General features: G+C 37.4%; 2 protein-coding genes and 1 long non-coding RNA gene across 6 annotated transcripts; 1 reads left to right on the top strand and 2 right to left on the bottom strand.

Annotated features, from left to right (window-relative positions):
- Positions 1 to 62,284: 62,284 nt before the first annotated feature.
- Positions 62,285 to 70,717, bottom strand: SNRPB2 (small nuclear ribonucleoprotein polypeptide B2). Its single transcript, XM_026668483.2, has 7 exons — positions 70,568 to 70,717; positions 69,813 to 69,892; positions 68,896 to 69,068; positions 67,178 to 67,318; positions 65,205 to 65,258; positions 64,149 to 64,237; positions 62,285 to 62,749 (listed from the first exon to the last, which is right to left on the bottom strand). Exons 2-7 carry the CDS (start codon positions 69,874 to 69,876, stop codon positions 62,590 to 62,592), a joined length of 681 nt encoding a protein of 226 aa, XP_026524268.1. The 5' UTR covers positions 69,877 to 69,892; positions 70,568 to 70,717; the 3' UTR covers positions 62,285 to 62,589.
- A 4,979-nt stretch (positions 70,718 to 75,696) lies between these two features.
- LOC148133045 (uncharacterized) lies at positions 75,697 to 82,887 on the bottom strand. Its single transcript, XR_015746248.1, has 2 exons — positions 82,617 to 82,887; positions 75,697 to 77,683 (listed from the first exon to the last, which is right to left on the bottom strand). It is a non-coding gene; the product is annotated as an uncharacterized LOC148133045 (long non-coding RNA).
- Positions 82,888 to 110,545: 27,658 nt separating this feature from the next.
- KIF16B (kinesin family member 16B) lies at positions 110,546 to 261,027 on the top strand. 4 transcript variants are annotated; one of them, XM_026668490.2, is made up of 27 exons: positions 110,546 to 110,724; positions 119,387 to 119,456; positions 120,762 to 120,875; positions 121,780 to 121,896; positions 122,974 to 123,071; positions 123,550 to 123,659; positions 124,586 to 124,728; positions 125,665 to 125,833; positions 125,926 to 126,057; positions 126,548 to 126,723; positions 128,614 to 128,679; positions 132,757 to 132,816; positions 157,942 to 158,061; positions 163,195 to 163,246; positions 166,812 to 166,949; positions 182,617 to 182,699; positions 182,950 to 183,038; positions 186,533 to 186,565; positions 186,800 to 186,853; positions 189,235 to 190,575; positions 192,080 to 192,235; positions 193,503 to 193,608; positions 196,552 to 196,602; positions 206,350 to 206,472; positions 208,199 to 208,288; positions 247,699 to 247,782; positions 260,771 to 261,027. In XM_026668490.2, the coding sequence occupies exons 1-27, from the start codon at positions 110,678 to 110,680 to the stop codon at positions 260,927 to 260,929; spliced, it is 3,981 nt and encodes a 1,326-aa protein (XP_026524275.1). In that variant the 5' UTR covers positions 110,546 to 110,677; the 3' UTR covers positions 260,930 to 261,027. The 4 variants fall into 4 exon arrangements, with proteins under 4 accessions (XP_026524275.1, XP_026524276.1, XP_026524270.2 ...); XM_026668491.2 differs by lacking the exon at positions 186,533 to 186,565; XM_026668485.2 differs by lacking the exons at positions 206,350 to 206,472; positions 208,199 to 208,288; positions 247,699 to 247,782; positions 260,771 to 261,027 and adding an exon at positions 197,620 to 200,789.
- Positions 261,028 to 288,358: the final 27,331 nt, after the last annotated feature.

The raw sequence follows: 288,358 nt of genomic DNA, 5'->3' as shown, positions 1-288,358 counted from the left end.
TTCTCCTAGTTTGTGTCATTCTCATATTTTGTAGTAGACAGGTGAAGCGTTAGGGAGTCTTTGCCCAAAGATTCCTATAGGTAAGATAGGTACCAGCCAGAATTTGAACCCTAGTTTCCCACATCAGAGGTGATGCTTTAATCATTATGTCATCCAGTCAAATGGATAACCTTGGAAACCTTGAAATTACCTCAAGACAGCTCACACAAGTATCTATCAAATATGGGAGATACCAAGGTAATGCACTGTCCCCCATTTAGTATTTCCCTTGAAAAAAAATATTGGCTCTCATGATAAGTTAGCCATTTGTGTTTGCCTATTATTTCTCATCTATACAATGTTTTCTATTCCCTCTAAAACTCTTCTGATAGCATAACTAGCCACAACGTCTACCCTGATTTTAAGGGGTTATCAATGTCTATATCCAATACTCAGATAACATCAGGTCCTGTGTTCAGAGGAATGGTCTCATAGGGAGGAATTCTAGAACAGTGACTAAAGGAGCAAGAAGATTCAAAGATCTACTAAAATTGCATTTGCTATGAAAGTATGTAACAGATGCTACAATCAAAATAAATATAAATTATGAGAGGTATATGAAGAATCATTCTGGATTGTGAGTAATCCAGGGCTGGATTTCTCTGGAAATTTATTTAATTCATCTTTTTTTCCCTTCTGATTTCTATAAAGTAGCTTGTGTTTTCTTTTGGCTCTTCTTTTTAAATTCAGTATTGTGTTGTATAAAATAACCTCTAATAAAGGCTTTCCTTGCACCCCAAACTATTCTTAAATCAATGCCTTTACCAAAATTACTTTCACAAAATTTTTCTTTCTTTTTACAATCCTCGTTTTACAATATTACTTCTTTCTTTACCAGCAATAGTCTCCATATAAACAAATTAGATTTTCTTTTATAAAGCAACTCACAGAATTGTAATTTTAAAAAGACTTTAGTATTATCTCTACTTTAGACATCATAGTAGCCTGGTTCTTTGAAATCCAAATCATGTCTATTCTAGAAAAGGATTTTTGTCTGTCAGAATAGTAAGTATACTCTCTTTCAATTGTCATTTTTCTGTCTCTACACATCAGCCAACTCTAAATATGTCCATCAAGCAAAAAAAAACAAAAAAAAACTTGATAATTTGTGTGCTTTTAATATTTCCCTCAGACATTCTGTCCAGTTATGGGAAAATTCCAACCTCTCTTTAAACACCTATTTTCCTAAAAGAAACCTATTAATCTCTCATAAATTGTTTCTAAAACAATGCTTTGCCCTCATTTGGGGCCTAAATTCCCATTTTCAAAGCCTTAATCTCATGCCAATTAACTTTTACCTAACTAAATCTACCATGCTCATCAGTCAAAACCTTTTTGGTTTTAATTGTAAAAAATAATATTGAAACTCTACATAGATTAATTTTGGATACCAAAATAAATAATTGCCTGAGAATTATGTGTTATATTTCCTTGAAGACTTTTGTTCATAGCAAATAACGAAAAAACAAAAAAGGCTTTTTCGGCCGACCTTTCAAATAAATATGGCTAATTTTTGCTTTGTTTGCTATTTCTATGTATAATTATAGTTAAACACACGTGATATCAGCACTTTTCTTAAAAGCATTTTTACTAAGTTCAGAAAACACTGAATCAAACAGCCAGCTACTTAGCCTTGACATTTTTTTTTCCATCACAAAAGCAAACAGGTACAAACATTGCTGATAAACATTGTGAGTTCCATTGCTTAGCAGCCAAACATGATAAGTTTGCAAATTAAGCATATTTCACCACTTTTTTTAGGAAGATAATGTGTTTTAATTTAAAACACATTTTTTTTTTAACTTTAGCCTGATAGGGGACATGATAGCAGTATTTCCTGTATTTGAGAAGCTGCCACAAAGAAGAGGGGGTGGTGGTTATTTTCCAAAGCACCAGAAGGCAAGATAAGAAACAATGGATGGAAACTAACCAAGGAGAGAAGCAACCTGGAATTTGAGGAGAAACTTCCTAACAATTAACCAGTGGAACGACTTGCCTCTAGAAGGTGTGGGTGCTCCATCTTTTGAGGTTTTTAAGAAGAGCCTGGACAGCCACTTGTCTGAAATGTATAGGGTCTCCCGCTTGAGCAGGGGGTTGGACTAGAAGGCCTCCAAGGTCCCTTCCAGCTCTATTCCGATTGACATACCAAATGGAATCCTTGATATTTCAGCGCACTGTCACTGCCATTTCCTTCCCCCAATGAAGTCCCCATGCACAATCCACTGCTCTTTTTTGGCAGGGGGGAAGAGATGCAAAACTTCAAATGGTGAACAAAGGGCTCATCCACACACTATGCTGAAGAAAACATGTCTTTTAAAAAAAAAAAAACATGAAAATTATTTGAACAACATAGAAAAGGACAAGGGCCAAAAAAGATAATTCTGGAATGAAATGTGACAATGAAAGAGTTTAGCTAGCGGAACAAACTCTGGGGTGCCCCTCTTGGTGCCCTAAACCACATGTGTGTTTTGCTTCATGGTTTATTTGAGTCTGACTTGCTCTGCAGCCAAAGAAGGTGCTGTTAAACCTGGGACATCTTCAGAGAGGATGAAATGAGGGAGAAGAATGAGGGAGAAGCATGGACAGGAGTGCATTTCACTTGTTATAAGTGGCACCAGTGAGATATTAATTCAGGGCTCATCGCAGGACTTCAGCAAAGAGTCATTGTTAGGTAAGGACAAAGATGTATTTGTAATTCCTTACCATGCTTTTTTTTTTTTTTTAAATGGTACCTGGAATAAAAAGAAATCACATTTGATTGCTACTGCCTGGCACTCTGCTCTTTTTGTTTGATACACCTGTGTTCATCCCTCATTATCATGCAAGAACATTTCAGTGAGACTGGCATAGGGATTTTTCAGTGCCACTCAACGATGCAGCGAGGAGAGAAATAGCTTATTGCAAATGGGAAGATTTTTTTTAATTCTAAAAAGAGAGAGAGAGAGGCTTTCAGCTTCTGAGCAGTAATAATGCAAAATTCCTGATTTTTTCCTTATTCATAAATAATCTACTTAATCCTTGATTTTACAGACATCCCAAAGGTGCTTTTTCAAGAGGCAACTGGACTTTCTGGTTTTTCTTCGAAGATGTTTCGCTTCTCATCCAAAAAGCCTCTTCAGCTCTTCAGTTAAACGTCTTCAAAGAAAAAACAGAAAGTCCAGGTGCTTCTTGAAAAAGCACCTTTGAGACAGCCATGACCTGAATGACTGAGAATCTCCATAGACTTTACAGATATGTGTTTTTTTCATCTTACAATATCAGAGGGATGGAATATTTAGATATATACATACCCAGACACAATTCTCTTTTCGAAGGGTTTTGTTTTTATTAGAACTTCATGATTTGTGCTTTTTTGGAGATGGGTTGGGAAGATGTCAACAAACTAAAATTGAATTGTTTGTATTGGGTTGTATTGGGTTATTACGTAGCCAGATCCTGATAAAAGATAAGAACTGAGGTACTTCCCTGCTTTTCAGGCCATGAATATGACAGGCAGTTCTGTTAAGTGCCTAACCAATTTCTGGAATAGGACTGCTTCTTAATGGCCTTTCTCTGGTCATTAATCCATGGGACCCCTCTGAGCTACTGAAGAGCTCTGGAAGATGAAGCAAAAGAAAAAAAAATCTAGAGAAACACTAATGAAAGATGAATAACAAATGTAGATGTAATGGAAAGAAGGAATAACCCTAAGGAACAGGAGGGAGAATCACAAACCAAGTCAATGGGCAGATAAAGGAAATTTGAACCTAAGGAACAAATGTAATTTATGAAAGAGTCTCAGATATGACCCTCCCTAGTTCTCATGAAGAAAAAAGGAGAAGAAAAGAATGCCATTCAGTTTTTCAAGATTGTTTTATTGTAACCTTATAACAAAAGTAGTATAACTTGTATGTTTTTTGGTTTCCAAGCTTGATCTACCTTGAAGAGCTGTCAGTGGCTGAACATGGAATAAAAACTCAAGTTCAAGCCCACATGAGAATGATAAAAGCAATAGAGAAAGCTTATTTATCTGCTCTAATTACATCCAGGGATAGCTACCCAGCCATATTGTTTAAAGAGACTCAATTTCTACTAGGGAAAATGGAGTAAAAAAAATTATTTCTGGGCCATGGCAGCTGAAAGATAAAATCACTCATATTCATTCAAAAGTTGGGGGATTGCCTGGACAAATCCATTTGAGATTCATCTTGTGGATTTATCTGAGATTAATTGGAATCTCAGTAGGAAGATAATAGGATGCTCTGTGGTATTAGGTCTTCCCACCATTGATTAGATCCCCATTCTGCTGATTGGTAAAAGCAGTTAGGCTATAACAGGAAAAATTCAACCTGGAGTGACGGGATTGTCCTTAAGAAGGGATGGTGCAAATAATTCTCCAGCTCCAATGTTTCATATACTGGTAATTTCTTTTTATGACATGTGAGACTATCTAAAGTATCACAAAGCACTTTTTTTCTCTTCAAGAAATTGTGACTAGAATTAAATTTTAAAAGGTCAGGAAGGCTCCTGGGCCTGATGGTTTTACAGATGCTGTCTCAAGAAGAATATTGGACTTTTATTTCCTATTTTATTGAAGGCAAATGCCAAAGTCTTTGCAAACAAACCTGACCCCAAGTCTGATTGAAACTAAGTTTAAAGTCCTTTCTAAATTTGGCAGGGATCCTTCTGTGTATCCAGTTATAAACTCATATTTAGAAACAATTTCTGACAATATAATGGGATTTTGGAATATAAGCCTATTTTGTATATAAATATGTTCCCAGCCATTCTCCCAGACCTTCATTAGGGTGGTTTTTTATTAAATTTGCATATATTTTGAATTGTTGGCAAGGTTCACTATGATATTCTCTATTTTCTCTCCAATTTTATATTGCATTTTTATTCTACCAAGATTACATTCAGAGTTGATAGGAGTTGGGCAATATGAAATAAAATTAAATAAATATTAAGCTTTTAGAAATAAGCCATAGGTTTTCATTCTTATGATATTGATATCTGTATCTGTCTGTTTAATGTTTCTTTCTTTCTTTCTTTCTTCTTTTCTTTCTCTTTATGATTACCTGGACAAGATAAATTATTTTTAAAAAGCTTTAGCCAGTTTCTTTTCTATATCAAGTAAAGCATCCTTTTCAAAATCACTATCTTTACCTGTCATTAGTTGTTCCACTTTGGGTATTTTCTCTCTTGTGTCAATAATTTTTTTTTCCAATCTTCCATTCCTTCATTAGCATCTTTTAGACATAGACTATGCATGGAAGCAGACATCTTCTATGCATAAATTCCTTCAATTAAATGACAGTGTAGTTACTAAATTCTGGCTCCATCCTTCAAAGAACTCCTTTAATATTTCCAGTATTATAAAGTTTTGTATCATTTGATAAGTCCCAGTATTAACTGACATCATGCAAGAATAGGTTTAGGTTTTTTAAATTCTCCTTAGAATATTTAATTACCTCTATTTTTTAAAAATCATAAAGTTGTTTATCTTTGTAATGTCTTAAAATAGCCAGGATAGTCAAAGTAAGTCTGATTCCTACAAGACACTATTTATTCTTTATAGTTAATTCCAAAATCTTATAGTAAAAGTCACTATTACAAATTTATCTGAACCCTTAATCCATTCATAGCTTACTTAGGTTAAAATCTTAAGGATTGGGTTTTTTGTTTTGGTTTGTTTTGGTTTGGGTTTGGTTTTCTGGTTATTGTTGTTGTTTTGCTGTGTATTTCAAATTTTTTACGTCCTTCAGTTTATAATTAATTTTTCTTTTGTTCAGTTGAAGATAAATTCACCTTTCAAACTTACTCTAAAGATCTCTAATAACTAAGCTAGTCAACCGGCAATTTTCAAAAGTGACTCGAAAGCGAGGCTTTTGAATTTAAAAGGTTCTACTATGGTTGCGAGCAAGATGACTGATTCTGTCATCTCCTGGCACTCAAATCCATGGAAATCTACTGTCCAGCAGTCTAATTGTGAGGAGCACCAATCCAGAGTACACATGGGCAATCTCCTGTTTTTTTCTCATCTTGAGAAGTTCCAAGGAACAGGACCACTCACTTGTTCGCAACCTGAGTGCTGCTATTTGATGGGGTGAACTCCCATCATTTACTTTAGCTCCTGCCCACCTAGCAGTTTGAAGATAAATAGGTACCACTTCAGTGGGCTCATTAACAGGAGCCCCCAATTGGGCAACCTCCAGACAATGTTGATGTCACCAGGAAGTGCTTCATGCTTTCACCGCTGAAGTGCTTTGTGCATAAGAATATAGTATAGTACCTCCCCTGGAAATCAAGCTCCTCATAGTTTGACCCCGTTATCTAAGAACGATCTGCTCCCATATCAACCAACCCACTTTTAAAATTTCCTAAGGACTCAACGTTCTGTATCATGGTCAAGAGTGATGTAATAGATCCAAGTTATAAACATTTTCATGGTGTTTTTTTTAATTATATTAGAATTTTTCAATACAATAAAAAATAATTAGATAGAAAAGAAAGAAAACATAGAATTATTACTTCTGCCCTACTTTCTATTGAGTAATTGCCATTTTACTCTTTCCCCAACCTCTCGGGGGCCCCCCCCCCCCCCCCCCCCCCCCCCCCCCGCCCCCCCCCCCCACCCCCCCCCCCCCCCCCCCCCCCCCCCCCCCCCCCCCCCCCCCCCCCCCCCCCCCCCCCCCCCCCCCCCCCCCCCCCCCCCCCCCCCCCCCCCCCCCCCCCCCCCCCCCCCCCCCCCCCCCCCCCCCCCCCCCCCCCCCCCCCCCCCCCCCCCCCCCCCCCCCCCCCCCCCCCCCCCCCCCCCCCCCCCCCCCCCCCCCCCCCCCCCCCCCCCCCCCCCCCCTCCCCCCCCCCCCCCCCCCCCCCCCCCCCCCCCCCCCCCCCCCCCCCCCCCCCCCCCCCCCCCCCCCCCCCCCCCCCCCCCCCCCCCCCCCCCCCCCCCCCCCCCCCCCCTCCCCCCCCCCCCCCCCCCCCCCCCCCCCCCCCCCCCCCCCCCCCCCCCCCCGCCCCCCCCCCCCCCCCCCCCCCCCCCCCCCCCCCCCCCCCCCCCCCCCCCCCCCCCCCCCCCCCCCCCCCCCCCCCCCCCCCCCCCCCCCCCCCCCCCCCCCCCCCCCCCCCTTAACCCTTTCTAACCCTCAGTTCCATCAATCATCAGTTCAGTCTTTTCTTGTTTCAAAAAAAGCTCCGTATAAGTCTTACCATCTTTTTTTTTAAAAAAAATCTTTTATTGGTTTTTTTCTCTGACCAAGCTGGTCAGCTTTGCTATTTGCACAAGCTCCATCAATTTTATAATCCAATTTTCTCTTGGGGGTACTTCATTATTCTTCCAGCCTTTTCACAGTGATGTTACAAAGCTCTTCCTATTGAAACTTAGCTGTCTTTTTCACTGTCTCCCCCTGACAACCATTATATTCAACCATGCTTTTAATATCTAGCTGCTCTGTTATTTTAATATTACTATAATGCCCTATTTAATCTACCTATCCATGCAAGGTGAAACTCATTCATTGTTCCCTCCCCTTAGATCTTTAGTTTACACCACAGTCCAAAATACAAAGGCAAATCATCACAATCAGGACAGCCGATGCACATTTTTTAGCTGTTATTACATGACTTGGATTTTTCAGCCCTCTATTTTGCTTTTTAAACAATTGTCAGTGCAAAGATACTGTACAGTTATGAAATTAAGCAATTTTGTAGTCTCCAAAGAAATCAGACTTGCTATCATAATTTTGTGTTCTTCTGCAGCAGCTGCATAGAAAATCTGTATCCGTATGACACGTTACAAACAGTTTTGGGGACATGAGCCTTGGTTTTACAGTCTATATGAGGACTTTATGATCATAAAATAAAATTGTATTCATGGTTTGACCTTCTATAATGGGGATGGTCCCATCAGACATCTAGAACCAAATATAGTATGTGTGAAATACTATCCAGAGCTCTTACTTTATGTAGCAATAGTAAGAAGAAACACATACTTGTAGTGGTAAGGAAGTTTTAGATTTAATTCTTTAGTGATTGTTGCTATATATACATGCATATATACACACACAAAAAAACACAAATCTTCTGTACCTTTGTAAACAGTGTGGCATATACAAAAAGGGAACAGCAACAATTTTCCCATATTGGTAGTGGATATACTGTATATTTCAGTGGAATTTGCACTATACAATGGGCGAATACTGTTTTCATTTAAAACTCATATATTGTGAATTTATTCCTGATGGCAGCCATATCTTACAAAAGTACATAATACATCGACTGGCAGTTGATGTCCTTTCATAATAGCACTGACCTTTTCAACATTTATTTAAAATGGCAAATGCTTTGTACTGTGAGCCTAATTGATGTCCTCTGTCTATTTCATATTAAAATTAAGGATGCTCAACGTATTCATTAGCTTGTACTTCAAAGCAAGCTGACCTAATCCTTACTTCCCCTACTGTGAATAGACAACCAAATATATATATATATATATATATATATATATATATATATATATATATATATATATATATATATATATATATATATATATATATATATATATATATATATATATATATATATATATATATTTGGTTTGGCTTGTCCTATTCCAGTTTTGTCACTACAAATTCTGGTATAGCCTAGTCAATGAATAAGCTGAAAAGTATCTGTTATGTTTCACTTCATATTTATTTATTTATTTATTTTTGTCAATTGCTTACAAGATAATAGGTATAAGTAAAAACATAGTTATGAATACATGGGTACATATAAGAAAAATAAAAAAATAAAAGAAACAATAGGACAGGGATGGTAGGCACGTTGGTGCACTTATGCACGCCCCCTACAGACCTCTTAGGAAAGGGGTGAGGTCAATAGTAGACAGTCTAAGGTTAAAGTTTTTGGGGAAGAAACCACAGATGGTCAGGTAAAGTATTCCAGACATTGACCACTCTGTTGCTGAAGTCGTATTTCCTGCAATCAAGTTTGGTGTGATTAACCATGAGTTTCTATTCTATCTATTGTTTGCTCTTGTGTTGCTATGGTTGAAGCTGAAGTATTCATTGACAGGTAGGACATTGCAATGTATGATTTTATATACTATACTTAGATCAGACTGAAGGCGGCTGTAGTTCTAGGTTTTCTAGGTCTAGAATTTTGAGTCTGGTGGCATAAGGTATTCTGCAACGAGTAGACGAGTGGAGAACTCTTCTTGTGAAATATTTCTGGACTTTCTCAATTGTGTTAATATCAGATACGTGATGTGGGTTCCAGACTGATGAGCTGCATTCATGTATTGGTCTAGCAAATGTTTTGTATGCTCTAGTTATTAGTGTAATATTACCAGAGAAAAAGCTACATAAGATTAGGTTAACTCTTAACGCCTTTTTGGCTATGTAGTTACAGTGGGCTCTAGCACTTAGATAATTAAAGATGAGTACTCCAAGATCCTTGATAGAGTTTGGACAAGGTCTTGACTATTCAGCCTGTATTTTTTTTTTTTTTTTTTTTTGCCAATATGTAGGACAGAGCATTTATTTGTTGAGATTTGAAGTTGCCATTTGATTGACCATTCTGATACATAGTCGAGGTCTTTTTGAAGGGTAGCAGTAGTGTCTGTGGTGTTGAATAGCTTTACATCATCAGCGAAGAGGATGCAGTTGCTCTTAATATGATCACAGAGGTCATTTATGTAGAGTATGAAGAGAGTTGATCCTAGAACACTGCCTTGGGGGACACCACTGTTGAGAGGTACAGAATTTGATAGGACGCTCTCAATTTTGACCATTTGTTGTCTGTTTGACAGGAATGCTTCTATCCAGTTATGCAGGTGTCCAGAGATACCATAGGATTTTAGTTTTAGGAGTAGTTTGTCGTGTACCACTGAATCAAAGGCTTTACAGAAGTCTATGTAGATTGCGTCTATTGCTTTGCGCTGATCAAGTTGTGTAGTCATATGTTTTTGCAGTATAAGAGTTGCAGATTACATGATAGTTTTTTTCCTGAAACCAAATTGTTTATTAGAGAGTAGGTTGTTTGTTTCTAAGTGGAGGATGATGGGTCGGTTAATAATTGATTCCATGACTTTACAGGTGACACAGCATAAAGAGATTGGTCTGTAATTTTCAACTAGGCTGGGTTCTCCCTTTTCGAATTTTAAACTATATTTCCCATAATGTCTTATCATTGATCATATTCATTGGAAGTTAAGGGAGTTCTGGTCCAAAATAACTGGAAGGCCACGAGTTCCTTGTTTGTATCCCATACTGATATATGGATTGTGATTAAATTTCACATTTTATACTTCTCTGAATATTATGGATGGAAGCCAGAACAATTCCTACTGCCCTGCCCAATGCCAGTACATATATAACAGGTGAAAATGGTATATGGCCCCTCTTCTGATTAGTAAGATTTGGGTCAGGTTATGCAAGCAAAATGGATGTAAGTAGGAAATCAAGCTAAATCCATGCTTATTTACAAAGAATTCTAAACAATCTGTTATAGATTCTATTTATAACAAAACCATCATCACTGGAACACAATCAATTCACTTTAGACTTGATGCTTAATTTATTAATGTCACACACATATATTTGCTTCAGGCAACCCATTAACAGGTCCTAGAAAGAGTCTTAAAATGCAGAGAGAAAAGGAATAAACATGTTGACCTAGGCAATGTGTGGAAATACTTCCTGAGCTAGGAAGGATATTTTACCCTATTTTCAGAGTTACATATTGCAAGGTATTGCTTGTTAATATGAAGGCTCATATATTTCAAGTGTGTTTCTTTTTTCTGTTTTGAATTTGATGCCATTTTTTTCTCAATAAAACCAGTAGAATACAACATCACGTAGGGACCACTACTTCCTATCTAGCCTGCTCTCTCTATCTGAGAAAAGGTTAAAGATAATTACATAATTCCCATCTTTACTTTGAAAAGATAATACATTATACTTCATTTTCTGGGTCACACATATGCTGGGAGAGCAACTGACTCTTTTCACATGTGAAAATTATCTGAACAAAGCAAGCCTCTCTTTTCTAATTCAAATGTAGTGAAAACTATATTAATCGTTAAAATGACATGTTTCTTAATTTTATAATCTAGTTTCCACTCTCAAGAGTGGTGTTGATGGTTGGTGTAGAAAGTAGTTTTTTCTCCATATTTTTGCCCAATTACAACCATCTTGCTTGGGGTACATTGGCTGAGAAAGAATGATTGTTCGAGTCTTAGTGATTTTTTTCATCATTAAAAATCAGGCTCTAGGTTCTGCCTCAGTTTACCCTTTTCAATAAGCAATCCTTTAAAAGCAATTTATTAGAGTACTTTAATAAAGTGGAGTCTCCCTGTGAAAAGAAGGGACCTGAAAAATGGTTTACATTTACTTTTTATAGTTAGTACCACAAAGAACTTCAAAGCAAAAGTTGATTGGTTTAGAAATAGTCATTGGTTCAGTGACATCACAAGAATTCAAGCATCCAATAACATGTGAACATCGCCATAGAAAAGAGCATCTACATTATGAATAAAAGTAAAAGAAACACTTGCAAAGGTAAAACATCAAAATGGGTATTTTATTTATTTATTTTAATTTTATTCTGATTTGTCAATTGCTTACAAGATAATAGGTATAAGTATAGACATAGTTATGAGTACATGAAATGGATACATATAAGAAAAATAAAAAGAAACAATAGGACAGGGACGGTAGGCACGTTGGTGCACTTATGCACGCCCCCTACAGACCTCTTAGGAAAGGGGTGAGGTCAATAGTAGTCTAATAATAATAATAATAATAATAATAATAATAATAATAATAATAATAATAATAATAATAATAATAGTAGTAGTAGTAGTAGTAGTAGTAGACGACAGGTATGGGTAAGAGACATTCTCAGTACTTCCCAAGATTGGGCTTAACTATTTTCTTTGTTTGTGGAGGCTTGAGAACAGCTAAAAATGAAAGTGTTATCTATAATGAATCAAATGCTCTCTTGCCAGTCCTGGTTTCTGAACCACTATACAAGCATTTGTATTGGCTGTCATGTAGAGCCAGAATTTAACTTTCATCATGTTATACCTGTAACAGCACAAAATCTCTGCATTACATTCATTCAACATACAGGCGCAGTGTCTTATAAAAGAGAAGTTCATGATCAAAATCACAGGCCAAGAATTCTGCATGATTTTGAGCATGCACCCATGTACATGAGAGTAGTCTTTCCATTTAAAGCAGGGGTGTCAAACTCAATTTCATTGAGAGCCACACCAGGATTGGGTTTGACCTTGGAGGGCCAGTGGGGGTGTGGCCATGACGGGCATGACATGGGACCGCACCTCCACAGACATGGTTTTATAAACTTATAAAAATTGGGAGGCGTACATTTCTGTGATTTTGTCTTTTTAATACTTACTTGATCACCTTATGAGAGAGAGACCAGGTCAAGAAACTGACTCCATAGGAACACTAGAACTACAAAATTGTTGACATAGAATAGAATTCTTTATTGGCCAAGTGTGATTGGACGCACAAGGAATTTGTCTTGGTGCAAATGCTCTCAGTGTACATAAAAGAAAAGATACATTTGTCAAGAGTCAAGAATCATAAGGTGCAACACTTAATAATAGTCACAGGGTACAATAAGCAATCAAATCATACAAGGAAACAGTCAATAAAAATCGTTAGGATACAAGCAACAAGGTTACAGTCATACAGTCATAAGTGGGAGGGGATGGGTGAAAGGAAGGATGGGAGGATTAATAGTAATAGTAATGCAGACTTAGTAAATAGTTGGACAGTGTTGAGGGAATTATTTGTTTAGCAGAGTGATGGCGTTCAGGGGAAAACTGTTCTTGTGCCTAGTTGTTCTGGTGTGCAGAGCTCTATAGTGTCGTTTTGAGGGTAGGAGTTGAAACAGTTTATGTCTGGAATGTGAGGAGTCTGTAAATATTTTCACAGCCCTCTTTTTGACTCGTGTGGTATACAGGTCCTCGATTGAAGGCAGGCTGGTAGTAATTGTTTTTTCTGCAGTCCTAATTACTCTCTGAAGTCTGTGTCTGTCTTGTGGGGTTGCAGAACCAAACCAGACAGTTATAGGGGTGCAGATGACAGACTCAATAATTCCTCTGTGGAACTCTATCAGCAACTCCTTAGGCTACAGTAGCAGAATCCTGCAAGCCTGAAAGATAAAATATTTTACTTTTCCTCCCTTTTATAACCTTCTGAGTCAAGGAAGGCCTCCTGCAGCACTCTGGAGGCCTTGTTTTGGGTCTGGAAGGCCTCCTGGAGGACTCCGGAAGCCAAAAGCAGTTGTGGGGGGGGGGGGTGCCCTGCCCCACCAGTGGTGGGATTCAATTTTTTTTACTACCAGTTCTGTGGGCATGGCTTGGTGGGCGTGACAGGGGAAGGATACTGTAAAATCTCCAGTCAGAGGTGGCACTTGTCGGTTCTCCGAACTACTCAAAATTTCCACTACCGGTTCTCCAGAACTGGTCAGAACCTGCTGAATACCACCTCTGGCTCGCACCCCATTTTTGCTAGCAGAGGCACCATGGGCTGGTCCTTTGCTATTTCCAAACCGGCCCCACGGGCCATATCTAAGCACCCTATGGGCCAGATCCGGCCTGTGGGCCTTGAGTTTGACACCCCTGATTTAAAGTATTTAAAATGGAGCCATGGACAAATCACACAAGGAAATGCTTAGGTTAAGTCATTAAGAGCTGTTGCCAAGAGACCAAAAATGATAAGGAAGATGAACAGTTTAATCTGTGTCTTAGATTATGCTTCACCTAGACTTAATGCAGGAATCCATCTTCAGTGTCAGAGATGAGTGCACAGAATAAAAGAAGAGCAAATTTGTCCCTAAGCAGCTCTCCAAGGATAAGTTCTGGTGAACATTAAGATCACACCAGACTAAATGCAAGATAAGCCAGTTTTTATTATCCTTTTAAGAGTCATTTCTCTAACAACAGCAAAGAACATAACTTTAAGCTCCCACATTTCTTTCTTCCATTCCTCTGCCACTTACACTTAACAGTATTTCTATGTTATAGTACCTGCTAAAACAATAAAAAATATGAGAAATATCCATATTATCTTGGTGGGTTTTTCGCCCACCCTCCCAATAATTGAAGTGCATTTTCTTTGTAATAAGGAGTCCCATGAAGAAATGCTGATGCCAGGTTTGTATGCTTCACACACCTCCTACTTCCTTTTTTCACTTGGTGCAATCTCTTTGGGCACCAAAAATAGTTCTATAGAAAATGATGAAGACTGCACATCCTTGGACACAGGCGGAGTTTAAGGAGTTATTGTCAAACCAACACTTAAGGAGATCAGAGAGAAAGGGTTATTAGATAACAGCTGTTCAGGTCAAACTTAGCTCAGAGGAGAAGAGCCCAGATAGGGAGAAAACAATATTTTATGCTTTATACATTCTAGTACATTTTCCTGTGATTTTAGGTGCAGCAGCAGGATAGATGGAAAGAAAACAAAAAAGCCACCTTTTCTTCTAACACTAGCATTAATATAAAAAATACACAACACTCTAGTACGGTGACAAACTCACGTCAGCATGGCATCATCACGTGACATTGGGAGTTTCCCCCCCTTCACTAAACTGGGCGAGGGCAGGGCCAGCACATGATGCACCTGGCCCGCGGGCCACAAATTTGACACCCCTGGTCTAGTAGCTTGTCTTCTTGCTTACAAATTCATATTTTCTTAGTTCTTGCTTCCCCTTTTCCCTAACTGGCTAGTATCTTAGCTATATTGGTTTTGCTTAGTTTCTTAAATGCTGCTTGGAGCACAAGGCCATAAGATTAGAATTAGCAATATTTAAACACATAGCAAAGGTCATTGAAACCATCCCCACGACCAGGATCAACTCACTCATCCCCTTTTGAACTTCAGCTGTTTCAGACCCATCAGAGGATTGCAGTTCCACTGCATGAAGAATTGGCTCCCATCTGGGAGAAATGAAGATGCCACCAAATGAAGAGAGAAACCAGCTGCTTGATTGGCGGTCAGAAGCGACTTCAGCAATCAGTTCTGGGACAGCTGACAAAACAGTCTGGTGAGTGGATAGGTTTTTATATGGTTTTTGGGCTTTGTGATTTAGATGCCCAGGTCCCTTGTGAAAAGTACTTTAATCTGTGCTCCAGTGTGTCCTTTTGATATACTAATTGATGTTGCCTGAATCCTATTGGGACTGAGAGGTTATGCTCTGTCTTTGAAGCTGGGTGGGGGATGTTTTTTGTCTCTCTGCTTTCCAATCTAATCAGTTCCAGTTTTCTGTGGAGGCTGTAGCTGAAGGCATTTTGTTTATGAATAGAATAGTTTGCGAAACTAAATATCCATTAACAGGGGCTGGTTGCTTAAGTGGTTTTACTTCAGGGAAGCCTTTTCTCTTCCAGGGATGGGGCATTTCTTTGCTAATAGGGCGGGTTCTTATGTTCAAAAGGGTAGGGTGGGGATTCTCCCTACAACACCTACATTTAGAATGCTACCTTTAAAACTGTGACCTACATTTCACCTGAAAACTGTCTTTGATGAAAATGAGATCTGAAGGATAGGGTTACAGCAACAACCTTGGCATTCCTAATATATGCCATTTGAGCCAAATTTATACAAGCACAAAACAGCCAATCTACCTTTATCCCAACAGACAGACAGTATAGTCTTATCAATATTCCCAGAAGAAAGTTTCAGCCGAGTTAAATGGGGCTCGCATCAAATAATTGCAGCAATTGCTCTAAACCTATTGGTTTTTATTTGGGAATAAGCTACTGCACTTTATATCTGAGTGAATTTGTTCAGAATCACTGTTTATTATTTGTTTTCCCCTGGGAGCAATTAAATTTATGTCAACCTTTGTAATAAAACAGACTGTAACAGAGCATGTTTACGTCTTCTCCCTCTTTCTTCCTCCCCCACTAAATCTAATATAATGTTTAATTTCTTAATATTATATTCCATGCTCCTTCAATATTTCTTCCAAATTAGGTAAGTTCTCATGATAGAATCCTGGCACATACCAACAGGAGAGGCTTATACGTTTATCTTTAAATAGAAATGATTGATTCTTGGCACAACTGAAAACACAAAATGCCTGGGGACAATTCTATTTATCTCGGTTCAGCTATGCAGCATAATGAGTGGTCATGAAAAAAAATCAGTATCCCAAAAAGGTTCATGACGTCAATCTAATTCAGTGAAATATTCATTTCCATTTGGAAGGAAATGCATCTGAACAAATCACCAGATCCAAGAAATACATGGCTGCTACTAGATTTAAGGAACAAAAAAAAAATCCACCAATATGACCTCTACTGGGTTATAAATGGAACTATTCTAAATCTCTATTCATTTATTCCAAACGTTAGACTCAGAATCACAAAAAAGAGGCCTGCAGTTTAAAGAGCAGCCCTGTGCAAGTTTATTAAGAAGGGTCCTTCCAAATTTAGCACAACTTACTCTAAAATACCGGCTTGTAACGTTTAAGGGTGTATTTCCTGCATTCTTGCAAATATTTTTCTAAACGAGCAATTTGTTAATACATTTATAGATTTGCTATGAATTTAAGTTTCCCATGGTGCTGGTTATAAACAATGAAATAACTTATCCTGTTCTGCTCATTCTTTACTCCAATTTTAGGGATTTAGCTCCAAATGAATGTTTCTCTGACATCTAAGGAAAGTCAAAGCATGTTAACATCTTTGAAATATCAGGTTTTCTTGTTGTTGTTATTTTGTTGGCGATCCTATTTTTATCAACAGCCGCACGAAAAAGCGTTGTTGAGTTTTGTCCAAACTAGTCCCTTAGATTTTGAAGCCATGGTGTTCTTTTTTCTGCCTGGACCTCATTTGCCTTCAATCTTTCCCTGGAGGATTAAGTGAAGTATTTTTCTGGATGTCACATCACAGTCCAAAATATTCTAACTTTCGCTTTTTTATGGTGTTGATGATTTCCCTTGACTTTCCCAAGTGGCTTATCAGGTTTTACAAAAGGGATTTCCCCTGGGGGGAAAGGTGTACTTTGAGATTTGAAAGATTGTTGTCAGTCTTGTAGGGTAGTCCAAACAAGAAGCACATCCAGAAGGACCAATGTACTTTACTGTAAAGCTACATCAACAGAATCTTGCAAGTCTCTCCCTTTGCCTTTATAGTCAGTAAACTAATGAGGGTTCCTCCTGAAAAGTTTGTCACACCTCATTTCTTCTGCAGACTCACAACACAAAATGGCAAAGGAAGTACTTGTACAGTAATTTCATGGTGAGTTGGGGCTTGGAACACCTTGTCCTGCTTTGATCCAGACATCCATGCTGCTTATGTGGTGGGTAAATGTGGATACTAGCAGCTGCGTAGGCCTCATCTGTGATCACAACTGCTTTGCAAGTCACCCTGAGAAGGGTTTACCACTTGTAAGCAGTGGAAGAGATAGCTGATGCTCACAAAGATTAAAGTGGCTTTTTTTTTTTTTTTAGCACCTACCCTTGAAACTGCTTTGACAAGGTTTAATGTTTTCCCATAGACACCTGGCACAGGAGTAGCCAAAGGAACTATATCAAGGACTGCGGGTGCCTGGAAGAATAGAAGTGGGAGGTTTTTATTTTTTGCTGGCCTGGGGAATCAGAATTTATATACTTCATTTATCAGAAGTAAGAGACTGGGTAGCAACCATGGAGAATTATGAAACAGCCCTTTGAGAGACAAAGATAATCTACAGGTTTTGCACTCAGAACTGGTTACAAGATAGATGATAGATAGATAGATAGATAGATAGATAGATAGATAGATAGATAGATAGATAGATAGATAGATAGATAGATAGATACCGTGTTTCGAACGAGCGAGGTTAGCGCCCGCCAGCCTGGGCGAGATTGGAACGAGGGGCAGGAGGAGGCACGCACACACCGCGGCTCACTTTCCCAGCTTTGCCCAGCCCTTACGGCTCTGGCGCGGCCCTGGCGGGCAGCGAGCGCCTCCCGCCGGACCCTCCGCTCATCCTGCCAGGGCCGCGCCAGAGCCATAAGGGCTGGGCAAAGCTGGGAAAGTGAGCCACGGGTGTGTGCGTGCCTCCTCCTGCCCCTCGTTCCCAAATCTCGCCCGGGCTGGCGGGCGCTAACCTCACTGCGTTCTCCCGCGCCGGGCTACGGGTGGTGGCTGTTACGCTGCGAGCGGCTCAGACCGCTGCTGCTGCTCCGCAGCCGCCCACCTGGCCTTTCTTTGAGGTGGAAGAGCTCGCTGGGCTGAAGGGAGCGGCGCATCAAAGGCGCGCAGCGTAGGGAGGTCGGGGGAGGAACGGAAGAGGCCCCGGAGATTAGCCTCCCCACGTGGGCTGGGCTGCCCTCTCGGGCAGGGGAGGCTTTGTAAAATAATTCGCTTACCTTCAGCAAAGGAAGACGGGAGCGCCTGAAGCCAAGTGTCTCCTCAGGGCTCTGGTTGCAGGGAGGAGCCCTGACTGGCGTGGCTGCGCCAAATGCCGCGGCAGCAAGGGAGAAGGGCAGCAAGGGAGAAGGGAGAAGCAACGGTGGAAGGTCTCCCGATATGAAGTGCCCCACCAACGCAGGCAGCACCATATCCGGGCATGCAACAAAAGTACTTACTAACGGCAAGCCCCCGCTCTCCCCCTCCCCATTTCGCATGTTTAATATGGGGCTTAATTTGGGGGAGGGGCTTAATTTGATTTTATGCCAATAAAACATGGTGGGGCTTCCTATTGGTGGAGGCCGTATTGTTGGAGAAACATGGTAGATAGATAGATAGATAGATAGATAGATAGATAGATAGATAGATAGATAGATAGATAGATAGATAGATAGATATAGATATATATGCAATGCCTGCTTTTCAAAATTAGGAGAGGTCTAATTTTGTGTCATCATGTGGTGAATGTAATTATGCTTAGGTGGAAGAAGAAAAAGCAATGATAGCTTTTTAATACACAAAGATATAATTTGGGGGTATTTCTGGACTCTGCTGAGGTAGACTGTAAAAGCTTCAATAAATGAAACTGGGGAATGATGAATGAAGACGATAGTGATGAATGAAGTCATTTTTATATGAAAACTTGATCGTACATAGCATGAAGGTTATGAAACTTCCTAAAAGTTTTCAGCAGACAGCTCCTGCCTACTTCCATCTTATTTAGCTACAGGTAGAACCTGTTTCCAAATATACAGGTTGGAATAGTTTCCAAGTTTACAGCTGCAAGGGTTTACCAAATTCATTAGTCATTTGCAGCAGGTAATCAAATGGTCCTAAAGTCCTTTCAAAGCAGATTCTGGGATTTCTTAAATGCCAATTTATATGTTAGTGTCTTATTTTACATTTAATTAATAGTCATTTTAATTTACTGACTCTTAATTCCTATTTTCAGTGAAACTTGAATTCGTGTAAGTACAAGATTTTATTCTTTGAATTAAACATATGCAAATTACTTCCTATTAATTATTCAGGAATATGGTATTAAGCAGTCTTTTTTTTTTCTTTTTCCTGGAGACAATGCATTAATTTCATTTTGCTAAAGCTGTGTACTTCCTGACCTTTTGATGGTCTGGCAAATTCTTTAGAAAATTATTTTATTCTCTAAATATTGTGAAATATATTTAAAAGGCAGACTGCTCTTTTGACTAATGTGGTATCTCTATCTGCAAGAAGCTCAATCTAACTACTTAGTTTTTTAATGTATGACACATTGCTGGGAGATTTAATAAGATGCAAGTTGAATCAAAGTGCCCTTAGAAAGGCTGTACATTTTCATGTGACCGAGAAATATAATATGGTTATCAGGAAACATTTATTTCAAATTGCATATTGTGAAGTGTGTGACACTTATCTAGAAGACCAGCACATTAAATTAATTAAATAAACACAAGTATGTTGTACTGTATCAATTTGTCATAATTTACAAATGGAAAAACACTGCCACTAAAAAGCACCCTGTTAAGAGGTCCCAAGAATTAAGCAGTCAATATGGATTAAAGGTTTCGACAAAATTAAAAAGCTCAGGAAACCTGGAGACATATAAGACAAAGGAAGGTCTCAAGATCAGAAGATTCCTGGATGGTTTTTGTTTTTTTTTTCAATTTTGCCATTTAATTCCTATTCCCAATGGATGTATAAAAGAAACAACAAAGAATATTTTTCTTGCCTTGTAATATTAAAATCAAGTTAGGGAATAGCTTTTAGCAGAAAAAAAAATGGGCTCAGCAAATGGGAAGATATACTTTGGTCCTCAGTTCTAGGGTTGCCTTTCTGAGTCATGATTTTGCCTTGGGCTTAACTGTGTGGACTTAACATTTTACCAAATACATATTCTGTAAGTGTAAAGTCAACCCTTCCCAGTATAAACATTGAAAAGGCATTCAAGGACTTGATCAAGTGAATATGCAAAGATTGGAAGCCAAAAGATATCCAGATAAAATAAGCTACAACAAACAAGCAAAAAAAACAACCCAGCAAGACTTAACTGAACAAGACAAAAATATGAATAAAATACCCAGATTCATGGCTGAAGAAAGACATATAATGCTTTCTCAGAATTAAAGCCTTCAATTCATTCTATTCAGTTTGTTCATTCCAGTTTTGTTCAGCTATATCAACATTCTGTTATACCTGGTTGGTCAGCTCAGTAGAAACGTATGGATGCTATGAGTAGGATTGCTTTTTTATATTAATTTCATCAAAACTTTGATTTGTTTTGACCCCCTAGTCACAAATCACTCCAAACAAAACTCACTGTGAGCCTATCTCCTTCCTAGTTTTGCTTCTGGTTTCCTGTTTCAAAAGTTGTTGGGAGGTTAGCCAAAATAAAAATAAAAAGCTCAGGAAATTCAACTTTTTCATGCCCTTTGGGCAGGATGGAGAAGGTGAATGCCAATGGCACAGCTAGTTTCAGGGAATTCTTAACAAGAATTCAACTACATTTAGTTGTCACCAAGCCATTAACAGCAAATGACAAATCCTGATAGCGCCAAGTTAAAACAACACTCAGTGCATTTTATGCCTCGTTTTTCTCCTTGTATTCAGATTATCTTAAAAGAAGGAAATCTGAACATAAAGTAACTCTGTTAGTTTTAAACAGCATATCATTGAATTAAAAAGCATTACTTAATAACTGAGTATTGCAAAATGGGGGGGAGGTAGGGGGCGTGCATAAGCGCACCAATCGTGCCTACCGTCCCTTTCCTATTGGTTTTTTTATTTTTCTTATAAGTATCTATCTCATGTATTCAAAACTATATTTATTCTTATACCTGTATCTTGTAAGCGATTGATAAATCAAAAAAAATGTTAAAAAAAATGTAAATGTAAAATTTAAAGCTGAATGGCAAATCCCTATTCCGAAAGATTTCCTGGCAAAGCGTAATTGATAGGCTGTCTATAGTCAAGCTGCATCTCTTGATACTATTCAGCTAGGAGGTTCTTTCTCATGAGGACTTCTTCATTCATCCCAGCCCTAGGAAAAAGAAAATGGAAAGTGCTTTAGATCTGTCAGCCAAAAGCCATAATTTAACAAAATTCATGGCAATTCTGAAAGACAGAGGGATAGTTTAAAAACATCAATTTTGCATACAGGAAAAGATTCCACCAGACTTTCCTGATTCAATCAATGAAGCCAAATCTCTAGAAGGGGAAGAGGGAGATACAATGAAAAAGAGGAGAAGCAATACTTCATATACGGAGAATTTCAAATGAAATCAATACTTCTGTGAAATTTAAGGTTGAAGAATAAGCACAGTGGGAAGGGGCAATAGGCTGAGGGTCATGTGTTATCTATTCCTATTTTTTCATCTTCATGGTGAGATGGGATGTTTACCTTTCTACAAATGTCAGGATTCCCTCAGCATTCTAACACTCATCTTCCTGGTGAGTGTGGATAATACCATTTCAGCTAACAAAGGGTTGATACTTAAGAATATGAGTGTGATCCTAATATTCAGAGAGCAATTGAGCAATTGAAAGGGCTGCACTCAGCATGAGAGTGAAGCTGATGATTTGCCAGAAAAAAATTAATACTCATTTCAATTGATTTCAGAAATAACCTTTATCTGTGGTAACAGTGCACATTCATTGCTCAGATAAGATCTGTATAATGTGCCTGCCTACTGATACTCTGCCACAGAAGGGGTTAACAATGAATTCATGGCAAAATCTTTAATATTTTAAAAAGATTATCAGAAGTCCAGTCACATCGTCATGAACTGCAATGCAACATGGAGAACTATTGAATTATTTATACTGCAAACTATCTCTATCAACAGATTAAATCAAGGATTGGGTTGTCATGTCTTTCTATAGACAAGCCTGTGGAGTTGCACCTTTCAGAATTTTAATCTTAAATGCTGCAATTATTGATACTGTTCTATAATTAAATGGTATAAATGGCCATGCTATTCCTCTATATCAATGAAAATACCCATTTAGCCCACTGGCCACATTATTATTTTTTTTAAAAATCACTTTTGCTTTCTTCACAGAGAATAATGTCTCCACAGTAATAATGATAGGAATTCTGAAATTGGTACATAAAACCAAGCAATATTCTGAATTCTCAGTTAACAAGTTATCCAACCGCTTAAACAGAGATTCTGTGCAAAAAATGCTCCCATAGATTACATGAAATATAACCCTTCAATTTCACTATTATTTGAATGTATTTTGTCATGTTTAAATATGTCCTTAGAACAACTTTCTAGTCTCCCACATAATGAGACCTTAGGAAATTGCTATTATTTAGAAGGATTCGAAAGATGCTGTAATTCTTTAAAGCCTCCAAATTGCTGCTCTTATCTTCAGTCCAGAATTAAACAACATAACTGGAGATAGAAGAAGGCTGAAGAGATATAGTAAATTGTCTCATTGGTGTAAATGGGCACTGTGATTTCAGAGAAATCTAACATTTAAGAAGGAATAATTTCTCACAAGCCAGTTTAGGCCCCTTTGAAGACATATTTAAACACCTCAGAGCCTGTCTAAAACTATGTTTATTCATAAGTACATTCCACAGAAGAGAAAGTATTTTTAGCAGCTTTGTTTAGGATTGATTAATGGATGATGTGCCATTAAGTCAGTGCTAACTCTTAGTGGCCACTGAAATAGATTTTCTCCATGATAATTTGTCCCTAACCTACTTCAAGTCATCCCAATGTGCATCTATCACCACTGTAATAGTCTATTTACCTTGAAGCTGGTATCCTCTTATTTCTTTCCTTCACCTTTCCCAGCATTAGGGCCTTCTCCAGATAACTGGATCTGTGCATAATTTGTCCAAGTAGGATAATCTGAGACTGGTTACTTTGTCACTAATGAGAAATCTGACTTGGGTTTTTTTTTATTATCCATTTGATGACCCATTTGTTTGTTTTCTAAGCTATCTGTGGTATTTTCAGGAGTTTTCTCCAATGCCAAAGTTCAAAAGCATTAGTTGGTTTGGTCTTCCTTATATATAATTTTTGTCCAATGTTTTTTCACTTTGTTCCTTAACTTTTATTATAGAGCTTTCAGATCCTTTGCATTTTCAGCCATTAGTTTAGTGCAGGTTATTAATATTTCTTCCTCCATGGATATTTGAAAACCATGCTAATATTCTTCCAATCCAGTTATTCTTAAAATATATATTGAACATAAAAGTTGAATAATTAAGGGGAGAATATACAGCTTTCTTTCACTTGTTGGTCAGCATAGTCTGTTTTGCCATTTTCTATCTGTACTATGGCTTCCTGAGCTGTATATAAGTTTCATACAAGGACAATGAGCTGTTTTGAGATTCCAGTTTTCTAAGCACATTCCACAATTTGATATGGTTGACACAAACAAAGCAAAACCCAGACCTGAACACAAACCATTTTAAATTTTGACTGCTTGTTACTTTGATTTGTGCCATGTAGAACAATTCTGCATCCCAACCCAGTTCTTATTTAGTTTTCACGAATGAAAAAAAAATAGATAAAAATTTAAGGTTGAGCCTTCTTTCTGAGTTCAGAGAACTTTTGGAAGGCTTCCTTTGTCTTTCTATGTGCAATTCCATCTTCCATGTCTTTACAGAAGTTGTTTTAATAGTACTTTTGGTCTTTTCTAGCTGCTCTTTAAAACTCTGTGTTAAGTTCCTTCCTGAGGTATTTTTGTTTTTCTTGAGTTTGGCTTCTCTTCTTTTTTTAGCAATTTCCAATTTGTTCTGACATCTAGCTTGGTTTCTTCTGTTTTTTTTTCCTTTAGCAAACTTTCTTCACATACATCTTTAATGACTTTTTAAACCTCATTCCACAGTTCCTCTGGTTCTCTATCAATACATTTCAGGACTACAAAGCAATATCTGATGTTCTCTTTGAAAATGTCAAGTAAATGCTCAATATCATATTGTGAAAAGTGCTAGCCTTTCTTCTTCACCTTAACTTGGAACTTGGACAAGAATCTTTTGTGATCTCTTCCACAGTAACCCCTGTCATGTGTTGGGTAGTATAACTGAGCTCCTCTGCCTACCTTTAGCAATAATATAGTCAATCTGATTTTGGTGTCATCTGTCTCTTGATATTTATGTAAACAGGCATCATTTTGGTTGCTTGAAAACACTGCTAGTTATGAAGAAATAATTTGAATGGCAGAAATAACTGCCCAGATTTGTTGGGAATTAGGCAACTTATACATTTGAAGAAGGAGAAGGATGAAGATAAATTGATAAATTGTCATCCTGCTTTTCATTTCAGTTTCTTAACCATATACACCAACTACATTGCTTAGGATTACAACATAGATAATATGACAAAAAACACTATTTCCACCATTTCCAGTACCTATAAATAAGGAAGCTAATAAGAATCAGGTAAGAAATCAAGATCTAAGAATATACTGCCAAGCATTTTGCCCTCCCCCTACCAATACTTTTCCAGCTTTGATTCTAAGTAAAAAAAGTTCCCCATCGCTCCCATTTCCACTTTTTAGACTTTTCCACAAGTGGAAATATTATCATGGAGAGAAAGCTAGCATTCAAAAATAATAATCAAGATTTGAAAGAATGATGAATGAGGCAACAAAGCATGTTTAGAATATGACTGCCTCAGGAACACCCTGAAGTGGTCATCTACTTCACAGATATTGCAAAGAGTGATTGAAACAGTGCATTTAAATTATTATTATTTATTAATTAATTTGGAGAGGTAGATTCTTCAATGTCTCAATGACACTCAATATTTTGGAATTGAGACACAGCTTTTCAGTTGATTTAGAAGGAAATATGGAAAGAAAAATGTTATTAACCTACCATTGAATAGAAAGGCTATAAAACCAACCTGGCCATTAAGGTTCCTATTTAATTAATTGTATCAAGAAAGGGGGTCTAGGGCTAGCAGTACAATTCCAGCTACAACAAAGTTCTGGACAAGGAAAATCACCAGTATTTTTTTTGTTAAAACCTGAGTAAGCAAGTTTTGTACAATTAATTCTTGTGTAAAAAGCTTTTTCTAGGCAAAGGCCAACTCAGATTCATTAATTGTTAAGCAGATTGTTGTTTCAGCAAACATTATGACCACTGTTGCCATTGGAGACAGTGCAGATTTTCTGGTCCTTACATTAGTAAAAATTCATTTGATGCACACCTCTGCCTAAGAACACAAAATAAATACCAACAATGTAGTCATCTATGATGCCATAACTGTCAGAAAACAAATTAACAAAGATGTATCCCTTAAACATTATTTTTTACTCTTGTACAGCTTGATTACAACCTCACAGCAGGTCTTGTTTTAGTTTGGAAAGGTATGGTGTTGAAAAATCTAATAGCAAAGAAAATAATGAAAACCTCACGATTCAGGACACCAAATATTGAAAGTGGAGAAAAGGCCATGCTATGACATCATTTGTTCTCCAATATTCACCAAGAATCAATTATCTGCAGTGCATCTCAAGTCAGAGATGCTGACACTAATATTAGATTCACGTACATTTGATGGATTCAGAATATATTATCAGACTCAACGCTGGATGGACTGTAATCTAGAATTCATTATATCATGGATGAGGAACATGATAAGGACAAAAATGGTTGCCTACCAGAATATATCAGTGGGCTGGTTCCCGCAAATTTATTGAAAGTTATCTGGTGAGCTCATAGCAAGAATCTATGTGCAGCTAGCCAGTGCATTTGTAAAACACACACACAAAAGGGGGTGAGTATCTTGATTGCTGAGCTGACAGTGTTTCCAATGCTAGTAATCTACCTGATATTGATCAATAATATCAAGATTCAATCATACAAATATTTTTATTCATTACTACTTCCTTTTTATTATTACATTTTGATACTACTTGCAAGAAGATGTTTCAGTGCTCAGAATACATAAGAATTTTTCACAAAGGAGAGATGTTTTCTCTCTTGTGTTCACAGAGAGTTATCCCAGATCTCCCTCTTTTTTGTACAGAAGAAGATTGAGAGTCCCATCATTCCTCATTTCATACACACACACACACACACACACACACACACATCCATACATGAACAGTATGGCATCTGGATAACAAAAATAATGTTAATAACATTTGTTACATTAGTCATACTTATTGTCAGTGTTCCAGCAAACCTCCATTCCAATCAGTAACTCTGAGACAAGCATTATCTCAAAAGTAGCTTTATTAGAAGAGCACCTGGCACATCTGTGAAATCACGCCCCCTCCCAACTCCTCAGGCTATGTGGCAGCGTGGAATATGGCTTCCAAAGCTGACACTTATGTAGTCTTAGTGTTAATACACATTAATACACAGATGGTGGAGCAGTGGTTAGAGTGCAGTACTGTAGGCCAGTGATCCCCAACCTTTTTGACGCCGCGGCCCGGTACCGGCATCAGCTGGGCGCCGCGGCCCGGTACCGGCATCAACTGGGCGCCGCCATCTTTTTTGACGAAAAAGATGGCGGGCACGTCAAAAAAGCGCTTCGGTGAGCTTTTTCGGGTAGAAATGGCTTTCTACCCGGAAAAGCTCACCAGAAGCGCTGGCGCCGCCATCTTTTTTTGATGAAAAAGTGCTTCCGGTGAGCTTTCTACCCGGAAAAGCTCACCGGAAGCACTTTTTTACCAAAAAAAGATGGCGGCGCCCAGCAACCAGTGGCCCGGTAAGACTTGTTCCGCGGACCGGTACCGGTCCGCAGACCGGCGGTTGGGGACCCCTGCTGTAGGCTACTTCTGCTGAACACCAGCTGCCAGCAGTTTGGCAGATCGAATCTCACCAGGCTCAAGGTTGACTCAGCTTTCCATCCTTCCGAGGTGGGTAAAATGAGGACCCAAATTGTTGAGGGTAATATGATGACTCCGTAAACTGCTTAGAAAGGGCTGTAAAGCACTGTGAAGCAGTATATAAGTCTAAGTGCCATTGCTATTGATAGTTTTCAAATATTTTTTCAGTCAAACAGGCAATTTTTAGCAGCTCTGTTTTTTTAATATCCTTTGCCATTAAGGTTTTGTGTTTTAATGTTTAAAATGAAAAAAATAATAATTTTATATTTTATTTTTTCTCTTTTCTTTTAAAATAAAGTTTGCTTTTATATATCTCTTCTGAGATGGCTGTATCTTCAAAAAGGATTGTCCTTTGTTTATTCTTTTTGTTTATTTTAGCTTTACAAATGTTGCAACAGAGAAATAAGACAGGAGGAGAAGATAGAGTGTAAAAATAAAATACAAAAGAAATGTATATATTAAGTACCATAGCAGATGCCTGATTCTTGTCCTAGGGGACCCTTTAAATGAAAATGAAATTTTAATGGGAAATTAAAAAGAATTTGGTGCACTTTCAGGTTTTAAAAAGAACAAACAGAAGGCAAAGATGTTGTCAAAAACATTGAAGCTACAAGATCAAAGAGAGTTGATGAATAAAACAGGTTTAAATGGTGAGAAGAAGATAAAATATTTGGGTATTAACATCACAAATGTGAATGGTATGTTGTTTCAAAATAATTACATTAAAATCTGGAATGAAATTTAAACAGACTTGTTAAAATGGGGGAAAGACAAAATTGTGATTGTTGGAGATAATTTCTGTGATTAAAATAAATGTCTTGCCTAAAATGTTATTTTTTATTTCAGGCAATATCAGTTTTGACACTTGATGTATCATTTTAACAATGGCAGAAAGATATGTGTGATGCGCAGGGGGAATACTTAAATAGGAAGCATTAAAACATGCAAAAGAAAGAGGAAGATTGAGTTTACCTGATTTGAAATTATATTTTGCAGCCTGCTGTTTGATCTGGATGAAAGAATGGATGTTGCTAAGAAAGAGGAAGCTTTTGGAGTTAGAAAAGCATGGTTTAAAATTTGGGTGGCATGGGTGTCTTAGGTATGATAACACTAATGTAGATTTTAAAATCGTTTTGTTAGATGTGCCATACTGAGAATATGGAACAGAAATAAACTTAGGCTGGGCCTGAAAATACAGGTAGGCCTTGACTTACGACCAGGGGTGGGATTCCACCAGTATAACAACTGGTTCGGTGTTAAAATCCCATATATTTTAAAAGGATTTAATTATCAATGGATCCTAGTTCACGTATCTATATGCTATTAGGGTGTATCTGCAGTAGATAATAGCTGCTGGGAACTTGAGTTGCTTCTGTTTAAAATTACTTGGCTAATGTTCACACCAAGCTAGTTGACACAACATAATAAAATATCCATGGATAATTTGACCATGAGTGTCAATGGCCTTTTGAGTCTGTTTATAATACATTGTTCTTGGCTGAATGAATATTTCTCTTTATTGGGTGAATCAACATTTGCTTGCTGGAGTGTCTAAGAATAAGAGGAGCAAACTTTCTCCTTAATGGCTTTTCATCCATAACCTGGCAAATGAGCTGCTACTGGATTCAATTTTTCCCTTCCAGGTTTTATTCATCTGTGCCTGTTTGTAAGAGAAAAGCACCCTCACCTTTGCTCCTGTCTGTTTGTACTGTAAAGGCTTAAGCAGAAATTCTCACGGCTTTTGTTTGCTAATTGTTTTAATTTGCTGCATGGGCAGAAGAGTTAGCAAACTGCTGATAAGCTTTCCATTAGCCATGAAAGGAACTGTGTGGTGAGGTGTTCAGCTTCCAATGGATTAATAGCCTCTGCCCAATGGCTTTGTGAAAGACAGAATAACTCTTCCCATAAATCATGGGTTCATTGCGAAGTACAAGCTCAGGAAGGAAAGTCAGTTTCCCACTTGAAATTTGATTGATTCTGAAAATATCAGGCAGTGGAGAATATTTATTATTTAGTCAAATAATGTTATGCCCAAAATACCTTATTGGCCACCATTGGGGTATTCAATTACAATGGGAGCGTTTAAAGAAGCCTCATAACTTTCTACACTTACAAGGCTTATTGATACACTGCCATCACAACCAAAATAGAGAAAATCCCTTGCCACAAGGCAAATAATACCATGGAAAGGAAATTCCAAGGAAAACAGAAATTAACGCATCACTTACCCAAGGGATCACCTATCCTTGCCATTCAGTAGAACATTGATCTGTTTATGAATGTAAGCTGCACCCTGGCCTTTTGTTCCTAATTTGGATTTTTAATTCCAGGGAATTTAGTCAAAGACCTGAGCACATAGCGTTTTAAATTTTGGCTACTTGTTACTTTGATTTGTGTCATGTAGAAACATCCCAACCCAGTTCTTATTCTGTGTTTTTTTTTTAAGACAAATTTTATTAATTTTAAAGACAAACAAAACATCATTACACATTTAAAAACATAAAACCTCTTTCCATTATAAATTTTTACAAGACAGATAAAACATTATTTTATACAACATAATTCTAATTTGTCCCGTTTCCATATGGACTCATAAATATCTTTTAGCAAATTTCTCATTATTTCTCTTTATTCTTATTCAATTACATTTCTTTTCTATGTTTATCCATTTTATAGTCATCATATTCATATTTCCCTCTGTCTTGTTTACAATTATTCTCATCTATTATTCCTCCAAGGTTTTATTAATTCTCAGACAAACATAAACACACAAAACACAAAAACATAAAACTTCTTTATAGAAAGTAACTTGGCCCCAGATTACCACTCTTTATACGGACTTCCATTAGATTCATGCTCATCTTATATACCATTACCTATCTTGTTTACCATTCTATATCTTCTATATAACTTCTCCCCACTTTTACTCTTCTTAATTCTATTTTAATTATTTCATCTTAATTTAAACCATTTAAATCATTATATTTATATCTTTTGTCCGTTCTTTTCCAATTATCCATTTATCTCATTCCCTATAATAAAAAAAGATTTCTCCTGAAATCACTAATCGAAGTATGATGCCCTTCTATCGTTCCCCTAAATTGGTATTTATAATAACGCCTAATTCCCAATCTGATTTTGCTTAGTACATTCTACCTACTAAATTTAAAAAGAAAAAAAGCAAGAAAATAGTAAATCTATGAGATAATTAAGTACATAATTAAATATTAAATCTTGTAACATTCCAATTATCTATTTCAGAAACAAACACTACAATAATAAATTTATAATAACATCAACACAATAATCAATTTAAACTCTATAATTAAACTAAATTGTTTTAAACATTCCCTTTAATATTTTATTAAATCTTAAAATCTATCATTATTAAGCATTTTAATATTTTAATCTTTTATTCAATCTTATAACATTCTAATTTTCTATTTCTAATACAGATAACACAATACTATCTTAAGTACTTTGCAAAATCTTTTTTTTTTTTAATTATACATTACCCTTTGTCCCTAAAAAAAAAAAAAATTACCCATCTTGTTTCATACCTTTGTGGCTTTTTCCCCCCTTTTCTCTTCCTTTCTTATCCCACCTGGCCTTTTTACCCTCCCCCACTCCTAACCTCCGCCTTTTTAATTTCCTCTCTCTGTTGTATTCCTCTTTTCTTTTGCTTTCTAACATTGTGTTGATTTTGCATCTTATTTTTCTCTCTCTTGGGTGTTTTTTTAAATCTTAAGTCCTTCATTTTCCTTCCTCTCTTTCTCCTTTCTTTCTTAATCAAGCTTTTGGATTCATTAAAGATGGCTTCTTCTTCTTCTTCTTCTTCTTCTTCTTCTTCTTCTTCTTCTTCTTCTTCTTCTTCTTCTTCTTCTGCTTCTTCTTCTGCTTCTGCTTCTGCTTCTGCTTCCTCCATCTGTTGTTGTGTTTGCTGATAAATAGCAAGCGCCATTTCTAAAAAATGAAAAGCTGCTTCCAAAGCATCCTTGCCTTCTTTCTTTGTTTGTCCATATTCCTTTCTTAGTTCATCAACAAATAAAGCCATTATGGATCTTCTTCTCCCCCCCCCCTTCTTCTTCTTAAAACAACCAAGATGTTTCAAAACTTAAAGCAGTTCTCCAAAGTCCCAGAGTCATCAAGCAGTCCAAGCAGAGCACAAAGTTCTCCCCTTTACACTTTCTCTTCCTGGGGTAATATCAATTTTAAAAAAAGCCCAGTCTGTATTTTAAAGCCTTGTTGCAATTAATCTAGTCTCAAAGTCTTAAAGGCATCTCCTCCAGTAGCATCTTAATATAGATTTTTTTTTTGTCCTCTCCCTTCCCACTTGTAACAAAAGGCTTCAAATTTTTACCTTCTATAAAAGACAGGTTTCTCAATATCCATTTGTTAATTCCGTAGAGAAGGAGAGTGAACTTTCCCTTTCAGCACCTCAATTTCGCCACTTTAAAGATCTCCTCTGGAAACAAAATATCATTCAAGAAATCGTATTTTTCAGGGTATTAGATGTATTTTAAGGTCCCGGTACAGCCAAAGAACTTTCACTTTAAAACTTTCTCCTTCTTCCTCCTGCGCAGTCTTGTCCAGCTACCGGCTTCTTTAAGGCGGCCATTACAGACCGCCGCTCCACTGCCTTGAGAAAAGGGGGTTTTGCTGGGTGGGGAGGGGGTCTGCAATACCCCCAAACCCCTGTCTGGATCCCCCCTATCTTCGGCTGCCTCTAGGGGGCAGCCTTAGCCTCCAGACCCATTGGGATCGGAGGCACCAAGACATCCTATATGAGGTATCTGAGGCTGTGTTCAGTCCTGGTCATTTTCATTTGGACTGCAGCAGAAATTGGGCATCTGGCTTTTGCAGAGAACCTGCTACATTATGCCTATTGGGTGTTACAGTCTCCTATGCTCCAAATATTCAGGATTAGCATTTAGATGCATAGCCCCATAGAGGGAGAGAGCGTAGAAAAACAAGAAACCCGCCTGCTGCTCTGGCTCTCCTATTAAGAGTCCACCATAATGTTGGAATTGGTAACACTGATCAGCTTTGACAAACAAAACATGCTGACTTATCCCTCAGTTGGATCCATTAAACAGACCTCATTTCAATGGCTTCTTGTGTGCCCTCACCCACCTACAGGCATCTGGTTCTTTGGCTTCAAAATCCAAAGCCACCAACAGCATATTGGGCAAGTGTGATGACCCGGGGCATGACACAAAAATAACAAAGTCACGAAAGTAGAATAAATTCCCTTTAATGCCTCCAACTTGTCCCCAATGTCCAATTATCCTTGGCTGCATAACAAACTCTTCAAAAAAAAAGTCTATGAAGGGCAGAAATGCAGTCTGAACCCAAAGTAAAGATAATTAGAAATAAAAAAGGCAACACAAACCACACTGAAGTAATTAACATGGCAGGCCAGGATGATAAATTGCAGACTTTCAAAGGATAACGCAGCACCCACAGTTGGGAGGACGCCAAAACCCAGATAAACCTCGACTAAGATAATGCACGCTTTGCTTCCAGCAAGGAGCCATGTACAAATGCCCCACTTATATCCTGTTCTCCCAACTGCAACTAATGAAAGGGATCAGGGCCTTCTCTCTCATAAGCCACATTGCTCCCTTCTCTGTTCCTCCCTGTATGCCCTAGGATGAAAAGAGGATGGCCCTGGGTCTTTTTCTGAATGCCAAGCCGGACTGTGCCCTTCCCCTGTTTCTTCCACAACCACCAGAACCACACTTCCCACTCCCTGTCAGCTGCTCAATCTCCCCCTCAGAATCAGACTCCAACAAGGGCAAGATAGCAAGGCTGCAGTAAAGCTCAAAGCAGTGCCTGCTCCATTGTCCAAACAGTATCTCCTAAACACTGGCTTAAACACTGGGCCCTATCTAACAAAATGAAATTCAATGTAGAAAAAAAAATAAGGTTTACACTTAGGCAAGAAAAACCAAATGTACAGGTATAGATTAAGTAAAACTTGGCTCAGCAGCAGTAATTGTAGAGGGATGTGGAGTCTTAGTGGACAATCACTTAAATATGAGCCAGCAATGTGCTGTTAACTGCCCAAAAGGCCAATGCAATCAAAAGGCCAATGCAAGGCTGCATCAACAGAGGGACAGAATCAAGATCACAAGAAGTGATTCTACCACTTTATAATGTATTGGTAAGACCACACTTGGAATGCTGCATCCAATTTGATCAGCACGATGTTAAAAAAGATATTGAGACTCTGGAAAGAGTGCAGTGAAGAGCAACAAAGATGATTGGCGGGATGAAGGCTAAAACATATGAAGAACAGTTGAAGGAATTGGGTATGTCCAGTCTAGGGAAAAGAAGAACTGGAGGAGTGATATGACAGCAGTGTTCCAATATTTGAGGGGCTGCCATAAAGAAGAAGGGGTCAACCTATTTTCCAAAGCACCAGAAGGCAAGACAAGAAGCAATGGATGAAAACCGAACAAAGAGAGAACAAACCTAGAACTAAGGAGTAATTTCCTGACAGTAAGAACAATTGACCAGTAGAATAACTTGTCTTCAGAAGTTGTGGGTGCTCCAACACTGGAGGCTTTTAAGAAGGGGTTGGACAACTATTTGTCTAAAATGGGCTAGGCCAGGTCTCCTACTTGGAGGATGGGAGTTGGACTAGAAGACCTCCAAGATCTCATTCAACTCTGCTATTCTGTTCTGTTAATCTAAACTAGGGATGTCAAACTCAGGATGTTTAGATCTGGCCTGCGGGGCTGCCTTGGAAACAATGAAGAAACGACCTGTGGTACCTCTGTCAGTGAAAATGGAGCTCAGGAAGGAAGCATGAGGCCCTCCCAGGCTCTGTTTTTCCCCAAGATGTCCTCCTGCTGCCCTCTGCCAGCAAAACCAGAGTCTGAGGGGGCTGCACATGGCTTCCCTGAGCTCCATTTTTACTGGCAGAGGGCTGCAGGAGGCCACCATGGCTGAAAATGGAGCCTTGAAGAGTGACATCAAGCTGACCATGCCCATCCCATCCCATCCCAGCCACCACCACCACCCCAACCCCCCAAGGTCAAACACAACCCTGATGCAGCCCTCAATTAAATCAAGTTTGACACCCTTGATCTAAACTATCATAAGGAAAAAAATCAAAGACCCTGTCTTGATTGGCTGTAGGAGGGAGAGAGATTGTTTCTTGTAAACCAGGTTTAGCACTGTTCCAAAATAGCACTCTTTCAGATTAGCTCAATTACAGAAAAAAAATGCTAAACCTATGTGCAAAAGAAGTCTGACTATCAATATGTAGTTGGTACTTTGAAAGCATTCCCAGAAAACATTTGTGCAAAACTAAGGCTGATGGTTGTCAAACAGCTAATCTAATACATACAGCCATTGAATTCAGGACAATGACTATTGGATCCCCCCCCCCCCAAATCTGGTGATATTTTGCAGAAGGACAAACCAAGCCAAGGGAATCCACCAATCCTTCTCCTCAAATTGTTGTTTGTCTCCAGGTGGCCTCATTACTTGTACAAGAAAGCATTCTAACATGGCTGGAGAAAAAGATCTCAGTCAGATACAAAACTGGCTGCAAAAAAGCTAGAAACTCTATCAGTATTCCAAATGCCACTGTCATCTCAGTACTATGGTTGGCAGCCTTGTAATTTAAAACCGTTCTGTTATATAACTGAACTCTGGAGTCTCATAATTTTCAACTTGGCAAGCATGTTATGTGTTTGCCCCCACCTCCTTTTTTTTTTTTTTTTTTTGCATTTTGTTTTAAGACGGGGGCTATGAGCTGTGAGAATGGTTTTCTAAATATCAGCACTGTGACTGCAAGTGCTCTAATATGCCCACAGATACTTATTGAATTAAAGGAGCAGCAATGTTATGGTCTAAAATAATTAATAAACAACACCAAGATTGCATCAAAATCCATGAGGAAATCAGACACCGACAAATACTCCTTCGTGCTGTGGTCTACAGCAGTGGAAACAGAGAACAAATTAAGAGTCTGAAAAAGTTGTCTGAGAAAAAAAAATCACACCAAGTCTTCTGTGGCAATCATTGCACAGACTGGAATCATAGCCATTAGTACCCATTTCATGGTGAGAGTCTGCAGGAGAAGTTGGGCAAGAGAAGGCAAGACATCCTATACATCATGGCATCATTGCATGTGATATAATGACAGGGCACAATGCAATTGACCCACGATTCATCATGTGTGTTGTTGATACAATGACAGCATGGCCTCTTACAGATTTCTGAGATAACACCATGGCTCCTTACAAATGAATTATGCTTTCACGCACTCCCTAGCCACTAATCTTTGTCATCCGACTATCAATGAGATTGTAAAAGTGTGCTTTGCATGCATAGAGGTCAATGTCCAATGTCCATTCCATTCAAAGAGAGTTCTCATTCATAAGGAGGAGCCCCATTACTATCTAACAATATGCAAAGAGTTTCTCTTCACACCATAGATAAATAGGTGGTTACCACAATAATGGCTAGTTTAGATGCTAGTGTGGGGGGACTTGATTAAGCTAATGGTAAGTGCTGGAAGTCTTTTCAGGAATAGTAGGAAAATGCCGCACTGCAAAGCCTTTGTTTTTTGAGCTGAGAATGTGAACCACCAACCACATCCATACAATGTATCAAGTAATCTGATGTCAGTGCTGGAACCATGCACAGCAACACAGTAACAAACTGAGATTAAAGGGAATGGAAAGCGAGGTAGCTCTCTGGGTCCAAGGGCTGTCCAAGAAGCCACAATAGTTCAAGAATTGGACTAGGAAATTGGAGGATTTTTATTAACGTGCTCACATCCATGGAAATACATTGGGTAATTTTGCACCTGTTATTCTTATCCAGCCCAACCTAATCACTAGTAGTTGTGGGTATTAAATAAAGGGAGATCCCCTTGAAAATTGCCTTGAGCTTCTAGGGAAAAGACAACTTGATGGATCGAAAAAACATCTTGATTTTACTGAAAGCAGCTTGATACCTCATTTTCCTTATGGCAAACCTTTTGGCAGGTCTTTGTCCTATTTTCTGTTGGATGCTCTGTGGTACAGAGCAGGGTGGGTAAAGTTAAGAGTCTATTGGAGTTGGACAGCTAATAAGTTCAAATAAACAAATAAAAAACTATGGTTCAATTCATAGATACAATAAGTGCAATATAATTATGTAATAATGTCAACCCTGCCGCTAGGAAAGAGAGTTCATGATTTTACTGAGGGGAAAACTGTGGGAGATGACTCCGTTTGGACATCTGGTTCCCAGTTTGAGATGTAGCAGATAGCAGATCACTTGTCTCCTGGAGCCATGAAAACCAACCTCATTGCTTAGTCGAGGGAGCTACCCAGCGTGCATCAAATATCCAAGAACTTTTCAGAAAAGGAAATGTGAATGGTGCCTTAGTACAAAATAATATTTGTGGAGAGCAGAATAGATTGGCTTTTGGTTGGCATGTTGGATTATCTCCTGCACTGCAGAAACCAATCGACGATAGCGTTAGTTAAAGAAGAACTGTGTGCTGCCTGTCACCTAGCAGTTGTCCAGACTTTTGCAACCCAGATTAAGCTTCCCTACCTAGGAAGAAACACTATTTCAGGACCAAACTACACATTCTAAGTAGCTGGAATCCAAAAAATTAAAAATAAATAAAGATTTGCAACCAAAATCTGAAGAAGAGTAAGTGGGAAACAGTATTCCTAAACTTTCCCTTCCCATCCCTTCCTAAACAACTTGAGGAAAATAAAGTATTATCCCTCTTACTGTCCCTCCAAAAAAAACCATGCATATATATATATATATACACATACACAAAGACTTGGGATAGGAAAGTTGCAACCTTAGAAGACTATTAACACATGTTATATCAATACGAAAATTCAGATGAATTAATTCACTCACATCAAAGGAACTCAAGAGAGAGATTTTGAGCAGACACCCGTAGGTGCCAACCTTCGCTCTGCTGCTTTTCTACTTCAGGCTGCTTTTCAGTTCAAAAACAAAGAGTCCATAAGGAAAAGGAACACATAACTACTTAAAGGGTTCTCCTTCACCCCCTTACTGTATGAAGACGTTCGGGAAAAGTGGCTTCTTTCTCTCCTGCCACATAAACAAAGCCCATTTTAAGTGCCAAGCGTATTTGAGTAACAATGCACACTATCTGTCAGCACAGATCAATAACATCCACCCACCCGCGTTCAGTTAGAAGTCAGCTACATCAATTGTGAATCTTGTTTAATGAACCATGGCAACACAGAAGGCTGAAGTTCTCCTCTTCCTTCCCACTCAGAGCAAGACACAGACAACACTAACTAGCTATTGGGGAATTGATTTCAGAAAGCACTCACAATTTGGGATAATGGGTAAGCAGGACAGGTTGTTGAATTTGCCCTAAAGTACAACTGCCTTTTTGGATCTTGCACCAGAGGTGGTATTCAGCCAGTTCTGACAGGTTCTGGAGAACCGGTAACGGAAATTTTGAGTAGTTCAGAGAACCGGTAAATACCACCTCTAGTTGCCTCCCCCCAATCTAGTCCCAGCTGACTGGAGTCCCAGCTGATCAGCTGGATCTTCTTTTGTTGCCCTGCACAACGGAGCTGAAAAGCAGGTTAGTGGGGTGGGGTGGGAATGGAGATTTTACAGTATCCTTCCGCTGCCATGCCCACCAAGCCACGCCCACAGAACTGGTAGTAAAAAAATTTGAATACCACCACTGTCTTGCACCCAGCGAAGTAGCCCTGAGTTATACTCTGAGTTATAAGGTTCACAAATGCACTAAACCATGACCAAAAGCTAAGTTATACAAGACAGTATCATTTTAAATTGCACGGTGACTCTTCATAGACACCTGACTCTTCTGCTCCAAACTGCTATCCTTTGCATATGGAATTGCAGTAATATCCCCACTTTGATCAGAAGCCTTCTCTACTTTATTTATTTATTTATTTCAATTGCTTACAAGATAATAAGTATAATTGCTTACAAGATAATAAGTATAAATAAAAACATAGTTATGAATACATGGATACATATAAGAAAAATAAAAAAAATAAAAGAAACAATAGGACAGTGACGGTAGGCGCTTATGCACGCCCCCTACAGACCTCTTAGGAATAGTAGACAGTCTAAGGTTAAAGTTTTTGGGGTTTGGGGAAGAAACCACAGAGTCAGGTAGAGTATTCCAGACATTGACCACTCTGTTGCTGAAGTTGTATTTCCTGCAATCAAGTTTGGTGCGATTAACCTTGAGTTTGTATCTATTGTTTGCTCTTGTGTTGTTATGGTTGAAGCTGAAGTATTCATTGACAAGTAGGACATTGCAATGTATGATTTTATATACTATACTTAGATCAGACCGAAGGCGGCATAGTTCTAGGTTTTCTAGGTCTAGAATTTCTAGTCTGGTGGCATAAGGTACTCTGCAACGAGTAGACAAGTGGAGAACTCTTCTTGTGAAATATTTCTGGTCTTTCTCAACTGTGTTAATATCAGATACGTAATGTGGGTTCCAGATTGATGAGCTGTATTCAAGTATTGGTCTAGCAAATGTTTTGTATGCTCTAGTTATTAGTGTGATATTACCAGAGAAAAAGCTACGTAAGATAACAACTCTTAACGCCTTTTTGGCTATGTAGTTACAATGGGCTTTAGCACTTAGATCATTTGAGATGAGCACTCCAAGATCCTTGACAGTGTTTGGATCATCAACAAGGTCTTGACTATTCAGCCTGTATTTTATTTTCTGATTTATTTTGCCAATATGTAGGACAGAGCATTTATTTGTTGAGATTTGAAGTTGCCATTTGTTTAACCATTCTGATACATAGTCAAGGTCTTTTTGAAGGGTAGTAGTATTGTCTGTGGTGTTGAATAGCTTTACATCATCAGCAAAGAGAAAGCAGTTGCTCTTGATATGATCACAGAGGTCATTTATGTAGATTATGAAAAGAGTTGGTCCTAGAACACTGCCTTGGGGGACACCACTGTTGACAGTACAGAATTTGATAGGACACTCCCAATTTTGACCATTTGTTGTCTGTTTGACAGGAATGCTTCTATCCAGTTATGCAGGTGTCCAGAGATACCATAAGATTTTAGTTTTAGGAGTAGTTTGTCATGTACCACTGAATCAACGGCTTTACAGAAGTCTATGTAGATTGCTTTGCGCTGATCGAGTTGTGTAGTCCATATGTTTTTGCAGTGTAAGAGTTGCAGATTACAGGATAGTTTTTTTCCTGAAACCAAATTGTTTATTGGAGAGTAGGTTGTTTGTTTCTAAGTGGAGGATGATGGATTGGTTAATAATTGATTCCATGACTTTACAGGTGACGCAGCATAAAGAGATTGATCTGTAATTTTCAACTAGGCTGGGGTCTCCCTTTTTGAAGATGGGGCTGACCATGGCTTGTGACCATAGTTTTGGCAAGTAGCTAGTCCTCAAATATTTTTCAAAGATTATGCTCAGAGGTTCTGCTATGGCAGTGGATAGCTTTTTTAAGAAGTAGGCACATATTCCGTCTGGTCCAATAGATAGAGATGGTTTTAGATTGCGTAGTGCTTTTTCAACATTGTCTTCTGTAAAATCGATATGTATTAGATCATTGTAGCTTGTCCTAGAGATTCTCATCTCTGAAACCCCAGATTAGACCGGAAGAAAAGTCTTCCTACTTTGGCTGATACTGGAAGAATTGTCGGATTCTATGCAGCAATCTTTATGAGTAGTGGTGTATTAACCATAAAGCAGACTAAGCAAGTGCTTAGGGTACCAGGTCCAAAGGGGGCACCACAAAGTTGAGAATATGGCTTTGTGTGTACAGTGTGTACAAAGGTGGGGGGCACCAAGATTTGTCTACCACTGTTTATGAGGCATCTTCCTTCCTTTATTCTCTCTCCCCCCTCCTCCCAGCTGATGTGACCATTTGTTCATTTGTAAGCAATTGACAGAAAGAAAGAAAGAAAGAAAGAAAGAAAGAAAGAAAGAAAGAAAGAAAGAAAGAAAGAAAGAAAGAAAGAAAGAAAGAAAGAAAGAAAGAAAGAAAGAAAGAAAGAAAGAAAGTAGAGAAGGCTTCTGATCAAAGTGGGGATATTACTGCAATTCCATATGCAAAGGATGGCAGTGCTGCTTATAGGGATAAAATGTCCCTTGTGGGGAGATGGAGCAAATCTATAGTTATCCTGTTATATAAATGGGGCCGGATTAGAAATCTCAACAATGATGATCAGCTTAAATGCAAGAGGAAGTAGAAAACATATTTTAAGAGAAATGGAGCTGGGAAATATTTCTGGAATGTTTTCCTGATTGTGAAGAACGAGAGCAAGGGAAGGTTCAATATAAAGGCCAACCTGCAAGAGAACTTCCATTTTAAGCTTCTTTGTCCATCAACAATGCAGTCACTCACGAACTATAAAACTGAGTCACCGGGTCTGAGCTCTTGCAAGTCTTTGTTTATCCTGGAGAGGAATCTCTCTTGAGCCAACATTTTCTCTCTCTCGGTCAAATAAGAAGATTTCTGCAAAGCATATATTGTACTTTTCCATAAAACCTTCAGTATATTTGCTGGCCCACCCCCCTAGGAACTATTCATGGCAATTCTCTCAGTACTGAGTACTCAGTAAATGCAATTTCCTTACTGAATGCTCTTTCCCCAGTGATTGCTACTTTATCCCTCATTGCTATTTCCCACTGATTGTTCCTTCCCTTACTGAGTCCTTTGTGACTGTTTTCCATATTTTCATGGCTGTTCCCTCAACAATGTAGTTTTAAATGATATTTTCTCAATGATAGTTTCTCCTTTGTTGACATTTTTCATTTATATGTCTTCTTTGTGTAAAATCCATCTCCTTTCTCTGAATGATGTTTGGTCACCATTACTGAGGCCCATATTCACTGTGGGCTGAGTAGGCAGCAAGAATGGGGAGATAGTGAGTTTGTAGATGCACATAGAAGTTACTGAGGGGGGGAAACAGACAATAGAAAAGATTTTCAGTTGTGGGTGACTTCCTAAGGACCCTTTTACATTCAGACTGATAATGTAAAACACAGCCAAAAACTGACACAGCTTTCAGTATGTTGATATCCATGATAATTGTGCACTTGGAAATAATGAATATAATTTATGTAAATCTTATATTATAGAAACTATACTAGATAGAAGATGTTCCTGTCCAGTTCCTAAGTGTTGATGTTAAATAAATTCAAGGCTGTGGCAGGACCCTTAATCTAAATATCGATTAATATAAGTTTGACAACCTTAAAGTACGGGCTTCAGCTTTCTGTCTAGCATGCAGACTGGGAATTATGGGAGATGAAGTCCACACCTCTTAAAGTTTCCAAGGTTAAGAAACATTGATATAAACAATGGGATCATTGGTTTATAGACCTAACCCAGTTCAACTGGCTTTCAGTGTTTTCACAAATGCACTTTCCCCTTTCCCAAAGTTCTACCATTCCCTTAAGCTTTCTGTCTCTCCTATATTCTGTAGGGCCTTCTACTAAAGCACTGGTAAGCTGTCTTCATCAGACTTTTCCTTCTCTGCCATGCCTTGAATGTTGGGTGCTGCACTTCCCTGTGCAAAACCTTGCCCTAAAATAATCTGATCTATAAGGTGAAGTGTGGACCAAATATGGCCATTCAGCCAGATTTAATGTCCTTGATTTGATAACCTCAAATACATATTGTTTTCCTGAATTCTATGAAGAGTAAAAGACAAGACTACTTTACCTCATCCTCAATCCTTAGCGTGTTTAGAGCTTGTTGCTTAAACAAGCTTTTAATTGTGTGTATGTGACTGTGGCTTGGTTAATGTTTAAACTATTAGTTTGTTGTAATGAAGTCATTGTTGTTTACCCTGAGTTAAGACCATGTGTCAAGAAAATAAATAACATCATTTCACAAGTTTTTCCATAAATTGTAGATCATCTTTTGATTGCCAAACAAGCTCTATAAGAAACTGTATTTAGAATAGATTAGAATAACAGAGTTAGAAAGGACCTTGGAGGTCTTCTAGTCCAACCTCCTGCCCAGGCAGGAAACTCTACACTACTTCAGACAAATGGTTATCCAACATATTTTTAAAAACTTCCAGTGTTGGAGCATTCACAACTTCTGGAGGCAAGTTGTTCCACTGATTAATTGTTCTAACTGTCAGGAAATTTATCCTGAGTTCTGGGTTGCTTCTCTCCTTGATTAGTTTCCACCCATGGCTTCTTGTGCTTTGGAGAATAGCTTAACTCCCTCTTTGTGGCAGCCCCTGAGATATTGGAACACTGCTATCCTGTCACCCCTAGTCCTTCTCATTAGATTAGACATACCCAGTTCCTGCAACCGTTCTTCATATGTTTTAGCCTCCAGTCCCCTAATCATCTTTGTTGCTCTTCTCTGCACTCTTTCTAGAGTCTCAACATCTTTTTTACATCATGGCGACCAAAACTGAATGCAGTATTCCAAGTGTGGCCTTAGCAAGGATTAATACTTCACGTGATCTTGATTCTATCCCTCTATTTATGCAGCCTAGAACTGTGATGACTTTTTTGGCAGCTGTCACAAAGTGCTGGCTCATATTTAAATAGTTGTCCATCAGGTCCGAGATCCCTCTCACACTTACTATTGACCAAAGTACCACATATACTGTACCTGTGCATTCGCTTTTTCTTGCCTAAATGTAGAACCTTACTTTTTTCACCATTGAATTTCATTTTGTTACATAGGGCCCAATGTTCAAGTCTGTCAAGATTTAAAATATGCTCAAATCAAAATGCTGAAATGTAGTTATGTAAACCACACATTTTTTTAAAAAAGAAGAGTTTCTTAAGCCTATCATTAAATGTAATTCTCAATATATTGAGCAATATAAATGGTGACAACACAGGTAAAATCCTGGAAGGCAAATAAATAACTGAGGAAAAAGCTACAGAGAACTTTTGTTTATTTGTTCTGATCCTACTTATTTGGTTTATGAAAGGAAACAGAGTAAGCTGAAACCTTTGGGTTAATGTTAAAGAGGAAAAACCTCCAGGTTTAAAGTGATTGCGGGATAGTTAATAACTTAGAGATGCTCTAAATTTAGAGACACTTTTAAAGGAGCTTGTAATTTGGGATTGTATGTTAGAAGAAGGCTTGGCAAGTTTTGAAAAATCTGTGACTTGGTGATGAGTTCTCATCCTGTATTTTATAAATCATGAATTCAGACTGGCAGCACATCATTAGAAGAGCTAGAGAAGGAGGTTGTTAAAACAATCTAGGCAATGGAGGTTATTAACTTAATATGGCTGTATCTATGGTATTATTTTTTCAAAGCAAGTGTTACATAGAGATTATAGAGTTGTCAGTGAAGAAGTTTATAGAGTAGAAACTTCTTTCAAGCTCTGAAAGTCAAATTCAATACAACTTATTCTAGTCTGACACTTAAGTCTATATCTTTTACAAGAAATAACCATGTGCTGTTGTCAAGACTGCCACCATTAGATATTATGAAGTTATGAGCGAAAGTTGTTCAAATGAGGGTTTAGACAACTTCATGGAAGATAAAGTATATCAGTAGATTCTAGTTGTAGTAGCCATAAGCTCTCTCTAAGATTGGAAGTGGGAACAACACAAGTTGGAAATAATACATGCTGGGAAACAAAATTTCCTGTCATATTTTTAATGGCCTGGGTGAATCTGAATGCTATGCTCTTTGATTAGATAAAAAGAAAGATTTAAGAAAGTTGCTTTTGTTCAATAAAAACCTTTAAAAAAATCCTATACCACTGATTGAAGCTACAAATTTAGCAAATTTTACAAAGCTACAAAGCTAAGTTTGTACTTAGCACAAATTAAAGTGAAATATATTGACTACCACTTGCATGATTTGAGGGATTTTATTGCTTTTTAATCACACTATAAAATTTCAACTTTGGCAAGGCATTAGGCATCAAGATATCTAGAGATTTGTATAAACCTTCACCTATTACATTGAACTATATAGTTCCTTTACTGAACCTAGAAGGACATCTAGAGGTAAAAACAGATGCTCTCAATTTAAGCCTAAAAAGTTTTGTTTTTCCAAACTTAACACCGTGCCTGTTAATTATACCCTTTGATTACTTTCACCAATTTGGTTTACTAGTATAACCTTTACCTTTACTCGTATAATGTTTTATTGATTTTCATAATTTTATTATGAAATAGAGAATAAGCAAATGCTAGACTGGACAGTAGATCACCGAAAGATTACAATATCAACTTAGCAACTTTACATTTCTTATTTTTGCCCATATCCCCACTCCTTCTCAGGCCCATGTTGTGTTTTATTCTGTGTTGTCTTAGTTCAATATTGATTTATAACAATCCTGTACTTTTAGCAGAATATCTAAATCAAGTTCCTATGGCTTGAACAAACCATTATTAAAACAAAATAAGGCTTAGCATGAAGTATTAGGCCAGTAAGTGACAAGTCTTTGGAGAGAGGTGGGAGAAGTATTGGTTGGATATATAATCAGACACCATGTAATACTTCCTAGAGAAAATTTTGTTCTTTCAATTTTTTGTTAAAAATTAATATATTCACCTTTCTTAAGCATCTTTGAATGGTTTACAAGAACTTTATACATTGAAGATGGCTCTGTGAAGATGGAGTTAATGACCAAGGCAAAAATCAAGGAACCAGAGTGTAAACCAAGATAGAATGGGACAGCATCCATAGGTACTCCATACATGTTTTATGTGGTTTGAGCACCAGGAGACTGTGGGATTAGACATTTTGCTTTCAATTGCTGTGGAGACTATTAAGTGATACTAAGTTTGAAAACTTTATTTTTTAATCATTTTTGGAAATTGCTTATTAACTACTTCTAAGATATTAAGAGTCCTTCAGACCAACGTGTTTTAAAAAGCCAGGTGAATTATTAGAACAAATTTTATTTGACAAGATATAGTACTGAAAGTAGACAGGCTAAAAAAAATTCTTAAGAAAGGATGTTTTATTGGATTTACAAAAGAAGCTGCTTTTCAAATTTAAAATAGAATACAAATAACAAACCAAAACAGTGACCTGGATAGTTCCTACTGAATCCAACAGTATCCAACAGTTCCTATTGAATTTACAAAAGAAGCTTTTTAAAGCCTTGAAGAACTCTGTACAATCAGGCAAAAAAGAAGTGAAGAGAAATCGAATCCTAAAACAATATTCAATGAACTAAAGATTAAGCTGTAAGAAGTAAAATAAATGAACGAAAGTTGGTTTATTTGATCAAGATTAAAACAAGGTATCTTCTTAACTTGGCAACTGCTTATGAACTTTGTGCTAACACCAGGATTAAAAATAACTTTTCTGGATTTGTTTATAGATAAGAGATAGAATAAGGGATGAAGAGATAAATGTTTGTAACCTTAGAGAGGGTAAAGACTCACTAAATTTGTTTATACCTGTGATGAATGTTGGTAGTCACTTCTTTATATACTGTTTTCTCTTTATTGTACTCTTACTTTTTTCTCTCTTTTTTTTACATTTTTACTCCTTGTTTCTATCCTCCTTCCTTTCTCTAAGTTTAGTTAAAGTTTACCATTATAATCAAATTTCTTATTAAAAATCATGCAAATTGGCTGGCTAGCAAAACTTAAACTCTAGAGCTGTGCAGAGTTATTTGTAGTTTATCATGCTCTTCCTTAAACAATGGGCTTCTTGGAATATACATAATAAAACGTATCCTCTGGTTTTTACTAAAATGCTTTGCATGTCAGCTGCCAAGATAGCATTCTGCAGAGAGCTATTGCAAAACTGACTTTGGAATTTAAATTCCTATACCTTTTTATGAATATTACTTCCTATAACATCTGAATGAGTTTGTTAGGGTTTGGGAATTAACCCCTAGCAGAGTATTGCAGCAGTAGTCAAGCCAGGCAACCAAAGGAGAGCGGAAGGGCCCCAGAGTATACACACACTGAACACAAACACTGTTTGTAGTTTAAATAGTTTTTAATCCAGTTAGAGTTTAAGCATTGTCATTCAGTCCATTAAGTCATTCACAGTATTTCCATCCAGTAAGACTCACTAGTATAGTCCAAGTTAAGAGTCTTGCAATATCTTTATCAGCCGATAAAGATATCTTCTCCTCCTCCCGGTTACACTCTCCAGAGAAACAAACGCTGGATATTCAGCAAACAGTAGCAAACAATAACAGTTCAGTCACAGGCACTCACAGTCAGTAATCACAGTTAGTCGCAGCAGCACACAGTTACAGCCAGCACACAGTTACAGCCAGCAAGCAGTTAGTAACTCACAGTAAGCTTTCCAGCTTCTAATGCTTCCTTATATTGTAACTTCTAACCGCACCCTTAATCGGCTAATTGCCTGCTGCATTGTGCTTAAAGTGATAAGCACTTAAACCATGATATCTAAGTTTTATATATTTATTCACCCAAACCATATTTGGTATCAATGTTATACCTAACAGAGTTGTTCTCATCTTCAGCGTATGTTTCATAAAATCTGTTAGGCTGACAGTACTGCAGTGCATTATATAACATGCCTTTAATTGTAAAAAAAAAAAAAAGCTAGAGTACAATATAACCACTGGAGGTCAGTACAAACCTACCAAACAAATACATTATATTTTTTTTCAAACATGAATCATCCCATCAAAGGTTCACCAATAGTATCTTGAAGCGAATAAAAAAAATGAAAAATGTAAAGCTAGTTGGTCAATTGAAATAGCAACTGACAAAAAATGAAAGTAACATTTTTAATCTAAAGAACTCAGTTTAGAAACTTATGAGAAGACTACATAAAGAAAGAAATGTAACAAGGCAACGCATATTGACCTCACCCTTTCCTAAGAGGTCTGTAGGGGCGTGCATAAGCGCACCAACGTGCCTACCGTCCCTGTCCTATTGTTTCTCTTATTCTTTTATTTTCTTATATGTACCCATTTCATGTATTCACAACTATGTATACACTTATACTTATTATCTTGTAAACAATTGGCAAATCAAATAAATAAATAAATAAATATTTGAGCATTTGAGAATCTTTCACTTCAGCAGATAAATGACACAGGAGTTTCCTAGTTTGTGTTCACTGTGGCACAGATGACCACATTATTTGCACTACTGGGGATGTTGCTAGTGCCTCCATTGATCTTAGAATGTGTGAGGTCTCCAGTATCTATAAACAGAATAGAGTAGAGTAGAGTAGATTTGAATTGAATTGAATTGAATAACAGAGTTGGAATGGACCTTGAGGTCTTCTAGTCCAACCCACTGCCTAGGCAGGAAACCCTACACTACTTCAGACAAATGGTTATCCAACATATTTTAAGAAACTTCCAGTGTTGGAGCATTCACAACTTCTGGAGGCAAGTTGTTCCACTGATTAATGTTCTAACTATCAGGAAATTTCTCCTTAGTTCTAGGTTGCTTCTCTCCTTGATTAGTTTCCATTCGTTGCTTCTTGTCCTTCCCTCAGGTGCTTTGGAGAATAGCTTGACTCCCTCTTCTTTGTGGCAGCCTCTGAGATATCGGAACACTGCTATCATGTCACCCCTAGTCCTTCTTTTTGTAAGACTAGACATATCCAGTTCCTGCAACCATTCTTCATATGATAGATGATTCATATGATGGATGGTTGTTTTCTAAAAACAAGGAAAAGATAAGACAGGGGATTCAATTTGAATTCAGAAACTTATATTTCAATTGATATAGGTTCAATAGCTGAGAACTATGGATGATTTTAACAAAATGACACAGAGGTAGTCCTTAATTTATGACCACAATTGAGCAACATTTTTGTTGCTGTGAGACATTTGTTAAGTGAAATATGCCCCATTTTACCATTTTTCTTGTCACAGTTATTGATGTTAGCAACCCGTTGTTCAGTGAATCTGGCTTCGTCATTGTTTTTACTTGTCAGAAGGTCATAAAAGGGGATCACAGGACACTGCAACGGTCATAAATATGAGTCAGTTGCCAAGCAAGCATCTGAATTTTGACCGTGTGACCTTGGGGATGCTACAATAATCATAAGTGTGAAAAATGGTCGTAAATCACTTTTTTCAGTGCTATTGTAAATTCGAATGGTCACTAAATGAACTGTTGCAAATCAAGGACTACCTGTATATGCATTTACCAATCTCACTTTTTCTTCTTCTTTCTTTCCTCTCCTAATCTAAGTCTCTCTGTATACTTGTTAATTAATTGCTCCAAAGGTGTTAAGGACCACCTGACACAATCCATGTTTATTGTTGCTTTTTAGAATCCAGACTCCAGATTCTGGGATTCCATAAAATGCAACCCACGGACTATTCTTGCCTTTTTAGATATTTAAGCCACAAGATAAAGACTCAAAGATGTCCAGCACTGATGGGCCACTGATCTATCCAATGATCTATCCAGCAGCTGTAATAAATACCTTCTTTCTCCATTGTACCCATTCTAAACACACTGAACCCTCAATATATCCAGACCTATTCACAGCTACCAAAAACTATTCACAGCTACCAATACACCCAAGTTTTTAGAGATAGACAGAAGCAAGTTATCCCCTACTGACCCCTTCTGGAATGCAAAGACAAGAAAGAGACTTGGAAAGATCTTACATTTTATATCAATATTACCGAAGGGATTTTTGTGTTGCCCAGACACTATAAAATAGCTGAAAGAAAAAGAAAGACAGTTCCAATAGTTCCTACTCTTTTCTGGTTTCTAAGGAAACGCTCCATCGTTTCTTCATGATACCCACAAACCCGACCTTATTGTAGTATGTTACTCTGAAACCTTGATCTGCAGCAGTGTTCGATAAAAGAGTGAGAACAACTTCCATTCATAAAGTATAACCAGAATGTAGTTATTTTTCATGCTACTTTATGCGAACTTTCAAAAATGATAAGTTAATTTAATCGTAAGTGTCTGGTTCAAGGGCTCACTGGAGGCCATGCAGCTTGCCAAACCCAGGATGTGTTTGCAACTTTAATAAAGTCATTTGCTGCAATATTCTGAACAAGTGGAATATGGCAATGCTGTTTGAGCCTGTTATCTTTTTGTGAGGACTTCTAATAATTTATTTATTTTATTTATTTATTTGATTTGCCAATTGTTTACAAGATAATAAGTATAAGTGTATACATAGTTGTGAATACATGAAATGGGTACATATAAGAAAAATAAAAGAAGAATAAGAGAAACAATAGGACAGGGACGGTAGGCACGTTGGTGCGCTTTATGCACACCCCTACAGACCTCTTAGGAAAGGGGTGAGGTCAATAGTAGACAGTCTAAGGTTAAAGTTTTTGGGGTTTGGGGTTTGGGGAAGAAACTACAGAGTCGGGTAGAGTATTCCAGACATTGACCACTCTATTGCTGAAGTCATATTTCCTGCAATCAAGTTTGGTGCGGTTAACTTTGAGTTTGTATCTATTGTGTGCTCTTGTGTTGTTATGGTTGAAGCTGAAGTATTCATTGACAGGTAGGACATTGCAATGTATGATTTTATATACCATGCTTAAATCAGACCGAAGACGGCGTAATTCAAGGTTTTCTAGTTCTAGAATTTCAAGTCTGGTGGCATAAGGTATTCTACAACGAGTAGAGGAGTGGAGAACTCTTCTTGTGAAATATTTCTAGACTTTCTCAATTGTGCTAATATCAGATACGTAATGTGGGTTCCAGACTGATGAACTGTATTCGAGTATTGGTCTAGCAAATGTTTTGTATGCTCTGGTTAGTAGTGTGATATTACCATAGAAAAAGCTACGTAGGATTAGGTTAACAACTCTTAATGTATTACTGTTTTGATCTGTACAATCTCAAAGGAAAAAATCTTATGGCATAAGGTATGATTTCTTCAGATGCTACATCTTGCTTAAATGTTCCTTTTGTGATGAATTGCTCTTAAACAATAGTGTCTTTATTGACATTCATCACCCTTTCATTCATCACCCTTTGACATTATGCATTATCTACAGCATTAGATAACCAAGTGTCTGGTTATCCAGTGTAATCCAGGTATGCTATTACACCAGGGGTGTCAAACTGGTGGCCTATGAGCCAGATGCGTCATGCACAGGCCATGCCCACCCCAGCTCCTCAAAGGGGAAAAACATCACAAAACATTGCATGATGAAAACATGACATTGCAAGTTTGACACCTGTGTATTAAACGAACCTCACTAAAACTAGACTGGGGGCAGGAGAGAGGTAAGTGGCAATATTTTTAGTACCCTGAAAAGTCCTTGATAAACTGACCCCAGGCCAAGATTCTTGAATAGATGGACCTCAGCTTTTGTTTCTCCAAAAGTCTTCCCAATTCCATTCCTGCAGTAGAGAAGTTGTAAAACAGGGGTCCCCAACCACCGGTCCGCAGACCGGTACTGGTCCGTGGAACAAGTCCTACCGGGCCTTCTGGTTTGCTGGTGCCGCCATCTTGTTTGATGAAAAGTGCTTCCGGTGAGCTTTTCCAGGTAGAAAGCTCACCGGAAGCACTTTTTCATCAAAACAAGATGGCGGCCAGCAATGCTGCATACCGGGCCGCGGCATAAAAAAGGTTGGGGATCACTGTTGTAAAAGATAAAGTGTGCCTTTCCAATTCCATCGAGTGTTATAAGCAGGAAAGTTTAGCTCTCAGGTGATCTTTGATTTGTGAAGTCAACTTAGAGCAAAACAGATGGTAAGACAAGAACCAATCTTTTTTTTAAAAAAATCCTGGAATTCAATGATCCCCCATGTTCTATAAAACTGGAGACAACAACCTAGGAGAAAAAAAGGGAAAAAAACAAGAAGGGCCTATTATGAACATCCAGGTAGAAAGTGTCAACTGTTCTGTCTGAAGTGAATATGCAACAAAACTGAAGAGTTTATTTGACAAGCTAAGCAGTTTAGCTAAGTAGATTGTATTGATTTTGTTAAGAATTCTCTGTGTTTGATGGTTGCTTTCCCTTTATGCCTTCTTTATTTCTATGGATTTCTATAGATTTGGTTTTATTGGATTGCAGGATTTTACTTTGTAATACATTTACAGACATTTCTAAAATTCTGTTTTCTCTTTGTCATTATGGGGCACTGAGTGTAGATTAACGAGGGGAAAAATGAATTTCAACAACTGTAGAATCAGGCTGCAGCATAACAAAATTGACAAAAGTGAAGAGTGTCTGAATACTTTCTCAATGCACTGTATAACACTGTTAACAGAGGGATACAGTCAAGATCAAGGGAAGTACTAATACCACTCTATAAAGTCTTAGTAAGACCATACCTAGAGTACTGCATCCAGTTTTGGTCACCACATTATAAAAAAGATGTTGAGGCTCTAGAAAAAGTACAGAGAAGAGCAACCAGGATGATTAGGGGACTGGAGGCTAAAACATACAACGAACTGTTGCAGGAACTGGGCATGACTAGTCTAGTAAAGAGAAGGACCAGGGGAGACATGATAGCGGTCTTCCAATATCTGAGGGGCTTCCACAGAGAGGAAGGGGTCAAGCTATTTTCTAAAGCACCCGAAGGCCAGACAAGGAAGAAAGGATGGAAACTGAACAAGGAGAGATTTAACCTGGAAATAAGGAGAAACTTTCTGACAGTGAGAACAATCAACCAATGGAACAGCTTGCCCTCGGAAGTTGTGGGAGTGCCATCAGTTGAGATTTTCAAGAAGAGATTGGACTGCCATTTGGGCAGGGGGTTGGACTAGATGACCTACAAGGTCCCTTCCAACTCTGATTATCTGTATCTGTATATATGTATGCATCTAAATAACAATATTTGGTAATGACTTCTCAATTATATTAGAAGCAGGTAAAGCCAGTTGCTTGTTTAAAGGGTTTAAGACAAATTAACTTGTTTGTATTTGCTAAGACTCTGTAGTAGAAGGGCATAGTATCTTTTTGCTAAATATTCCTGAATGATAGACTATTATTCATAAAAGAAATGTGAGAAAGATTCTGGAAGCACCTTCACCTGGTGCATGGAGTGACTAAACAAATGAAGGATTAGATTAGGATGTGATGTGAGAACACAAGGTGGTCATGCAGATATAAGTGACTGGAGTTCATGAAAGCTTATTCCTTTTAATAAAATTAATTCCATTTTTATAGGCACCCATCTCCAATACATGTTTCTGGGCAGCTTACAGCAATTAAAAGCAATATAAGCCTAACCCAGAGCCTAATCCAATAGTAAAACATAAAAAGTGTATGAAACCATGAAAAAAAAAACATATAATCTGCAGCTGATGTATTAAAAAGTCAACCTCAATACAACCATCATATAAAATGCTGAACTCTTTTTTTAACATTATGAAAAAAAGTCCTGACTTCTTGGTTTAAGGTTATTTCTTTTTCTTCCAAATAAGAGATAATTTTTAAAACTTTACTTCCATTATATCAAGAGCTCATGATGGAGTTTATGTAACTCCTCCCCAAAATTATTAACATGACAGAAGCAGAAATTATTACATCCCTGGGGAATGTTGATATTCATTGCTGTCATTAATTTAAATTTAATTAGCAATGCATTTAATTTGTAAATGCATTCTTTGTAATGTACACCCTTGCCCTGTCTATAATATTCAAAAGCCAGGTGTGGTTTTCAACTTGAAAAAATGTTGTGTATCTATGCTTCAGGTCAGCTGCAGATGGTTATGCTGCATGAATCCAGAGTTTTACTACTTTGAAATGGTGATTTGGAAGTTGGATCAACCTTAAGCACAATTTTAAAATGAGCCACACTACATTGTTAATTAAATTTACTATTTTCTTTCTATGGCAGAGGAAGTTAAGTTCTTTCTGATTTCTGTTAAACTACCCCTTTTGCAGCCAACCTGATGATCTTTCCCTGAATGTACTGAATGCTATTTTTAAAAATCCCTCAGCTATCAACAACAACAACTAACTATTACTCTTGATGTGAAGAAGGAAAAGGCATTTGGCTATGACAATTTTATTCCTTCTTTCCCAGATTTACCTGCAACATGGCTGGGGAGAAATAAAACAGAAACAAGATACACAGGTTAAAGCTCTCCTTTGCTCCACCTTAGCCAATGCCTCAATCCTACAGCTGCCTTAAGTTAAAAATTAAATGCTGGTTGACCTGACATTGGACTTACAATAAGACCATACTGAGCCCCAAATCTCTGCCTGAATCCTGAAATAGAGAAAAGATCATAAATCCAAGGCTGTACTATCTTGGACATGCTTAAAGGATTGGAAAAAGATTAGAATCTAAGCCTGACTTGCACAGAGATGCAAAAAGGATAGAATCAACTGGAGAAAGGACTATTTCTTTTCTTATTCAGACTTCATTTCCTTGAAAAGAGGTTCGTGTCTCTTGCAAGCCTTGCAGTATAGGCTTGCTAGAGAAAGATGGATAGCTTGTTTTATTGACAATGGAAAGAAACAGCACATATTTCACTGCTTGATCTTTCCCCAAACTTGCTCTAATTCTGACAAGATATCATCTGTTCAACTCAATAGGAAGCACATACATTTCAAAAGAGGTTTATATGTAGGATGAGGGGGAGATGATTTTGCCTCACTTGAATGGAAACATCTTCTATGTGAGAAGACATGCCTGCTGAGTATTTTTTTTCTTCTAAACTCAGTCTGAGAGTCTGACTGAAGAGACTTTAAGTCTGAATGGCTAGAGAGGAAGAGTGTTCACACAATGAGAAAAAGCATGTAGAACTATCAATATCTGCATACAATTTCTGTAAGAACTAAAAGGATTATTTTTAAAGAATCATATAGTCATGTTTTTAGAAGATGGGGAAAATTCTTCTTGGGTAGGAAAGGAAAGGAAAGGAAAGGAAAGGAAAGGGGGAAAGGAAAGGGGAAAGGAAAGGAAAGGAAACGAAAGGAAAGGAAAGGAAAGGAAAGTTGGTAGAATAGCATGAAGACTTGTCAGGAAAATATTCGCTTATACCATAGCAACAGCAAACAATCTCACCCATAAACAATGTGTAAATCTTATTCCCAGGGCCATAGCCCAGTCAATAAAGCACTCTGCAGAAATGTATTCAATAATTTAAATGAAATTATTTTGTCACCCTTGATTAGCTTAGCAGAAATATTCAGCTGAACACGGAAAGTTATCGATATTTATCATGAAAAATGATGAAGTTTAGATGCTAAACCAGCACTACCCAGTGCAAAAATTTACATAGCAATCCAGCAATATTTTCATGCAAACACCTATATTTACACAGCTGGTTCATTTCTTGTCTTTTGGAAATGGTCTTCTTTGTTTTTCTGAAATGACATGTTGTTTTGGAACATCTCTTGTAGAAATAATTAACTGTGCACATTTGATCCTCCTAATAGTCAAATTATGCCAACCCCCCAAAAAAAAAAAACCCAGAAGTTATATGAAACACCAACAGTATTAAAAGCAATCCATTTCCAAGAATGAATTAGCTTTCGGCATTGCTGAAACCAGAGTAGCTACTATCTTTTTAATTATCATTTGGCTTCTACAAAGTACCAAAAAAATGGAACTATTTTGATTAATACTGCGTTTCTCCAACAATACGGCCTCCACCAATAGGAAGGCCCAGCATGATTTCTAGGCATGAGGTGAAATTAAGCCCCGCCCCCAAAATTTAGGCCTATTTAAACCATGCGTTTCCCCGCCATTTTTCACATCGTTCGTTAGAATTACACGAGGTAAAGAGAAATGGGGGGGAAGGCCGGGGTGGGTGGGGAGAAAACTTGCCTTTAGGAGTGCCCTGCAGGCAGCCTAGGCTAGAATACCCCGATTTACTACCGATAGAACAACAGCCTATAGAAGCTCCCCGAAGGCAGAGTCACCAGCCGCTTCCATTGGCTGATCGAAGTGGCTGGTGACTGCCCTTGGGGAGCTTCCATCGCCCGAAAGACACTGCCTCATGGTGAGGGGAGTGTGCGTGGGCGCTCCTGTCAGGAGCGCCCCGCAGGCAGCCACCCCTCGCCCTGAAGCGGCTGGTGACTCTGCCTTCAGGGAGCTTTCATCGGTCGATAGAAACAGCCTTGTGGCGAGGGGAGTGTGCATGGGGCACTCTTGGTGGGGGAGGAAATTAAGTCACCCCTGAAAAGATGGCCTAGCCGTTTTTTCAGGGGTCAAAAAAAATAAGGCCCAGCCTTATTTTGTGAGAAACATGGTAGCCTTTGGAACGGAAGGGATTTTTAAATGGATATGGAATAAGACTGGGACCCACAGAATGAAAGTGTCAAGGTTCCACAATTTCTCACAGAAGCCCTCTGGGCAGAACTCAGTCACCCACTTCGGATAATTTCTGCCACCCCCTCTTTTTCAGGGGCTGCCTATCATTCACCCCCCAATTCCTAGTGTTTGAAATCACACCTAGTATCGCTTTTCTGCAGGGGTGGGATTCTACTGGTTCGGACTGGTTCAGGCGAACCCCTTGCTCTGAAGATCAACTGGCAGCAAACTGGTTCGCTGCAACCAGCATGTGGGGCCGCCCCGCACACCCCTGCTCTTTCCTGTGCTTTATTTTCTTTTTTTTAAGAGCACATTCATGTGGCAGAGCGGTTTGCTGAGCCTCCACTGTTTTAGTCACAGGGACTGCAGAAGAAGGTAAGTATAAAACATTTTTGAAATGCGAAGCGCGCGATCACCAAACCGGTTGTTATACCGGTGGAATCCCACCCCTGCTTTTCTAGCAATGAAGTCAATGTACCAAAAACTGAAATAATTTCAGTAATGCTACCCCCAGACCACCTGCTTTGGGGGTATTGTGACCAGAGGATTCAGCCCTTCCTTTTCCTAGGGAAAAATCAAACAATGTCATAAAAAATAGAAAAAAAATAAAGAAAATACAGTGCTCCAGACAGACCTCAATCTGGCATGTAGTCTGAAAGTAAGACCTTTCTTTCCAGAATACTACAGAATCAAAGAAGATTCTAAAGGTAGAGGGTTAGTAGCAAATATAGACCGAGATATGCAAGAAGAAAGCATGTTGTGTTGGGTTTGTTTTTTTTGACCAAATGCCCCAATCTTCTAGAACTTTCATAATTCTGATGAAACCAGTGACAGCCACTAGATGTAGATTGCATCTACTGTACTATACACCATATCCAGCTGCCACCAAAATTACTATTTCAATAGCATCCTAGACCATTAAATGATGGTTCAATTCATTCATTATGTGATGGATTAAAACCATTTGTTTAAAAAAGGGAAACCCAGAGGGATGCATAGAATTTTTCATTGCAAATTAAAAATTTAAGTTGAAATATTTCTTATAGAACATAATGCAGGGCATGGCTAGGTGGCAGACAATGTAAATAGAGTTACCAAATCTGAACTGCAATAACTCTGAAAACCCCTGATCTTCTTTGCCCCTTCCTTGTGGAAACTTGGTAGTGGTTTTACCTCAGTGTGTTCAATAACACAAAGGGAGATTCTTAGATGCAGCAGATCGAAAGCAATAAAGACATTTCACTTTTCTCTTCCTTCACCTCACCCTCCCTCCCCTTTCCCCCAACTCCTGAGATTCAAGAGACTTTCTGGAACTAAGAGATATCTATTGGTAAGCACAGAGTTGAATAGAAGTAGCTGATGGGCAGTAGAGCCTTCATTGATTAAAGAGGTTTTTCTTTCTCAGGAAAATATGGATGGATCAACACTTATCTGTCCTGCTCAAGACAGGAAAATGTGCTCACAAGCACAACTCAGTCTAGCAGAGAGACAGACCACAGTGTATTTCCATTATGCTTTTGCTTGAAGGATTTCCATACGTAACTCTAACTGCATGAATTGAAAGAAAATAGACAAGAAAAGATGGCATAAAGGTATTCATAATGAATAGATTGCTGGATGGATGGCTAGCTAGATTGCTAAACTGAGAGATTGAGAGATGGATAGATTAATAGAAGATAGATAAATAGAAAGATACTGGTTGATAGATAGATAGAGGTAGGTAGGTAGGTAAGTAGGTAGATAGGTAGATAGATAGATAGATATAGGTAGGTAGGTAGGTAGGTAGATAGATAGAGAGATGATAGATAGATAGATAGATAGATAGATAGATAGATAGATAGATAGATAGATAGGTAGGTAGGTAGGTAGGTAGGTAGGTAGATAGATAGATAGATAGATAGATAGATAGATAGATAGATAGATAGATGAGAGATAGATGAGAGAGAGAAAGAGAGAGAGAAAGAGAGAGAGAGAGATGAGAGAGAGAGAGAGATACCGGTAGGTAGGTAGGTAGGTAGGTAGGCGGGTAGGTAGGTAGATAGATAGATGATAGATAGATAGATAGATGATAGATAGATGAGAGAAAGAGAGAGATGATAGATAGATAGATAGATAGATAGATAGATAGATAGATAGATAGATAGATAGATAACTGGTAGGTAGGTAGGTATGTAGGTAGAGATCAGATAGATAGAGATCCTCCTTCTTTCATCAGTTTTAAGTAAACATTTAATTTTTAAATATTTTCAGTATTAGCAAATGTCTAATCTGGTGCACTATGGTGAACTTTTATTCTTGCCAAGGAATATAGTATTAATGCTGTGTGGGAAGCCATAAGCAAAGAAGACTAATTCAAAAGTAAGAAAAATTGGGGGCAGGATTGGAGCATCAAAGTACATCTGCAAACATAACCATTTTTCAGCCGCTGCCCTATTTTCAGCAACCAAGGAACAAAGAGCTAGAGATCACAGGCAAGGCACTCCTTTGTATTAGAGCTCCTCATCCGCACCCAGCTTTTTGCTAGCCAGATTGCACAGAAAGAATTGCTCTTTAGAATTGTGAAAGCACATCCAAGGCACAGTAGCAAGATCAGCAAAGGAACCGCAGGTGACATTTTCTCTTCTCTCTTTTGCAAGCAGCCCAATCTCCCTTGCAGAAATAAAAGGGAGGTCATGGAACTTCTTTTTCATCTGAACATTAATGTATCTGTGCCAGGGCAGGGAGAGCGGGGCAAATACAATGTTTGGAAATCAACATTTCATCCTCTTTGAAGAACTGCATGGTTCCAGGAGCCCTGCAAAGATTTCTTTTTGCTAGACAAGACTCTTAACCGAACTTTCCAATATTCCACCAAGCACAATTCTGCACAAGGAGATATTATTAATCAATCCACACTGCAGGTTTGTTTCAGCAGCCGAGACATCATCAATCCTTTGCTAAATCTAGACAAAAGAAGGATGACATAATGACAAAGCTGTGCCAGTTAAAGCAAACCCTTTAACTCAAGGGGACAACCTGTTCTTCCACACAAAGGAAGAATTTCTCAGAACAGACCATATCCAAGTAGGATGCAAAGCAAACCAGTTACTTACATCAACTTACATTTCTCACATTATATTCCTTACATTAAATTACATTACTTACATTTCTTACATTATTCAGACACACTTTCTTTCAGCCTCCTCTTGAGTAAAATGGTACCTCCAATTATTATTTTAAGAATCAGCATCAGCAGCTGATAATATACAGCAGTGGACCCCAACCTTTTTTGAACCAGGGACCGGTTTCATGATTATTTATTCTTCCACGGACCGGTACCTGAGTAACGTGAGACTCCACTGCCATCAGGACGGCTCTTCGTTCGAAGCCGTCCCCCCCCTTCGACGAAACTAAGGCGCAAGCACCCAAACGCTGCTTTCCAACTGAAAACCCAGAAGCACTTTCCAACCGAAAACCCGGAAGCAACCGAAAACTTGGAAGCGCTGTCGAAACAAGATGGCGGCGCCCAAGCTATGCGGCCCAGTAAAAAATGATCCACAGCCCGGTACCGGTCCAGGGACCGGTGGTTGGGGACCCCTGATATACAGCATCTTCATAACCAAGATTAACTAGATGGTATGTGCACTCAGTCCTAGAGATCAACCCTGCCTGCTCTTTAGAAGGCCAGATGAAAGATGAAAGATGAAGATGAAACTCAAATACTTTGGCCACCTAATGAGAAGGAAGGACTCACTGGAGAAGAGCCTAATGCTGGGAACAATTGAGGGCAAAAGAAGAAGAGGATAGCAAAAAATGAGGTGGCTGGATAGAATCACTGAAGCAGTAGGTGTGAGCTTAAATGAACTCCGGAGGATGGTAGAAGACAGGAAGGCCTGAAGGAACGTTGTCCATGGTGTCGCGAAGGGTTGGACATGACTTCGCAACTAACAACATGCATGCTTACTCTTTATTAAGTCACCCCGAGTCATTGATGTGAGCAGCTTTAGCCATTGAAATGATAGAAAATAAATCATTTGGAAGGATTGTTTCCAACTTACGTGAGTACAGCACCTCTCTGTTGCATATAAGCCTAATATTATTATTTTTTAATCCAGGCTTCTATGTGATCTTAACACAAAAACAAAAATCCTGGCAGGAGCTTCTCACACAGGAGCCTGAAAGAGCCAGGATCCCTTAAAAATAGCAGAGAAGTGCTATGCTTGCATTGGCTTGGACTTGGAGACCATCTTATTTCCTAAGCATGCCTGGTTGTATTAACTATTTGGTACAATGTTAGAATGGATTGGCTGGAATTGAAAGATCTAATCAACAGAGTGAGGCTATTCCTTACTAATTCTATGTTCAGAAAAAGCTTCCTTGACACCTAACGGAGCAGAAAAAGTAGAGAAAGTAAACAGCATGGCAGCTTTTGCTGTTATTTTATGCATCATCTCTTCCTTATGATTAACAGTTTGTGACTGAAAACTTAATATGCTCTCAAAAGTACAGTAAGTAGGGCCACTAGTCTCATATGATTGGCCAGACATGGATTAGAAGACCCTACAGAATATATCAGAGGAGGCTGAATGGAGGAAGGAATATTTGAACACTCCATTCCACTAGTAGGGAGAATAGCTTTTATTTCAGGAAAAGCATCTCGAGCCTCCTATAGACTGATTGCCTGTAAATTTTACCTCTTTTCTAGGGAGGAAGATATGGGGGGAAAGTACTCAACAATTATTGCAAAGGATTATTAGAAAGGAAAAATGTGCAGGGTCACTTCTGAGCAAAACATAAAAGGTTCTTATCAGGGACAATATAGGTTGCAATTGAGACTGGCAACTCTGTTGCTAAGCAACACAGTTAAATGAAACATCACCTATCAGTGCCAGAATTATGTCAGATCCACTATGATTGTTAAGCAAATCACCCAGTCATTAAGCGCATCATCATGGGACTGTGACTTGTGACTTCCTGCTGGCTTCTCCATTAATTTTACTTTTTGGAAGCTGGTTGTGAATCTCACAAGTAGTGATCATGTGACTGCAGGATGCTGCAGCTGTAAATATATGCTGGGTGCGAAGTGCCCAAATGGCAATAGTATGAATATGAGAACAGTTGTTAAGTTCAAGGACCAGTCATAAATTACGTTACAACACCATCGTTTAAGTTCAAACAGTTGCTAAACAGAGAAGTTTTTAACCAAGACTATATTTAACCAAGACTATAAATTGTTGCATTAAGTTTTCTTTGGTTAAGCTTCTACAAAATTGTTTCCTTGGTTACAACTTACATATTTGTTTAAAATCTTATTTGGTAAAAGTTATAAACATATTCATTGGGGATTAATCCATTTAAGAATTAACATGAATTTGTCTGGAACTCATTTTAACAAAATCTGAAAGTATAACTTATGCAACAGGCATTTACATGTGCTAATTCTATACTGTATTTTGTTGTCTTAACTATATGTTGTTCTCCATTATCCCTTGTTGTCTATTCTTAGTATATCTCATAAATCAGTGCTTAAGAGTCATAAAAATACTTGACTTTGATCTATGGCATGAATTGTTACTAAATATACCGTATCATCTTCATAGGGATACAGCCATCCCATTTTAACCTCAACAATATATGGGATTGGCCAAATTCAAGCATAATTCTAGGGATATTAGGAGCTATTTCTAGACATAGGACATAGGCAGGAGAGCAGCTCTACTCTCCCACAAAATTGGTATTACCTTTAGGGCTTAGTCAGTTGCCTAGGTGCACCTACGTTCCTTCTAAATTAAAAAGCTGGTGTCAGGATGAACATGCTACTAATATGTAAATAAAATATTGGCATAAGGCATTAGAACATAACTAAGGCTAAATTTACAATTACATTGCAGCAAGGCCCTGTATAGTGTAACAGTTATTAAACCAAGACTGCAGTCCCCCCCAGGTTGAGTGATTTAGGGCTAATAACTCATAACAGTATCTTGCAGGATTGCCATTTCAGAAATAAAAGAGATGTCCCAGCATGCAATATTATTGGCATATTACTTTCAATTGTGAAAAGATTCTGGATAAGCCTTCACACAATATTCTTAGTATAGGAACATTGTGTACAATAGTGTACTGTACCTTACCAAGTGCATGTTTTAGATGAAACCTGGAAATTTGCAAATTACATGGAAGACAGTGTCTTTCATATCCATCTCTACATTTATGAATATATTTACATAACTACATCACCAGATTTAAGATATTATCTATTACTAGACAATGTTAAGCATCACTGGTTACATTTATTTTCATATTTGGCATTAAGTCATCCCATCAATTACAGTAGGCTCTAAAGAAAAACTTTTTAGAACAACTTTAGATACAAGGCACTTTTTTTTTCAATTCTACAAACGTACGCCCATCCATATGTATAGATGTCAATGTGACGAACAAGTACAATCCCACTGTGCCTTATTAACTCCTAATGAAAATTTGGAGGCAGGAGTGGGTAGAAAACTTTTTCTCATCAAAGGCAGCATTTGCTTAGGAGCGATATTTCCATAGGCCATATTCTAGCAATAAATAGAGATGAAGTCGGCAGGAAACAGAGATCAATACAAAAGGAAATGAGGCCACCCACTTTCTTCATTCCTTTACTTCCCCAGCAGTTATTGCTAGGGTGAACATGGCTCTCCTCCCCCCGCCCCCCGCTGCCCCCAATTCCCTTGCAGGAAAGTATTATTAGGGCAAAACTCATTCCTTATAAACTTCTATGTTGGAACTTGGACCTTTGGAGATGCTAATCATAACTGATGAAATGTAAACAACTTCAGATTAGAATTTTCAATTTCTGGACTGGTAATTAGCTAAATTTAATAATTTTGACATGAAACAGCAATCACAGATGAACTCTTAAGAAACAAGTTTTATTTCTTATTAAGCAACTTTTAAGGATCTGAATATCACAGTATCTTAAACCAATTTATGTACATCAACAAAAACTAACAGTGGTCAGCAGAAACGTTAGCATTCCTTGAACATGTTTAGAAATGCAAACATGCCGACTAGATGAAATTCCAAGAGTTTTATATAACATAGTTTCCTTAAAATTAAGGAACCATCCTTTAACTTACTCACCCCTGCCCTAAAAAAAACCCATGGCACATGAAAAAAAGCACATTAACAAGTTTTTTCAAAAATCTGAGTTCATTGCCATCACTTTTTGGCATACGTAATTTTCATTGCATGTGACGGGGTAATTTTAAATCCTTGGAGGGCATCCCGAGCAGCTCCAGCCTGTCCTTCATTTTCAAATTCCACAAATGAAATGTCATGTCTGCCAGGAACTAGGCGCACTTCTTTAAAACCAGGGAACCTAAACAAAAAATATTTATATTATATAAGTTTATATCATTGCCAGTCATGGAGCTAGACTTACTTTGTTAACAAATGATAGCTTAAAACTGAAGTTCATTCTTAAACAATAATTGAATACTACTGATCTGGGCAAGCCAGAAAAGGAAAAGCAGTAATACATTTTCCACCCAATGAAAATGATGTAATTGACATACAGAAAGTTCAAATTCAGAAAAGTTTGTAATGATAAAGTTCATAATTAATTAGTGAACAGTAATACTATATACAGTTTTGAAAAAAATTTATTCAGCAAATCTGCAATCTGTCCTACATACAATACTCATCAAACACTTCTATATTCTATAATTTGTCATTAAATAATCATTTTAAAAAGTCATCTTCAATTACATGAAATGGAATTGGCAACAATCAGAGGGAGGAGGCAGTTGAAAAAAATAAAGAAAATGGGTAGAATTAATATGGCTATGAGAGAATTGCAACTGAATTGTAATTTGATGGAATATCTGAACTGAATTGCTTGCCAAGTCAACTCAGTTATTATGTATTATTAAGCTTGTGTACTGCCTGACTCCCAACTGCTGTGGCATATTCAGATTCCAAACCAATTCAAAAATTGGATTCAGCAGACCGTTTAAAACAGTCTAAATGTGTCAATGTTTTGAGTCAAAGTCCTTTTCAAACAAAATCGACACTTTGAACCAAAAGGACAAATGAATTAAAACACATCTGTAAAAGTAAGACAGTAACCTCTATTAGTACATTGTTGAACATTAGTGCCAAAAATATGGATTCGTTCAGTTTGAGCAAAAGCTGAGAGGCCTATCTTTAAATCAGGACTCACAATGCAGTGAATTTCCAGTCTTCAAATAATTATGAGTGACAGTTTGAAAGGAAGTAGTGTTGCCTTCCCTATGCTGGTGTTCTTAGGAGCATGACACTTCATTTTTAACCATGCTGGCAAATAATTTCAGAAGCTAACATCCAAAACAAAACTGGGGTAGGCTGAAGTCAAGATGCCTACAAGGTACATATCCTTTGTCTGAATTTAAGCATGCACTGAATTTAAGCATTTACTTTTCAGTCATACAGCCGTAAAAATCATGTGCAATCAGTGTAATACTCATAAACCTTTCAGCTTAAACCAGGAAGCCCAGCTTCTTGTATTGTCCATACATCATTCCTGAACATCTCTAGGAAACTACTACCGGTACAAATAAGAAAAGGACAATAAAAACTACATGATCTCAGTCCTGTGTATTCATAGCTTTAGCCTATGTAAAATTGTTGACAACCAATCCCATGTAATTTACTAAATCGATGTCAGTGAGCTATATTTTGAAGTAATTACATATCAGTATTGCATCCAACATCTTTGAAGGAGAAACATATGCACTTACTGATTAAATAGCATTGATAACATCATTTCATTTGTCTCTTCTGGTAGGTTGTTGAGGAAAAGTATATGGTTTGGTGGATTATCAGGCACCTGTAGTAATAGAAGTGGTAAACAAAGTGATACAATAAAGGACAGAACTGGGAAAAATATAAGCCGTTTCTATATTTCATAAGTTTCAATGTTAAGTAAGTAAGCCTAAAATAATCTGGAAAATTACCTTTTTATTAAAGAGTCTGTAAAGTTTCACTGACTTAACTGAATTTCTTTTACTGAATTTAGTGAAAAGCCTGGATCTGGGAGCCAGTGGAGACATTTGGAATTCTGAGAATGTATTTGTAGTTAGCCACAGAAAATACCTTCAGCTGTGACCCTAGTCCTGTGATGGCGAACCTATGGCACACGTTCCACAGGTGGCATGCAGCGCCTTCTCTGTGAGCACGCGAGCCATCACCCTAGTTCAGTTCCACTGCGCATGCCTGGGCACCTCCCACCTCTGCTGCACACGCATGGGGAGGTGGGGCATGTGCGCCCTCCCCCACATGTGTATGCATGGTGGGAGGGATGGTGCGCATGCACAGGGGTGGCTCACGCTTTGGGTATTCCATCTGGAAAAGGTTCGCCATCACTGCCCTAGCCTGTTACCAAAATGATATTTATCAGAAGATGAACTGATAGACGATTGTTCTCTTTCACCTACTATCATCTTTTCTGAGGAAACAAATATCATTCCAATACCACATAAGATAGAAATCAGTATTTTTTACTTTTTATGAATGCCTGCAGGGCTATATAAAGACTAGATTCAATCTTGGGAGATAACAAATATTTTTGAATCTTGCAGCAGGTTAGGTTTCATTATTTTTAAAAAATTATTAAAACAATAAATCTGAATATAAAGATTCTGCTTTTGCCTGTCCTTACTGCAAAATTAAAGTCTGAAGCAAACAATTGGTTACAATTTTATTCACAAGAAATACATCTGCTTATTTACATGTTATTCAAAAAAGTCAAATATAGTGATGGGATTGTTTAGTTGTACTAAGGCAGTAAGGTTTACCTGTTGATTCTGTGAAGCATTTCCTTGAGCATTTGCTGAATTTTGATTTGCTCCCTATTACAAAATAAAAATAGTGTTTAAAAACTTTATTCTTTTTAATCACACAATTGTATTACAAGAATAAACTTTAGACACAGATACAGAACAGCTGACTCAATTTAAAAAAAAAAGATTTTTAAGAAGGCCAGAATAGTTAGGAGATAGTGTGATTTAAGGGGAAAACACTGAAATGTAATTTTAAGAATTGACAAAAATCCTACAGTCTTAAAACATTTAGAGACTACATCTAGGGATCTTTTCTGCCATAGCAATTTTACAAAGCATGAAGTACTGTATTTTTCAGACTATAAGACGCTCCAAAGTATAAGACGCACCTAGCTTTTGGGTGGGTGGGGGGAATCTGCCTCTGCTTCCAAGCAATTTGCCTCCTTCAGCAACAGTCTGGTCAGCTTCAGCACAGTACAGGTGGCGGGGATTGGAATGGGCCGAAAATGAGGTGCACAGAGGCCAAAAATGGGGCATGTGGAGGCGGCAATAGGCAATGGCAATCCCTGCAGCCAGAAACAGCTCATTGTTGGGAGGCTGATCCAACCGACAATCAGCTGCTTGTGCTAAATCAGGCTGTGCTGAAGCTGACCAGACTGTTTGCTATTTGCTGCAAGGAGGCAAATTGCTGGGAGGCAGAGGATGAAGGGTGGGGGCTGGCAGGTGGGCGAGGTTCAGCAACATTCATTGTGTAAGACGCAGACATTTCCACCTACTTTTGAGTGTGTCTTATACACTGAAAAATATGGTAAGTTTATGGGAACAGGAATTTACTAGGGAATTTTACTGCTTTCATGCAGTGTTTATAAGTTTTCACAGATTTTTACTGAGCTATAAGAAGACAGAAGAGTAATTGTCTGTTTGGAAGGTTGTTTTGTATTTTTCCTACTGTTTTCTGTCTTTTCTATAAAATTAAAAAAGGCAACTGATCAGTATTTTTAATAGTATTAGGGATGTATTTTAAAGGAGATTAGATGAGTTACCTGTGGGGGATGTTTTGATAAGTAGTCTTTGTGTTACATCCATTTGTTTAACAACCATTCAAAGTTACAGCAGCATTATAAAAATGGATTTATGATTAGTCCTTGAAGGCTGGTCCTTGGCTATGGTAGTGTCCCCACAGTCATGTGATCAGCATTCAGGCATTTGGAGATCTTCTCTTTTGCTGTGTCCAACTGCTATTTGGTGTCTTCTTCAACTGCCTTCTTTCAGCTTTTTGCCTGAAGCCCTACTAAACAGGTGCTATGTTGGTCATGCTGGGCAGGCCCCCCTGCCTCCCCCTCTGGCACATAAAGCCCTCAACCAAGTATCTGCCAGCAATCACCACCAGGCATTTGGCCACACACAGGGACGGCCTTGAAAATTTCACCTCATTGCTGCTGAGAGGATTGTCTCAGTTGATAGTGGCACACAGTGCAGAGGAGTCATAGCCCTGGCCCAGCAGTGGCACCCACCTGCCTACAATTCCTAGCATTCACTCGTGGCATCTGCTCTCCATCCTAGCTCTTATCTGCTGGCCAGCTTGCTTGGCACTCCTGCCTCTTTCCACATTGCAGTCATGTGAGATCCTCACTTAATGATCCATATGGGCACAACTGGGATGCCAAGATTGCCCTTCCTAAACAATGCAATTATGTGACCTTCTACTTTACTACCACATTGCTTTGTGACAGAAATTTTGATCCCAATTGCTGTCAAAACCTGAGGGTTGCATGTATATAGATTTAGGCAGTAAACAAGGAATAAAACTCAACAGTTTAAATAGCCTGTTCTATTCATCTGGAAGCACTCCGAGAGAAACACATGCCTTTCATTCAAATCACATAAAACTAGCAAAATGTCAAGAATGTTCTAATGAACATATAGAGCTTCATAACTTATTTGTATTACTTATGTCTAATGAGAGATATGCTAAAAATGTTTCTTACCTGGTTTGGCTTCTTGTTGGCAGCATTTGCAGCCTGTTCCAAGGATTTGGTCTTCTTTTTCTCTTTTCTTTTCTCTTTATCAGCAAATGTACCACGCATTTTAGAAATTACTTCAGAGTCTGTTTTTGCATACTGAATACGCTATTTTCACAAAACAACATTTCATGAAAACTGAATATTTTGCGGTAAGCTCAAGAGCAATCTAAGAGAAATCAATATGAATTCAAGTGCACAAGATATCCTGCTCTTTAACTCTCTGAAAAGTTTAAAGTATATCCTATACTGAGATCTAGAGATGAATAGAATCCCTTGCACCTGGCCTGCGTGCACTGAAGTATTTTGGGCAATTTACTATCAAAAATTGCAACATTATTCCAACAGTGAATGAGTAAAATGGATCGTTATTACAGCCAAATGTCAGAGATAAAAGATACAACTGAAAATAACTTAAAAAAAGCAGACTAATACAAGCAATTGAGATAGTTGATACAAAAAGTATGCTTATAATTGTGGATGACCTTTCAATAATTGATGCCTGCTTTTCACGGCTGCTTCACGGTATTTTACTATGGACTGAGTTATAAATGATTTAGTCTAAAATGATTTAGTCTAAAAGAAGGATGAACATATATTTATTGTCAGACTGTCCAGGGTAAAAGAGGTAGAATACAGACATATGAATATTCCTAAAGCTGGTACAACAAAATAACACATGTTGGACTGTTTTCAACAACTTCCACATGGCAAATATATTGCTCAAATGGGATTTTAGAATGTTTTTCTTGTGGTAATGCCAATAACAAAATACAGTGCCATGCCTAGAAGAAAGCTTTTTTTAAAAAAAATTGAGGAATGTCAGTAAGAGGAAATAAATTGGCTGTTTCCCAAAAGCCTCCTTTCACCTAAATTCTATTTCTCTCCGAAGTCATAATGTTATTACATTATCTAGTCTCAAACCAATAAAAATGTTAACAAAAAATAAAGTTTTCAATCATGGATAAATACTCATCAAAGGAAATTCACTTAATTCTTTCATATGTTCAGCTGATGTTTCGGTTTGTTCCCTGCAGATTTCTACTGTTCAAATTCAGCTTTTAACATACAGTGAAATCTTAATTTTGTGGACCTCAATACAGCAGACTAAATTTCCAATGATTTGTATTATTTATGTAATTTCACCAAATAAATGACATAAATGGTTCTACTTATACAATTATATTGAAACTGATATTCATGAATGGATACCCCTCCCCATAATCAGACCATAAATACAGTTCCACTTGTTTCTAATCAGTCCAAAATGAAAGTTCTCTATGTGGATTCTAAGCTAGTAGAATTATAAATTATTGTAAAATTCTGATTATACAAAAATGCATCACAGATAAAATATTTTATATTCAAAATGTTATTTAAGAAAATGAATTGAAACGCAGCTACTTCTATATGTTCGGCTTAGAAGTTGGTTTCATTACTCCAAATAAGTGGATATGTAGGAGTTAAGAAATATTCTCTGAGCATTGGTATTAACCACTGAAATGAAAATTAAAATATCTTTCCATCTACAGTAGATCTAGCAGGATGTAAATAAAGGGCTTTCTTATCATATTGTGTGTTAATTCATAAAGTTAGTTTAAGAATGTAATGAAAAATCAGAACTTTGTAAGATACTGTCCACATACCTATACTGTTTGTTATGTGGTAAATATTTAACAACTTACCATTGGTTTGCCATAAAATGGGAAACCTTGTAACTGCCTCAGAGCATTGGTGGCTGATCCAAGCTCTTTAAATATAATAAAGGCTTGTCCTCTCATCTTCATTGTTTTTAAAGCCACAATATCCACCACATGACCAAATTGAGAAAATAGTGCATATAAAGATCTTTTGAGTTCTGTCAGGAGGAAAAAAGGATAGGACATTGCATTATTTGTAGTTACTTAAAAGAACATTCAGAACTTTATAATTGGTAGATTATCATATTAACTGTTATTATAGTGAGTATATGATTTGAATGCAGAGATTCCTATTTCTAAATGAAATCTTTACATAGAATTTAAAATAAACCAAGATAATTCCTATCAATAATCCTTACAATACTGGGCCAGAAACAGTGATTTTCTGACTCAGTAAAAGCAATTCACAATGTGCCTTTGTTTTTAAGAAAGAGGTAACAATGGTTTAAAGTAGGTCATAGATTAATGAAATCTCTTAACCTTTATTTATACATATGTTCTGGAAACATAAAAGTATCAAATACTATTATCTTGATTAATCAGCATTTTCTTCAGTCAGCAGAAGCACGTTTCTGGATACCAAGTGCTGTGGTACAGGCAACATATATCCTATATCATTCATCTCTCTCTCATAAACATCTAGGTGGGCACAGGGCAATTAGACCTCTGCAGTATATGACAGGCCTTTTCCCCCATACATTCTCAGAGAAAAGGATCACAGCCTAATCTAAGTCCAGTTATGCTCCAAGTTAAAGTAACTGTAGATTTGTGACCTGGAGAAATTAATTTTCTTTTCAAACTACAATTTGCTAAAGACCAATTCATGGCTGAGAAAGAAAGGAATAAGAATTGGCATATGTCCTAATTCATTAGGATTCAATTAGGAATCATTTATTTCATACCTTCTTTTTTAATTTTATCATTCACATTATTGATATAAAGTGTATGGTTTGGTCGAATATCCATCTTCCAATAGGCTGACCTGAAAAATAAGATATAGCACATTCACATATCCTAGTTTCTCCAAAAAATTAAAAACACCATACATTAATCCACAATAACTCTTCAGAATCTTCTAATTCAAAAAGGCAAACATGATTATTATACTGGTAGTTATACACTTTTGGGGATGGGAAGGGGAGACCAACCTAAGGATATGTGTGTGTGTATCCTTACACACACACACTTGTTGAATTTTCAGAGAATAACAAAAGCAAATCTTGGTCACAACCTGATTGTATTCTCTTCTAAAATATAATGAACAGATATTTCTAAAACAATTTCTAAAAAATCTACTCCGCAAAAACACTGAATAAAAGCATTACCAGTTTTATGTTCGAGCAACAACATGAAAAATTTCTTTGACTGCTTCATTTCAATTGCCACAGCCATTTAAAGAAGGTAATCCCATTAAGAGACTTTCGGCAAAGCACGTTAGTAACAGGAGCACCACGTAAAGTGCTTTACTCAACTGTATTGTATTGTAATACCAGCAATTTCTTAATTTCTTCCAAATTTTCCTCTCGGCATTACACTGGGGTGTGACTGCCCCACTGTGATCCCCGCCTGGGAGGAGGAAGGACACGGGAGTCCCTCCTCTTCCTCACCCGCGCGCGATTCACGCTCTATTCCAAATTTCTATTGCGACCCCGCTCACCTTAAGAAGCCCGGGACGATGGAGATGACAGGAGAGCCTTTTCTCCCTTAAAAAACAAAACAAAAAAACGGAATAACTGCCGAGCCAAACAACTTGTCTACCCCAGCTCTTCTTCACGTGCCACTACTTCCGCCTGCTCCTTCCGTTTCCGATTAAACCTGCTTAGAAAAGACCATTCGTTCAGCCACTTCCGGTGTTCCACAATTTATAACCATGAAGAACTCTATCGATCTGAGGCTAATATATTAGTATATTTAACTTCCGGTTAAAAGTACCCAAAAGAGGGGGGCGGCGGCATTCTGGGCCCTCTAGGCCATATCATCTCTATGATAACCTGTCGTACTTTGGAAAACTTGTTCAAATTGTAGCCGGATGTGGTATTAATTGAGTGAAAGAGCATAGAGCTATAAAATAGAAGAGATTGCAGTCTCTTCTCGTGGCAATCAAATTGACCCCATAATACTAGTTGCCTCACTCCCAGACCTCGATCTTAGGTTGCAGGAATGCGCATGTTTCATTGGGTTCGAAAGATACAGGGCGCTCGTGTTCTAAGAAGCTTGGATTGTCTTTTCATTCGATAACAGGAACTTAATAGAAATATTCTTAGTGTGCAAGAGGCATGTGCCCAACTTTGTATCAATTGAAAACATATTGTGCCACCTGATGCACTTATTTTATGACACAAGTGTGAATATATAAGCTCAGGTTAAGATTCCCAAGACTTTCCATTGTTTTGTGTTTCAACTTTTTTGTTATGAATACCTCTCTGAAATTCAAACTGAATTCACTCCGTCAATGCTTTTGACATTCAAAAAACACACTTCCAATAAATACGGGCTTTGGGTTACTTTGAATTAACCTTCGCTATAATTCTAATGTCAAAATACTTCTGTTGGAATAAACTGAGATCCAGTTTACTCACAAAATATCAGCAATTGAGTTCCAATGGCATATATCATGTACTGGCTGTAGTATATTTGGCTGCCTAAGGCAGATTAATAAATGCTGTTATCCCCTGTATTAATACATATACCGTATTATATGCATACTGTACCCAATAATATTTTGGCAATATTTTTGCAATACAAAACTCCCCAAATGGATCTCTTTCAAATAAAAGGAGCAATAATATTAATACAAGTAGTCCTAGACTGACAACAGTTCTTTTACTGACCATTTGAAGTTACAATGGCACTGAAAAAAGTGACTTGATTATTTCTCACACTTACTGACTTGTAGCATCCCCATGATCATGTGATCAAAATTCAGATGCTTGGTAACTGACACATATTTGACAGTTGCAGTAACCCTGGGTTATATAATCATCTTTTGCGGTCTTCTGAAAGTTAACAGGGAAGCCAGATTCACTTAACAACTGTGGCAAGACAGGTCGTAAAATGGGGCAAAATTAATTTAACAACTGTCTCAGCAACAGAAATTTTGGGCTCAATTGTCATAAATTGAAACTACTTGTACAAAAAAACCTTTGAATAAAAAATAACGAACTATCCTTTCAGGTGCACCTGTTTCATTGCATAAGAATTTAAGAGGACAAGTTCTTAAAATTCACTTTTTAGTCTAAAAAATTGTCTATAAAAAGTAACCATTTCCCAGAAATTGTCAGCATGCAACATATCAAAAAGTATAAATAAATAAATAATAAACAAACAAACAAATAAAGGCATCTTATTTCTAGCTCAAAAGGTACCCTCCTCCTTTTGATTTAGAAGGAGTGGGGAAACCCTTTTTCTTTTCTTTTTTAAAACAAGTTTTATTAGTTTTCAAAACACACAAATCATTATCCATTACATGTTTAAACCTTTTTCCATTATAAATTTAACAAGTCAGATAAACTATAATTCTGTTTTAAACCATTTCCATATAAACATACAAAAACCTCTTGTCCAATTTCTCTTTACTTCTCTTTACTCTTATTCAATTTCATTATTATTATTTCATCTATTTCTTTCTGACTTAGTTACCATTATTCTCATTCTATATTTCTGCAAGGTTTTATTAATTCTCCCCCCAAAAAAAAAAACCATATACACACAACACATAAAACATAAAAAAATCTTTTGGAAAGTAACTTGGACCCAGGTATCTCTCTCTTCATGGACTTCAATTATATTCATGCTCATCTTACATATCATTACTTATTTTATTTACCATTCTAAGCTTTCTATATTAACTTCTCCACATATTTCACTCTTCTTAATTCTATCTTAATTAATCATCTTAATTTGAGTCATTATATTTGTATCTTTTGTCCATTCTTTATTGTCCCTTTGTCTCGCTCCTTATAAAAAAAAAAAAAGAAGTTTCTCCTGAAATCACTAATCAGAGTATGATGCCTTTCTATCTCCCCCTAAATTAATCAAATTAACCTTTAAAATAACGCCCAATACCCAATCCGATTTTGCTTGGTACATTCTATCTAAATAGTACATCCAAAGTAATTAAATATATAGTTAAACAATAAATCTAAATATTAAAAACAAATACTATAGTAGAAATTTTATAATAACATCAATACCATAATCTTATTAAACTCTTTAATTAAAACTCAATATTCTAAACCTCCCATCATATTATTAAATTTTAAAACCAATCATTATTAAACATTTCAACATTTTAATCTCTTATCAACTCTTAAACCGTTTAAGTTTTCTATTTCTAATACCATACTACAATATCATCTTATGTACCTTGCAAAATCTTTTTGAAAAATTATATTTTATCCTTTATCCCTAAAAAAATTCCTTTTTTTCCCATTTAATTTCAAAACTTTGTAGCTTTTCTCCACCTTTTCCCTTTCTTTCTTCTCCCAGCAAACCTTTCTACCCCACCTTCTTCCAGCCTCTGCCCCACTGGCTTCCCTTCTCTGTCGTGTTCCTTTTCCCTTTTGTTTACTATCATTATATTGATTTTGCACCTTATTTTTCCCTTTCTTAAGTGTTTTTTAAATCTTAAGTCCTTTATTTCTCTTCCTTTCACTCTTCCTTCTTTCTTGGTCGAGTTCTGAAATTTATTAAAAATGGCTTCCTCTCCTTCTTCTTCTTCTGCTGTCTTCATCTGTTGTAATGTTTGTTGATAATTAATAAGTGCCATTTCTAAAAAAAGGAAGGCTTCTTTCAGACCAGATTTACCATTTTTTTTTGCTTGTTCATAATCTTTTCTCAGTTCCTCAATAGAAAGAGCCATTATAAATCTTTTCTTTTCCCCTTCTTTCTTCTTACAACAACCAGAATATTCCAAAGAAAAAATAAAACAGTCCCAAAGTTATCAATCAGTCCAAACCAAGGCAGAGTTCTCACTTTCTCCTCCTGGGGTAGTATCAATCAAAGAAAAAGAAAGTCCAAATCTATTTCTTAAAATCTTATTGCAATATATTTTAGTCTTCAAATCCTTAAGGCATCTCCTCCAACAAAGTCTTAACATACAAATATTTTTTTTTAGTCCTCTCTCTTCCCACTCATTGCTTAAAACCAGTTTTCACCTAAAAGAAATAGGTTTCTTAATATCCACTTATTTATTCCGTAGGAAAAGAGGGTAAGCTTTCCTTTCAGCACCATCAAACTGCCGCTTTTTTCCTCTTCTAGAAGGTATCATTCAGAAAATCATACTTTTCAGGAATTTTGTTAAATATGTCTTAGAGTCCTAGGAACCAAGAAAACTTTCTCCTTTGAAAAACTTCTCCACTTCCTCCCCGCGCATTCTTACCCGGCTGCCAGCTCTTTGTCGGCCATTCGGCCGCCGCCCGCCCTGGGAAGGGGTTCTGCCGGGGAGGGGTCTGCAACACCCCCACCCCTCCGATCCCCCACCTCAGCTGCCCCCAGGGCAGCCTACCCGCACCGCCGGATCGGAGCCCCAGTAGCGGGCAGGGATCGCGGCCGCACCGCCGCCGCAGCCGACAAATACCACCACCCTTTTCAATGAGCTTTCAATTCCAGCAGATTGGTGCAGGGGCCTCCTCCATATTTTTGTTCTTTTGCTAATTTGTTATTTTACATGTGCATCTTTACGTTGTTGTTCCCTCCCAGAATTGTAAGATTGGCACTTTTAAAAATATTAAAATGGTAACAACAGATTGTAGGTTAAGGTTTAATTAATCAAAAATTGTATTTAGGTTTACTGGGTTCCCCAAAGAATGTATTTGAAAGGATGGTTATGTTTTTCTATGCTGGAGGTATAAAAATGAGGGTATACTGATAGATGTGATAAGGACAAGTAGTATTTTTAAGGATTGTATATTAAAGTTTAGCAGTAGTTTTATGGGAAAATCTGTAAATTTTAAAGGAGTTATGTAATGATATACAAGAGTTTTAAAATTTGATTATCAGGAATTGTGATTATATTGAGCATGGGGCGGCAAAAAGAATTATATTAAGAAAGTGGAAAATGATATTATTCTATACGTCAAGGAATGTTGTCAGAAAAGTGTGATTTATCTGTTTGGGGAAAGTCAAAAAGTGCACTATAGTGTTACTGTGGCAGAGATTCTGTGATATCTTATAATAATAGTAATTTTAAATTGTAATTTGTATTGTTCATGTTAGAATAGTGACTTAATTGGTAAACTAATGATCATTGAGAAGTATAAAATATAAGATAGACTTCCTCCTGCCCTCTTTTTTTCTTTATATTTTTAGTTTGTACTTTTATTTTTTTAAAAAAATCTCTTTAATATTAAAGGGAAGTTTTCAAGTTTTAAAAGCAGTAGCAGGTTGTTTTAATAAATATATTGAATCAGTGACGTGAATTGAGCCTGGCTACTGATAGTGCACTAGTGCTAATGCTTCACTTCTTTTATTAACTGGCATTCTGCAGTAACTGTTAATAGCTGAAATGTTCTCCAAGGACAGTTATCAAAAAGTTAAATAACTATCATTTGAACAAGAGATTAATTTAATTGTGAGTAACTAGCCAGGCTAATGAAAATAATATTTTGCCAATTTGTAGTAAAGACACTGTGGAAGTCTGTTTTGAATTAAGTAGGATTTCAGGTGATTTCATGGATATTATGGACTTTTCTTAGCATTGAGGCAGGATTGATATGCTATTAACTTCTGGAATTTTTAGAAAGTGTGGGGTGGGGGCTTGAAAGACCACCAAAGATACGATATTGATCCAAGGAAAACAGTTTTATTGTAGCATTTCTGCAGAAATGGGTTCCTACCCTGGCAGATGGGAGGAACCCAGAGCAAAATTTGCATTCTATTTTATACCCTAACCTACCGCCCCATCCTATGATGGCATGGTTTACAATCTACCTATTGAATTTCAGTATACAATTCATCACCTAATATGGCACATCAGGAAGTTAGATGCTTCCCAACACGTACACACTTTCTCAGAGCACAACGTGTGATTGTTCAATGTTTCAACTCTCCCTTGTACAGTAGAAAAGTATCAACTTGCAGTTTGAGGTTTGAGTCACAGTTACACAATACACAATGGATTTTATTCATGTTCTCCTCTTACAATTCCCCCCTTTTCTTCTTACACTCTTGACTCAAACTCAAGCAACAGATCCCCAGCCTCTTTCAGAGCCATCTCCTTCTGAAACATCATCAGAGGTTCTTCCTCCTGCTTCCCAAATCTTGAACCTACAGTTTTCCCCAATCTTCCACACATTGCTATTACACCAGGGAGACACTGAACACAACAACACAACATCGCACAGCATATAATAATTAATATAATTCCCATGATTGTAGATCTCAACCAAGCAGTGCTGGGAAGCCAAGACCATAATGCCCCCCACAGATCTGCCAATGAGGAATCACCTCCTTGTAATAATGGATTAGAACGAATGCGTTCCTCCATCATTTGCACTGTTTTTGTAATATTGGGTTGGAAATCATGGATATATATACACAGCAATGCGAATGAATCAAAGCACACACACACCCTTTTGCAGCTAATACAATGTCTAATGCATATCTATTTTGCAAAGCCACTTTTCTAACTTCAGAAAGTTCCGTGTTGAGCATTTTGATTGTCTTGATAGTATCATTAAACATGGCTACTGTAAAGTTATTCAGGATATGTAAATCTCTATAATTCATGGCTACTCCCAATGGTGCCAGCACTCCCCGTGCTATCTGTGTTTTCAACCTTCTCCCCAGCGTTAGTTCTGAACTGATTTCTCTTTTGTTCCGAATCCGTCCCTGGGGTAAGGTATTCAATTTATATATTACTGGTATCACGTATCCCATGGTACAAATCCCACTCCAATATGGTGGCATTTCTCTATACGCATGTTTCCCACACACCACCTAAAATTTTCCATGGCGTATGTTTGATTCGAAGTCCGAGTCCAATTGATTATATCTTCAAAATACATACATATCTGGTATTGGTTCTGATTAAAATAACTCAATGTCTGATAAGTGTTAGCATAACTGTGGTTACTACAGGATGAAGGCATATCAAAAGTTTTGTTGCTTTTTTCCCAATCACCCAAATCCACTCCTTTGGATACATTTCTCCTGAAACACGCATATGCTTTTTCTCTCAAATGGACAAATACCTTCCTGGTTATGTTTCTTTCCATAGGAGCCTTCTCAATTTCATTTCCCGTTGGTTTCAAATCCTGTTGACTTAGTGGGATTGCATGCAATGTTAAACCCTCCCCTGTCTTCCCTGGCATGTGCATGCACATCCAGCAGTTAGTTATGTTCAATGCTTGTGATACCTTCTTCAAATCCTTCATATATGTATTGTCATCCCATAAATCTGTTCCCAAGTCTCCAGCTGGTCCAATATATTGAGTCTGTCCTCCTGATGCAATCATCAGTACTATCGTCAAGGTGGTTAGCTCAGTCCAGGGTCCAATCTTCTTCATCTTTTTAAGGTGAGCTTCAGCGGCTGACCGTCCACTGGAACTGCCCTCCATGTAGAATTTGGATCTGGTGCCTTCTTGACTCTGCTGTAATGCGTCCAGCCTCCTTCTCGAGTGCGAACTGCAGATTCAGTTGTCAACAGCACCTGGTACGGGCCTTCCCAGCTAGGTTGCAGCTTCTCACTTCTCCAAGTCTTTACTAGGATCCAATCTCCAACTTCATAGGGGTGTTGGCTTCCCGCAAGTGGTGGTCGTTGGGCCAACAATCCCTGTTTATGAAGAGAAAACAAAGACCTGGACAGTGTCTGCAAATATTTTCTCAGAAACAAATCTTTAAATTCAGGTATAGGATTTCCCAATCTGACCAGATAGGGTCGCCCCGTTAACATTTCAAAAGGAGAGACCCCTGTGTCTTTCCTTGGGCATGTTCTAATTCTAAGGAGTGCCAGGGGCAGATTCTTTGTCCAAGGCAATCCATTTTCCAATTGGAGCTTGGTCAAGTGTTTCTTCAACTCGCCATTAGCTCTCTCCACCCGACCACTGGACTCCGGATGCCAAGGGGTGTGCAAATCCCATTTCACCCCAATCGCAGCCATCACTGACTGCAAAGTGTGTAAAGTGTGTTCCTCTATCCGAATCAATTGCTTCCATCATGCCATATCTGGGGATAATTTGTTCTAACAAGATCTTGGTTACCGTGGGGACTGTTGCCCTTCTGGTGGGATATGCCTCTACCCATCCTGTTAATTGATCTTTAACCACCAATAAGTACTTCCATCCCCACTTTTCTGGGAGCTCTGTGAAATCGATCTGAGTCCTTTGAAACGGCCAACTAACCAAAGGCCTTCCCCCCATTTCGTTCTTCCTTGCTGCCTTTTTGTTTACCTTAAGGCAGATCAAGCACTTCCAGCAAATGCTCTGAGCTAATGTCCACATTTTGGGGCTCCAGAAATGTGGTTTTACAACCATCACCAATGCCTCTGTTCCCCAGTGTCCCCCTTCGTGTACTTTTTCTAGAATTCCCCTCATTACATCCCTGGGGACGACTTTCACCCCTTCTGATGTTTTCCACCCATCCTCTGTTAGTATGCACCCTTCTCCTTCCAACTCGTCTTTCTCTTTCCCCTCTGGCTTCCAATTCTCATCCTCTTCTACTTCCAACAAGGGAATTGATACCATTACCAGTTCCACCTCCCCTGCCGCTTCTTTTGCCCATTTGTCTGCCCACCTGTTTCCAACTACCTCTGGGGTATTCCCTTTCTGATGAGCATTCACATGTACTATTGACACTTGATTTGGCAGTTGCAGGGCCTCCAGAACCTGTTCCACAAGCTGTAATTGTTCAACTTGTTTCCCATCAGTCCTGATAAAACCCCTCTCCTGCCAGATCTTACCAAAGGTATGGACCACACCCCAGGCGTATTTGGAATCAGTCCAAATTGTCACATCAATTCCTTCAGCCAATTCCAAGGCTCTCTTCAAAGCAAACAACTCGCACTTTTGTGCAGACCATGAAGAAGGAAGGGAGCCTTTTTCTATGACCTCCCCTTCTCCTGTCACAACTGCAAATCCTGACTTCCTTTTTCCTTCTTCAACCCTACTTGATCCATCCACAAACCATCTCTCCCCATCTTTCAAAGGAGTCTCTTCCAGATCCTCCCTCACCTTTGTCATCAAATCTACTTGCAACAAACAATCATGGTCTTCAGCCTCCCATTCCTGCCTTCTTCCTTCTAAAAATTCAGCTGGGTTCAGATTCCTATCTGTCCCAATCACTACATCAGGACTGGTTCTCAAAATGGTCTCATATTTGAGAATCCGTCCTTCTGTCATCCAAGTTGTTGCCAACTGACTTAGCACAGAAGTAACCTGATGAGGAGAATGCACCACCAGGGCCCCTCCAAAGGTTAATTTCTTGCTCTCTACTACCAACATAGCTGTAGCCGCCACAGCCTGCACACAGATTGGCCACCCCCTTACTACCGGCTCCAGAGTTTTGCTCAGAAAGGCGATGGGCTGGTACTGCCCCCCTCTCTTCTGTGCCAACACTCCTAGTGCCGTTCCCTGGGCTGCTGACACATACAGATGAAATGAGAGCTTCCAATTGGGCAAGGCCAAAACCGGTGCAGATGACAGTGCCTTCTTTAAATCCTCCCACTTCTCATCATCTCCCTCTAACCATTCTATACTCTCTCCTTTCCCTACCAACTTCCTGTGCAGGAATTGGGCTAACACAGTGTATTGGTCCACCCAGACTCTGCAATACCCCAGCAATCCAAGGGCTTTCCTGACTTCTGTCTTATTTCTGGGAGGAGCCAAGCTCATGATCCCTTTCACCCTCTCAGGATCCAGGGACCTCACCCCCTGCTGAATATAATGCCCCAAATATTTCACCTTCCTTTCCACAAATTGGATCTTTTCCCTTGAAACTGTCAGTCCTTGCTCCTTCAGCCAATTTAACAAAGCCACAGATGCTGCTTTGACCTCTTTCTCTTTCTCCCCAGTCAGCAACAAATCATCCACATACTGAATCAACGTGATCCCTTTCCCTTTCTCAAAAGACACTAACTTCTTTTCCAAAGCCTGTCCAAACAACAAAGGGCTCTCAGTATATCCCTGGGGAAGTACTGTCCACCTTAGTTGCTGTTTCCTTCCACTCTCAGGATCATTCCATTCAAATGCAAACAGGTCTCTACTTCTTTCCTCAAGGGGCATGCCCAGAAAGCATCCTTCAGATCTATCACAGTAAACCATTTGTCTTTAGGAGGGATTCATCCCAAGATAGTATAGGGGTCGGGAACCACCGGGAATCTGGGAACCACTATGCTATTGATCCTCCTCAAGTCCAAAACCAATCTATGTTTCCCATCCTTCTTCAACACAGCAAGTATTGGAGAATTAAAAGGTGACATAGTAGGCTCCAACATGCCCTGTTTCAACAATTTATCAATCACAGGCTTCAACCTCTCTCTCCCCCTTCTACTCATTGGATATTGTGATGTCCAAAGCTTTGTCACCCCAGGCTGCACTTGAATCTTGATTGGCTGAATGTTCATTCGCCCTACCTTCTCTTCTCCTGCCCAAACCTCATCCGAAATTGCCCTCTCATCTTCCACAGTCATCTTCCACATCCTTACTCCCTTCCCGTATCCCACAGCTGGATACCAAACGCAGGCAGCAGATCTCTTCCTAGCAAATTCACTCCAGAATCAGGAATATACAACACTTCAGCCTCAGTCACCACTTCATTCATTTCCAGTCTGATTTGTTCAAACACCCTCACATCCTGTGATTTTCCACTCACCCCCACTACTTTTATCACTTTCCTTGATCTATGTGCACCCTCTATCGGGTCACACACAGAAGTCCGGCTTGCGCCGGTGTCTATCAGGAACGGCCATTCCTGATGGTTAGGACCCACTGAAATGTTTACCAATGGCTCCCCGCAGGTCCTCTTAAAGGAGCCGGAACATCCCTAATCATCATACACTGCATAACTCCTCTCCCTTTGGTTGGTAGGACACTCGCGCGCAAAGTGTCCTTCCTTCCCACACCTAAAGCAGCTTCTATCCATTCCAGGTTGTCTCATTCCCATCCCTCTGAAACCTCTTCCTCTTCCTCTGAAACCTCCTTGCATTCCACCTCGCCTTCTCTCACCCTGGCCTCCCATTGCTCCCCTTACACAATCCACGCTTTTCTTCACCTCATTCTTTGCTGCAGCCTGCATTGTAGCCAACATCATTTGAGATTTCTGTCTGGTTTTCACAGTATCCCTGTTAACAAATACTTGTTGAGCGGTTTTCAGGAGATCTGTCATTCCAACTGCGCCCCAATTATCTAATTTTTGAATTTTCTTCTGAATATCTGGCCAGGCCCCAGTCACAAACTGCATTTTCAGCATGGATTCAAACGCAGGTGTGCTTGGGTCTACTCCAGAGTATTTTACCAGACTTTCCCTCAACTTTGTACAATAGTCACCAGGGGATTCATCTTTGCCTTGTGTTACTTCAAAGGCTTTGGTTAAATTCCTCCCCTGTGGCACAGCAATTTTGATGCCATTTAATATCATTGTTTTAAGGTCCCGCATATTCCGTCTATGCTCCTCATTTTGTATGTCCCAATCAGGAGTGGCCAATGGGAATTTCACATCTCCAGCAACCGCATTATCATTCCCCAGTTGTGATCTGCGCCAGACTTCTATTGCCCCTTGTCTAATCAAATCCCTTTCTTCTGGGGTGAATAGATGTCCCAAAACATACATCAATTCCGGATACGTGTAATCATTTGGTCCCAAAAACAACTCTAACTGTTCTGACACATTATTGGCATTTTCGTGAAGTCTTGGAAGGGTCTTTTTTAAGTCCCGTAGTTCACTTGCCTTAATTGGAAACACCGCATACATTGAAACCGCGTTTCCCTGGGCATTTACTCTGTTCGGGACTTCACGGAGGGGAAAGGCAGATGCCTGAGGTTGTTCCGGAAAAGGCAAGTTTTTTTACATTTTGTTCAAGTTGACGCAGTTCTCTCAGCAGCGGTCTATACAGGGGCGGCTGCTGAGAGGGAGGGGGTGATGGCGGCAGAGGAATCGCCGCTACTTGGTCTACCGGCACGTTAGGCACTACCGGAGCCTGCAGAATTGGAGGGGGCAACGGATGTGTCTTATACAAATATTCATCCGATCCCTCTTCGTTCTGCTTTGCGCAATATTGTCCCGCCGGTGGGTCAGGACCCTCAAAATTTACATGAAACCACACCTCAATATGTGGTAATTGTGAATTCATCTTATGTCCAATTATGTATTCTTTTAATTGATTTATCCAATAAATACTGGTCTCCCCGTCCGCAGCCCAGTGGTATGGGAATTTAGGTTCAATTAGAGGGTATTTTAGCCACCGGTTTCTACTAAGGTAGATCATATGTTTCTTCTCCAGCTCCTTCGTAAAGTGTTTCAGATTCGGGGAGAACCACTGCTGGAGCAGTTGTCCCAAAGGCGAATCTGTGGGTATTGGTTTCCTGCCATCTGATTCAGTTTCTAACTCCGGATAATCCCTTCCTGGATCCCCCAATCCCTTACTCTGTCCCTTTCCCATCACTTCCTTACTCGACTCACCAGTCCGATCCTCCAGCAAGCGCTGGATTCTCTCCTGAGAGTTTAAGGATTCCCTCCTCTAATCTTTTTCAAATGAAAGAAACAAGTTTTACCTGATCACTCCAGACCTCCGAGGTAGTGGATGTGTGGGCGTCCCCAACTCAGGCTTTCCTCTATTCTCTTTTCGATAGTCCCAGACTATCAGCCAGCAAAACGCTGTTTCCGAGGATCGTCTGGATTTCCAGTCGCCTCTGGAGCCGACCAGAATTTGGGGAGGAGGCACCTCTCAACGGGAGGTCATGGCCACTACTCACCTAGTCCCCGGCTTCCGGAAGACCACCGTTGAAGCTCCTGGCTGGCTCGCCAAAATTGTGGGGTGGGGGCTTGAAAGACCACCAAAGATTCGATATTGATCCAAGGAAAACAGTTTTATTGTAGCATTTCTGCAGAAATGGGTTCCTACCCTGGCAGATGGGAGGAACCCAGAGCAAAATTTGCATTCTATTTTATACCCTAACCTACCGCCCCATCCTATGATGGCTTGGTTTACAATCTACCTATTGAATTTCAGTATACAATTCATCACCTAATATGGCACATCAGGAAGTTAGATGCTTCCCAACACGTACACACTTTCTCAGAGCACAACGTGTGATTGTTCAACGTTTCAACTCTCCCTTGTACAGTAGAAAAGTATCAACTTGCAGTTTGAGGTTTGAGTCACAGTTACACAATACACAATGGATTTTATTCATGTTCTCCTCTTACAAAAGTTTCCCAGTCTAGCCTACAACTTTGATAATCCCTGGTGTTCTCCAACTCTAGTTCTAAATAATTCTGACACTTTCAAGCTCATTCAATTTCATTGAGTGCTGCCACCTGTTTGAAATAACAGGCCAGAATTTGTTATGTAAATATATACAGTACACTTTTACTTAGAGGTAATTAGCAAGATGGCTAACCTTATGTATGATACTGAATGATTTAAGATATTAAGGGCTAAAAAGTAATAATTATTATCACTAATTAAGTGAGATAATATGTACAGTACATCATACTTTAAACTGAGTAATCAGCCAAATGGCAAAAGCAATTGAATTGAAATAAGTCGAAAGAGTTGCACATTGGGGTAATCAAAATACCCCTAATATTGCATACATACTGATGAAGTCTGAGCCATCTTTAACGAGGAAATATATACTCAAATCAAAATGAATAGCATAATGAAGATATCAGCTGTGTGTGTACCATTGAGAAAGAGGCAAATTCCATGCTAGGATTTATTAAGAAAGTGATTGAAAATAAAATAGCATTTTAATATTATCACACAAATCTACGATACACACACACACACACACACACACACACACACACACACATATATGGTATTCAGCTTTGTTCGGGTATTTTCCCACGTCATTATAGTTGTGCTTTTAAAGTTGTAGCAACGTTTCGGCAGAATCTCATCTGCCATCATCAGGCTTCTGTATTGTGTTCGTCTGTGAGTCGAACACAATGCCTGATGTGTTGCTACAACTTTAAAAACACAACTATAAAGACGTGAGAAAATACCCGAACAAAGCTGAATACCATACATGTAAGTACCCACGAAAACTTAAGAATATATATATATATATATCAGAGTGAGAAGCACAGAGCCAAAGACACAAGCCTGAAGATGATGAATGAGACTTCATCGAAACGTTGCCTAGATACTTCCAATCTTACATGGGAGAAAACCCAAATAACCAAAGATCCACATACATACATACATACATACATACATACACTTCTGGATGCCACATTTGAAAAATCTTTTTAAAAAACTTTAAAAAATACACAAGAGGACAACAAAGAGAAAAGGTTAAAACCTTGGGAGTCCAGTTTGGGAATAAAAGAGACTTGAGTCAAAGACATTGATAGTGGGGAAGAGGAATGTCAAAAGTCATAATGTTGACTGTGATCTTGTTGTTTTTGTATGTTAGAATGCATATAAAAATGACCTGGTCACAGTTGCCATCTTGATATTTTTGACATATACCCTTTGGTATGTGTCTTAGATGGGAAATGTTGAAATGTATAAAACTATATGTGACATAGAGGAACTGGACAAAAATACACTTTTTCTTCCTCTCAAAGCATTAAGGTCAAGGGCCAGTCAATAAAACTGATTAGAGGGAAATTTAGAACACACAAAAGAAAAAAAATGCCTTCACATAGCACACAAATTTTGGAATCAGTACAAGTTCTGGTCATCGCTTTTAACTTGGCTGTCCACATGTATGAAGGGCTCTGGCAATATGCTTCCAAATTCCACTTGCAGGGGACAGTGAGGAAAAGGGGGTATGTCTCCACCTCTTGTTTGCATGAGATTGGCTTCTGAGAAACAAAAGGATTATTCACATATTATTTTTATTTACCTCCAGCCCTCCTACAGTTAAAAGAATCTTCACCATCACTGATTTAAAAATAAACAAATTTGCTTTGGAAAATATGTTCAATAATATGTTAAAAATATCCTTTGTGTCTGGACACTGCAGATTGGTTTATGGATTGATTTTTTGTTGTTGTTAAGAGGCTTGCCATTTCAAAAATGGCTGTTAGTTCCCTCCTGGGTGCCAACAGCTACTCTGATTCATTGCCACAAAGGACAGATTAAGCAACCAGACATTAATTTGAATGCTTCTAAGCATTCTTTTCTACAATTATAAAACAAACATTAACTGCTGCATAAGATAGGTGAGTTTCATTTGACACAGAACATGCAAGCCAGTGCAACTGATCTCAATAAAAATACAGATAGGGGACAAAAATATAACAGTGGTGGTATTCTACCGGTTCGGCCCAGTTCTACTGAGCTGGTAGCAGTGATGAGCAGCGGAGACCAAGACAGTTCTCTCCACCGCTCTGCTGTTGGGCCCACCCGCCTGCCTGGGTTCCCATACTTACCTTTATCCCCTGAATTTGAAGCGCAGCTGCTTTGCACAGCACAGAAGAGTGCTGCGCTGCAGCTGCTGAAGCGACCGGGATCATGGCTTGCAGGAGTTAGAACGCGCCTGCGCAAATGCATCTGCACCTGCGCAAAGTGCGCGTTTGGCACATGTGCATATGCAAAGTGTGTCCACGCGCGCAAAGCCTGTCCACCAAGCCACACCCACCGAACCAGTGGGAAACATATTTGAATCCCACCACTGATTACATACATATGTTATTCTAGAACATATTGCATAAGACAGATGTATATCCAATATTATTCAACTTATTTAACAGGATTAGTACTTAATCAGTATCCTTATAATTTATGGGTTTATAATTTTTGAAAGATGAAACTTTATTGTTCAAGAAGTCCTCCAGACAGTGTGTTGGGTACACATATTTAAATAAATGATTGTGGGTGAGTACAATGAGATAGCTTTTGTTACAGTTCCACATTCAGGATTAATCTGTGACTTAGCAGCTTTGAAGACTCAGCAAAGTCTGTACTTTACAAATGCCTAATCTAGACAAAGAATACTGACACAGTAAAATGTAAAAGTAAATAATTGAACATGAGGATTCTAAAAAAAACATTTCTGAAATGTTCAAGGGCATAAACATTTTTATATGTATAGATCATGAATATTTAGAATCCATTAGTAAAATGCCTTGATTTATATGAAGAACAATGTTCTGTAAGGAATGCATACAGAGGTAAAACACACACAAAAAAATTCAGCTCCATATTGACAATAGTATTACTGAAAAGAAAATTATATGCCACTTACTGTTTAGATTGGTAATTGTGCTTATAAACAATGAAATGTATTTCTGCAATTCATTCATCTCTATATTGTAAACTGCAAGGAGACTACAGGGGTCAGTGGCAGACAAGGAAAAAAGAACGTAAATGGGTAAAAAGAAAAAAGATTATACAACTATATCTCACTTCTCCTTTACTCAATTTCTCTTCTTTCTTAATCTCTTTTTCCTGCAAGTAAAATAAGTCAAAGAAGACATTAAGAGATGAATATTGTTCTGTATGTCAGGTTAGTAGGGGCTGTTTGCGTGTGTGTGTGTGGGGGGGGGGAGAATGACTTGTGACGGAAAGTACATCAAAAATAGGGTGGTTTGCAACAATTCTGCAGTGTCATTCCCAGATATTTGAGCTATATTGTAAATTGAACTGTAGTTTACTTCAGTCCTGAAGTGTTATTGCTATTTTTAATTCCAAATCACAGGTTGGACAGTGAAAGTAATACACAAAACTGCATCTACTGGTGTAGTTCTCAGTAACTGGCAGATGCTTTTTATCTACGCCCTGGTTTATTGTGAAGTGTCATATGCAAGATGGCTTGCATGTCATAATTATCTTGAGACAGAGAATGGACATGCATTTCCATCCGTCATTTTCAGGGATAAATAATTTCTTCCAGATGGCTGGCTTCATTTTACCATCACATCACATTTCTGTCCCTCCACTTGTACCATATTATGACATTTCATGCCATTTTTGACATAGTCACTTGGCAGTGCTTAAAACTTCTAATTACTTTCATTAAATGAACTATGCTGAAAAAGTGTGCCTTCTTGACATTTATAGTTAATTGCATCTTGTGCAAACTGTCAAATCGTGCCTCCATCTTTGTATTTTGTCAACCATGCAAAAGCAAAGCACCACTTAGAGAAGAGATGGAAAAATGGAAGAACTGTTACTTACTAAAACTTACAGTCCTGAAAGATTGGATCCTTGTGACAATCGGGCAGGTAATATGATAATCTGATAATATTAAGAGTTTTTTCCATATTGTTTCTCATTAGCTTAGCATTTTTCTTCATTAGCCATGCTAGTGAAATTATTAAGAATTGCAATTCAGCAATGTCTGGAAGATCATAGGTTGTTTGTCTTCATATGAGGCAATGTTTTTTTTAATTTTTGAGGAATTCAGAATCCTAAGCTGAGAGTTAGATTTTTTCCCCTTTGCTTTCTCTTTTTTCTTTGCTATCTCTCACTTTTCTGTCTTAAAGCAGGAAATCAAAGGGCTGTTTGTACTGACTTTGGAGAGAAAGAATGAGCATTAGCAATTTGTTCATATTTCAATTCAGAAAGGCTTTTCATTGATGTTTGGAAACCCAAGGGGGCTGTTGCTCCAGCATTGACGTAATTCAGGCTGCTGATTTATAACAGGCTCCTTCTCTTTTTGGTTTTCAGACAAGCTCTGATGTTGACAGGTTTTTCCATATGCTTCATTTCCCCTATGTTAGACGAACACTTTGCCAGCAGGCCTGTTCTCCTCTGTTGCTGTGATTGTGGAACGCTAACAGCTGGTTAGGAGTCCAGACAGTTGGCATAGAATTACAATCTTGTAGTTGTCACCTCCAAATACAAGGCTCTCCAAGTTGCTAAGTATGTGTAGTTCTGTTGGGAACTCCTGCTTTTCCTGTTCATTCTCTAGCAGGGGTGTCAAACCATGTGCAGGCCTCATCCACCTCAGCTCCACAAATGGGGAAAACATCACAAAATGTTACGTGATGCCAATGTGACATGGCAAGTTTGGCACCCGTGCTCTAAGGTTGTCAGATTCAATACCTGTGCAGGATTAACCCTAAAGCAATACTCTAGCTCTCAACTTTTATTGGACTGCACTATCTATACACTTAGCTAGTTACTAGAGATAATTATTAATACAAGTTATAGGAATGGGCAATATAACCATATTTAAATAAATGATGAGGCTTGTTATCATAGTTAAAAAGTTGGAAAGTCTTACCCTTACGGAATTTTAGGGCCACTTTGCTGTGAAACAACGATACTTCACAAGGAGATTAAGATTGCTGCAGGTTTTTTGAAGACTATTGATAAAGTTGCTTCTGTTTCATGTGGAAACCATGTATTGACTGTCTAACAGCATGGAAGTTAATACATCTGAAATGAAGAGTAATTATTACACTGAACTGAACCTCAAGCAGTTCTTCTTAGCTGTACTCTGATATATTAGGAGGTAGGCTTCAATCTTTCCTTATTACTGATGCGAGTAATATTATTAATACAGGTCGTCACATTTTCCCAAAAACGTATTACTGGAAGAGTCACTGGAGATTGTAATTATCTGGTTTGAATTACAAATTTGATGAAGGATAATGCTTGGATATATTTCAAACTGAGTATCATTTCTCAAACCACCCTAATATGTTGTCTATTCCTAAAGGTAAAACATGATTCTGCATGTAAGCATTCAGCCTTCTACTGCAATGTTTACTTTTCACTATTTTTTTTAAAGTGGCATGTATGCTTGAATGACAATTAAAAAAAAAAAAACTCCCAATGGAAAAAGGTGGAGGCCCTTCAAACGTTTATGAAATGTTTTAGCCCAGCAAACTGAAAAGGAAAAAAAATAGTGGTTGTATAATGCATGATACCACATGAGCCACAAATTAGTCAACCATATTTTAGTTAGCAGCAATTCATTTATGGTGCAGTATGTCACACAAATCCAGAAAACTGGAATCTTGATTCATTTAATCATCGGTATTATTAGAGGCATTGAGAAGGATTAGTATGACAGTCAAGGCAAAGAGGCAATCCTACAGAAGTTTTAGAACCAAAAAAGTTATTCAAACCAGATGTTTAATTTCAGGGCCAAACAAAAATTGTATCATATATAGGAAGAGGTCCAGGCAAAGGTTGATTCGTCCAAAAAACATTTCATGCTTCCTAGCCTCAAATGTGGGTATGCAAGGAAGGCTGAAATTAATTCTATCCCCAGCAAACATCTAAGACTCTGGTAATGAAATTCCCAACAGCCACCACTTCCTGAGTGTAACTACATTCGTTCATCATGATTTGGACTCCTAGGTTCATAATACATGTAACTGCAGGGAATCCAGAAGAGTGCCCCTTCTAATGCATCAGAGGAAGAGGCTGAAGCAGATTTCAAGTAAGCTAAGACCCAAAACCAAAGCAGGTACAGCTGCCACCTCCATCACTCTGGAGAGAAAGCACCAGTGGGATTTTCAGTTAGAAAGATCTACCCACAGGTTGACAAATTTCATTGTTAATCAATAAATAGATTGGGTTGAGGAGGTTTTAGAGTGGGTTAGTTTACTCATCAGTTAATACAACTTGTAAGGGTAGATAAGGTGGAAGGGATTTTCAAGGGCACAGAACCCCTCATAGCTAACACAGCTCTACAGTATGTTAGTTAGGCTGGTGCAATAATTTTCCCAAGCAGGATTTCACCAAGAAAAGACTTCCGCAACTAGTGAATTTCTAGATCAATATACTACGAAAACTCTCCTATCTGTTTGATTGTTTGTAACCCTCAGACAAAATTGGAAGGCAAAGGGCAACAATTACTGAATCAAATGATGGGCTAACTTACAGAATGCCACGACCCATGTCTCCTGAGGGATTGAAATTTGGAGCGGTTGCTGTTTCATCATAACTGTGCTGTTGCTATTCCACATTTTTTGCCTTCTGCACAGAGGTGGATTTGTAAACTGTACAGATGCAGATAGATAACTCAACAAGATGTCCATAACAAATTACATTTATTGGTTCATCAGGTATCCTCATAACTCACGTTTGTGATGAAGTTCTTCTTTAATGACCAATCCTTTGTATAACTGCCTTGTAGTAAAAGATGGTTATCTCCTAACCCATCTCGTAGCGATAGAAAGAAGCTGCCATGAGTTAGAGAGTTCAGACAAAGAATGAGGAAAACTCCCCCAACCCATTGAGGGTCAAACTAGTGACCAATCAGGATTACAGATGTGGTCACATGACATGGACTACATTTCCCAGGATACTTTTAACTACATTTACCATGATGCATTCCCTTAAGGGGACAGCTCATAATTCCTAAGTAACTATCCAATTCCCATAGACTGGCTGGGACAGCACACCGCATCACTGTCACAATCAGGTGATCCTCATGTTCAACATTCCCTGAAAACTTTCCACAAATCGATGGGGAAGTGATTGATCATCACTGCTCCTTGCCACCTTTCCATTAGTAAAGTCTTTGCTTGTGGGAAATTGCAGGGAGAAAGTCAATGGTGAATCTGACTAGGAAGATCACAAACTGTCTTCCCCTACCCAAGTACCCTTTGCCAATCCCACTTGCTTGCACTGCACTGCCCACTCGCACACTTCCTTGCTCCTTCTCCCAACCCAGCAACAGCCACTTATTTGCCTGATGGCTTTGGATTTACAGCTTCCTGCCTTGGAGGCTTTCAGGGAGAAAGTCAATGGGATACTGGGCTCTCCTACCCACTCATTCTTCACAAGTTCCTCTATGGTCACTTGTGCCCTCCATTGCTACCTCCTCCATCAGGCAGCTGGGAAGGGAAGAAGGAAAGAAAGAGGGGGAAGGAGGGAAAGAGAGAGAAGAGAGGGAGGGAGGAAACGAGGAGGAAGGAAGGAAGGAAGGAAGGAAGGAAGGAAGGAAGGAAGGAAGGAAGGAAGGAAGGAAGGAAGGAAGGAAGGAAGGAAGGAAGGAAGATGAGCATGACCAGCAAATAGGTACATAGGTTTTGTTACAATAGTGATGTGTGCACTATTGGAAGAGTTGAACGACCAGGGTAAGCATAGATTGTGATGGGAAAAATCCATGTGGTTGCTAGGAGTTGAAAATGACTTGATGGCACATAATCAATTTTATATTATCCTTTTTGTACGAAATGGTCAGAAAGTGGAGAAAATGTTTCATATGCATGGATATTTATAGAGGAGCAAGGGGGCATAATGTCACATATATTATCTTGGAAGCAACACAAATTGTACAATTCATATCATTTGTGCAATGATATCATATTTTTCCAATCATTAAGACCAGAAGGTTAGGTGACCTATGTTGTTAATGTGAAAGAAAGATCTGGGATATATTGTTTGCCTCGAGCATTGTGGTTCATTGCTTGTAACCACTGTTTTAATTGTAGGATGATACCCAGAGTCACTGTTGTGAGATGGATGGCTTGATAATAAAAATCTATATACTATCAAAACCCTAATTCCTATAACCTTTGCTGGGAAGGGAAGAAGAAAAGAGAGGGAGGAAGAGAAGAAAGGAAGGAAAGGAGAGAGGAACAGGGAGCAAGGTATGAATGACCAACAAATAGAGAGATTTTGTTATAATAGTGATTTGTGCATTGTAGAGCAACAATTTTTGAATCAAAGTACTTCAAATGGGCTAACTTGCAGAATATGTCCAAAATCTGGTACCTATGACCCCAAAAGAATTGAAATTTGGCAAATTTTATAAAGTATTTTATAACTTATAACAATGGTCATAAAGCAGTTAATTTCTTGGCTGTGCAATACAGTTCAACACAGGCTATTTTCAAGGCAGACTCATCTCTGAATATATCCCAACTTTTCCAGTGAAGACAATACATTGGAAGTTATGTCACTGTTCAAGGCACTGAGAAATCTGGTAAGGAATTATCTCAGAAAGAATGACCCTTTGGGTCACAGGTTGTCTAGTGTAAATGTAAAGGTGTAATTATAATGATTACCTTTGTGGCATGGGAAGCAGATATAAGGGGTCCTGCATGGGTTGGTATCTATCAGAAACATTCCTTTGGCTGATATTAGAAACAGAAACTTGGATTAAATGTAGATATAGTTTACCCTCTATATATTTTTCCATGTCAAATAATGATGATTCATTTAATTGTTTTTCATTCAGCAGGTAGCCAAGTGAAACTTTACAAATCAGGCCAGAGGTAGAGAACTGTGCCCTCAGGTGTTCTACAACTTCTAGCATCCCTCACCCAGGTGCACGGGTAGCCCAGGCTACCTGATGACTGTGGTACTTGCAAAATCCTGAGGGTCATAGGTTCCTACTTCTGATACAAACTTCCTCCAAAATACAATGGAAAAAAAAAATCTGAATTCAGAAAACTTTTGCTGGTTTTGATTTGGAAGAAAACCTTCTTTATAAGTTTGGCTGTTTTATTTTTATCTCATTCTTTGGTTAATTGGCTTCTGAAAATGGCTCACAAACAATCAGGAACAGCAACAGACTTAACTGCAAATTTTGTCACTGACTTCATCAAGAGCGGGGGTCAAATCCCGGGGGAAATCTGAGAGAATTAGCTCCTGACATAACCTTAGACCATATGGCTTTTCAAGAAGGTCTGTTTGACTCTCCCAGCTGCTTGATATTTATTAGCTCTTCCATAAACCTTACAACTTCTGCTCAAGATGCTTTTCCATGGCTTGCTGCCAATTGCCAGTCTCTATATATCCATACAAGCATCTGCCGTGTGTGCCTGAATTTTTATGAAGGGAAATACTCATTTAAGCTCCATTAATAATAGATGTTTACCCATTCTTATCAGGTATTCCCTTGGGTTGAATCTTTACGCCATTTAAAGCAGCTTTGGATTCCATTTCCCAGAAAACCGTTGGAGGAAACAAGTGATACTTAGAATCTTAGTTTGATTATTCAGTTACACTGCAATACTATTTAGGATTGGTGATCGGATGGAGCCTATCCCCACTCCTGAAGGGTTACCCAAAGAGGTAGACTACCAATAGCAATAGCACTTAAACTTATATACCGCTTTACAGTCCTCTCTAAGCGGTTTACAGAGTCAGCATATTGCCTCCAACAATTGGGGTCCTCATTTTACCTACCTCAGAAGGATGGAAGGCTGAGTCAACCTTGAGCCTGGTGAGATTTGAACTCCCAAATTACAGTCAGCAGGAAGTAGCCTGCAGTACTGTACTCTAACCACTGTGCCACCACGACTACCCTCCTTTTACATTAACAATATTGTAGTTTTGGCCAATCTAGACTTCTTCTGTCCTTTAGCCATTATCCAGTCCCCATTCTTCTGTATGCGGATGATGCAGATATTCTTTAGATTTTAAAAACTGGGTTATATAGAATACGAAGTATTGTGATAGTAATACCTCAAAATAAACTACCATAAGCAAAAGTTATTTTCCCCCCAGAAAAAAAATGAATAATCAATTGAATTGGACAGTTAATGGCAGACCTATTGAGCAGGTGATTAAGTAGGTATCCAAACCTCCACTTGTTGGGGTCATCAAATAAAGGAGTTAGCTATGAAAGCTCAAAAAGTATTTCTAAATGATCAACCAATTTGCTGTTTGGCAGGGAAACAACTTTGTCTCTGCATCAATTAAAGTATGCCAAAGTTTTTGGCATGCTGCTATGTGGACCTCAGGTGTGAATCCACTAAAATCTCTACATCCTTGAAATGCGAACGAAATGTCTAAAAATCAATAGCAGGTACCCCACACTTAACTTCTAGTACCATCCAGCATCAAAGATAGTATGATCCTAGAATTGGTTGGCCCCCAAAGCCACTCAGTCTTGTCAGGATTCAGTTGAAACCTGTTGCTACCTATCCAGACCCTTACAGCCTGCAGGCACTGGGTTAAGATGTCCAGCATTGCTTAATTTTCCAGGGGCAGAAATATGTTAATTGGGTATCCCCACAAAGGGGATCCGAGGTCACCAGTTCATTTTGGGTTGGGTGGAGAGGGCACAGCTGAAACATATAAAAGGGTTAGGGTTAGGGAGAAATGATGTAAAAATCAGAAACAGCAAGAAGACCTTGGGACTTTATACTGTATTGGTGGTCTTTAGAACAGCTGTCCTTCAGAACAGCTAAAGAAAGTTCTCTGCGACAATCAGTTTGCAAAGCATACATTGTACACCAGCTTTTCATGTGCTACCAAATCTATATATATAAAAGCGAAATACCATTCAAGCATCATCACAAAATCTCCAGAACCGTAAAGCCTACAAACTTGAAATTTGGCATATATGTTCCTCTTGGCTTCTAGGTGCTTACTAAGAAAGGGTTTTTTGAAATGACCATCAGAGCATTACTATTTTTCTATATTAATATTAACAGGCTCTGATCTGATGCTAAGGAGTTCTCCCTCCCCACCTGAAAAGAAATCTGTTCCAAGTGCAAAACACAAGCAGAGGAGTGGAGTTTCAGTTTTAGTTTCACAGCACCAAGCAGCTTTAGTACAGAACAGTTGAGCTAAGCCACGCCCAGGCTCCTTGCTGTCTCCTTGCTCACACAGCAAATACTGTTTCACTTTCCAAACAGCCCTCAACTCTCTCACACACTGACAGAACGCTAACCAGATGAATACCAATGGATGCTGGTAGGCAGAATTTGTCCCCTTATTTTCCTCCCTGTTGAGCTTCTTGTTCAGTTTTGGTGATTAATGCTATGTCATCAGTAAATAATAGCAACAATGAAATTATACCATTACTTTATTTTTTAAACAAACATGGATCAGCCATGCCAGCTAAAAAGCCTATCCTAGTTAATTCTTTAACTATACATTGGTTCCATTCATATCTTGATTGCTTTAAGCCATAAAGACTCTTTTTCAATCTCCAGCAATCAGTTATATTATCTTCTTTTATACCTAAAGGTTTCTTTAAATAAATAGTGTGTTGCAATGGTGCATGCAGATATGCCGTCTCTACATCCAAATGATTTATAATGTATTTCTCCTTAGCTGCCCACACTAATGCTGCCCTTAATGTAGTAGCCTTCAGACTAGGTGTAAACACCTCATCGTAGTCATTTGCTGTCTGATTGAATCCTTGTGCTACTAACCTGGCTTTATGGGTAACAGTCCCATCCACACCTGTCTTTAGCTTATATATCCATTTACATCCTATGGCATGTTTACCTGGTGGTAACTTAACATTTTCATATACTTCCAGTTTTTTTTAATGATTCCAATTCCTTATCCACTGCTTTCTGCCAAGCAGCCTGATCCTTAGCAGGATACAGTTTCAGTTCATTATAATTACTTGGAACTGTATTCACTTGGCATACAACACTAGCCTGATATCTATCAGGTGGTCGTGTTACTTGGGTTGAATGTCTTGGTAATACAAGGCTAACTGGTGGACTTTCCTGTGCCACCTGCTCCTGTTCTTCTACTTCCTCCTGTGCCTGAACTCCTACTTCCTCCTGTGCTTCCTCTTTAATGGCTATTTGTGGTTTATTTATTTTATCTTTAGCAACTATTTGGGTGTCAATAATAATATCATTTCTGGATTCCTGTTCCAGTTTATCCCACCCAACGTGCTCAAGAAATTTTGCACTAGCACTACAATAAACATGAGCTGTGCCTTGATCCCAGAATCTAAACGATTTATGGTTGGCCTCGTAACCCACAAAAAATAACTTCTTAGCTCTATGTTGCCCTTTCAGTCTTACTTGTGAGGGAGTATGCACCCATGCTCCAAATGTGTGTAGGTAACTTAAATTTGGCTTTCTGCCATGCCAACGAGTGAATGGCAATTCACCAGTTGTTGTGTTTACTACATTGTTTAAAACATGGTTACTACACATTATGGCTTCACCCCACAGTGTTTCAGGTAAACCTGAGTCAGATAACATAGTGCGAGCCATGGATTGTAATGTTTGCCCTCTTCATTCTATAAATGAATTATGTTGTGGTCTGTAAGGTGCAGAATGTTTATGCTCAACACCAGCCAATTTCAACATAGTTTGGAATCTTTTGTTAACAAACTCAGTCCCATTATCAGTAACTAAAGTAATTACTTTACTTTTCATTTTTCTTTCAACAAACCTTAGTCAGTTAAAGAAATGTTGGAATGTTTCTGTTTTATTTTTCATAAGATAGCAGAACCTGTATCGTGAGTAATGGTCCATAATACTCAAAATATAGCAGGCACCTCCTAAACTTGGTTTTTTAGGACCAATTATGTCAGCAAAAACAACCTCTAAAGGTTCTTTGGTCTTAAACCCATTTAGTTTGTTTGCAGGAGTAACCTTGCTCTTCTCTTGGCTACAAGCATTACAGTTTAAATATTTGCTACAGGGTTTTACTCCCTCTGACAATTCAACTGTTTGTTTGAGCATTTTGAAATTAATGTGCCCCAGACATCTATGCAGTAAATGTATACATTCATCATGTGGCCTAACATTGTTATAAACTGAGTTAGCCATCTTCAACTGGTCATCATGTATCACATATAAATCATTCTCTAAATTAGCAGTAACACTTTTACCCTCTTTCTCTATTATACAGTTATCTCCCCTAAAGGTTACTACATAACCAAGATTAACTAAAGCCCTTACTGATAGCAAATTAATTTTAGTTTAGGTACATATAACATAGTTAAATGTTCGTTTATACAAGAACAATATGCAGTACCTTCACCAGAGGCTTTCAACTTCCATCCATTTGCCAATGATACATGTTGTTTACTCGTGGACATCTTTACAAACCTTTTTCTATCCTTAGTAATGCATTGCGATGCTCCATTATCAATAACCCACAAATCATGGTTTACAGTTGAATTGCTAGACATAGCTAAACTAACATTCTTCTTGGCCTTCTGGTGATTACCGGTATTCTGTTGTTTTCCCTTCTTACAGAATTTAGCTATATGTCCCCTAGCCCCACAAGAAAAACATTTCCTAACAGTATAGGCAGTTGAAGACAAATTCTCTTCTTGTGGTTGTTCCTTCCTCAGTTGGTCCCTCTCCAGCCATCTTCTTGCTTCTTCTAACAACCTTCCGGTTATGTCAGTCAATATCAGTTCATCTCTGGTCAGGACTTCCAGTGAAGATAAATAATCATCATAACTTTCATCCAATGAGGAAAGAATGATGTAAACTTGATGCAGCTTTGAAAATATCAGTTCCTTTTCATGTAGCTCCTAAAAAGTTCTTTTCATGAAGTTCAAATGAGCTAACATATCTCCACCTTTCAGAAGATGTGCTCTAAACAGTTTACATGTAAGATGTATGTGTGCACCTACACTGTCACGAACATAAATCCTCTTCAAATTCTCCCAACACTTAGCAGCAGACTCTTTTCCACGAATATGGACTAGCTGCTGGTGACTCAGTGTTAGTCCAATTATACAAAGAGCTTGTTTGTTGTTCTGTTTAAAGTCAGCAAGCTTCTTGGCATCGTCCTCATTAGTTGGATCCCAAGCATTTACATCCGGTGGGTCTTGAACTACATTCCATAAACCTTCTCTATGCAGAAGTAGACTGCACTTCATAGACCAGGAAACATAGTTTGTTCCATCCAACCGGGTTATCAGTGATAGACTTGTTGAAGTGTCTTGTGCCATCTTTACCAGGATAGTAACAACAATTAAACAGTAAACAGCTGTTTGTATACAGTACTATGTATTCACACTAACTCTCAGTTATCTGAGCCTGGTATGGCCTGGGCCCATAATCAGTATTGAGGTAATTCCCCGTTAGGAGAATGAGCACATACAGGGAGACGTAGTGAGAGAACTATTGAATAATACACACACAGCACACAGATACACTGTACAGTAAATGTAGGTTTTTACTTCCAGAAACGTTAAAGCAAAGTTCAAACACAGTCCAAAGTCATTCACAGGTAAGGCAGTCAGTGAGGGATAATCCAACAACAAAGTCCAGTATCAAAAACAGTTCAGTAACAGACCTACATCAAATCCATGAACAACAGTCCATTTCGGAGGAAAATGGAGGAACGGCAATACTCTCCAAAAGAAGGAAAAAGCCTTTGCTACGGGCCCACTACGCGCCCACCGTGCCAACATTAGTCAGAAGGCACGAATTTTACCAGAGAGGCCAGCGGAAGGGCGAAAGCCTTGCCAACTACGTCGCAGACCTTCGAAACCTTGGAGGCCTCTGCGAGTTCTCCAACTTAGAAGAAGCCCTCCGGGACCGCCTAGTTCTGGGTTTAGAGGATTGCACAATCCAGAGCAAAATCATGGCTAAGGGGACATCAGCCTTACCGATGCCCTTAAAGAAGCCTCGGCAGCGGAAGCAACTAAGAAGTCGGCAGCACGAATGCGCCGTACCAGCGCACCGCTACGCCAACTCGCCGATGATACCTCGCCTCGCCCAGAGAGACACCCGGTATCGACTCACCACGAAGACCTAGAATCCCCATCAGAAAGTGACGAGGAAGAGGTCAACCGACTCCGAACTGAACGAGACCAGTTCACACAACGCTCAAATCGACCTTGCACAGGATGTGGAGCGAGTCACCCACGATCCAGCTGCAAATTCCTCAACGCACTCTGCCGCGTTTGCGGAAAAAGAGGTCACATCGCAAAGGTTTGCAGAAGCAAACAAGCCTCCCACTCCAAACCCCGACAGGCCGAATGCCAGTCTTTAGGATTCCTCGGTACACACCGAGACAAACTGAACCACCAATGGGGAAACCACTCCTACAGAAACAACCCATCCACCACTAACCCCAGGCGCGAAGAAACCAGACGGGAAGAAACCCACCAAACAATCACCATAGGCCACGCTACATCTTTAGACGCCGGAAAAATCCGGGTGAAGGTCGCGATCGAAAACAAACCTTGTGTGATGGAGGTAGACTCAGGATCATCCCTCTCGATGGTATCTTGGAAGACGCTCCAGCAGCTTATTCCAACAATTCGCCGCCAAGACCTCAACCCTCAAAGGGTTATACTCAAAGATTACCAGGGTAATCGAATTCCCGTCGTCGGGTCTCGCCAATTCCAGGTCTCTTTCAAGGACCGCACCGTCGCACTGCCACTGACTGTTGGTGACCGTGACCGGCCTAGCCTTTTAGGCCTACAATGGTTCGAGCCGCTCGGGATCACCGTAGCCGGAGTTTACCGGACTGAGAGCAACGATTGGGAGGAGGCCCTCGTGCAAGAATTCCGAGACGTCTTCGCGAGCGGACTAGGCAAGTACAAGGGGACCCCGATATCATTTAATTTGAACCCTGAGGTAGCACCCATCCGCCTTAAGCCGCGTCGGGTTCCGTTCACCCTGAAACCTAAAATCGACGAACAACTCGATAAACTAATAGCACAGGGCGTGCTGGAACCCACCGACCACGCCCGGTGGGAAACTCCAATAGTTACGCCTATCAAGCCTGATGGGTCACTGAGAATTTGCGGAGACTATCGGGCCACCCTTAACCACGCACTTCAGCAAAGTGCATATCCAGTGCCAGTAGTGCAGCACCTGCTCCATTCCTTGGGGGGCGGAAATTTTTTTCGCTAAATTAGATCTAGCGCAGGCATATCAGCAATTGCCTGTAGACCCTGCCACCGCCGAAGTGCAAACTATCGTCACCCATAGGGGTGCGTTTAAATGTAACCGACTCCAGTTCGGGTGAGCGTCGCTCCCGGGATCTTTCAGAGCTTAATGGAGAGACTGTTGCAAGGAATAAGAGGGGTCGTACCGTATTTCGACGATGTACTCATCGCCGCCCTAACAGAGACATTCTAGAAAAACGACTCCGAATGGTCTTACAAAGGTTCCAAGACGCCGGCCTCAAAGTCAAAAGAAATAAATGCCACTTATGCACGGAAAGGGTAGAGTTTCTGGGATACCTCCTGGACAGCCAAGGGATCCATCCCACTGAGGACAAATTGAAGGCAATTAAGAGGGCCCCCACTCCAAGGAACAAGGCAGATCTTCAGGCGTTCCTTGGACTTATCAATTTCTATAACGTATTTCTACCAAATAAAGCAACGGTAGCTGAACCACTGCATAGACTTTTAGACAAAAAGCAACGGGTTTGGGGGCAACGGGAACAAAACGCCTTCCAGCAAGTTAAAAACCGCTAACTCTGATTCTGTACTTATGCAGTACAACGAAACTCTGCCATTGACTATTACTTGCGACGCCTCGCCGTTTGGCGTTGGAGCAATCCTGGCCCACGATACAAACGGAGCAGAAGCTCCCGTCGCATTTTTCTCACTAACTCTAGCTAAAGCTGAAAGGAATTATAGTCAGCTGGATAAAGAAGCTTTAGCTATTGTGGCTGCAGTTAAAAGATTCCATGAATATGTGTATGGGCGCAGCATTTACAATAATTACTGATCATAAACCACTATTGGGGATTATTGCGGGAAATAAACCAACCCCGTATATATTGTCCCCCAGAATGACTCGTTGGTCTGAATTCTTGGCGGCGTACAACTACACCTTGCAACACCGCCCAGGAAAAGCAATTCTCCACGCTGATGCATTGAGCAGAGCACCACTCCCAGAATCGGTTGAAGATCCAGCACCGACCATTACAACGCTACAAATTGAAGCCCTGCACGCGCGCCATTGACTGCGAGGGACATTGCCCTCGAAACAAAACGAGATCCGGTCCTGCAACACATCCTACGCTGGGTTGAGCGTGGTGGCCAACAGAACAACTATCACCAGAATGGGCGCCTTTAAAGCCCGCCAAACTGAACTATTTTCCCAAAAGGGCTGCATCTTGTGGGGAGATAGAGTTATAATTCCGAACAAACTGCAATGAACTGTGTTAGCGGTATTATACGACGGACATCCGGGCATAGTGCGGATAAAAGCACTCGCACGAAGCTATGCCTGGTGGCCGGGAATCGACAAGAAAATCGAGACCTGGGTCGCTACTTGTCAACGTTGCCAAGACGTCAGTAATGCCCCACCTAAAGCAAGCCCAACCGAATGGGAAACCCCAAGGGGACCGTGGTCCCGTATTCACATTGACTTTGCGGGGCCTACAAGGGGACACACCTTCCTTATTACAGTCGACGCCTACTCGAATTGGCTCGAGATCCATCGGATGAATACAACTACAACGGACTCAGTTATCAGCAGATTAAATAGACTATTTGCCACACATGGGTTCCCGGACGTTTTGGTCTCGGACAACGGCCCACAGTTCACTGCATTACACTTTGAACAGTATCTTGCTGATCGGGGCATCCGCCATGCGCTGACCTCGCCTGCGCACCCTGCGGCAAACGGACGTGTAGAACGCATGGTACAGTTTGTAAAAAAAAACCTCCACAAAATGGAATTCGGCGACATCGATGAAAAAATCAGTCGAATTTTATTGTTGCAGCATATTACGCCCCACAGCGTCACCAACAAAACGCCCGCCGAACTTCTCATGGGGCGGAAACTACGATCGCACCTTGACTGGCTCCACCCCGCATATGCACCCGAAAAACCTTTCGGCTCCAGCAGCAAATGCCGGGAATTTAAGGTAGGCGATTTAATCTTTGCAAAAAACTTTTCCGGCGACCCTTTGTGGATACCCGCAACCATCACCCACCTCACAGGGCCCAGATCTTACCGCCTACTAACAGAAGATGGGAGGGTGTGGAAACGCCACATAGACCAGCTCCGTTCGAGATTGCCACCCAGCGGCCATGGATCCCCGGGTTCCCAAACTGAGGGGGGAGGAAATATCGAGGAAATTGACTTCGATATGACGGATTGCAGACCAACGGATACCTTTCGGCCCAGGGAAGGACCGGCAAATGAAACGGGGAGGGAGTTGATTTCTCCAGGGGACTTGAACTTGGGGGAATCCGAACTGCAAAACCCCGAAGAACCATTAGTTAGTAGAAACAACCTCAACGAAAGCAGCACGGAAGCACCGTGCAGCGAAACGGAACAAAATAGAGACTATCCAAACGCTCCACCGGAACCGGACTTTGGGCAAAACCCGGTGGAGCCACGGAAATCATCTAGACAGACCAAACGGCCTGTCTACCTTGAGGATTTTGTTACAGCTCCCCTCAAACGGAGCCCAAGGGGGAGGGGTGTTATGAATCAATAAAGTAACTAGCATAAAATGCAAAGTAGGGTTTGAAGGCCTGCACACCTGATTGGTCCTCAAACAACGAACAGGGATTGGTCAGGATGAGGCCACTCCTTATTGGTTATTATTTGAACTTATCACAAAGGTTATTGGTTAATAGGGTAGCAGCCAACCCTATAAAAGGGTTACTGCTGCCCATAGAGTTTGCTCTGTTCTATTCCTATTCCTGTTATTATTAAAGAGTTGAAGTCACTGGTCAGATGTCTGGTCTCCTTATTCTTCAAACTTAACACACTGAGTCTTCTTCTGAGACTAAGACAACCCAGGTTTCTGGCTCCATCTTATGGCTGTTTGAGAAACCACACCCAATTACAGTTTTTTGCATTTTCTTAAAGATACAGTATTAAAATGTCTATCCTGGTTTATATATTTCCAACCCAAGTAGCTGTTAGGTGACTTACATTCCTAACACTCCCCAAAAACTAAGCCTGACCACATAGTTTTGTAGTGAAGCACAGGTATCGAGCTAGTTTAGTGATAATAGAATCTTTTTATTAGAACTGTAATCTGAAATGGGGAAATTCTTAAAAACAGATAGCAAAAGCTGAGGATTAAATTTCATGTGAAAACTGTAAAGACAACACGCTTATTTCAAAGTCTGAGATATGAATACAAGGATTGATGCACACCCATATAATTTGGAATGTTTCTAGAGTAATAAATATAGAAAAAAGGCTTCAAAGTATGTAGGTGCTGTCTGCTGGGTTATAAATCACAGCAGTTTCTTTCATATTCTCTCCATTTCTTATTTTCTTTATCTTAGTAGTTAATAATTTCTGGCTTAATGCAGGGTGGTCATATTCCAAGAATGATGGACTCATTTAAAACTCTGAAACTTATCTGTTTCCATCTGTAAAATTTTAAGGGAACAGAAGCGTTTTTGCCCTTACATTTTCCTTGTCTTTACCAGCCATTTATAGTCACTTATGTATTGACAAAAAAGGAGGAAATAAATCAGCCCAAAAGAGGCAACAGATTTTTATAAAATCCACATATGCCTGTTTATATATATTTACATGTATTTAAAATTAAATGCTATAATTTGAATATATGATTCATATCAGCACAATAGGGAAGCCAATACCTAAGGTGGCTTGCATGCATGTTTAGTCTGGACCACGTTGAACCGTCTGGAAAGCAATGAGGGAGTCCAGGTTGGGTGCTTGATTTTACAGATCTTGGGATGTTGTAGTCTTGCTTGGTATATTTAAATGGAGGAACAGTAGCAACTCCCCTACTTTAAAAATTGTTTTAAAAGTAGATCCTTTCAGTCTTTCACTCTGGCCTGCATGATTAATTCATCTAATTAATTTATCCAGAGTCATAATTAAAATAATATGCTCATTTTTAAAAGTCTGCCCAAAGTACAAAAGAAAAAAACTCAATCCCACACACTATCACTTTATAAGTGTTAGTGGTATATTAAGAATGGTTAACTTATGGGATGGATCTGCTTTAAAAATGTCTAAAAGAATTATTAGCATATTTAGAATTATAGGTAGAGCCTATACTTGTATGTAAAAAAACCCAGGTTCCTATTTTGGAATTTAACTAAAGTAGGATTTCTTCTAATTACAATTGCCATCAGCAATTCTTATCTTGGATTTTGCAAACCTCAAAAATGGTTTGTTGTATTTTGACTAAGGATTTCCATTATCTGATTAACTACACCGGTCTTTTTTGCCATGCAAGCATTGGCAAGCTGTGAGCATTTTCATCCATGAGGCTGTATACAATTAATATATTTATTGCAGAGGGATGCTGCAGTTAACAAACTGTTAAATTTCCTAATCTTGAAGTTGTTAGTTTTCTTTAATTTGTGGGTGCAATCATATCCTTAAAATAGTTCATGTACCAAATAAGCCACAAGAGGGAGAAGAGGACATTCTAGATAGATGGGTGGGTGGGTGGGTGGGTGGGTAGGTAGATAGATAGATAGATAGATAGATAGATAGATAGATAGATAGATAGATAGATAGATATAGACAGACAGACAGACATAACAAGATTCTTGACAAGCCCATTGAAACATTATTTCCCCTCCTTCTACTACATGCACATACATTATGATCTTGTGATATTCAACATGTTTGACATAAACTAATATGAAAGAGAATGCAAAAGGATAAATTGTCATGCAAATGGATATTATGGCTAATATTTATTGTCACAGAAGAGACCTCCTATTTAAAAATATCCCTAAAGGCTCTTCTGCTTCCTGGAAGGCCATCATGCTCAACGGGGAGGGAGAGTAGTACATCCTGTTTCATCTGTCTCCAAGTAATTTTTCCCTCACCTCACCTTTCATTCCCTACACAAAGAATACCATACACACCAAAGGGATGTCTATTCCCAACTCTGTTAAAAATATCAGAATTGTTCTTAAATATGTATGATTAAAGAATTAGTTTTTTTAAAGGCAAGTATAGCTAAGAGACACCCTGAACCATGGCTGTATATTTCTGAGGTGATGACTTTGTTGTGTGTACAGTATATCCTTTTTAACTTACTTAAGTTAATGCTGAAATTAATATACATGCTTATGGAGCAACAATAGACATGAGAGACAGGCAAACTATTGGTTTCTACGTGTAGCAGAAATGGTAGTGTATGAATTGAGTTAACCTGACTGTGTTATGCATAAAAGAGATAATCACATTTTGACCTGGGTTCAGAAGACAAATCTAAATGAGATGTTGAGAAAACAACGGCCAAGATAATCATGAGTATATCATCTCAACTGGGCCATACATACAGTTCACACATTGCGCTAAGCCATAATGCTGTTTCTTCTTTTTTCTTCTTTCATAGAACGTTGAGCAAGTGCGATATAGTGGAGAGATGTTATCTAAATTATATAAGCACCAATTCTCACAATAAGTTACATAGGATGGGATGATATTTGATATGCAATTTTTGTTGGTCTTTATAAGCCTGTCCTTTGGAAAAAGCAGCTTATCTTTCCCCCCACTGGGATTATAACCAGCAACAGCAAATAACATACAATTCATGTTAAACTGATGCAATTCTGAACTGTTAAAATGGACAGCAAGGAAGTTAGCAGAGAAGAAACTAGAATTGTCCCTTTCCCAAATTTCCAGAAATGGAAGTCAAAAGGAAAAAGCACTCATTTAGTAAGCAGGTTTCTGTTTAGCCTTGATTTCTATTTTGGCTTAGATGAGAATTTAACATAAGGAAGAAATTCCAGCCTGAGATCTACTGTCTACTAATCCAGGACCATCCAAGCCAGAGGAAGACTAACTTGTAAGACCAGACAAACTCTCCTTGGTCTAACACTATATGTGCAAAATTGCACAATAACATTTTAAGACAGACAGACAGTTAACACCAGTGTTAGAATTCTTCTGCATGTTACTGAGACACAGCTCTTTTCAAGTTCTATTCAACTTCTTCCATATTGGTATGCCTATGGAAGATGGACTTTGATGGTAGAGAACACTCTGGGAATACCATGGATGGTCAAGAAAAATAAAAGAGATCATCAGACAAATAAACCAATCATTGTCTCTGAAAGCACAAATGATTGAAATCCAGCAAGACAGATGGATTCTATTATAGCTATGATGGATGAATCACTGGAAGCTGTGAGGGACTGGGTTGGGGACATGTCATCCATGTGAGGGTCTATCCATATGGCTTCCAAAATATTGATTTGATAGCAAAGAATCAATCAGCCAGTCATTAACCTCACAAAAGGAGGATCTTCTGTCATCTCTAATATTTATCTAATATACAAGTTATTGCCTTGTTAGGGATTTAGGAGATTTCTAGGCAGCCATAGTAAAAACAGACCTTTCACTATCCCTATCCCTTTAATTCTGTTATTATTTGAATTTCTTTTAAGGTTCTCACCATTTCCTGTCTATCTACAGGTAGTCCTCACCTAACCACCCTAATTGAGAGCAGCAACTCCATTGCTAAGCGAAGTGTGTGAGGTAATCCCCGTTAGGAGAATGAGCACATACAGGGAGACGTAGTGAGAGTAGTGAAGAATAATACACACACAGCACACAGATACACTGTACAGAAAATGTAAGTTTTTACTTCCAATAAGCGTTTAAGCACAGTCCAAGATAAGCAGTCCAAGTCATTCACAGGTAAAGCAGTCAGTGTTCAGTTCAGGGATAATCCAAATATCAAACTCCAGTATCAAAAACAGTTCAGTTTAACAGACTTACATCAATGAGCCAGTAACAGTCATTTTAGGAGGAACCCCAACTCTTTTCAACAGAAGAAAACAGACCTGAGACAACCCAGGTTCTGGCTCCATCTTGTAACCGGTTCCGGAACCAGCTGGGCGCCAATTATAGTTTTAGCATTCTCTTAAAGCTACAGTCCGGTAAAATGTCTATCCTAGTTTATATTTTTCCAACCCAAATAAGCTGTTCTGGTGACTTACATTCGGGTAACAAAGTGGTCATTACTGCAGAAAAGCATCACATAACTGCAGAGCAGTGGTGGGATTCAATTTTTTTACTACCGGTTCTAGGGGCGTGGCTTGATGGGTGTGGCAGGGGAAAGACACTGGAAAAATCTCTAGTCAGCGGTGGTATTTGCCAGTTCTCTGAACTACTCAAAATTTCCACTACCAGTTCTCCAGAACTGGTCAGAACCTACTGAAAACCACCTCTGCTGCAGAGACTTAAAACAAGAGTTATGGCAGTCCTGGTTGCAGACATTAAACAAATCACCTGGGATCATTGTTAGAAATCACGTGGCCATTTATGGAACCACACCCAATTGACTTTGTTTGTTGGAAGCTGGCTACAAGAGTTGCAATCATGTGACTGCCAAGCATCTGAATTGAAATGGCATTACTCTGATGGTCATACATGTGAGGACTACACTTTTTCAGTGTTGCTGTTGCTTTTCAAAGAAATATTTATTAAGTGAGGACTACCTGTATCGAGCAATGTATTTTTCTACTTCTTTTCTATTTCTGTGACAAAACACATGTAACATCCTGCTGTTATATGATTGCGGTATTTGGGCCACCCAGATCTGGAGATAATCCATCTTTAACCTTGGTTGCGGTAGTAGTTCCCCCTTCAAAGTTGGTACACAACCTGAGGGTCTTCCTAGATTTGTAGCTCTTCCTTGAGAAGGTGTCGGCTGTGCCCAGGAAGGCCTTTGCACAACTCCATTTAGGGTGTCTATTGCACCCTTTCCTAGATCAGAGGGCCTTTCACATTATCACAATGCCCTAATTTCATTTCACGGCTTGAGTATTGCAATGCTGCCCACATGGGTCTGTCCTTGAAGACCACCAAGAATTGGTCCAGAATGCTATAGTTTGAGCAGTCATGTGCATCCTTCAGTTCACCCATATATAAGACCTCTGTTTCACAAGCTGTAATAGTTGCCCTCTTTTAGATTTTATGGATGTTATAGATGCTATGTTGTAATTTCATTGATTTTATGAGACATCCAGAATTGTTGAGAGTTGTACATCTGACAGTAAAGAATGTCTTTTAGGACATTTCTACATCAGTTGTCCCATACAATAGAACTTATGAGAACATCTGAGAATGGAACTCACAGGGATATAACAACCTGAATAACCTTGCTCTTTTAATCCACCTAGTTCTTTATCTCAATGGGCTTTACTTATTTATTTGAATTTATTGGCTGCCCAACTCCAGTGGACTCTGGAGGCAGAGAAAGCATAAAAACAGCTAAAACATTGAATCACATAGACAGCCAGATTAAAATAATCTAATGGTCAGCACAACAACAAAAAAGAACCCAGTGAACAAAAGCTGTGTTTCCAAAACTTTCCAGAGCCCCAGAAGAAGAGGGCACAGTATTTATCTGTGTGGGATGCTGTTCCAGAGGGTGGGGGCTATGACGATGAAGGCATGTTTCCTAGGTCCTGCAAGATGATAGTGTTTTATAAAGGCAGCCTGGAGTGCACCCACTCTGCTGAAATGTACTGGGTGGGCAGAAACTATTGGAGAAAAGCAGTGTCTCTGATATCTGGGTCCTCTGTCATACAGGGCTTTATAGGTAATAACTTGCACCTTGAATTGCATTCAACAGGCAGTGCACTTGTGTAGCAACATAGGCACAGTGAGAGGTGTGCATTACTGCTTTTGTTGCATTTTGAACCAGGTATCATTTCTAGGTGGTTTTCAAGGGCAACCCCGTGTAAAGCACATTGCAGTAGTCCACTCACAAGATGACTGTCTTAAGAGCCTCAATCTCTCTCTCTCTCTTTCTTTTCCTATACTTGTCTGGATATATTGCTTTCCAGCCTCTTCTCTCTAGTTTTGCCAGATTGTGACTTTTTGATTGTTTCTAATACCCATTTTCTGTTGAGGAGCTATAGCTTTTAAAAACTTACAGTACACCCTTTCCATTTTAATTCATGCTATAAGACATAAATCCAACCAATATTTTCTCAATGCTGACCTATGATAATGATATCTTATTATCATAGTATTTTTTTCAGTTGACAAAAGTATGTAAACATTTATTCATTTTACATCATAGATGATTAAATAAAAATACCTTGCCTTCCTGGCATGGAATTATTTACACTGAGCCCGAATCTGTTCTTTTGAAGCAAGGAATAATTTGAAAGAAAATAATGATGTAGTAGGCAACTACTGTATTCCTTCCTCCCTTTTCAATCACTCACAAGGAAGCATGCAGAGTCTGAATCCAAACCAGGAAATGCCACTTGGAGAATTCTGGGATTTGAAATTCAAACATTTTAAAGTTTCTGAGGTTGAAAAAACTGATATAAAGTGAGATATAAAAACTTCTCTTGCTTTCTTCCTAAAATTCCTATCACTGGAGGATGGGGAACGTTCAGTACAGCACAACTGGAAAATTTGGGATTGTGGAATGGAGGAAGTGAACATTTACTTACACAGTAGGCTTCCCAATTAAAATAACTTGGCTCCATAAAACTAATAAATTCAGGATTAAAATTAGCTACACTGGTGGAAAAATACATTATAACTTGCACAATGAAAATTGCACTGCTTTTTATAGGCCATAATAGGTCATCTTCCTAAAAAAGGCTTAATTATCCTACTAGCTTTGTGCATCTAGTACTCAGTAGGTTAACCCTTATAAGATACATGGAGTTGTTATGTTTGAAACTGAAACACAGATAAGCGCACCAATGTGCCTACCGTCCCTGTCCTATTGCTTCTTTTTTATTCGTATCCATTTCATGTATTCACAACCATGTTTATACTTATACCTGTTATCTAATACTTGCTTGACAAATTAAAAAAACATAATTTCTTGGCATGCCATTTGGTCCAATAAGAGGCTCCCAGTGGGTTTATAATTCTTCAACTCTTGAGTTCAACAAAGCAGCGCAATACTCCTACCACCTCTAATAAGTGTCCAGATTATCTTTAAATCTTTTTAAAATCACATTCTTATATCAACAGTGCACAACGCACACGATGCTTTTGGGTTTACAAAGATATTCTTATTCCACACACACATACAAAGGCACCTACTTCACACATCTCTAAACCCACTCCATTAAGTCCATCAGGACCCCCGAGTTATTATTACGCAGAGTAGATCGGGTGGCGCTTTTGAAAGAAGCCGATTTCCACGTGCACTTTTTTTTTTTTAACAACAACAAAAGTTTCAACTATTATACTACTTTGGGGATGACCTTAGTGATGTTTTACGAATGGTTCGCAGAGCCAGGGTTACAAAGATCAGGTCGTTGACTGGGTAGATAACGCACGTCTTTCACAAACATAAGGTCCCAGGAAGAATCGGGAAAGTTTTTTGTTTTTTTCCCCCGGAGTATACCGGAGACCAGTATAAATTGGGCAGCGCCAGTTAGGTGGTTCGGCCACTTCGCACGTTGTAAGGCGGCTTCTGAGAGAATAGCGCAGCTCAGCCGCAACGGCATCTTGTTCTTCCCAGCCCGACCGAATCTCCGATTGGAACAGCGCTTTTTGCCTTTCTCGCCGATGTGGTGCCTGCTGTAGTAGCGGGCTTGCTTGAGAGGAATAGTGGGAATAGTGCCTTTTAAAGGCGCCCTCGCTGAGCTTGTCCGTTCAAAGGGGAAGTGTGGTAAAAAGTAAAAGCCATTTTATTTACATGGGGGCCTGCGGCTGACCCCTGTACGGATGAAATTGACCGTGTGGATATGTATGTGTGGCGGATTAGAATCATCAGAATTAGCTCGGAGAGAAGAATTCCATTTGGACGAGGGCCGGGCGATCCGTCCGCTCACCGTTTGTCCCTCGGCGGTATCCTTACGCCAGCCCTGCGCGGGGAAGTCGGCCGCGGAGCGGAGCCGCCGCGTCAGCAGCGCCGTGCCTTGGGCGCCAGGAGGGCAGTCCTGTTCCCGCTCCCAATCCCGGGCCGTCGAGCGGGAGGTGGAGGCAGATAGAGCCAGAGACCTTCCCACACCACACGCACACACACACTCGGCCCTCGCAGGGATGTGACCCGTTGAGCCGCGGGGGAATTGCTCGTCTCTGGGGAAAGTGGGTCTCCCCATCGGGGGAACAGGCGAAGGGGGGGGCCTCGCTCGCGACCAGGGCATGCGCCATGGCCTCGGTGAAGGTGGCTGTCCGAGTCAGGCCCATAAACCACAGGTGAGAGAGCGAGCCCCTTCTCTCCTCTTCCTCCTCCAGGCTCCGCGACAGGAGAGCCTTGGCGGGTGTTTCTTATTTTCTTGCGGCCCGGCAGGGACTGAGCACCTCCGAGGGTGATGGGTTTGCCTGCTTCGCTTGGCCGCTTTGAACTGGCGCACTTCCAGCGTGACACTGGATAGCCAAATAAACAACAAGGCTACTCGAGGCCTGACGGTGAGCAGGTGGAAATGAAGCCCCCGTTCTCCTTTTGTAGCGTTTAATGGGTGTTTACTTCTTGGTAGGATAAAGGTATCGTTTCCTGCCCTTCCCCTTCTACATAAGTAAAGAGTAAAGGCACAAGAAAGTTTGGCTTTTCAAAAAAAGTCTGATTTCACATGGGCACAGATGAGGGGGCAGGACTTCAAAGCATACATTTATACAGGTAGGCTTCGACTTACAATGGTTTGTTCAGGGACCATTCAAAGTTACGACAGGGCATTGAAAAAAGGGACTTGTGACCATTTTTTTTCACACTTAACAGCCGTGGTCCCCATGGTCATGAGATCAAAATTCAGGAGCTTGGCAACTGACTCATATTTAGCAATAGCATTTAAACTTATATACCGCTTCACAAGCCTCTCTAAGCGGTTTACAGAGTCAGCATATTGCCCCCAATAATTTGGGTCCTCATTTTACTGACCTCAGAAGGATGGAAAGCTGGGTCAGTTTATGACTATTGCAATGTCCCGGGGTCATGTGATTCCCCTTTTGTGATCTTCTGACAAGCAAAGGCAATGGGGAAGACAGATTTCATTGTCTTTAACAACCATGTGACTAATATAACAATTTCCGTGATGCGCTTAACAAGTGTGGCAAGAAAGGTCTTAAAATGGGGCAAGATTCACTTAACAAATGTCTCACTTAGAAACATAAAATCTGGGCTCAGTTGTAGTCATAAGAATGAGGACTGTCTGTATAAGACACTACCAGGCATATTTCTTAACCATTAAAATATTTTCTGTTCAGAAGATAACTGCTTTTTTTAATGTGTATAAGGACAACTTCAGCAAAGCATGATACTTGTAAGATTCCACCAAAAATGTAATTGTGATATTTGTTTAGCTTTCATTTTCCCATAACAGAAAACCAGTAAACAACTGATTGCTTCTTGTTGGCTACCTTTAATTCATTTCAGTTTGATAATGGATTATGTGGAGAACCAACTGTCAGAATTTTTTTTTTAAATCCTCATACTTGCATAAAAGTTTCAATGTATTCCAGAATAAATTGTATTTATAGGCAAATTCCTCAAATAAGAGAATCTTTTTGTGGTGAAATTACCGATAACTCTAGTAGAGTAATAGAGCTGTTTTGATTGCACTTTTTTCTCTCCAAAGTTTACAATAGTTCTTGACTATGAGATTTTCCTGTAGTGAATAAAAATTCAGAAAAGCAAATGAGAACAGTGAGAAAAAAAATTATGTGTCTTCTTGATTTTGTTTTAGACAGTTGAGATTTTGAGGTTTCCTCATCCTTTTTTATGTTGTGATCTATTCAATAAATGAAGATTAAGCAAACCATGCTTTTCTATATATATGTAAAAGCAACAGAAGTATCTGATTTATTGAGCCTTTCAAATTCATCTTACTGTTTCATCAAAGAATACCGTAAATAATTAGATATAAGACATTAATGAACTATTGATGACATCTTAAGTCATAGAAAAATAAGGACAATAGGCTAATTAGAAACAATATCAAGTGATGCTACAAATTGTGAAATAATTGCTTTAAAAATTGCCAGATTTAGATGCTTATTTCAACCTCTATTAATGTAATTCTTAAATAATTATCACTTGCCTGTAAATGAATTTATTAAAGTCACCATTATTTTATGTACTTGGTTTATTCCTTGCATTTTTATATTTTCAATCCCTAGTTTTAATACAGTTGGTCCCCGATTTACAACATTTCATTTAGTGACCGCTCAAAGTTACAATGGCACTGAAAAAAGGAACTTATGACTGTTTTTCACAGTTACAACCATTGCAGCATCCCCATGGTCATGTGATCAAAATTCAGAGGCTTGGCAATTGCCACATACTTATCACAGTTGCAGTGTCCCAGGATCATGCGATCAGTATTTGCAACCTTTCCTGACAAGCAAAATCACTTAACAGTTATGTTACTAACTTAACAAATGCAATGATTCACTTAACAACTGTGGCAAAAAAGTCATAAAATGAGGCAAACTCACTTAACAAATGTTTCACTTAGCAACATAAATTTTGGGCTCAGTTGTGGTTGTAACTCAAGGATTACATGTATGCTAAAGGTCTGGTAACCTTTTTTGCTGATCATCTACAGAATATGCCCAATGAGGGAGCAGAACCTACTTAGTACTTGAATCAGAGACTCAAAAGAAAATATAAGGGTTAAACTGCAATTGGCACTTAAATAAAATCCCAGAGGGTAATAATAGCAGGTTAATTCTACACTAGTGCCAAGAAAATGTATTCTTAAAGCCAATAGGATCAAATCAAAGGAAACTATTATGGAATGCTGCAGTATTGTGTGCCCCCAATTCCCCCCTGACTTTCTTGGTTTTTTTGTATCACCAACATATTTTGTGCATCAGTCTTTTATATTAGTAGGTTGCAAATATTCCCGTAGCTTTTTCTTTCTAGAAAAAGCCTACTTTGTAAATATGCATTTTATGCATGTAGTTTTTGATGTACCTTGTATTAATTTATTTTTTCTCTGTTACTACTTTTGATAAATGGGGTTTGGGATGTGTATTGTTGGTTTTGGTCTGTTGGTTTTCTACCCATTTAATTTTTCAATTGCAATCCAGTATCTTATTATCCTTTTCTAATCAATAGCAAAAGGTCAAGGCTAGTCTTTATGGCCTTGTTAGTAATGCAGTGTCAGTAATGGAGGCAAAGGAAGTTATTTATCTATTATAAAATTAACTGGAATTGTAACCCTGAAGCTTTGTTGCTTCTTGTAACTTTTTTTGAAATACTACTTTATTATAACGTGTCAAGGAGGAATATCCTTGAGGAATTTGCCCATTGATTATAGTATTGATTATAAGCTGGGCAGTTGTATTCTGATGGTTACAGAATTCGGTACAACAAATTATATTGTGGCAGAAAGACATTTATAACTCAGCTTGATAGTCAACTACAATGAAGTACCGTAAACTGTTTTTCCTATTCCTTGAAGAAAGGTTTGAAAGTAAGACTCAAGAAAACACCTAGGAATATAGTCTCAGAATTTCTGAAGGATTATTTAGGAGTATAAAATAGGTCAAAATAAAAATTAGATCCCTGACACATAAAAATTGGCTATTAAAAATTTTCACCAAAATAACTGTATGAAAAATGAAGAAAGCAATATAATTTCCAAGATTTGGTTCCTTAAATTTATAAACAGCAATCTTAAAAAGAAAATTTCAATTCTGTCATATTGTATAGCTACCTGCAATGCAAGCCATTCAAAACCTCTGAAAAATCAAGTCTCTCTTAAATATGTGAGGTAAAGCATTGCAAGAGGTTAGAAACACCTCAGATGACCAAATCCAATTCTCTGAATGTTTTTTCTCTTCCGATCTTGAAAAACTTTCTAAAAAGGTTAATGTGAACACAGGGAACTAAAGGAAAGAGAAGATAGAAATTTTTGTGAGGAATGAAATTAAGATTCAAATCCATGATTGTTTTTGCTTTCCCCAGATTATTTATCTACCTACATTATTATGGAAAGAAATGTATGTTGCAACAAGTGAAAAGTCAATTTCTTTGAGCAAATTCTACATAGCGATGCCATATGTAACTTCTTAGATAAACTTATATTGAGGATTTTCTGATAAAACTGACAGGTGTTATTTCTATAGCTTTGATTTTTTTTTTTTAAAAAAGAAAAGGACTTTGTTGTCTTGATTTCTTTGAAACAGTTCTAGATATTAACTATTTTTCTTATTTTATACCATTCCTTTTAATAGAGTTTTGATCAGTTTACGAGAATGCAAAATAGACTTAAAATCATCACAAGAAGAGAATGCTTAAAGATAATACACAAAAAAATTAGAGGTGGTTTTTGTATTGTACAGAAAAGCAAAATATTAGTTCTTGATGGCTCTTAAAATGTCTGGGTAATCAGGGATGTCTGTAATTAGTGATATGCAAGTATTTTAATACAAAGCAGAAGAAGTTGGATGTGGGCATGCTCATTTTATTTGTCAGCCTCTCCTTAAAGAAACTGTCTTATCCTTGACTTACATAGCAGCTGCAGGGTCTCAGAAAAATACATGTTTGAGTTAAGGAGGTGTTGACAGGTGCAAAAAAAAATTGTATCCTGATTCTGCTTCCAAATCACTGTTACTCAAAATAACAGACCTGCACGCTTATTCTAATGAGGGCAGGAAAAAGTGCATTTTCTTAAAGGAAGCATTGGCAACGTTTGTCTGTTTTGGATTGAAATAGTTGTACATCCCTATCTTCATTTGTTTTTATACAGAAGACAGCATAGAAACTAGCTGAATGTCCCTTAGGAGAGAGTTCCAAAATTGCCTCTCCAATTATGGAAGTCTATAATTAATAAAAAAAAACAACCATTAATAGTCCAGTGTTATTAACATCATCTGAGGAGACACTGCTCAGGATCTGGTGAGCTAAACCTTCTGGTAGAACAACAAGTAATATCTCTCAAGAAGATCAATGCATAGATTGAACTTCATGGAGGGAGTGCTTTCGTGTTTAATGTTCTGTGATTTTGTTTAGACGTCCCCCTTAAGAATTGATCACCATTTGAAGCTTCTGAAACATCTTCAAGGCTAGTCCTATATACTGAATATAATAATAAGCTAATAGGATAATTACCAGGGCACATATCCTGGAGGCTAGGATTTAGCCTTCAGGATACAGCACAGAGTTGAAGGTGGTTCCTTAGCCAAGACTAAACATAGGGCTTCTTTAGTATTGAGGCCAACCCTGCCTTTAGTAACAGATAAGCATCGAGAATATTTAAGATATGCAATTGTTCTATTGGAAGGAAAGTGCTCTCATCTATTAGAGGAAGCTTTCCTAATGCTCAGAGCTTGAAAACAAAATTACTCAATTATTCCATCTAATATGGATTCAACTTGTGTTTTTTGGACCCCATCCATTCCATTAATGTTTCCAAGCAACTTTTAACCACATACATAGTCTTTCCTTATTCAAGTAGAAAGGATTTGAGTGTCACTAAGACATCAGTGAAACCAACAGCTGGATAAACACCTCCAGCGATTTGAATATCAAGTCAAATAAAAAAAAATCTGCGAGTCCCCTAATTTAAATACAAAGTTTCCAAATAGAAGTTTCCCATTACAACTTTTTGATTCTAGCCCTGCAGGTAAAGCCAGGTAATATTGTCTTTCCAGTTCCATACCACTAGTTGCTCCAGCCATATGCCACAATCAGTCATGTTAAAGAGCTCTGAAAGTCAATGCTATAGCACACTTCATGTCTTTCTCTCTCCCTGTATGGTGATTGATATGGACAACTAAGCAGTTTCTGGGCTGTTTCCACCCTAAAGCAAGAGTGAAATGGATATAGATAATTGGTTTCTTCCACTTATGTTTGTATCTGGATGACCAGCACTTTTAAAAAATATTCGTTAGTGTTTGTATGCCACTCCATTCCAAAGAGACTCTGAGCAGTTTATATACCTCACTTATACAAGTGATGTTAAAATTCAAAATAAACACGACAAATTATAATTACAAAACTTTGGTACCCTAAGTGTCAACCATGAAACTATGACAGGATCACACTACTTATCACTGCTCCTATATTTTGAAAAGTTAGATTATAACAGATTTCATAAAATCTGTTACAACAGGGTGGGAGCTATTCTGATCTCAGGAAATTCGCTGTTCCAAAGAAAGAGGGCTGTAACCAAGAAAACACTACTTCTCTCGACTAACACTAATTGGATACTTCCCCTCAGGGAAGAGCAGAGTTTGTAAAAGAGTATCTTCTGTTCCCAGCCCTTGGAGATATTCCAGGGAATAACAGATGAATGGTATCAAGAGCTGCTGAGTGGTGAGCTCAGTATAGATAATCTCACAAAAGTAGACTGAATCATCTCCATAGGACTTTTCCAGTTGGACTTGAGCTCCAAGCATATTTGAGCAGTTTTATTCTTCCATTGTCTTAAAAACTCATTGCAGCCCAGCAAATGTTTTTCTAGCCCATCTTTCAATAAAGAATACAGTCACTTTGTATTTTATTACTCTAATTTCTTTTGCTTCATTTCCCTGTACTACCTGTCCATACCCCCATAAACCCTACTTGTTATATCTTAACAGCCACAAAAAAACAAATGCCTGGAGCATAGATACCTGTTCTAAACCACAGTTAGGACTGGAATTTTGGTTGCTAAGTCCTGCAGTGACTGGATCTAATTTTTATCATTGGATGAATCATTGCAATCATTAAGCAAATCATGTGGCCATAAAGGGATTCTAGCTTCTCCAATTGAACTTTTTTGTCAGAAGCCAGCTGGTTAAATTAAAAATTGTGCTCCTGTGACCACAAGACACTACAACCATTGTAAATGCAAGGTGCTTTCCAAGCATCTGAATTGCACTCACATCACTGGGCGTGGGGTGCAATGATCCTAACTTCTAGGATGGTGCATAAGTCATGTTTTCTGAGGCCACTGTAACTTTGAACCATCATTAAATAAACAATTATAAGTCAAGGACTACCTATAAATTCTTCCCATTCCTCATTCTTACGGCTTATGCTGATGCTGTATTTGCTCAAACATAATTGTTAATAAGAGAACAAGGCAGAGCAAGGAACATCCACCAGCCACCCCATATTTCTGTGTATCTGATGGTCTGTGTCAGAGGGTAGGAATGACACAGGAATTAATGCAGACATACACAGTGTTCTGTCAAAGTCATGTGTTATTGTTACAGGGCAAATAAAGTAAATGGTGTTTATATTTCTGTGTACAGTGATCTCAGCCAAGTAATATACTTAGGAGTTCCATTTTCATATAGCTGCTAAATTTAATCATGGCTTTGTTAACTATTAGCTTAGTAGTGCTTTCCCTATCCACTCTTGGCTAGAGAAGAGAGTGAAAGAGGCAAAAAGAGCTTTTTCTGAACCTCTTAAAAAGCCAGCACCTTGGCCACACTTTTCCATACATTTTCCAGTGCCACTCTATTACTCGCTGCAGCCAGTTTCTCTGCAAACCTCACTTTCTAACGCTGCTTTCTCCTGCTGGGTTTTCAGATGTACATTCCTCCTTTCTTCAGGAATCTTCCTTCCAGCCACATTGCCTGCTTTCTACCACAGCTTCAGTTGTTGCTCCTTGAACATATAGCACCTTCAATCCACACCAAAACATATGAACTAACAGATGAGAACTCTTCTCTCTGACTATGCTGCTCCTCCTAGTTCTTGAACTAGAAGACAGATGTGCTTGCTCACAGGTGTCTTTATCTCAGAACCTTCCAGCTATTTGCATGAAACCTGGCAAACACAAAACTCTTAACCTTGAAGCAAATTACAGCCTTATTTGTGTCCTGCCACAGCTTGATCTCGATCCTTTCTTCCTCACTGTCTCATAGTATTGCTAATGACGTTATTTCTGGACAATCCCATTTGTCCACTTTCAAGAAAGTATATATTTTATCAAGATCAGATAATTTGTATAAATATATAGCACAGTTAATCTAAATAATTTACCCAGAACTTCCTCACTAAAATTAATATAATCAGCATTACTAACAATAATATACTCACTAAAATTAATATAATCAGCATTACTAACAATAATATACCCTTCCTACTCTTGCACTTTCACATTTCTCCTCCCTGTACTTCCTGTGGTACTCCATGTTTATTTAATATCGTGGTGTATTATTTTCAATATTAATATTTTGATATATGGACAGAATTCTAACCAAATTCCATTCTTTGGTCCTCTCTTTTTGATTTTCTGAGAGCATGTTTTCCCCATCTTTTAGGGAAGTTAAAGTGAGTAGAAACCTTAAGGCAGATAGAATTGTATTTTGGCACGAAGAGTAGGGGAACTTAGAACAGATTAGCTGGAGAAACTATTGAACTGTAGTACGATTCAATTTAGACAGTGACCTTATTGTACTGCATTTCAAAGCAAGTGAAGACTTCTCAAGAGATGCTAAGGAACATCATAGAGGCCATGCAGTGAAAAAATGTAAAATAAGTAGACACGGGAGAACAGATTTGCTTCATACAATTTATGTTATGATTTATGTAATGGTCTCCCTTCAGTAATCTTGGAGAGCAGATTCAGCAAAATTCTATTAAATGTTATGCCCATGTGATTCAGATGAAATTAAATCTATGGAACACGTCTTTCTATGCTACTTCAGCTGCTCTTTAAGAAATTGCCTGGAGGAACGCAGAATTTATCTGAATTTATATAAGTTATTTTACAGCAGACTGAAATTCCAAAGTTACCTTCTAATTGTCGATTTTGGCTTCTTAGCAACAAGTGTGTGCTGTTTAGAAGATCAACACTATTGTATCAGATACCTACCTCAATATATTTGAGTGAACTTGAAGATGATAAAATGTTTGCTTGGTGTCTGGTCATAATAAAGTTGTCATGATGTTACTTTACTATAGTATTTTACTCTACAGGGAACAAGAGCTGGATGCTAAGTTTATTATTTCGATGGAGAAAAATCAAACACAAATCACAAACTTAAAAGTGAGTATATTCAACCACAATGAAAACATTTTTTATTTTAGTTTGTCATTCTGGTTCTTTTCTTAACAAAATGTAGCAGACAAATCACCATCAGAATTTAAAATCAGAGGATCAGGATGAGAGTCGTCGTGGCGCAGTGGTTAGACTGCAGTACTGCAGGCTAATTGTGCAGTTTGGCAGTTCGATTCTCACTGGCTCAAGGTTGACTCAGCCTTCCATCCTTCCAAGCTCGGTAAAATGATGACCCAAATTGTTGCTGACTCTGTAAACCACTTAGAGATTACTGTAAAGCACTGAAGCAGTATATAAGTCTAAGTGCTATTGCTATCATAAAAGAAAAACAAAAGATTTGAAGAATTTAGTAGTACCTGATATAGGGAAGTGGTAATTTTTATACACTAATAGTTTGTTTATTTAAAACACTTATACTGCTGCGCATTTTATACCAAACTCTAGAGGGCTCCTGAACACTTTCTTTCTTGTCTTTGATGTTTGGAAGGCATAAAGGCTGGTATTATGATAACCAGGATATCAAACAAATAAGTAGGCTTGAGTCTTTTCATCTGGGGATGGTACTTTGTTATAGCTGTGGTTAGTTTATCCAGAGATATTAGCACATCCTATGTTTTGGTTCATATCAATAACTCATGAGAAACTGGGTAATATGTGTCAATGGTCACAAAATAGAGTTAGCTGCTCCTTGCAGATTGCATCTTGCCCATCTTCGTCAATTCAATTAGAATTTCAATATATTTAACCTGGATTTAGTAAGCAACTAAATATGTACGGCATGTTAATTTTATATGCTTTTTAAAATTCATTTTCTCCCATTCAAAGGGCTTTCTAATTGTAATAATTAGGAATTTAATTCTCCTTTTTCTTTTTTTCTTTTTCTATTTTACTTCTGTTAGTTCTGTAATCTTAATGTAAAAGATAAAAGGCAGGAATATCTATTGAATCAGTCCATTAATTTCAAAAGAAATGTATCTCAATCACCTCATTCTATTCATCTGAGTTTGGCTGTGTTCTTGAAAATGGTAGGAGTAATTTGCCAATCTTCATGATAAACAAGTGCAGGTGGGGACTCTATAGAATAAAATTAATGAATATATTAATAATATAGGAGGTGAGTAGTGGAGGATAAATTTTTGAAAATTGCTTTTCTTGAAGTATTTTTAAATATTTAAAATATCCACTAGCATATTCACCCTCACTACATATTCACGTCACATTTTAAAAAGAAATGTACAGTGATTATCTTAATATAGAATGCAGTGGTAATTCATTTGTTCATCCACTTATTAGATCCCAGAGGGAGGAACTGGGGACTTGGGAAGAGAACGAACAAAAACGTTTACATATGATTTCTCCTACTTCTCAGCTGATCCTGAAAATTCAAACTATGCATCTCAGGAAATGGTAGGCTGCTGACATTAATGATACTCAAAGTAAAAACATAATGCCAATGTTTACTGTGTGAGTGTTTGAGAGATCATTTTAAAACTGCTTATTTCAGTTGTTTAGTATGTACAAAATTACCTACATGTGTTGGCCATGCACATTTGTAGGTATATACATTTCCATTTGTAGGCACACATACACATTTTTTTCCACTGTGATCTTCTGTTCTGTTTGGCCAGCAGTATTAAATCATGTAAACCTGCAATTCTATCACAAAATGTCTGTTAACTGCTTTGAAACTTTTGCTTAAAAACTATTGTGGTCTTTAAAAAAAAAAAAGAATTCTGATGTGTTGCATTGGATTTTTCTTTCCTTGTGTATGTAAAGGAAGATAAATCATGTTTATAGTTTTTGAACAGATGTTTCAGTTTTATCAATAATTAACCTGGGCATGAGTCCAAAAGCATAAATTGTTACTTCCACATTAATGACCTTAAGTTTAACCTGTATAATATTCATGTAAGCTTCTTGGGTGACAAGTTGTGAATGTTAAGACATATTCTTTGCAATATTTTCATATCCCTATTATAATTAAAAAAATAAATATTTTTTTCAAGAGAGTTGTAAATCTAACAATAAAAAGGAAAAAGAAATAAGGAACCTGACCTGACTCTTAAGAAGAGCATCCAAGATTATATTATAAAAGGCTGTATGTTGCTTACTGTGCACTTGGGAAATTATATGAATTATATTTCTAAATAAATATTTGAACTGACCATCTCTAATAAATGCTTGCTAAGTTACTGTTCTTACAGTTCATTGTATTAAAATGATTGTAATACTTTATAGAAATGTATGAAAAGCATACTGTAAATTATATTTTGAAATTGTATTTTATTACCTGTCATTCTTGGATCCCCAGGTATTTAACAACCTTGGAATTGATGTCCTCCAATCTGCCTTTGAAGGTTATAATGCTTGTATTTTTGCCTATGGACAGACTGGATCTGGGAAGTCTTATACAATGATGGGAAATGCTGTAAGTTACTCATTTCAGAATATACTTCTTATAAGTTGATGCCTTTTTAATTGTGTATATTTCCCAATTTGTTTTCTTTAGAAAACAGATAACTTTAACAAATGTTTTACATGTAGAGAGTTCTATCAACATCTGTCACAGATAAAAGCAAGAATTAAAAAACAACAACAATTTCATTGTCCACCCCATACTTTCCTATAGGGAGGCTGCACTCCAGATCCCCTCACTGAAACAAGCATATGGTGAGACTAAGGAGATGCATCTTCTTGGTGGTGATCTTTATCTTATATGACATCCTTCCTCCCAAGATATGGTTGGCCCTGATCCTGATGGCATTTAGAAAGGCTGTCAAAATCTTTGAGATATGATATCTTGGAGCCCCAATTAGATGAGAATGTTATTTCTATTTAGATCATCATTTTATTATTGTGTATTGGTTTACATAATGTGGCTTTTATATTCTTTTTGTTAGGCTCTGTAGAATTTTATATATGCTTCCCAGAGTTATTTTGATTGAGCAGGGTAGCCGTACAAATATTTTAAACAAGTTAACTTGTTTATTTACATTTTCTAACTAGACATGTGAAGAGTTATTTAATGATACTGGCTTCCCCAAATTGTCTATATGGGGAATAATGAATGATCAGTCTGAGTCCAAGGGAGGTGTCAGATGTGTCATCAGTCCCTTTGGGTCCACAAGATATCTAAGTTCTGCCCACCTTGAATTATGTTGACTGTTACCTACCACCAATTTGTTTTTATCATTATTAGTTCAGTTTTTTGTAGAGAGCTTAAGCTTGAAATAAACATATATATTCATTTGAGCTACCTGGACTCCTGATTTTCTGGACTTGACAAGGAATTTGGGAAAGTGACACTTGCTCATTCTTTTGCTCAACCTCCTCTAACAAAAAAACTAAATTCTGCCCACTACCCAAAATACAATTTAGAGAGATACAAATAATTGTAAATTGAAAGGACTTGTTGAAACGCAAGTGTTCCCCATTTTTGAATGGAATATTTTTTGTATCAGTGACTTTTTTGTCTCACAGTATATCCATGTATTATTTTTTGTAGGGAGATACTGGTTTAATACCTCGGATCTGTGAAGGATTATTCAAACGAATAAATGAGAAAACAAGATGGAATGAAGCTTCCTTTCGAACAGAGGTCAGGTATGCTTGTGTAGTGATATCATGGCTATATACGGACAGAACAGTTTCCTTGACTTTGTCATCATCATCATCAACATATCATCTCTTTCTCCTTGTTTGCTGTATTTTTCTTCATTACAAGATTAGTTCAAGACGACATATTTATTCAGGGGGAGGGAAGAATTTTCAACAGTCAGCATATGCTGCAAGAATAAATGAAACAAAGCTTTCTGAATTTATTTATCTTTTAACTGAGTTACCATTCTACACCTTTATTTAAAAATGAAACAAGCATCCACTGCTTAAATTCTGTTCTGTTTAGAGTCCATAAATAGTCTGACTGTTTTGCTCCATCTACTGTAGACCTGTTTACCCTTCTTAAATACTGCCCATGAGAACCGATCAACATGTTACCTAATTCTTTGTTATTTTCCCTAATATATAAAAATGCTATGATCTTTATTTCTAACCTCTTTGAAACATTTACTTCTTATTTCAGTTACCTGGAAATTTACAATGAGCATGTCAGGGATTTACTGAGGCGCAAGTCTTCAAAAACAAATAATTTAAGAATTCGTGAACATCCAAAGGAGGGACCTTATGTTGAAGGTGGGTTTTAAACAATGAATACAGTTCCATTTATTGGATACATGCATGTATGTATGAATGCAAAAATCTGCCTTGGTTATAAATCTTTATGATCCATAGTAAATGTATGTAGCTTCGGCCTAATCACTTGGTGAATTTCAGCTGGGTTTTTTTTTATTTCTGGAGTTGATGTTCTATTAACTGATTGGAAATGACTGATGAGTCTGCCATATAAATTAGGCAGTTGTGATAGAAGAGCACTTATTAGAATATAATTGGCGTAATATATTCTTTTCCAGTTTATGTCATAGTGCCTTAAGAATAAAAAATGTTTAGAAAATTTGCATATTTCTTTTCAGGTTGATAATCCCAATATTTAAGGTTGTGAATCCCTATATTCACAGCAGTCTTTCTTCTGTCTCTACCTCTACATGCACACATACACATATACATACAACACACACACAGTATACATACGTGTATGTATGTATGTATGTATATGTATATATATTCATCCATGTAGTTATTACATTGTTTTCTCTACTTACAGTAGCACTGAATTAGAAGTACTAATAGGAAGAGAATACTGAACTTAAGATAACCTACATAAAGGGATTGGCTTTCTTCAAGCAAAAAGAAAAGAGAAAATGAAGATGAAGCAAGAAGGGATAGAGCTACAGTGTGTGTGTGCTGGGGGGAACAGTAGAGTACCAGAGATATAGAAAGTTCTAAATTTTTGCTGATGTTTAAGAACCATTAGGAAGTTTGTTACCAGTTCCACTTGGTACTGTAGGAAAGAAAAAGAGGAAACTCTGTATTTGTTTGCAATAATTATAAGAATATTAACAACAGCTTTTAAAATGTTGTATTATTAATTTGAGATCTGTTTGTGTCTTATGTTTGATTAATACCGAAATGTCTTACTTATATTTTTTATTTTTTTTCAGATCTGTCAAAACACTTAGTACAAAATTACAGCGATGTAGAGGAACTTATGGAAGGAGGGAATATAAATCGAACCACTGCTGCAACTGGAATGAATGATGTTAGCAGCAGATCCCATGCCATTTTCACAATCAATTTCACTCAGGTAAAAAAAAAATGTTGGTGAAATTTTTTACATTGAATTATTGAGTTGCAACTCGTTCAATTGTCATTTAATTTGAGACAAAGGAAATAAAATATTTGCCTTTCTAATAAATTAAATGGCAATCACCCTTCCCTGATATGTGTAAACTGTATAGTATGTATACAATTTGTGACTGGATATGAGAATTTCTTTTAGTTTTTACTTTTAACACGGAAGAATGATAGCATTTCTTTCATGCCTTTTCCCTAACTCTAAACATGTCTGCTTGTCTGCTTAATCCTACTGTTAATTACACAGTTAATTACACAGTTTTAAAAAAAAAAATATTGGACTAATATTTGAAATGGGGAATGAGAGTCAGTATGGTGCAGTGGTTAAGAGGCCATATTAAGAGTAGAGAGATCCATGTTCTAGTCCTCCCTTAAGCCTGGAAGCTAACTGGGTGATCACAGTGCAGACTGTCCTTCTCGATTCTAATAAGCATTAGCCTTTACAAGTCAGATAAAAATTAACATTCTCCATTGCATCTTGCGTTGATATTTCCTTTGTAAGAACTAGGTGAGCCAAGTGTAAAACACACGGGCCCTAGAGCCATGCAGGACAAATGCTAGGAAAGACAATTGGAATCGGGGAATACTGTTAATGTTGTATTAATACTCCTCATCTTGATGAAAGAGTTTGCTTTACTATAAAAAATGTTGGAATGTCTAATCAAAGTCTAAGTATTCTGATTATATCAACAAGAGGAAATGTTGTCTATCTTTATGAACGGGAATTCACTGTGGAAACGAAAACTCTTATTTTAAGAGCTGTCAATGAAAATATTTGGATACGTTCAAAATGTTAATTCCCAGGCATTTTACACATGCCTTTTTGAAGCAAGTATTTTAATATTCAGAGTATTGATTGTATTTTGTTCTTGTTATATTTCCGTAGGCTAAGTTTGACACTGAAATGCCATGCGAGACTGTCAGCAAGATACATTTGGTAGACTTAGCTGGAAGTGAGAGAGCAGATGCCACTGGTGCCACAGGTGTCAGATTAAAAGAAGGAGGAAATATAAATAAATCCTTAGTTACTCTGGGAAATGTAATTTCTGCCTTAGGTATATCCCTTGCTTTATGTTTAATTCATTGCAAAACTGAATTAACTCATTATCTATCCCTCTATAAAAATGGCTTGTTTCTTTTTTCATAGCTGATATATCTCAGGATGTCTCAAACCCTCTTATAAAGAAAAAACAAGTATTTGTGCCTTACAGGGATTCTGTGTTGACATGGCTTTTGAAAGATAGCCTAGGAGGAAATTCTAAAACAATAATGATTGCAAGTAAGTGTGTTTTCATTTATTTGAATGTTCTTCTATTTTAGAAAAGTTTTCTGTAGATTACATTAACTAGCATGGCATACAGTATGATCATTAAACAGTTGTACTGAAAATACAATATTGTTATATTATTTTTAATAACATAACCTTTATGTCTAAGCTTTAATGTGGGCCTACATAGAAGTAGAGAACAGATAATGAAAAGTCCGTTTATGTCATCGTATTCTTCATAATAATTTTCAAGGTCCTACAAAATTGTAAGGAAATCACATCTTTTCGTAGACATCTGAAGTCAGTCCCAAGCTAGTGAAATATAATAAACTTCCCATTAGAGCCATGTGTCAAAATAACAACTAATAATTTTTCATAAATGCCATTCTGGCCATAGCAGCAAAAGAAACCATTTGCTTTTTCTCTACTCATAAGGAGCTTTTAAGACTTTTAAGAGAAATTTGGTATTGATATCACGTAATTTTGAAATCTTTTTTCTCAGCTATATCACCTGCTGATGTCAATTATGGAGAAACATTGAGCACCCTTCGCTATGCAAACCGAGCTAAAAACATAATCAACAAACCTACCATTAATGAAGATCCAAACGTCAAGCTAATTCGTGAACTGCGAGCTGAAATTGCCAGACTGAAAACTCTGCTTGCTCAGGGGAACCAGGTTAGGGATAGTAGTGATTTCACAATCTCTAATAGCATTTTCTGTTTTAAATTATACTAATGTGATTAATTATACTAATGTGATCAATTCTAGACTAAATGCTTCTTGACAAAATTTGCCTGTGGATAAGAGACAATTTAGGGCAATGTTGAATGTTAGGTTAATCCACAAAATACATCTATTACTGTATATGTTAATTAGTCATCAAACAGTTTAGAAATAGATAACTCACATTTTTTTAATCTAAACATTGAGGCTTATGTTTTGTGGTCTGTGCTTTGCATAGAGGAAAGGAATAGATTTGGATCCTCTGCCTTTGACATTTGAGGTAAGCAATTTTAGCCATGAGCTCTTGATCTTTCATGCAAGGAAAAGTCATTCTCTGCTATAAAAAAAAAAGCTTGACCAAGTCTTTCTTTAAGATAAAAAAAAATTACATGATAGTGGCACTTGTTCCAAATCTTGATTTGATAATTCCTTATTGAAACATCACTATTCTCTGTTCTGTAATTCTTTACATCTGTATTTCAGTAATTCTTTACAACTTTGTCTCTGATACCTCAGTAGCTTTGCCAGATGATACTATAGATCTGGGCTTGAAAAACATAGTGTATTTTCTTATAAAGTAGTAATTGATGTTGTGATTAGTAGAGAAATTGAAAGAACTAAACTTTATGTTAGAGTTTCTATGCATATTCAGCAGGGAGTAAAGAGAGATACAATATGGGCCACGTCCATTTTCTCAATAGCAAGTTGTCGCTACTTGCATTTTTAACATCATAGCAGAATATTAGTAAAGCAAAATTTAATCATTTTTGGAAATCTAGTTACTGAAATCCTTTAGAAACTGTGACTAGATGAACTTTATTCCTTTTCAGTCATTTCAATCCAAGTTGTAGTATTATAGGTACAAACTTCAGAAGCTGATTGTGGTGTCAAGTAGAAGATTGCATTGGAAGGGGGCATCAAACCCCTTTGTTTTTACAGGCTTGACACCATTCTAAAAAGAAAGGAACTTAAGTATGTTACGCTTGTTATTCCAAGATAACAAAATATTGTAGTAGATATCATCACTAAAAATTTGGAAGTTTTTCTTGTATCATTTAAATTTTAGCCTGCCATTTATATAATTTTGATTTATCACTTTTTCACTTAAAGAGAGTCCTCAAGATGGTATATAACATGAAATACCATTAAGACAAATAATTGTAATCAAATTATTTTGTCTTGCTGATATAAGTCTGTTTAATTCGCTGCCTAGTTGCTAACTGTTGATGGACAACTTCAGAACTTTTGCTTTTTAAAAAAATCAGTTCACAATTTTTTCCTCAGAAGTACTGAAGGGGTTTCAAATAGATTATGCTTTCAAAATAAGGATTGCGTTCCATACAGAAGGACACATCCACCTTAGATAATCCAATCAGTTCAGTTAATTCATTCTTTAATTTCCTTGCTATTGTATTTCATTTTAGAAAGAAAAATTAGTAAGTGCATATGCAGTTCCACAACTATGCAGAATTGTGTAGATCCCCAACCCCCAGACTGCACCCCACTATCAAGCCTTGAGCCGTTTGGAACTGGGCCACAGAAGTGGTGGGTGAGCATGTGTGTGTGCATGCATCCCCATTTGTGTGAGCAGCTGGTGAGCGCATATGCATGCACTTTCCCGCCACTGCTGTGGAACTTGCCCACCCTCCAGCCGGCCTGCAAAGCCAGAAAAGTTGGGGAACTCTGCTGTAGATGCTTTGAGTGCATCTCAAAAAGTAGCCTATAACAAAAATCATGCACATCATATACATCTCCTTCTCTCCCATTTAAAGATTAATTGTACAGTTATTTTCAGGACAGTAACATTGTTATTCTAATAGTTTGTGTTATCTGTTTAACTAGATTGCACTTCTGGATTCTCCAACAGCTTTAAGTATGGAAGAAAAATTGCAACAGAATGAAGCACGAGTAAGTTTTACTTTGTCAGTGCCTCAAACACCAACACTTGCAGACTAGTCCCTATGTCTATATAAATTGATTATGTGCCAACAAGTCATTGTGAACTCTCAATGTAAATAAACCTTCTCAAGGATAATCTGTCATCAACTTGGACCCCAAGCATCCTAAGTGCACCTATTCCTGATGTAATGAAGTCCATCCATCTTGATTAGACCTGGATATTTTATGGCATGTGGCCCTCATCCAGCCCTTTGTCTGTCCCTATCTGGCCCATGGCTGTGGCAAGGGTGGTGGTGGCAGGCAGGATGGTGGCAGGTGGCAGATGTGGCCCTCTATAACTGTCCCAGTTTCTCATGTGGTCCCTTGCAAAAATTAATTGCCCATTCCTGAACTTGATGATGGTTTATGCTTTTGTTTTTTCTTTCATCTCTTCCAGCATTATAGATTTCTCAAGGGAGCTGGATCTTTGTATACTGTAACCAAAATATAATTTGAGTCTGGTTGTCCTTCAAATGAGAACTCTAGATTGATTTATTCTGTGTTCAGTTTGCTTTATTGGTTATCCATGGCATTCTCAAGATCTTTCCCAACACCATAATTCAAAAGTATAAATTGTATTTTTCTATCCTGCTTCTTCAAAGTCCAATTTTTGCTTCCATACAGTGTCACCTATGTGCAGGTAATCCTCGATTTACAACTGTTCATTACAATGACACTGAAAAAAGTGACATGACTATTTATCACACAACCGTTGTAGCATCTCCATGTCACATGATTTACATTCGGATTCTTCACAACTTACATTTATGACAGTTGCAGTGTCCCAGAGTCATATGATCCCCTTTTGCAGCCTTCTGCCAAGCCAAGTCAGTGGGGAAACCACATTCACTTAACAAAAATGTGGCAAGAAAAGTCGAAAATAGGGCAAAATTCACTTAACAAATTTCTCACTTAACAACATAAATTTTGAGTTCCATCGTGGTTGTATGTTGAGGACTACCTGTATATACAGACTCTTCATTTAACAACCACAATTGAGACTGGCAACACAATCTCTAAGTGGAATTGTAACTGAGCTTACAATTTTACTTCAGCTTTCATTGTTTCCTTGCCCTTTGGGAAGGAATCCCAATGCTGGGATAATTAGCAAGAAGGGAATTAATGCTTGTATATGTATTCATAGAAGAGGGACAGATTACAAGAGACTAAATAGGCACACAATGGGGAATGGACATTGAGAGGACAGGTCAGGTGCAGAAGAGATTGCCTGTCAAACTATATCTTTAGCAGGGATGGGATTCAAATTTTTAACAGCCGGTTCTGTGGGTGTGGCTTAGGTGGTGGGCGTGGCTTGGTGGTCATGTGACTGGGTGGATGTGGCTTGATGGTCATGTTATTGGCTGGGTGTGGCCAACTCAATATCACTCACATCGAGGCACGCATCTCCTCGCCTGGTTTCTCATGACTGTGGGGATGCTGCCACAGTCGTAAGTGTGAAAAATGGTCATAAGTCACTTTTTTCAGTGCCATTGTAACTTTGAATGGTCACTCCACACAAGCAAAGTACCAGCAAAGGAGGGGGAAAAAACTCCAGAAATGTTCCAGGGATAGGAAGTCTAGTCCTGCCAAGAACGTAATAAGGGTTAATGGAAAGGCAGTTTCTGTAAGCAACACCAGAATGTTTCCTTCCTGCCTTCCTTACAGGATTAGGCCAGTAATTTCTTCTAACAACCGATTCTCTGAACTGCTTAGAATGTTAACAACTGGTTCTAGCGAATAGGTGCGAACTGGAAGTGATTACAAGAGAGGAAGCAGGCACACAATGGGGAATACACTGTTTTCCTAGAATGTCCTTTGCTCCCAATTCCTAGCATGCTAGGCCAGTGATGGCGAAACTTTTTGTTGTGGTGTGCCAAAAGCGCGCGTGTGCCGGCACCCACAATGCAGCGCAGGCACCCCTGCACGTGCATATGCAACACCCCCTCCCTTACCTGCACTGTGCATGCGCACACCTCCCAGCTGATTTTCAGCCCGTTTGAGGCCATTTTCGCCCTCCTGGAGGCTTGAGGAAAACCTCTGCAGCCTTGGGAGGCTGAAAACAGGCCCGTTTTGGCACTTCCGATATTTCCGGAAGGCCTGTTTTTCGGCCTCCCGAGGCTGCAGAGGCTTCCTTCGAGCCTCTGGGAGGGTGAAAATGGCCTCAAATGGGCCGAAAATCAGCTGGGAGGCGCGTGCATGCGCAGTGCAAGTAAGTTTAGCTGGGGCTCACATGCCTGCACAGATGGCTGTGGCACACGTGCCATAGGTTCTCCATCGCACCACTTTTGATGGGTACTTCTCATTGTGTGTCTGTTTCTAATCCCCTTCTCTCCAATCTCTTCACTCAGCAATTGGGGGGGGGGAGGAAAAAAAATCAGACATTGGACAATCTGTGCTAACTGACTGTAATTGTGAATATGTGACTGAGAAACTCTGTAAAGGTAAAAAATCAACATCATATTCACAAGGTTATTTTTTCAGCATCATCATAACTTTGAATGACCACTGCATGAGGCTGTCAGTAAATGAGGCCTACCTATATTCTCAGGATAAATCCCATTAAAATTTAACCCCTAAGATTATAAACTTTCCCATTCCACTTTTACAAGCATTTGTTTTTATTTTACTCATTATTAGTTTTTATGTTGCCATTCAATCCAGTGAAAACACAAAACAATGTGTTCATAATTTGAAAGCCAAAAATACAAACAGAAAAACAATGCAGTTAAGCATAATATTTGAATTCATCAAAAACAAAGCTTCTCAACTTTTCATTTCAATCAAATATTAATATGTCATTTGAGTGATATTGATTCAGTGTCTTATGTTTATCCATTTCATCATAACTTCAACTCAGTTTTCTCCAATCTTGTGCCCTCCAGATATGCTGAATATGTGTGTGTGTGTGTGTGTGTGTGTATGCACACTTCAATTGAGCCTCTCAAATTTCCAGGAAGCATAGTCCATGGAATTTACTTGAATTGAGCTTAGTCGAAATATCGAGAATATTATCAGCCAATAACTGTTTTAGCTGAAAATTGTTGATCTGGTACTTCCAAAACCCCACAAATATTTTAGCTAAGTTTGTCCTCAGTGGATGTCCAGACAGGGAACAAATAACAGCAACATCCCTTTTGTATTATTATCATGACATCATATTCATATACAAAAGGTTTCTAACTTAGCCACAACATTGTGATGTTGCTTTAATCAGAATTGATATTTTCATGGCAGTAATATAGAAGTAGTTTGCTATTCCCTTTCCCAAGATACTTTTTCAATTTCCCAGTGTAACCTTCAACTCTGAGATTTTCTGGTAGCTTTCCTTACCACTATCTACCATTAGGGTTGTGCAAAACCTTTGAGAGAAGGTATCTGCAAGAACACAAAAAAGGACCTGTTTTCAAACTGATAATAGCCTTCTCATTTTCCAGGCTTGTTCAGCTGCTTTGGCACCCGCTCCTGGCAATCTCTGAATACTTATATATGCACATCTTTAATCCACTTAGTTTCTGAGCCCTAGCAAGATGATCCAGGTGTAGACCCCTATAGAGTTTCTTAACCCATTAACTTCAGGCATTTAGTTTTGCGTGCTTTCATAAGTAAGAAAAAGATATTTATATTAATTAGTAATTTATGTATACTGATTGGTATAAATGAATTCACTATAAATATAAATAAACGCTATGAAATAAGCTTTCATCATTTATTCAAAATAACACCAGCAAACATAATTACTGAATACCAGCAAACATAATTATTAAATAATTCTGTATTTACATTGTAAACTCCAATTTAATGTAGTAAGAATAATTTTGCAGCAAAACTTTTAGTGTCCATGTTGAAATAAAAATGGACTCTTGTTTTAATTGAGTAATTTTAATGTTATTGTCTAAAAATATTAGGACTGAATAAGATCCATGAGATTACTCATGCTACAGTAATGTTGAGTGGATAATTGAAACATTTTGGAAAACAGTCAGAAAATAATTGGTAATCAGTTCAAATTTGGATTTAATCTATGTATTGTTTTGGCTTATTTCGTAGGTGCAAGAACTTACCAAAGAGTGGACTAATAAGTGGAATGAAACCCAAAATATTTTAAAAGTAAGCAGTAAAATATTTCATTTTCTTCAAAGTTTCAATTTAGGAATGAGTTCTTAAAGTGTGTGTGTGCTTGTTTATGAACTTTACTTATGATTTGTAGAATGCAATCTTCTTTAAAGTGTTGTATAATATAATTTTATCTAAATTTGTTCAGAGATAAAAGTTCAAGGGTGTTGTTATTTATATTATAAATTATTTTTCTTGGAAAATTTACCCTAGAAGCTTGGGAGAGAACTTGCATAATAAATCTTTTAATGTAAGATAAAGTAAACAAAAACTAAGATGTTTTCAGGATAGTAAATAAGATATTATAAAAATGAACATATGCATGTAATTAATATTTATGACATTTCTTCCATTAAGATGAACAGATATAAAAAACAAATCAAAACTTTATGAAGCAGGTTCAGGAAATCAGAAATCTAAAATGGGTACTTGTGCAATTGGTACATTTTACTTGTGTGTATTTGTGACCTATAATACTTTCCAAAAAGGCAAAAACATGAGTGAGAAAAACTTTTCTTTATGGCTTTTCTCAGCTCTGGAATAATATGTAATAACAATATTGCCTAGTCATTTTTATCTAAAGTCCAAGCAGGAAATGTTGTGTGTATATATCTCTTTGTTAAAAGGTGATCAGGTATTAAAGAATTTTAGTACCATGAAATGAATAAAAAATGCATCAATCCAAAGAAGCAATAGCACAATTTTTATTATGACCAACTTAAATTACAAGGGTGAGCAAGCTGTTTGTTTCACTATTATCGATTTCAGGCTTTGTGCTAAGAATGAAACAAGAAAGATGGAACAAGAGAGATGGCTGGATTTAATAAGGGCTCACCCCCTTACAGTTCGTAATAATTAAAGATATAATGATGGATGCGATGAGCTGAATTAAGTAGGCTGGGGCAGGCTTGTTGCTAAATTATCGTTGTATCACAAATTATAAAGATATATGCCTGCTTTCTCCTAGAAAATATAAAAACAAGTTTCTCACTAGATCTAGTCACAGCAGGTAGATCGAATTATGGATTACATTAATAAAATATATTATGGTGGTAAAACCTTCCTATTAATTCTTATTAGAACATGGAATGGATTGTTTCTAGTTACTGGAGGTCTATCTGGTCACAGGAGGTCTATAGGATTGCATCTATAAATTGATCAAAATAATAGTGAATTGAAATACAAAACTTGTCTAGTAATATTAGCATGCTGTTTATGCAGTCAAGGAAAGGAAGGGAAGGGAAAGGCAAATGGAAAAGGAATAAACATTTTCTATACGTCCCCCATTTGGTTTCAGTATAGGAAATTATTCTTAAAGGTAGGTGATATGGCTCTAAAAGCACTTCATTCACATTTGTCAAATCACCATTGTTCATATCTAGAAATGTGGTCTGCTATGCTCATCTAAAGGGTTGAACCGGGTTCCATATTTATAACAGGAGACATTTCCTCATTTCTGTTCTTTCTTGGTCTCAATTCTTTCATAATCACATGTATTGCTACCTTACTTGCCAGCAACGTAATGATTTCAGACTTCAAGATACACAGTCTGGAAATGCAATGTTGAACTAAAACTATCTGGCAGATGGCATAGCAGAATGTACTGATTTGTTTAATTTCTGTCTAAAAATTGAATTGGGAATAAAAATATCCATATAATTCAGAAATGTACAATTTCTTCATTAGAGAGTTTTATAGCATTCCTCCTCCCCTTCCTTCTTCTTCCTCTTCTTTTAAAAAATAAGCTGGTTAACTTATTTGATTTCTCTCTCCTCATTTTGATGTGGCAGTCATTTTGATGTGGCAGCTTATGTTTCATATTTTAACTTATATTTGGTATAACACACCAATATGCTTGCTTCAGGGGAAATGGAAACATCACCTAATATATCTGTTCAGTTTCACTATTGCATGCTTTAACTGTCTTTGGTAGAAACAGATTTTAAATATTTGGTTAAATATACTGCATCCAAAATATGAAGTAAGCTGGAAATTATGGCTTTGCAAAAACTATATTGATTTCTTAGGTATTTGCAGTAGAAAATCAGTATTTTCTTTCTATCTGTTTAATTTCCACTATATTCTTATCTTGAAATGGAATGAAATATATGTAATTCTTTCTAAGATGATGTGTACATATCCTTACCTTCTTTGTTTCTAAAATACCCCAATAGATGATATAAAATAAAAGAATATCAGCTATTAGTTAGGCAATCGGTATGCTTAACAGCAAACTGTTAAGATTAACTTCTGATGTAAATGAAAGGTCAAAGTCAGTAAATCAAAGGGGAAAGCTAAAATTTTAGATCTCATAGCCCCTCCAAATGAAAGCTGAGGAATACACAAATACTAGGTTTACTATGAGAACTGCCCCCTCCTTTCTGGCTTTCTGGAAGGTTGTTAGAACCTAGCTTTGCTGCTTGGCGTAATGCCCTGGCGGGGGAGCTTTAGAGGTGGCTGACGGGGTAAGAAGATCTCATCCCCGTCCGTCCATCTCTTAGCTTTCTTAGTTACAGTTTATTACAGTTTTTAATATTATAATCTGTGTAATGTTTTAATTATTTCTACTTGTAAGTCACCCAGAGTCATCTTCTAGGTAGATGGGCAGCATAAAAATTAATAAAATAAATAAATTTTATTTTATTAATTTTATACCACCCAAGTAGAGAAAAATGAAATGAAATAAATGACACTCAATTTGGTGTAATGGTTAAGGCATCAGGCTAGAAACTGGGAGACCTTGAGCTCTCGTTCTGCCTTAGGCACTGTTCTGACCCAGCCTTACCAAGTAATGATTTGCCACTTACTCACAAGTAAAAACAAACCCCTTTTCAAACAGGATAGGAACAGTCTTTTATTCACGTGGATAAACAAAAATCAAATGTAATTAGTCCCAACAGACCTGACCAAGAAATCTGAATTGCTTGCTGTATTCGAAAAAAGAACGGTTGTCTGTGACAACCGGCCACTCCCAAACCCCTACTATTTATTTCCCAGCCAGGGAGGGGCTAGCTAGCATCTGTGTCTACTTTTCCTTGAGAGCCAGCTTATTGTTTTCCTTTGCTCTCCTCTCCTTTACTCTCTGCCCATACACACATCTGTTCCTCCCCCTCACTCAGCTCAGGCCTGGAAGACAGCTGCCTCTCCACCTGGGCGAGGAAGGAAGGTGCTGTCTCTGTCTCTGATGCTGTTTCCTTAATCAAAGCCTTCCAAAGCTGGCCCATGTTCTCCCTCAACCTTCTTCTCGTCTGACTCTGCTGCTAGCTCTGCTGGCAGCCAACGGGCCACAACAGGCACAAGCCCAGCCTGGTGACCTTGGCCAGTCACACTCCTCTAGGAAGCAGGCAAAGGCAAATCACTTCCAAAAAGTACTTGTCAAGTAGGCAATCACCAGGAGTCAAAACCTGATTCGAAGGCACAAAATTGGTCTTGCAATCTAAATGTCTATGGAGATTCTCAATCATCCAGGTCATGGTTGCCCAAAGTGCTTTTTTCTAAAAGGCAATTAGATTTTCTTGGGATTTTCTCCCCATTTGTGAAAAGATTTCATTACTCATTTAAAAAGCTTCTTCAGTTCTACAACTAAACCTTTTATTGTCTTGGGTGATAAGCAAAACATTTTCAAAGAAAAAGAACAAGAAAATCCAGTTGCCTTTTGGGAAAAAGCACCTTTCGGTTTTGCAGTCTAATATGTTTAGAGATACAGAAATTACATAAACATTACATGAGATATTTTGAGAAAAATATGGTCTTTATTGCTACTTTGTATGCAGGAGATTAATAACATTTTTTAAAAAACAGTAAAAAAGAATAATAGAAATTTCCATATTGAGTATTTTACATTTTGGCTAGAAATTTAATTTTTATTTTTAGGGCATTTTTGTTTTCAATTTTATGCATATGAAAATCAAGTTTATGTATAATTTGGACTTTTAGCTAAACTTGAAGGGCAAAATTATATTTCTAATTTCTTAACTGGAAAGAGAGATGTTTCTTTTCAATATTTTACTTTGCAGAGCCAGATATCTTACGGTATTTATTAGTATTATTGCCATTTGAGCATCATGGTTTACTACTCATTCTGTCTTGTGAGTTTATCTAACTACTTGGATTTGTTTTGGTTTAATTTGTGCGTCTGTTTGTTTAGATTTGTGTAGAGAGCTGCTTAGCTTTGCAGTCTCGTAAGATGTTGACTGTTTTGACCCCATCTGCTGTATACAGCATCTCAAATGTCACCAGGTTTGTCAATAAAAAAATGTGCACATTAAAAAACAAGGCAGCCTTATTTACAGATGTCTTATTAAAGTTGTTCAGTTCACTTCCCTTACAGCAAAAGGATTTCCTATTAGGGAGGGATCTAACATTTTGTTTTAAACTATTTAAAAGTTCAGTCCTGTGCAAGCATTCTCAAAGATAAAACCTTCTGAATTGAGAGGGTCTTATTCCGAGACAAATGATGTACTATGAAGTCCTGAGATAAAAAGTCTTGAAGATAAAAGGCAGAAGTATAATTGTTCTCCTAAAGCACACTTGACTATTATGTCTGGTGAGTAGTTTGGATTTTACACACTTACACATACACAAATATATATATATATAGAAAAATCTGAATGAAGCTTAATGCACCAGATAAGTAAAATATTGAATTGTGCAGAATGTCTTGATTGCCTCCTAGTATTTTTGGTCAGTTTCTCAACAAAAAGGATGCAGAAGTACAGGTAGTCCTCAACTTAGACCACAATTAAGCACAATTTTTTGTTGATAATTGAAACATTTGTTAAGTGTATTTTGCCCCATTATATGACCTTTTGTGCCACATTTGTTAAGTGAATCACTGCAATGGTTAAGTTAGCAACATGGTTGTTAAGTGAATCTGGCTTCCCCATTGACTTTGCTTGTCAGAAGGTCACAAAAGGTGATCATATGACCTTGCAAACATCATAAATATGAATCAGTTGCCAAGTATCTGGATTTTGATCACGTGATTGTGAAGATACTGTGACGGTCATAACTGAAAAATGGTAATAAGTCACATTTTTCAGTGCCATTGTTAACTTTGAACAGTCACTAAATGAACTGTTGTAAATTGAAGATTACTTGTATAATTTAATATCCATTTGTCTTGGACTACATCAGTTCCTTGACATGGCTATGCAGGTTGGAACTAGCAGAAATTGAAAACCAAAATATCAAGTAGTATATTGTCTACTCTATTCTAGAACATTATTTATTTCAAATGGGCCTTGTTATAAAGAAAAGATTTTTTAAAATGTTGACTATCAGTAAACATTTCTAGTTACTTTTCCCAACAAACAAGAATAAAAAAATGAAACAAATGTGTTCTGGTCTTCCATTTGATCTTTTTAACCTGCCTATATTTTTCCCATTCAAAATGCATTCTGATAGGTTAAATGATAGAGGACTAAATCATCCTTAAGCAGTATCTTCTTATGATGTTTCCACTTATCCCTTCCTCGCCCGTCCCCATTTAGCCAAGAGTTAATCCTCCTAATATTGAAAGGAGTTTCCTAGTGCTTAAATGATCGGAGCCTCTGAGGCTGTTCTTTCTTATCTTTTGTTTTCAGGATGCCTTATTCATCTCTGTATTAAATAAAAGATAAAGCTGTGAAGTGGTAAACAGAAAATAATTTTAAAAATGGACAAACCCATCATGGTCTTTTAGTATTTCAGAAGTGTTACATCTAATTTCACAGAAATGAAATTTACTTCTTTTTAAAAAAAACAAAAAATTCTGGTTTCTTTTACTTTTGCCCATGGATATGTAGTAAAAAATGTTGGATTTCTTTCTAAGTTGTGGTATTGTATTTCTAGATGTCTTCTACAAATCAAGTGGAGGGGGAAAAATAGATAAAACATGTATCATGACATCAGGTTGCAAATCCCAACCTTTCTGTCTTGTAGCCACATGTCATTACATGCCCCTGCTGATGCCTATGATTGTACGGTACTCTTTTCTTGTTTTGTCTCTCTCAAATTGCACCTAAGTTCCTGAATTTGAACATAGCTGATTTCATATTGAGGTTTTCTTACATCATCTTTTTTCTCACTCTGTTAGCTACTTTCTTCAATTCTCTCTTAAGCCTCCACATCTAATTTCCTCTTCTTATCCTTATCCTTTTCTCTGCTGATTTAGTATATCTAGTGATTTGTGTCGCCACTTCACCACCTTCTCATCATCACCTTAGGGAGTTCTGCATGCTTGCCTGTCCTCCCACCAGCATGCTACTTCTCTTTGTTGTTCAACAATGGTAGCAATAACTATGATGGCAGCACCAAAAAAGTGGAATATCAAGCAGGATTTAAAGCTTTACAGCCTCCTTCCAATTTTTCTGACCTTTTGTCTAGTTGCTCCCCAATCAAAAGGTTTCTTCTCCCAAATACATTTTGTTCTTACAGAGGGCTTTTTTTGTTTTCATTAGGTCAACTGTTTAATCCTAGGCTGAGTTTTCTATGCATTCTTCTTTGCCAAACTAACAAGGTTTCTTAAAGAATAGCTGCCTCTTATGATGAATAAGCACAACTGGTTCTTTCTTTGTGCTGAAACTGAGGGCAAATTTAAGCCAGCATTCTAGCATATTGGAACATTGGCTACTATGCTCACAAGACCTGGCTGAATTTCAATTTGTTCGCTCTGCCTCGAACACAAAATGTGGTTTGTGTCATCCTCCCCTCGCATTCTTAAAAATGTGAATTGCAAAGATAGGATAACCCATGTTCTCTGCTTGTGATTAAGATTTTTGCTTGCCTCCTATGTCTGTACCAAATAGGTCCTGTTATAAACTGGTTGAATTGCTGTGTAAATTGTTCTCAATATATCATAAAAGCGTGTGAAAACATGTCTTTTTCTGGGTTGTAATAACAGACTATAACTTGTTGACAGGAGTCTGTTCTTCCAAATTCCAATAAATTGTTTGAGGCTCCAAATTTTTGGCAACAATTCTTGCATGGATTACTGCCATTTGCATACTTCAGCTGGGTACAGCTAACAATATTCATTTGAAATGCAGCATTTTATTCAAGCTGTATAATTTCTGTACACATCGTTTTTGTTCTATGTACTTTAGTATGATATGGAATATGTAGAAATGATGGTTCATTTTTTAATAGTGCCATTTTAAAAATAGTTCATGAATATTTGCATTGCTTCATTTATATCAGCTTTGTATCCGATGTTCTACATGATAAAAGGAATGATTACAGAAAAAGAACTAATATAAAGAAAAAGGGATGTGAGAGTGCACTGAATATATATAATTTGTACTGTTTGTGCATCAAAACTTTACCTGTTCAGTCACATCATTTCTTACATGTATTTACTGTTTAGTTCACTAAAATAAATCTAATATGTTGCTGTTTCTTTATGATGTATTAAATTATCTTGGTTTATAAGGCTTTCTGGATAAGAGCTTTTGCTGAGATTTTACTGTATTATGCTGAGGAAGTTTTATTGGATTCAGAATTTACATTCTTCTGATAAAGCTAGTCTCCCAGGATTCCTTCACTCAAAAGAAGCTCTTTAGGGAAGGAAACCTTTGGACTCAACATGAATGAACAATTAGATTAATTCCAGATTTGCACATGACACCAAATTATTCAGGGCTGTAAAAGCAAAAAAGGATTGCTAACAGCTGTGAAGGGACTTCTTCAGATTGAGTGAATGGATAAACAAGAACTGCTGGAATAGCTTTATGCAGTAGAATATGCATACAGAGAGAAATAACAATAATGTTGAAATTTGCAGAAGGAATTCTGGAGATTAGTGTTTATCTTTAAAAAAAAGAAGGAAATCTTCATTAGGAAATTATATTTAGATAGAGAGCTTAAGTAATCAGCTGTCTTCCAAGTAAAAGGATGAAAGATTTTGTGATCTGCTAAGCCACAATACCTATTATATTACCAGGGTAGCCATGGTATCTATTATGTTCCCTGGTGAAGGGAGGGAGAGATTGGTAATAAGCAGAAGCTGGAAGTGGTGGTGGCCTGGAGCAGGGGTCCCCAACCGCCGGTCCGCGGACCGGCACCGGGCCGCGGAACAAGCCTTACCGGGCGCTGGTTGCTGGGCGCCGCCATCTTTTTTGGTAAAAGCAATTTTTCTTCAAAAAGATGGCGGCGCCAGCTGCTGGTGAGCTTTTCCGGTAGAAAGCCATTTCTACCCGAAAGCTCACCAGAAGCGCTGGCGCCGCCATCGGATTTGAAAATCACTTCCGTGACGCCACCGGAAGTGATTTTTCGTCAAAAAAGATGGCGGCGCCCAGCTGACGCCGAACCGGTCCGCTGGCGCCAGCTGACGCCGGAACCGGGCCGCGGCGTCGAAAAGGTTGGGGATCCCTGGCCTGGAGGATATCAAGCTGACCAATCAGAAGCAAGCTAGGTAACACACACACAAAAAATGAAGAAGCTCAAAGGGGAATCCTAAAACTAACTTTGACTACCTTTAGTGTCTAATGAATATTGCCCAATATATATGCCTGAATAAAAAAGACAGCTCCCAAGTTAAGAAAAAGATATAAAGAAATAAAACCTTCCCTCTGTAGGGATGATCCCATGTAAATAAGGGTCATGTTGGTCTGTTCTGCAGTACTATATATACTTCTGGTTGACATATTTTCAGCATATTATACAAGTAGTCCTCGACTTATGACCACAATTGAGCCCAACATTTCTGTTTGCTAAGCAAAACATTTGTTAAGTGAATTTTGCTCCATTTTATGACCTTTCTTGCCACAATTGTTAATTGAATCACTGCAGATGTTAAACTAGTAACATAGTTGTTAAGTGAACTTGGCTTCCCCATTGATTTTGCTTGTCAGAAGGTCGCAAAAGTTGATCACATGACCCTGGGACACTGCAACCGTCATAAATACATGCCAGTTGCCAAACATCTGAATTTTGATCATGTGACCATGGGATGCTGCAACAGTCATAAGTGTGAAAAATATGAAAGCTTCATGACTTGAATGATAACACAAAAGATGGGAAGAAACGTTAACACATCCGATCTTAAGGCTTTGATATATAGACTTGATTGAATATGTAAAACTTTACAAAATAAACCTCTTTCCACCTGCCTGGTTGTGAACTTACCTGATTAAGAGATTTAGGGAGATAGAAGATGATCTACCACAGATCTTTGTGATCTGTGATTTTATTTAATAAAGATTTTGCAGCTAGTGTTATCGCCAGCACACATACTTCTGCTTCTTTTATAAAAAATAAAATAAATTATGCTTAAAATCCATATTACAACAATATTATTAAACAATAGGAGTTTTTACAAAATTGTTCCAAATGCATGAGTTGCCAAGAACTGTTTGTTAGACAAGTTGTGATCAGCAAGTAAAAAAGTGTGGGATGGGAAAATATGACTGCTGTTTAAACAATGTGTCTAGCATTGAATACTGCACTTACAAAGAGAGTGAAGGAAAATTTCCGGGCATGCACATTGTTTTTCATATTTAGGCTATCATTTTTAGATAGGTATCATCTATAGCTGTGGTGACACAGTAATTAGAATGCAATACTGCAGGCTAACTCACTGTTCTCTCCAGGAGTTTGATTCTGAACGGCTCAAGGTTTCCTTAGCGGTATATAAATCTTAAGTGGTATTGCTATTTCATTTTTTGAGTTAAATGTAAAAATACTTATATTTGGTATGGTTTCATGTGTACCAGGAGTTCAAGTTAAATTAACCCTCATGCTGCCTTTTGTTCATTTGTTAGAAAATAAGAAATGGTGCAGGATTATAGTGTGTGATAAACTAGTACGTTTTCTTTTAGACTATCATAATGCTGATTTCTGTCTACTAACACGGTTGACATTTTGTCTCCAAATCCATGTATTATCCACCATTTGGGCATTGTTTTAGAAACACAAATCTAACAAGCTGGTTGAGAATGATGGTCATGGAATACAGTAATGAAACCAAGAACATAATATGTGATTTAATGTACAGTTTAAGGTGGCATTGTGTATGTGACATTTGTACAATTCTATGTTGCTTATTTATGTAGGCTAAGTACAGTTGGGAATGTTTTTCTCAAATTTTCTCAGAACAGAATGAAAGAAATATATAATAAACTACCTAAGTTGCAGTCTTGGTTTATCTAAGCCAGGGGTGGGCAACCACGGCCCGCGGGCCACATCCGGCCCGTTGGTCTGTCCAACCCGGCCCGCCCCTGAAAAAAAATTGCTGGGCGTGGGCGATTGCCCTGCGCTGGGTGGCCCCCAAAGCTGCAAAACAGTGCGGAGCGCTCTCGGGTAGGAAAGAAAAGAACACCTTTGCAAAGGCCTCGGCTGGGAGTTCAAATCACCTTTGAGTGCAACCTCTCGAAGGTGAGTCCCCGCTGATCCCGCTTTTTTTCCGGGCTTCCAGGCTTAAACTTTGCAAAGGCAAAGTTTGCAGGCGGGAGCGTCTTCCAGCCGAGGAGCGGGAAGGTTCCGCCCGGTGGGCGGGCGGGCTGCTTGGAGCGGGCTGCTTGGAGCCACCTAAAGCTAGACCGCTGCTGGTGGAGCCTTGCCCTGCCTTGGTGCCCCGCTTCCCGGCTCGGCGGTCCTGCTCGGGTGGCACTTTAAAAGCCTGCTCCCAGCACCCGAGCAACTTGCGGCTTCCTTTTTCCTCGCGGGCGCCGCGCCTGGCCCCGAGCCGTGCGGCGGAGGGGAAACCTGAGCACCGCCGGTCGCTCCTCCAAGCAGCCCGCCGGGCGGAACCCTTCCCGCTCCTTGGCGGGAAGACGCTCCCACCTGCAAACTTTGCCTGTGCAAAGTTTAAGCCTGGAAGCCCGAAACCCGAGCAACTTCCCAGCAACTTTTGGCTTCCTTTTAACTCGTGGGCGCTCACGCCTGGCCCCGAGCCACGTGGCGGAGGGGAAGCCCGGCGGGCGGGCTGCTTGGAGGAGGCGACCGGCGGTGCTCCGGCAGCAGCAACAGGCAGTTCTGCCCGGCTCCGCTCAGGTGTCCGGCTGGGGCTGTCAGGAGTTGCTACCGCCGGCACGGCTCCGTGCGGCTCCAGTCCCGCGTTGCCTTGGGAAGGAAAAGGCAAAACCAGGAGCCGCTGAGCCTGAGCTCTCCGGTGCCGCTGCTGCCATTGCAAAGCACCGTCGCGGCTCTTCCTTTTTGCCTTTCCCTTCCCGAGGCAACGCGGGACTGGAGCGCGTGGAGCCGCGCTGGCGGTAGCAACTCCTGACTCAGGGGCCTCCGAGGAGGGGAAGGAGAAGAGGGAGGAAGGGTGGGGGCGATTCCCAAAAATCTTGTGCTGACCCGGCCCGTCTGTCAAATTTTAAAAGTCAATGCGGCCCTCGAGCCAAAAAGTTTGCCCACCCCTGATCTAAGCTGATAACAGAGTTCATAGGGGAGTAAGGATTTTACTAAGGAGATCCATCTAGTGGGTTCAAAAATTAAGAGCTTTCTCTGCAGTAGCTTCCTCCCTGTGGAACATCATCTCAACAAAGATAAGACTGGTCTCCATTTTGACACTCTTTCTCATGGCCCTGAAGACATGGTTCTGCCAATGGGCCTGGAGATCCCTGAGTGATATGGATTCTATCAAGTGGTTTGTCTGATTTTTGTCACCAAGGTGGGTATGGTGGGTCATTGGTTTTTGTATTGGGGGTTTATCCTTGTAAGCTGCTCGGAGACACAAAGAATGAGTTAGGTGGCCATATAAATTTTCTTAAGAAATAATAAATATATTTGTATGCTCAGTATATTTAAAGGCATATGTTTCTTCAAGCATGAGTTATGAACAATACTGGCATCTTTTATTTATTGTACCTTTACAAGTGATAACAGCTCTACTTGGATTTGCAATAGCTCTCTGCAGAGATTGGGATGAGAATTTAAAGGAATGTTCAGGAATAGCATTAGATATAGCTTTAGCTCTTCTGAGGAAATGCAGATTCAGCCTGAAATGTCTCCTAATTACAGAATGAGCAACATGAAGTAGCCTTCTACACCATGCACTTTCTTTGGCATACTGAGTTTTGATGACATTGTCTAGCTTCTTCTTCTGAATACCATTCAGGTTCTGGCTATGTATTTAACTCTTGTATCAGGATCACATTCTCTACAGATATAAACCTTTTCTATCATATGCAGTTATAATCTCTTATGCCTTTTGAAAAAAATCCTTGTATAAATAGTAAGAAGTTCAGACAACATCTAAAAAGACATCAGGACTGTACCTTGAGATACTCGGACTGCATTCTTTTCCTGAAAGGAAAATATTCATCAACATCTAGTTTCACAATACTTGTCCTTGATTTTTTTCTGATCACTAGATGTCACTGCTGATACAGAAATTTGTTTCTCTTGTATGTGAGACTTTGGTTATATTGGGAAAAAATAAATTGGAATAATCTAGCCTCATATTTTATCTAGATAGCAATTTGAAGAACTGCAAAACATTGTAATAGCTGCAGATTGTAACACAATAATGCACTTCTGGCTAAAAAAAGCATATAAAGCATTATTGTTTGTGGATGCACAGAAACTTGCATAAAGAGTTAAAAATTAGTTTCCTTTGTTATTCATTCAAATTACACTGGTAGCAAAAGTGTTAATCATAAGAGGCTTATTTTTTCTTTTTTGAAGATGCTATTTTCATTAGGAGTAATCTCCAGTAATTGCAGTGAAAAAGAAAGAGTTAAATTCTTCCTTTCTGCTTACCATAATTCTGATAATTATCAGCTTCACTCAATTTTTTAAAATATGCATGTTAAATGAAAAGATTTTAACGGTGTTGTATAGTGTGGCCTTTTGTATTATGTATTTGTCCAGCTGCCTTTCTAAACAGCTAAAAAAAAAATCATCTTTTTCTAATTTTTCTTAATATTTTTAAACCTAAAAAGGCAATCCATTATATTTATTGAATAACATACAAGATCTAGGGGAGATTTTTAAAAAATTCTTAAATCAATTGGGGTTATATTAAACATGGTGTTCAATTAAAATGTAAGAAACTTTTTTTATTGTATTTTAACTAATGTCTGATTTACTGGATTCCAGCATTTTTAGATGGTCAGATGTGAGAAGAAATGCACCCCTGAGATGTTTACTTTCTTATTTATTTTGTTATAATTATATCTCACTTTCTGTCTAGGTACATAAGGTGATATACATAATAATTCTCCAATTTTTCCCTATAACAGTCCCACAAGGGACATTAGCTTAAGGTGGTGGCTTGCGCTAAGTCATCCTGTCAATTTTGATGACTGATTTGAACTTAGATCTTCCCAGTTCTGGTCTAACATCTTAAGCGCACCTTGCTACATATTTTTGTGATCTTCCTAAGCTGGGAGAGAGTAGGGATGTTGCATTCATTGTTTCTATAAGCAGTTAAAAATATTAACATTCCTCAACTTGAAGATCAGTCCAGTGAAAGTCGAAGTCTATCCAGGGGTGGGATTCTACCAGTTCGCACCTATTCTCTAGAACCTGTTGTTAACTTTCTAAGCGGTTCAGAAAACCGGTTGTTAGAAGAAAACTACTTTTGTTTTTTTTCACTTTATAGGCCTAATCCTGTAAGGAAGGCAGGAAGGAAACATTCAGATGTTGTTGCTTACAGAAACTGCCTCTCTGTTAACCCTTATTACATTCTTGGCAGAACTACACTTCCTGTCACTGGAGCTTCTCTGGAGGTTTTTTTTCCTCCTTTGCTGGTACTTTGCTTGTATCCAGCCCGAAATTGACATATGTGTGCCCATTTCACTTGGAAACCTGACAGCTTGACTTTCTTAAAGGGGAAGGGTTGTTTTGAGCTTTTTACACGGCTGTTGGGAGGAAATACTCCCCTGTTGGAGTTACCATTTTGAAGAAATAATTGAATAACAAAGCAGAGTTGTCAGAAAGAAACTTTTAATGACAAGGAACCAAGATGAGTGACATTCAGCAAGGCTTCTTGGCTAGTTAGAAAGGTTGACATTCAAACATGAGTTTACATATCCTTTCTGAGTTTTGGTCTAAAACTGGTTTTTGGTGAAGTTTAATTCTGTGCTTGGTAATGTTTAATCCTGTGTTTATTGATGGGATAATTTTCCCTATTCAGCTTTGTTTGGAAGGAAAAAGGTTAATCTCTGTTCCTGAAAAGAAACTGGGTTGAGAAATCTGGCTAGTTCCTGTGTCTATTTGTTCTGGTAATTGGTTTAATAAGCAACAGCTACTGCTGTGATTTAATTATTTGTACTGTGTTTGAATTTTTTCCTGCTTTTTTTTTTTAAATCTGGGGAGGGAGGTCTTCCTTCACTGCTTTAGTGGTATCTGGCACTGTTCTTTTGGGGTGTATTTCCAATAGGCAGGATGCAAGCTTGGCACTGTTTTTTTTTAACTGCCTTTCTGGGAGGGCATGTGATCTTTCCTTAAATCTGGATGATTTCCTTAGAGTATCTTAGGAGGTGAGAGAGACCAGCTGGTGTCTTTAAGTAGTGCAAGTGGATCTAAGGATTGCTTCTCCTGGATGTGCTCTTTCTGTAGAGCTTAAATGACCCTCTCCGCTAAAGGTTTTCACTTTATGAGCAAGAGTTGGCTGCTGATAGTTATCATTGCATTTTAACTATTTTAATTCCTCAAGGTGCTCTGGCACCCTGCCTGATTTGTAACTCTGGCTTGCAGGTATTTTTAATCTAATTATTGATATTTAGGGCAGCTGTTCGCAAGCATAGAAGCTTCTTGTATTTTTGTACAGGTAATCCTTGACTTACAACAGTTCATTTAGTGGCCATTCAAAGTTACATTGGCACTGAAAAAAGTGACTTATGACTATTTTTCACCCTTATGACCGTTGCAGCATCCCCACAGTCATGAGAGGCCAGGCAAGGAGAAGCGCCCCTCAATGTGAGTGATGTCAAGTTGGCCACGCCCACCCAGTCACATGATCACCAAGCCACATCCACCAACTAAGCCACGCCCACATAACTGGTTGTTAAAAAATTTGAATCCCACCTGAGTCTGTCATGCAATATTTTGTGGGACTCATCTGGGAGGTTGGAGAAGGGAAGACTGATCAGCGGATGAGCTACCATCTATTTCCTTAAAAATACAAAATAAAAAAGCATAACAACAAGAAAACCTTCTAAACTGGCTTTCAAAACAAAAAAAAAGTTTTTTAAAATAATAAAGCATGTAAGTCTGACCTATATTTAAGAAGAAATGTAAATGTGGGTTGTTGGACCTAGTTTCTGGAAATACATGTGGCTGTCTCACTACCTTTTGACTTGCACAATTTGTGTTTTACCGAGCCACTTCAAAATTTGGTGTTTGATGGAGAAGTTTAAAGCAGCCTACCTATTAAATAATCAATCACTTTAATTCTGTTTAATTACTTTGTTTCAATTGCATTAAATCGAATTTAACTTTTGTTTTGGTTTTGCCCACTTCTTCTGATACTACTTTTGGAGTACGGTCTCTAGGATGAGCCTTAGTGCAAACTTTTGTGCCTTAACCTCTAAGCTGGTTTGATGAATAATGTGACTGATTTGCTTCTGAGATGTGTACATCTAGGTAGATTGGAATCCTTTGGGGCTGTTTCCCACTTACTGGCAATTGAAAAGCTAGTTGATTAGTTGAATAGAAGATTGACTATAATTATGGGACTTGCAGCAACAGCAAAGCAGTGTGCCATTGCTTGGCCTAATAATATGTACAACATCTGTGGCTGCTTCTATAGACTTCTTTGCTTAAAAAGAGCCAGGGCTATAGGATGAGTACATTTGATTAGGGACTAACAATGATAAACAGTTTTTTTAAAAAAACTCTTCCTAGTAGAAATTGCCCACTAGAGATAATTTCCTATAAATGTTATCCTTCCCAGGTAGACTAGACAGGAAACATGAACAGATAAGTTAATCCTGAGGGGTCCTTGCTGCTCTTAAAGAATTTTCATCATGTCTTCTGACTGCTAGTTGGTGTTTGTAGATGCATTCTGCCAGTCTTCTGCCTGTTTGTCCTACATAGTGGTGGTTGTAATCCTTACATTGTACAACTCTTTAATTCCACAACATATAGACAGATTTAACCATAGTTTCAATTGGTAAAAATGTGACCAACCTAGACCAAGTCAAGGCCAAAAATGGAAGGGAATTTCTAGAAGTCTGGCATTCGGAGAAATCAGCCATGAGCAGACATAAGAGACATTTACGATATCTACAGACTTTGCAAGGGACTATCACTCATCCCAAAAAGGATCAAAAAGACCCAAGCACCTCTCCACCAGCAATCAGCATCTAGATCAGCATAGATTAACTTCAGGGTTAACATCAGACCAACAATCAAGTAAACAATACCCCAATCAAACAACTGCCAAAGAAGCCAACAGCAAACAGCCCAACCAAAGGATCTCGTAAGACTACCCCTACCAGCACTGACAGGCAAGCCACTAGAATATAAACTGACAGCAAACAGCACTCTTTACTAGCACTGATGATGTAATCCAGTTTGGGTAATGAAACATCTGCAAGAAAACAAACAAGCTCATAGAGCACCAAGGACCCCTCATGTCAAACCTGAGCTACAAATATTCTCTTTTATTAAACTAATCCTACTGTATTTTTTTACTTATGTGTTTTTATCCTGCCTAAGTACTGTAACTTAAGGCTGCCTTTATTACCACAGCTGAAATCCTCCCATTAGGCAGCTCTTTTGTGCCATCTGTTTCACTAAATCTGAGAGATTGCTTAACAACCACAACTAGAAGTACAGAGATTGCAATTGTGGTCACCTTAGTGTTTTGTGTAATGACTGCTTTGTTCAACAAACAGGATTCTGGTCTGAATTGTGGTTGTAGGTCTAGGATAACCTTTATGAAAAAGTATATTTTGGTGCCGGAAAATTTGGCTATTAAAAAAACACCCTATGTTAAAATAGGTAAAATCTACACATTTTAATCTATAATATTTACACTGAATAGGGATAATGCAATGAAGAAAAAAACCCTAAATATTGTGGTAAAATAAATTAAACACAATCAAAAAGAGGTAACAAAGGCATGGTAGCATAAATATCTCTATATAATGAATTAATTATAATTCTGTTGAATATAGAAATAAATCTGGACAGCATAGCATCTCATTTTTAAAACAAGGACTTTTAAAAAAATAGATAATAAACTAAAATCCTGGATCTGTTCCTGAAAAAGAAGAGAATAAATTTCTTTCTACTTATCTAAAATTATCCTCTTTGCTGTGCCCCCAATGTTAGTTAAAGCTTTTAATAAAATAACATATTTTAGGAATATCATTCAAAACTAAATTGAAATCTTTAAATACATTTTTCTTCTGAAAGTTACATTGACATGCATGTTAATTTGAAATCACAATAAAGCTATAATAGATCAAGACTAAATCAGGTTAGTTAAAAAGCCTTCACATTTCTTAGATTGCCAACATGGAAATCCATTGTTGATCTCCTTGGTCGCATAGTGGTTAGAATGCAGTATTGCAGACTAATTCTGCCCACAGCCAGGAGTTTGATCTTGAGTGGCTCAAAGTTGACTCAGTCTTCCATCCTTCCAAGGTCAGTAAAATGAGGATGCAGATTGTTGGGGGCAATAGGCTGACACTGTTAATTGTTCAGAGAGTGCTGTATAGCACAATAGTGCAGTATATAAATCTCACTATCGTGCAATATATAAGTGCTATTGATAAAATAAAGCAAGGTAAGATAACATTTATTATCATTTTTTTCTGTGAACGCACTGGCACACATTAAAAAGTGAAATTCTGATACCTGCTTTCAAAAGAAAATAAGCCAAAATGTTGAAAATCCACCAAGCTAACAGCACTATTCAAGACAGAATGCTTTCACCAAGCATTAAGCGTTCTGTGTTGGGTATAATATATCTGAAATAATGTTTTCTGATGAATTAGCCTTATTTATAAATTACAAGTGGGGCATTTGATATTTCCTTATATCTGACTTCACCAAATTTCCAAAATTATATATTTCATTTCATTTCTTTCTAAAAATAAAATATAGAACTAATCAATTAGTCCTTGGTTAATGACAGTAATTGGGAGCAGAATTTCCATCGCTAAGTAACGCAGTCATAAAATGCTATGTAAATTGCAAAACAATGGCAATCCTGGCAGTCCCTGTTGCCATTGTTGTGCTTTGTTTATTAAACTAGAATCTCTTTTGCATTACACAAGAGCCTCTTTGCAACATTCTGTTGGCTTCTCACAATATAAGTCAGTGGGACAGATGGCAGGAACTTGCAAGACTGGTTGGCTGTGGGACATCACATGAGGGACTGGTGTTGTGCAAATGTGGCAGGTGGGAGTGGCTGCTGCAGGATGTGCAAAGGTGTGTCAAGATCAGCATAACACAAATGCAGTGGGGCTAGGGGTGCCTGGTGTCGGGCGGGAGAGTTACCAGAGCAACTTGCAACCTTCCCTGCTGGCTTCCCCATTGAGTTTGCTTGTGGGAAGGCAGCAGAGAAGCTCACAAATAGTAATCATGTCATTGTGAGATCCTTCAGCTGTCATAAGTATAAGGTAGTTGCCAAGCATCCAGATCACAATCTCATATTGCTGGCTTTCTGGGACAGCTGGAACTTCAAGAACTGATCATAAGAACCATCATTCAGTGCTATTGTAATTTCTAATGGTCGCTGAATGAGTGGTCACACACACACACATACACACACTCACTCACTCACTCACACATACTTCATGTGATTGGCGATCAAAAGTAACCTCTGTAAATTAACATAATTTGCCTAATTTTTACCAATTAATTTGTTAGGGAAGTTTACCTTTTATTGTGACCTGGAGTCTCTAGTTAGGAAGCAAGTGAAAAGGAAAGCATCATGCTAAAGAAAATCCTTTGCTGATTGATTAAAGAATATCTTTAAGATTTCTCCAGTCACTATTATTTCTCATAATATCACTAACAGAATAAACACATATGTCTTTCCCTACTTTAAATCTGAGATAGAAGTTCTACATTTTTAATCTTATTTCCAAGATGCTTTGTTTATAGCACTCATTCTAATTATCAGCAAATTCTCTTTCCTTTTCCCATTAAAATAAATTACATGTGCTAGTTTTTCTAAGTTCTGTCATTGTTCTGATGTTTAGATTGAGATTTATTCTGCTCTCCAATATATTAGCATTGAAAGCCTCTCTTGCGATGCAGATGGCTACACTTTGGCACAGTAGTTAAACAAAAACCGAAAAAGCGCAAATGTGCATAGAAAGACCAAATGCTTCCAGCTTAGCTGCTGTTGCATAAAATTCCTTTATCTGCTTTTAAAAAAATCTACAACAGGTTTTTGATTGTGAGCAGAACTAGGCAAAATATTGTTAGGGAAATTAATAGAATCTTTGCAGATGTTAGATATTTATTTAAAAAGGTATGTATTAATTTTGGTCATTTCACAAAAAGCTAACGCTACATATTCTAAATAAGTTAAAGCTACATTTGAATCTGTAAAATGTTTCACAATGAAAACTACTAATAGATCATTAATTATGCTATTGTTCATGAGAATGGGATTGCTAATTTCCTTGCATGTTAATAAATGTCAGTATTTGTGAGGTGAAGTTAGTAAACAGTTCATAGGAGGGAAAAGTAATAAAGAATGTATATTACAGCATCTATAATGATTGTAATTCTTTCACATTCTCACCATCATGAAATGAATAGCATAATTAATCTATATCCTTATAACTACTATTCTAGTAGTTGCTCATTTGGTCAGAACTGCATGTTACATCTGCCTTTTTCAAACTGACATTCAATTTTGAGGCCTATTGATGTACTTTAGTGCCATCTGTTTTTCACGGTAAGCTATTTACAGTCTTTGTGGTGTAACATCACGTTCCCTATTTATTTTGCAGCATAATTTTAATGGGTTTTCTTGATTGATGAGGATAACATTATTTACAGTATAGAGAGAAAGAAAAATCTAACTAGGAAATCTCAGCAGTATGTGGATTACATATTTTTGTCTCTAAGCATCGCTTTTTTAATATATCACATGGTGTTTGAATTGTTTCCTTTTCTTTTAAAAAAATACATTGTTTTTGTTCTGACTTGATACTTTTGTTCTAAATATAGTACTGTAATTATATGAATAAAAAGCTAATTTCTAAAAATGTGTAATAAATTCCAAAGTCTCTAGATAGTAAAATATTAATTTTTGGAAGACCTGCTGCATCAGGATTTGGATTACTGTTCTCCATGTTGCTCCTGTATGTTTTCAATTTATTTTTTAATGAATGTAATACATGCACTCTGGTATTCATTCTACCGTGTTTCTCATAAAATAAGGCCGGATCTTTTTTTTTTTTTTTTGAGCCCCGAGAAAACAGCTAGGATGTCTTTTCAGGGGTGACTTAGTTTCCTCCCCCCACGCACCCCAACCTAGAGCTCCCCATGCGCGCTCACCTCTCCCAAGGCTGCCTCTATCGGCTGATGGAAGCTCCCCGAAGGCAGAGTCACCAGTTGCTTCTATCGGCCGATAGAAGCGGCATCGTGGAGAGGTGAGTGCGCATGGGGCGCTCTAGGTGGGGTGTGTGCATGGGGGAGGAAATCTATTGGCCGGTAGAAGCGCCCTCGCAGCGAGCGCCCACATGCACTCCCCTCGCCACGGAGCCATTTCTATTGGCCGATGGTCTTCAGATATATGTTTTGCTGTAACGGAGTTGGATCTTTACTTTAGGGACTTGGGAGGTGGCAAGAACAGGAAGAGTTTTAGTAAGAAGGAATAGGAAGTGGCAAAAAAAGAAAAGCAGACCAAAGTTTAGAATACTGAAATCAATTTTATTCAACTATAAAAAGATAAGATAAGGACTAGAAGACATCCAAGTTCCCTTCCAACTCTGTTATTCTGTATTCTAAGTATGTGATGAACACAAAAGGGGTACTAACACATCTAAATCCTGAATGGATGACTGGAAGGACTGGTTAAAAACAAGCCCTATAACAAGTCCTTCCATGATTTATTGTATGACATGTTTTATATGAACAGGATAAAGGAATCATAGTACATAATTATATTCAACATGGAAAAGGATATTATAATTTATTATTTTATTATTTTATTTATTTGTATCCTGTCTTTTATTTTTACAAATAACTCAAGGCAGTGAACATATCCAACACTTCTTCCTCCTATTTCCCCCACAAGAACAACCCTGTGAGTTGAGTTGGGATGAGGTAGAGTGACTGGCACAAAGGATATTTGTCAAGATCTGTAGGTTTGTTGTGTTTGGTACTAACCCATTGGGGTTCGTAAGATTGTTTCATATGGGAAATTGAGACTCGTGGAAATTACTCATTCCTTGGAACAATTTTCTGTGGGTGATAAATAAATTGCTACCACAGAGTACTTTTTGAGAAATGCCTTATTTTCTTTCAAATGTTGTTTAAATTTTCCAAAATCTCATGTATTTGTGAGCTATTTTTTATGTTAGAGGACTTATTTTAGCTTTTCATTCAAAACAGTTAACAGTTTGACCTATTGCTAATTATTTTGGTCATGATAATAAAACCTATTGACATTTTTAGGATTTCACTAAGAAATTTTACATTCATCTAAGATATAAAGTACAAACAGAATGGATATATCTTTGCAAAAGAGACCATCTGTGTGGTACTTATCTCACTGAGTTCGACCAGCTTTCTTTAGTGCACGGGTGTCAAACTCGCGATGTCACGTTGTCACGTGATATATCACAACTTTTTCCCCCTTTGCTAAACCAGGGGCAAACATGGCCAGCATGTGATGTATCTGGCCCGCTGGCCGCAAGTTTGACACTCCTGCTTTAGTGTATAATACAGCTAACATGGATTTACTGGTATGTAACATAGGAGCGACATTTAAGTTTTCTGCCTAAATAAGACATAGCATATATATTTCATGATGCAAACTGATGCTGATTTTGTTTTCTTTTGAACTTTAGAGTTCACTAGGTTTAGCAGTTAGAAGAACATCCTTGGGTGAGGATGGATACAGGCAAAGTATGTTGGGTTGTAAAGTTCAGTCCAGAAGACAAACATGTGCCGTTTTTCTTAAGTATTATTAAACTCTAATATTGATTATGTGTCAGAAGGCATTTCAAAGTTGTATGAATTTTATTTATTAGTTGCTTTCCTGGGTGTGTACTAGTTAATTTGATGATGGAAATGCTTTATGTAATAAGAAGATGGATTAAATGCACCAAAAGATAGCCCAAGAAGATGGATTAGAAGATGGGTTTATTTTAGACTTCTGTCCCCACCTCTATATAGTATATTACAGATCCACTGTGAACACTGTGTGAAAGATGCAGTAGTGTTATATCAGGCAGTTGTTTTACTTCAATACAGGAGTATATTAAGCTTGGAGAAAAAAATACTCATAATAAACATTTCTAAGTAGCCAGCAGATTTCACACATTTGTGGAAATATAAAACACATCAGCAAAGTTCTTAACTGGGAAGCAGAGTTCACACATTTGTGGAAATATAAAATACATCAGCAAAATCCATAGCTGTCTGACCAAAGCCAATTACCTATGACATTTGAGAGAGCAAGGCATTAATTATTTTATGGTGGGGTACACAAAATCAAACTGATTGGTTTTCAAAGGCCATTTCATCTGTCTGCAAAACATCTGATATTTTTTTATTCGAGAAAAACATGAGTGTATTTTTGTACTGTTTTGACCTTTAGCTGGTCATTCTCATTTTTGTATTAATTTTCCTATAACTTATAATTTCAACATCATGTCAGTGAAAATGAATAGATTTATTCCTGTGTGAAAATGTTAGCATATCATGGCTTCTTCTGGGGTAGTATATAATTCACATATGTACCCAAAGAGTCATTCCTAGTAGTAATGTATTAACATTCAATATTTTACTAGAGCAAAACAAGTTGCATTGTTTCTTTATTTCTACTCCATTCTAGCTATCCTTTATCCCATACTTTCAAGACAGTTGCATTCTCTTAAAATAGCTTCGGGGTTGTTACATGAGATGTGATGGATTGGCAAAAATCAGATAGTCCATTTTCTGCAATTTTTACCATGAAAGAGTAAACAACAATATGCAGATCTCAGAAAAACAGTAAAAAAATGGGGAAAAAAAAGAAAATGAAACTTAGTTAAAATAGGTTCTCTATCAACAACACTAAATACAGTATAACTTCCCCTATTTAACTGTACTTACTTCCACTATGTCTGCTGCTTCATATATTGCCTATATTGTTTAAATGGGCATTTCTTTGTTTTTAGGGTTATCATAAACTGCATAACTTAGATTTCCCCTTCTTCTTGATCCATCCATTTTTCCTTCAGTTGTTCCTTCAGCTCATTCATTCTCTTCATACTTTATACAGTATTCATTCTTTCGTTCTACATATGTGTGAGTTGACTTATGCTTCAGTCACATATTCAGAACTGACCCTTTTCTAAATTGATATTCTCCATATATCTATACACTACTAAAACTGTCCTGTATAATCTTTTATTGGGCAAAACACTGCATTGTAGGGCAACAACTTTTGCACCAAGGTACCTCAAATGGGCTAACTTATATAGAATGTGTTTAAGTCTGCGATCCACGACTCCCATGGAATAAACCCCAAAACTTTAACAAGTGTTATAAAGCATTTTATGACATACAATTACCATAAAACATTTTGTGACATAATAGAAAATGTCATAAAGCGTATTCTGTAGTGAAGGAGCAGTTGCTCAAGTGCCAAGCCATAATAGGTAAGTTTCCCCAAAATTGCCTGTTGCTAGACAGACTGAAATTAATCTGTCAGGAGCAATGGACTCCGTCTTGATGGGGGAAAGTGGCATTTGAGCCATAGATGAGTATGTTCTCACGTTCAATTTTTGTTGCTCTGCTAGGTAATGTAATATTTTAAAACACAATCAACTGTGTTTAGTGGTGTTACAGGCTTTTTCATTTATATTGGTTTTCAGACCTAGAGATGTACTGACTCTATATAAATAATCAACCATGCTGGTTGAAGGAAAAAGGGAATTGTAAGTCAGCATATCTAGAATGTCTGTTTTTATGGAGAAACTAATTTATACCAATTAAGACAAAATGAGGCATGAAACTTGTAGGAAACATTAATGTTCAATTCCATTTTTTAAAACACAAGTAGATTAACATTAAATATCTTCCATATGAAATCCAGCTGGTTCTTTTCTTTTGGCGTTTTTTGATGCTAGTAATGCTAGTTACTTGATTTGGTTGCTGTAAATTTTATATCATGTATCTTTGCATGTCAGCATAATATTGTATGGAGGTTTTAGCTGCAAGATTGCAAAATTAGCTAAGCCTGTCCATGAATATTTCTTGTTGGTTTAAACTTAGTCTATGTACTGAAGAATAATTTTGTAGCTTTAAACTGGAGAAGTGTATTTGATAAGGATGGACTAAAAAATTCTTTCCAATGTATGAAATTTTGGTTACCACCTGTAAGCATATTTTAGTTAGCACTTACATCAGTAAAACATTGTGGCATTTTCCTGTATAGCTCCATGTTTTAAACAAATAAACTGGATTATTACAGTATGTTTTATTGAAGAGTTTTTAGAAACTTTAATAGAACAAAATATAACCATCAAATATATATTGTGAATAGGTTTTATGAAAAACCTGAATGCTGTTCATCTGTATCAATGGAAGCCCCAAGTACAAATTAAAATTACTTCCAGGATCTACAATTTTATTTTTTTATGGATCTATGGAACTCATTGCCATAGGTCAGACATTATGAGTTCAAAAATTATTGAAGGGTGATATTAATCATTTTTCGGTCTTTATCAGATTTGGGATTTGTCAGATTTATCAGATAATTTGTCATTTATCAGATAATAACCAATTATCAGTCTTTTTGCTCCTAAATATCTAAATACCAAAACTTTGATACTTACATGTTAAGTCATGCTATTTTGTTAGTTGCATTTCTTTTCTATTAAATAATTAAAATCAACATTCAACTGATTTATGTTGATGGTTTGTACTATTTGTAGTAATTATAGTCATTTCCAATATTTCTTTTAACACTGTGGTGATTTTACCCTCAGTTAAATTATATAACTATTGAATCAATATGCAAAAATGTCTTTTAAGAAAGCTTTATCATGTTTGCGTTTACAGGAGCAAACTTTAGCTTTGCGGAAAGAAGGTATTGGAGTTGTGTTAGATTCTGAGCTGCCTCATTTAATAGGCATTGATGATGATCTTCTGAGCACAGGTATCATCTTGTATCATTTGAAGGTAATTCAATATTTATCTGCTTTCCAGTTTCTAAAAAGACAGCTGTGTTTTTGTACTAATTTATTGTCTGAAGAAGCTAAACATCTGTTACTTCTCTGCACTATTCACTATTCAATTATTGAATAGTCTAACTTGTTTAATATGCTTTTATCAGTCATCTACTGCCTATATCTGCCCCGAGGATTAGTGATAGATGAATAGCATTCTTAATTGTTCATTTGTTCTTAATTCATTTTACTCTGACTATGACTTGTTGATGCTTTAAAATATTTAATTTGCTTTCCTTGATAAGCACAAAAGTAGAAATAAATAATAATTTCTAATAATATTAGAAGTCATATGGTTTTAAAATGAATTTAAATAAATTAAGTAATCACTTCTCGGCCTTTTGGCTAAGATCAAGTGTGTATTAAGTAAATTAAGTAACAAATATTGCTAGCTGCCATGGGAAACATGAGGAAAGCAATACATCACTAACTAATAAGACCTCCAGTTCCTGGCAAATGTATCTTAAGCTTGTATAGGAAGAGACAGGATACGTTAGTGTGTGCTTTGTGATTTTAGCAACCTGAAGTTCAATAAAAAAGTGTTATTTTTGAATCTAACATTCACAATAAATTCAGTAAATTCTTTAATTTAGAATTGAGAGCAGCCTCTTTCCAGTTCATGGAGCTATAGGAAGAGATATTAGATTTCCGGTTGCGTTTCCTTCGAGGATGGACCGAAGACCACGATTGTGCGCTGCTTCAATCTGTGTTATACCTGTTAGAGGGCTCCCAATGGGGTTAGAACCACCTTGAAGTGGTGGGGAAGAAGGGGGAGACCGCCTGTCAGGTCAAGGGGAGCCACATCTCCCCTCCTTGGCTAGGTAAACTCCCCCAGAAGACAGGCTGCAACGGTGGCTAAATATGGCCACTCTGAAGAAGGAGAGCTACCCGGGACAAAGATCATGCAGGAGAGGTGGAGAAGCGGACAGTGTGGAGACCAGGCAAATTAAGTGCAATATCTGAATACAAGGCACTCCGGATTTAAAACTTTAAAGAGATTTTTTTTAAAAAAAAGACTGGAAAAGCGGTGACCAGAGGGAGTGGAAAAAAAAAAAGGAGATAAGTGAAAGTGTTTTGAACAGTAAAATAAGTAAATTGAAAGAGGAAAACATCTGTGTAAATTGGATTGTACTAAATTATACAATTGGCACTAAATAGGCATACTTAAAAGCTGAACTTGAATGTGCCAAAAGAAAATAATACAATACAATACAATAATTGGATTTACTGGATTTTTCAAATTTAAAAGCTCTAAAAGGGAAAGGAAAGTGGAAAAGAAAAAGTGGAATTTGGACATAACAGAGAGTGCCACCTAATGGTAAAGGAAACTTTCAATGACTTTTTTTAAAAAGTTTGGTTCTATGGAACTTGATACAAAGTAAAAGGATCTTTGAAACAATAAGACAGAAACCCTGAAAAGTGAATTTACTATACTATGAAGGAAGAAGAAAGAAGTCTGAATCCTGGGAATACTAGGTGACTTTGAGGAAAATTTAAAACTCAACAGAAGGAATTTAACAACAAAAATATATGAACATTTGACTATTTTGACCCTGGAAACTCGAAATAGGATTTAACAGAAGTGGATGGTTAGAAGCTGGATTAATTAACTGCTGGATAACGACTGAATTTAAACACTGAAGAAAGAGGTAAAAAAATTAAAATTAAAAGAGGTGCACAAAAATGGCAAAATACTGTCTGGAAATAAAATCGGACTTAAGAAGTATAAAGGAAATGATATGGGGAAAAGTGGAATTGTGAAGTACTGCTTTGCAAATGCTAGAAATGGCGCCGTTGGAGAACAAAGACGGACAAGGAGAAGCAGAAGGAGAGGAGTTGATTAAAGAAGAGGCCAGCCTTAATGAACAAACGACACAACAAACATTGAAACGGGGTGGGGGGGAACATGGAAATTCAAACCTGGATGTTTGAGGGGACAATTAAAGAGGTAATTGTTAGGAACGTCAAATCAAGAAAATAGAAACAGCAGAAAGGGGAATTACAGGAGAAAGTTCAAAAGAGGTAGGGGGATAAAAAAAATGGAGTCAGAAATGGAGGGGGGAAATAAAAAATAAAAAAAATAAAGGAAAAGAGGAATAAGGGAAAGAACCAGAAAAGAAGGGGATATAGAAAGCCAAAAAGAAAAAGAAAAAATGAAAAGAAGCTATATGGCTAGAAGAACTAGAGATAATGGGTAAATTGAGAATAAGAAAGGGGATTCTACAAGGTAATATATGAAGAGGTATAAGAATATAGATTGCAAAGAGGGAATGATTGGAACTGATGTTTTTACTTTTTTATTTGATTATTTTCTAAGAATTATTGTTAAATTAACTGGGATACATATAAAGATTGGATTATAATAAGAATGTTAATTACATTAAATGAAATTAAAAATATAGTTAAAATGAACTATGAGAATTGTACTAAAAAGACAAATACCAGTTTCTTTACTTAGCTGAAAAGATAAATGTATTAGTAAAAAATAAATGCTTTAGAATAAAGAAAAGAATACCATGTTGAATCTAACCTAAAATGTATATGCAATAAGTAGTATTTAGGTGATAACTAAAAATGATTATATTATGGTAATTTTTAATATGAGTTAAAGAGGAGTAAATTGAATGATGTATAAGACAAAAAGTGGTGAACTCAAACAGGTAATTAAGGGGGAAATGTTTGGAATGTTATTATTACTAAGATGGAATTTATTGCATAATGAAATAAGAATATGTGATGAAATTGCAAATGACAGATAAAAGTATAAGAATACAGTGAATATAGAATAAGAAATAAAGAATTTTAAGATATTATATAAAGAAGATAAGAGTATAATGAAAGAAAAACAGAATAAGTTAAGATAAGAATTAAAATTGGATAAAATAAATGCAAAAAATATAAGAATATTTTTGAAAATTTATAGAAAATGGAAAAATGCAATGATATGATAAGAAACTGAATGTTTGAGATAGATACGTAATTATGGTCATGTTTGTATGGAAATGTAAAAACCTGGAATCACACTGTTCACTAAAAGATGTAAAAGATTAAAAAATAAAAAACTTTTTGAAAAAAAAGAGAAAGTAAAAGGATAAGAGAATTATTGCTATAATTTTCCTTTGTAGCTTGAGCAACATAACTCTTCATATGTACTCCATCATCTTTCAACATAGTAGTGAAATATAGGTAGTTCTTTTTCATGATAATTTTATTAAAAGTTATTACAGTGATAAAAAAAATTCATACAAAGTAAAAAAAGGTTAAAAAATGATATAAAGTACAGAAAAAGAAATTAGAAAAGAAAAAAAAACAGTATAGTAAAGAAAAAATATATAAATAACTTTCCCCTTCATCAACAATATAAACAATTTTAGTAACTTTTCTTAAAATACAATAGGTAATCTCTTCTTTCCATATCCCATATTTTATCTATAAACAGATCCATAAAGCCTCATCATTTCACCTGTGATCAGCAGAACTCCATTAAAGATACTAGGGATACCAACATATCTATTTTAATCCTGATCAATTAAGCCAATTTTATATTCCTTCCTTTTATTTTTAATAATCTTTATCCTTAATTCCCTTCAAATAATGACCTAGAACTTAAAAAATATAACAAAATTTTATAATTACCTACTAGAGGCAGAATTAGAGGAAGAAATTGTCAAAGGGAATATGATAGCCTGGAGTAGGAATATAGGATGTAGTATCACCTTAATAGAATGGGAGAAGGTCTGGAGTAGAAATAATAAAATCACAAAATCGGCAGCCTACAAGGAAAATGCCTATAAGATGTTTTACAGATGGCACCTTCCCCCCTTGAGATTAGCAAAAATGCACCCCAATATGAGTCCGAATTGCTGGAAATGTAAAAAAAAGGAGGGAACTTTCTTCCATATGTGGTGGTCTTGTATAGAGGCACAAAAATATTGGCAGAAAATTAATTAATTAATTCCAAAATCTTATTTCCAATCCATCCGGACCCTTAGTCTGTTTGCTATTTTATTTTATTTTATTTTATTTTATTTTATTTTATTATTTTATTTTATTTTATTTTATTATTTTATTTTATTATTTTATTTTATTTTATTTTATTTTATTTTATTTTATTTTATTTTATTTTATTTTATTTTATTATTTTATTTTTTTATTTTATTTTATTTTATTTTATTATTTTATTTTATTTTATTATTTTATTTTATTTTATTATTTTATTTTATTTTATTTTATTTTATCAAGCAATTATTAGATAACAGGTATAAGTATAAACATGGTTATAAATACATGAAATGAATACAAATTAAAAAAAAAGAAACAATAGGACAGGGACGGTAGGCACGTTTTGGTACGCTTATGCACACCCCCTACAGACCTCTTAGAAAATGGGTGAGGTCAATAGTAGACATTTTCCAAAACCATAGTTCTAATCAACTTTTGCTGTTAATTCCCACCCCAAATTTTTTAAAGTGCTTAAACTTATATTTAAACTTTCTTTCACTAAGGCGGTGGCCCCCAACCTTTTGGGCACCAGGGACTGGTTCCATGGAGAGAGGTTTTTCTGTGGATCGGGGGAGAAGGGTCTCATGTGCTGCCTGCTTCCCACGGATGGGGCTTTGCTTATTTACATGGCCTGGTTTCTGACATGCTCCGGAGCAGTGCCATTCCATGGACCAGGGTTGTAAGATTTAAAAGAAACTCACCCAATGGTTTCATATTTTTCAACCCAAAGGGTTCCTAATAGCTAAAAAAACAGTTACTGTAGTAACAATCTTGACTCAGGAAAGCCAGCTCATCTTTACAATTGGTTGCAGTGTCCCATGGTCACATGACTACAGTTTGCAACACTTTTTTGCCGATTTTCATTAAAAACAACCCCGTTTGGAAACGACTGTGGCATTCTCTTAACAGCCACAAAATTTACTGAACAATGACAGTGATTCATTAAGCAACTACTTCAAAAAAATATTGTAAAATCAGCTCCGGTCACATTGGTGCCTCAGCTTAAATGTAACAATTTATGACCAGAAATCCAGTCAAAGACTTCCTGTAGCGACTATAACATGTCATTTTTTTTCTTCTTTAGGAGGGCCAAACACATGTTGGCAGAGAGGATGCTGCAAGAGAACAAGATATTGGTAAATGTACTCTCTCTTTTAATCTAATAGCTGTTCCAACAGTTATTGGTTGCAGGGATGATTTCTAAATTTATAAACATGAAAGGAGTTTTAGAATTCTAACACACACACACACACACACACACACACAAAGACACACACACACTTCATTTCTCCCATCCATGGATTAGGGCTATGCATAACGTATTCATTGCCATGAGCAGATGCCTATTGTAGGATGCTTACAGAAGAAATAATACCTATGGTTTTTGAAAGAATGATTGATGTAAATAGAACACTGCATTATTTTTACTAAGGTTTATGATATTGGAAATAAGCCATTATATTATAAACTTCTTATCCCTGGCCCTTTTTTTACTACTTTATGAATTCCCCCCCTGTTGCTCTCAGCATAATACTGCATATGAATAAAAGTCTCTGTTCTTGCAAATTTATATTTTTGGTTATACTTCTGTAGCTCTCAAATTAAACCAGCCTTATATATATGTCTCTCTGTTCTGTGTTCCTGCATAAGTGTATATAGATTTATAAAAAGATAATATTCAAAATTAAAAGTTAAAGAGGAAAATAATACAGATGTTGAAACTCAAAGATGCATGGTACACACACACACACACACACACACACACACACACACACACACATGCACACAAAAGGCAATATATCAAAATCTTGGTTGGAGCAAAAGAAGTAATGAATAGAAGTTGTACTCTCTACCAGGGAATTTCTTTAGCATAGACTGCATACCGTGTTTCTCATATAATAAGGCCGGGTCTTATTTTTTTTTGAGCCCCGAAAAAATGGCTAGGCTGTCTTTTTTGGGGGTGACTTAATTCCCCCCCCCCTGGCATCTTCAGGCAGGTGGGCGGGTGGCGACAGCTTGGATGTTGACCTCGGCGTTGGTGGGGCACTTCATATCGGGGTCAACGCAGGCAGCACCATATTCAGGTGTGCAACAAAAGTACTTCCTAAAGGCAAGCCCCCCCCCATTCCCCCCCCATTTTGCATGTTTTAATATAGGCCTTAATTTAGGGGGAGGGGCTTAATTTCATTTCATGCCTATAAAACATGCTGGGACTTCCTATTGGGGGAGGCCGTATTGTTGGAGAAACAGGGTAGAAGTCATCCAGAGAAGGGAAGAGAAGTTGCATATTGCTCACCCCCATGTGGGTTTCTATGCTAATGAAAAGAGACACCCAAACAAAACAACAGAGGGCAATGCCTCCAACTTGCCCGAAGCACAGGTCTGATTACATTTTAGAACTGTGATTCAAGCAGTCCCTCAACTTAAGACTACAATTGAGACCAGATTTATGTTGTTAAGTGATGCAGTCACCATATGTGACTGCATTGCTTAGTAACAGCAATCCCTGTTGCTATTGTTAACTGAATTCCATCGGTCATTAGCCAAGGATCCATCCCAATTTAAGCCATTCTCAGCTTAGTCTATTCCAGCCCCGAGCCTTGGTTCTATCAAGGTAAGGGAATGCTTCTCCTTCATCTCCTGCTACTGTTTATTCACCACCACCCCCATACCCCTCTGCCATTTGGCTGTCCTGCATCAAAGGTGGCAAACAACCCCAGAACTTTGTTGCTTGCCATTGTTGCTTGGGATTCTTGGTATGTCATGGCTTTTTGGATTTAAGAAGCCCTTGAACTGCAGCGCAGAGCCATAGCACAGCAGCACGGCATGAAACTTCAGCTGCCCCAGGAACTCACAGCAACATGGCATAAAACAGCAACCAAGGAAGCCCAGCTCTCCAGAAAACTCTCATCAGTGACACTACAGTCCAACAGTATGAAATAAACACCCACCTGGCAATGCAGCAAACAGGCACTGCCCAGCAATGTGGCACAAAGTAGCTGTGTAGCAGCCTGACACAAAGCAGCCACCCACAAAGCCCCAATCACCTCAGCCCAGCTGCCCACATTGCCCTGTACTCTGATACTCCTGCTGTCCTGTATGCCGCTATACCAGATGATCTTTGCCAAATTCATGCTCCCACTGCTGATGAGGCATGCCCGCTCTGGCCCTTTGTGAAGTAGCTGTCGGCCCTGTGAGGCCCTCTTCCACAAGTCTCATGAGGAAACTATCATGTGCAACCTGGGGAGGATATCCTTTGTGTGGCCAGCAACGGCCTCGCAAGGGGCCAGGGTGGACATGCTTGGTCAGCAACAGAAGTAAGAAGTTGGCAAATGGCAGCTAGGGCAGCAGGGGATATAAAGTGCAGGGGTTCGAAAGGACATAGACAGGGACAAGATTGGAGGGAATTAAAGCACCCTTGCAGTTGTAAGTGCAGGTGGACTGCAAAGCACCCACATTTTGATCATGTGACGGGGGGGGGGTTGTTGCAATGAGTGTAACTTCAGGAACCACCCATAACTTCCTTCATTCAGCATCACTGTAACTTTGAACAGTTACTGAAAAAATGATTATAAATTGAAGACTCCCAGTAAAAGAAAGGTACGAAGCTGGGACACACCTTTCAGAGAAAATTCTATGAATTGTGAGTCTGAAACCAGGCTAGACTGATTTGAAAATCATCATTCCAGATGTATCATTTAAGAACCATTCTGTCCATTCCACAAGGGAAGCATCTGATTCTAAAAAAGAGTGAAGACACTAAAGGAGTAGGAGCAGCCGCTGGTCATGTTAGAAGAAGAATAAGAGTGCTGTTTCCGCTTAACTGAATGGATAAGACTTCCAAGTATGCTTAACCACTTATTAGGTGGAGGAGTTATACATTTTGTAATCGAGCCCAAATTCTGAAGAATTCAATGTTACGTGCTAATGGGACCAAATCTCTCTATATTTACATTATGATACTTAGCACAATTTATTTCTTCCTAGGATTCATAACAAAGATCAAGTTATCTTTGACCACTTCCAGTGCCTTAATGATATCTCAGGAATTAATCATTGTTACAGCTGCACAGATCTCCAAAATAGGACAGGTTACAAAACCCAAAATTACTTAAGAAGCTGTAAAGCTGATGATTTTATTATTACTGAGATCATACATGGTTCTCTATATCAGAATTCCCCAGCATTTCTGGATTTACAGACTGCCCCGGGGCGGGGAGGGGATAGTTCTCCCTGAGTGGTGGGCATGCACATCCACCTCTCATGCAAATGAAGTGTGTGTGCACACACTCTTGCCTGCTGCTTACACAAGTGGGGATGAGCGTGTGCTTTCCCCTCACTTCTGCAGCCCGATTCCAAATGTCTGAAGGCCTGGTAGTGGGCTGGGGCCCAGGGGTTGGGGACCCCTGCTCTATATGACTGTCTAACACAATATAATTTTCAGTGTCCACTAATATCTAATTATTTCATGTTTGAATTGTTATTTTAAAAATGTGTACATTTTGATCTATTTCTTTGCTTCTTTGTAGACCAGTTTACTTATCTTGCTTATTTTAAATATTCGTTCTTTGTACACAGGCAATGCAAAGAAAATATGAAATCTAAGAATTAATGGGATAAGTGTTAATAGATTAAAACTTCAGGATTAGAAAAATAAAAATCCTATTGTAATAGTTACTACAAATCTGTTTTTGTGTTTAGTACTTCATGGTCTTGATTTGGAAAGTGAGCACTGCATTTTTGAACACTTCAATGGAACGGTTCATTTAATACCGCTCGATGGAGCACAATGTTCTATAAATGGAATTCAAATCACAGAGGCTACACAACTCAACCAAGGTATTATCCTAGATAGTTCTTTGCCTTTTCTCATTTCAGATCTCTTCTACATATTTTATTGCAGGTTCAGCTGTACCGATGATACATTAATGAGATGCATGTACTGAACTTGTCCAATCCAGTCTTCTCTGATGCTTTTCAAATGTGTTTAGATTGCATTTTCTATCATTACCAGCCATCATGCTTTCAGTTCCAGTGCATCTGAAAACTGTCAGGCTATGAAGAATATAGTGAGAATATATATTTTCTCACTAAATATAGTGAGAAAATGTGTTTGTTGTATGTGTACTGGTGATAGTAGAAATTTATTTTAGTGGAGATTAAAACAGTTTGTGATTTCAAGGTATCTTAGGTATAATTTCTCCACAAAATGAACAGAAATTAAGTCATCCTAGCCATACATTGGAATGGAATAGATGCAAGTACCTCCAGCTTATCTTAAAGAAATTAACCCTCACATCAGGAGAGGGAATATTTTAATTATTTATTCATTAAGATTTATAAGGGCTGCCCACCTTATGAAAAAGTGACTCTGGTCGTGTACAATAAGTCTATAAAACAGTTAAGATATAAAAAAATGATTACTATTGGAAAAAAAAATCACAAAAACTAAGAAATGGCGGCAGATGTTAACAACAATGGAGCCACCGCAATTCCTTCCCAGTCCCCTGAAGATTTGACAGTGCAAGGCCCATTTAATTCATCTGAATGTTTCCACTAAACTTGTGCCTGCAGCAATGTTCAGTTTGCTCAATTTCATTTTCAATAGTGTCTTGAAAAAAGATGTTCCATTTTATTTTTTCTTTACCATTCTTATTTCATCCTAAAATCTTTCTCATGGCTTCTGAGTACTAACATGAAGGAAGGAGATAAATGGTTACAAGACTGCTATAGCTTTGCCTGTTTTAAAGAATTCAGTTGTTCTGAGAAATGCAAGGCTTTTCATCAGTTTCCTCACTAATCTACGGACAAAATCAATATCTCCAGCTGGATTATGGTATTCTAGATGCTTGTGTTAGCCCCTAACATAGCATGCATCTATTTGTAATGTGTATTTCTCTCTCAGGGCTTTATAGAACACCCTCACACTATTCTCCTGAGAGCCGTTCGGATCATCCAGAGAGTGGGAGGTGCTTCAGTCTACGTCGTTGATGGCTGAGCTCAATCACTGAGGAACGCTCCGCCCTCCATCACGTGGCTCTCTTGCGTTCCCCAGTTTGCGCTCAGCCGTCGTCAAGTTAGGCTGTGCATTTCTCACTCCTTGGCTGATCCAAGACTTGCTCTCAGGTTTGGAAATATTTATAGAGAAAAACAAGTTATTTTCCTTAGCCTTCTGGCGCAGGACTGGGATTTAAGGGAGCGCGTTTTTTCGCCCCCAGGGTTGTAGACGCAGGCGACTTTCGCTCGGCGCTAATTCCCCCAATTTGATCTCTTGCCTGCCGTTTCTCTCGCTGCGCTTGCAGCAGCTTTACTGATCGCACTGATAAGTGCTGCTGGTATTCCCCACATAGCGCCGCTCGCCCTAAGAAGGGGCGAAAACTTACTGCTTGGCTTCCTCGGCCTCCTTTAAGGCCGAGAGTAAAAACTTCATTGCCCTGAGCAGCCCGGGACTTTAGCAATGTGGGCGATCGCCTCTAGGGCGCCCCACGTGGCGGGCGCCATCTTAAAAAATAAAATAAAAAGATTGAGGCCTCATAGCGCTGCGAAGTAACCGGCCCTAGCACAGGCCTCTCAGCCTGTAGGGCCTTTGCTAATTGGTACAATTTAGTAATTGTTGGCTTCCCAGCAGGCTCAGGGCAAGTGATTGCAGCCTATCCCTCCCGGTTGTTGCCTGGGAGCTCCAGCTGCCAGAGGCCTCTCTTCCAGCCTCAGGCGTTTAATTCGGATAATTGGCAATCTTTCATTAATAGAGTAATAATAATAATATTAATAATTACAATTATAATAATTATAATAGTAATAATATTAATAATAATCATATATTACTAATAATAATATTAGAACAAGAATATTAACAATAGTTCTAATTCTAATAGACATTGGAATATCTGCCTGTATGCAGGTCTAGATATTTCCTCATATATAGGTTTATATTTATACTCACATATAGATAGACCTGAGTGAGTTTATTCCTGTAATTTTTTTCTTATTGATATTGTACCTTAGCATTCCAAGTCTCATTGGATTGTTATCCTGCTTGTGCAGATAAGTATTAAGAATTATTTCAACATCTATATTACAGAATTTATACATCTAAATTCCAAAAGGGGTGTGGGCCAGCTGAAAGGACATGCGACCTTTGTTGTAGAGTCGAACCCTTGGCGAGCCAACCGCCTTTAACTGTATTACTGTCCTTTCTTGTACAATGGCAGATGACATTCCCACCAAAGGCCCTTCTTTGAAGGCCAAATCCAAATCCTACCACCTGCGCAAACAGGCTAAGGAAACTCCTAAGGAAACACCTAAAGAGACCTCTAAGGCTTCTCAGAGAGGCGCCCTACGACGTCACAGGGCTCTCGAGAGGGAATTTGACAGGCGGTCCAGAGAGACACAACCGGTACTTCCAGCACCCTCCGCTCCTTCTACCTCCAGACCCCCCCTCCTCCAGATTGTTTTTCCGTCTCCAGGCGCAGCCCATCCCAGGGACACCAGGCTCCCGGCCCATCAACCAGACAACCTCCTGAAGCTACTTTCACGCCCACGGCCGCTGGTCTTCGCCAGGAGGAGGCCCCCTCATCCGAGATCCCGCACATACAGGCATTGATGGAACGGGCCATTCGCCAGAGGATAGCAGAGGGCCTTCAACAGATGTCCAGGTCTACTCCCCCTCACTGGCGCCCGAACACGACCCACCATCAATGAGGTCCTCGCCTAGATCAGACCCTACTCGTGGTCAGGTACCTTCTCAAGGGGCAGTCCTCTCCCAGAAAGGGACCCGGAGGAGGATATAGAGTATCTAGACCAATTTGGGAGGGAAGAGGAAATGGAATGGGGGTCTATGCAACAAGAGGAGCCCCTATCGGAGGTAGATCCTATGGAGGGGACATGTCTGAGGATGAAGGTCTCACCCCGGACCAACCCACTGTTGCGGGCCTGTTCAAGCCCCACATGTTTAAATCCCTTTTATTCAAAGCCAGGAACATCTCTGGCCTGTTGGTGCAAACCTCCTCAGCTCTCCCCTCCCGGCAGAAGGTCAGGAGGACGCCATCTTTAGTCAACCCGTGGTGGAGGCGGAGGTAATCCCGGCTCCACCCCTATTTCATGACCTGGTCTCAAATCAACTGAATTCTACTAGGGCCCCTCCCGCCCCATCCAGCCTGGACAGGAGGTTCTTTAACCTCGAGTCGAGTTTCTGTGACTTACTCAACACCCCGAGGTGGATGAGCCCATTGTCGGGTTGGCCTCCTCGTCCTCCCCAGTGACCCCCTAGAGGCTCTGAAACCCGAGGACAAGAGGTCCGAGCTCGCCCTACGTAGAGCTCACCAAGCGGACTCCTGGGCCATTAGATCAGCCACTGCGGCTTCTTTCTTCACCAGATCCTCGATCCGGTGGCGGCAACTGAAGCAACATGTTCCCACCTCCAACACAAGGGCTCACCAGGACATAGCAAAACTGACGGCCTGGCGGAATTTTCCGCTGACGCCACCTTCCATGCGGTCAAGTTCTCTGCCCGGCAATAACGTCCCATGTCACTGCTCGCCGCCTGCTCTGGCTTAAACACTGGCAGGCGGACGTTAAAAACAAAGTTAAGCTGGCTACTGCCCCCATAAAGGGGACAAACTATTTGGCACGGCTCTGGACCCCTTGCTATCTGAAACCCGGAGCAAGAGAAAATTTCTCCCTCCTCTGTTTCGGAGGTCAGAGTCTAGAGGCCCCAGCCATTTCGGAGAGGCTCCTCCCGCCCTTTCTACCAGTCTCCCTTCCCGCCAAGGTACTCGAGACCCCCGCCTCCCGACCGTTCCAGCCCCAGGATCGAACCGATCCGGCCGATAGGAACAGGAGGGGCAGCGGCTACAGGCGCCCTTTCAGGGGCTCAGGAGGGAGGCCCTTCCGGCGTAGATAGATCCCGTCCCTCTCCTCCCATCGGCGGACGCCTCAAGCACTTTGCCGACCGATGGGACTCTTCCACCTCTGATACCTGGGTCCGTGATACCATCAGACTCGGCCTCACGCTCGAATTCAAGAGCGCCCCCTGACTTCTTTCTGGCGTCCCCCTCAGGGACCCCATCAAGCAACCTAATGGATTCAGCAATCCATCATCTTCTCCAAATACAGGCCATTCAACCCGTCCCACCCTCCCAGCGGGGCAGGGGTTCTACTCCCACCTTTTTGTAGTCCCCAAATCCTCCGGAGGATGGAGGGCCATCTTGGACCTTAAACGCCTTAACCGTTATCTGGTCTATCGCAGGTTCAAGATGCACACCCTGCAGTCCATCCTCCTCAGCATCCGCCAAGGGGACTGGCTATCCTCCATAGACCTCTCCGAGGCCTACCTCCACATTCCAATCCGACCCTCCCATTTCAAATTCCTCAGGTTCTGCTACAACCACCGCCACTTCCAATATGTCGCCTTCCCTTTGGGCTAGCCTCTGCCCGAGGACCTTCACTAAAGTCCTCGCGGCCCTGGCGGCTCATCTCAGGAATCTCCCGGTCCGCCTCCATTGCTACCTGGATGACATCCTCATCCTCTCTCCCTCCAGACCCCAAGCAGAGAGGGACATCAGGGTTACTATCTCGGCCCTCCAAGACCATGGTTTCCTAGTTAATTGGCAAAAGAGCCAACTATCCCCATCTACAAGGATCTCCCACTTGGGGGCTGTCATTGACTCAGTGCAGGGTAAGGTGTTCCTCTCCCCGAGAGATTCCTTAGTATCCAGGAAGCCGTCAGGCATATCAGCGCTCCAGGAAGGTTACAATTTTAGAATTGTCCAAATTACTGGGTAAAATGGTTTCTTGTATCTCCATTGTTCCATGGGCCCGTTACACGCTAGACCCCTACAATGGTCCCTGCTCCCATTCCAGCGGACCGGCAGAAGCAACTCAAAGGCCACAGTCAAGGTACCTCCAAAAGTCCTTACATCTCTCCTCTGGTGGACCAGCCCCACCATCAACAAGGGTCACTTCATCAAGGAGCCCCAACGCCTCACCCTCACCACAGATGCCAGCCTGTCCGGATGGGGCGCTCACATCCTCTCGCTCTCAACACAGGGCACATGGTCTCAGGTAGAACGGGGGTGCAGTATAAACTGGCTGGAGCTCCACGCCATCTTCCTGGCCCTGCGCAGTTTTCCTCCCCCAAGTACGGGCGGCATGTCCTCATACTCACGGACAACGTCACCGCCAAGGCTCACGTCAACCGTCAGGGGGCACACAGTCCATCCGCTTGATGAGGAGGCCGAACGCCTCTGCCGTTGGGCAGAGCGCAATCTCCTCTCCCTCAGAGCCGAACACATCTCAGGGGACTCAAACACCCAAGCGGATTGGCTAAGCAGGACCACGGTGGACCAGTCCGAATGGCGCATCCACCGTCACTATTCAGGGAAGCGACCAGAATGTTCGGTCTCCCGTTAGTAGACCTCTTCGCCTCCCCACTCAACACGCAACTCCCAGGTTTTCTCCAGGTACCCCTCACGGGGCCGAGAATCACGACGCCCTCCGTTGCCCCTGGCCCACAGGGCTCCTCTATGCCTTCCCGCCTCTAGCCCTGGTTCCCAGAGTTCTCCAGAAGCTCATCTCCGAGAGGGCAGAGCTGATTCTGTAGCACCCTTCTGGCCCAGGCGCCCCTGGTTTGCGGACCTCCGCAACTTATCGGTGGCCCCTCCCTGGAGAATCCCCCGACCAGGATATCCCTCTCCCAGGGGCCCTTCAACACCCAGACCCTCAGTGGCTCCAGTTAGCCGTTTGGAGGTTGAGCGGGGCGCTTAAGGAAAGAACGGTTTTCCGACCAAGTTATTGAGACCATTTTAGCCGCCAGGCGACCTTCAACAACCCGCATATACATACAACGCCACTTGGAAGGGATTCTGCAAGTGGTGTCATGGTCTCAGATCAACCCGCTGTCACCTTCCATAGCTCAGGTCTTGGAGTTCCTCCAAGAGGGCCTGAGGAAAGGGCTTTCCCCAACACCCTAAGGCGTCAGGTCGCAGCGCTATCCACAGTCATTGACTGTGATAACCTGGTTCCCTTTCCCACCACCCCGTATTCGGGCATTCCTCAGGGGGCCACCAACCTGTGTCCCCAACCATACACCGATACCCTACCTGGGACCTTAACAAGGTCCTGGTGTCTCTGACTAAGCAACCCTTTGAGCCTCTCAGGAAGCCTCTCTCCAATTCCTCACATTCAAAGTGGTATTCCTGGTAGCTATTACTTGCCCGCCGCATATCGGAGTTAGCAGCCTTGTCGGTAAGGAAGGACCTTTGCATATTTCATGCCGATAGGGTGGTCCTCCGACCGGACCCTACCTTCCTGCCCAAGGTTAACTCGACCTTTCACAGGGCTCAAGAACTCATACTCCCGAACTTCTGTCCCAATCCCTCGCGGGAAAGGAGAAGCTTTGGCACTCACTAGGCGTAAGACGGGCCCTACGCATTTACATTAAGCGTACCCAACCCTTCCGGAGGTCAGAATCTCTCTTCCTTTCCTTCCAGCCCAAATCCTTAGGCCACAAAGTGTCCCCGTCAACCATCGGCCGCTGGATTAGGGCTACCATTTCCAAGGCTTATTTGTCCCAGGCACTGCCAGTACCCAGGGGATCACAGCACACTCCACCAGAAGTGCAGCCACCTCGGCGGCTTGGGCCACCCAGGCTCCAATTTCTGATATTTGTCGGGCAGCCACTTGGGCATCCCCCTCTCCTTTCATTAGACACTATAAGATTGACACCTTTGCCTCGGCGGAGGCTTCGTTTGGTAGGCGAGTCCTCCAGCGAGTCTTCAGGGAACCTCGGAGATTGCAGGACCAGACGGGGTCCCTCCGTAGGACAGCCAAGCTTTGGTATGTCCCACTCTCTGGATGATCCGAACGGCTCTCAGGAGAATGGGCGTTGGTTCTTACCTGACACGCCATTTCTCTGGAGCCGTGAGGATCATCCAGCCCTCTAATTGCCGTCTGGTGGGGCCTTGTTTCGCCAATGACCTATTTAGCATAGGGAGAGCAGAGCAACGTCCTTCTCTTCACCTTCGTCTTCACGCAAACTGGGGAACGCAAGAGAACCACGTGATGGAGGGCGGAGCGTTCCTCAGTGATTGAGCTCAGCCATCAACGCGTAGACTGAAGCACCTCCCACTCTCTGGATGATCCTCACGGCTCCAGAGAAATGGCGTGTCAGAGTAGAACCAACGCCCATTTTATTTAAATTTACTATTTGCATGCTGAGGAGGATAAGAAGAAATACTATGCAATTTAGGGTTCTACAATGATATAAGTATGTTAAATTGAGACATGTTTTTGTTTTTCTTCATGGCATTATGGGTTTAACTTGGAGAACACATGTTTTAGAAGAAGATATACCGTATTTATCGGCGTATAACACGCACTTTTCCCCCTGAAAATAGGGGCAAATGATGTATGCGTGTTATACGCCCGATATAATGTTAGAAGCCTTCGGTGAATGCTGCTGGGATCGGGATCAAGGACACAAATGAAAGAAGGGGAGGGAGGAAGCAACCGAAGCCTGTCCTTCTCTCTGGGTCAGCTCTCTCAGTCGCTCTCTCGCTCCTCCATCAGCACAGGAAGAAACTGCTTCAAAGAGCGGGGAGCTTTTCCTGTCGCCACAGCTTCCCTGAAGCGCCCGTTTCTCCCCACCCCACCCCGTCCGCCCGCCCGCAGTGCTCCGTTCTGCCTGCCTGCCTGCCTTCGTTAATGGTTGAATCGGAACAGCTTCGGCTGAGTAAAAGGCGAATAGTTATTATTCTCAGCCGAAGCTGCTCCCAAACAACCAGAAACTAAGGCAGGCAGGCAGAATTTTTTTAATTTTTTTCCTGAAATTTCCCCCTTAAAATGAAGATCGTGTTATACGCCTGTGCGTGTTATACGCCGATAAATACTGAGGTACATATTCTGAATTCACTAAGACTACTATCTTAAATATAGACAAATGACAACTGTCATATTTCATAATATATTAGCATTAAATATATAATGCTTATATCATATATAAGGAGCCTTGGTGGCGCAGTGGTTAGAGTGCAGTACTGCAAGTCATTCCTACTGCAATTTGGCAGATCGAATCCCACCAGGCTCAAGGTTGACTCAGCCTTCGATCCTTCTGAGGTGGGTAAAATGAGGACCCAAATTGTTGGGGGCAATATGCTGATTCTAAACCACTTTGAGCAGGCTGTAAAGCACTGTGAAGCAGTATATAAATCTAAGTGCTATTGTTATTGCTATTAGCTTTTAAGATTTGTGTATTAGAACTATTTGTTAAATATTTTTAAGTTTGAATTTAAGGATCTTTAAATACCTGTGTCAGAAATTTTTAATTAGCTTCTTCATGCTTAACTGTACCCTTTCATTTGAAAAATAGTATTAATTTGAAATGGTTGGACAAAGAAGGAGTTGAGCTATATTGTGAAGATAATGAAGTAAAGTCTTGCTAATAACATGAACCATATAAGTAATGTTGTACAGGTTTAGAGCCAGTAAACAGGAAAGGGAATTCAGAGACCATTATTGTCACAGAGTAAGGGGTGTTCAGAAAAAATAGTTATTTAAATAATTTTATTCTACTCCCTATTTTAAAAATCTCAAAGTAAGTTACAGCCAAAATTTCTAACCTTGTACTAAACAATATTTCCTTTCTATAAAGTGTGTGTGTGTGTGTGTATTATTCCCTGTATTATTCCCTGTAGTTTTCTTGCCAAGGTTTTAGAAGTGAGTTGCCATTTCCTGCTTCCTAGGGCTGAAAGAGCGAGTGACTGGCCCAAGGTCACCCAGCTGGCTTCATGCCAAGGTGGGACTATAACTTATGGTCTGCCGATTTTAGCCTTATGCCTTAACTATATTAGGCAATCAGTTAGCATATAACTAAGGTATGAAATTTGCTATTGAAGAAATGTTATTTTCCATGGAGTACTTTTACACCAGATACGGATATACAATACATCAAAGCATAAATTGATTAATTGGCAGTTTTATACCAGGGGCCAATAAGCAATATCCAGGGGGAAGTGGGTTTACAAGCCCTCTTTGTGACTTATGCAAATCTACTTTTGTTTAATTGGTTATATTATATTGTTAGTTAATGAGCCACAACCCATTAGGATATTATTGTCAGGGTGATTAATAAGATTATCCTTACTGACTAGGTTATTTATATGTGTATTAAAATATTCCATAAAGGGTGGATCAAAAGAGATCATGCTTTCCTAAACACAATGGAACTCTTACCCCAAACAATGTCTAAGAATTTGTAGCTAATAAATGTGATATAACTTAAACCAAAATATCTTGATTTCCAGCATTAAATGTTTCCAGCCATCTAGTGTATTCCTTAGTGACTTGCTTGCTTGCATTTTACTTACCTTGTTAGCACTTTGTTACTTTAGGCATGGCTGAAAATTCTAGCTTCTGCTGACTTTAAAGTGTGATTTGTTGATTTATTTCACTGTGTTTACTGGAATTCCTTATCAGAATATATAGGAATGGAAGTTCAAATAAAAAATATATATCCTTTTTTTCCCAAGTTGTAGTGATGACCATTAATTTTGAAAACGATATTGATAGGCAATTACCACTAGCATTGATGATGTTACCTAGTTTGGGTATTGAAATGTCTGCAAGAAAACAACCAAGCTCTGAAAACATCAATTACCACTTTGCTGTGATGGGAGAGTTCAATAGCATCAATGACTGTAAAAGTGATGCTTGCAAGAATAGGAATTCTTAGCTAGGTCATCCTTCTAGTGAGGTCCGAAAGGGAGGAGATCTTTGGGTAATCTACCACAGGGTAGAAGGAGGGAGGATAGGTGGGCTTTGCAGACATGAGACAAACCAACTTATATAGGAGAACTTTAAATTCAAAATCAAACTTGGAATAGCAAACCATTTTTTTTCCATTCTGCCTATGTCTATAATGTTTGGATGAATTAGTGATGCCAGATGTTAAGACTCACAATTTGGAAGACTTTCCTCTAATTACAGAGGGAAAGTTTGAACTTTTAACAAGCAGATCTGAAGACAGAAATATGGCCTGAACAAAGCCCTAATAAATTATATATCAACAAAGGATCCACTACTGAAAGAAAATTTCATCTTTTAGTAGGAGATATATCGTTGGAAAGTAGAATGTGAGAAGCATGAACCAAGCAAAATTTGAAATTGTCAAAAATGAGCCATTTTAAATCAAATACATGTTGTACTATTCATGTCATGAAACTATATACAGGATTAATGAAATTTGACCTACAGAATTTAGAGTCAGAATATAAGATCAATGCAATGAAGCAAGTACTATACATGTAATTTATATGAAAGAGAACTAGAGGAGCTATGAATGAGAAAACTGAAGTCAGAAAAAATTCTGTCATATTTCACTTTTGTATTCACATTCGTTATCCATATATTACTCTGTTTTTTTTATTTTATCGCATATACGTAAGTAGTGGGCAGCTGACAGTGGTGTGTCATAGTTCCGAGTAATGTTCCCATGTTTTTGTTATAATTAAAGAATAGATACCGTCCACCCCTCTCGTGTCACAGGTCACATTAGCCACCCAAGCAGGTGATGAACTTCTCAGCACTTTCTCCTGCCGTTGCTAGGGCACGCTGATTTAGCCCTGGTTCTCAGGAGTCTTATCATTGTTATATCTGGCACATCGGAGGAAAACATTCTACATTCCATAAGTCCCTCTCCCCACCCCCCATAAGTATGATAACTAAGACACAAAGCAAAGAACATATGGCTTCGGCTAGAGTCGTGTTGAGAGTTGACAAGTGGTTTATTTGGCTTACAAAGTGGCCTTTAGATGAGAAACCTAGATTACATAGGATAATGTAAATGTGTTTGGAGTAAAAAAACATATGTTTGGACTTTGGTTGTACTTGCAGTATGTTGGCCAAACTGTATGATAACTTAATGATATTGTGCCCTTACTATTAGTAGGATATTATGTATGTTGCACATATGTAACAAAATCTGGTCTGCTTCTTCTTGAATTTACAGTACTAATGTACTAAAAAAAACCCTCAGTTTTCTATTCTGACCCACAGCAACTGGTTATGATGGCAATCATGTATATATTTTCAGTTACAGTGGATTACGTTTATATCAGTTACATGGCAATGAGCATTAAGCAACTACTACTCTTCTTCCTCCTCCCTAATTTTACCAACATCTCAAAGTCTTCATGCTTAACTTACTATTCAGACAACAAAAAAGACCATATATTAATTGTATGGATGTAATTGGTATCACATATCACCTGCCCTTAACAAATATTTTTAAACTCTAAATCCCTTTTGGTTGTGCAGTTGACTTAGATCAAAATGACATTTCCTTCAAATAAAGTTGGAAATACTGAAATAACTTTTTTGCACTGTTTAATTACTCTAAAATTAACTTGTTTGTAGAAATAAATCCTACAACCAAAGTTTTCTAAATATTTAAACCTATTAGTCATGTTAAATTCTGTATATGCTTGGTAAAATGTAAATTTTTATAATATTGCAATATAAATGTGCCACATAGAATTACTTTTCCCATTGATTTGTAACAGTTGATTGAGTGAATATCCTTCAAAAAGAATATAGAAAATTTAACTTTCAGATCAAGAAGAATGTTAAGTAACAAGTATATGTTAGTCAAAAGAAACTATTTCATGGCATAGCTGCTAGAATTGCAACTTCAGACCTAGTAGTTGCAAAAGTTGAAAAAAAAAACCAGTCCAATGCATCACATAAATTACAGTGAGAGTATTGAAATAGCATGAAGTTATATGAACAGTAAATCTTTAATATTAGCCTGGGATAAAGTTTAGTAAGAATTGTTAGTATAATTTTGAAGAAAAAAAAGCACTAGATCCTTCTACTCTAAGAATCGATGCAGTAGAGTCCTAACACTTTATTACGTTTTTATTTCTATGGTGGATTGGAATATTTACATTAAAATAAAGGCAAACTGAAGTACAAGTATTTGAAGAAATGTGTAAGCCGTGTCACATGGAAATTACATTCATTTGATACTGATTTCTATCTATAAACTCTATTGACAGAACTATGCTGGAACACAGAATTTACCAAACGGAATGTAATTACCTGGTTATATTCAAGATCACTTAGGTGATACTTCACAGAAAATCTTATGCCTCCTCATTTGTAAACCGTATTCTGTTTTCATATTGAAAATTAATTTTCCCAGCTTCTCTTGCCCTGCTGAACTGTTTAATTTTCATTCTTTTCAATATATGCGATGGTTCATAATATTTATAGAATGGAATCTAGGTTTTTAATTTGAGTCCCCAGATAATTTTTTATCTCTCCAAGTCAAGAAGAAATGTTTGAGTTATTCTCAATTAGAGCAGAATATAGAAAGCTAACTCACTTGGAACAATGGTATGGTATGGGTTAGGCAGATCAGATTCAAGATATAAATTCAGTTTTTTTTTTATTCATTTGCTAAAGCTTATAAAATCACTCCATGCAACTTCCTTCATTTATTATAAGTCTAGCATTAAAATACAGTTGAGATGAAAGCAAAATTAATAATGACACAAAAAATAAAATTATTATCATAAGCCACTATACAGTCATACTTCTCATAATTCACAACAATTGCTATTTCTTGAGGAGCAAGTCAGTAGTCATCCATCCCCAAATAGCCTCCAAGGTCTTGACTGTCTTAGAAAACAGCAGCAAATATGTCACCAGCGTTATAAAAAATCAGATGGTGCAGAGGCTAGGCTCACCTCAGGGTTCTTAATGGTGACATTCCTTAGGGCTGCTGCATTCTGTAATTTTCATATGATTTGCAAGGGCAGCCCTATATAGAGCAAATGTGAAGGAATAGAGGCATTAGTGATAGTTTGCAAAGTTATGAGGTCCTAGAATGAACACAACTTGTACACAATATAGAGCTATGCATATAAGTCTTCCTGACCATGGCCTCCACCTCCCCTTACATTAACTGTGATTCCAAGAGGAGTTATCCCCCTCCTTTGACCTCATATGGAAATGAAATTAGACTTAAAATGGTCAAGCCCCATGAGACCCCTTTGTGGACATCTCCAAGATTTGACCTATCTTCTATACATCACTCTCAAATGAAACTGCCCATCAGAAACGATTACTGCAAAACATATTCTCAATTCTGACTTCACAAGTATACCATGCTCATTACTGAAGATAACAGAAATCTAGCAGGACCAGGAAGGCCATACTCCCTCCATCCCCTGTTCTACCACAGTTCACCGCAAAAGCAATCAATGTCTCATCCTGGCTTGAAACTAAGTGAAAAAGATTTAGATATTTTGCTTCATCGATAACACCATGTAACTACAGGTCTGCTGCCTTTTTAAGAACATTTCCAAGAAAGATAGGGTTGGAGAAAGGCTAATAGCTGGGTCAAGTAACAGCAAGTTGAAAAAAAGATGCACTGCCACTTTCTTCAAGTCAGCTAACATGATCTCATCACTCAAGGATGCATTTAGCCACAAGCACTTCATCAAAATGAAGTTACCTTTTGTCAGTTTTCACCAACCAGATATAATAAATATCTAATCCGTGGTGCTGATGTCACAGAAGATCCTGTTCATTTTTTATTTTTTTGCAAATAATTTGGTAAGACTCTGTGTCTATCATCCCTTTTAAACTTGCCCAGCAGTTTCTATATGCATGTGGTTCTCCCCCCCCCACCCCCCACCCCACCCCCGGGATGTTTGGAAAAATAATCACAGCACTCTAAAAACCTATCTTCCTACTGATAATAGTTTGAATTGCTCTAAATAGGGTTAATGCATGACAATCTATGGAAGCAATAAATGCAAAGTATTAATGTTGTGCCACTCTGATTGCCATAGTGTAGACCTGGATCTGCGCTCATGTATGGTTGTATTTGTTCTTCTTGATCACCGATGTTCAATCTATTCTGCCACTTCCATCTACTCTCTCCTCATTGTGAGAGAGTAGACATAATTGTATAGTAAAAACCATTCTGATCATGGTCAGAATACTTATAAAGCATATATCTGAATGAAATCTCTGCACTAATTCAGACTTCTCCTTCCTGTACACAAGAGGAAATTCCAGACTAGGCTATACCACAGCCTTGCATGGAAACAAGCTGTGGCAATATCAAGTTCTAATTTGTCGAAATGTTCTCCTATACATTTTTCAAACATGGACCCCAAGTTTCATTCAACTTTCTCATTAATCTATTTGTTTGATGATAACATGGAATGGATGTGAGATGTTCCATGCTATAAGTAGCTCTTAATTTCCTCATGATCTCTGACAGGAAAGTAAGTTGCTGCATCTGTTAGGATCTCCACTGTTCAACCCATTGTGGCAAAAATATGAATTAAAATTTGATTTATAGTCTTAGTAAAATTCAGTTTAGAACTGCTGTCTTATGCCACCTAGTGATGAAGGCCACAAGAGTTGATACAAAATGGTTGCCTTGAAGGATCTAGTGCGAGATTTGTCTTATGTTGGCTATATCTGCCAATCTCTGGTATAGAGCTTCCATGATAGGGAAGGATTATAAGATGCAATTATTTCTGCTATTCTCCGCCCTCTGCATGCATGCATTCGCCCTCTGAATGAATGCATTCATTCGTTCCAGACTGTATATGGCAGGAAAGTGACTGAACATCTAAAATCCTGTGAAGTTTACCAGAGGGTGAAGAATAGCGGGAATGTTTATTTATTTATTTATTCATTTATTCATTTATTCATTCATTGGTTCTACTCATCCTATTTTGTCAAGAGTAGTTATGTGTTAAGCTTGATATACTTATGAAAATAGGCACATAAATCTCTTAAGATTTGCTACACTTTCTTGAAGCAGGTACCTGAACTAGATTGGGAGGGTGGTCTTGCTGATTAATAAGACCTTTCAACTTTTATGAGTATGTCTTTGCATGTAATTATTAAAATATGGGAGGAAATACTATTTCTGATGCAGAGTATCATGGATTGCTCTGTGAGAAATTTTGTCTTTGCGAACTTTTGCTGTAGGTGATCAGTTAATACAGCAATTGATATGGTGGCTATTATATAGTACAATTTGTTCAAATAATTTGGTACAAAAACAATGCTCTCCGTGTGAGTTTTTATGAGCTTCCACCCATTTTTTCTTTTCAAATATATTTGTGTTTCTTTGTGTTTGTTGAAAAATAAATATTAGAAAACATATGGTTATGATGACTAAAACACACTCTATTCCACTTGAATCATTTCAAAAAGCCTGGAGGATTTCTTTTAAATTGGGATAAAAGTTTATTGCCAATAAATGGTTTTCTCTTGTTCTTAAAATATCTGAGTAAGCAATTTTACCCAGCTTAAAATACAAACATCATACATTTCATTTTTAAAAGTGGCAGTCTACAGCTCATTTTCTAAAAAATGTATTTTTCATTCCATGATGGAGTAAACTAATTGTGTTTTAGTCTGAATTGAAGAAATATCTCTGCCTTTAGTTTGCTTATGGCTTCAATGATTTTCTTGCCAGGTGCTGTAATATTACTTGGGCGGACCAATATGTTTCGATTCAATCATCCCAAGGAAGCAGCCAAACTGAGGGAGAAAAGAAAGGTGAGATTATTGAATACTTAATAAACTTCCATTACTTCTAAACGTAAGTGCCTGAGTGATCTTGGTGCAATAATTTGAATGAGATTAAAGTACAATGTTTATGCTCCCACCCCAAAATTTTCTTATGCAAAAAATATTGTCCTGGAGGAAATTATCTATGTAGTTACAAGGAGTCAAAACCAACTTGATAGCATATAATTGATCAATCAGTTAATTAAATAACAATTAACTTTTCTGTTGTTTTTAACAGAGTGGATTGCTTTCTTCCTTCAGTTTGTCCATGTCAGATCTTTCAAAATCTTGTGAAAACCTCTCAACAGTTATGCTGTATAATCCAGGGTGGGTTTTTTCCTCAAATACTTTTTATGGCAGATATCAATATATTGTATTTATATTTGAACATATAATGATCTTTAATTACCCTACATGTATGCAAATAATGTCTTAATATTAATTTTTAAGAGAAAATGGAGAAATGTGAGAATCGGGTACAAAAAAAAAAATCTGCCTGATAACTATTCTAACAGCAGAACTGTCTTTACTACAGTGAGTTCTAGCAGACAGCTATCATTTTACTCCAAATTATAAATAAATTTAATCTTTGTTTTTAGGATGTTGTAGGCATGAACATTTCCCCCAATGAAAATATTTTGTATAACAATCTTATATTAAGAAGTGGCCCCAAAAGTTTGAAGACGTAAAATCTAAAAAGAAAAGGAAAATGCAGGATTTTAAAAATATGATTATAAAGAAACACACACACACACACACTTATTTAAAATGATAATATTTTTAAAATTCTGGGCAGATGACTATTAATTATAATTGTATGTAGCTGTATTAAAGTGTAAAGCTGTGCAATATTTACTGTGATCCAGTAAATAGCAATTGCAATCTTTAAAAGAATTCCCTTGTTTCATGTATTAACTTTAGACTACTACATAGATGGTTAGAACAATTTCCCCTGATAATACTTGTTTCTTGCATGGGTCAGGTGACCAGAAATATCTCTTCCCTTTTCTGGGTGAAAAAAAAAAGCTTACAACTCTTAACTATTTGCATGTTCATAGGTAGGTTTTTTTTTCAAACCTACTGCTTGTTTCTCAGTAATCTAGTTAGTATTTCAGTCTACTTCTTTTAACCTAATACAGTCTACTTTTAACTTAATACAGCTATGTCTGTAATTTACTTCTGCTTAATGTGTTTTCGATCTCCACTGTGCAGAGCAGATATATCTGTCACTTCAAATGGTGGTAGTGGGGAATAAGGCATTCAATAAAATGTCAAATTTTGCTCTCTAGCCCCCAAATTGCTTATTCTTTTAGATTGTAAAAAATGTTCTATATTCACTCTCTTGTATTTTTGCCACCGTTGGTGGGCAGGAGGTGGGGGCAGGCATATATATAAGTTCTTGAAGTTCACTTACGTTTCCCAGAGTTGCAGTTTGCTTGGGAGTAGATTTGCTATTTAATTAAACCACCACCACAGCAAAAGACATATTAAATGCAATCATTTAATATGACAGGTAATTTGCTCCCAAGAAAAATGGCCCCTCAGCGTCAGACCAAAGTCTGTCTACTTCAGCATTCTTTCTTCAAGAGTGGCCACAGATGATTTCTGAGAAGCACACAATCAGCCAGGCCTGGGCATAGTTTGTCTCTCATTGTTTGCACTTGAAATCCTCTTTTCTCTGACCCTTATGTAGCTGCAATCATTAAAAGGCATTAATCACCTATATGTTTCTGAGAGTGATGGCCCAATAAAAATCTGGAAAATCTTATGAAGGGGGAAATTGGAGTTTTCTGGACCTTTTTCCTTCAAGGCTTATTTTTGTTGCCAGAGACACTGAAAAATTGGATTAATATTCCTAATATTTGATTTTCAACTGAAACCCAAGTTAAGGTGCAGAAACAATTATTGCCAAGTAATCAACTAACATTTTAAAGTGTGGCAAATCTTTATTTATAACCTGTCCCAAAAGCTTCAAGTGGCGGGGGAGAGTGGGGGAGTAAAACATTAAAAAAAGAAAAAGAAAAAAAACCCAAAAGCTTAATAATGGATAAGTAAATGTAATTACCAAAACAAAACCATAGCAAGCAAAGATCAAATCCCAGATGGATGCACAGTCAGTCAGTTGGAATTGGAAGCACATTGGCATAAAACAACTTTAACCTGTTTGTGCAAACTGTAGCAAATTGGAAGTTGCACAAAGTTCTAGAAGAGGGAAGTATTCCATAAGGTGGGAGGGAGGCTGTTATAGAGATGATTGTCATTCATTCATACCCTGTGGGTGCATGACAGGAAGAACTTTCTTTAGAAGAATGATTGTCTGATAGAAAGTATTTCAGGTTCAGCAAATGAGACTTATTAGACATGTATTTAGAATCTTGTCCCATCTTTCTACAACTTTCCTCCTGAAAATTAATGATGTCTGTATCTATTCCATAGTGTAGAAGATAAAGTCCTGTGTTGTTGTTTGTGTTGTTATGTGTGGTAACCTACAGTTAGATTTGTACTCAAAGACTGGTGGAAACTTAATAATGTTTCATCAAGAACCCAAAGATTTATTAAGGTAGCTTTTAATAATATAGACAATTCTAAGCAGAATGAGGTGGGCTTTTTTTCAAAATTAGGATGTTCAGGTCCAATAAATTTGTTAATTCCAGTTATGGAGGAAATCCTTTAAGTATTGTTCCAAGGGCTCTAATCACAAATGGTAAAATAATGGATTTCTTTTTCCATAAATGTTTTACCTTGATATGCAAGTCCTAATATTTTTAATTTTTTCCACTTGTTTTTCCTCAATCCTAGCATCACCCAGTATAGCAATATCAATGAAGCAGTCTTTCTTCTTTTTGACAAATGTTATATCTAGGAGGCTGTGCCTGTTTGGATCTTAAAGTCTCATAAGATTTTAACTGGCTCTTTTTACAAAACCTTCTCACTTGGCGGTCCTAATAGTCTCCCCTTATCCGCCTTACTGCTTGTTCTTTAGTAAGTGCTTTATAAAATTTCTTATGCTGAATGATCAAAAAGAACCTAATGAGTTGTCTGTCAGAAAAGTAAGTACTGCAGTAAGAAGGGCATTTTTTTTGCTTTATAACAACCTGTGTCAAACCAAGGTTTGCTTCTCATATGAAGGAGGCTAGAATTAATTTATGAAACTCTAGATGGTGAGGCCTGGAGAACATGGATAATAGTCTGGTAACGCGATAACACCTGTTCAGCGGAGTCTGCTAAACAAATTTGGGAGTGGAATTGAAAGAGAGTCCCAAAGGTGCTTTTTCAGGAGGCAACTGGACATTCTTGTTTTTTTCTTTGAAGACGTTTCACTTCCCATCCAAGAAGCTTCTTCAGCTCTGACAGGATTGTGGGGAATGGAAGGATTTATATTCTTTGCAGACAGCTGGTCATTTGCATCCTTTTAGAGGGTCGTTGAAGCACTTGGAGGTTTATCTGTGTCCTCAGGGTCATCTGAGTAGTGCTCCTGGTTCCTGCATTCTGCAATTTTTCTCTGGAAATCCATTCCTGCTCCCATTCAAAGGGTGTTCATCCCAAATTGTATAGCTAAAAGACTTTCCAATAATATATACATTGTATCTTAACCTGTTTGTTATTTGCAATGTCCCCATGAAAATTGAGCCTGAAAGTTGGGAAATCTGAATCTTTTGCAATGTTTCCAAATATAATGGCTAGTATTTTATTAATTATGCCCTTCATATTTTCTTTTTTCTTTTTATCCCTGAAACATTTCTGTTGTATAGGAGTTATTGCTGTTTTTCTTTTTGCTTAATTGATTACTGTACTTTATTTCTCTCCACATCTTCTGGCAGCCTTTTCCCTATAAAAGGACCAGTCTTTTTAAGGTAGAAAAAAAATATTTTTTTTATATTGAGTGCTTTACTTGCATGGATCTAACATGTAGAATCAATGCTGATCATTCTTCTCTCATGTTTAATGTTTCTCTAACATGGCTACAAATTAGATTGTACATAAAACTCATTTGTGGAACATATTAAATTATAGAAATGCAGTTCTAATAATTCATCAAAATTCCCTTACAAAAAATTAATGTAGCTCTTTCCTTTTTAAAACAACAGATTAGAATTTGAGAGACAACAAAGAGAAGAACTAGAAAAATTAGAAAGTAAAAGGTATCTTATGTTAATATTTCTTTGTAAATTTATATTGTTGATATGAGTTTTTGATTTTGCTAGAATATTTTAATGATAAAGCTTAGGGATTGAAAATAAGCAGATTTCATTCTATATTTTTTAACTTTCTAACAGTTTTCTTTTAACTGTAAAGAGATCTAATGGCATTTATATTATAATTCAATTTGATTTTATTTGAACTTTGTAATAATCATAGGAACAGATTTCTGTAGCATCTTAATACACACGATTACTTGGGCTCTTGTCTTGATGGAGCAATTGGGACCATTTTGCATATATTATCGCACTGTCCTTTCTTTCAAACATAAACTTTTGATTTATTTGTGCACCCTTTAACCTCATGTTATGTTTGGCCAAATGAGTACACTAGTCTAATTTTGGTAACAGACAATTTAGAGAAATCTTTAGAAGGGTTGCTAAATTTTGTTTGATTATAATTACTGTGAGAAGGCTTTAACTTAATATTAACACTGCCTGATTTTTGCAAAGTCTGTAATTCTATTACTTTCCTTGGACTTCCTCCCATCATTTTATTTTTATTTAATTGAGTTGTAATACATTTGATATTTTGCTCTTTGAGCACAAGAAAATTTTAACTATATTTTATGAAGAACAAAGATAGCATAATTCCATTAGGACAATGGTACTTCTATGATCGCAGTAGAAAATCAATTATGAGAACATAATTATATGATAGAGACTAAATCTACAGAAAATATTGCTTCAGGGATATATAACTTTCATTCCCATAATTTTGTATCCCATATATATTAATATGTTTAATATTTATTTAAAAACACATGAGCATATTATTTATTCAGTCATGGAATGGGATCAAAATGTGCAATGGCAGCCATGGAAGTGTGATCCAAGCCCACTCTTTTTACACATGCCTATGCTGTACCTGTTAACTTTGCAGATGTTGATCCCTTTTTCAAAATTCACAGATACTGCAAAAGTCTCCCACAAGTCTCCTACACCTTTTTCCAGGGATTTTTTTTTAAATCAAGGGTCTGTTTTCTGTGTAGTCCAAAAAATTTTTCCATACACAGCAACAACAACAACAAAATCAATATTCTAGGCTAAACTGGAAAGTTTGAAAAAGAAGGTTGCGGACAAATGCATTGGCAACTCATTGTAATTTTATTGCAAAAAAAAAAAAAAACCAGGGATATTGGTAAAATCACCAGAACATGAATTCTATTTGAGGGAGACTTTATTTGGATAAAAATCATAGAAAGAAAAGGCAGTATAGAGAATATTGGAAGCATTCTGAATTAAATTCTACATAGGATTGTTTCTGCTGATAAAACAAAACATTGCCCTATGTATATTTTCCTGAACATTCATAATAAAGGTTTTAAAATATGTCATAAGTATTATGGCATTTTCTACATTAATGTGTAAAATGTTATATATAAAACTTATTTATTTAAAACATTTATATAGCCATCCATCTTATAACAAATTCTAGGCAGCTCCCATCAAAAAAATAAAACAATATAAAACCATATTAAATCAAAAATCAATCACATTTAAAAAAAAACCAAGTCAAGCTTCCAATATGGTCACCTCATCCCAGCCCTTTGGAGCTTTATGGAAGGTTAGGGAGATAAAGATCTGCCAAACTTCAAGCGGACAAATGAAAGGGCTGCCATGAGAAAGACACACTTCCTTCCTCCCATAAGATGTCTGTATTACTAAGAGGTGCTTGTTCTATCTGACCTAGAGGGGACAGGTAGATAAGACTGTCCTGCAGATAACATAGCTCCGTAGCATATAGGGCTTTAAAGATGATGACCAGCATCTTGAATTTCATCCCAAAAGAAACTGGAAGCTGGTGCAGCTCTCACCACATAGGTGCTACATGGACAAACCTAAGACACCCCCCCCCCATCATCATACATACTGCTGCATTTTAAACCAATTATAGTTTCCTGGTGATCTTCAAGGACAGCCCCAAATGCACTTCAGAAATCTAAACGGGAGGTGTCCAAGGTATGAATGACTATGAGCAAGGCCTCCCAGTCCAGGAAAGGATGCAGTTGGTGCACTGGATGAATCTGTGCAAAGCCCCACCCGCCCACGTATCCTCAGCTACTACCTGTTTCTCAAGCAGGAGCTATGAGTCCAAGAGGCCTCCCAAATTGTGTACCAGCTTAGTCTACAGAAGTGCCACCTTATCTAGAGTCAAAGATGAAATATATAGTTTTAATTATCAAGGGTTGCTCCTCAATAATTCCATTGAGAAATATAATTCTCCAGTGTAATTCTTCGAATATAAGTCAGTTATATTTTCAGGTAATAGTCATTAGTTATATCTTTAGATAAATAACATCTCTCTCATTAAAATATTTTAGGAAACTCATAGAAGAAATGGAGGAGAAACAAAAAACTAACAAGGCTGAATTAGAAAGAATGCAACAAGAGGTAGAATCACAACGTAAAGAAACTGAAATAGTTCAGCTGGAAATCCGAAAACAAGAGGAGAATCTTAAGAAGAGAAGCTTTCACATAGAAAATAGGATGAAAGATTTATTGGCAGAAAAGGAAAAATTTGAAGAGGAAAGATTACGGGAACAGCAAGAAATAGAGCTTCAGAAAAAGAAACAAGAAGAAGAAATTTTTGGTAGCATTAAAGAAGAACTTCAGCTATTACAAGAGCTTAATCAAAATGAAAAAGCAGAGAAAATGCAGATTTTTCACGAACTGGAAAAGCTTAAAAAGGAAAAAGAAGACCAGTATTTAAAATTGGAAGTGGAGAAAAAGAGATTGGAAGCTCAGGAGAAAGAACAGGCATTGTTGGTGGCAAATCTAGAAGAACAGCTTAGAGACAAACAAATCATGATACAGCTGCTAAAAAGAGGGAATCTGCAACGAATTGAAGAAGAGAAGAAGAACCTGGAAGACATCAGAGAATCTCTCTTGCGAGTCAAAGAAGCCAGATCTGAAGCAGAGGAGGATTGTGAAGAGTTAGAAAAAGTACAGTGTAACTTCATGGATTTTAAGAGAAAACAGCTAGGACAATTAACTGGCTTAGAAAGAGATTTAGTTCAAGAAAGAAATCATCTAGAAAAACAGATGATCGAAGAACAAGAAAATCTGGATTATTTAAAACAGGTACACACAGAGCATTTAAATTTCGACAAAGACACACCAGATGCTGCATTAGCTGTGGAAGAATGTAACAAAATAAGATCGTGTGAATATAGGTTGCACCATAAAGAACGACAACTTCTGTATCTCATTAATAATCATTTGCCAGCTTTACTGGAAGAAAAACAAAGAGCTTCTGAAGTTTTAGACAGAGGCTTGCAAAGCTTGGACAATACACTTTATGAGGTTGAAAAAGAAATGGAAGAAAAAGAAGAACAGCTTGCCCAATACAGAGCCAGTGCCAGTGAGCTTCAGCAGCTTCAAGAAACGTTTGAATTCACGGCCAACGTAGCTCGTCAAGAAGAAAAGGTTTGGAAAAAAGAGAAAGAAATTCTTGAATCAAGGCAAAAACAGCAGCGGGAGGCACTGGAACAAGCAGTTGCTAAGCTGGAAAGGCGGCACTCTGCTTTACAGCGCCATTCTACCCTAGAAATCGAGGAGCAAAAGCAGAAACTTGCAACTTTGAACAACAGTTGTAGGGAACAGACAGGCTTGCAAGCAACAGTGGAGGCCCAGCAAAAAGCCCTGGAACAAGACCGAGAAAAGTAAGAAGGATCAATTTTGCCCTGAATGTATTACGCAGGCACATATTCACATTCCCTGTAGTTTCAATGAAAATAGTTTTAGTGCTGCAATATCAATGGAAGTATCCTGATTTTATTGTAATTGTCTTCTCTAGAGGTTGTTGGGTCAATAAAGCAATGCAGTATTGCTTCCTATGTAACTGCATCCAAGGAAGAAAAATCTCCCTCACCCCATTTATATTTTACAATCAAACACGTTAAATATAATAATATTTCCAAGGTCGTGTATAGTTTTGCCCTCAAACATTTTTAATTCAGTTTCTTGGCTTCTCCTTTGTTCACAAAACCATTAAGTTCTTTTGAAGAGGGTTCTCCCCCCCCCCCCCCAATCCTTTTGGGGAAATATCTAAAGCCCTGAAATATTATACAACAAAATCTATTCATATTTTGAGTACTTTGAGGAAAAGTGGACTTATGTGGAAAACGATTTATGTAAATGTGGCTATTCTACAGAAAAGAAAGAGTGACCCAATCTTTATCTCCGAGGTTGAATATTCATACCTGAATAATGAATAAAATCATTTTTGTAGAAAGCATATTCTTGCAAATATTCTTTGGTAGCTTGATGGAACTGAAAAAGCCAAATTCAAAAAAAGGTTTTGTATTAAAAAAAAAAATCCTTACTATATTTTAGTGCAGGTTTGAAACGATTGTTTGTGCGCGTCATATGCAGTAAGGTGTGCATATTATTTTGTTTTGCACTGTTGCAAATATGAGATAGTATATATTTGAAACAAATATTGAAAATCCTGAAAGTTAGACTTCCAAATCAAATATTATTTTTTTTACTTAACAATACATAAAGTACAATTTTATGGTAGATTTCAATGAAGCATCAGTTGACAATAGACTTTCAGATATATGTAAAAACAACTACATTCCCCAGTAGTTGAAATACTTTAAACATGGTTTTAAATTACATCTGTAATTTAAATACCATAATTTGACTTTTGCTAGTTCCTGTAAAATGATTGAAATCATGATTTACGTTCTAAAATAAAGCAAATTTGATGGATGTTACTAATGATATTTCCTTTGAAAGTTGCTACTAATTGTTAGTGTAACTAACATATTCATATCCAAATGTAGCTTCCTGTTGACAAATAATTATTTGATATTTAAGCAGTTTAAATACCTGTTGTTAATATATTTATGTATTGAAGAAATGTTCTCATCTGGTAATATTCTAATTTATTTGTATTGGCTCTAGTCTTGTTTCTGTCAATTTATACTTAAACATGCTTTGAAACAATACACTAAAAGTAACACAAAATTTTTTTATCTGCTTAAGGCAGTATTAGCATTATACAGGCAATTTATTTTTGTCTGGTGGCACCTTTCCTACCCAACTCATTTTATTTGTAGTAAGGACTGTGTTATATAACCCCCTAATTTCACAGCTAAGTTTGAGAAATCCTACTGTATTGAAGAATCTTAAACAATATATGTTGAATTTTCTTGACAGTTTGGACTTGCAAATACAGCAGTTAAAACAGAAGATATATGAAGGTGATAGAGTTGAAAAGGGATATCCTGGAGCTGTAGAAGAGAGGCTGACTCATAATAGTTCCCCTTCTAACATTTCCAAATCTCAATCTTTTATGCCATTGGTTGATGACAGGTAAGTATATCCAGTTTTCAACAGATTGTAACTACATTTAATTCTAAAGTATTTTTAGATTATTAAAATATTATTCCTAGAATGGTTATAAACACAATAATATGGCTGATTGGCTTTAAAAATTTGAAATGCTTTTCAAAGAAACTTTTGAACTGGATTTGAGCAGAAACATTTGAAATTGTGCCCAGGGACTTGTACAATTTTCTGATCATCTTTTCCCCCCCAACACTTGGGAAATGTGACTCTGCCTGCCTGCCTGCTCACCATACATGTTTTAGTAGCCCCCTAATAGTACAGGCACTGAATTTTCCCCTTGGCAACATTCATATAACAGGACAAACAACCTACTTGCATGTATTATTTGCTTGGGTTTAATGTTTTGGGTGACTCTGGCTCCATCTTTATTTTTTATTTTGAATAAAATCTTCTGGACAAATGCAAGCAGACTGTGTCTTCCTTTCCTGTTGCCATTTGTTCTCCTTGGTTTGTTTCTTTCTCAAGAGCCAGAGCTCTGCAGATAATGTTGTTCACCCACTTTTCAACCCTATGGTCACCGAGAAACTTGCAATCTCAAAGTGACATACAGCCTTCCCAGTGGATTATAACGTACAATTTGAGAACACTTGATTTACTGCCATGTAATTAAGGGCATGTGAAATATCCCCTAATAAATAAAGAGCTAAACCTTTCCATCACTTGAGGGTTTTTTATAAAAATGATCCACACATACTATATATCCCTTCCTTCTCTCTATCAAGCTCTTTTTTTATTATAAATGAGTAAATCTCACAGTGGGAATCTGTATTGCCTGCAGTCTTGTTGCTGTTGAAAACAATACAGTAGTAAATCCCCTTTTGAATTTTAATGGAGGATTGGTATTGACTGCTCTCACTGTATGCGTTAACCTACTATGGGAATTGACTTACCATTTTTTTTGCTGAGTACCATTAATAATTGTTGTAAACTTAAGCTGTTTACAAGCTTAAAGTTTTTTTCTGTAGTTTTAGAGATATCATGGGTTTTATAGCCTATCTAAAGCAGGTAGCAATATATTAATGCTATAAATCTGCTAGTTATTAAACTACAATCGTCATGTCCTATTCCTAAATACCAAAAGCCATTGAGATCAATATCTGGTTGATGAAAATAAATAAATAGTACAATGATTCTTTGGTTCTATATTCTACATTACCCAGAATAGCAGCATTCCAAAGATCCTTTCCTAATGAATTGTTTCCTGTTAATCTGTGATGTTTAACATTTCTAGAATAAATATCTTTATTGAAGAAGAAGTTCAAAGACGTCTTCAAAATATTCAGTACAGCTCTGGAGAAAACAATATCAGTCCCTTACAATCTACAGAAAGCATGAGGGTAAGAAAATACAATTGTGGGTAATGAAATTTAAAATCACTTCCTGCATTTTCTTCAGAGAGTTAATGTCTTCTAACATAATGTAAGGAAGCAAAATTACTCCTCATAAATGAAACATGTTGTCACAATTGATGATGAACATAATGTTATCTTGATGATGACAATAACAGTAATGCTTCATACTGTCAAAATCCATACAATTTATAAATATTAAGATCATTTCTTGATTTTTACTTCGTATACTAAAGATTAAATTTTGTGTGTGGTGTCTGTGTTTGTATGTGTGTTTGAATAGGGAATATACCTATTCTCAATTTGGTCTTGAAAACCTATTTTAATATAGCTTATGCTATCTGATCTCTGAAAATCTAAGAAATGTTTGTATGTATGTATGTATGTATGTATGTATGTATGTATGTATGTATGTGCATATATGCATATGTGTATGTTTGTGTATATATACACATACATACATACATACATACATACATACACATACACATAACACGAAATACCACTCACTCAGCATCACAAAATCTCCAGAATCGTAAAGCCTACAAACTTGAAATTTGGCATGTATGTTCCTCTTGGCTTCTAGGTGCTCGCTAAGAAAGGGTTTTTCGAAATGACCCTCAGATCATTAGTATGTCTTAATACAGTAATTAACACGCTCTGATGCTAAGGAGTTCTACTTCCCCTCCCCACCTGTAAAGAACTCTGTTCCAACTGCTAGTTGCCTCATATTCTGTTACCTCATATTCCATTACCTTAGTAACTCCCCAGCCATTTGCACCACTTAGGTGATCTGAGGACACAGACAAACCTCCAAGTTGCCTCAACGACTCTCTAAAAGGATGCAAACTACACTTCCAAACAGGAAGCTACTTTGGCATCAAAGGTTGTAGTATTTTTTTGTTATCCACCATCCGGTCAGAGCTGAAGAAGCTCCTTGGATGAGAAGCAAAGCATCTTCAAAGAAAAACCAGAAAGCCCAGTTAGCTCCTGAAAAAAAGCATCTTTGGGACAACAGTTGGAGGATTGCATTTTACAACTCTTTTGCTGAATAGATGACAGACAGACAGACAGACAGATGATGGAGAGGAGAAAGGAAAGGAGGAAGGGAAGGGAAAGTAGGAAAGGAAGGGAAGGGAAAGTAGGAAAGGAAGGGAAGGGAAAGGAGGAAAGAAAGAAAGAAAGAAAAGAAATGAACGGAAAGGAGGAAAGAAGGAAAGGAAAAGAAAGGAAAAGAAAAGAAACCCCTATCTGTTTCAATCACTGACCACCACTGAGCCAACGGCTTGTGAACCAAATTTCTCCTCATAGTCCGATCACATAGTTCATCATGAAGCACAGGTGTGTATGTGTGTGTGTGTGTGTGTGTGTGCGTGCGCTGTGATAGTTACCTTCACCTTCTCCCAAAAGTGTGAGGCTCCAAGACCGTTATGTACATTGACAGAAGAAAGAGATGTATAAATTGAACCTTGCTTCTTGCATTTTACAATTTGCAATTGCCTAGATTGCCTCTTTACAGATTTCTTAGGTTTGACACTGAACATACAGTAGTAATTGAAGTAGTGTATCCAGGAATGACTGACCTGTGAGCCTTCTCTTCTAATAGCAGCCAGGAAAGGCTTGATTATAAATAATATTAGCTAATATATAGCTAAATGTCAATGTGAAGCAATAAATATACTGCTAAAACACTGGGCCCCAATTACATGAGACTGAGAAAATAGGAACATGCATAGTCTGGGAGTGCAGTACCAGTGGAGCGGCCTCATATACTAATGATTGTAAGATGGGGCCAGGGCTAATGAAATGAATTTACCAACCTGTTGCCAATCTGAATGTATGATCAGCATTCAGTTTTAATATTTAGAAGGTTATTACTCATTTTCATGGATCTTTCCAATTCCATTCACCCACAACACGTACTAACTAGTTAATTGTTATTTTGAATAATATGTCCTCCCCAGCATATCATTGCCAAGATTTATGAGTAAGTATCTTCCTCTAAATTGGATTGTGCTGAAGTCAGCATATATTTACACATCCTTCTAATTTAGGACTATCTGTGGTATACTTGCAGTCCTGCATACCTCATTTGAGTTTTTCTGTTTTCTTTTTCACATGCTAAAGGCCATGACTAGTAAACTGAAATATGTAATTGTCTTGTGATACATTTCCATCTTCCTGTTAAGCCAAATAAAGGAACCTCCTACGATGATGTTAAATATTTAACTTATAAATATAATAGAATAATTATGTGTTGTTTTGTATTTTGGAGACCTCCTAGGCATTTTAAAATACTGCTAGTCCTTGACTTACAACCACAGTTGGGAGCAGAACCTATGCTGCTAAATAATGTTGCTAAATAATGTAGTCGATATAGGATTCATACTTCATTTTACAATGTTTTCTTTTGCTGTCAATAAGTGAATCAGAGTGATTATTAAATTAATCACACAGTCATTAAAATCATTTGGTTGTTACGCAAATCTGGTTTTCCCCAGTGACTTCGGCGTCCCCGTGGGAAGTTGCAAATTGCAATCATGTAACCCTAGGATACTGCAAATGTCATAAATACATGTTGGTTGCCAAGCACGTGAATTTGGATCCCTTGACTGTTGGGATCCTCTGACGGTTGTAAATGTGAGGATCAGCCCTGTTACTTTTTCCACCACCATCATAACTTCAAATGATCATTTAACAAATAGTCTATCTGTATATGACAGATCATATTACAATTCAAATTATTAAACATTAGAAATTGAATTTATTAGGTAGCTAGTGTATTTTCTCCTAATTCTATTTTAAGTCTACTTTATTGTTCCCATTTTAGGTTGAAATTGCCTTTTATTGCTAATATACAAGTGAACTGAGCTATTTGTTATCTTCCTTTGTGTGCAACTTTTTTTAAAAATTGGACATTTTGCTTTTCAGGATAACAAGAGGTTTCATAATGGTGCTGCTCAACGCAAGTTGAAGTATGAAGTAAGTTATAGCTTGTCAGCTTGAAGAAGTGCTAATATTAAATTATGGCATGATCTCTAAGTAAATTTCTTAACATTTCACAGCATAATTATAATTCTGTATTCCAGCAAGATTAATGGCGGCAGTAGGACAAGCCTTAAAATTAAATCTTCTAATATGGTAAAGATTTGGGTAGTTGTGATTGTGGTAATAATGTATTAACATTGACGCTACAACAGTATCCCTTTCAAATGTTTTCAGATCGGAACTAAGTTTATTGCCAGAAATAACTAATTACAAACTAGCAATACTGCACAGAAAATTACCAAATATAAATTATACTCATGGATTGAGAGAGAGGTCATTGTTCTAATCAAGAGATTTGAACCTGAAAGCAAGACAAGTTCAGCAAGACAACTGATTTAGAATATAACGCAGAAATATTATGTTCAGTATTGTCGATTTTTTTTCCTGCTAGCAGCATATCTGTTTAACAGATGAGGGGAATGATTTGCAATTTCCCACCTGCCTTCAAAATCACCAGAGTGGAATGGAGCTCAGCATGCTACAGTGGGAAAGGACGAAGAAAAAGTCTCATGGTGCAAGCAAAAGTATATTCACACAATGCTGTCATCCTTACTTACAAAAAAACATAATCAGTTTCTTGCCAATGGATTTCATGTGCCCTATTCCAAATTAAAATGAAGTAAATATTGACCAAAATATTTTCCTAATTATTTCTAAAAATTTGGAATTATAGGATACAGACTTGATTCATAAGGTCATTTGGAAGGCTCTTGCTGATTTAAGGGTGTTGAGTCATCCTACAGAAAAGAAATGGATACTGTTCTAAACGCAAGATGATGGAAAAGAAGAATCATGGCTTTGCTTTTTGAATCAGATCTTGTTCAACATAATTTGATTTTTGCTATTTAATACAAACATGCATACAATGATAAAATCACCTCTAGAAATTTAAATTTGAGTTACTTTTCTATTAAATATACAAAAGCACTTTTTTTTTTACATTTTAAACAGAAAAGAGAGCCTTGGATGTCCTTTCATGGCTTTCTGACATTGTCTAATGATGGCAGCAAATATAATCAGGCTGGAGAAGACACCAGGGTATCAAGAATCAGTAGACAGGACAAAGACATAGGAACATTTAATCCTTTCTCAAGGACAATTCAGGATCTTGGCATGACTCAAGAAAATACAAATCAAAGGAAAGAGATCGAACAAGAGTATGTCAGCTGGAGGTATCCTGATGGATGTGGCTGGAATCACCCCAAAGACATTAAAAGCAAGAGAACATGCTCTGACAGTCCCCCAAAATCACTTTCTGACAGATCTAGAATGTTTGATTTATTAGGTAAAGAATCAACATTTCTTCACTCTGGAAACAAAAGTTGTCTTGGTAATCTTTGGGAACATAGGAACATGGAAACAGAATTTGATTCATTTTCTTCTGAAGGTCAGCCTGGTGCATCCCATTTTTGGTCTCTCCAACAATACTGTAACAGAATTTCTCAAATAAATCAGCCGATTTCAGACCAGACTTTGGATGAAAAAGCAACAAATGAAATCAAAAGACAACTACCTAAATCGTTTTTTGGATCAAAGCAGAATTATGGGCTGGGACATCTATTTAACTTATTCTGCAATTCTTATCATGGTTTCATTTGTCAAGAATTCACAAATGGTTGGTTTTCTAAATGGATCAAAGATCTAGTCAGTGTCTATCACAAAAATGAGAAATGCACACAACTGACCTCATTTATCAAGAACTGTGCAGTTATTAAAGATGTACAACCAAATCTGAATTTAGCTTTGAAGGTAAATAGTGCAAGCCTTAGCCCAAGTAAGCCATTAGGAAAGGAAGATACCATGAATTACTTATCATCACAAATCTCATTTGATATGAATACAGTAAATCATGCTGTAGAATCTAGTAATCTTTGCAGAAATGATACATTGATTAGTAGCCTGGTGCTTAGGCAAAACTTTATGGACTTTTCAGAGGATCTTCTGAAATTGCAAGAATATTCTTTAGAAGAACTGCTACAATACTTGACGTCTGTCTTGCCAGAAATTTGTGCCAAGACAAACAAATTAAAAGGAATATACTGGATTGCAGTGGGAAACTATAAAAAATCTGGACCGGAGCCTGCTTGCTTGCTTTTATATGATTCTGTTTTATATTCCATTATTCCATCAACCAATCAGTTAGAAAGCAATCAGAACTCTTTGGATATTTTTCATGTTTTCTCAATCAATACTTTAAAAGAAATCCAAATTGGTTATGCTGGACAAAGCCTTACGCTTTTAGGTCTCCATGTAGAAAATGTCATGAAACTATTCACCTTTAACAAATACTTTACACAAAGAATATGCCATGATATAATTAGTACTATATCTCCATTAGATCGTGCTTGCTTAAATCACCCACTCTTAAATGATGATCTGTTAAAACTTTCTGTTGATTGGACTTCAGCAGTCACCAACTTAATTTTGGAAAATAGCGTGTGCCTATCATGCAATTTTGAGAGTGACTTAGCTGACCTGCTTTATTTACTCCATGAAAACATGGACATCAACAAACCTTTTTTAGGTGACATTCAGGTAGTGCTCTATACAACAGTGAAACTAGCAGGTGATATCAGATCCCTGATCCTTACTAATACTCATATTGGTCTTATAAAGGAAAACAGTGCCTTCTGCCTAATATCTAGAGTGCTGCATTCCACAGACAATCAGTCACAGTGTGCCCAAATTCAGCTACACTCTTTAAGTGAACTCAGATGTGTGATTGTCCCGGAGAAAGAGAATCTAAGAAAAATTGAGTTGGCATTTTCAAAAGCAAGTAAGACTAGTTCATCCAGTAGTTTACTGGGTGCTTCCCGAGGAGAAAAAAATACCCATTTAGAATATGTTTCATCCTTTTGTTACAACCAACCTAGCAATCAACCTTATATCTGGAGACTAATTTTCAGTTCAGATGAAGATGCTGTTAGACTAATGTTCCATTTGACAGGACAGTTAAATTTAATTCCTCTTTAGAGTTCAAATACAACTTTTGGAGGGATATACAAGTATGTTTCTGTTTTTGTCTTAGTGCTTCTTAGTGAAAAACTGTACCAGCATTTCAACTTAGAGTAGTATTATAATATCTTTAATGTTTCTGATCACTATTGCTAAACACCGGATTCATGCATCAATATGTGCTTTTTAGGTTAATTAAGAAACACATTCCTCTTCTATACCTTTTTGCTTGTTGATTAGAATTCTCTAGCTAAAAATATAGGAACTAAATTTAGACTCACTTCCTTATTGCATCTATCTTAGACAATTTGCATTTAGAACACTTCCATTCAGACATGACTTTAAGGTTGAGTTATGATGACAATCATTGTGGTACATGTCCATACATCTACAATAAGGAGCTCAGTCTTCAACTAGCAATAAATAAATGGCTTAGTCATGGATTCATATGAATATGTGTTCTCTGTCCTTGGCCAAAAAACACTTAGCTTAAAGACAACTGCTTGTCTTTGAATATAATCTAACAGATTTCTCCTTCTCACCACATTTATTGCCCTATTTCCTTTTATTAATAAATTATTGTCTGTTGTGATAACTTGAATTCTTTTTTCTATGTTATATTGTCTGCTTCACAAGTTATTTGAAACTATAAGTGTATAATTTTTCTTTCATGTATAAAGGCTGAATTCTGAATATATGCTGCAAATTAAGACTACTTAGCCCATTTTTCACTTGTTATGTGTGAATTACTGTGTATTGTTTAGCAACTGCCTTAATAATTATTTCAGTGAACAGTAGTATATATTAACATTTTTAAAAACAAACACGAAAGTATATAGGAAAGATGGGTCTTGACAGAAGAATATAGTTTGCTTTGAAGTTCATATACATATATACATACAGAATTTATTGTTATAGTATGGTTTCAAAGTATTGGGGGGACATTTTGGCTTTGTTTAAATACAAAGTGGGAATATAAGACAGCATGTAAAGGAGTTAGAGCCAAGGACATTAAAGATTGTCTGTGTTTAGATATTGCTTCAAGAATGCAACCGGATTCTTGAACAATGCAGCAAGACTGTTTACAGCACAGCCTTTGCCTCCAATTCTCAACCTTCCTCTTAATCTTCTATCTTCATTAAGTAAAAGAAATTAATACACATGTACATTGCTTCAGTTTCACTTATTTTACATATAAAAAAGGGAAAGAGGGAAAAAGTTTTATAATTGATCTGGTTAGGTCAATTACAACTTTACGACTTTGCTCACTGGAATATAATTTAAAAGAATTGGCTCATTATGAAAACCCAAAATAAAATTAATGTTTAAATAACTTCAAAAAATGCTCCTATACTACAGGATCACTTCTCATGTTGTATTTTGAGTAAAAAGTCCCCTTATTCTTTTTGTTGAATTAATTTTTAATTTCTGCAATTAATTTTAAATTTAAACAAATTTGACATCAGATGCCAAAATGGTTTCCTACTTATTTTCATGCTTGGAATCTCCAGATGATTATTCCATGCTTTTCTTTATTTTTGAACATCTAATTTAATATATTTAATAACTGTTTAGTTTAGATTTATTATTTGAAAAAAAAAGTTATATTCTCTTGTACTAGAGGGGACTCTGAAGCACTTAGTGCAACTGACCTATATCCATAGATCAAAGATATTACAACTCCAGGCCGCATCTATTAAAGCTGTCATGGGACTGAGGAAGTATGCTTTTTCTGTCAGGGTCCCCACCTTTTGAAACAGCAATCCAATCCAGAGGTACAGATGGAAACCTCTATCCTGGGATTACAGAAAGCTCTTTAAGATTGGTCTACGGTTAATTTGTTTATAAGTCCCCCTGTTATAGCTGTTTGTTACTGTCATGGTTGTGTTAGTCTGATCTCTTTGTGATAGTTTATGGATTTAACTATTTTATTGTTATTTTGGATTTTTATAAGCTGTCTAGAGACCCTAGGAGCAGGCAGTCATTTAATTGCATCAGCAATAACATTTAGACTTATGTACCGCTTCACAGTGCTTTACAGTCCTCTCTGAGTGGTTTACAGCCTATTGCCCTCAACAAACTGGGTCCTCATTTTACCAACCTCAGAAGGATGGAAGGCTGAGTCAACCTTGACCCTGGTGAGATTTGAACAGCCAGATTGTAACCACATTCTAACCACTGCATCACTGCGACTCTTCCTATTAATTGATGTCTGGAAGTGCTTGTCAAAACGTAGTCTGATTACAGGTGGCTTATACAGATCTATCTTGTGCTATACAACAGTCTCACCTACCTCATATCTCCATATATGTTCCACATCATGTCTCCCCACATTCACCATCAGTCAATTTGTGAAAACAAATTCCTGGTGAAAATTGATTAATTGTAGCATGTAAGCATCAATACTTATAGCAATCCAGTTCAGAACACTAGCAGTAGTGAACGAGTCTTATGTTCAGTTACCAACCATGAATTCACACATGCCAAATGGAACCATGGAACTATGATTTAATAAAACCAAGCTCCAAAATAAGTGTGAATAAGTCATGCAAAATTCTATTTCAATAAAATGGACTTTTATTTAACTGGAGATCCATCCATGCATCCCTAATCCATTAATATTCAGAGATTTTTCTTCAAGAAGGTTCTTGCCAATGTGTTTGTGCTTGTTACTATGTCCTAGTATACATAAAATAATTCAAGTTGTAAAAAATACTTAATTTGGAGCTAGTGAAAAATATATAATTTATACAGGGTTTTAAAAATGAAAAGGGTGGAAAGGTATACACAAATGCAATAATTATCTTATTCTCTGAGAAACATGAACTCCTTTGTTCTTAAAGAGAAAAATGTAAGGAAGTTGTGTTTAATTGGACTGTGGTATAACAATTCCCAAACATCTTCTAGAAGAGCCATGTTTTTATCTGTTCTGGAAGACCACGAGGTAGAAACTAAATGCATTTTGGCAAGGAAGATGTTCAAAGAGGCTATAATTGAAATTATAACGTCATTGGGACTCCTTATTCCTCATTGGGACTCCTTATTCCTGGGGATTCTCAGCAGACTTCCCTGGTTATGTAGGTAGGATGGCTGAAACTGTTGGGGAAAAAAGTGGTCCCCAAAATGCCCAGAGCTAATAGATCTTTTTAGAAAGCAACCAGCATCTCGAATTACACTTGGAAAATTAATGGTCATCAGTGCAGCTTGTGCAACAGAGGCATAACGTGGCAGTGCCTTGACTGACCACTGAGTATGTGTACTGTTGCATGCTGGACCTGTTTAAGTTTCTGGGTAATCTTCAAAGGTTGTAGAGTGAATCACAAGAGATTATGAGGGCAGTTCATCCTGTTCCAGATAAGAGTGCAGTTAGTGCACCATCTGAAGTTATTAAAAAACCCTCCTGGCCATGATATTTCTCTCCTCTTCAACCAAGAACTCTTGAGTCCAGGAGGAGGACTTGATGGTCATGCTCCATCCCTCTGATGGATCATGACCATGAAGAGCCAGAAATGGTCCAGTCCTGGAATCAAGTCATTCCATGCATCAACAACCTCTCTCTCTTGTTTTAGTTGAATGAATATGTTTTTCTTCATCCAAAATCTGATAGCCTACAGACACAGGTCGAGATTTCCACTGCATCTTCCAACAGGCCTGAGGTGAAGTTATCTAGCTTTACTCTGCAACAAAAGGATTATCTTGGTATTTTCAAGCTTTCATTTCCCAGAATGTTAATTAAGGGTGTTTAAGATTGATGTTTGGCAAAATATTGCATTATTGCTTTTTCTAATAATGAGTATAAAAAAAAAATAGTTCATTCTTTTCGAGGAATTTGGAATCTAGTAACCTCCATTATATTGCTGGTATCAAAGACCAGTTCCAGCATGGTTCATGAGGGCAAGTTTACATGAAGGCAAAACCTGGCATTCAATTTACCTAAGAAGATACATGATAGAAACTTAGATATGGAAAATTAAAGGCTCTTTCTAGGACAGTTCCCCAAAGGCCAATAAATTATTTCAGTGCCAATAAATTAGCATTATATAAGCCATTCAACTAATTAATCTTACTGTGGAAAATCATCTGCAGAAAGAGCTATGTATGCCAAGAGTTATTTAGTTTAGAGTAGGGGTCCCCAAACTCTTTAGCTCATCAACCCCAACATGAAGTTTTAGATTGTTCATCAGCCACCAAACAAGAAAAGCACAATATCTGTAATAAATATTGCAACTGCACTTATATTACATTTTAAAGTAAAGATGAAAATTTATTTTAAAATCCAAACAAGAATACCCAATGTAAGAAAGTGTAATCTCTTTTAAAAAATACTCATATCAATTAAACTAGTCTTTTACATTTAAGCATTCAGTGTTAAACTGAACTGAGTACTAATTTTATATGAATGGTGCCTAAAATTGGATCAAGAATTTGATTAAAATACCCACCAATTATCAAAACATTGGATGATAATCAAGAGAAGATGGCTTAGACAATTATAAAATGCACCAATAGTATCTAAATTAGGAACATAAGTATTAGCTGGAGGGAATTATTTTTTAACACTTAATTACCATAATGATAATGGCCTTTTACATCTGTTATCATTTTCAACATAAAGTGCCTTTATTAAAAGGGCCATACTTTTTTTTGTAAAACTACTAATATAAACTTAGCTCATCCAATCTTTCTGCTACCTAACCTTTATCACCAATAGTTATATGTGTCTTGCAAAGATGCAAGTCTTGAGTCTTGTGAGCTTAACAAAGTTCATTTTCCTTTGTCAGAGGTTTCCAGACTATTCATATTATTTAAAGACACAATCCAAAGAAATATTTACGCAAACAAAAAGATTGTTAAAAAGAAATACTAACACAGAGAAAACTTGGGAAACCCAACTAAAACACACTATGTAAGTTTTGAAATCTTGGAAGTTCACAGTGATGATAGGCCTTTCATACATCAACTTTTGATCAGGAAACTAGAAAATGAGTTATAACATGTACAAAATTAGCATATTAATTAAAATGGAACAGGGGACAAATAAGTATAGGTTCAGAATAATTAATTTTCTCCACAGCTGTTGTCATTCTTTCAGGATACTTTAAATCATTTCATTCATGTTTGTTTGAAAGAAGTCTTAGCAAATCAGTGCAGTTTTCTCCATGATACAGAGAGCCTTAATGTATTTTATAAAAGAATTCCAGTCAAGGAATACCTATTCATATATGAAACTGCCCTTTCTTTGATACCCACCTGGCTTGTCCCACCTTTTTGAAATTAGATGGCTAGCACTGTTGCCCTCTGTTGAGGGAATTCAGCTGGTGTTAATTCTTTTCTCTCCTTCCTTTAGTCCCTAAGATTTTTCTACTCCCCCTCCCCCAGGTGTTTGAAATTTTAAAATCTGTTATGATTTAAAACTGTTTTTCTTTTAAATAGTAATATAAGATTTATATTATTTTATATTCACATTTTAGTGCTTTTATTTCTGTAAATTAAAAAAATTCTAAAATTAAAAAAAAATTGGTGCATCCTACAATTTAAATTATGCTGCTTGCTGAATGTGTGTTCCTAAACCAAATGTTAACTCAGAACCAACCACCATTCCTGATAAATGTTTATTCAGACTAAAGTTTATGTTGCAAGTAAAAGAATAATTCTATTTCTTATTTCCTGTGATAACACATTTTCAAGGCTGTCTTTCTAGGATCTGATGTGATTACAAGAGTCACTTTTACAATAAATTTTCTCCTTGTTTAAAGCTGGTGGAATTGTTCTAGAGCTATAAACATTTCAGTGACATATAATTTTGGTAAGCTGTCAGTGATGGATACTGCTCTAGACAATAAATATAGAAAATGACTATATAATTTTGTTGGTTTTGATCTTGCCCCTGGATTTCAAACATAAGCTTTTGCGATAAATGTTTAATGGGAAGCTTGTCTCTGTATTTTGTATTCATGAACAACTTGGGTAAACTATATAATCTCTGAAAAAAATCTAAAGATTCCGTTCATCAGATCCTCTTGTTCACTGTTAGGAATATGTGAAGCTTGATCTGCAGAGGCTGTATGATTTTTGCTGTTTGCTATATGATGAAATATTATCAGAATGTTATTAAGTTACAAGATAGCAAAGTGCTTTTTTAAAAGAATAAAATGTTTGCAAAAATTCCAGATTGCTAAAAGTGTTGCTTGATATCTGTTACATACTAACATTTTTTTCTGATCATAAAAATCTTGTTTCTGATCTTGAAAGCTTTTGATTGTGAATTGTATCCAGAGCTATACTACACAAGGAAATTCCTCTTTTATCTATAGTAGTTGAGGCCCAGTAGACTTCAAGTTATCCAGTTTTCTCCAGTTCTTCCTTTTTCCCCATCATCTTCTGTTTTCAGAAGGTTGCCCAGAAAGAAGACATTTGCCTCCTTCTACTGATGGGGTTGTACTTATTAGTGCAATTTAATCTGTGCAAAGTGTGGATACAAGCCTTTTACTTCTACTGAAGTTACATAAAGCATAAGACACATTTTGCAGTGGAATTCTTCAGTAGCTATTCTATATTTGAAAGTAATGTTGACCATTCACGAGAGAACTATATTTTGCTATCACACAAATCCTTAATTATCTAACTAAACCTGATTTTTTCTATTAAATAACATATTCTGGTTTCATGCAATTCTACTTAAGAAATGATGCAGTATTTAATTACCTTTTAATATTCATTTGATAGCGCATGTTCTGTCGCCCTGTTAAAACAAATCCAGATGATGTAAAGAATCCAGTTAAAATTAGCATCCCACGTTACATCCTTTGTGGGCAAGGAAAGGATGAGCATTATGAATATGAAATCAAGGTAAGGTAAATATTTTTTTTTTTTTAATTTTTGTTGGTGTGCATTATTTGTCTACATGTGGAATCTTTCATTGTTTAATAACTTCTTATGGAAAAGATTCAGTTTGGAAAGCAGACTGAGCTAGATTGTAACGCATAATCGCCCTTTACTTTCTCTCTTTACTATCTTTGATCTTTGAGTGTGCCCATTCCTTGAACAGCACTCATAAACTGTGGGTTAGGACCCCTTCTGTTAGGAGATTTTGAGTTGTTTCTAGCACCCTACAGGAAAGCATTTCTATAAGACATGGCATCAATTCGCCCCAGCCAAATGCCTTCTGCACACCTCAAAATACTGATTAGGACAGGTATGGAGAGAATGTTTTAAATAGTTGAAGTGGGAGACTAAAGAGGATACAAACATGCAATTTTGACAAGTAGAACATGTTGGAAGTATTCTAAGTATACTATGCTAAGTAGTAAGAATACAAAGTATTTCATAGGAAGATAACAGCGTTCCCTGCATCTCGGCATATAGTCATATTGACCACAGAAGTGTCTCCGGACATCACTGGCTCCCTCAACTAGATGAGATGAGCATCGCCCCCCAGAGTTGGACATGACTGGACAGGGAAAACTATGTACTAAATATAGAAGTTTCATATAATCCCAAGAATCTTGACAAACTAGGGTAGTTTTCAGCTTTATATTCTCCATTGTTTAACTCCATTGGATTTATTGTGTCATACCAGCTCTCTTGATGTGATATCCAAAGTTGAGGAAGGGGTAGGGTAGGGTAGGATAGGATAGGATAGACGGGATAAGCTAAGCTAAGATAGATAACATAAGATAACCATTGTCACTTTTTTCTGTGAACACATTGGCACACATTAAAAAATGAAATTTTGATGCCTGCTCTCAAAAGAATTACATATATATATGTATGTATATGTATGTATGTATGTATGTATGTGTGTGTGTGTGTGTGTATATATATATATATATATATATATATATATATATATATATATATATATATATTCTTAAGTTTTCAGGGTACTTACATGTATGGTATTTAGCTTTATTCGGGTATTTTCCCACATCATTGTAGTTGTGCTTTTAAAGTTGTAGCAACGTTTCGGCAGAATCTCATCTGCCATACAGAAGCCTGATGATGGCAGATGAGATTCTGCCGAAATGTTGCTACAACTTTAAAAGCACATCTACAATGACGTGGGAAAATACCCGAACAAAGCTGAATACCATATATATATATGCATCATTGTATCACACATGCTGCCAAAAGGGACAATTCTTTCTTTCCTCATTTCGAGGGAAAGCAGCAAGATCCTGTTGATAAGGCTGTTCTTGAAAATACTTGTTTTCTTAATCAGTTAATGCTGATGTATATGTTTTCCATTGTATGATCTAATTGCGTAACTTATCCAGATAATTGGCACTCTACCTCCTGGTTGAGGTAATGTCAAGTGATAAAAAGCCCTCCTTACAACAAATCTGCCCATAATCATAGAATTGCCTCATGGGAAGGTGACTTCTATGCTAATGCAATTACATATTCAGTTTCTCCCAGCAAACTGAAAACATTGGTTTGTTCCGCTCCAAGTAAAATTTTGTGTGAGTAATCATGCTTAGTCAGGGAAAATTATTCATTATGAGAAGCCTTGTAATATAAACCTTCACTGTATGTTCCTTTTTTGTTAATTAAATTGTTTACTTTTACAAAACAGATATCAGTCCTAGATGAGACATGGGCTATATTCAGGAGATACAGCCGCTTTAGGGAAATGCATCAGACATTAAAATTAAAATTCCCAGAGGTAAGTTTTAATATGTAAATGTATTATTATGTATAATAAATGTATATAAATGTATAATAAAATTTTAATATGTAAATATATTATTATTTTCTTTTGGTTTATACCGATAGCAAATACTGGTGAACTTTCCTATTTAGTTTCTAAGAAACTATTACATTTGTGGCAGAAATTGTTATGTATATTTGGGGTTTGGGGCAATTTTTATTTTATGTTGATACTTATTTGGAACACATAAACGGGATTGCTATGCTGTGTTTCTTGGGAAAAAATTCACTTCTTAATTCCAAGATTTTCAGTCTTTATATGTTTCTTTGAAATTGTCAAACTTTTTTTTTTTACAAGACTGTTTCTATGGAACCCTTCAGAGATCTTTTTGGAAAGTGATGAAATTAAATCTGCTGTTTCACATTCATGGAAGTGAATTAAAGCTAGCAGAGTTTTCTGCTCCATTAAATGGACATTTCTTTATGTTGAAAAAAGGAGAGGCAATATTTTTTTCCTTTTCATTTGTTTCATTTCATCAACACCTCCCACTAATTGTATTCCCAGCAATTTGGAGCCAAAGTCTGGCTACCCAAAAGGCAGGAGAAATGGGCAGAATTTACCTCCACTTCATGAAAATTCAGGGCACAGTTATGAATTGAAATCATTACTTCTCTCGTTGTTACTTCTTTTCTACATTTTATTGTCTTTCATCCTAAAAGTTTCTATGTATAATTTTATGGGATTCTGAATATGCAAATATAGTTACCTTTGCAATTTATCACAGTTATAACCAATTCTTTTTTGAAAGAACATCGTTTAATTCCGTTCTATGCACATAGGTGCTTTATGAGATAATTAGGCTGAGAGCTAATGATCACCTCACTTTTCAGGTATGAGTACAGGAGAGTGGAAGGAACATATCACCCCAGTCCAAAAGTAATTCTCTAGTCATTACATTATATTAATAAATATAATTAAATTACATCTCTATCTTAGATGAATATTGCAGGTTGCAAGGAAGAATATGTGTCCCACAATGCAACCTAGTATTAAAATACCCGCATTCGGGTATTTTCACATAGGTTCTCTTTCCTATTCATCAGCATTACCCAAACATACATGGATAATATTTATATATATTGAGGATAACAATTTATCCACCTAAACACTGTGATATCTTATTTTTGTCATTCATTGTGCTAATATACAAGTCAACTCTGTTTAAGTAGCACTATCGATTGTCCTGAGCCATCTGAAATTAAAACAGCACGCTTTTTCTTCATTAAAGTGATAATTTCCATCTAGTTATCAATGTCAGTATAGCAGTTGATAATGAAAATATCAGTCTTTATGAGCATATTCAAAGGATGCAGGGGATAGTGGAAATGCCTGTTCTTTTTTTTGTATGTTTTTGTTATTGTTCTTTTTTTTAGAAAAAATGAAATTACTGTTTATTAAAGATTTAGCAATGGAAAAAGAACTTAAATGGGAGGGAGGAAGGGAGGGGAGGGAGGAAGGAAGGATGGAAGGATGGAAGGATGGAAGGAAGGATGAGGTAATTCCTCATTAGGAGAATGAGTGCACACAGGGAGACGTAGTGAGAGTGGTATTGAATAACACACGACCAGCACACAGATACACTGAACAGTAAAATGTAGGTTTTTACTTCTAGTAAACGGTTAAGCAAAGTCCAACCAGTAGTCCAAGTCATACACGGTTAAAGCAGTCAGTTTTCAGTCCAGGGTTAATCCAAATAACAAAGTCCAGTATCATACACAGTTCAGTAACAGACTTACAGCAATCCAAGAAGAACGACGATCAGCAACAGTCAATAGGAAAAAGGCAGGAACCAAAAATAGCGAACATCAGAACATCTAGCAACAAGGAAACCAGGTTTCTGGCTCCATCTTATGGCCGTTTGAGGAACCACACCCAATTACAATTACACCATTCCCTTAAAGAGACAGTATTAAATGTCTATCCTGGTTTATATATTTCCAACCCAATTGTTAGGTAACTATCAATTCCTAACATTCTCCCCTTTGGGTAGGACAATATATAACACCTTACAGTTTAAGTCCATAATCCTCACAGCAAGCCTTATGCTTTACAGAGCCTTGGGCTTTTGTAAAATGATCTGCAATGTTATTCTCTGATATGCAGTACTCCAGTTTAATCATTTTACTTTGCACACATTGTCTCACATTTATATATCTTAGATCTGTGTGTTTTGATCTTGTCTTTACAGCAAGATTGGAAGCCATCTCTATTGCTAATTGATTGTCTTCATAAACAATAGAATCTGTTACATCAATTCCCATATCAATCAATAGTTGCTTATAACAAACTAAATCTGTAGATAATAGAGACAAATACGAGAATTGAGCCTCCATTGTTGATAAACTTAGCTGTTTCTGTCGAATAGACCTCCATCCAATCAACACTTTTCCAAATAACACTATAGTACCTGATGTTGATTTACGTGTATTTATGTCTGTAGCGAAACTTGCATCAGCATATGCAGTTAAACTTAGTTCATCCTTAGGCTTCAAATATAATGCATAATGCATCATTTGTTTCACATTTCTTAACACACGCTTAGCAGCTTGCCAGTGCCTTTCAGTTGGCTCAGCATTAAACCTAGCTAATGGGTTAACACAGAATGCTATATCTGGCCTTGACCAATTACTAAGATAAGATAAGCTACCAATCAAGGACTGATAAATATCCTTATCAAAAACAGGACTTTGTACATCAGTATGGTTAAAATCCTGGCTCATCGGTGTTTTAGCCGGTTTACAAAGTTCCACTTTAAAATTCGTTAGTAATTGGTTAATTTTATCTGCCTGTGAGATTTTGTATCCTCCCCTAGTTTTATCTATTTTTAAACCAAGATATTGTTCAATTTCTCCTGTTTTATTTTAAATTTCTTTTCTAACAGTCAAATTATTTCAGTAGCTTCTTGCTCAGTTTTGGTGATTAATGCTATGTCATCAGTGAACAATAGCAACAATGAAATTATACCATCACTTTCCTTTTTGAAAAAACATGGATCAGCCATGCCAGCTACAAAACCTATTGTAGTTAATTCCTTAACTATACACTGGTTCCACTCAAATCCTGATTGCTTTAAGCCATAAAGACTCTTTTTCAATCTCCAGCAATCAGTTGTATTATCATTTTTGATACCTAAAGGTTTCTTGAAATATATAGTATGTTGCAACGGTGTATGCAGATATGCCGTCTCTACATCTAAATGATTTATAATGTATTTCTCCTTAGCTGCCCGCACTAATGCTGCTCATAATGTAGTAGCTTTCAGACTAGGCGCAAATACCTCATCGTAATCGTTTGCTGTCTGACTGAACCCTTGTGCTACTAACCTGTCTTTATGGGTAACAGTCCCATCCACACCTGTCTTAAGTTTATAAATCCATTTACACCCTATGGCATGTTTACCTGGTGGTAACCTGACATTTTCATATACCTCCAACCTTTGTAAGGATTTCAGTTCCTTATCCATTGCTTCCTGCCTTAGCAGGAACTGTATTGGCATACAACACTATCTATATCTATCAGGTGGTTGTGTTACTCGGGTTGAATGTCTCGGTAATGCAGGGCTTACTGGTGGACTCCCACCTGCTCCTGTTCTTCCTCCTGTGCCTGTTCTTCTCCTCTTCTGCCTGTTCTTCCTCTTTAATGGCTATTGATGGTTTAATTATTTCATCTTTAGGGACTACTCGGGTGTCAATTACAACATCATTGTTGTATTTCTGTTCCAGTTTATGCCACCCAATGTGCTCAAGAAATGTAGCACTAGCGCTACAGTAAACATGAGCTGTGCCTGGATCCTAAAATCTAAACGACCTATAGTTGGCTTCGTAACCTACGAAAAATAATTTCCTAGCTCTATGTTGCCCTTTCAGTCTTACTTGTGAGGGAATATGCACCCATGCTGGAGCTCCAAATATGTGTAGGTAACTTAAATTTGGTTTTCTGCCATGCCAACGAGTGAATGGCAATTCAACAGTTGTTGTGTACACTACATTGTTCAACACATGGTTGCTACACATTATGGCCTCACCCCACAGTGTTTCAGGCAAACCTGAGTCAGATAACATAGTGCAAGCTATGGTTTCTAACATTTGCCCTCTTCGTTCTGCAAATGAGTTATGTTGTAGTCTGTAAGGTGCAGAATGTTTATGCTCAACACCAGCCAATTTTAACATAGTTTGGAATCTATTGTTAATAAATTCAGTCCAGTTATCAGTAACTAAAGTCATTACCCTATGTTTCACTTTTCTCTCAGCAAACCTCAGCCAATTAAAGAAATATTGGAATGTTTCTGTTTTGTTTTTCATGAGATAGCAGAAACTGTACCGTGAGTAATGGTCCATTATACTCAAAACATAGCAGGCATCTCCCAAACTGGGTTTTTTAGGACCAATTATGTCAGCAAACACAACCTCTAAAGGTTCCTTGGTCTTAAACCCATTCAGTCTGTTTGCTGGAGTAACCTTGTTTTTCTCCTGATTTACAGGCATTACAGTTTAAATACTTGCTACAGGGTTTTAATTTTACTCCCTCTGACAATTTAACAGTTTGTTTGAGCATTTTGAAATTAATGTGCCCCAAACGTCTATGCAGTAAATGTATACATTCGTCATGTGGCTTAACATTGTTATAAACCGAGTTAGCCATCTTCAACTGGTCATCATGTATCACATATAAATCATTCTCTAAATTAGCAGTAACACTTTTACCCTCTTTCTCTATTATACATTTATCTCCCCTAAAGGTTACTATATAACCAAGATTAACTAAAGCCCTTACTGATAACAAATTAAATTTCAGTTTAGGTACATATAACATAGATAAATGCTCATTTACACATGAACAATATGCAGTACCTTCACCAGATGCTTTCATCTTCCATCCATTTGCCAATGATACATGTTGCTTACTCATGGACATCTTTACAAACCTCTCTCTATTTCTAGTAATGCACTGCGATATTCCACTATCAACTACCATGGTTTACAGTTGAATTGCTAGACATAGCTAAATTAACATTCTTCTTAGCCTTCTGGTGATTACCAGTATTCTGTTGTTTTCCCTTCGTACAGAATCTAGCTATATGTCCCCAGCCCCACAAGAAAAACATTTCCTAACAGTATAGGCAGTTGAAGACAAATTCTCTTCTTGTTGTTGTTTCTTCCTCAGTTGGTCCCTATCCAGCCGTCTTCTTGCCTCTTCTAACAACCTTCCAGTTATGTCAGTCAATGTCAGTTTATCTCTGGGCAGGACTTCCAGTGAAGACATGTAATCATCATAAATTTCATCCAATGAGGAAAGAATGATGTAAACCTGATTCAGTTCTGAAAATGTCAGTTCCTGTTCACGTAGCTCTTGAAAAGTTCTTTTCATGAAGTTCAAATGAGCTAACATATCTCCGCCTTTCAGAAGACGCGCTCTAAACAGTTTACGTGTTAGATGTATGTGTGCACGAACATAAATCCTCTTCAAATTCTTCCAAAACTTAGCAGCAGACTCTTCTCTACAAATATGGAGTAGCTGCTGGTCACTCAGTGTTAGTCCAATTATACAAAGAGCTCATTCCGTTTAAAGTCAGCTTCTTGGCATCGTCCTCATTATCTGGATCCCAAGCATTTACATCCGGTGGATCTTGAACTGTATTCCATAACCCTTCCCTACGCAAAAGTAGACTGCACTTCATAGACCAGGAAACATAGTTTGCTCCATCCAACTGGGTTATCAGTGATAGACTTGTTGATGGGTCTTGTGCCATCTTTACCAGGACAGTAACCCACAATTAAACAGTAAACAGCTGTCTGTATACAGTACTGTGTATTCACACTAATTCTCAGTTATTTGAGCCTGGTATGGCCTGGGCCCATAACCAGTGTTGAGGTAATTCCCCATTAGGAGAATGAGTGCACACAGGGAGACATAGTGATAGTGGTTTTGAATAACACATGACCAGCACTCAGATACACTGAATAGTAAAATGTAGGTTTTTACTTCTAGTAAACGGTTAAGCAAAGTCAAGCAGTCCAAGTCACACATGATTAAAGCAGTCAGTTTTCAGTCCAGGGATAATCCAAATAACAATGTCCAGTATCATACACAGTTCAGTAACAGACTTACAGCAATCCAAGAAGAACGACAATCATCAACAGTCAATAGGAAAAAGGCAGGAACCAAAAACAGTGAACATCAGAATATCTAGCAACAAGGAAACCATGTTTCTGGCTCCATCTTATGGCCGTTTGAGGAACCACACCCAATTACAATTACACCATTCCCTTAAAGAGACAGTATTAAATGTCTATCCTGGTTTATATATTTCCAACCCAATTGTTAGGTGACTATCAATTCCTAGCATAGAAGGAAGGAAGGATTTAAAGAAATGGCTTTTGATTTTCTTTACAAATATAAACAGATTTATTTAGCATTTCTCCACCCTCTTTGATATTACATTACATATATCACTTCTTCCCATATCTCAATGCTTATCTTCCACAGATTCAAAATCTATTAACGTTTATGTGTAGTATCAGCAAAAATAAAGGTTTTTTTCCCCCCAGAACTTTCCTAAAACATATTTCTTAAATCTGATCAAACAGGTCTACTTTGTATTCTTTTCTTTGGCTCCTTCTTAATCTTTGCTTCATTAAGATGCTGTCATAAGATTTGATCTCCATCAAAATTTTATTTCTCCCATCTCAGGAGTTTCTTTATGGCTTTTAACAGCTCTCTTGTAAATCCAGTAATAAATCATTACCAGGTCATTTTTCATCTCTTGGCTTATAGTTTGTATTTCCGCTTTTAATTTCATCTCTGTCTTATAGTCTACAACTTCTATTTCATTTCCAGTATTTTTGCATAGGTTGGAGTTTGTTTTTTCTCTTCAGTTCTATCAATCATTGAATTCTTTCAAATTATTCACCACCACACCTTTCTTTTCTTTTTTCAGATCTCTTTAAAATTGTGTGTTTCCCAGAGCAGATATTGTTGCTGTCATTGTATCTACAAGCTTCTTTCCCATTGCTTCAAAAATCCTTTCAAGTGTCATTTTTTCAAGTGTCACTACTGGTCATCGAATTCAAAAAATTTGAAAGAGGTTTTTCTTTTCTTATTCGCAAGATCCTTCTTAGTTTCTCAAAAATTGCATGTCATTAATTCCCACTAAACATTATATGTTGGGTTGTGAATGTTTCCAGAATGCTTCAGAAGAAATACTTCAGAACTTGCATGAACACATTACTTCTATGCTGTTCATAAAAGCAGTAACATCCTTTCTCAAATGAACAACAGAGAAGTGCTGTCCTTATATGTACAGGTAATCCTTGCTTAGCAATCAAAATTGAGACTGGCAACTTGGGCTGTAAGCAGAAAACCACATGACTGCCACTGGGCTCACAATGACTTTGTAATGGCTTTCAGTCATTAAACAAAGTGACATGGGTGTTAAGTGAAAAATCACATGATTATGACTTACAATTTTACTTCGACCTTCCATTCTTGACTCTCGACAAATATATCTTTTCTTTTATGTATACTGAGAGCATATGCACCAAGACAAATTCCTTGTGCATCCAATCACACTTGGCTAATAAATCATTCTATTCTATTCTATTCTATTCTATTCTATTCTATTCTATTCTATTCTATTCTATTCTATTCTATTCTATTCTATTCTATTCTATTCATATTGTACAGTATTAACTCTGCAAGCGAAAATGCATGCTGGTAGAAAAGTACCTGAATGGTGATCATATCATTGTGAGAGGCTGCTGCGGTAAATGAAAGGATTGGTTTTCAAAAATTATTTTTAGCACTGTACCTCTGCTTTTAGCACTTCAACTGTAAGCCGAGGTTGTTCTCGACTTATGCAACAATTGAGCCCAAAATTTCTGTTGCTAAATGAGAAATTTATCAATGAGCTTTTCCCTGTTTTACAACAGTTGTTAAATTAACTGAATCACTGCAATTCTTAAGTTAGTAACATGGTTGTTAAGTGAATCTGGCTTCCCTATTGACTTTGTTTGTCAGAAGGTCGCAAAAGGGGATCACATGACCCAGGATACTGCAACTGTCATAAATATGAGTAAGTTGCCAAACGTCTGAATTTTGATCACATGATCATGGGGATCCTGCAACAATTGTAATTGTGAAAAATGGTCATAAGTCACTTTTTTCAGTGCTGTTGTACCTTTGAATACTCACTAATATGAACTGTTTTAAGTTGAAGACTACCTGTGATAACTACTAACAGTTGCTCCATGAAGCAATCAGTAAGCAAGGACTACCTTTAAACCAAAGCATTTCTTCCTAATCATGATTGAAGCATATGCATCTTTCTAAAGTGCGGGCTAAGCTTCTTCATGAGATACTTCAGGAAGCCTGTCAACAGCAATTATGAAGAAGTCACCCAACAGATTGACCTGCTTAGCTATAAAAACAAACTATTGTAAAGAATGTATGGCTGACTTGTTGAACTGGAACTCCATCAACTTTTAGAATTGGTCATGCATTACTCTTCTCTGATATAAACCAAGTTATCAGGTTTGAAATTATAAAGTACACCAATTGTTAATATTGCATAGTATTCTGTGAAAATTTAGAATCTGTATATAAAGGCATATTGTTTAACCCGATTAGCAAAAAATGCAAGCTGACCTGAGGTGACAGTGTTTTAATCCTTTATTGGCAATCTTTATATTATGTAGTTGCACTACTACCATATGTTTCATTTGAAAGATTCTCATTTGATGTTCTAATACTGCCTCCTGGGATGGGGGTGTGAGACAATCCAAATTCTGAACAGTTATAGCATTTTTTCAGCAAGGCTGTGTTTCATAGTTAATCTTTGAGACATTATATTTATGAACACAAAATCTATTCTTTAATATGTGCTATACTTTACATAAGTGAATCTCAACCTTTCTGTTTTTAATTTAAAATTACACATGGTGTCTGCACCCCGTTTTAGAAGAATATATATTTATTTTTGGAGTGGGTGAAATACTAATACTTTGAAAAAATGAACTGCTGTCCCCTTGTAATCTAATACTATTAATTTTTGCAATATATAATTTTGTTGAATCAAGCATATAAATCAGATAAATGAATTGAAATTGATACCAAATGAATGCATTTAATCAAAATAGGGACATCCTAATATGATCGTACTTGAGATATCATAGGTATAGGCACTAAGCACTAGATACACTACTAATTATGCATTGGACTTCAACCATAACTAGCTAACTACTGGGCATCTTATGTGCTCAGTATTTCTTGACCTTCTAGAACCACTACTAAATCACTGGATATACTATTAATTATGTATTGGGCATTTAACCACAATTAGTTATATACTGGGCACCTTAAGTACTCAGTATGTCTTGACCTTCTAGTATTTGATATAACAGTGATATTTTACAATATAATTCCAATGCCAAAAGATCAGTGTATATGGTTACCATAGAATCAAAATTTCAGACTGGGTGAGCTACATATAAAAATGAATAATATAAGGGAGAAAATTGAGATTATGTTATTTATTATTTCTACAGATGCATACTGCTATCCTCTAAATAAATAATTTAGTGAGTCAGTGAGTGTCTTATCTTTAATATGCTTATTTCTTTTTTCAGTTTTACAATGGGGGTTTAATGAAATACGTAGAGAAGTTAAAAACCTAGAATAGCCTGCCCCAAATTTAGTTCAAATATGCTAGTAATTATTTGCATAAATCTCATAGCATTTTGAAAGAACTTTTGGAGTTGCTTATTTTATGTTTGCAGTAAGTTTCTCTTCTATGGGTCCCTAGATAACAAGGGTTGCATATGTTTATGAATATTTTTCTCCACAGTCCATTCAGATTATTAATTCTCTAAATATGTTGTACGATTTTAAAAGATTAAATTTGAAGACTGAAATTAAGAATTGTATTCATGAAAACACACCTGTTTTTTGGGGTACTGTGAGGAGCAATATATTTACCTGAAATGAAAATGTTTCCCTATAACAGAAAGAATAGGTTATTTATACTGTCTATCAACAACAGTCTTGTAAAATGGACAGTCTGTGCATTTAGCCAACTTAGTACTTTTAGCTCTATTTCAAACCAGTCCTGGTGAGGTTGACAACTGTGTGAGAGAGACACTTGAGGATATGTAAGTGATTAGACATATCAGAAGATAATCTGCAAACAAGTGAAGGCATGAACCAGAACTAGATTAGTAATAGCTGAATTCATATATTTCAGTTAGAATTAATTGCCAGTAAGATAAACAATTTTTTAAATTGATTTCCTATGCCTCTATACATACTGAAATAATCTTGCCACATACCCACATGCTTTTCTCTTTCTTCATCCAGCAGAAGCAACCCTCAAGAAGTAGGATCAAGATGAGATTAAGGGAGGGGGGAGCTGCACTGGAAAGTAAAAGAAAGGGAAAAGAAAGAACAAAACTAGATGAGAGGAATGCACAGGAATAACTGAATGGAAAGGATGGAGGGGAAAAAAACCCTTGGTTGCCTTCTTGTCTGTGTTCCAAGTAACACACCCACTGAAAACAGAACTCTGAGACAGGTAGATTCCTCAAAGAAAATGTTCATTGGATGCATCATATCAGCACAGCCAATGAAAACTAACTCTAAAGGTTTCTGTGGTTTTCCCCTAATTAAAAGAGTAAAACTCCCCCCATCCCAGGTGTCACCAGTCACATTGCCCAATGAATATAGCTGGCAGGCTTCTCTCCTCCTTCACCAGCCATCTCTTACAATGACCTTGGTTCCCACAGGAAAACTTTTTATTTTGACTGTTCCCTGGGCTATCTGCTTCCCCACTCCCTTCCCTCTCTCAGGCTTTGTGGTAACCGAGGCAGCACAAGATGGCTTCAGCCAGATTCGCTTCAGAGTTGACACATATTTATTTATTTAATTAATTAATTAATTTGATTTGTCAATCGCTTACAAGATAATAGGTATAAGTATAAACATAATTATGAATACATGAAATGGATACATATAAGAAAAATAAAAAGAAACAATAGGACAGGGATGGTAGGCATGTTGGTGCGCTTATGCACGCCATCTACAGACCTCTTAGGAAAGGGGTGAGGTCAATAATAGACAGTCTAAGGTTAAAGTTTTGGGGGTTTGGGGAAGAAACCACAGAGTCAGGTAGAGTATTCCAGACATTGACCACTCTGTTGCTGAAGTCGTATTTTCTGCAATCAAGTTTGGTGTGGTTTACCTTGAGTTTGTATCTATTGTGTGCTCTTGTATTTTTTTATTTTTTATTTTGGCAGCATATAAAGAAAATACATACAAAATGTTTTATAGATGGCACTTGCCCCCTTCGAGGTTGGCGAAAATGAACCCAAACACGAGTCCAAAATGCTGGAAATGTAAAAGCATAGAAGGAACCTACTTTCATATGTGGTGGTCTTGCAAAGAAACCCAGAAATATTGGCAAAAAATCAGAAAATGGTTGGAGGAGATAACCAAAGAACAAATCGAATACAAACCAGAGTTCTTCCTACTAGGGATCTCTGATAAACATTTACCCAAAAAGATGAAATATGTAACAATTCATATCCTAACTGCAGCCAGATTAGCGTTTGCCCAGTGTTGGAAATCACCCTATGCACCTACAGAACAAATGGTCATCCAGAAAATATGTGATTGTGCAGAAATGGATAAATTAACTATAGCACTTAAAAGCAAAGAGTCTTCAATATTTTACGATAATTGGAACTCTTGGTATAATTGGTTAGTCCAGAGATAAACTGCTTAATGGACAATGGGTAATTTAAGGATAGATATCGATAAGATGTGTGTATTCAAATTAAGGTAGGAGAATTGGATCTTGCAGACTGTCAAAAAGGATATTGTCTGTTTTTAAACGCATCTGTTTTTTCTTTTTTCTCTTTCTCTTCCTTTCTTTCTTTCTTTCTTTTACATCTCTTCTTCTCTTTTCTTTCCAGTTTGTAAGACCGAGTGTTCTTTTTTGTTTTTTTCCCTTTTGTGTATGTAATGTCGCTATGTTTTTAATTGTAAATTTAATTAAAAAAAATTTTTTTTTAAAAAAGAAAATTTTATTTGGGTTTTCACAAAAACAAAATACGAATAAAACGTCTTTTTTGAAAATAGCATGGTCCCAGGTTATCACTTCTTCATACAGACACAAAACTCAATTTCATGTTCATTTTTATATTCTATTCCATATCTTATTACCATTTTATATTTTCTACATAGTTTTTCCCCTCTTTTAATTTTCTCAACTTTGTTTTAATTATCTCATCTCAATTCAAATCATTATATTTATACTTTTGTCCGTCCTGTTTCAATTTCACATTATCTTATTAAGCAAATTTTTCCCTGTAGTTACCAATTAGAGTATGACACCTTTATATCCTTTAATTTTATCCATTCAAACTCTTATTTAAGCTTCAATGTATACCTTTAAGATTATAGCATTCAATATAATACATAACTTCAAATCGAGTTCTGCTTGGTACATTCTTAAAATAGAGACTATATTCTTAAAAAGAAAAAATTACATATATATGTAAATAAAACACACATTCCATTCCAATTCAATTCTATCATTAATATGCATTAAAATCTTAACATCTTTAACATTTCTTTTCAATTAAATATCGTACTTCCTTGGGAACACTTATAAACTTTCCATAGTTAATTCTTTTTTTTTCATATTTCTCACATATTTTTATAAATCATTACTAATAATTAAAAATGTTCCCTTTTAATTCTCTCAATCATTTTAATTCATTGATTTATTAACAAACATCCCACTACATTACAGTAAATATTTTATCCATCATCATATTTTCTAAAATTATTTCTATTTGTAATATAACAATGCTATCTTATGTACCTTTGCAGAATCCCTTTTGCAATTAAATTTTCACCTTATATCTTTTCTCTGTTTCTCCATTTCTTGTTTCTGTTTTTTACAACTTCTTTTCTTGCCTTCTTCCCCCTCTTCTTCTCCCTCCCCTTTTTACCCCCTCGTCTCTCTACTTCTAACTCTCTCATCTGTAATCCCTCTTCTGTTGCTTTCTAATATTATACTTACCTTTCAAATTGTTCTTCTTTTTGGTTGTTTTTTGTAGTCTTAAACCTTTCACTCTCTTTCCCCCGTTTTCTTTTTTTTCCCCCACTTAAAATTATTTGATCATTAAAGATGGCTTCTTCTTTGTCCCAATCTTCTTGTTCTGCAAGCGTTTCTTGTTGCTTCTCATAGTTCCAGATCTCCATTTCTAAGAATTGAAACACGAAGCCAAAAGAACTTCTCCCTTCTTGTGCATCTTCTTTCCATTTTTTAAGTTCTGTTTTCAGTTCTTCTAACAGTGATACCATTTAAAAACTTTTAAACAACCACCCGGTTAATTTTAGTCATCTAGACACAAAAAACAACAATCACCAAATAATCCAAATAATCCAAGGCTGTTGCTTCTTTTTTCCACTTTCTCTTCCTGGGGTTCTATTATTTTGTTACCAAGTTTCAATTAAAATGTATCTTTGAGGAATCTTGTTAAAATTTCACTGTAAGTTCCTTTTAATTACAGTTCCATTCCTTAATTCCAGGCAGTCTCCTCCATTTGTCCAGATCCTGCCCTTTTATTCTTTTTTTTTCTCCTTTCCTGCTTTTAAAAACTTTTAAATGTCCAGAAATCTTTATTATCCCTTTGACTTTTATTTTCAGCTTAGATGCCTATTAATGTCAAAGTGGATTTTTTTTTTCAGTTTCTTGCTTAAGTCTCTTAGCAATCAGTATAAGGAAGGGAAGAAAAAAAAACCTAATCCTTTCCCTTCTCTCTCTCCTTCGCAGCTTCAAAATCTTCTTTGGGAACAATGTTGTTAAGTTTAAATTCCAGGGTACCTTATTTGTTGCTTTTGCTGTTTGACCCGGTCAACCAAAATTTTCTCTTCTTATCTTCCTCCTGCACATTCTTTTCCGGTCAAGTTCTTCTTTGTGGTGGCCATTTCTGACCACTGCTACAACCGCCTTCGGGAAAGGGAGTAATGGCCAGCTGGGGAGGAGAAATGCAGCTCTCCTCAACCCTGCTGGCAGTCTCCCCCCTCTTCACCACTTCTACGGGGTGGCTTAGCCCCAGAACCAGCCAGCTCGGGGCGCTCCAGCGGCGAGCATGGATCGAAGCCTCAGAGAGACGAGGTTTCGGTCTGTCACTAAAGAAGCTCAAACCGGAAGTCGTGCTCTTGTATTGTTATGATTGAAGCTGAAGTATTCATTGACAGGTAGCACATTGCAATGTATGACTTTATATACTAAGATCGGACCGAAGGCGGCGTAGTTCTAGGTATTCTAGGTCTAGAATTTCAAGTCTGGTGGCATAAGGTATTCTGCAATGAGTAGAGGAGTGGCGAACTCTTCTTGTGAAATATTTCAGGACTTTCTCAACTGTGTTAATATCAGATACGTAATGTGGGTTCCAGACTGATAAGCTGTATCAAGTATTGGTCCAGCAAATGTTTTGTATGCTCTAGTTATTAGTGTGATATTACCAGAGAAAAAGCTACGTAGGATTAACAGATTAACAGATAATCTGAGTTGGAAGGGACCTTGTAGGTCATCTAGTCCAACCCCCCACCACCACCCAAGCGGGAGACCCTACACCATTTCTGACAAATGGCAGTCCAATCTCTTCTTGAAAGTCTCAAGTGATGGCGCTCCCACAACTTCCGAGGGCAAGCTGTTCCATTGGTTGATTGCTCTCACTGTCAGAAAGGTTCTCCTTATTTCCAGGTTAAATCTCTCTTTGTTCAGTTTCCATCCATTATTCCTTGTCTGGTCTACAGGCGCTTTAGAAAATAGCTTGACCTTAGGTTAACAACTCTTAATACCTTTTTTGGCTATGTAGTTACAGTGGGCTATAGCACTTAGATCATTAGAGATGAGTACTCCAAGGTCCTTGACAGAGTTTGGATTATCAACAAGATCATCAACTATTCAGCTTGTATTTTATTTTCTGATTTTTGTTTGCCAATATGTAAGACAGAGCATTTATTTGTTGAGATTTGAAGTTGCCATTTATTTGACCATTCTGATACATAGTCGAGGTCTTTTTGAAGGGCAGCAGTATTGTCTGTGGTGTTGAATAGCTTTACATCATCAGTGAAGAGACGCAGTTGTTCTTAATATGATCACAGAGGTCATTTATGTAGAGTATGAAGAGAGTTGGTCCTAGAACACTGCCTTGGGGGACACCACTGTTGACAGGTACAGAATTTGATAGGACACTCCCAATTTTGACCATTTGTTGTCTGTTTGACAGGAATGCTTCTATCCAGTTATGCAGGTGTCCAGAGATACCGTAAGATTTTAGTTTTAGTAGTAGTTTGTCGTGTACCACTGAATCAAAGGCTTTACAGAAGTCTATGTAGATTGCGTCTATTGCTTTTCCCTGGTCGAGTTGTGTAGTCCATATGTTTTTGCAGTGTAAGAGTTGCAGATTGCAGGATAGTTTTTTTTCTGAAACCAAATTGTTTATTAGGGAGTAGGTTGTTTGTCTCTAGGTGGAGGATAATGGATTGGTTAATAATTGATTCCATGACTTTACAGGTGATGCAACATAAAGAGATTGGTCTGTAATTTTCAACTAGGCTGGGGTCTCCCTCTTTGAAGGTGCGGATTACCGTGGCTTGTGACCATAGTTTTGGCAAGGAGCTGGTCCTGAAAGATTTTTCAAAGGTTATACTTAGAGGTTCGGCTATGGCAGTGGATAGCTTTTTAAACAAGTAAGCACATATTCCATCCCGTCCAATACATAGAGATGGTTTTAGATTGTGTAGTGCTTTTTCAACATTGTGTTCTGTAAAATCAATATGTATTAGATCATTGTAGTTGTCTGTGGTTCGACTAGGAAATACTGGGCATGATCCATTGCTGTTTACAAGTACTGAGCCAAAGAATGTGTTAAAGAGGTTGGCTTTAATGGTGTTGTCGTTACAGTCTTTACCATTAGGTCCTTTCAGGGGTGGGATGGACCTTGAGTCTTTTAATTTGTTGTTTACAAAATTGTACAAAGCGTGGGTGGAATTGGTGCGTAGAAGGCTTTCCTCTTGTTTAATGTGATAATTGGTGCATTCAGTCTTTATCTGGTGGCAAAAAAAAATTGTATCGGCTTTTGAAGTTGGCAACGTGACCAGATTTATTTTTCTGCCAAAGCGATCTCTTTTTGTATTGAAGCTTCCTTATTGTTATGGGTAATCTGTTTTTTTTCTGGTTTTGGGAGTTGTTATGTTGTAATGGTCTTCAACAGTATTGCATCCGTTGAATAGAAATTGGCAATCAAAGGATGGAGAGATCGTGCACTCGGGCCGCCAGCCGGGGCGGGCCCCCGCGGCCGAGTGCCCGCCGCCCCCCCGGGGCCCCCCCTGCCTCCCCAGCCCCACCCCGGTGCCCCCCTCCCTCCCTCGGGTCGCGCCCTCTCAGCCCCCCCCCGGACCCAACGCCGCCCGCCCCTGCCGCCGCTTTATGGGCCCCGAAGGGCGTATTTTCCGCGCCCAACAGACGGCGGCGGGGCGACGCCGGGCGCGGCGGCGGCGGGCGGGGGGGGGGGACGGGCCGGGCGCGGCCGCTCTGCGCTCCTGGGCTGGCCGACGGCCGGCGGCGGCCCTCCCCTCCCCTCTTTTCTTTGCCCCCCCCCCGCGCCCCTTTCCCCCCGGCCCCTGGTCTATAAGATCATAGTTGCCTTTTTTTTAAATAAAGTTTTATTTGGATTTTCACATATACAAAATACAAGTAAAACATCTTTTTTGAAAATAGCATGGTCCCGGGTAGAACTTCTTTATACAGACACAAAACTCAATTTCATGCTCCTTTTTGTATTCTATTCCATATCTTATACCATTTTACATTTTCTATATAGTTTTTCCCCTCTTTTAATTTTCTCAATTTTATTTTGATTATCTCATCTCAATTCAAATCATTATATTTATACTTTTGTCTGTTCTGTTTCAATTTCATATTATCTTTTCTCATTAAACAAATTTTCTCCTGTAGTTACTAATTGGAGTATGACACCTTTACATCTTTTAATTACATCCATTCAACTCTTATTTAAACTTCAATATATATCTTAAGTTTATGACCTTCAATATAATACATAATACATAACTTCCAATGGAATTCTGCTTGGTACATTCTTATAATACACACTATATTCCTAAAAAAAAGAAAAGAAAGATTGTAAATATATGTAATTATAAACCCTCATTCCATTCCACTTCAGTTCTATCATTAATAATCATTAAAATCTTAACATCTTTAACACTTCTTTTCAATTAAATATCATACTTCCTTAAAAACACATATAATCTCCATAATTAATTTTTCCGTTATTTCTTTTCACATATGTTTTATAAATCATTAAATATACCTTTTGTTACATTTATTTATTGACAAGCATTCCATTGAATTATGATAGCTATTTTATCAGACATTTTAATCATACATTGTTTCATATTTTCTAAAATTATTTCTGCTTCTAATATAACCATACTCTCTTATGTACCTTTGCAGAATCCCTTTTTCCATTAAGTTTTCACCCATTATCTCTAAATAGGCCCTGTTTCTCTATATTTTGCTTCTGTCCTTACAACTTCTTTTCCTTTCTTTCTTCCCTCTCATCTTCTCCCTCCCCTTTTTACTCCCTTATCTCTCTACTTCTAATTCTCTCTTCTGCATTTCCCTCTTCTGTTGCTTTCTGATTTTATACTTATTTTTCACTCTATTTTTTTTTTTTTTTTTGGAGTTGTTTTTCCCAATCTTAAACTTTCCATTCTCTTTCCCCTCTTTCCTCCCCTATCTAAGATTACTTGTTCATTAAAGATGGCTTCTTCTTTGTCGCAATCTTCTTGTTCTGCAGACATTTCTTGTTGTTTCTCATAATTCCAAATCTCCATTTCTAAAAACTGAAATATGAAGCCAAAAGAACTTCTCCCTTCTTGTGCATCTTCTTTGTACTTTTTAAGTTCCATTTTCAGTTCTTCTAAAAGTGGAGCCATTTTAAACACTTTTAAACAACCACCCGATTGATTTTAGTCATTCAAAACAATAACCAAGAATCCAGAAATCATCAAGTAATCCAGATAGTCCCGAGTTATATCTTCTTATTTCTTTTTCGACTTTCTCTTCCAGGGGTTTTTGTTGCGATATTTCAGTTAGAATGTATCTTTTGGAAGTCTTGTTGAGATTTTGCTGTAAGTTCTTTTTTAATTCCAGGCAGTCTCCTCCCTTCCAGATCCTACCCTTTTATTCTTTTTCTCTCCTTTCCTGTTTTCAAAAGCTTTTAATTATCCAGAAATCTTTATTATCCCTTTGACTTTTTATTTTCAGCATTAAATGCCTATTGATGTCAAAGTGGATTTTTTTTCCAATTTCTTGTTTAAGTCTCTTAGCTGTCAGTATAGGAAAAGGAGAAAACCAAATCTTTTCCCTTTTCTCTCTCCTTCGCAGCTTAAAAATCTTTTTAGGGAGCAATGTTATTGTTTTTTGCTAGTTTCAATTCCAGGGTACCTTATTTGTTGCTTTTGCTGTTTGACCCGGTCAACCAAAACTTTCTCTTCTTATCTTCCTCCTGCACATTCTTTTCCGGTCGAGTTCTTCTTTGTGGTGGCCATTTCTGACCACCGCTGCAACCGCCTTCGGGAAAGGGAGTAATGGCCAGCTGGGGAGGAGAGATGCGGCTCTCCTCAACCCTGCAGGCAGTCTCCCCACTCTTCACCACTTCTACGGGGTGGCTTAGCCCCGAAACTAGCCGGCTCGGGGCATTCCAGTGGCGAGCACGGATCGAAGCCTCGCAGAGACGAGGTTTCGGTCTGTCACTGAAGAAGCTCAAACCAGAAGCCCCATAGTTGCCTTTTTTTGAAGTTGTAATTGGAGATCACATGGCAGGTTACATGCCACCGCGGCCGCGTTCGACACGCCGCCCCCCTACCGCCTCTTAGCGGCCTTCTGCTGGCCCCCTTGGGGATGCTAAGAGGTGGCAGGGGGGCATTCGAGGCGCCGGCCCTGCAGGTTCACCCATTGACTGTAGCACCGCTCCGGAGCCGGCGCTTCAATGGGTGAAACTGCAGGGCCACCTGGGGCCTCGAACGGCCCCCTGCTGCCTCTTAGCGCCCCTCTGCTGGCCCCCTTGGGGACTCTAAGAGGTGGCAGGGGGATGGTGCATTGAACGCTGCCGCGGCAGCACATAACGTGCTACCGCTTCTGCATTGGAGGCACCGGCTCTGGAGCAGTGCTACAGTCAATGGGTGAACCTGCAGGGCCAGCGCCTCAAATGCCCCTCTGCTGCCTCTTAGCGCCCCCCACTAAGGCATCCCACTGCCCCCCAGGAGGCGGTACCGCCCACTTTGGGAACCACTGGTCTAGACGTATGTGTATTGTCTAGATCTATGTGTTGAATAGGAACATTTGCCCTGAGACAAGATGGAGGAAAGGTCACTGCGATTACTTTTTCAAAGTCTAATAAAATGTGTTTAATATGCAAAGTTATCTTAAGCTTCAAGACAGGCATTGATTGGGAATATCTACTTCTGTTTGAGTATTTTCAAGTGTACATTACTCACATCTTCTGTTTAATATGCAAAGTTGTGGGTCTTAAGCTTCAAGACAGGCATTGATTGGGAATATCTACTTCTGTTTCAGTCTTTTCACTGAAACATTCCTGTAATTGAAGTAGCTCTTGAAAACTTCTATTGTCATTTTAATGGTTTTTTGTTGTTGTTTTTGTCATTAGTGTCACATTAATTAGGTTTTTTCTGTTCTTTCAAGTACCAAGTTTATATGAGCTCTAAGAGTCAGCAAGATATATACAGCTTGTTGAGAGCAACTCCTGGGTTTGAGTGTCACAGAAATAAACTGTCATTTAAAAATTTGGATAAAGCACTTAGTCCCCACCAATTGATTGTCATTTCTAATGCAAACAAGTGCGTCTTAAGTTTATTTTCATTGCTGAAAATTATGTCCAGGTCATAATTTGTTAGAACTTTTATTCAGAAACCAATTTGTATTTTAACAGTCTTTTCTCTATAATTTGCGTCTTAAGTTTATTTTCATTGCTGAAAATTATGTCCAGGTCATAATTTGTTAGAACTTTTATTCAGAAACCAATTTGTATTTTAACAGTCTTTTCTCTATAATTTGCAGTTGTGTTTAGGTTAAAATGTTAAAGAATTGCACAATTCTTTAACATTTTCAAGCAAAAATTATTCAATCAAGAGCCAAGAGAGAGAGAGAGACCAAGTTATGCTCCACACCATATTTGGAATTCTTTGATAAACAAACTATACAAGATATTTCTATAAAATATCCCGGAATCTCTGTCATAATAACACATATTGTTGTGATGTTCTATTAGTAATTTCTTTAAAAAGCTTCCTGAACCAGGATTGTGCAATATTACTTTTCCAATGTTACAACCAATATATAAGATATCCTGATAACAATCAAGATCTATTTCTTTTTCTGCAGTTGTAACTTTTCCTAAAGTCGAGCTGATTCAATCTTGCTAGGATTGGCATTCTCCAGGTGCCTTTAATTAAACAATGTTATCTATTGAAACCACAGAAGTAATCTCCATAATACCACCTGACCTTTGGAACGAGGTTGCCCCTGAGATTTGGATGGCCCCGACTTGGCTATTGTTTAGAAGAACTGTGAAGATTAGGCCTTTGGCAAGGGAGAGGGGGAGAGGCCCCTCACTTCATGCCATCTGATCTTTGTGCTTATTTACCATCTTTTATCTTTCTTATTTTATTTTTTTATGTTTGATTGTTGTGAGCCACCCAGAGTTGTTGGAAGATGGGCAACATACTATAACAAAAAGGGGATGTAGAATAGAAGAGAAAGAATTGGAGAAGATCACAAAATATCAAGATCTTAAAATTGAAATGAAAGATTATGGCATAAACTGGCTGTGATGGTTCTATTCAAAACTCTGGGTACCATACCAAAAAATCTTGTGTGGCACTTAGAAGCTCTGCACCCTGATAACATTTCCATCCCTCAGTTATAAAAAGCTACACTACTTGGATCCATGTATATACTACACCAGTACATTACAACATCTTAGATTCTCAGAAAGAACTTTATGCATATAGAGACCAACACCAGCTAAATAACTTCCAGCTATGTCTTCAAATTGGAGTGTACAGATAGTAATTATAATACTACTACTAGTGGTAGTAGAAATAGTAATCAACTCCAAGAAAAAGAAGATCAAGTTGAATGTAGTTTGGATTTATTACAAGAAGGCATTCAATTCCTTGGATAATTGTGCCTAGAAATAACAGGCATTAGTAAAAACAACAGAAACTTTGTGCAGATATCAATGGCACAATGGATGACACAGTTGCTGGTCAATGGTGATAGATTAGAAGAGGCTAATATCAAGAGAGGAATCTTTCAAGAAGACTCACTGTCACCATTACTTATTATTGCATTGCTTCCTCTGTCAACAATACTGAAAAAAGTCAGTCCATAGATACCCCACCTCTTTACATGACAATCTGAAGCTGTGGAAAAACAACATGTAGAATCACTACTCAGTACTGTCGTAACTCAAGGACTACCTATATGCAACAAAGCTGCTTAAATTCCATTAATGTTCAAGATGATTTGTTGCCAATGCAATCAACCCACTGCTGTATTCATGTTATAAACATTACGGAGTGGTAACTTTTATTGGGTGCCTTCAGCAATAATCTGAACTGATGGAAAAGTAACACCCCCCCCCCTTCCCACGCACTGGTTGATTATTATTGAACTATTCAACTCTGGAAATTTAATATCCATTTGTCTTGATATTCCAGAAAAAGTGAGGTGAAAACCCTGACCAGATGTGCCTTTGGTATCTGCAAATAATAATGACTCACAACTTAACTGATAAGAAATTGCATAATAGCTCTTCAGAGGTAACTAAATAAAATCTACTTTTCATCCACAGGTTCTCCCATTCTTCAAGCATTGCATTATATACAAAGTTTCTTGTCCACTGAATAATGTAATGTTTTACATATTCCTTTTTCAAATTCAAATTCAATAATAATTTATAGACCTCAGCAATAATATGTTCATCACTACTATGCAGTAAGACTTCTAGTTCATTTTCACAAAGTCTAAGCCATAACTCTTTGTCTGATTTAAATCTTTCTTTCAATTATAAATATGTACCGGTAAACCAATGGCAGACACATCCTTCAGATGCTAACTCCTCTTTAGATTTGAGGATAGGATCACCAAAATTAAGAGAGATTATTTGACCATAAGTCCACCAGTCTGGCTTTGCCACCATTTCTTTTTAAAAAAAGCTTCCTGAGGGGAGACCGAAAGAGGCATCTTCACAGAAAACCTTGTTTTATACTTATTCCAAACTATTAGAATTAACTATTAACCGGGCCATCGTGGCTCTCTAGATCACAGGTGTCAAACTCAATCATGTCACGTGATGTATTGCAATGTTTTTTGCCTTTGCGGAGCCTGGGTGGGCGTGGCCTGCATGTGTTGCATCCAGCCCGCAGGCCACCAGTTTGACATTTCTGCTTTAGGTCAAGTAGCCTCTTATTCCGGAGATTCACCCTCTCTTAGCCAGACTAAACAACAAGTACCAAAATACAATTTCAAATATGATAAATCCAAACCTCTTTTTTCCTTAACATTTTGCAGTAGTTTATATTCAATTATTGGGGTTTTTTCCTTGCCATATAAATAGAGAAATATCCATCTGCCATTGTTTAAATGGAGTATCACTAACTGATGTTCCAAATATTAAATTGTGCTATTCAAGATCTGTGGTTTGTCTGATAAACTAATTCTTTCTAAAGTAAAATTGAACTAAACTTCATGAAGCTTATGTATTTTGAATTAGCATGGATCTTTGTTTCTAAAACTCTGTTGAAATAAAATACTATTGCAGAAGATAAACTTCTGACAATCATTTGTAACCAGCATTTTCATATTCCCAGTATTTTAACTATTGCTTGAGTTCTGTGGTTGCAGGTTTTTTTGTTCTTCTTTCCATTGGAGCTCATACTCCAATCTTCTTGAGAATTAGTTGGCAATATTCTAAATATGGCTCTTGACAGTGCTTTGTACGTATTTTATCATTAGCTGCACATTCCAAATTCAGACTATAAATGAATTTGCTATACATAAAGGTACATTTCTTGCCAATAGAAAATAAAGTACCTTAATTAATAGCACTTTTTAAAAAATCAAGCTATAAAAACATACTCAGACTGATTGAATCCTCCCTTAAGGTTTTTTTTTATTTTGTTAAATTTTCCAAACTGACCTTTCACCTTTCTACAGATTATAGAAACCATAGCTGTAATTGCTTCTCTTTCCAATTGTTTTAAGGATCAAAATGCCTCGAATATCTATCTTTGTTATTCATTTCTACTCTTAATTACTTTCTACGTAGATTTCTACTCTAACTACTACTTCCTTTCATTAGCCCCTATTTAGGCAGTAGGAGCATGTGTGAGTTTTATATGTAAGGAAGGGAACAGTCATTTTTCTGGTTGCTTTTCATATGAAAAGACAGGCTGTCTGCTGAGGGCTTCCTCTCTTTGTAGCAAGTCTTCAGTTCATTGTGAACCTTGTATTCATTCATTCATTCATTCATTCATTCATTCATTCATTCATTCATTTATAGGGCCTCCTCAAATAGAGGAGTCTCCTCTTTCAGACTGCCATATCTACAAAAGGAGTATAGTGATCAAGGACAGAAAAACTGCATACTTGAGCGCCCTCTTCAAGTTTTCAACTTAAATATGCTTCAGACACTTAGTGATTATTATTTTTTTGGAAGAGTTATACTCTGGTTTATTGAAGACTATTCACTAAATCACACATTCTGACAACCATGTTTTTGTGCTAAAAATTAATGGATGATAATCTGTATGTTAAAGCTCAGAAGTTGGAAGTTCGGAATTTGTGGATTTTTTTTTCTTTCATTGGATCAGCCATTGAAAATGTACTACTGACTATACAGGAATGCATTTTTTTCTTCTTTTCACTTTTAAAAATATCATTCAAATGAAACATTGTCAAGTTAGAGAATCCAAATGTCCATCAAATACATTTAATGTGTGTAATATTTAATTACACGCATTAAATGTATTTCCTTTTTTATTTCTTTAATTTATATATTACCAAAATCCTAGAAGGTGGGCTAGCCTTTCATATTTGTGTTTTCAGGCTGAATGAAAGACAATATTATAAACAACTTGGACTATTTTACAGTGGTTCTTTCCACCTCAATTTCTTGCATGCATTGTGATATTAATGTTTGTTCTTTAGTTTACTTCATAAAAAATACTCACTGTTTAGCTCATTTGATTAATTCAAAGATACTATTAGGACAGGGCACAATTCAGCTTTGAAGGCAAAAAGATACATCAGAACATACAGGGGTACATATAAAGCAAGGGTATATCAACCCAACCCAACTTTGGTCTAATTCTTGTGAACTAGGTCTTTGTCTTTCAAGGGAAAAGACAGATGCCCAGTGGGTTGAGATTGAACAAAGAGCTCACGACCTCCAACCAGAGGCCTGGGCTTCACCTTCTATACTTTTGCTGCTTGCATTCCATTTAGCTACATTCTATACAGCCAGGGTTCTTATTTGCTCATGTGCTGCTGTGATGCAATAATCAAGTCTGTTTCCTTGCTCAATCTAAGTCCTGGAAACTGGCAGAGATGACTGCTTAAAGTTGAATCCATAGGTAGGATTGGATGAGGGCTAGCATGGCAGCATAGCTTGATCAGGTAAGGAAGCAGGCATGCTAAAAAGTACTGAGGAAGAGTTATTTAATTATAGTTCCTCCACCGCTTATCCTTAGCAGACCCTCTGTTGCAGGGGACTAAAAGGGGAAGATGAGAGAAAGTTTGTTGTGGTTAAGAGGGTGGCCTAGAAAACCAGGAGACTTTGATTTCTAGTTCCACCTTTGTTATGAAAACTGGCTGGGTGACTTTGCTCCAGTCACTCTCTCTCAACCCAACCCATCTGACAGGGTTGTTGTGAAGAAAATAAAAGGAGGAAAGGAGTATTAATAAGTATGTTTGTCACCTTGAGTTAATTATCAAAATAATTTTATATATTTATTTTTATTAAATTTATACACTACCCATCTCATTGTTGTAGTGGCTCTGGGCAGTTTACAGAAAGATAAAAAGGTAAAAAAAGATCGCACAAAACAATTAAAATTAAGAAGATTAAATAAGACTCTCAAAACCAGGAGAACAGGCAACAAGGTGGTGGAGATCTTTTCTCTACCCAGTCAGCTACTCTCAGTATAAAGTGCCTCTGTCAGTCCCTCAGCCAACTAGCAGAGCCTGGTTTTAACACTCTTCCAAAAGGCCAGGAATATGGGGGCCAACCTCCTCTCTACCAGGAGAATATTCCAAAGGACAAGGAACATAACAGAAAAGGCCCTTCCTGGATCCCACCAGCAGTAAAGATGGGATTTTAAAAAAAAATCTAATAAATAAATTCCCCACCAACCTCTTGCCAGTCTCTGATTGCCTATCTGCAGAATAAGAGTGCGACTTGTTCTACAGCGCTTTCAGCTTCCCTTTAATCCTACTCTCCCTAAAACAGAGCTCAAGGCACTACTTGGGCACCAAAACAACTGAGAAACGGAACAGCCAAAGGTTAAATTGGTTCCTTGGCACTCTACGATTCAGTTTCCCAATTCTAAATAGAAGAAAGGAATAGAATTAGGAAAACAGTTGTTATCTAATGCAGGTAGCCCTTGACTTACAACAGTTCATTAGTGACCATTCAAAGTTACAACGGCACTGAAAAAAGTGACATGATGATTTTTCACACTTACAACCTGCACAGCATCCCCGTGGTCATGTGATTTACATGTAAATGATTGACAACTGGTTCATATTTATGACATTTGCAGTGTTCCCGGGTCATGTGATCACCCCTTTTGACTTTCTGACAAGCAGTCAATGGGAAAGCCAGATTCACTTAACAACCGTGTTACTAATTTAACAACTGCAGTGATTCACTTAACAAATGGGGCAAGAAAAGTTGTAAAATGGGGTAAAACTCACTTAACAAATTTCTCACTTACTGTAACAACATAAATTCTGGAGTCAGTTGTGTTCGTAAGTCAAGGACTACCTGTATAGACAATATCTCTTATCAGAGAGCACTAGTCTGCAGATTTTTAAAGCAGCTGCATCTTTTTCTGGAATCACACTGCAGTCCTTTGCAGTTGCCATATTATGCCAGGACAAAGTGCAGTTGATTTAAAGAGTTTGCAGACTTGTGTTCCATGCAAACCCATATGTGCTCTAAATCAGTGGTTCTTAACCTTTTTGAAAGAATCGCCCCCTTGAAAACATTGAGGAAGTTATCATCGCCCCCCTCCCCCAACATAACCTCTCAATCACAACACAGGGAAATAATTCTTCAATTTATACAAACACATTTTTTAAAATTTATGCAAACACATTTTTTTTAAATTGTCATCAGGACATATCGATGCAAATAATTTATTTCCAGTCTTTTTCCCATATCTCAACTGTGTGAAAAATTCTGATGCCACCCATCACTTTACTCCCAAACTTCGTGATACATGTATTTCATTATTATCTTATTTATTCAAGACACTTAAATGCAATGACCACTGAAAACAATATTCAATTGCAAAAAAATGAAATGCCCGAAAAAAACAGTAACATTTAATGATTTAATTACAAGTGAATTTTAAGATGCAAAAAGAAATATAGAAAGGGCATAAGAACAAACCGCAATGCAGGAACTAAGAATTTCAAGACAAAAACTCTGAAACTAAATTAAGATTCGAGGAAAATATATATTCATACACACTGTAAAAATGGTTAAAAAGACACAAAGAAAATTTTTATAGAAGGAAAGCAACAAAAACCAGAGCGACAAATTTAATGGATAGAATGATAGAGGCTGCTGCACAACGTGCATGAAGATGAGCGATGCGTATTCACATATGTACAACGTTCTGTACTGAAGCTATCTGGAGGAACATTTTAAAACAGAGTTCAATCCACTAATAGCGAGCGATCTGATGTTTTTGTACGACAGATATACAGTGGTTCACTGTACGAAAAAAGTCTCAAAAGTGTCCTCAAAACTTCTCGCTATATCGCCCCCCCCCTTCCATTCCTTCGCCCCCGCGTCTCCCCTTTTCATCCCATCACCCCCCTGAAAAACGAAATCGCCCCCTGGGGGGCAATATCGCCCAGGTTAAGAACCACTGCTCTAAATCACCTTATTGCCTTTAAATTTGAAGCATTGTGCAACTTTTAATTTGTTATCTACATTTGTTTTAATGAATTAATAAATGTGTCCTGAGTCATCTTAATTTAAATGGATAATAATTTTCAGAATAATTATGGATGAAATTTACAATTTGAAAACAATTTTAAATGTTAATGCATTACATTTGTTACCTTTGTGCAATAAGTAGAGAACTAAAAGGTTTCTTCATAAGCTGAGAGCAACCATGCTGTTTACAAACGCTAGACTTCCAGTTAAAGAATATCCATGTTCTAAACAGCTGTGTTTGCATTCTTCTCTGAACTCCTCTAAAATATTTACCTTTAGACTGTACGTTACTGTATGTTTGATTTCCTGCCTTAGGTGAAGCGATAAGTCATTTGAAAATTAGTGACAAATATTACAGGGTAATGAAAACATAGAGATAACTGCACCATACCTGGAAAGAAGGAAAACTAAGGCAGAATATCAGCAGATAGCCTGAATCTGCAAAGACGAAGTCAGGATAGCAAAGGCTCAGAATGAACAAAGACTTGCAACAAAAGTCAAAGATAATAAAAAAAAAGTTTCTTCCGACATATAAATAACAAGAAAAAAATCAAGGAAACAGTCGGTTCACTAAAGAGAGAAGATGGCAAGGAAGTAACAGGCAACAGAGAGAAAGCAGAACTGCTTAACTCATTCTTTGCATCGGTCTTCACGCAAAAATACACTATAGCTCAACCCACCAAAAACATAACTGTAAAAGACAGACCAGAAATAAAAGTTAAAATAAGCAAAAAAATAGTAAACCTGTCTGATCTTGATGAAAACAAATCACTGGGGCCTGATGGATTACATCCCAGAGTTTTAAAGAAGCTGGCAAAGGTCATCTCAGAACCACTGCACCATATCTTTCAAAAATCCTGGAGCACCGGGGAACTACCAGAGGACTGGAAAAGAGCTGATGTGGTTCCCATCTTCAAAAAAGGAAAAAAGACAGACCCAGGAAACTATAGACCAATCAGTCTAACATCAATACCTGGGAAGATACTGGAAAAGATAATAAAAAAACAGATCTGCCAACATCTAGAAACAAGTAAAGTAATAACTAGCAGTCAGCACGGGTTTGTTAAGAACAGATCATGCCAAACCAATCTTATTTCATTCTTCAACACAGTGACTAAATTAGTAGACCAGCAAAATACTGTGGACATAATATATTTAGATTTCAGCAAGGCATTCCACAAAGTAGACCACAACCTACTTCTTAGTAAGCTAGAAAAAAGTGGAATAGATAGCACCACCACTAGATGGACTCGCAACTGGCTGGCAAACCGTACTCAACAAGTAGTCCTTATTAATGGGTCTAAGTCTACATGGAGGGAAGTAAGCAGTGGGGTGCCACAAGGTTCCGTCTTAGGCCCAGTACTCTTCAGTATCTTCATTAACGACTTAGATGAGGGAATAGAAGGGGAACTTACCAAATTTGCAGATGATACTAAGCTGGCAGGAATAGCTAACACCCAAGAAGATAGGCTCAAGATCCAGATGGATCTTGACAGACTAGAACACTGGGCCATATCTAACAAAATGAAAATCAAGGTAGAGAAAAGTAAAGTCCTACACTTAGGCAAGAAAAACCAAAAGTACACATATAGACTGGGTGAAACCAGACTCAATAGCAGTAACTGTGAGAGGGATCTTGGAGTCTTAGTGGACAACCAGCTAAATATGAGCCAGCAGCGTGTAGCAGCAGCCAAAAAAGATAATGCAGTCCTAAATTGTATTAACAGAGGGATACAATCAAGATCAAGGGAAGTACTAATACCACTCTATAAAGCCTTAGTAAGACCACACCTAGAGTACTGCATTCAGTTTTGTTCACCACATTATAAAAAAGATGTTGAGACTCTAGAAAAAGTACAGAGAAGAGCAACCAGGATGATTAGGGGACTGGAGGCTAAAACATACAACGAACGGTTGCAGGAACTGGGCTTGGCTAGTCTAGTGAAGAGAAGGACCAGGGGAGACATGATAACGGTCTTCCAATATCTGAGGGGCTGCCACAGGGAGGAAGGGGTCAAGCTATTTTCTAAAGCACCTGTAGGCCAGACAAGGAATAATGGATGGGAACTGAACAAGGAGAAATTTAACCTGGAAATAAGGAGAAACTTTCTGACAGTGAGAACAACCAACCAATGGAACAGCTTGCCCTCGGAAGTTGTGGGAGCGCCATCACTTGAGACTTTCAAGAAGAGATTGGACTGCCATTTGTCAGAAATGGTGTAGGGTCTCCCGCTTGGGTGGTGGTGGGGGGTTGGACTAGATGACCTACAAGGTCCCTTCCAACTCTGATTATCTGTTATCTGTTAAACATGCTTGACAGGGTTATTTTTAATTTCTGGTGCAAAAGCACTTGAAGTATACTATGCCATTTATTGTATACCCCAAAGAAAAATCAGTTGTTCTCCTCACCTCCACCCCCTCTTAAATATCTTTCACATTCAGGGAGGAAATTTTTCACATTGCTCAAACAGAGGCAAACCATATTTAAAGGGCCAGAAACTGTGAGAATCCATTTATGCCTCACTAAGGATGTCATCACTTTGAAATAGGCCATGTCAGGAAACAAGGACTACTGCAACTCTATTTTTCCAGGATATTATAACAGAATCTTGAAGGCCTTGGAATTTCCTTCTTTCATCTCTTATTCTAAAGAGAAGCAAAGTGGGATTATCTTAATTTCTTTCTTCTCCTTCCCAGGACAAAGTGTAGGTTTACTTAAGCATTCTTGCATTCTTTCTTAAAGATTTGCTCTGTACTGCTCTACAGAGTGAGAGGGACTTTTGCCTTGTTTTAATAAGGAATCATGGAAACTACCACTATTAAAAATCAGTATTGTGAAGTTCCAAAAAGATCTGGGTGTCCATATGCAAAGAGGGTATTTTCTATTCCTCTTGTGGAGTTTCATGATCTTTTTAAAGGTAGAATGCACATTGATATAAATTGACACTGCAATCTAAGATTTTGGGGAAGTTAGACATTAGAAGAAATTTTCAGTTGTGAGGATGAAGATAATATGAATATATGTAAAATTACACTAGATCCAAAATAGCTATAGAAAAGGTTTAAGAAAAGTGATGAGGGCAGTATTTGTGCCTTCATGTCAGACAAGTCCTTGCCATTTTCTTAACAAGATTTTTGGAAGTGGTTTGCCAATGGCTAGAGCTGAAAGAAAGAGACTGATCCAAAGTAATCCAGCTGGCTTTGTAGTAAGACAAGAATAGAACTCATGGGCTTCCAGATTTTAACTTAATTCTTTTAACACCATACTTTCTAAAGAAAAGGTAAGATAGAAAAAAGGTTAGGTAAAAAGATATTTTTTTAAAAAAACATAAATGTCAGATGAAAACCTAGGAAAAGATGGTTACTACAGAATAGAAAAAGACATTTCAGAAAGTATGTTTTTAGGACATATATAATTTTGGCCATAGGAGTTATTTAAATTTTTGAAAATGAAATAAACATATAGGAATGTATAGCTCTTTGGGAATGCAGAAGAAAAATTTGATATTGTGTCCTGGGTAATTGGAATCCCACTGCTTTGGCTCTCACTCTGACATCTAAACACCTGTCTTTAGTTATGTACTGATGAATTTGTGAGAGGTTTTTACGATTATTATTTGTCTAGCTTGTTTTTTAAGTGTTAATTCTCAAATCATAAGCTCTTAGGCATGGGTTGTAAGATTCAAATTCAGAATTTACCTGAGCATTATAGACATTGCGTGACAGAAATTATAGTTATATATCTGATTTAATTTAAAATAGCTGCTAGAAAAGCTGCTAGAAAAAGTGCCAATGAAAGTTATTGTAGTAGTCACATACTTCGGTAACGTGTTAACTAGCTATAGTACTCTGTACTCAAGCTGTTTTTTTTCCCTGTTGGGGCTTTAAGTGGCCAATTTAGATTTTCCCTTTGTGGGTTTACTCATGCAGCATTATTTGTAATTAGATTTGTAATGCCCAATTGTGCAGTCTCACTGAGAAGCACTGAGCATCTCTGAAACAGAGGTATGAGCAGCACTATTCCAAAATCTTTATATTTATTTCACTTCAGTTTGGGTGGACCTTTTTTTCTGATGAAGGATATATTGCCACTATTTGGTACCCCATCTCATGCAACAATATATGAGCCCAACCCCAAATGGATGGGGATATCATTTTTTTCTCTGTCTGGCACGTTTTTATCTCTCTTTTTCACCATCCCTTTTGTTATCTTCTGAAAGCTTTCATTGTCAGGCAATATCAGTGAAATGATTATAGCACTTGTGCATTCATATTTCAAGGTAATATATTTTTATATCTGTAAAGCAATTATGTCCACTTATTTATTCACAATTTAATATTGTTTCATCATCTTATCTTGTACTTACATATATTTATTTTTGTTTATTTGATTCATGAAAGCTCAAAAAGATAATAATAATAAGGTATAGACCAAAAAAATTGCAACAATAAATTAGATATCAGAAGGATTGAATTTAGTTAGAAATATTAATATCACACTTTTAACACAAGGTGTAATTATCCAAGCTTATGTGTAATTCATCTCCATTATCTTTTAACAACAGTCATGATTGTGTAGCATTTAGCAACTTTCCTTGAGTTTTCAGTAGATTGATTCTATAATAAAAAGTAGATAACCTTAATTTCAAGCGAATCCATACATTTATCAAGGAGAGGGAACATTAACAGAGTACCAAGTCTAGTTTATGGAGCAGCACAGCAAGACATGTGATGCTTTCTCAGTAGCCTCATTGAAGCATGGACTGTGCTCTAATGTTATTCAGTCTCCACACAGCACACATTCTAGAGTAAGTTGTAAAGTTTTGCTGATGTAAGTAGATGAGAGACAATGGTGAAAAGATAATTGGACATGGGCAGTTATTATGTGACATTTGCTGTATACCCTTTTGGTAGATACACATATTTATGTGCAATGTGTAATCAATGTACATATTTACCACAAAACCATGCCATAACTTTCATTCCCTTCAGTCATCAGTCAGCTTGGACAACTTTATGTAATGTTCATTTGTTTATCCAATTTGTATGGTTGCCCATCTCAGCATGACTTTGGGCAGCAAATAAATTAAAAACAAATTTTAAAAAGAAATAAAAACAAATCATAGTAAAATCAAAATGTGCACAGCAATCAAGGATTATGTTATGGATATGCCTTCAACTTTCTTTGAAACTTAACTAACACAGGGACAATTTCATCAAAGTGTACCTTTTTAAGGTGTAAGCAACACGGCAATACAGAATCGGCCATTTCAACCTCATCAGCTGCATATGGACAGTATAGTAATAGGACTCTCTAATGCCAACCCAAAGGGCTGCAGATCAGTGTGAAGATGCTTCTCTTACTTGGTAACTGTGCAATTGTCACTATAGTTAGCAGCCATAAAGTCTTGATCAGAGACTATATTTCTGCTTGACAATGAGTCATACAGTAGATTGAACAACATGCCTATTTATATCTTGTGGGGGGGGGGTCACAGCCGTGGGACATAAAGGAATATAGATGAAATTTTTCCTCCCCAAGTTTTCTTCAAGAGGATTGAAGGAATTAATTCATGTTGTGTAATAAAGCCTTAGTTCTGAGAAGACAAACATTCTTAATTCATAAGAACGATTAAGTTCAACTTCTAATTAAAAATACTAATCTAGGCTCTTGCTTTTATTGAACATGGACGAATATTCAGTTGTAGCATTACAGTGGGAACACAACATGGCATTTCTAACATAATTCTTAAGAATTTAAAAGTACTTTTTCTAATTTGAAATTCTTATATATATACACATCTGGGTCCCTGGATACTCATTGCACTAAGATGATATTTAGAGCTATAAGGATGTATGGAAGGATATTAATAATGGCATGACACCATATTATTTTTATTATTGTTTCAACACAGCTGTCAGTGGGGGAAGGGCTATATGACATTAGGACAAGAACTAGACAGGGATCTAGTATGTTGGTAGCTCACCTGACATCATAGATAAAAAGTACATGTATCATCTAAATGTACATCAGAATCAAATCATATGTTCTATTAAGCACACACTTCAAGAATGCTATTTTGATGTTCTTTTTAAAATCATATCAGCTATTTATCAGATCATGGCATTCCTGAATGGCAATTGAATTCCCAATTTCCCGTAAATGGCTATTTTGATAAAAGGAGCAGTGTTTGGGATGGAGTAGTTGGTGGATTGAAGTGTGACTTCCCACATGGCATTCCTACATTAAAAATATTACAGAAGTCTCAAGATTCCTGTTGTTGCTGTTGTTTTTGTTATTTGTTACCCAGAAAAATAGCTGAACCCTGCCTTCTAATAATCTTGCTTTTTCTGGGCATAATCAGGATATTAAAAAAGAAACAAATTTAAGGCGATCATACGTATAAAATTAAGATAACATTAAAATGTATAACTTTATTGATTAATGTGTTAATGGATCACTTAAACTTTTGTTGGAAATTTTGGCTTCTGCTAGGAAGTATAAATGAATATCACTCAGTGGTAATTCTTGTAGAAAGCTGTATGCAGCTGTAGGCAAAATATATTGCCTTTAAATATTAAATCTTAAATACATTTAAGAAATTTAGTGAATATCACTGAGCATCTTGTATTGAACTGAATGAGTCAGTAGCAATAAACACATTTTCTGGAAATACTTTTTGAAGGATGTAACTAATTAGTAAACTCTTTACTAGCCCTATGTGTTTATTTGGAAAACAGTTTAAAATTGAGTCAAGGCTACATATAGTTTATAATATTTCAAAATGTTTTCATAAACTTTTAAATTACAGTGCATTCCATTTTTATTAGCATTGTGCATATGAATGTTACTACACTATGTACAATAAACACAATGCTGGAGTGATTTATCATACTATGTTACCTCTCATGCCTAATATTTCCAATGTTTATTACTATATCCAGCTAGATCCAAAAATTACTTTTGGGAATGAAAGATTCCCCTAACCTAGATAAATATTTTCTGCTGAGTTTAATTTGCTTCTTTAATAGCATTGGACAGACTGGTGTGAAAATAATGCAACAAATTATGTTGCCTAGATCTCCCCCAAATGCCTACATAATATTGGATGGTATTCCAGTCAATTATTGCTGCAGAAATTAACCATACTGTCTTTCTTTAGTATTATTAAGAGTCTCCTTGAGCTGAGAGGTAAATCTTATTTGCCTATTAGTAGCAGTATTATTAAGTCTGTAGGATCCTTGGTTCCCTCTGAGCTTGTTTTCTTGCAGACATTTCATTACCAAAGTAGGTAACATCTATGCTAGAACCACCAAAACTACCCCCCACCAACAGTGACAGGGCAAGCTGCTAGTATATAAAATGAGAATAAACCTCACTCCATTCTAGCACTAACGATTCTTCCTAGTTTCTCTCTCAATCCAATTCACCTCACAAGATTGTTGCTGTAGGGAAAATAGGAGGAGGAAGGAATATTAGGTATGTTTGCTGCTCTGAAATACTTATAAAGTAATAAAGGCAAGATACAAATTATATATATATATAAAATGAAGTCAAGATCATTAGGAAAAGGGAATGGAAAATATTGCCCCATGTCAAAGAATAGAAAAGCTGAATCATAGGAGTGGCCTGATTCAGTGGAAAAGTACTAGCCTTTTGTTAGACCTATGATAAATGAAACTACCTGAAGTCTCAATGTATTTGTTGGATACATAATTGCCTACTTTTTCCAGTCTGATATTCTGTTTAGTTCATGGAAAGAGAATCCATGAAGTGATGTACCTGTTAAGTAATTTTTACTGTGTAGGCAACTGAAAGTGTATTTTATCCATGTTGACTTGAGAAAATTAATTAGGCTGACAAGATCATGAGATACCTGACTGAAGCTGAAGAAAATAACAAATAATAATAATAATAATAATAATAATAATTGTTTGTAGACAATTGCTCAGACTGACTGAAAACAATGTCACAACACAGTCGCTCAGATGGTTCACTGGAATTTGTGTCACAACTACCATCTGCCTGTAGCAAAGAACTGGTGGGATCATAAGCCTGAAAAAGTGGTAGAAAATGAGCATGCAAAACTACTGTGGGACTTCCGAATACAGACTGATAAAGTTTTGGAACACAACACCCTGGATATCACGATTGTGGAGAAGAAAAAAGTGTGGATTGTCGACATTGCCATACCTGTGACAGCAGAATCAACAAGAAACAACTTGAAAAATTCATCAGATATCAGGACTTGAGAATCGAACTGCAGAGACTCTGGCATAAACCAGTGCTGGTGGTTCCAGTAGTACTCAGCACACTGGGTGCTGTGCCTAAAGACCTAGGCAAGCTTTAAAAGCAATTGGCGCTGACAAAATCACCATTGGTCAGCTGCAGAAGGCCACCTTACTGGGATCTGCTTGCATAATCTGCCAATACATCATGCAGTCCTAAATGCTTGGGAAGTGTTCAACTGGTGATTTTTGATATGAAACCCAGCATAGTTATCTCGTTTGCTGTGTACACTGTTGGTTTTTGTGTATAATATAATAATAATAATAATGGGTGTTGCAGTGGATAGTGGATGTGGCAGTGCCTGGAGACAGCAGAATAGAAGAGAAAGAACTGAAGAAGATAACAAAATACAAAGACCTACAAATAGAAATAGAACGACTGGGAAAGGCAAGCAAGGGTAGTACCAATAGTAATAGGCGCCTTGGGTGTAGTCCCAAAACAACTGGAGCACCACTCGAACACTATAGGCATTGACAAATTTGCCATCAGTCAATTGCAGAAGGCAACTTTACTTGGAACAGCTTCCATCCTGCGGCGATATCTGTAACACCATCAAATATCCAGATTTGCCTATCTCATATTCTTGGTAAGGAGTCAATAGGTAGACAAAAATGCCAAACTCAGTCTGAACGTCTGGCTCACTGTGTAATAATAATTATTATTATTCCCAGCAATATGGGAAGAAACATCTAAGCCACTTAAGGCTTTTCTCGTGAGATTTTCAACCTGTTTCATGACTAATCTTCATGTAGTGCAAAGCACAGCAAGATCTTTTACATAGACATTAGTCTAATAGTCATTAAAATGTACAGAGTAAAATCAATGACCTATAGTAACCAACGTAGAGCAGTTCAGATCTGTCTCACACAAACATATTCTTATTGTAAACTTGTGTACAAGACCACAGTGATTATTCATTGACCTAGAGTAATACTATCTCTGACTATTAATGACCACACCAGTAATGAGGAGTACAGTTAATTCAGTGTTGGAAAGAATTACATTTAGAAGTATAAACTACAATGGTACTACTATGAATAAGCCATAATTGCTTTGTTGTTTTCTCTGTAATCATACATATGGGTTACAGGTATGTGTACAGCTTGTCTGGAATCCTTCAAAACTTACAGAATACAGTGGCAAGAGGCATACTTTGTGAATAATATAGATAAGTAGTTTGGCCCTGTTAATTTTTTTTTCCAATTTATTTTCATCTGCTACTGTGATAGCATGTCTGTTTCCTTTTTTAAATTTTATTTATTTTAATATGATTCCTTATTCTTTTTTCATTTTTTTCTTTTCCCTTATTTATGAGATATTTTAGATTACCAACCCTCAGTTCATATACCTTTCCACTCTCAGCTGTATAGTACTAGTAGGGGCTATTGCAATTGAACGTTTTTTTTTCTAGAGTTTTCTCAAAATCCAAATAATTCAGTTTGTATCAGACAAATCTACAGTGGTCTGATGATGATGAGGTGGTTTTTTTACATGTCATAGTACAATGATATTCAGTCCATTTGATTTACTGTTACAACTCATATGTTGAATAGCAATAGCACTTAGACTTATATGCTGATTCATAGTGCTTTACAGCACCTTCTAACTATTTTACATTGTCAGCTTATTTCCGCCAACAATCTGGGTCAACCTCGGAAGGGTGGAAGGCTAAGTCAACCCTGAGCTGGTCAGGATCAAACTCCAGGCTATGGGCAGAGTTTGCCTCCAATACTGTATTCTAACAACTGCACCACTGATCGATCTATCCCATCTGATGCACAAATGGATATCACATGGCTCAGCATTGGCTATCACAAGTCCTGCTAAGAGAAATTGATGCTGAGCATCTATTCTACCTGTTCCAACAATTCCAGTATTGAGTATTTCTCAAGATGATCTTGTTTTAAATGATATGTGATTACATGCATTCTTTGCCCTCCTACCTTACTTGCTGGGCATTTCCCTTCTTCTATATAATCTGTGTTAGTCTTGAAAACAGAACAAACTCAGTCAGAGCTGTACTTAATTAAGTGTGCTTTACACAGAGGGAATCATCTACCATTTTTTCTTACAGATGTAGAACATTCCAAATGAGCTGTGTGTAGAAGCATAACTCGTGTAAACTAATAGATAATAATTCAAATATTTTCAGTTACAGGAATGTAAATTGTCCATAACTAATTTTATTTTTCAGAAATATAAATTTACCTGAAATAGGCTGGATAAGTGGGTTGGGGGTTAAAGTTTTCAAGAAGATTGTCCTTTGCCTTGATTTTCCCATCCCTTTCGTTAATATTACTATTGTTGTAGCCAATGCTGTTGTTTTTCACCTTTTTGATAGCAACTTTATATTGCCCTTTGAGGATTCTGGAAAATTTTTGGTAAAGATTGTTTTGTTTTCAAATAAGTAACTGAAAAAATGCTCCAAGTAATAAGACAGTTGTTAAATTTATAAATCAATAAATGTGTAGTGTTTTTCTAACGTAAAAATGGATTTATCTGCATCTTTTACTTTTGAGTTCTAGGCCTTCTGCTTTGTGTTAGCTTGTTCAAAAACCTGAAAGTAGGACATTCCTCTCCCACAACCATTATTAAGTCAAACATAGATTAAGCAGATATTGACACAGTTACAGAATAAATTATATCATATTTCTTTTCAGGTCAGACAGGGAAAAATCAAAACATGGAATCTAAACTTAGTGACATAAGGCAAACTAAATCACATTTAAAACAACATTCTTCTATTTTTATTTGTGGCTGTTGAAAGTAGTGTTCCTAAATCAAATGATGAGAGATACGAAAGCACATATGTTTTTCTTTAGCTTTCTTTTCCCACAAGGCTCTGTGGTAGGTAATAAAACATATATTTTGCCCTAAATTGAAAAGGAACATACAGTATAACTTCAACTGTAGCTACTAGGTGCTTTTTTTTTCTTTTTGGCAATTGAGCTCATTGTGTAGGCTCTGCTGTACTGATCTGTACTTTTGTCATTCTTATGGGCTGAACTTAGTAATGACCTTGAAATTTCAATGAGCCCCACGCAGATTATAATTATTGGAATTCATGAAATTATTTAGCCCGTTATATGTCAACATTGTCTGCCAATCTGCTTCATTAGCTCAAGTTGCAAGCGTTCAACTTCTTTATGACTTGAAAAATACACATTTTACAAATCTGATTTGGTTTGTATTAGATCCCATAATAATTTTCTTGGATTAGACCCTTGTTTTTCTTTCACCAGGACAAGATAATCTCATATTTTAGAGCTGTCTTAGAGTAAAGGAAGTGGACAAGAACCTGTCTTGAAGTTGGAAGTAACACTATACATTTGAAAAAATGGCAGCTCTTTTATCTTACTTTCCTTGGCTGTTTCTCCAATACCTTACATATGGAATAAAATATATTCTTTACCTGCTTTTAGAAAAGATTGCAAAATACACCTATTTCAACTTATTTTTAAATTTAAATTTCTAAACTTTATGAAGAATATTGAGCAAAGACTGAAGTAATAAATGCTACTGTTTTCTTTAACTGATTTTCCTCTATTATTTGTTTTTTTTTACTTGTTTTGAAGCTGCTTAGATTTGTGAAAGGACCCACCAATCCAAACTCTATCTGATTAAGTAGACCGTCTATAAACACACATAGCTTACATTTAGTATTTTTGTTCCATGTTTAAGAAACTTTTCTCAGCTGATTCATCATCTGTTGTCTGTTGCAGCTGGCAATGCTAGAATTTCCTCCAAAAAGGCTATTTGGAAACAAGGATGAACGTGTCATTGCAGAGCGGCGGAATCACTTAGAGGTAATAGAATTTTTTTTAAAAAAACTTACTCTAAGTTCTTTTTAGGTTATATTTACACAATTACATTTGTGATCAATACATTTCATGTGGTAAAAATTAGATACCCCATGCTTCATTTAACATGGGATATGGAAGCTCTATGAGATATCTGCACAGGACATAAATCTCTGAAAAATATTGAAAAGAGTATTGAGCTTACATTGAAATATTTCTTAGAATTCAATAGAAACTGTTGTTTTACAGAGCTAAAAGTTATTTGCAAGATGAATCTTTAGAACAGAAAACTATTTAAATTTGTCTGGATTTTTGTATCATTCTCTCCATTCCCAATATTCAGTAGCAGTACTGTTACATTGCAAAGTATTCCATTCAATTACAGAAGGGAAATATTAGCAGTGTTGGGAAAATCTGAAAACTTACAAATATGCAAAATACCATTAGGTAAAATCCTAGAGATAGACAGATAGATAAATGGATGGGTGGATAGATGGATGATTCTGGGTGGTTTACAAACAGTTTAAAAATATAAAAAAGCCAAAAACCAATGCAACAATTTAAAACCAAGGAAGAAGAATATAAAAGCATATTAAACAATCATACAAATATGTAAAACTCATAGCCAAGATAATTCCACCCTTCAAAGTATTCAGTTCAATAATCATTGACTCCACCACATTCTAAGGTGCACCCAGTATAATGTTATCTATGCTGGCTGTAATGATGCCACAGTCTCAGCTGAAAATGATTTTAGTTGTCTTGATGTGGTAATTATTAATACAATGGGCAGAGCTCTACTTGCTTGAGAAAAAATTGCCTTTGTTAGGACTTACATTTTATATTTTTCCATTAGATATTTCGTCCAATTAGCTATTTTTGTTTAATTTTATTTGTGCTACAATATTTGTTCATTTCCTTTTTCAACAAGGTGAGTTCAGATCTGTTATTAGTATTACTATCTATATACCGTTTCCCAAGGGGACCCTGGAAAGCAGCTCGGGAGCTGGGTGGCCCTGCCAGCGGGGTCCCATCAGGAACTTCCTGAGGACATCCCCCCGCCCCAAGCACAGCCCTCCCGGTCTTTCAAAGAGGGAGGGAGAAGCGGGAGGAGCAAATTGCCGCCCGCCCGCTGCCCAGAAGGAGGGGCGCCACAGTCCACCCCCACCACCTTCTCCCCCACCCCTGGGCCATTACGCGGCTCGGGCTGGCTGGGCGAGCGGCCCGCCAGAGACCCTCCCGCTCCACCCCCACCCCACCTCCAGATTGGCTCTCCGCAAGCGCCCGAGCTGGGCGGAGGGTGGGTGGGTGGGTGGGAGGAGGAGGAAGAGACTCGGCTGGGCTTGAAGGGGCTTCAAGTTGGTGGAGCTCCGCCCCGTCGCTCTTGCACCGAGTGACAATGATTTACCGGCGTATAAGACCCACCCCCACTTGGAGGCATGTTTTTTAGGCAAAAAGTCGCCTTATACGCCGGCAACACGGTAGGTTAACAATTCATTAGATTTGGGATTACTGTTATTATTTTGAATGCTATCTTGCCTTTCTGCCTATCTACTTAATTTGTTAAGAAAGCATAGATTTTTTTGTTATAGAGTCTTTTTCAATAAATAGCTACAACAATGAGACCATATTTATAATAGAAGGCTAAGAACTTGATCAAAAAATACATTGGGAATGAAAAAGCCTGAAATTAAAAGGTAATGGTGAGGCAAATGGTTTTTTTATGTGGCACCGTAGAAATACTTTCTACCATGTATCACATGGACAATCCCTCCCCCAAAATGAGTGGTTAGTGATTTCTGATTTGATGTTTTTCCTTCTAAGCAAAAAACCTAAATAGTGAACATTTAATCCTAAAAGTTGCTTTACTTCAATATGCTGGGTCATTTACTTTCAACAACCATTAAAGGGGGAGGGGGGGATTACACTAATAAGAAGCAATGAGAAGAAAGTATCTCTCAGGGACAAACATCAAAAGAACCTTCTGTCCTCTGGTCAAGATTACATCAAACATTTTATGGTTTCAGAATCTGAATGGAACAACGTACTGCCAGGGGATTTTTTATTTATTTATTTAAAGAACCTTCTGAAGTGTTCAACCCTTAAAATTGGATTTCTACCATTATTTCTCCTACCTGCTGTTGGTACTTTCCATCATCTTTTCTTCCTCATGGAAGCTTCATTGCTTTCTTAACTTCAAACAACCCTATTTGATGGCTGGATTCTCATACTCTGCTTCCATTCCAGCATTCCTACCACATTTGTAGCAGGAAAGCAGCAGGCTGTCTCCATCCCTATTATCTACTTGATAATTAAACAATCCATTGATGGGGAATTCTAGGTGCATATTGGTGCAGGGAATGATTCACATTGTGTGAGTTGACATGGCTCTAGTGCCTACTCTTGACTCAAAAGGAAGAGCAGGATAGATGGAAAATGCTAAATAAAATCAAGAATTCAGCATTCTGAGATGTTATGTCTGCCAGCCAGTTAATGCAGCCTTGATCATTTCTATTCTGTGGGTAGAGCTGAACTGAGATGTAGGAGGATGTAATAAAATCTGTGAAGATGAGTAATGACAATTCTTCTTCAGTTGCTTTTAAAGTTGTGATTAAAAAGTGTTGAGAGAAATGAGCTTAACTGTGCTGGAAAGATTTCTAATAAACATTTACAGTTTTGCCTTGTGGGGGGGAATATACTCCATGTACAATACTGCTATTTATCACAGATCTTGTTTTTTTAGCAGAAACTAGAAAAGAACAATGCTGTGTTTTCACAAATTATATTTTCATACATTTGACTATTCCTGTTACAATGGGAACTATCAAAAGCACTGGTATAATGTGTCTAGAACCGTATAAGATGTAAATTGAAATGCTGTTTCTGTTTCTGTATATAATTTAATTGTTCATACTGTGGTAAATTGTTATTTTAAAAATAATATTCCATTCTCGAAATTGGAATTTTATGCTATTTTTCTATAGTCAGCAATTTAATAAATTGGTTTTTTTGTATTGTTTATTGTATTAGTCTACCAAAACTACGGTAAGAATTGCTAGATTCTGCCCAACTAATTGCCATCAGAAGGTTAATTCACCAGAAAATCACCACCACTCATTTCCCCCCTAATATGCTAATTCCCCATTTTATTTTGTTGGTATGGTCCCCATAAGCATTTTATTTTTGTTAGTCTTTTACTAGAAATTAAGTCCAATTTTAAGTAAAGATGCCATTGCTATGGCAATGGCTCCAAGTACCACTGTCTTAGATTTTGTATCCAATGCATTCTTTCCCTTTTGAGTTTGCTCCTAGGAGAGGAAACTATCATGAACTCAGCTAGTATAAATGCTAAGCAGAAAGTTCATAAGACTGACCTAAAACAATAACATAGTTCCTATGTTCTGTAGGTGTATTTTGAAAGTGATTTTTCTCACCTTTGTTGTTTAAGGTTTGGAGAAAATGCGTTTACAAGATTATATTGCACTGTTATATGTGGAAATTTTAATATTACATTCTTATCAAGAGTATGTGTTAAAGAGATATGCCAATTAATATTGGTTCATTCATTGCTTTTTGAAATGTAGATAACTTCTATTCATTATTGGTCTTTACTTTTAAAAACAAGCTTTGCCAAAGATTTCTTTAAGCAGAATCTCCAGCCTAAATGTGCTTCCCTGTTTTACATCTTGAAGCCAAGTTAATTCCCCCAATTTTAGAACAGTCTAGTATATATCTTGATTGTATGTGTAAATTCGCTATGCTATAAGCAGGCTATCGTGTCAATCTAAGTAATAGGCCAGGAAAATATTTCTTTGTTGAGTCAGCAGGCCGCTGCTGAAATATTAGCTCTACTTGTCACCTGGAGGAATAACTTAAAAGGGCAATAGCACAGCAGGCTTGCTGTAAAGTTTTATCACTGAACTGTAATCAAGTATTTCTGAGGTATGAAAAATATCTACTATTTAGCATTAACAGGAGCTAGATATTTACATTCAACTGCTGTTGGGAAAAATAGGAAAGAATATTAGGTTTGCAACCTTGAGCTATGTGTGCCTGTGCATCCCCCAATGAGGTTTAATCAGATTGGACAAGTCTCATTAGAGGAGTCAGATGAAAAGTGTCTCTCCCATAAACAATATGGTGAGACATAATTTACAAAAACACATCACTCATCACCTGGATCAACAAGGACCAGGCTAGTTGTTAAAATTCCTGGATGTCTGGTGACAATTGGGCTTACGATTCAAGACTGTTGGCTGAGCAACCAAGGCCAGCAGCTGTAGGACTACTAGAAGAAAAGTTGTTTACACATCAGAAATATAGAAATTTTGAAATCAAAGAGATAATGATCTGTTATTACAGATCAAATCCAACTAGAAAAGGATATCCGAAAAGAATGTACCAGTTCAGAAAAGAGCAAATTCCAGAATTGGAAAAAACAGAACAGAGGCTAGATATGGGATATAAAAGCTCATGGTTGGTTTGTTTTTTAAAGAGACTCATAGATCTGTAACTTAACCTCCAACAAAAATGACAACACTTAGATATAGGATTACCAGCTCCAACAAGACTTCACCAGCTGTTAATTTAGTGGTTTATGATAGCCTATTCCACAGTAAACCTCTAAATTTTTATTCAGCAGTTTAAGTATGCAATTTTAACCTTACAGCGGGCCTTCCTTGATTAAATCTGTCTTGACTGACACAGCCAAGAATTTTGTTGATTAAAGTAATGAATAGGAGTTAATGTTTACCCATTCATGGCATTTGATAACTATAAATAGGGAAATGCTGTCATTATTTGCCTGTTTTTAAAACCCTGTGGGAATTTAAAGAAAAAAAAAGGATGCCAACATTTAATTTTAAAATTACTTCTTTTAGAAAGGAAAGAAATTACTTGCTAAGTATGGAAATGTTTTATGTATTAATATGAAATCCACTGACACCTGAATGCACTTTTCTTTGATAAATCAGCAGTAATAGCTTAACCATGACTTAGTAGTCTCTTTTTAAGATGGCAAATGCAAATATTTGGAAAAGGGCTACATGGAAGGGTTCAACCACTGCTTTTACACAAGTTGCATGAAATGGCTATTACATTCAGTACAAGAAAAGTAGAAGCAACTTTGGGCTAAAAAGAGATGCTGCTAAAATTTATGGAGGTGAAAATTGACCTAAGCATTTAAATATAATATTTGAAGAATCAGTGCAGTGACAAATAGCAGTGATGATAGTGAATCTCCTCAAACAATTCCTATCTTGATATTAACCTCTCCTAGTCTTTCACCACTGACCAGCAGCTCTGTCTTCCATTGTGTCATTTATCTTTGCATAAAGCTTCTGATGTTTCTACTGTCTCCTGTTATTTCTAGTCACTTTATTATCCAGTCAAGCCTTCTAGTAATCAATCCAACCTACATTCAGATTGATCTTCCTTCTCTCACAGTCCTCCAAAATAATCTTTAGTGATTATTATTGTTAAAATAATATTAACATTTTTGAAATTTGACGTTGGAGAAGATGTCTGAGAATATCATGGACACTATGATATCAAATGGATCATCAACTAATCAGTCAAGAGATTTCAGAAAAGGCACAAATGACTAGGTTCAAATTATCCTATAAGAAGACCTAGATTTTTGGGAAAGTGCTGGGGAAAGTGATGGGGGTGGGGGGGAAAGAGTGACCAGCAACAAGGTGGACAGATTCAGTTAGACTGAGGATGAGTGAACCACTGGAAAAGTTGAGCGGTGAGGCTGGGAACAAATATTGTCTGTGTGGTTGCTAAAAGTCAACACTGGTGTGTTAGCATACAGTATGATCAGTCAGTACGAAGCAATCAAGAGAAACCCTCAGCTCAGGTATTATGTTTTGCCTTCCACAAAACAGGAATGTCCACTTGAGCTGCAAATCTCCTTAAGTGCATTTTTAACTTTCCATAGTTGAATTTTATCCAAAGCTAACGTAAGTTCTTAGAACAGGGATGGGCAATTAATTTTTCTAAGGGATCAAATGAGAAACTGGGACTGTTGTGGAAGGCCACTCCCCCACCACCACTGCAGGCCAGACTGGGACTGCCCACAGGCCATTAAAATGCTAAGGTCTGCCCTAAAACCACTATTGAAACTTCCTATAAAACTCCACAAAAATAAAAATAAATAAATAGATGTCATTATTATTAAACCATATCAGATTGAATTGTTTAATTGTATGAGCCAAAAGTATGGTAATTATAGATAGTAACATAATAGATGGTTTTAAAGAAGGATGGTTACAGAAATGAATGAAAATTTGTTTTGTCAGAATCTAATTCTCTGATCAAGTGCTATAAATAAATTTGCCAATGGTTTATATAAAAAGGAATCCTGGTGCCTTTTTATAGTTAGGATTGAATGTAAATATTTTTTTAAAAAAATGAAGCTTCTGTCATTTATAATTAGTGACCTCGTGAATCTATCTTATGTCTCAGCTCTATAAATCAGGATTTTTAAGGACTAAGTAGAAAAAGGAAGAAATCTTGGAAATAGTTATATGTGTGTGTGTTTTTCCTGGTAGAATTTTATCAATTTTTTATGTTTCCTGACTTGGACTGAAATAATAAAATACATTTATTTTACTGTTACAGCACCTGAGGGAGAGAGGAATGCTAAGAGTAAGATGAATTGCCACCCTAATACAATGAGCCTACTGTTGCCTTATATAAATGAGCTGAGAAAAATATACTGTAGCCACTAACAGTGACTGAATCCAGCAGGCTAACAATACAATTTTGATTAAAAAATTAGCCTTTATCTAACAGCATGTGACATTTACACTTAAAAATTGTTTAGCCACTCAAGAAATGGCTTGAGAAGAAGTATTAGAAGAGTAAACCACTTTGATCTCTGTAGAAGTCACAGTAGAATAGAATATGAATCAGTAGCTAAAAAGACCCATACTGCAAAGACAGTGGGTATTTCTGACCTTGAGAATTCTTAATGATAAGATGTAAAACTGAGACTACAGTATTGAGATCTGTGATCAAAGTACTGGATTATTTGCATGCATCAGTGTTATGATAATAGGTCTATTGTAGGTATGTGCAGCAAGTAGGAATATATCCTTGTTTCAAACCCAGAATCTATATTCCGGTTCCATCAGTTCTGCTGAAGTGTTTTGGATCAGCCTTGGTTCAGCAGAGCCGAAACCTGGACCACTTTGGTTGTCTTTCCCTCAGGTGCTAATACTGCTGCCTTATACAATGTAACATATTCCACTAACGCAGATACTCTCCCTTCGGAACACCTTACCTTTGTTTCCTCAACCATTCCTCCTATTGCTACCACCAATTTCCCAATGTGGTATAGCCTGCCAGTCCACCTGCCACACCTCTTTGCTTACTGCATGTTCCCTCACTCTACTTCACCAATATCCACCTGCGTAAAACAGTCCATGCTGTATTAGAAGATGGTGTCCTTTTTCTAAGTACCTGACTGTTGAATTTATATAAAAACTGAGCAGTAGTAGAACAAGGATACATCCTTGTTTCATTCCCTTTCTAAACATCCATTTATGAAAGTTTCCCTGCTGCATTGTGTCTTTTTGCAATCCATACACAAGAGGAAGGAGATAGTTCTCCAATATCTGTAGTCACCGATAGTGAGTCAAAAGTTTCCTTAAATTCCAAGAAAGCAACATATACAGCTGCTTTCACTAGTCCAGTGTATTTTAGTTAAGTGATAAAGTACTAAACCTTGATCCAAAGTGGATTGCCTGTTCTAAAGCCACTTTGCTATCTGTCAAAATAATCTTCCCTTTCAAGCAGTCTAGCGGTATCCAATGCAAATGTTCAGTGGTGCTTTATGCAAAAGTGCTAAATTAGGAAAAGCTGTTCCAAGTTTCCAGTGAAATGTTATTTAAAAAATAATTTTGAAGAAAACGATCTGAGATCCAGATACTTAAATTTTGCAAGAATAAAGGTACTACTGTTATCCTTACTTTCACAGTTGAGATGTAGGGTGTGTTCTGTTTCGTTACGTCCTCCAAATGAGTTTTTGGAAAGTTCCCAAATATTTATTTTTATCATAGCTTGTCAACCTTTAAAAAAGTAATGCAATATAGCTTGTATGCTACACTTGTATAATATATGTTGTAGTTTGAGTTGGACAATTACATCTTCTTGGACAAAAAAAAACCATCCAATTTTTCTATTAATTACTCTTGTTGTCAGATCAAAGCAAATTCTTTGGTTATGCTTGTGTACTGAATTTGTATGTACCAAGTTTCAGATAATGCTCACAACTCATGTACATCAATGACAGGAATACTCAAGTATAGAAAGAAGATGCATTTCATCTTGTTCCTTTTCACAGCCAACTTATCAATCATCCTTCAGTTTTTGATTTCATTCAAGGAAGTGAAGGGTGATGCATGTCATGCATTTGGGCTAGCTGTTTGCCGAAGCCATCTCAAAAATTGTCACTGCTAACCTAGAGACGTGTAGTAAATTCAATTCCTCTGTTGTTTCCTGTGAATAGTTTTTGACAAGACTTATTTTGACTATTGCTCAGGAGAAAAGATTGATTTCCTTCACTACCAAGATCTATTTTGTTCTTTTTTAATATGCCCTTATACATTCAAAAAGTCCACAGAAGTGCAGAAACTATAAATCATAGGTTTACTCTCCAGCACAGGGGAAAGAGTGAGGGATTTTTCTCTCTATTGGCAGCATATAACCTTATTTTTAATGTGTATACATTAGAACGATTATTACATTCTATGGATTCCAAATGGATTTCATGTATTTAGATATAATAGGAAGTATTATTGCAAATAATTATTGCAGGTTGAACTTGACTAGCTGGGACAGTTAATTTGATGGATGATGTTCAGTATAATGTTCATACCAAAAGATTTTCATTGAAAAACTCTTGGTAATAAATGATGCAGAAAACATTAATAATACAATGTTTTTGCTATTGTAGCTTGACAACAGTAAATTTAGCAATTTAGCTATGGACAATGGCTTTATCCCAGTTCTATTCATTTTCTGTTGCAGCCCAACAAACATTTCAGATAGCTGTTTCATTTTTGTTTTTTAATTATTGTTTAAGTGGCAACAGGAACAATCCAAAGTATGAGGATCCTGTGATTTCTCTTCCATGGAATGAAATCTAGTCATTAGACTCAGACCCAACCTAAATGTATGTCCCTAATCCTAACTTTGGTCAGTCAATGTATATGCAGATTCCAGTAATCACAATAAATGCAAAATACCTTTAAGAAATCTAAACTTTGCTTAAATTTGCTTTACTTAACACTTGCTGAAAATAAAATCTTTGGAGGACCATGGAATCGTTTTTAGTTTATATTATCATAGGAGACATTAAGCACATTCCAAGAAATTAGAGTTTTTATTGCATCATAATATACTAGTTAGGAGTTTTATATATTGTTATTGTACTATTCTCTGATCTGAAGGCCATAATAAAACTTAATTTGATTGTGTCATAAATCTTTTAATACCAAAAGAATGTTTCATTGTGTCGTGCACTTGGACCATACTGTACTTTTGTTAATTGCACTTAGATATCATAATGTTTTTACTAAGGGTTTTGAAAAATACTTTATGTGACAATTTATCAGTTGTTTCTTGTGCTCCTAACTTTCTTATTAGTTACCCAGCTAAAACTGAGATTTCCAGTGGGGATGTGAGTATTTTTCTTAATTGGTGTCTTATTATATAAGATAGGTACAGAAGCTATAATAAGCATCTAGTGATACACAAGGTGCTTTTGTACAACTTCGGGGGGGGGGGAGAGTGATATAGCACTATCCAATAGTAAAATGTGTGATCTGACTCTTGTATTTACAATTTGTATATGTATCACAAGGATGATGTGCAAGCCTGTCTTACGATATTAAAATAAAAGCAATAAAAACAGGTTTCTATAATGCATAAAGCAACCTATAATATAGTAGTGATATCAAGAAAAGAATATAATATGAGCTTTTATTGTGATTAAAAAAACAGTCAGGCTAACATTCAGGCAAAACATTCAGGAAAAGTTTTGATATGCATCTGTTGTGGATCTTGGGATTTATTTATTTATTTTTTTAGAAACTCTGGTTCATTTTCCAGCATCTTAGAAACTATAGTGTTTGAAACTTCCAAATTGCAGTTTTGTTACAGCTGATATAGGTATGGCAAAAAAGAAGTAAATGTGATGTGCCACAAAGAACCTAGAAATTCCTAACATTTTCAAGACTATCTTATTTATCAATACCACAGACATCTTTTGTATGAGGATAAGCTTGCTATATAATTAACTTAAAAATTCAAAATAAGATTGCATTTGATATACTATAGCTCTGCTAAAAATACTTTTAAAATTAAGAGAGTATTAACACTCTCTTCTCCCATCCAAAATAATACTATCATCTTAAAAGTAAATTATGCTTACATTAGACAATAGTATACAAGTAAAAATATTAAGTTCTGCAAATAATTGAATGTGTTTAAAAGGCAGCTTTGCTAAGTGCTACAAGTGGAATAAAAATTCTTACTAATTTTGGCAGAAGTTATTCTGCCAATTGACATGAGAAAAGTACAAGGAAATTTCCTAGTAATTGAAGGATTCCTTTAAATATAACTTTTAAATGTATAATTCTTTTGTAGATTCATATTTCTTTATGATCATAAAGCCTTGATTTTGGTTTGGTAGCAGTAGCATGTGATGTTATTGAGAGGTAGTAATCTAGATCAAACAGATAAGTTTTCAAACTTATGCAAATATTATTTAATATTTTAAAAATGCAGCATTTATTATATAAACATTGAGAAAGCTAATTAATCATTAAGGTTTGAAATACTTAATATACTTTTTCAAAACATGCACATATGTTTGGATATGCCACAAAAAAATAATTTTGGCCCTAAGTGGAAATGGAAAAGTATATTAAATACCTCTGAACATCATTTCTTTTTTTTTTTAGTTTATAATTTTTAGAGATATTTGGCAGCAGCATTATATTTATTGTCTTATTTTGTCTCTGCATTAAATATGTATACACTAGAATAATACAATTAAGCTATTTATATCTATATTATATTTTAACATAATTCTAATTGTGTGTGTGTGTGTGTGTGTGTGTGTAACCAATTTTAACAAAGAAACTTCTAGCAAGCTAAATTAATTTCGATTATATGTGTACCTCTATAGAACATACAGTAAGAATATTCTGTTTAAAAAAATCCTCTAACTTACCATTCCAAGCATGAAATTGTATTTCTGTGTTGATAGTTACATTTGTTGGGTGAAAACACATAATTTTTGTTTTAGTCACCTACAAAATATTGGAAAACATTCCATATAAAACTTAAGTTAGTTGTTGACACTCTATTGAAGTTTAGATGACTTTCAGAAAACAAATCAAGAAGAATTATATATTTTTACTACAATAGGTAATTTATCTTTGTAGTTATGAATTGCGATCTGTCATACTTTAAAAAAAAGTTTTATGATTTCTTAAAAATCCTGAGAGGAGAGCAAAAAGAGCATGGTAATGGGAGATAGAAGCATCATTTTTCCCCTATACAATTTTTCCAAATAATTTGACCAACACTGATCTTGTTTCCTGTTAGTGAAGACAATAGCTAATATAACACATCTGATAACACTTTCTGTGTTCCCAGAGGTTTTTGTTGGGTTGTTATTTCATCTTTTTGTATTTCATTTCATTTTTATTACCCTTCCCTCCCACCCACCCCAGTGTCCCAAAACAATTCTTGGCAGCTTACAGCATAAAAAATGAAATTTAATGAAAAGCAAAAAATCAAAATAATTAAATAGTCAAAGACCCAGTAATGCATCAGCATAATGGTGCCCACTCTCTCCCCAAACACCCTCTAAAAAAACCCAATTGTTCAAAGTTTCTGGAAGACCAACAAGGGCTAGGACTAGCCTAATTTTTTCAATGATAGTTGACATCTATTGTGTATAATTTACCCCTTATTTGCCAAGATGTTCTAGCATAGGGGTCTCCAACCTTGGCAACTTTAAGACTTGTGGATTTCAACTCCCAGGATTCTGGAAGTTGAAGTTCACCAGTCTTAAAGTTACCAAGGTTGGAGACCCCTGTTCTAGCATATGCTGACATGTAATGATATTTAGACACTATTAGGTAGTACTATGCAGTGCTTCAAAACCCATCTCCAAAAAGTGCTTCCGAGTGCAGAGAATATCTTTATACTATTTATCTGCGGTAGATCTAGGACAACTCACTGCAGGCAACTCATCCCAGCCAATTCGTTGCAGCACAATTCAGTGCAGGATAACTTAAAGAGAGGAACAAGTAAATGAAGGCCTTGTCTTGCTTTAAATTTGAATTTTCTCAAGTTAGAAGTCCTCGAGGATGGGGAGCTACGATTTTACTTCCCTTGAGTTATCCCGTATTGAATTGTCCCATAATGAGTTGTCCTGTGGCAAGTCAGCCACAGCCAGTTGTCATACGGCAAGTCAGCTAGGGCGAGTTGTCCCATTCCAATCCATGACATCTTCATATGTGTCTTCCTGAGATCACATAACAATTGTATCCATGCTCCTGCACATTCCCAAGTGCTCTTGAGAGACTGAATTCAAAGTGCTGTATAACTCTGCTTTGTAGACAAAATCAAAGAGGCCACACAAATTTTGTTTCTTTGAATCATTGACTCCATAGATATAAGAATTCATTTCCTGTCACAAACTGCATTTCAGATTTCACTCACTTTCAGGAGCAGAAGGAGATCTTGCTCTGCATTTGTGAAGAAAAAAAGCTTGTAGACTTCATTGAAGGCTACATATTAGTTTTAAGTCTTAAGTTGTCTAGATTTTGCAGCCAATTCACATGTAAAGGTGTTGTATTTCTGTCTTTATTTTCTAGTGTTTCAAATAAAAACAATGTTGAGTAATGAATGTACTGTTAATTATATAACATTAGTGTAACTGTTGTTCTGGTTTACTTTTCTTTTCCAGAAATACCTCAGAGACTTCTTTGACGCAATGCTCAATTCTCCATCATCTCCACTATATGTAAATAAAGACGGCTTGATCCTGTCCAAACATGACATTTGTGAATTCTCTTCATTCTTTAAGAAAGGTGTATTTGACTACAGCAGCTATGGCACCGGTTAATGGTTGGGAACCTCGCTTCCTATTAGAAAAATAAATTCACCTGTCTTTCTGTAATGCTGCCCGATCTCAGAAAATAAAAAAGCTGGGGAAAAACTGGATAACTTGCATAAATATTCCTTGTCAAATCGACCTTTTCCGTCTAAAACCTAACTCATTTTCTGCCATTTTGCTACTACATATTAGTTGAAGAAATAGCTAATAAAAACTTCTCAGGCTGTTTGGATCCACTCAACAGCTGACGTTCCTTGTACATGTTCTCAGACCCTTTCTTGCGGCTTTCTTTTTCTACTTGACTGTTTTTAGCAGGCAACTTTTTCCTGAAGTAGGTTTCTTGGAGTAAACAAATTATTCCACATTTTTTTGTATTAGACTAATGCACTTTTATTGTGAATTGCACTTTTATCATTTTGATCATACTACTTTTCAGATTAGTTGAAATTTGAACATCGACAAAATATATACGCACAGACTTAAAATCCTGAAATCTTCCGCACCAAGCTAAACAGAATCATTTGTTGAGTAATTGAAATAGATGAGATCGAGTTTCTTTTCACATTTTTTAATTATATAGACTGTTACTATGTGTTATGTTTCAAACAAGTTCCTGGTGCACTATTAGAAAGGCAGTGGGTATTATGATTTTTGAAAACAATTTTCTCCATAAACGGTTTCTCGTTAGCAGATTCTTTGTTGCAAAATATGAATTACATTTTTAATGTGCTTTAAAAGTACTCAGGGCTTATTTAAGATAGGACATTTAGAAAGGCAGCTGTATTCATTTTGCAGAAATATAAATTGAAAAAATGCTGTGATGTACAATAGAGACAATAATAAAAGACTGAGAAAAGCAAATCATTTTGATTCTAACTTGTTTTGAGGACTGTTATGCCCATTGGAGAACACTTTCATGGAATGCAGAGCAGAGGTTAATGAATTGTAGGTGTTAAGCAACAGGCCTTTGGGGTTTTATATTCAGGAGAAGTTAATCTTGATTGTATTAATTATTTTTCTGCTTTATGTTAATAGACGTTTATTCCAGAATTGTATAAACAGTAATCATAGGAGTTGTCCTCAAAGGGGTTTCAGAAATGCTGTGTTTCAAAAGCTGATCTGAGTGAGTCAACAGGATGACTTCTGTTAAGACAAAGCCACTGTATTATAACAGAATAACTACTTTTTTTGTATATGATGACGATGTTGTCTTCAACAGCTTTGGGGGGCACTTCTCCCCACTTCCAGGAGGCACCACCCCAAACATTCTCCCCTACTAGCACCCCCACCATGTGCCTTCCCCATACCATGTGCCACCTCTGTGACATCCATACCCTTCCTGATCCACAGCACCACTATCCCATGTACCATCCCTGACCTGGACTCTCTTGCACACTCCCAAGCACTCTCTGACACTCTTGCACACTCCCTAGCACTCCCAAGCATCTCTTGCACACTCTTGAGCACTCCGAGGCACACTTTCTAACTCAAACCACCACCCCACAATTGCCGTCCTCAACCGGCATAGCACCTCGTATACATTCCTGAGACTCCCATACATTCTTCTTGATCACCACCTCCATAACTCTACCAAGCTGTACAGAACTGTACCTCTTGTGCACCTCCAGGCACACTTCCCAACCTAAGTCAGAAATCGTTCTTGCTTCCACTGCATGTTGCCCACTCATGATCACTCTGTTCCTCTGTTTAGATAAGGAAATGACCCAACAGGGCACAAGTTGTCAAATTAACTCGCTGTAAATGAGTGTGAGAAATTCCCCTTCCAGAATCAATCCCATTTCCTTAATTCTACAAACCTTTTAAAATGTCTTCTGAAGTGGACAAATCTGAAGTGATAATATTGTGAGACAGGCAAATTGGTGGTGGGGGGAAGAGACTAGGAGAAATCTACATGACATTTTTAACTGGTATTATCTTACAATGTAAAGTTTTCATGGATAAGTGGATTAAAATTGTATCTGTGACATAATCTTATATATATCTTGCAACGTTAAGTATATTTTTTTAAAGCTGATGCCCACACAAACAGGGATCTCAATACTTACCAAGATTTCAGAAGGGTCAGATAATCATTGTATCTTTCATTTATCAACATTCAAAGTTCCTTGTATCAGTAACTAAGGTTAACATGAGTACCTAAAGATAAAACTGAAAGCTTGGAAAGGTAAGCCATCTTTCTCGACAGGTAGTTGTAACTTGTACAAAAAGAATCTTGCAGAATGTCCTTGGAAAATAAACCCAGTATCCTTATTAAAAGAAAGAATATAAAGGAATAAACATGGAAAGGCACCTACAGTGGCAACTGTATCCTTGTTACTTTTGTCTGGGCATCCATGTCTCTGAGGTAGGTGCCTCAGTATTGCACCAATACTTTAAAAGGATGAGATTTGTAACACAAAACTCTGGTCATCATCTTGGCAAATTTGACAACACGCCACCACCATACAGACTCAGCTGGGCCTCTCCAGTATAAATCCACTTGCACGGTAGACAAGAAAAGTAACCAATTCTAGTTACTAATGGTTAATGGTCACATTCATGATGAAGCTACTTTATAAAAATGGTATATAAGTGCATGCAAATACAGTATAAGCATATTATTTTGAAAAATGTTATACCTTTTACAGGATTTACTTACTGGGTGACATTTTCTCCAGTTGAGAATTCCAGAGCCACTTCTACTAGAAGAAGAGTATTGGTATGGAAGTGATGCTTTCCAGAAAACAAAATACAATTGTAGAGCTTTTATACACATGTAGCTATTTTTTCCATGGTAAATTGAGCTTTTGTAATTTTCCAATACAATTAATGTCTTAAGGTTGGAGCCTCACTGAGAATCTGGATATAAAATGTGTATTAAACTATTTGAAAGAGTGAATTCTGTATATTTTTAAAAGCTTCAAGCTATAAACTTTTGAACATTTTAATTAACATTTGTATTAACAAAGCAGAAGAAGAAAGCTATTTTCACAGTGCTTTATTTGAAACAATAAAAAGCACTGTCTATGAAATTGTACTGCATCTTTGCTGCTGATGCTTTTCTTTTTGTTTCTTCTTATAACCTCATAACTTTCTTCACTTCATAAACACCTTCATTTTTCCCCAAAGAAATTTGCTGATATTTGCTAAAAAATATTAGCCTCAAGTGGTCTCACTTGTAATTCACATGCAAGGAATAATCAGACTTTGAGAAATATACATTTTCTTTGCAGAGGTTTTGCCACTGATTTCTATTTATTTTATTACATTTAGATAACAACCAACTTCTATCTTTCCAGTTTTGTCTACTCTCAGATTGCTATATTTTGGTGCATCTATACTGTTTGCTACTTAGTACAGGTACCCCTCGACTTATGACCACAGCTGAGCCCAAGATTTCTGTTGCTGATTGAGACAGTTGCTAAGTCGATTTTGAATCATTTTACAACCTTTCTTGCCACAGTAGTTAAGTGAATCAGTGCAGTCATTAAGTTAGTAACAATTGTTAAGTAATTGTTAAGTGAATCTGGCTTCCTCATTGATTTGCTTGTCAAAAGGTCACAAAAGGTGATCACATGACCCTGGGGTACTGCAACCATCAAATGTTGTCAAGCATCTGAATTTTGACCCTGGGGATACTGAAAAGGTTGTAAGTGTGAAAAACGGTCATAAGTCACTTTTTTCAGTATGGTTGTAAATTTGAACAGTCATTAAATGAACTAGTCAAGGACTACCTGTATTTTTTTGGGTTTTGGATCTAACAGTGTTCACAGCACTGGATAATTTGCAATTACTTTTGTTCCTAATTCATTTTACCCAGGTGTCTTAATTTTAATTTTTGCATTTACACTGATGAAAGTCTCTCTGCTGATCAACTGCCAACTGCTCAACAGAGCAAGGGAATGGCCTGTAATTTCGATTACTTTCTGATTAGCATTCCTCTATAATTTTTGAAATTGCTGTTGCGTAGAACTTTCTGCAGGCCAAAGGCTGAATCTGGTCTTTTACTTAGTTATATTCTGCTTCCTAAAGTGGTTGTAGATTTGGATGGGCTTTCTTTTCTGCTGTAAGATTTGAGAACCTGGTTTTGGTAACACTTTTATTTTTTTTGTTGGTTGCCCAATCAGTTTAGACTGGATTTGGCATTTTTATCCACTATTATTTCCCAAGGACCTGGAATAAGCAGATGTTGTTTGATAGTATTAAAGATATTGTCTCAGGATGTAAGTTGTTCCAAGTAAAGCTGCATTTTGTAATTGACTGATGATGTGTTTGTCAATGCCCATGGTGTTCAGATGTTTTAGAATTGCACTCAAGGTACCTATTATCATTGGTATTATCTTTTCATTCCTTTGCCATAGATGTTCTATTTCTCCTTATCATTACTACTATATTGGTGCCTTCAAGTCAGTGTTGATTCCTGTAATCTGTCTGGAAAAGTCTTTTTTTTTTGGGGGGGAGGCAAGATTTGAGAAATGGTTTGTCATTTTTTCTTCTTCCTAGGGCTGACAGAAGGTGACTGGCTCAAGGTCACCCAGCTGGCTTCTTGTCTAAAATGGGTTTAAAACTGACACTCCTGATTTCTACCCTGATGCCTTAATCACTACACCAAACTGGCATAATGCTGCTATTAATGCCATGCAGTGTATGAAATATGGAAAGTTAAGCCTGCAGATGAGACATAAATCTTCCTTTATTTGCTTTCTGTCTAATCTTCTGTTATGGTACCTGCTAAAATCCCTAGATGTTTTCCCCCCCAGATGTTCACAACCAGCTATATTGCATAAAATAAATTTTGCCCCATTTTGTTTGCTTTCTTCACAGAATCTGAATCAAAGGTTTAATGAGTGTAGTTGAGTGATATTGTATTTTCATACTTAAATTTTGTTTTGATTAGATATTATGTACCTTGGCATACCTGATAATAACACTCCAATTATGCCTTTTCTTCTGCAAATCTCGTAATTCTCAGCATTCCGACAGATTTTGTATATATTTCCTGTATCTTTGTTTGAATGTCTTTGTCATGGTATTGAAGTTTACAGCATATGCACACAAATGCTTAGACAAATGTACATGTATTTTTTTCTTTAATTGCTTGTTATCTTTAAAATTTTCATCATTAATTTCTATGTCCTCAATATCAAATTTCCACTTTAAATGCTGAAATCTTTATACCATCTTCCCTAATTCGACTAAATAAAAAGGCTCCTTATCGTTTGAGATAAACAAGGTCGAGAAAAAGGTACAGCAAGGATTCTCTTTGTTTCCATAGAGTAGAATAAAAGAATTTTGAAAGTTTCTCTCGACTCCCATTTTATACCAAACAGAATGAAAGACTGTGCTTTTTTTCTTCTTTTTTCTCCCTTCTCAATGTGGGAGCTTCATTATAGCCCCAGGTGGGATGCAGGCAGAAAACAGCATTGTTTGCATACAATGCGAATATTGGGTTTTGAGCTAGAAATGGAAGATGGAACTTAATTCTAGTGGGGGCCTGTACAAACTCTTAATAAAGAAATTAAATAACAGGATTATTTAGTTAATCTTTCATCCAGATAAGCTTTGGAAGCCCAGCACCATTTCCTGATGAGATTTCTTATTTTGCTTTGTCTGCAAGAAAGCTTTTATCTGAGTTGTTGCTTCCACTATCGTGTGTTTTAATAACTGCATTTGACTATACATTTTAATTGTGTTAAAATTTTGTGTTATGTTAGTGTGTTGTAAGTTGCCCTAATAATAACTTTGTATAAATTCTTATAAATAAAGCTCTATCTAATCAACTGATTTACTCCTACAGTTTTCGCCCATGATGTATGACAGTCATGTTTTTTTCAGCCATGCCAAAGTCCAACTAAAAAAGGAATATATTTTGAGTTTTAATAAGATGCTTTATTTATTTCTTGCCTTTGACAACTTGAGGAATAATGAATCAAGGGTCTTTTCTCTTTGAAGTCATTACAAACTAGATTTAAGTCACAGATATACAAGATCACTGCAGGGCTAAATTGCATGGACTGTACTTGTTATTATACCACTTTGGACCAGGTAGATAAATGCTTAATAAGATATCTCATAAGCATGGATATTGTAGAAGCAGAGGAGATAAAATCAGAGTGGATTGAATACAAAATTAATTATATATAAAAAGGACCCTCTGAAATTAACATGTCCAGATATTCCTAGCTATTTCAATAATTCTGCTTACATATTTATTAGATTTTTATCCCATCTTTATTATTTACAAGTAACTCAAGGTGGTGAACATACTTAATACTCCTTTCTCCTCCTATTTTCCCCACAATAACAACCCTGTGAGATAGGTTGGGCTGAGAGAAAGTGATTGGCCACTCAGCTTTCATGCCCAAGGCTGGACAAGTACTCAAAGTTTTCTAGTTTTTAGGCCAATGCCTTAACCATTTACACCTAACTTATTAAGAAAAAAATATTAACATAAAAAATTAAAATACTGTTTCTTTAAAAATAATTATATAAAAATTAAAAAAAATAAAAAAAAAAAAAAAAAAAAAAAATTTAAAAAAATTAAAAAAAAAATAATAAATAAAAAATAAAAAAAAAAAAAAAAAAAAAATATATATATAATTTATACAAAATAAAAAATAATTTATTATTATTTTTTTTTATTTTTTTTTCCCCCTCTTTTTTTTTTTTTTTTTTTTTTTTTAATCTATTCTAAGAAAGACTAAACAGATTTGAATAGTACATGATATGTATAATCAAGATATTATATGTTTATTATATGTTTATATGTAGCTTTAATACAGAAAACAACTGAATGAAATGAAATTATTTGTTAGCAGACAGTAGAATACATAGCTGGTATGCTTTGGTCTATGTACTACACATTTTAAGCTGTGCTGTTTAAAAATGATTATATGGAGGATTAAAGTTGATGTTTGGAAGAAATGTAGACAAAATAAGGTAAATAAGAATTTGAAATTGCTAAAGAAGTACAAGTGAAAATTTTCAGGAGAAATTTAGGATTGAAATAGTAAGATTAATGAACGGAGGAACAGTTGCAGGATTGAATGCATAAAATGATTGATAATTTAATTAGTGAGAATGTAGTAGAGGAAATAAATGTTTAATTTTTAAGTGTCCTAATGACAATCAAAATTTGGAAAAGCAGATCAGGAACATTTCGGAAACAGATTAACATGCAGTTAAGCATTTCTGAAGGACTGTGTCTAAATCTTATGCGGTTTTATTTAATCTTGCAAAATCAGTTAAAATAACTCACTTCCCCATGAACATATTAACACTTTGGATTCCTACAATTGCACTTCGTATCTGCATGATCTGCCCTTTAAATGTTTAATGAAATCATCACATCCTATAACAGCAATAGCAACAATAAAACCTGCTTCATTTCCCACCCCATTTTTACTAAAATATTTTCCTAATAGGTTCTTTTTCTCTCTCCAGAAACTCCCATATAATGCAAACTTCGTTCTGTCCCTTGGGTTCTTGTCTGCACATTTCTGTCAACTCTCAGCACTGTTCTGGGTTTTATTTTGTAAAGAAGTTTAGCTAAGCACTACTTGCAAACAATTCCCGCAGCCGTTCATCAAATTTCTTGTTCGTGTTTCAGCAATTCATAAATATATGCTAACATATTGCAAAATAAAGTATAACATGGATGTGCATACTTTTTGACTGTAGATGTAGCTGCATCCATAATTCTGTCTTCAAAATCCCAGTAAATGATGTTGCTGAATAGGTGACATCATGCATTTATATGTAAATCTCTGGCCACTAATGTGCTTTCATTCGAGCACTGTAAACTCTTGCTGACTGCCTGAATATATCAAGAAAACATAAAAATTATTAACGTGGTTGCTACAGCCTTGCCTCAGCCATTGTTTTGTATAGCTATATTATTTTGGACAATAATATGTATACTTTTCTGGTTCCAAACAGCCTATAAATTCTTTATCTCCTTATTTTAAAACTTCTGGATGTAACTATTGTTTTTCCAAGATCTCCAATCAATCCTGGAAGCAAAATATCTCCCAGTGGTTGGGAGAAACACATAGCCCCGTTCCTGGATTCCACCTTCAGCTATCATTCATAATCGACTATATTGGTTCTAGCAGAATTTAGAACAGAAGTTGTCTGGAGACCTGTGTTGTTGTTGATCTGTCAAATGGTTATTTCCAGAGCCCCCAGTCTATTGATGTCAAGAACTTAGGCCCTTTCTCATATCATTAACTTTCCACTGTACAGTTTCTGTTAATATTTAATCAATGATCTTTTCCCTGGATTGTCAGAGATAATTGTGGTCCATATGTCTTTATTATTCTGGTTAAGCTAACACACATGTCTTTTGAGCTTCCCTTATTTCACTTTAAGAAATTCCTTACCTTTCATTATGATAGATTGGAGTTGTAAGGAGTTTTTTGTTTACATAGCAATGATTGCATAGACAAGCCCTTTTAAATTAAAGGCTAAAAATGAATTCTTGTTTCATGAAAGAATCTTCAAACTATCCTCTTACCACCCCCAGTTTTTAAGCATGGCATTAAAGGAATGTGTGTTTTCAAAAGGTGTCCATAATAGCTAAGCATATTGGTGGTGTTATGTAGAAAGGAAGTTATTGCCCAGTATAATCAGCACCATGGAGAAGGCTTTCTCCCATCTCACGACCAAGCAGTCTGGAAGCCATGCCTCAAAGAACAGGACCTGTGACTCTCCTAGATTTTTTTTCTCATACTATGGTAGGGCTGGCTTGCTAGGATTGGGGTAGTTTGCTGTTAGTTTAGGCATGGATTTTGTGTAGATCCAATTTTTCCCCCAGCTCACTTCCAACTGTCTTCCTTTTTTCCCTCTCTAAATTTGGAACATCAATATTAAGAGTATCACAGTCTATGGAACTCCTTGAGATCTATTCATCTGACTTCAGGAAAAGCCTTTCATGGATTGCAGAATCACAAGCTCAGTACCAGAAGGGACAGATCTAGCTTATTATGGGCCCATTAAATGTTTTGAGAACTAGATTTACCCTCAAATCACTGTAGCCAATTTTCATTTTCATTACAATATTTGCAGAAATCATTGAAGTCAGCCTGCAGGTTTTCAAAGTAAGTGATTCTGTAAAATCCATTTACCACTTTTCAGTTCAACTTCTGCATCAGACTGAATGTACTAAATTAGGATTCAATTTACTGAAGTCTATGACACGAATTACCATTTATATAACTGTGAATTTGTCTCCAGGAGACAGCCATTTTCCTGGTGATAATTCTAGTTTTTTTACATAAAGATTGCAATACCCAAGGTAAATTATTATTTTATCCAGCACTTTTTACCACAGATATACAAGGAGAGAATAAAGAGTATATGCAATTCTAATCATAATTTAAGTACAGGAACATTATTAACGGTAGTCTAAGCACATGGGTTCCCTCCCCCTTTGTAATTTGGAGTAATTACAGCATCTATCACGTTTGCTAGAAGTAGAAGCTCCACTTCATTGGAGATTCTCTCCCTATACACTTCTAATACATTTTCCTACTCAGAAATCAACACTTTAAATTAAAGAATTAAAAATTTAACAGTAGTTTGTTTCTGTGACAATGGAAAGAACAGTATCAAATCCTCTCCCCATCATATTACATACTGTAGGTGATGCTGGTAACACTCTTCAAATTAAGACAAAACAAATTAAGACTCTAAAGACAAAAATAAATTTTTCTCCCAATAGGTCAGAGAATGATTGTTGTCATGAAACTAGAATAATTTATTTCTGGCCCATTTCAACATTTAACAAAAGATGTTGTTGTTGTTTTCGTCTTCCAGAGCTCTTACATTCTCACAGTCAGTGTTCCATTGTCACTTGTGATGTTCTTTATTAATTCATGACATTTATATTGCATCTTTCCATTACTTAAAATGAAGGAAAAGAATGAAGTTATCACAAAAGCTGTCGTGCAGCCAGGTGCTGTAGTTGTACAAATCACCATACCCTTCTTAATGATCTTCCTGTAGAAGAGCTAATATAGCTTGTTTATATGTAAGGACAAGTCATAACAGATACTGTTTTACTCAGCATCAGTGTTAATTTCTTGTTTGAGACAGTTATATGATATAGTCATTTTAATATTAAATAAAGCATCAAGCTTGAGTTATATATTTAAAAAGACAATGATGTCATGTAGTATATGGCTACCAAAATTTTATACTGTATTGCTGGTCTTTTTAATATATTTTAAATGTAAATACATTTTGATTAATTGATGCCATACATGGATGAATTTTCACTACATGATGGCCACTATGCATTTGTCTTATGCCAAAAGATACATGAAATTATGATGAGCAACAATATGTATATTACATAAATCTCATTATATATGCCTAGTAAATATTACATAAAGCTCATTATATATACCTAGTAAATATATATAATTAACTTCACTCCCAAAGTTAAATGAACTTTTATTATTGCTCTGAATCATTGGAAAAATCATCATGTGATTATGTTTCTTATCTGAGTAATATTTTAAACTATAATTTATGGATAAGGACAATATAAGCAATATAAGACTTGATGTCTCCAAGATGGTTTCTCTGAACTGATAGGCCCCTCCATTATTTTATAAAGGTAAAATAGGAGAAGAAACCAGGTTATGATGGGTAGCATTACCCTCAAGAGAAGTTCCAACTGTATTCTAGTGAGACTAATTTGTTGTTACCCAGAGCAGAAATTCATAAACTGGTTGGCAAATCAATGAAACAAGCTGATCTATCCTCTTCTGATCCAATTCTAAAAATAGCAGCCCATCCTGGCATAAGATGGATCTGACAATTCAGAGAAAGTTAGCAGAAACATCCACAAATACAATTAAAAAGAAAAAAAATCTCAAACTGCATATCTGCCAAACTGGCTTTAATCAACATGTCCATTATGTCACCTTAACACAAAGTTTCAATTTTCTAAAGATATGTTTGTGGAGTTTTAGGATAGGGAACTCCAGACAATGAATCTTCGAAGTCTTACAAGTTTTTCCATGCCATTTCTTTCATCTTTTTTTTTTCTTACTACAGACAATTCATTAACAAAGGAAATGTGAAATAGTCATACCGTGTAATAAGATTTGAATGCTATTGTTAAGAGTAGCCTTGAAGCATTTCAAAATGATGGAGGAATAAAAGAATTGTGATTCTTATGCATAAGTCAATAAAAAATAATTTGGAGGTAACAATATTGATTTTGAAGCAAGAGGTCAATCTACAGAGTTAATGGCACTGTAATCCATCAATTTTGCAAATCCATCCTTAGCTGATGCTATTTGACAGCACCCAAGAGAAGGAATATCTCCTGAAGGACTCAGGAGAAACAATCATTTCCCTAGCATGGATTCTATTCTCTGAGTCATCTAGGAAGGATTAAATTTATCTCTGCTTTTCAGAATCATCATTCTGGTGTTTGGTGCTTCTATTTTTACCAATAGTTGGGGATTTTCTGTGTTCCTTCCATCATTTTTTTCACTCCCTTCTTTCATATTTTCCAGTTGTTCTACTAATGAATTTCTGATTAAGTTCTGACATTTGGCATAGTTTCTCTCCAATTTAGTGTGATTTCAGTTATGTAGAGCAGAGGGATTTATTTTTTTCATTCCGAACTAGAAAGCAGAATGAGTCTTACTGTGGAAAGGTCATTTAATATGGGTTTATGCCTTTCCAAACTTCACACGAAGGCACCATTAAAACTTAGAGAAAGCTCTCGAGATTCAGGGAATGAAAGCTCACAGTCAGGAAATGTCTCTTGTTTTCTATCTTACTGTATATCAGAGATGTACTGTGTACAACCCCAACTTGCCATTAATTGGAACCAGCCATCAAACTGAAATTTGCAGTGCGTCTGAAGAGGAAAATTACTCAATACAGAAAGCAAACTAAGATGCATTGAATGTAAAGTAATTTAAAACTTCAATTAAAAGAAATTGAAATTAATTTTTCTCATGACTCCGCCTACATTTTGTACTACGGGTCACTGAAAAAGCCAAGTATGAACCTCAGTTTGAGAGAGAGAAAAAAAACATCCATGCACATTCTTGGTTTATATAATCCATTAAGTTTATTTTTGGCTATTTCTTCCCTCCCACCTTGCTTTGATTAATTCAAATGCAGAGAAATGGCATTTAAACATTAAAAGCATGTTCATATTGAAGAGGTACAAAGTAACCAATTTTAAAATTAAACTTTTTTCTCAGAAGAATAATTTAAACATTTAAAAATCCATTCCTGTGTCAAAAAAGCATAACACTGTAAATGAAGAAGGGATGCATGCTCAAGTCAAAAAGTAGGGTTATGTGGCTTTAAATTAGATTCCGGAGAAAGGGAAGAGACACAGAAAAGGAATCCTGAAGAAAACTACTGGATTTTTGACTCCACACAGATAAAAGGAAGTTGTATTCGATATCACTGGTCCTCAGCCTAATGTCTTCTAGTTGTAGGGCAGTTCAGGTTCCAGAATTCCTGGGCAGCATGGTGAGACCATGCTGTGAACAATTATTGAAGCACGTCTGGAAGACTTCAAACTGGGAAGGTATGGCCAGTACCAAATGCTGGCATTTTTATCTATTTAATATACAAGTTACAGCATTGGTGCTTGTTAATATGGTAAACAAGTTTATCTAACCCAGCTTATTCCAAAAATCCTGCTCTGCTACTTCATTATAGTGGGTGCGTTTCTGGGAGCGATGAGCCAAGGATATTGGGAGTGTTTGCCCAGAGTATACATTCCCAGCAGAGTCACCCAAAGCATAAACCTCACCCCAATATCGGAAGATAGCATAGGAAGATGCTGGAGGCAGATAACCACTTTATTGACAAAGGCAATTCAGGTAATCCTTGACTTTCAACCATTTGTTTAGTGACTGAAGTTACAACAGCATTGAAAAAGTGACTTATGACCATTTTCCCACTTATGACAATTACAGCATCCCCATGGTCACAAAATTCAGAAACTTGGCAACTGGCATGTGTTTATGAAGGTTGCAGTGTCCTGGATCACTTCAATAAACTTTGGAGACCTTTGGAGAAGCAAAGTCAATGAGGAAGCCAATTCACTGAACAACATAAGCTATCCTACTTTGGAGATATTATGTGAAGACTTGCCTCCCTAGAGAAAGAAAAGTAGATGGCAATGAGTGCTCCATTTGAAGATCTCAAAGACCAGGTTAAAGATAGATCATGATGAGAAAAATCTATGTGATCTTTAGCAGTTAACACTGATTTGATAGCACATAATCACTGTACATTTGAAACTGTTTGGTGTACCAAAAATAAGAAGCAAATACTTTAAAAACATCAACATGAGTGTGGAATTTTTTTCTTCTCCAATTTTGAAATCCTATCATAAACATAGCAAAATTATGCTTCCCTAAAGAGCTGCCAAGGTAACTTTGGTTGGTAGAACTTCCAACTAGCTGTCACAGGAAATCCTTGGTTCTATCATTCATTCCCATTGGCAGCATGCCAGCATTATAAGGTCATATTTTACAAGTTGACTTGACCATATGGAAAGAGATTCTGTATCTAGATTCTATCTACATCATCTAGAATAGACTCAAAAAAATTAAAGAAGCCTCTGTTGAAGAAGTTGCTCAGATCAGATCCCAATAGTTTTTCTGTTACCTAATTCCAAGTTGGGATTGATAGGATATTCATTCTCTGCAGGAAAAGGATCTTCAGAGGAAATATTGAGTTTGGTTATTTAATGTTTTGGTTCAGTCAGTAAATAACTTTATGGAAGTATATTATAAATCCCAGCATTACTGAATTAGGGCTCAAGGTTTTCCAAGCCAAATAGAATCTGATATATTATCCTTGAGAAAGAAAATGTATCCAGATTTCTAAAGTTTTGGTTGTACATAATTCCTTAATGGATTTCATCACTGTAAAAACTGTTCTTCCACATATGTTCTTAATTCTCTTTCCCTACAAGCTGACTTTGCAAATGGTCTCTTATCTGCCTATTATTCTTTCAGAAAGGGAGATTGCTGAGGTTGCTTATTTGGACAACACTCTACTTTTGAAAGTTGGGGATAGGGGGGGAAAATTTTCTACCCTCCCAAAGTCAGCATGCAGAAGAATGCATTCACCATGTTCCTGTCGAACTGATTAGAAGTATGCATACAAGCACTTCATGGCAACAACAGCAAAAGATTTGTGGTAGAGCAAGAACGCAATGTTTGCCATCCATTATTCATCCAAGCTGACAGGCAGCCTCTTGAGATCAACACTGACAAGGAGGTCAGGGGAGAACTGGCACCTCAGATTTAACAGCTTCTTGCAACTATGAGCTTCTCAGCAGGCCAAATTGCCATCATTCTGCTGCTGAGCTCTGGGGAGTCCCAGCTTATGAGAAGATTTATTAGGTGGGTAAACATTTTTGTTCATCCCAACAGGCAGCACTGATCACTTAGCAGACTGGGATGGATTTAGCCTCCCTCTGCTAACATAATGATTTGGCTATCAAAGGATTTTCCTGCTAAACAGTTGGAAGCTAATATCAACACATTCACTTCATCTGAAGCCAGGGAAAGGAGGAAGCTAAGCATGCATGTTGCAATACAGTTTGATGTCTCAGAGGGTTCTCCTCTAGAGAAAATAAAGAGATGCCTATATTTCAGCTCCTACCAGAGACCCCTGTATGGCGTGGGAGTGAAAAGAAAATAACGGCAAACTGCCCTCACTTCACAGATTTTTGGATGTTGAATGATGATCTTCTTTACAAAGAATGAAGCTACACGGACGTCATAGATATAGATCAATTCAGAAGCAAGCTTCAGAAAGCAAGCATCCATATTGCATTTGACATGCAATAAAGTTTGCCAGTTTGGACTGGGAATATGCTTGCTTCTTGGAAGTCAGCCACCTGAAATACTAAAATAAACAAATTAAGACCTAAGGAGTTTGTGGGTGATGACAGATTTCAGGAGCAAGTGTCTTGGTTCAAACTCCATATCTCTACCATTAGTTTCTTGGTCTTGACCCTATTAATTAAGTAGAACTTTGCTACATTCCTGGAAATCTCACAGGGAAAGTCTGCAAGATTTTTTTTTTAAAGCAGCAGGTAAGAAGTGGGTATATAAATTTTGTGTGCTAAATACAACAAAAGGGACAATGAAAATAAGGCATGAGAATAAGACATGAGCACAATCTGCTACAGCATCTGGCACCCCATTGATTGTCAGGGTTGATTACATATAATTTTATAATTTCACTATGATGGATGGTCTATTTTTCAAGGGAGAAATCATGTTGCTTGCCTCTGTATGGAAACTGTTTATTCTGTCATCCTGAGACAATGAATGATGCCCTGTTTCTTCCTTTCCCAGCCTTAAAATTATGCCCCATCATTTATTTAAGTATGTAAACTGATTGTCATAACAAAATTTGTCGTAAGACTTTTTGTTTTTTGAAAAAAAAAGGTTCTATTTGTATAATTGCTCTCTTAACAATTTTTACATTTTTCAAAAAAACGGAGGGAATACAAAATCATACATGGTGTATTTTACTATCTTTCAACTCATCTATACGTTCCCCTAGAAATCTACTTCACTGAGCATAACTATTGAACAAATACTATTTTTATTGCTCTAACCATTCAATGGTGTTTGATTCTTGGTGACTTTATAGGCAAGTGCTCTCCATGTTACGCTGTGTGAAGCACAACTTCTTTCAGTTGTTGGATGTTCAACTTTGTATCTGTTCTGATCAGAGGTGGTATTCAGCAGGTTCTAACCAGTTCTGGAGAACCAGTAGCGGAAATTTTGAGTACTTCGGAGAACCGGCAAATACCACTTCTGACTGGAGATTTTACAGTATCCTTCCCCTGCCATGCCCACCAAGCCATGCCCACAGAATTGGTAGTAAAAGAATTTGAGGCCCACCTCTGGTTTTGATGTTATCAAGCCAACGTGTTCTTTATTTGCCCCTTCTTCTTGTTCCACTAACCATTCCTGGGGTCATTGACTTCTCCAATGAATTTGCATGCATGATAGGGCCAAAGTAAAACCATATGTAATCGTCATTGTGATTTGGGCTTCTAGTGATGCGTACAATGCAGCAACTCTTGGTTACTCTAGCTGTTCATGATATATGAAACAATTTATGCCAGCACTACAGTACAAAGGTGTTGATTCTTTGATCAGATGCTCTTAATGTCCAACTCTCCAAATACTGTAATATTACCATTATGTAATTATACATGTGATAATATATTTACAACAGGCTGGAGATCATCGTGGCTGGAAATGGCAACTGAAGTGGAGAAGTGGTGTGCAAATTTGAACTATTTCAAATTCAAAATGTCCTGAGCTCCAAAGAGTTGTTTCACATTTGAAACAAGGCTTATGGATTTTGAATGCAGAGCAGCTGTAAAATAAATAAACTGTTTTAGACAGGGGTGTACACAGAAGGAGTTTAGAAAGTCATAAGGGCATATCTTTTTACTTGTGAGATTCATACTTTTATTCAACCCTGTTCTGGATTGAATCTTCATTTCTACAGTGTCACAAACATAGCAGTTATTCTCCATCTCAAACACTTACCTGTTTATAGCAATTTTCTATTGCTAAACATTAAGTCAAATTGGAACCAATGGGAGTCATGCCTGCCCTTATAGAACTGTAATCTGAAAGTGATGGATTCTTAATTAAATTGTCTGTCTGCATTTTCTTCCATGCCATAAAAAGAATCCTTCAAGTCTTTATCCAGCAGTTTTCTTGGCAGCATTAAGGGAGTCATTTGCTGTTGTTTTCTTTTAGGACGTTTCCCAACTTCCCAGGCTAGCAGAGAAGCCATCCAGAACCAGAACCAGAACCAGAACCAGAGCCAGAACCAGAACCAGAACCAGCCCTCCTTAGTTATTGAGGTGCTATCACTTGTTGAGGCCTTTCATGCCGCACTATGGCCCTATTCTCAAGTGCAATGAATTAATGTTTAGATAGTCTAAAAGAAGAGATGGTGTTTGTGTACTGATTTTTTTCTAACACTATTTTTTGTTTATTTTTGAATTAAATACATCCATTTTCTTCCTTCAGTCTATAAAAATGTAACAGGTTTTAAGAATATAAGCAATAAAATTGGTGTGGGCAATTCTTTGTTGTGTTATTTAGACTCATGTGAGACACTGAGAATCACTCATTTGCTAGAAGTCTAAGTTAATAGAAAAGTTATTTCCCTTTGCTAGCTATAATGTCCAATTTGACTATTACTTCCTTGTTTCTACATTCATCCAAATCTTCTAAATTCCCTTTGATGTGAGGTATGTTATGCATTATCATGTACATAAAGGAAAATTACTCCTGTATGCCTTGGAGAATCTATCCTGGCTTATACTGTATTAATTATTGAAATGTTTGGCATTGATTTACATGTTTGCTAATACTTTCATCTCTTTAGCTACAACTGTTATAAATAAAGACGTGACAATTTTCTAGAAACTTTGCAAAATATAGTGTGTGTGCATGTGTGTGTGTGTGTGGTATTCAGCTTTGTTCGGGTATTTTCCCACGTCATTATAGTTGTGCTTTTAAAGTTGTAGTGACGTTTCGGCAGAATCTCATCTGCCATCATCAGGCTTGTGTATTGGGTTCGTCTGTGAGTCAGGCTTTCACAGCCGTTTCTGTTTTAAATTTGATGCTAGCCTCGTGTCTTGTTAGAATGTTTTTTCTTCATCTTGATTGGTTGGGAGTCTTGGTCTGTGTTTATTGGTCTCCCAACCAATCAGTTTGGACTCCCAACCAATCAGGATGAAGAAAAAACCATTCTAACAAAGCATGAGGCTAGCACCAAATTTAAAACAGAAATGGCTGCGAAAACCTGACACACAGACGAACCCAATACACAAGCCTGATGATGGCAGATGAGTTTCTGCCAAAACATCGCTACAACTTTGAAAGCTCAACTATAATGACGTGGGAAAATACCTGAACAAAGCTGAATACCATACATATAAATACCCGCGAAAACTTAAGAAAAAAAAACCACACACACACACACACACACGATACTAGATACACACTATATACTATAGTATAGTATATATAGTATTATAAATATACTACAGCCACAAAGTATACCATATCAGCTCTAGGACTCCAGATACCTGCTAGATGGCAGCAGAGGGTGGAATTTTATACACACACACACACACCTTTTTTTACCTAATAATTGTCCAGATTTTATCAGCCCAAATAGGGTATGCCTATTGCAATTCTCAACTGGTGGTCTATGACATCTGTCAGGTGATTCACCAAATCTTCCACACATTTTCACCAGTAAGCTCACCGAGCTGGAAATCTCCTGCCAACTAAGTCCCAGGCTCTTCATGTTTACTGCTAGCTAATTGGTTCATAAACATGGGTCACTTGTTGAAAACTGGTTCGTTGAAGTGTCAAATGATAATACAGAAGGAATAGTTCTCAAGCACGGTTACTGTGAGGCCACATCTGTGCTGTGCTAAGTGGAATTGTGATTTTGCCCAAGGAACCCAAAAAAGAAAAGCTTAAATAGAAAAATCCTGCAATGATGACCTAAAAGTGGGCTGGAGATCCAATTCTCCTAGTTGCCAGTATTTAGAGATCTGTTCAAATCGGCATTTTTTAAACGTTAAGCTTATGACAAAAGTTGTTGTGGAGTGAATTCAAAAAATAACTCAAGAAGGATATATTTAATTTAAAATGGTATGAATATGCATTTTTAAAAAGGGATTGGAAGGGACACACAAGTGCCACTACATTTATTAGTTCATTTGCTAAAAAAAAGAAGAAAAATCTGCTATGCTTTTTATTTTTTATTTTTAAATGTAGGAGGGAGCTTTTGTTCAATTGTGTGTTCCACACATTTGCCAAATGTTTATTTTTTCTCTGCAGCTGCGGAAAGTATAGGAAGCACTGACCTGAAGACACCATTATTGTAGTTTTATGTTTAATGCAATAAAAATCTATTTAGAACTAAGCAACGCAGAATTCACTGGGTTGTAACTTAAGCTACATTCATATTCTTTATTGTTTGTTGTTCTTACTGGTCACAGTTCAAAACCAGAACGTAAAAAAGATACACATATCAAACACAATTACCCAATTAACTTAAGATCATAAAATTACGAGAACTGCAGAACCAAGAATTTATCTAAGTATAAATGGATCATTTTCGTAGCAGCCGCTACATGCATATATCTCCTTTTTAACTTGAGAAAAGGCTTCAAAGCAACTCATAAAAACAATAAAATCAATTAAGTACATGAAGACTGGAGAGAGCATTAGCGGCAAAAGAGACAAACCCTCAAACAAAATTTAATGCTGTTCTTCGGTGGTACTTAATTCTAAGTGCATGGGGATTGGATTCCACTATCACAATTTTCCCCATTTGGGGAACCTTGCAACAACATTTAGATTTAAGACTGAGCCTAAGATTTCAAGCTGAGGCACTTCTTTCATGAACTCTTTCAGGGGAAAAGAATGTTTCTTAGCTTCATTACCAAAAGATTTTCCTCACTTATGTACCTGCTAGAAAGTTCAACACTGTACTGTGGTCTCCTTGGTTTTTTAATCAATTTCTCTGGTCAGAGCTTCTCCAGAAACATGCCTGTTGAATGCATTAATGTAAGGATATGAATAGAAATCTATCACACCTTCGGTTTAGCATACTAGAGTAGAGTAGAATAGAGTGGAGTGGAGTGGAGTGGGATGGGATGGGATGGAACGGAACAGAACAGAACAGAACAGAATAACAGAGTTGGAAGGGACCTTGGAGATCTGCTAGTCCAACCCCATGCTCAGGCAGGAAACCCTATACCATTTCAAACAACTGGCTGTCCAATCTCTTCTTAAAAACTTCCAGTGTTTTAAAGTGACTGATAGTCATCTTGATTTCACAAGGCATGTTGCAAGGTAGATTTCAGTTTTTTAAAAAAAATCCCAAATCCCATATGAATACACTAAAAAAGCTTTAGAGATCCATAAGGAAGCTGACCCATTTTACACCTGACTTCAGAAACAGCTAATTCCATTTCTAATCAAAGAGCAGCTTGAACTTCTCAGAAGAACTGCAACCAAATGTCCTGGTCACCAGAAGAGGCAATTGGAGTGGGGGATGTTAAATGTGAAATTTCAACACATTTGAGTTTACACTTGAACAAAATGGGTTCCCTTGAGAAACTGTCTGACTCAGAAAATGCCACAACACACAACAGTGTGTCACAAAATATACATTTTACTGGACAACAACCTAGTCAGGCATGTCCAGGCCATCCCACCCCCTTAAAAAAATTGGGTGGGACAGATGATTTCAAAGGATTGAACTGTCCACCATTTCCTGTTGGGCTCAGAATCATTATTATGTGAGTCAGGCAGTATATAAATTTAGCATATTAATAATAATAATAATAATCCCAAAACATCTGGACCACCACATGAACACCATTGGCATTGTCAAAATCCCCATCAGTCAATTGCAAAAGGCAGCTTTACTTGGAACAGCTTACATTCTATGACAATACCAATAACACCATCAAACAACAACATCTCCTTATCCCAGGTGCTTTGGGCAGATTTGATAGGTGAATAAAAATACTGATTTCAGTTTAAACATCTGGCTATCAGTGCAAACAACAACAACAACAACAATAGATAGTGGATGTGGCAGTGTGTGGAGACAGCAGAATAGAAGAGAAAGAACTGGAGAAGATAACAAAATACAAAGACCTACAAATAGAAATAGAACGACTATGGTAAAGGCAAGCAAGGTAGTACCAATAGTAATGGGTGCCTTGGGTGCAATCCCAAAACAATTGGAGCACCACATGAACATCATAGACATTGACAAATTTGCCATCAGTCAATTGTAGAAGTCGATTGAATCCCAGACTCAAAATATGTGTCAATCTAAGTTGACGGCTATCTAATGTCTGATAAAAAGGATGGATTTAAGAAGAGTGATTTTAAACAGTTTTAAACTCCCTATAATAGGACACAAGGGGAGCTCGGCTCTTTACTGTACAACTGACAAACCAGATAATAATCTGCATTCAGAAAACTGATACATAGAAGTCTTTTCAGTCCTCTAAATAAATCAATCCAGCACATTAGCAGGAATGAATCCTGATCAACATTATTTTCAATTAACTCATTCTGGCCTGAAGGTCAACAGGGCTGGCAGGCATAAGTCTCGGTCAATAAATGCACTTTCTCTGCTACCAGTGGGTTTGCTTTTCTAGTTTCAAAACGTTTCTAAAGATCATAACTTTGGGCCGTTTTTGTTTGTTTGTTTGTTTGCTGAGTGACAGGAAGCATTCAGTATGACTTAAATTAAAGGAACAGATTTGAAAACATTTTGTTTTCTCTTTGCAACCTGCTTCCTGAATGAATAGCTTTTTCTTTTGGAGGAGAAACAGGGAAAGACTATAAATGAACATCCTCCAAGAAGACTGTAAAAAATATTCCACAAAACTGTGGGACAACATAAACATATTATTTATCTATTGTACCTGCTCCTGAAGGAGTTTTCCACAGCCTGATGCATTTCCCAATTTTCTATCTTGTCTGCATTTCCTTTTGGTTTATTTATCTGATACACCACATTTCATTATGGAGCTCAACACAGGATACATAACACTCTTTCCTTCTTTTTCCCCTCATCAATATGACGGTGGGGAGGAAATATTTGGCTAAGAGAAAATGACTAACCTTTTCAGTGAGTTTCTGTGGCTGAGGTAAATTAGAACTTTAGTCTTCCAGCTCCTAGTTCAGCACAGTAACCACAGATTCTTCTAATGTTTCTTGCTGAAGTTTTTATCTGTACCAGTAGCCCTAAACTTACTTAGTTCGTTTGGTGACTGTTTGAAGTTGCAATGGCATTGAAAATAGTGACCATTTTTCACACTTATGTGAAAAAGATTGACTCAGCCTTCCATCCTTCCGAGGTGGGTAAAATGAGGACCCAAATTGTTGGGGGCAATATGCTGACTGTCTAAACCGTTTAGAGAGGGCTATAAAGCACTATAAAGCGGTATATAAGTGTAAGTCCTATTCCTATTGCTATTATGACCATTCCAGCATCCCCATGGTCACGTGATCAGAATTTGAATGCTTGTCAATTGGTTCATATTTATGATGGTTGCAGTGTCCCACCTGATCCCCTTTTGTGTCCTTCTGAAAAGCAAATTCAATGTGGAAGCCAGATTTACTGAACAATTATGTTACCCACTTAACAACTTCAGGGATTCACTTAACAACTGTAGCAAGGATGGTCATAAATTGTTGCAAAATCCACTTAACAAGTGTCTCTCTTAACAACAGAACTGTTGGACTCAATTGTGGTCGTATGTCATGGACTACCTGTATCAGAGGTGGAATTCAGCAGGTTCTGACCAGTTCTGGAGAACCAGTAGCGGAAATTTTGATAGTTCAGAGAACCGGCAAATACCTCCTCTGACTGGAGATTTTACAATATCCTTCCCCTGCCACGCCCACCAAGCCACGCCCACAGAACCGGTAGTAAAAAAAAATTGAATCCCACCACTGATTGTATGACATTGGATATCCAGCTTCCGCTTTTTATACATAGCATATGATCAACTTCTTGTTACATTCTTCTGAGCAATCCACCCCAGGCATTGGCTGATATCAAAGCAATTTCAAGTTTATCCACTTTGCTTTCTAATTTTCTACAAGGAGCAAATGTACTTATCCCTAGTCACCTAAATCAAGCTAAGTGCCTACAAACTCTCATTATTATGGACAATAGTTTATCTTATGATAATTCTACTTGACTGGCAGCCTTTTAGTTTAATGTAATGGGGCGATGGGATGGGGAAAGTGTTGTTGGATAGAATTTACTGTTAATTGACACTGAATATAGAAAGCCAAGTGGCAGACTTGGGTTCAAGATAGTTCAGTAAAATAAAACCCAGGGAAAGAAAGGAGTCCAGGTGACAGCAGAACCTTTAAAGAACGGTGCTGATTAATTCAGAGAGGATAAATTGAGTACTGCTGTCCAATAGCAGAGGATTTCCAGAAGCAGCAAATGTATGTTTGGGTCATGATCAAGGAGAACAAGTAATAACTGCATTTCAATACAATGCTAAATTATGACTTCATGGTAAGAGAATAAGACTCACTGAGCTTTGGCTTTGCACATTCCTTTTCTTTCCCCTTTTAATATAGCTGTAAGGTTGGAAACTCCCATTTGAGCATACCATCTATCCCCTAACTGCAATTAATCTTAATTTTAGTTTGCTGAAACCAGCTAGCTTCAGTTCATAAGTAATGGTAAGAAGTCGACTTGTTTCAAACAAAGGATCATGAAGATTAACCTGTTCGTCCAATTCCTGCCGTGCAGCAAGCTGTGGTTAATTGGACATGAAAGCAGCAGCTTCCAGGCCCCCGGTTCATATGGAAGGAGGCAGAAGCCTGGGAAGGGCTAGATATTGTTCTTGCAGTAGAAAACTATGGTTTGAAGTAGGAGTTGAATGAGCAGTATAGGGGCTCCAGCGTTTATCACTTCATTATGCATTTATTACCATTTTTGTATATTGCCTACATCCAGGACCTGAAGCAGGTCACACCATAATCAAAGCAATGAGGCCATAGAACACATTAATTCAAAGAATCCAAAAATAAGTTTATTCTTTTATTTTGGGCATGGGCTATTTTGTTTCTGTTTTTTTAACTTATAAAACACCCAAAGTCATTAGGAGGTATACAAACTTAATTTAATAATTCCAGGCAAGGAATTTTGGCTGGTGGGCTCCAGGAGAAGAGCCTTCTTTGTTGGGGCTCCTGCCCTTTGTGACATCTTGCCCCCGCCCCCGGGCGAGATCTGTTCCCACCTTCCTGACCTTCTGTAAGGGCCTGAAAAGTTGGCTCTGCCAGTTGGCTTGGAACCCCAATGGGTGAGTGCCACGCTGGAGGTGGTTGATGGACTAATAGCAGATCCCACCTCTCTCCCTGAACACCACGTTCCCTCCCTCCCCATTGTTTTACCTTATAATTTTATTGCTATATATATTCTTATTGTTTATTGCTTTTAATTTTGTAAGTTACCCAGAGTTGCCTTGTGAAGAGATGGGTGGCAAATAAATGTAACAAACAAATAAAATAACATCATCACATCATAAGAACTCATGAAAGTCGAGCTCAGCCATCATACAGCAAAAGCCAACCTTGATACCAGACCTTTGCTGGATGGTTGTTTGTCCCCTTAGACCTCAAATGCCCTACACCAGGGATGTCAAACTCGTGACGTCATATTGTCTTCATGTGATGTATTTATTTTATTTTTATTTATTTGATTTGTCAGTCGCTTACAAGATAATAGGTATAAGTATAAACATAGTTATGAAAACATGAAATGGATACATATAAGAAAAATAAAAAGAAACAATAGGACAGGGATGGTAGGCACGTTGGTGCACTTATGCATGCCCCCTACAGACCTCTTAGTAAAGGAGCGAGGTCAATAGTAGACAGTCTAAGGTTAAAGTTTTTGGGGTTTGGGGAAGAAACCACAGAGTCAGGTAGAGTATTCCAGACATTGACCACTCTGTTGCTGAAGTCGTATTTCCTGCAATCAAGTTTGGTGCGGTTAACCTTGAGTTTGTATCTATTGTGTGCTCTTGTATTGTTATGGTTGAAGCTGAAGTATTCATTCACAGGTAGGACATTGCAATGTATGATTTTATATACTATTCTTAGATCGGACCGAAGACAGCGTAGTTCTAGTTTTCTAGGTCTAGAGTTTCAAGTCTGGTGGCATAAGGTATTCTGCAATGAGTAGAGGAGTGGAGAACTCTTCTTGTGAAATATTTCTGGACTTTCTCAACTGTGCTAATATCAGATACGTAATGTGGGTTCCAGACTGATGAACTGTATTCAAGTATTGGTCTAGCAAATGTTTTATATGCTCTAGTTCAGGGGTGTCCAACCTTGGCAACTTTAAGACTTGTGGACTTCAACTCCTAGAATTCCTCAGCCAGCTTTGCTGGCTGAGGAATTCTGGGAGTTGAAGTCCACAAGTCTTAAAGTTGCCAAGGTTGGACACCCCTGCTCTAGTTAGTAGTGTGATATTTCCAGAGAAAAAGCTACGTAAGATTAGGTTAACAACTCTTAATGCCTTTTTGGCTATGTAGTTACAGTGGGCTCTAGCACTTAGATCATTAGAGCTGAGTACTCCAAGGTCCTTGACAGAGTTTGGATCATCAACAAGGTCTTGACTATTCAGCTTGTATTTTATTTTCTGATATTTTTTTGCCAATATGTAAGACAGAGCATTTATTTGTTGTGATTTGAAGTTGCCATTTGTTTAACCATTCTGATACATAGTCGAGGTCTTTTTGAAGGGTAGCAGTATGGTCTGTGGTGTTGAATAGCTTTACATCATCAGTGAAGAGAACGCAGTTGCTCTTAATATGATCACAGAGGTCATTTATGTAGAGTATGAAGAGAGTTGGTCCTAGAACACTGCCTTGGGGAACACCACTATTGACAGGTACAGAATTTGACAGGACACTCCCAATTTTGACCATTTGTTGTCTGTTTGACAAGAATGCTTCTATCCAGTTATGCAGGTGTCCAGAGATACCATAAGATTTTAGTTTTAGTAGTAGTTTGTCGTGTACCACTGAATCAAAGGCTTTACAGAAGTCTATGTAGATTGCGTCTATTGCTTTGCCCTGATCGAGTTGTACAATCCATATGTTTTTGCAGTGTAAAGAGTTGCAGATTAGAGGATAGTTTTTTTCTGAAACCAAATTGTTTATTAGAGAGTAGGTTGATTGTCTCTAAGTGGAGGATAATGGATTGGTTAATAATTGATTCCATGACTTTACAGGTGATGCAGCATAAATAGATTGGTCTGTAATTTTCAACTAGGCTGGGGTCTCCTTTTTTGAAGATGGGGGATAACCGTGGCTTGTGACCATAGGTTTGGCAAGGAGCTGGTACTGAAAGATTTTTCAAAGATTATACTTAGAGGTTCGGCTATGGCAGTGGATAGCTTTTTAAAGAAGAAGGAACGTATTCCATCCTATCCAATAGATGGAGATGGTTTTAGATTGCATAGTGCTTTTTCAACATTGTCTTCTGTAAAATCGATATGTATTAGATCATTGTAGTTGTCTGTGGTTCGACTAGGAACTATTGGGCATGATCCATTGCTGTTTACAAATACTGAGCCAAAGAATGTGTTAAAGAGATTGGCTTTAATGGTGTCGTCATTGCAGTCTTTACCATTAGGTCCTTTCAGGGGTGGGATGGACCTTGAGTCTTTTAATTTGTTGCTTACAAAATTGTAGAAAGTGCAGGTGGAATTGGTGCATAGAAGGCTTTCCTCTTGTTTAATGTGATAATTGGCGCATTCAGTCTTTATCTGGTGGCATAAATTTTTCTATCGGCTTTTGAAGTTGGCAACGTGACCAGATTTGTTTTTCTGCCAAAGTGATCTCTTTTTGGATTGAAGCTTCCTTATTGTTTTGGGTAATCTTTTTTTTCTGGTTTTGGGAGTTGTTATTGGTACATATAGTTTGATGACTCTTTTGACTTCAAGTAAAAGTATGTTGTAATGGTCTTCAACAGTATTGCATCCAGTGAATAGAGATTGCCAATCAAGGGATGAGAGATCGTTGTCTATAAGATCATAGTTGCCATTTTTGAAGTTATAATTGGGGATTCCGTTGTTGTGATGATTTTGTGTGGACGTATGTTGAGACAAAAATCAATCATGTTGTGTTCACTGTTGGAAAAGGGTTCTTTAATTTGTATTCCGTAATTTGAATTCAAACTATTGCAGAAGATGAGATTGAGGCAGTTGTTTAGTCTAGTATGGACTGGAGTCCAGTCCATACTAGACTAAATTAGTCCAGTCTAGACTGGAACAACTAGTAACCAACAACACTAGACTAAACAACTGCCTCGATCTCATCTTCTGCAATAGTTTGAATTTAATTTACGGAATACAAACTAAAGAACCCTTTTCCAGCAGTGACCACAATATGATTGACTTTTGTCTCAACATACGCCCACACAAAAATCACCACAATGATGTAATCCCCAATTGTAACTTCAAAAAAGGCAACTATGATCTTATAGACAACGATCTCTCATCCCTTGATTGGCAATCTCTATTCACTGGATGCAATACTGTTGAAGACCATTACAACATATTTTTACTTGAAGTCAAAAGAGTCATCAAACTATATGTACCAACAACAACTCCCAAAACAAAACAAAAAAGCAGATTACCCATAACAATAAGGAAACTTCAATCCAAAAAGAGATCACTCTGGCGGAAAAACAAATCTGGTCACGTGCCAATTTCAAAAGCCGATACAAAAATTTATGCCACCAGATAAAGACCGAATGCACCAATTATCACATTAAACAAGAGGAAAACCTTCAAAGCACCAAT

Source organism: Notechis scutatus, chromosome 1 (genome assembly GCF_049901735.1).
Source record: "Notechis scutatus isolate UNSWTSFEM ecotype Mainland chromosome 1, rNotScu1.2, whole genome shotgun sequence".
Classification (NCBI taxonomy): Eukaryota; Metazoa; Chordata; class Lepidosauria; order Squamata; family Elapidae; genus Notechis; species Notechis scutatus.
Note: the sequence above shows the minus strand (reverse complement) of the source record. Positions and strands in the feature narration are given on the sequence as shown.

Coding starts and splice junctions, on each gene's coding strand:
- SNRPB2 (XM_026668483.2), bottom strand. CDS start 69,876: ATGGATATTCGACCAAACCATACACTTTATATCAATAATGTGAATGAT. Junction 65,259..67,177: donor CCAACAAGAAGCCAAACCAG/GTAAGAAACATT, acceptor ATTTTGTAATAG/GGAGCAAATCAAAATTCAGC. Junction 62,750..64,148: donor TTATCAATGCTATTTAATCA/GTAAGTGCATAT, acceptor TTTTTTGTTTAG/GTTCCCTGGTTTTAAAGAAG.
- KIF16B (XM_026668485.2), top strand. CDS start 110,678: ATGGCCTCGGTGAAGGTGGCTGTCCGAGTCAGGCCCATAAACCACAG. Junction 120,876..121,779: donor ACTATGCATCTCAGGAAATG/GTAGGCTGCTGA, acceptor TTGGATCCCCAG/GTATTTAACAACCTTGGAAT. Junction 123,072..123,549: donor TCCTTTCGAACAGAGGTCAG/GTATGCTTGTGT, acceptor TTCTTATTTCAG/TTACCTGGAAATTTACAATG.